This window comes from Hippichthys cyanospilos, chromosome 21 (assembly GCF_059441005.1).
Source record: "Hippichthys cyanospilos isolate Australia breed blue-spotted pipefish chromosome 21, RoL_Hcya_1.0, whole genome shotgun sequence".
Taxonomy (NCBI): domain Eukaryota; kingdom Metazoa; phylum Chordata; class Actinopteri; order Syngnathiformes; family Syngnathidae; genus Hippichthys; species Hippichthys cyanospilos.
Genome location: NC_142389.1, coordinates 8298569 through 8515865, shown reverse-complemented (window position 1 = coordinate 8515865; position 217297 = coordinate 8298569). Strand labels below are relative to the sequence as shown.

The 217297-nt window shown below is 38.1% G+C and overlaps 14 protein-coding genes and 2 long non-coding RNA genes across 23 annotated transcripts in view; 11 read left to right on the top strand and 5 right to left on the bottom strand.

Moving 5' to 3' along the window:
* Nucleotides 1-10962: 10962 nt before the first annotated feature.
* Nucleotides 10963-28800, bottom strand: LOC148406484 (chondroitin sulfate proteoglycan 5-like). 4 transcript variants are annotated; one of them, XM_088405253.1, is made up of 7 exons: nucleotides 28538-28800; nucleotides 28292-28440; nucleotides 22160-22904; nucleotides 19953-20141; nucleotides 18300-18462; nucleotides 13267-13431; nucleotides 10963-11540 (listed from the first exon to the last, which is right to left on the bottom strand). In XM_088405253.1, the coding sequence occupies exons 2-7, from the start codon at nucleotides 28377-28379 to the stop codon at nucleotides 11016-11018; spliced, it is 1875 nt and encodes a 624-aa protein (XP_088261379.1). In that variant the 5' UTR covers nucleotides 28380-28440; nucleotides 28538-28800; the 3' UTR covers nucleotides 10963-11015. The 4 variants fall into 4 exon arrangements, with proteins under 4 accessions (XP_088261379.1, XP_088261377.1, XP_088261381.1 ...); XM_088405251.1 differs by having other exon boundaries at nucleotides 28292-28800; XM_088405255.1 differs by lacking the exon at nucleotides 13267-13431 and adding an exon at nucleotides 17001-17063 and having other exon boundaries at nucleotides 18384-18462; nucleotides 28292-28800.
* Nucleotides 28801-31382: 2582 nt separating this feature from the next.
* LOC148406483 (uncharacterized) lies at nucleotides 31383-32129 on the top strand. Its single transcript, XR_015863956.1, has 3 exons — nucleotides 31383-31433; nucleotides 31505-31794; nucleotides 31908-32129. It is a non-coding gene; the product is annotated as an uncharacterized LOC148406483 (long non-coding RNA).
* A 47-nt stretch (nucleotides 32130-32176) lies between these two features.
* Nucleotides 32177-42139, bottom strand: smarcc1b (SWI/SNF related BAF chromatin remodeling complex subunit C1b). The gene is made up of 28 exons (XM_088404664.1): nucleotides 41896-42139; nucleotides 41522-41641; nucleotides 41226-41311; nucleotides 41060-41141; nucleotides 40888-40980; nucleotides 40506-40575; nucleotides 40366-40435; nucleotides 40215-40290; nucleotides 39988-40113; nucleotides 39709-39791; nucleotides 39533-39639; nucleotides 39134-39193; nucleotides 39007-39035; nucleotides 38756-38871; nucleotides 38604-38675; nucleotides 38414-38527; nucleotides 38171-38324; nucleotides 36989-37099; nucleotides 36773-36832; nucleotides 35610-35868; nucleotides 35466-35531; nucleotides 35355-35401; nucleotides 35174-35273; nucleotides 34183-34325; nucleotides 33973-34107; nucleotides 33751-33883; nucleotides 32573-32659; nucleotides 32177-32497 (listed from the first exon to the last, which is right to left on the bottom strand). The coding sequence occupies exons 1-28, from the start codon at nucleotides 42061-42063 to the stop codon at nucleotides 32430-32432; spliced, it is 2835 nt and encodes a 944-aa protein (XP_088260790.1). The 5' UTR covers nucleotides 42064-42139; the 3' UTR covers nucleotides 32177-32429.
* LOC148406482 (uncharacterized) lies at nucleotides 32336-40943 on the top strand. Its single transcript, XR_015863957.1, has 5 exons — nucleotides 32336-32557; nucleotides 33597-33665; nucleotides 33806-34335; nucleotides 35614-35757; nucleotides 38839-40943. It is a non-coding gene; the product is annotated as an uncharacterized LOC148406482 (long non-coding RNA).
* Nucleotides 42140-42244: 105 nt separating the features above from the next.
* Nucleotides 42245-48739, top strand: aste1b (asteroid structure-specific endonuclease 1b). The gene is made up of 7 exons (XM_088404665.1): nucleotides 42245-42413; nucleotides 42969-43219; nucleotides 43292-43558; nucleotides 45119-46017; nucleotides 46724-46955; nucleotides 47033-47216; nucleotides 48085-48739. Exons 2-7 carry the CDS (start codon nucleotides 42982-42984, stop codon nucleotides 48368-48370), a joined length of 2106 nt encoding a protein of 701 aa, XP_088260791.1. The 5' UTR covers nucleotides 42245-42413; nucleotides 42969-42981; the 3' UTR covers nucleotides 48371-48739.
* Nucleotides 48740-48838: 99 nt separating this feature from the next.
* Nucleotides 48839-50564, top strand: LOC148406479 (uncharacterized). Its single transcript, XM_088404666.1, has 4 exons — nucleotides 48839-49148; nucleotides 49392-49461; nucleotides 49549-49761; nucleotides 49840-50564. Exons 1-4 carry the CDS (start codon nucleotides 49095-49097, stop codon nucleotides 50235-50237), a joined length of 735 nt encoding a protein of 244 aa, XP_088260792.1. The 5' UTR covers nucleotides 48839-49094; the 3' UTR covers nucleotides 50238-50564.
* Nucleotides 50565-51206: 642 nt separating this feature from the next.
* Nucleotides 51207-73295, top strand: hycc1 (hyccin PI4KA lipid kinase complex subunit 1). Of its 2 annotated transcripts, XM_088405440.1 has the most exons (13): nucleotides 51207-51388; nucleotides 60353-60434; nucleotides 61264-61365; nucleotides 61484-61663; nucleotides 63196-63276; nucleotides 63354-63469; nucleotides 64940-65035; nucleotides 65273-65389; nucleotides 65489-65576; nucleotides 67139-67301; nucleotides 68444-68714; nucleotides 68747-68784; nucleotides 71535-73295. In XM_088405440.1, exons 2-13 carry the CDS (start codon nucleotides 60384-60386, stop codon nucleotides 72032-72034), a joined length of 1803 nt encoding a protein of 600 aa, XP_088261566.1. In that variant the 5' UTR covers nucleotides 51207-51388; nucleotides 60353-60383; the 3' UTR covers nucleotides 72035-73295. The 2 variants fall into 2 exon arrangements, with proteins under 2 accessions (XP_088261566.1, XP_088261565.1); XM_088405439.1 differs by lacking the exons at nucleotides 68444-68714; nucleotides 68747-68784.
* A 521-nt stretch (nucleotides 73296-73816) lies between these two features.
* Nucleotides 73817-77044, top strand: tomm7 (translocase of outer mitochondrial membrane 7 homolog (yeast)). Its single transcript, XM_088404998.1, has 3 exons — nucleotides 73817-73983; nucleotides 74794-74842; nucleotides 76822-77044. Exons 1-3 carry the CDS (start codon nucleotides 73881-73883, stop codon nucleotides 76835-76837), a joined length of 168 nt encoding a protein of 55 aa, XP_088261124.1. The 5' UTR covers nucleotides 73817-73880; the 3' UTR covers nucleotides 76838-77044.
* Nucleotides 77045-77618: 574 nt separating this feature from the next.
* Nucleotides 77619-80722, bottom strand: il6 (interleukin 6 (interferon, beta 2)). Its single transcript, XM_088405142.1, has 5 exons — nucleotides 80704-80722; nucleotides 80421-80611; nucleotides 80241-80339; nucleotides 79579-79722; nucleotides 77619-78092 (listed from the first exon to the last, which is right to left on the bottom strand). Exons 1-5 carry the CDS (start codon nucleotides 80705-80707, stop codon nucleotides 77889-77891), a joined length of 642 nt encoding a protein of 213 aa, XP_088261268.1. The 5' UTR covers nucleotides 80708-80722; the 3' UTR covers nucleotides 77619-77888.
* A 9434-nt stretch (nucleotides 80723-90156) lies between these two features.
* On the top strand, nucleotides 90157-134441 carry rapgef5a (Rap guanine nucleotide exchange factor (GEF) 5a). Its single transcript, XM_088405303.1, has 26 exons — nucleotides 90157-90559; nucleotides 96958-97008; nucleotides 99584-99690; nucleotides 99783-99904; nucleotides 99989-100166; nucleotides 106639-106720; nucleotides 106808-106856; nucleotides 106955-107028; nucleotides 109176-109358; nucleotides 116457-116596; nucleotides 117211-117311; nucleotides 124311-124389; nucleotides 124475-124619; nucleotides 126219-126310; nucleotides 126406-126436; nucleotides 126524-126602; nucleotides 126738-126887; nucleotides 126974-127071; nucleotides 128407-128529; nucleotides 128599-128777; nucleotides 128852-128942; nucleotides 129009-129059; nucleotides 129155-129242; nucleotides 130033-130097; nucleotides 130504-130558; nucleotides 131541-134441. The coding sequence occupies exons 1-26, from the start codon at nucleotides 90416-90418 to the stop codon at nucleotides 131657-131659; spliced, it is 2676 nt and encodes an 891-aa protein (XP_088261429.1). The 5' UTR covers nucleotides 90157-90415; the 3' UTR covers nucleotides 131660-134441.
* A 680-nt stretch (nucleotides 134442-135121) lies between these two features.
* Nucleotides 135122-142602, top strand: cdca7l (cell division cycle associated 7 like). Of its 2 annotated transcripts, none has more exons than XM_088405137.1 (10): nucleotides 135122-135243; nucleotides 136311-136457; nucleotides 137277-137377; nucleotides 137934-138153; nucleotides 138256-138309; nucleotides 138405-138587; nucleotides 139394-139546; nucleotides 140578-140727; nucleotides 141688-141824; nucleotides 141921-142602. In XM_088405137.1, exons 1-10 carry the CDS (start codon nucleotides 135226-135228, stop codon nucleotides 141940-141942), a joined length of 1185 nt encoding a protein of 394 aa, XP_088261263.1. In that variant the 5' UTR covers nucleotides 135122-135225; the 3' UTR covers nucleotides 141943-142602. The 2 variants fall into 2 exon arrangements, with proteins under 2 accessions (XP_088261263.1, XP_088261262.1); XM_088405136.1 differs by having other exon boundaries at nucleotides 137274-137377.
* A 318-nt stretch (nucleotides 142603-142920) lies between these two features.
* Nucleotides 142921-150036, bottom strand: sp4 (sp4 transcription factor). 2 transcript variants are annotated; one of them, XM_088405570.1, is made up of 7 exons: nucleotides 149455-150036; nucleotides 149149-149219; nucleotides 148056-148403; nucleotides 146670-147858; nucleotides 146152-146350; nucleotides 145662-145861; nucleotides 142921-144701 (listed from the first exon to the last, which is right to left on the bottom strand). In XM_088405570.1, the coding sequence occupies exons 1-7, from the start codon at nucleotides 149459-149461 to the stop codon at nucleotides 144430-144432; spliced, it is 2286 nt and encodes a 761-aa protein (XP_088261696.1). In that variant the 5' UTR covers nucleotides 149462-150036; the 3' UTR covers nucleotides 142921-144429. The 2 variants fall into 2 exon arrangements, with proteins under 2 accessions (XP_088261696.1, XP_088261697.1); XM_088405571.1 differs by having other exon boundaries at nucleotides 145662-145855.
* On the top strand, nucleotides 149546-166073 carry sp8a (sp8 transcription factor a). Its single transcript, XM_088405591.1, has 8 exons — nucleotides 149546-149612; nucleotides 149671-149918; nucleotides 150068-150225; nucleotides 151856-152027; nucleotides 156269-156346; nucleotides 156546-156638; nucleotides 161786-161845; nucleotides 164905-166073. The coding sequence occupies exons 1-8, from the start codon at nucleotides 149546-149548 to the stop codon at nucleotides 165991-165993; spliced, it is 1965 nt and encodes a 654-aa protein (XP_088261717.1). The 3' UTR covers nucleotides 165994-166073.
* A 1386-nt stretch (nucleotides 166074-167459) lies between these two features.
* On the bottom strand, nucleotides 167460-189229 carry itgb8 (integrin, beta 8). Its single transcript, XM_088405314.1, has 16 exons — nucleotides 188862-189229; nucleotides 187194-187279; nucleotides 184291-184462; nucleotides 184055-184161; nucleotides 182449-182588; nucleotides 181131-181296; nucleotides 176982-177140; nucleotides 176791-176886; nucleotides 175000-175092; nucleotides 174266-174406; nucleotides 171953-172361; nucleotides 171634-171856; nucleotides 171429-171535; nucleotides 170474-170581; nucleotides 169616-169779; nucleotides 167460-168789 (listed from the first exon to the last, which is right to left on the bottom strand). The coding sequence occupies exons 1-16, from the start codon at nucleotides 188944-188946 to the stop codon at nucleotides 168667-168669; spliced, it is 2379 nt and encodes a 792-aa protein (XP_088261440.1). The 5' UTR covers nucleotides 188947-189229; the 3' UTR covers nucleotides 167460-168666.
* Nucleotides 189230-208814: 19585 nt separating this feature from the next.
* On the top strand, nucleotides 208815-214561 carry tmem196 (transmembrane protein 196). Of its 2 annotated transcripts, XM_088405200.1 has the most exons (5): nucleotides 208815-209179; nucleotides 210456-210512; nucleotides 213302-213437; nucleotides 213513-213631; nucleotides 213701-214561. In XM_088405200.1, exons 1-5 carry the CDS (start codon nucleotides 209015-209017, stop codon nucleotides 213770-213772), a joined length of 549 nt encoding a protein of 182 aa, XP_088261326.1. In that variant the 5' UTR covers nucleotides 208815-209014; the 3' UTR covers nucleotides 213773-214561. The 2 variants fall into 2 exon arrangements, with proteins under 2 accessions (XP_088261326.1, XP_088261325.1); XM_088405199.1 differs by having other exon boundaries at nucleotides 213513-214561.
* A 1543-nt stretch (nucleotides 214562-216104) lies between these two features.
* polr1f (RNA polymerase I subunit F) overlaps nucleotides 216105-217297 on the top strand; it is a 3744-nt gene continuing 2551 nt past the window's right edge. The window contains exons 1-2 of the mRNA XM_088405022.1: nucleotides 216105-216411; nucleotides 216632-216773. Of these exons, the coding sequence (XP_088261148.1) occupies nucleotides 216110-216411; nucleotides 216632-216773 (444 nt within the window). The 5' untranslated portion in view covers nucleotides 216105-216109. The remainder of the gene's footprint in view (nucleotides 216412-216631; nucleotides 216774-217297) is intronic.

Below are 217297 nucleotides of genomic sequence, written 5' to 3'. Positions count from 1 at the left end.
AACCACCAACCAGTATTTTGCTTGTTGTAAAATTGCGTATAAATTAATTTCCCACATTCATTACTCTTGATGTAATAGCGTGTGACTTGACTGCGCAGCCCAGTTATTTGTGGGTTATTATTAATGATATTAATATAAATATTAATACAATAGCTATGTTCATTTTTTTCCAATCATATATATATATAATATATATATATATATACACACACACACACACACACACACACACGCACGCACACACATTGTGGGTGCACCATATAATATCCCCCATCTTACGGCTCCATAAGGCAGCAGGTGCCACTTTGAAATGCAAATGATATCTTTTGAACGTCCTGTTAGGTGCAGCATATAATCAGGCTCTTGGGGGGAGGGCACTGAGTACCCGTTTTTGTCTTTTCATCCAGAACGACACTTGAAGGCAGTTGTCATTGAGAAATAATCGAAGTTCTATTTAATCACAGATATGTTTGAGAGTTGAGGTCTCAAGATATTCAGCCCGAGCTCATCTTTTCACCTGCTCACCAACAGAATATGCCGTCCCACAAACTGAGTCAAAATTGTAAAGCATACATTTATCCAAAATGTCTAGAACGAAAATTTAGGGTGAAATGAAGTCCGCCATTCAATAGCTTATTGATGAATCCATTGATTTAGAAGTGTCACTCTCAATTCTTTTGCCAACTCAGTCTTAATGATTTAGATTCTTGATTTATTCAGTTTGAGAAAAAAAAGGCGCTTTAAATTGGATTAAATGCTTGAAAGGGCTTGGCATTGAACTAAAGTTCATTCACAACAAAAAGCTGACTGAACAGTTTGCTTGGATGGAGAAAGGAAATACTACTACTACTCTGTGTACACATTTTGATTTGTTTTGATTTCCCCAATGATTATTCCAAAACCGCATAATTTATATTCTTTATCCAATAAGCAGTTCTCAAATGCGGATATGAGTACACCTAGGCGTGTATGAGATTTTACCAGGGTTTGCCGCATAGATCAGCAAATCAAATTTAATGATTTTTAATGCCATGACAGAATCACTGCATTTTCAAAGTAATAGCAAATTAAATGGAAGATGACACCTGACTCCAATGCAAAATGTTAACCTTTGTCATTTTATGTAGCTGAGCATTGTCATTGATTATGCAGTTTTTCAGCCACTGAGCTAGAAACAAAATGATGTTACACATTCATCTAGGCAAATACAAATCAAATATGCCTTGAGATATCACTATGAATTTACTAAACTGTGTTCTACACAAATATCTTGTATTCAGGCCCACTTGTCTCAACACGGTATTCTGATTATTATTTGTGGAAAAGGATTTAAGCAGCAAACTCTACCAATTGGTGTTCCATCCCGTGGTAGCCATTTTTCTCCTAGAACGTCTGAAAAAGTATATTTTGCTCTTTAATGCTTATTCCACAACATTAATCAGAATGCTGTATTTAGAGTCGTGGGAGCAAATACAACATACAATTTGTGTTGTTGGGGCGTCATAGTGAATGGGTGGTTAGCACATCCGCCTTACAATTAAGAGTCCCGGTTTCAATTCCAGCTCACTCAACCTTCCTGTGTGGAGTTTTCATGTTCTCCCTGTGCCCGTGTGGGTTCTCTCAGGGCACTCTGGCTTCCTTCCACATTCCAAAACCACATATGGTAGGTGTATTGGACTCTAAATTGTCCTTAGGTGTGATTGGGTGTGTGAATGGCTGTAAAAGGATAATTATGAAGGATTTTGAGTGTAAAATAACATGCGTGAACGCACTTTCACATTTTCCTCATAATAATAACAATGATGATTGTAATAATCAGAACTTTTTGTCTTAGTTTCCCCAACTACGCCTGATAGAAATCTTCCACTAGCCCTCTCTGATTGGTTTCCCCCGTCTATCAAAGTGTCACATCGCAGAATGCCTTGTAATTTGTTAAGTACTTTTTCGGCTGAATCCAAACATTTCGGAGGGAAATTACTTGGACGTCAGAGCGAGGGTCTTTTGGAATTTGAACACAGTGTGACTTGACGGATCGGGCCTTCAGCTTCTGTTGGCTAAAGAAGCCAGCGATCTGATTTCCATTAGTAATGAGCTCACACAAAGACACACACACACACATTTAATGTCTAAGCAAGCAAAGATTCAAATTGCTCAGCACTTGTGTGGTTACTTGTTGTTGGACCGACACACACAAGGTTCATTCCCTGTGTATGTAATATGAATTATTGAGTGTGTTATTTTAGGGACAGCTGGCTCGCGGGCACATTAACTCCCTCAATCAGACATGCGCTCGCAAAGCAGTCGCAGTTGAGCTGCAAGAGAATATTCAAATGAAGGAATTGTTCATACAATTTCACACTGGCTTGTAAACAGTCAGCTAGGATTTAGCATGTTTGCATGAGCTCCTTTGAGGGGTGGATTTAATCAATGCTTTCATCAGGCAGGACATTATTTTTTTTGCTTTATGCCTCATCAGAATATTATTTACAGCTGCTTACGGACTGATGAGTTCCGCATAATTCTGTCAGAATACAATTGAACTTTACTAAGGTATTTTTCTGACTCTCAGAAAAGAAATTGAGCAAGTAATTTTTTGTCACGGGCCACTTTATAGAGTTGTGGTTATTTTTTTGTGCTCAGGTCAACATGACAGTGCTTTGATGACTTCTTTGTGCCAAGGACCGATGTTGAAGTGAGGTTTTCAATGGAACAAAATTAGTGTGGGAATGTATGTGGCAGATGGCAAAAATCTGTGAATAATTGACAGCATTCCAAATACTTTTGTGTACAGATGGCGAAAAAAAATGGAGAGTACATTAAAGCATGCATCCAGCATGTAAATAATTATGAAACCCTGTTATATACAGTATATAGAGAGAGAGAGAGATTTTTTTTTTTTTTTTTTTGCTTTGGGCCAAGCACAAAACAGCGAATTAATGATATTTACAGCAAATGATGGCGAGATCCCCAGAACGTGCAAAATCGATTTCTTTGTTGGGTGGTTTCAAGATACATTTAATGCTTAAAAGCCAATGGCTTCCCCGACAACATTTTCCCAAGGAGCGTTCTTAACTCTTGATGAGAAGGGATTTGGCTGGGTAAAGGCAGGAACTGGCCCCAGGGCCTCGAGTGTGACACCTGTGTTAGAATATCACCACACGCCCTTAAGCTTTACTCCCGGTGGTCCCGCTGCGCTCGGCCCCTCTCGTGTGTGCACATCTGCGCCCCTCGGGTGCGTACGCCCCTCTCCGCCTAACATCCCCTCTTCCGCTTTGGTAAATTTGGGCTCCTTCCCCGCGGCATCTCTGGGTGAGCCTCGACGGGCGTTCCTACACCTGCCCTCTCGATGCGTGCGCTCGTGACCTTACAGAACGCACCCTCTTCCATTTTCGGTCTTATCCCACTTGCTCCCCCACAATTAGAGGTAGGACTTATGAGGTATCTCCATGGCAACACAGCAAGAAGCTCTTAGTTCCTCTCCACTCCTTCACCTCATCTCCTTTTGCGCTTTGTCTGAAGGCTAATTGAGGAGATTGTTCAAGCAAGGTCACACATGCTTCCTCACTTGACTTACAGTAAAAGTGTCCCGTTTCTCAGCCTTGGATGCTTGGTACTGTGAAGGCACCTCGTGCTTTCTGGATATCAAATAACATCTATTAAGATAACTATATAACCTTTCGGTAATTTGTAGGGGGTGGGTTTAAATGAGCCGTGTTGTGATTAGGCGGGAAATGTCAGTGGTTTTTCAGCCGGAAATCTTCACCGCAAGAATGTAACCGCGGGGTATGGGGTAAATCAATACCGAAACCAAGCGAGGAGGCTGAAGGAGAAGGCGAAGATAGGAGACGGAAAGGGAACAGTGAAGACATCAGAAGAGGGGACGTTCTCCGAGTCAACTTGTGTTTCCTCTCTGTGACCTTTCACACTCAATGAGCAGTGGGACAAAAGAATTAGGACGCGTCAATTCATCAATTATTTAACCGGTCGGGCGCTCTGCTAGAACCTTTAACTCCGGTCTTCGTCTTTGCGAGACATTTTCAACAAATCATTGATTCCTTTGGGGAAAAGCGAGCAAAGTAAAGTCCATTAGCGCATGCTTGGTTGAATCTTAGGTGGATGATCTTTGGACCTCCAACCTCATCAAAAACAGGTTCAGGTGCAAGTTGGGTTTGTATAGCTCCATCCTTTTTATTTTTTTTAAAGGGAAAGTCAATCCAAAACCTCTCCTCACTATTCCTTTTACTATTGCATCTGTCGAATATTGCAAAGAGTTGCTCAGGGCTCCAAAATCAGGTCAGCTGCGATTGGTTGTTACCTGAGCCCCTATACATATTTTATATATATACACACACACACACACACACACACACACACACATATATATATATATATATATATATATATATATATATATATATATATATATATATATATATATATATATATATATATAAAATGTATGTGTATCTGGGCGTTCATTGACGTATAGTCCTGCATCGTTTACATCCATAGATGTTAATGGCAGTAAATGAGGTAATCAGATTTAAACTCGTGGGGCTGTATAGAGCATATTATTGGGATAAATTTTTTCTTTAGTTTGACTTTTAAGGTTTTTTTTGGGCTACATGTCATAACGCATTAGTAGTTCATTATAGATTTTGTGTACATTGTTCTAACGCATGCTAATACTATTCTTAAATTGAAGCATTACAATATTTTTAAGAGCTTCTGAGTGATTTTCACATCGGTAATACAGTGAATTTAAAAAGTCTACACACCCCTGTTTAGAGTTTTTGCTGATGTGTAATCGCGTCTGTCTGGCGGAGCATAACAAAAATGGCAACTTCATTCAGTCATTTCCATTGCATCATAAAAGTTCGCAAGCTATTTCCAACACTTTAAACAACATCCACATATGTAATATATTATAATAATAATAATAAATTCACCAAAATGTGATTGTGAGGTTTTGCCGATAATAATTCAAACAGATACATCATTTCCAAATGGTTTTCACCGTTGATGACACCTTCACCCATTTTAAAGATCTTTTTCATCCTTTTCCAATTGTGCGCATTAGTTTTATAACTGTGGCTGTTTTCAGAATTCCGTTCAAACTTTAAATGGAGTTAGCGCAGACTTGCCATCTTTTAATTTGCCTCTGATAAACTCCAAATTTCATGTGTTATAGTTGGCTTTTCTTGTTCAGAGCAGCAGCTAGTGACAACACAAAACTTTCATCTTAGGATATAAAAAGTTGTTTACTGTCAGCTTGTGTTATAAAAACAATTGCGACAAAACCCTACTTGCAATGTTGAAGGTTGAATATGAATGTTGTTTTTGATCACAGCCGTATCCAGGTTGTAAGAGAGTAAGCACACATGTGCAACCACATTCAAAATTTATTAATTTAGTTGTTTAAAATTCTGTCGAGTTTTACAGATTATAGTTCATATCTTACAATGTAGAATCTTGAAACAATTCATTCTATCCCACAGACCAATTTTAAATATTTTTATGAGTCCAGAAATTCAATCCCAGGTTAAAAAAATTTCAGTGTTTGACTAATGGTGTTTCTAAAAATGGCTGGTAATAAATCACTTAAGTACTAAAGTAATCAAATTTTAATGACAGCACTTTAAGATTACTTTAGTATTAATAATCGATTACTTTAGTTTTTTAGTACCTAAAGTAATGGATTAGTTCAGTAATTCTGTAATTAATTACTTCAGTACTTTTTTACTTAATTCATACTGGCTTCTACATAGGTTTGATTGTCAGGACGTAAAAAAGACGCATAAAACATGTTTTTGGAATTGAATGATTAATTTCATTTTTTTTACATCACAAAAAAACTGGCATTTGCACAAGGGTGTGTCAACTTTTTCTTTTCTCTGCAGCCTTGATGATTAATTGATAGAAGTAATTAACGGTAAAACCGCATAGAATATCTGCAGAGTATTTAACATTATCAAATGAAAGATTAATTTTATTTGTAGTGTTTTTAATAACTTTTTTTGCACTCCAGTAATTATAAGTCACCATAATAAACTTTCTGCCATCCTGTTCTACTTTATTTGTTTATTATTTTAATCAGACAGGCTGGGGAAACATAAGGTTCTAATTCCTCCTTGTGGTCCAAATAGATGCGAGCATACCGCGTTAAGGGCGATGGGGTCTTTATTATTGACTTGAAGATCTGCATTCTTCACACCTGTAATCTCCAACTAATTCAGGGGCAACAGTAATTGCATTGTCGTTAGCTGAAAACGTCAATGTTATTCAACGCATCTCAACAGGAGAAAAAAAGTTTTAAAGGGCTGCGGCCCGCACGATGATGAAATCTGACAGCATGTTGATTGGTGGCCATTTGGGTGAAGCGACCCTTTAAGCTGGGTGTGTCTGTACAACATAACACACTTCCTTTTGTACATGCACACACACGATGACATTTTCCCACCTCAATAGAAAGTCAATGGGCTGGGCTCACAGGCAAAAAGCAAACACAAAAGAAACATCACAAAGAAGGATTTGACTCCCCCTTCGTGATATTTCATAACGTTGCTACGCTTGAACAAATGCTAAGAAAACTGAAAGAGTGGGTGCAACAGAAGCTACTTTTTGCTACAGATTGAAGTTGCAATGATTAACTCATCAACAAGCGATAAATAATCAAAATAATGATAATTGTGTGTCTGAAGTTTCTGAAGAAAATATGCCTAGAGTTACCGCAACAAATGTAGTTCCAAGTACTGGCATAGTGCTGATTGTGTGGTTGCGTGAGTGTGCATTTTTTTACGGTATTTGGCTGGAAAATATTTCACAGGGGTTACATAGTTGAAAAAGGTTCGAGAATCACTGCATTAGAGACCTAAAATTGTCAAAATTTAACAAATTTTAGCTTCTCGATAATTTACATTGTGATTTAGTCCTCGAAAAGATGAACTCTTTCATTGTCAGTCCAATAAAAATGGACCTTTCATGTCCATAGCCATCATTAGCAAGGAATGAGTTAAATGCTCTTCCGCAAAATGAGCATTCAGCTATTTATTGCAGCTGCGACATGTAGAAAAAAAAACGTATTCACATTATTAAGCTAATAGTTGCTGTTGTTCTACAGATACAGTTTACATCAAGATGGTGTGTGTAAGTTTGATCACATGCTGTCTAATTGTGTTGCTCCACCTTTTATGTTCACATATTTATCACTTTAATATGAACTTACTTTCCTAAGGTAAACCTGATGTTACTTTAAATAGAAGCGCATTTCACTTTTTTTAATGCTTAGTTTGATATAAAACCTAATTGTGGTGGCAATAAACAGCTGAAATCCTTTCTCATGGGTCAGCAGAAGCATGACTGCACATGTGTGAACCACTTATAAAATATAGTGCAAATTTGACACGAAAAATGTATTCACACTGTAGAAATTATCACTCTGACAGAATCAGTTCACGATCTTGCCGCTGACAAAGAGTGAATTCAAATGAAGCTGCAGATGAGTGGTTTGGTTTTTAAAGTGCCAGAGGCTATCAAGTCTACTGCAGGCGACGCTTTGGTGGGTTCCTGGTGGTGCAACGCTGCCATCTAGTGGTTATTACGATACACTTTTTTTTTCAGGGACGAGAGTTTGAGAGGTTGAGCAGGGTGACGTCTCACATGAGGGCATGGAAAAAGCGTGGGATTCTTATGTGGAGTTTGCGCATTTTACTATCTAAGGGAAAAGTCATTGTCCATGTGTGGGATACAGATATTGCAATAAAAAAGGGGAAATATTTAAAACGGGCATGACAGTTTATTGCACAGATATACTGTAGCCTTGTTTGACTAAAATTAAATCTACATCCCGGAATGTGAAATGCAATTGAAAATAAAACTGCTTAATTTCGTTGGCCCTGTCAACTTTTTTTAAATTTATATTTGTTATACACGAAAGAATTGTATGTATTTATTAGTTTTTTTTGAAGATCATTTTAGTGTTGATGTTTTTAATCCATGTATACATATTGTTTCATGCAACAGATTTGCTTGCATCATTGCATCCGGAAAGAGGAAATCATTATTTTTGAGAGGAAAATGATATTTTTACTTTTTACTATTTTTGGAAATGAGCTCAGTCGTGTTCTACATATTTAATTATTCTTGTCTCAAAAACATACAGCAAGTCTGCAGATGTTATTTTGTAATAGTCTGCATGAATACTGTCTTTTCCCAGCTGGTAAAATATTTGACACATTATTTGCCCTTAAATTTTCATTCATTTTTTTCTGAGAAATGGTTGATAAAAATTCTTTACCACGTGAGGCTATTTTTTGTCACATATTTCTCATTTTAACGACGAGGTTAGAGTGAGCAAGTTGGAGGGCAGGTCAGAGTGCTTTCAGGAAGAGTTGAGTATCACCGAGAGCGACACAAAGTCCACTTCAACTGATGCCAACCTATTTATATAGACAGAGAGTGGCAGGAAGGACAACTTCACCTTCAGTCGATCCATTTAGGAATGTGGGGTGCTCTCCTAGGAGAAGAAAATTAGAAGATAGAAGTGAGCCAATCAGGCCTGCAGCTATGTGCCAATATGGCCGAGCTGGCAAATATGTGAGATGTTTAATTCAAAGTGAACAAAGAAACTGACGTGTCAGTGACTGGAGATGGCAGATTCACGTCGTGAACACGAAAGAGGAATTAATCACAAGCCTGACATTATGAATAATTTATTAAACACAAGAGAAGAGCAAGGCTGCGAGGGAGCTGGAGCATTGCTATTGTCTCAGTAGACTGAATCTGATGTTTTATACCCTGAGGAAATGGAATAAAAATGGATAACTTATACGTGGCTCTTTGGCCACTCTTTTAGCATCAAATTACCCCCCCCCCCCCCCCCCCCCCACACACACACACACACACATTAAGAACACATCATGGTTTAAATACTACTATGACAAGCTAATTATATAAAAACAAAATAACAAAACAAATATAAAAATGTATTACAATCAACATTTAAATAAAGAGATATTTGTGGACACTAGAAGTGAGAATTTTAAGGAAAAACACCAAATGTCAACTAAAATTTCAGGTATATTTCTTCTCAAGTGCCTTTAGTGTAGATATAATTTGCGATCTAACACAATATATTTTAGGCATCTACGTATTTAGTGCTGCAACGATTAATTGACAATTCATTACCAAAAAAATCGATAATTATTTTGAAACCAGTCCAAATGCTCAGATTTTCAGCCACTCAAACTGGTAATGTTCTCAAATTTCTTTTGTCCTGTATGTAAGCATTGTGTTCAATCAAAATAAAATATTTGCTAAAAAATCTGTTTTTACAATGGAAAATAATTATCACTTTTTTTTGGTTTTTATTTGCCATTTTTTGACGTGTTGGAAACCAAATCAGCAACCTAATCGAGGAAAAAAAAAAGGTTTTTTTCAAGGTCAGTTTTTAAACCATGTCCTGCTATTTGTTGTGTTTTTTAAATAAAGTGACGGAGATTAATGCAATTTTAAAATGTGATCCATCTTTAATCGGCAAACAAAAGATAAGTTAATTGATTGTTAAAATACTATTTGTTAGTTGCAGGCATCCCTTACATTTATTCAGTTGAGCTAATTTAGTTATTAAATAAATTGGAACTGAAGGAATGTGGCTGCTTGGCTCTCTTCTACTAAATAAATTGTCCACAAGGCGGCAGCAGAGCTCCATATCATTTTGTTTAACCATTGTCAAGTCAGTTTATAAAACGATTTCACAATCAAATGTTGCACACCTTATAATATTGTCAATTTATTAGGGAATCAGAAGCATGTAAAATTTACCAAAACATGAAAAACTATCAATAAAAAAAAGAAGCACTGATAAAACTAAAACTACTTTCATACAAATGTACTGACATTGGCACCAGATTAGGACAATTTGCTTACACTTGATGAATCATTTTGTGCTTATTTTGTGAGTTTCGACCTGAGTTTTAACCAACCTAGTGGGTTTGACATTCTAAGTTGTGTTGCGTGTCTAGAGTTAAATGTGCCTGCTGCATACACTGTTGTCTCAGTTCCACTTTTTGTCCCTAAAAGTGAAGGGGTGTACTGTTTGTATTCTGGATCTTAATGAAGGTTAGAATCTAAATAGATAATGACTGTTTATCATGATAACAACTCTTTGAATAGAAAGCCGTTTGAGCATTTATTCCATTTTCGACTCAAGACTGTGTGTGTGTGTGTTGTATATATATATATATATATATATATATATATATATATATATATATATATATATATATATATATATATATATATATATATATATATATATATATATATATATATATATATATATATTATATATGTTTAAATATAGCACAATGAGGGGGCTAGAAGTGCTTAATCCAAGGGCTGCACAATTATCTAGATACCTACAGTATACACTATGTCAAATCGAGCACTTTGTCACCCTACCACCAGGGGGCAAACGCAAGGTTAAGACTTCATTAAGCCTAAGAAATAGCAAGCGAGCAAATCCAGCAGCAAAGGCTGAAAAAGACTATTTTTAGCTAAATACCATAAACCAGTGGTCCCCAACCACCGGTCCACAGACCGGTACTGGTAATTTGCGTACATTTTTGTACATTTTGAGTTACAGTACAGTTTTGAGGACGAAAATTCCTTTTGCCATAGTTGCTTGCTAAAATCTAAACTTGCTAGCCATATCTCGACTCAACTTAGCTGTTTTATTTCACTTAAAAAATGCAGAAAGTCAAATGTGACACTTAACAGCATTGCACCAACTACTAGCAAAAAAGGCTTATTCAATGTCAGATTTTTTATTTTTTTTTTGCCTTGCTTATCAGTGGTTGGTATCGACATCTTTTACAAGTACTTGATACATTTAAATAAGAGAGGTATCAGTATTGGTGCTTTGTTACTGCATTAGTTGTTAAATGATTGAGCTGGATCGAATAAATGCTCAAACAGATTTTTATTTTTGGATTGGCGTGAGTGAAGAATATGAGTCACGTGAGTGGCGGTAAAGATCGAGTGCTAACCGGGCTGCACTTTGCCCTGGATGGTGAAGAAGGAGGCTGAGTGAGATGAGGAGAGGAAGGAGAAGGACGAATATGTCCATCTTCTTTTTCCACGCTTGAGTAATAAGAACTGGAGGGCCGACCTTTGGCGGAATGCTGAGCAGATTGCTGGCGCGTGGGGGCGGAGTACCCCCCAGGTGCGGAGTGACGACTAGATGTCTGGTGTCGCCCAGGCGAGGGGTGCAGGAACGGCGAGGAGTGGCGCCCGGAGAGGGGCTCACGGTAACTGTGCCGATGCTCCTTGGAGCTTTTGGGAGATTTGGGCACCTTGGATGCACTCTTAGGAGATTTGGTTGTGTGATAGGGGGCGGAGCAATGGGAGTTGGCGGCTGCCGGGTCTCCATTGTTTGCGACTTTGTAGAGGAAAACATCGTACTGAAGGGGAGAGCTCTTCTCTTGGCGTAGCTTGGCATCTTTTGGGAGGAGAACTTCCAGACCAATTGTGACTCCGTCCTGGTGTAGAAATATGGCAAGTAGAGAAGGATGCAGAAATGCAGGAACGCTCATTGGGAGGGATGCCAAGCTATGCAGATCTACACACTCTGAAAACTGCATCATTGGGTCAAAATAATAAACCCCTCCCTCTATCTATTGGGTCAAAATAATAAACCCCTCCCTCTATCTATCTGTCTGTCTGTCTGTCTGTCTGTCTGTCTATCTATCTATATTTATAGTATTGATTTATATTATCTGATTTTGTACCCCACACCAATAACTGAACCCTAGTTCATTTAAGTCAATTTGAAATAATGGTGTTGAACTGTTTCAAGGCATGGAATTTAAAACATTTTGAAAAATATGATTAAAAATATAACATAATTGTCAGTGGCAGGTTTTCTAAGTATAACACGCTTTAAGTTGATAAAAAAAAAACAAAAATCCAAAGTTTTTTAACATGACAAACATTTAAAGATTATAATATATATATATAGAATATTTTAAAATAATTAGATAAGCTTTGTTTTCTTAATAAAAAAAAAATGCTTAGCATAGTAGCATTTTTAATTGATCTTAGCATGTTTCATAAATGCAAGATTTACGAATACATTTATCTGTGTTTTGCCTTCACGTAAAACATTTTGGACATCCATGTTTTAGCGCCTATTTTACATCTATTTGAATACTATGCATTTTTTTTTTTATTTATTATTTTTGCCATCCTCTATTGCACTTTGTTGCTAAAGCAGATTTTTTTCACCTTTTTGTATTGGATCCCATTGGAATGTACATGTGTCCCGAATGTATTGGCTTCATCCTCTATTTTTCAAGGTCCCCCGGATTTGGAATAAGCAAGTGGCTATCCATGGTGCTGAATCGGCACTTTGTGTGTTTCTGTGCGTGCATGCGCGTGCGAGCAGCCTACAGTAGCACAAAAGCGGGGTCAGTGGAGCGTTTGGTTATTATTAGCGAGGGAGCAGCTGGGCGGCCGTTAGCTTCGTGAGCAGACATGCAGACAAAGAGAGACACCGCAGGGGAAATAGAGCAAAACACAGGGACAAGTTGGATAAAATGAAAAAAGGTTTATTTCCCACAACTGTTAACTAGAATCCTCCATGTATAGCCAAAAAAGTACAAAAGAACCTCAAGTACATAAAAGTATTAGAAATCACATTGAAAACCAAGACACAGCGTGTTTAATATATCGAGAGATTCCATTATCGACTCAAGCAAATACTTTGACGTCATGTGATCTAAACACTTATTAGCAATGCCAAACATGAAGACTTGCAAGCACAGATCCACTTAATTTCCACATTTTTCGTGACTTTTGCAATAATTTTCAGACACTTCACTTTGATTAACACCGATGCATGCGTGCGGAAAGGGGACAGTTAGGCGAGGCGGGGAGGACGGAATTTGGGGGAACGATGGACGAGGTCATTGGCCAAAGACCAAGGCAGGGGCGTCAGAAGCGAGGCAAGGTCAGTCATTAGTTCAAAGTGGACAGAGGGAAGAAATGAGACGGGCCACTATGTAATCAATGTCGACGTTGGAGCCTTGTAAACATGTATCCTTCAACTCTGTGTGTGCGTTCTTTGACATAGGAGGGCTCGATTAATACTGTAGAGGATACACAGTGTGCTCTTTGCAAGGTGTAAACAATTAACTCACTGCTGTATGTGCTCTCGGGTGCTTCGGATTGATGCATTTATACCAAGTTGTTGTGGAGCATGTTTACCTCGGTGTTGTCATCGGTGTTGTTGGGGCTGCGGCTGTGGTCGTGGACCACAGAGTTTGGCCGGTTGTTCTCGTGTTTGGGGGAATGAGAGTTGAGGATGTTCATAGCGCCCTCCTCCTTGGCTGGGGGGGACTTGGCGGGGTCCTCCTGCTTCTGGGGGTCATCCTGTTGGGAAGTTCACTTGGTTTTTAGCACAACTCAAAACAGAAAGGGAACTGATGAGGACCTGTTGTGCAGGCGTGATGGAAACACATTTCGATGACAGGAAATGTTTATATTCCATTTTCATTTCCTAGTATGTTTTGCATACAGTATATATAAAAAGTCTGAACACCCCTGTTCAAATTCCATTTGTTTTTCTTGTATGTCAAGCAATACGACCCAGACTAATTATTTATTGCCCTGCGCACCTTAATTGAGAGGGAAAAAGAAACTGGGAAATAAAACTAAACTTATAATAACGTTGTAGCACACTCTCATATAAGATAGGATAAGATACAGTATGTGGTCATGTTCACAATCAACCAGTCATTTTCAAGCAAATGTTAAATGGAAATAGGCTTTCCATGCCTTTTTTTTCCTTTGTACAGCTTACTGGTATGGCCAAACAAGTTTCATTTTGTTTTTGCTTTCCCTCTCCATTCATTCTGGGTGATTACGATTTTAACTGATGTTACAAACCCAACAAATGTTTATCTAATTGAATATGAACCCTGTAATGTCAAACGTAAACTTAACATTTATAGCTTGGGCAAAACATAGCTAATGCTGAAATGCTACATTAAAGTAGTTAGTAAAAACCAATCGGGCATTCTGCCATTTGATCAAAACTTCGATTTCACAATTTTGCTTCTTGTGGTTGGCGTCATCTTTTTGTCTAAAAGATTTTTGGTGTTTGAACAGGGATATGTAGAATATTTTTATATGTACTATGTGCACTATATAGTATATTTGCATCTGTCTAATTAAAATACTCAATGTTAAACTGATAATAATGCATGTGCATCAGGTACATCTGCACAAGCTAATGAGATCCAATGTAATAAATCTGTCTTTACGCAGTGCAATACAAAATTTTTGCATTAGTCCAAAATCATTTTGTCAGTTAGGTTGTAGTGGTACAGTAGTTATTGGGTTGCTTTACACCCACGGGTCTATCCATGTAATTAAAAGTAAATAGGTTCATAAATTCAACAAATTTGATTTTAGAAAAAAAAAAGACTGCTAACAAAAACTGAGCGTTATTGTTTCTGCAAGTAGGTCATTGTGTCATTTTTTTTAGGACTCACCTGTTAGAAAAACCAGAAAAAAACATAATTATCTTTAAAAGAGCTCAAACACGAACTAGCTAATCATGTTTGAACATGAAAACAAAAAATCAAATCAGACCTGTGGCATTTAAACTAGTGCAGTGAAGCTCATGTGTCTGCAGGGGCTTTTTAGCCTCTCAACCTGACATTTAGAGGAACTGAGAACTTAGTATTAAACTGCTCTGAAATGCCAGCCAGGCACAAATTGTTCACATTATTTAGCCCAAGCAATTATGCGTAGTACATTTAGAATTCACTATATAAGCCCCAATACGGTTATTCCCTTTAATCGTAACCTCATTAACTCTGTGTTTTTGTGACAAGTTACAACTGAATGGAAATTAGCGTGCATCTGCATGTGTCAGCTCGTTTAGTTCGTTCATTGATCGCCGTGTCACAGACAGCTGAAGGTCACAGTCGCAGCAGGCGCTAAGTGGGCCACCATCGATTGGTCACGCAGGCCGCGGCCGGACACTACTTTTTAAATGTCCTCTCCCATCACGCATTATCACACCCGCAAGGTTTAAGCAAAGTGAACCCCCGTATTGTGAACCTAAACTAAAAGACCATTGAGGAGTCCATTCAAATCAGGAAGTAAATACACAGGGAACCCATGAACAGCTAAACATATGCACTGATACATAATTACTAATGATGATTACATAACTATTAAGTTACATCAAATTAATGGCCTTGATTTAACATAAATTTTTAAAAAAGTTTTATTTTCATGACATTCCTTGGGCCAAAAATGTCAATTCATATTCATTATATTTTCATTGTTGTGTGAGAGGTGACTCGGATGAATAACAAAATATCAGTGGTCCTGAAGTGCAAATCACAAGAACAAATAACTAAACAAACAATAGAAGAAGGTAATTGCTAACAAAAAATAAGAATACATTGCAAAAGATGAAACACAAATGCAAATGAAAAATCACAAACAAACAAAAAAAGGAATATCACCACATAGAAAATAAATACATTACCAAAGACGAAGCACAACAACAAATCAATATTCACAAAAAAAAAACTAATAATGGAAGCAAAATAATCGGAATTTAATCACAACCAAAAAAGAAACACACTATAATTTTTGGTTTGCGTTTGTATTTTGTCTTGTGTAATGTGTTCATTTTGTTTGTGATTTACTTTTGTTTTTTGTTTTTTTTGTGTGATTTTTAATTTACCAAGTTTTACTTTTTGTAGTGTATTTTTGTTTGTGATTAATTTTATTTTTGTTTTTTTTTAATTTTGTTTTATGTGTTTTTCCACATGTTGTTTAGTTGTTTTTTTTATGATGGTCGATTTGCTTTTGTTTTCATATTTTGTGTTCACTGTGTTTTTGTTTACTGTTTAAGATTAATTTTCCTTTTTTTTGTTTTTGTTTGTGATTTTTGCGTTTTGTGTTTCATCTTTTGTAATGTATTTTTTGCTTTCATGTGTCATTTGCACTTCAGGGCCACCATACAAAAATGTAGATCTGAATTGAAGTTTAAACTGTGTAATCATAATTTATTTCGTACTCTATACTGTATAAGTTTTGATTTCTTTTTTTTTTTAAATGCAAAGTCAACCCCATTTTTCTTTATTTTTACTATAATATGTTCTCCAGTCTGTCCACTGTATTAGGATTGATATTGTGTTTGTGGAATATGAATAACGCAGCAAAATTCATTTGTTTTCATTCATCTCAGGGAGCAGCTATTTTGTCACTTTTTGACTGAAAATGACATCACAGCCGTGCAGGCCTCAGGTAATGACCAATCAGGGCTCAGCTTGTGTGTCACATGTCTAAACTTCTAAAAGAGGGAAGCTATGATTGGTCATTACTTGAGCAACTGTGATGTTATTTTCAGATGACAGCAAGTTACAAAATGGCCGCTCCTTTGAGTGGATAAAATCTCCGAGTTGTCAAACACAATATTGATCAGATTACAATGTTAAGACGAGTGGAGAAATATGGACAGGTTATGGTAAAAAAAAAAAAAATAAATACATGTGGTGATCTATGTCCATATATTTCCACTTTTCCAGTTGACGTGATCGTTCCAATACTGAATGCAGCTGGGAGGTGCAATACATGCACTAGCCATAGCAGGGAAATTTGTAAAACAAAACAGCTTGGAAACCGCAAAGCATTGGGGGGGAAGCAGATGAGGGACCTTGCAGTGTAGTATTTGTGCTGAAAAATTGATTGCAGCGAGCCTAGCAGCGGGTGATTAATCTTTCCACGATTCAGGAGAATATTAAAGGAGCTAGTTTCTCCGGCAACAACAAGATCGATGCCAGATATTGTTGCGGGCTGGAAGGTTTGCAAGGAGTGTCAGAATGTGCCATTTAATAGCTGGGTAAGTCAAAGCGAAGCGGGGTGGGGCGGGATATTGCAAGTTGCAACCAATGCGGATGTTCCGCTCCGCTTACCTGGTAGTGGTTAAAAGAGTTTCTGGGTTTAAATTCCCAGGTAAAGGTGGTTGATGATGGCCTCTGAGGGAATTAGTGAGTGTAGAAATCCATAAAGATACATCCATACATAGGTTCATATACCTAAACCTAGTATTTGTGTGCCTATAGATATACACCAGGGGTCGGCAACCTTTAACATGCAAAGAGCCATTTTGACCCGGTTTCCACGGATAAGACAACACTGGGAGCAAACAACATTTTATTACATGTGAAATCGATATATGTGTGTATATATATACTGTATATATCTCAGATGTATTCTTAAAATAATTATGGTAATGGGGCAAGTGGGAAGGTGGAAGCAGACTGAATCAGTTGTTAGCAGCCAGAGGAGTTGTTTACAGCATCTTTTGCTAGCCAAGGTTTTAACACATTATTTTCATTAAAAGAAGCAAGCAGACTGAACCAAAGTCTGAATCCATCCATGTTCGCAAACGGGCATTTAGATTAGATTTATTATGTGTTAATAATTCTTCAAGCGCTCCAGTTTGTCTCGTTTACTTACCTGTGTTATTGGATTTTGAAATAGCTACTTTTAATCTGGAAGGCTGCTCTGTATTTCCTGTTTACGGTCTCTGTTCATCATAGAGCTTTTAGTGGTCTATGTGGTTACCAGGGTTGCTGACTGACCCAACGTTTGAGTTTATCCTTGTTCACACGCAGGGCCATAAGATGACATTAATTCTGTGTTAAGAATTCCTCAAGCGTTTTAGTTTTTAAAGTTCAGTTATATATCACTTTGAAAATGTGTGCTTTTAATCTGGAATCCTGGACTATTTTTTCGTTTCCTGTTTTTACCTTCCCAAAACTGATTGGCTGTCTCGCTTCACGTTTCGTGTCCTATAGATGTCACCTTATCACTCAATCAAACAAACTCCATTCAAATGTGTCACTTGTTACGCCGTCCAAGTTGTCATTTGCCCAAACCACGGTGAGCCGCAACATGAGGCTGAAAGAGCCACATGCGGCTCCGGAGCCGCAGGTTGCAGACCCCTGATATAGACATATTTATATATACATTTTTGCATTATCTATGAGCTATATTTAGCAGGTAGTACGCTGCGTGCATTATTGGCAAGGCTTTGCTAAGGATATCAGCAAGCAGGCATAGACACCAAGCAAGCACATAGGATATAACATCATGAATCATGAGGTCAGTAGAAAGAGTTATATGGGGGTAGGGCAAGAGAAGTCAAACATAGTGACAAACCAAAGGCGAAAGGCTGGAGAGTAAACATGAGGAAAGGTGGCGCATACCTGACAGATAATGTTGTCATAGTACGCCAAGTTGTGAGTGTGAGCTTGGGGCGCGGGCGGAGGAGAGTCGCACAGTTTCCTTACGTTTGGCTGCGAGCCGTCAGCTGTGGTCGAAACCGATAGGCCGTCCGTCTGTGGCTCCGTGCTCTGCGGACGGTACTTACTGAGGGGGAAACCAGAGATGATTATTTTATCAAGTGGTGAAATGGGGAGTCCAGTCAAACATTTATTTCATTAAGTTTAATGCGGCCTCACTAGTTTCAGCACAATATTCTGATTGATATTGTTTTTGCGGAATGTGAATTAGGTGCAAAATTCCCCCGTTTTTCTTCATCTCGGAAGGCGGTTGTTTTGTCACTATCCTAAAACGACATCACAGTTGCTCAGTGCTCAAGGAACGACCAATCACGATTCACCTATTTGCTTAGGTTGTCTGTGTGACATTTGTGATCGTGTGTTACCTTAGCCTTGAACAACTGTCATGTCATTTTTAATCAAAAGCAAAGGGTAAAATGGCCGCTCCTGGCTGTATTTTGCTTTGTAATTTATCTTTGCTAAATGCAACATTATTCTGATCACTGTGTTTAGACTAGTACAGCCACATATTATTGGTCAGAAAATTTCAACTTGAATTTCTTTTTGTAAGTGATATTTAAATATACCTGTTATACCGACACCTAAAATTTGCATTTAAAAAATGTACAATACTGTACCATATTGATTTAAAAATACATAATAAATTGGTGGGGAACTGCATGACATCAACGTGAGAGGGCGTTTTATTTTTTTTAAGAATAAATCCAAACTAAAACTATAGTAAAAGTAAAGTTAATTTGTAAAGACATTTATTGATTGTGTAATTATGAATTAATCACTAATGTTGTGGCCAATCCAGTAGTGGACATTAACACTTTATTTGTTTTCAGTTATATGTAAATGACCAGCGCTTACTACTAGATACACTTTTTTTTCCCTTTTAAATAAACCTTTATAACTTGTATAGCACTATACTTGTTGAGGGCCAAAATCAGTATCGGTCAACGTCTCAAGTATCAATACTTTAAAATCAGAATAGAATAGAATGCCTTTATTGTCATTGTATAGAGATTGTAGATTGTAAAGAATTATTGTCACATGTATAGCAGGAATAGGATGAAATTGTGCTTCAACTGGTACATATCAAATAAATATGAACAATAAACACAGTGAGAATCATATTAGTCTTAATTACCCATCCCTAATTCTTTTTTACTTTAGCGTTTTATTTTTCCTTAAGTAAAGGTCATGAACCTGTTTTTTATTTCTTCTTTTGAATTAAATACAGTGTGAGCCCATTTGCTAACTCTGGGCTAGTCAGTGTCATGAGAAATGTAAATAATTGAAGCAATGCTGAAACAATTTCACAAACCAACGTAAAACAGCAATTGGCTTTTATATATAACTTCTGAAAATTGTTAACCTATTAGCATATTTTGCCCTAGTCATTCTTAGCGGTCTCGATGTCAATGCGCTTGCCAGCCTTAGTTTCCCCTTTATGTGTCGATTATCGGTCTTCCAGGTAGTTATGACAACAGAGAAGTTCAATAGGTTGCATTTTTTAAATTGTTTTTCGAAAACGTTCAGAAACATTCCGGCTAACAAAATTTAAATCACCTGCGTTTGCGAAGCCGCTTGTTTTCACTCTTGAGGCGATGCAGCCTCTTAGCAAAGAACACCACGATCATGAAGAAAAGGAGGAGCGCGAGGGAAGCCACGCCCACCACCACACTCATCACCTGGAACTCTGTGATGGCCCAATCGCAGCGAGTGCCTTTGTTCCAGATATAGTCCTGCACATTGCATCTGCGTGCACCAGAAAAAATGCAATAATAACATTAGGGTTCTGTGACACGATATTGGACAATAGTGACCAGTGAGTTGCTTAGTTTGGTTTACGTGTGTAGCAACAGTATTCAACATATTTTTAGCATGAGGCTGATGCTGTCCTAAGGTCTATCTGCCAAAGCTGGGATTCTCCCTGCAGCCTGACCTTTAATGAGCTCAAAGGATCAGTGAATGTGTATGTGCATTTGCATACAGTTTGTGCCTGCAACAGATTCGTCGTGGGTTTGCAAACACACTCACCAGTGCATATAAAGTGACATTATGCATTTTTTGTGGGAAAATATAAAACAGCTTCGAGGTGTCTTAACAACATGTCTGCGATGTGCCTCGTCAAAATATGGGGTGCTGCTCATTAGGTCTTTTTCAGTCTTGTGTTTTGATGCTCATGAATTTAGTCGCGTGTGAAAAATAGTCTTATGTAAAACAAAATGAAAAAAACAAGCATTTGATAGTAGTCTTACTTTTAGGGATATGCTCTTTATCACTAAGGTGCTGAATCACACACATCAGTTGAAGTGCAGATTTGTGCATGTGGCGCATGCAGCAGGCCCATCACAAAACAGATAACATTTGATGATGCAATCTGGCAAATTTTGGAACAGCTTATTCATGAATTAAGCCACTTGTTTTTAGCCAACTCAGGGGGCGGCCATTTTGCAACTTACTGTTGACTGAAAATTCCATTACTGTTTCATGAGTTTGGTCACGTGACATTAGCAAGCTGAGCTGTGATTGGTCATTGCGAGATATATATATATATATATATATATATATATATATATATATATATATATATATATATATATATATATATATATATATATATATATATATATATATATATATATATATATATATATATATATCTATCGCAATGACCAATCACAGCTCAGCTTGCTAATATATATATATATATATATATATATATATATATATATATATATATATATATATATATATCATGTTAACTAATGGGGCTACACAGAACCTGTTGTCAAGATGTTTTGAGGGTTTCATTTCCGTTATAATAATCCATAATATTATTTTGTTTGACTTTTGTTTTCTTTTAGTTTTAAATAGTTTTAAAATATCTGAAAGTACTGCATCATAAGCCTAGTAAATATATTGTGTAATTACTTAGCAGACCCAGCAAAATGAGCAATCCTTTGCCTCCTGCAAGACAGCACAGATGGTGCCATCGAGACAGCGTTGAACGACCATGTGTTTTATTCCTTGCTCAAACCATATTGCCACCTCAGTGATACATTGTGTGCCTATGTCAGTGCCAGCTTTATATGTGCACACAGATTCTTTATAATGTTTCTTACTATCTTTAAAATGTATGCTTGTCCTTATTGGTGACCCCTGCTGATTTTCATGACACATTAATCCAGTCTTCAGTCAGTATGAGTATGATCTAATAGTGTCCTCAATCTTTTCTTTTGTTTTGGTGACCAGCCGTATTCTAAATCCTCATCCGGACTAAAAATTAAACTTGGGAAAATGTGAACAATAAACCCTCTTGTTTACAAACACCCCAATTTACCCTAATGCTGCTAATATTGCATACTGCTTACTTTTGTTGTTGTTTTCCATTGATCAAGTATGGCTCCTTGTTTTAAAAGTACTATGCAGTAAAAAATATACTGTATGTATACAGTGTGTGTTTGTGTATATATATATATATATATATATATATATATATATATATATTCTTTGTGTATGTATGGAATTGTAGTGTCAACTTAAGAGTTTTATTTTAGCAAGTAACAAGTAAAAAAAAATAACAGATCCATTTGAGGGAGCCTTTCTTTTCAAATGGACAGATGGAAGGGTTTGGTTAGGGTTAAAAACACATTTGTGGGCATATTAATGTGCAAGATGGAATCCCAATTTGAATGATGTTGTGTTTGGCAACTCAAGCAAGATGGAAATGTGACAATTCCGTGTGAAAATAACGTATTTGTGTCTATTACCTGCAGAAAGCTCCCACTCCTGCCACCACCGTGCAGACCCCTTCATTGAAGCAGAAATTGGGGTCAACGTCACACTGAGATACACACATCCCCGGCCCCGAGCGCACAAAGCCCAGCCGGCACCCGTCGCTCCCCATGGCTCCCCCCAAACTCAAGTCGTCATTATTGTCAGGCTCCGGCTTGGGCTGGGCAGGTGAGGGAGGCTTGTTTTCCGCAGCGGGCTTGGCAGTCACGGGACGAGCGGGAGCACCAGCCAAGAGGGGATTCTCATCCTCCATGTCGGCCGGGGGCGAAGGGGAGGGTTCGGGCTCTTGGGTGGGGGCCGATGCCGAGAGGTCGTCGTCTGGGGACAGGTAGTCGTAAAAGTCCGTGAGCGTCCAAGCTGTGGGGTTGCCTCCTTTTTGCTTCTGGGCTTTTGGGAGTTTGGCCCCCTTATGATCAATATCGGATGGTATAATCTCCGGCGCCGGACTGTGGAACTCCACGGCGATGATGTCATCAGACAAGGGGTTCCCGGGCTGATCCGGCCCTGCTCCTCCGGCGGTGAGCTCCTCTCCCGCTGGATCCGAGTCCAGATGGATGCGCTTATGGGAGTGGTGATGTTTGGGAAAAATGGGGATCCCCGCTTCTAACAGGTGGTCGCGCTCTGCTGAGTCGTCGCTTAGCCCCATCCTGGTATTTAAGGCTTCCCGGTTGATGGATGAGTGGTTACGGTGATGATGACGCCTGGCCATCGAATGCCTCCCTATCAGTTCAAACCAAATGAAAACTTAGGCAGTTGTTTATTCATAAAAGCTATCTATCTGGTCATGCAGTTTGAAAAGTTGAGACATTTCAACGTTGGAAAGGTTGCATGGGAATAAACCAGTAATTTAGTAAATGGAAGCTTCTCAATAGGCAACATAAAGATGCAGTAACACCATCTAATTCAGTAATTTGGGCCAAATTGTAGACTAAGACTCAAGTAAACAACCCTATGAAGGAATATTAATGGATTTCTTTGGTAAATGGAAAAATATTATATTAGTATTTATTTATTTATTTTTATCAAGGAGGCAGTCAAAAGTACAAATTCAAAATGAAGACACTCACAAGAAGCATGGAGATGACACCAATACTGAAGTGAGCACGAGGTGAATGGCCAAATCTTTTTTGTAGCTCAAGCGGCCTCTATTTTCTGTGGATGTTTACTTTAGATGAAGCAAAATTTGATCTTTTTTGTATTCCACAGGCTGGGACTTTGGTTTTTAACACAAGACCTCCCATATATGGAGGAGCGTGGCCATTGAGGATTTGGTAAGTTGCTTTTAAATATTTATCAAGTAACAGCCCAGTTTGTCCCTATCTTTGCTCTCTGGTTGACCAGCAACCGGTCTAGTGTTGTCTGTATTTTTGTCTGAAATCAGATGGACTCTCTTTCTCCTTAAATCCATGTATCCATTTTTTTTTCTTTCTGAAAATATGTTTGTTAAATGAATTTATTAATATTCGAGAGGTTTGCCTCAAGGCTTCCCCGGGCTAAATGTCTGTTGGGAATCATACATACAAGTTCCTGTATATTATTCTAGTAAATCACATTAATATAAACGCAGTTTAATCTGAAATGATGTGAAAGCAGATTCTTTGGAAAAAAAAAAGGTTGACCATGCAAATAAATCCATGTAGTTTAAAAGTTCAAAGGTCAAGCAGTTTGCTGTAAACGACAGCCAAACACAAGTTCAAGACTGCAATGTAATCAAAGTGTGACGGCGTAGGATTAGACATACTGAATGACTCTGCTCTGGTGACCAAGACTGGGTGAGGATTACATAGATTAGGATTTAGAACCATAGGTTGGAGGCTCCTTGTTTGGACAGGGTACAGAGGCAGGCAAATAGACGCTTATTAGGTACACAAGTAGTGTGGGCGTGTGTTTATATACGCATATATACTGTATTTATATATATGATCATAACTATAATAAACTAACATAATTATAACAATGACAAAAGTCAGTTTCATTTTACATGTATTTTAACCAAATATATATATATATATATATATATATATATATATATATATATATATATATATATATATATATATATATATATATATATATATATATATATATATATATATATATATATATATAAAATGATTCTCCATGATCTGTTTTTTTTCTGTCATATTATATCCATTTGGTTCGCTCCTTCCAGTGTTTTTGGCCAATTAGAATTCAGCTAACTTGTGTCGCCAGGGTGTTTAAAATCTGCCTGCAAATAGAACCATTTGAGGGCATTCCAAAGACATTAACGGACCCATATAGTTAATAGACAGTTGCTATAGCCAATCGAGTCATAAAGTGGTCATCTAGAAGCCTCACTTTGAACGTGACCTGATTGGATGCTCACTGTAGGGAGGCGGTGCTGTGTTGATCAACCATGTTTAATGTTGAAAGTCATCAAACAAATGTATTAAAAAAAAAAACATCTTACTCAGCCAAGCTAACTGTGTTGCTTGGTTGAGCTGCACTGCGGACATTCAGCAGAACATTCAAATCGACTCGCTTTGTTAACCCACAGTGGAGAAGGGCAAAACGAAAATTGGGCAGGTGCTACTTTCAGCGTTGGCATTCATGTCAATAGAACAGGATGTATTGTTGGAAATGAAATGCACAGACAAACCCTACAAGCAAGTCATTGAAGTTTCTCTGAGGAAAAAACAATGGATTTTGTATTGAAATAAGTGGGGGGGACAACCGTTTTGTTGAGTCAAGCATTTCATTCATTTATTTTTTCATTTTTTAAATGTTTTAGTAATTTCATTTTATTCATATTCAGTTAGTGGTAAAGAAATAAAATGATGTTCTGATATTAAACTCCGATTTGTAATTTAGCGTACAATCTTGTTCAAGCTTGCCTGCACTTGGTGGACTTCATCAAACTGTGGACAAATAATTTTAAATTATTATGAATTATTTTATATTTTGGCAGTATCGCGTATAATGATAAGTTTCAATTGGTTTATTGATGTTTAAATATATATATATATATATATATATATATATATATATATATATATATATATATATATATATATATATATATATATATATATATATATATATATATGTAGATAGATAGATAGATAGATAGATAGATAGATAGATAGATAGATAGATAGATAGATAGATAGATAGAGTGCCAACCCATTGACAATGAGCATTCATGGCAATGAATGCGTTAGGGGGAACTCAACTGGTGATACCGTTCCCAGTTGATTGAATTTCAAGGGGACACTTCTCCACAATCTCCTGCACATTACCAGGCGAACTCAATTGAGCAGCTAAACGTCTGTCCGTCTAACGGTCCGTCCGCATCTACTTGAGATTGCGGCTCATTGTCGGGCACGCCATTCAGCGTTGACGTTAAAACCATCCGAACGTGCCCGAAGGCACGAAACCTTAGCGGTGGCCGAGGAAGCATGAGAGTCACACACGCACGCGCGCACACACAGCGCAGTTGCCATGGTGAGATGCAAAGAGGTGGCAGGTTGAAAGGAGGAGAGAAGAGAGGCTGCGGTAGAGGAAACAGAGAATCTAGTGTTTGCCTGGTGCTGCTCTTGTTTTTTAATCAATCAGCCAGCCTCGCACTCAGTGATGTCTGCCAACTTCAGCACTGGGAAAAAAATACATCAAAAAGGTGGAATGGAAGTCTTTGAGAAAGTCTCTGACAAACATGTTCCAGCGAAACCAGTTACGACGGACTCAAACTATTCTTTTGAAGGTGGTATTTGCCAATCTTGTCTCCGCTGAGGCTCTAACGTGGCATCCTGTTAGCAGCTGGCAGTCTCAGCCATTTACAAGAGCTAAATGGAACATGGGCAGATTACAAGAGCAAGAGGAGCAAATTGAATGTACAAGTTCCCCCCCCCGCTTCGCAATTGAATTTCTTCCTTTGAAAAAAGTGTGATTTGTGCCTTTACTGCCACTCGTCTTCACCTTCTCTTGTCACCATGGTAACGGGTTTGACTGGAGGTGCCCGACGCCATGGCTTAGCCGGCAGGGCACGGTGTCAGCAGGTTGAGACGGGACCCAAGTGCGTGAAAGGACGGAGGCAAGATGTTCAGAAGTTTCAAAATACTTCAAGAACAAATTAATTTAATTATATAGAGGAAAAGCGCAACAGTGTCAACAGACTATTGGAATTGGTTGTCGATAGAAGCAAAATGAAGTGCGACCAATCATGTTGCTACGGTAATTACACACTTGCCTGAATCTTATCCCCCATGTGAGATAATAGAGTTTTGTTTTATAAATTAACAATTTATCATTTATTGATCCTTAATCCCTCCTATTCTCAATCAGTGGATATTTTAAATGGATATTACTAAAGGAATTTTGGCATATGACTTATCTGAGCCGTTTTCAGGGTTTAGTTTGGAGATTATATTGTAAATTAGCTGGAGACAGAAATAATATTTGATCCTGAATACATGGACTAAAAACCCAGTAGGGTTTTGGAGTCAATTAGTGGAGTTCAGAGTTCAAAGCAAACATGGAGAATCAGCACTGAACTGCACACAAATGGAATAAGATGCCAGCAAAACAGAAATTAGTGCCAAGAGTAAATGCTTTTTGATCCAGTTTAAAAACATTTTTCCCCCGTACCTATGAATAAGATCTTTTTGAGAAGTGGTTCTGAAATACGGGACATGAGATTTTAATGATATTTTGTCAAATCTTACGCAATCCTTTTTAATACCTTGAAGAGTACAGTACATTTTTCTTTCAAATTAAGAACAAATTAATTGGAACATGAAACAACTGGCTGTGACATTGGGACTCCTTTGCGAAACATTTGCATGTATTTTATGTTTTATAAAATGACGTGCAGGGCACTGTTTGAAGAATTTCTGAAAAGAAATTAGCTAAGAGAAGGTTGAGAGACACTTTTACAGCATACCCTCTTGTGCGGTATGTTTTTTGTCATTTTAGTGAGTAATATTTTGTTCCTCTAATTTGCATTTAAATGTTTTAGATTTATTATTGACATGTATATAAGAATAAACATTGATTATTTGTACTCAATAAATAATGTAGCTTTTTTGGACCATTTAAAGAAATCATTTTCCACATTACCTAATTGGCTATTGTTAATAGCAATAATTTCAAGCTTTTCCCATCCGTGACTGCTGTGGGAAGAAAAAAATAAGTCAGCAGCGGGAGATGATCTTTTTGCGACATTTTTTCCACATGCTTTGCGGGGACACGAAGGCAGATGGATCCCGCAGTGTGAATTCACACGCACAGAAGAAATAACAAGATGGTCGTCTGGATTGGCGCCATAAACGTCACCATTAAAGATGACTGTGTGTAAAAAAAATAAAATAAAAAAATAAATCACAAAGCGTGCTGGCTTCCCGGGTGAATTGACCTTAAGTGACCCCAATCATAATTGTTTCCATTAAAGGAGAATTCATGTCAATTTACATTTTTAGCCTCACATCATATTCCCCCATGAGCATTGTAGTATTAATATATACGGCGCCACACACTTTATGCGCTTTCATTGGTCAATACGCTGCAGGGTTAACATTCATGGAGCGCAATCAGGAAACAAAAAGGGTGGGGGTAGGGATGCTAAGGTGGGTGCTGGTGAACGTGAACCCCCGCGACCCTTGACGCGCACGAGCCGCCTGTTGCTGGGCAGCGGCCGCAAGCTAATTCCCCCCCTCCTTTTATTAACGCCTTCCTCCCCACTACTACGTCCGAATGCATGGATGTCTCGCATCCCATCCAAGTCTCATGAGACGCAAATGAGACCGCTCAGTTGCGTCCATGAAGGAATTCAAATCCTGCCCACTGCAGGTGCACCTTTTGTCTGAGGCACCATGAGGTAGAGACATCCATATAGGATGTGGATGACATCATCTTAAGCACCGTTTTCCATCAGTTTATTTAGAAGGAAATTGGACGTACATTTCAGCTAATAAAACCGCACGTTATCAGATGTCAAGTGCGCTTAAACGGATGCTTTTCTCAGTGCGGTCCAACTTGCCCCTTTTCCACGCAAGACACGCTGCAGGTGCAATGCAATTCATGGCACACACACAAAAGTGCCAGGGTGTGACCCGGTTCGTGGTCCTTACCGTGAGCGGACAGGGGGCTTAGAACCACGGAGATGGTGAGAAGGACCTGCCAGGTCCATAAGCGCCTGTCACCCAAGCTGCACGCCATGCCGGCCGTAGGAGACACGCAGGCTTCTTCCTCCGATGCTTAACTCTGCTCTGATCTTCGTCTTCGATAGTGGAGCGCAATACAATCGGTGTCATTCAACAGCTTTGGTTCGGGTCCATCGCGTGCAGAGTGACCGCTCCACTATTCCACATACGCACCTTTAGCGCGTCCGGCGTAGTGAATAGTGACGAGTAGTAGTAAATGCGCGCCGCCCGCGGATGGCTGCAGAATCGTCTTTTAATGAGCCGGTGGCTTCGGAGACGAGCGAGCCGGCGGTCCACTTCCGTGCGCGTGCGCGACGAAAATTGGTCCCTGCGCGGACTGCAAGATGCAAAAGCTTGTGCGTGTTAATCCTCTTACTGTTTTATTGTGCGAAAGGCACCAGACAATGGCATCTGCTCCTCGCTGACCCAAGTACAGGGACCTTGATTTGAGAAGGCAGTGGCCAATTACCTCCAGCAGATGGTGCTGTGGGTTCAATTTCTTTCAACCCCTGCCTTGAGTTGAGATTATGATTCCTTCGTTCTGGAAATGTATTTACAGCAGGGGTGTCCAAACCTTTTCCTTTGAGGGCCACACATGGAAATTTGCAAAAGTCACCTTCAAAGTTTTCAATTTAACTGATTACAGATTTTAAAAAATCGTTATTATACTGTATATATGTATTTATTTACTTTTGACTGCTACGTAATGCTTTATTTAAAAGGTGAGAAAGCAAATGCTTCCGAATTTTTCAAGATTTCGGGTACATGCCTCTACACTAATCCACTCTCAGAATCTAAAAAAAAATATCAAAAACTGTAGTAAGATGACCGTTTTTCATCCAATTACTTGACCATCATTGATCTGTTTTATTCACCGTGACAAAGAGTATAAAATGGAGGAAAGTCAGTATAAAGTCAGTAATTTTATCATTGAAAAATAATCCGAAGGTCGCAAATGGCCCCCGTGGCGTACTTTGGACACCCCTGACTTTCTATATGCCTTAAATTACTGTTCCTTGTAGTAAATCACTGGCACAAGGCTTAAACTGTGGCCATCAGAAAGCAAGGCAAGTAATCATACAATATACTCATCAGTACATTAGGATATTTAAAAATGATTTAGAACTAACTTAATTAACAAAAATATTATGGAGGCTTAAAGGGGAAGTGGACCATACACACACCTACGATGTTTTTCTTTTCAATATATGTTATCATGTTGTGTCCAGCTGCACTAGTTTAAACATGGTTTAGGGCGGCCATTTTGTCGCCTGCTGCCCGCATATGTATAATTCAACAAAATGGAGGTCTGCATGTGAGTGAAACAATATTGTTACTTGCTGAAAGGTTTTATAGCTTGTTGTTTGAATGTTAATAGGCATCATAAACATCTATGCTAATTTTTATCCGTGTACTCATAGTCTTTCGCATTAGTATTGAGCTAGCTGGACTGTATTTTGTCCAATCTTTTCACATCAAACGGACAGCATAAAAAGAAGACACCAGGGAGCTGAAATTTCACCGAGATGGTGACATGTCAAAGGTCAACATTGCACGACCAATTAGTTATCACATGACCAAAGAGTGTGTCATCTCTTGTCTAAAATACTGTGAGAATGATGTGGAAGAAACAAAAATAGTAATAACACTGCACAAGTGTTAGTCCAGTAAAGCCTGCCTAAAGAAAGTTCAGTTGTATTTAACTTTAATGCACGACACATGTGAATGTACTTTGTAATAGTTACGAATGGTTTGTTTAAAAAAAAAAAAACTGATTTTTACACTGCATTTAGTGCTTGGGAGTAACAGTAGAACACCAGCAGTTTTCCAATCCCAAAAAAATAATAATGATAATTTGTTGTCATGAACAGTGTTGTAAAAAAAGCTGCAGACTTATCAGATTACTGTGGATATGTGTCATATATATAGTTCTTCTCTTCCAAATGAACAAATTACAATCCGATTCTCTAATTGGGAGGCAATTGATCCAAACCCCTCTGAGTGGAGTGACCCACTTTTCGCCATCTATTGTTATCAAGCACACTCAAATCGAAACTGAAATGTTGATTCTCTTCAATGGAGTGGTCAACTGTTTCAGGATAAGAATCCAGCAAAGGAAGCGATAGAATTCCGATGTGGCTGAGCAAAGCTGCAAGAGGAGTGGTGACTGAAAAAAAAAATGTTCGCTGATGCTCTGCCAAACAGAGCAGAATGAAATTGCTTCAGTAGCACACACAACATGTACACACAGAAAAAGCTGATATTATACAGCACCGTATGGTAAATACACACAAGTGCATTCTGCAATAACAATCATTTTAGCCCAAGATTTTTTTCTCTCTCGAATGTTATTTTCATTTTCATCCCACAGGTTGAACAGATGGGTCCAACGGAGGTCCAACTGATAATACATCTCATTTGATGCCAAGCTATTTTTGTTATCTTATCCTGTTCCCTTCGTGAACCAAAAGGGGCGGACTGTGAGTCCGCGTTGCGCAATCACGAAGCTATGGAGGCTTTATTTGTATTCAGAAGTATTTTCCTTAAAATGGCTAACACAGTGTGGCAACGTGATAAACACTATAAACTTATGCGACTGAGCCACACGCACACACACACACACGCACACACACACATATATATATATATATATATATATATATATATATATATATATATATAGCAAGCAACAGATATTTGAAGAGTGGAGAAAGACAAAGAGCAATACTCACGAGCATATATTCTTTATCCTCTGCAAAGAATGTCTAGTATCACCATATTTTGAGACCATCTCAATTTACAGTATATTGAAATGACTGTGCATTTAAGAACCTAAAGGACCAGGAACAATGTACATAGAATCAACACAAAAACAGTGTTATTCTTTTACTATCTTTTTATTCAAGTCATGACTAACTGACATAGTATAATTTACCACCATGGAAAGTACCTTAGAGAGCAATGCAAAAACAGGAAATTGGGGGCTGTACTAAGCAATGCTGAGCAAAAATGAAAGTAAACCCCTTTTCCGTTAGTCACTGCAGAACTCCTGAATTGGCAAGATGGCTGAGTAAGTAGTCCTAACATTTAACAATAAGTATATTATTAACTGTCACTAATATATTGTATTTGTATTTTCAGGTTTATCTGTATCCAAATAAGCATTGGAAGTTGCATCGTGACCGGTTCAATTGGAATTTTTGGTGTGGCTCTGGTTGTATTGGCCGCTGTTGCAGCAGGCGTCGGAGCCTACGTGTACTTCCGTAGGAGAGACAACACTGATCCCGTCTAAAAATCTCTCTCTTTATTGACTTTGCTGTATCCTAGTAAACATTGAAAGTTGTGTCCTGACCGGTTCAGTTGGAATGTTTGGTTTGGCTCTGCTTGTATTGATCGTTGTCACAGCAGGCGTCGGAGCTACATGTACTTCGGTACGTGATCCAACATTGATCCCATCTAAAAGTCATCACTATACCAAGTTATGATTAATTTTCTTATTTCTTTTTAACTTGTGTTTTAAATGGCAAAATTTGGATGTTGACAGGCTTCACCACTGGCTCACTTGACAAGATTTTAGTGCTGAGGATGAGACAAACTTCTCTCAAGATAACCTGGTGGAACAAAATGATGGAACTCAACTGCTTTCACTTTCTTTTTTGTCAATGATTCACACTGTAACAACAAATGCGATTCGGATTTCCTGCTTTCTGGCCTGATGTCAATTGGTAAACGGTGTGACTGCATATTCAAATAAAAATGTGGGGTGAAAAAAGGTCTCAGCATTCTATGAATGTAGACAAAAAGACGGCCGGAAACTTATAAAAACAATTTTTAATGAGTCAAGATTCCTCAACTCGTAAACACAAATATTTTACAGGCATTTTTTTGTTTTGTTTTTAATGCTTTGATTGATCTGATTGGGCCACTCTGCAAACACAAACGCACACACAATGATCGGTCTACAATGAGACTACCGGTCTGGTTTTTAACCGTTGCGCTGCCAATCCTGAACCGAGCACACATCTATTTGCGTCCGCTTAACACGACGCTTGAAGCGTCGGTTCGTTCAGCTGTGACTCGATGCCGGAAGACCGGGCTGAGCTGCCGTCATGCCATCGGGCTGCGAGGACGGATCTGGAGAAACAAAAGAAGCGCTTAATGTGTGCCGGAGGTGACGGCGGTGAGAACACAAAAGTAAGCAATGCTCACACATGCCATTGGGTGCTCCGGGGTGGCGGGGGGCCATCGCCTGCATTTGTCCTCCGCTGGGAGTGATCCGGTTGGCCATGGACTGACCTGAACGAGGCCACAATGGAGTCTTGTGTGTTATCTTGGGAGTTTAACCCCTTCACGAATGCGTCCAATGCGTTACTGTGTATTGTAGGCGTTTGCTGATCGTTTTCACTTCTCTGGCACGTTTTTTATACAGTTGGGGGGGCTAATCTGTAGTTAAAGGGTTAAAGTGTGTACCAGAGCAGCCTTGGGAAACACTGCACTCATTTAAAACAAACCTTATTCTCATATACGCTAAACTATTAGACAGATTGATAAATGAACTAATAATATAAATTCATTCAATCCCAAAGATGTATTTAATGTATGTCTTTAAAAGGTCCAGCCATTCAGTCCCCTTTTCTTATTTATTCTTTTCCCCCAAACGTAGGAGAAAAGCAGGATCTGAAAATTGCTAGCACAGATTGAGTTCATTTAAAGGGATAGTTCATTTATTTTGCCATTTTCAAAACTAAAAGGTTATTGCCTTTAAAAAGACATTTTCCCCCTTTTTCAGTTGACTGAAAACAACACCACCAAGGATCAGGTAATCACGGTTCACTGATATTTCAAAATAATCACTTTTTAACTCTTTAAAGCCAGCTGTTTACAAAAAAAAAATAACCTGCCATTTTCAATCATACTTACTGACCATAGTTTTGTTTTTTAATAATCCAACCAGTCTTTTCAAAACCTATAATATGATAAAAACAAACAAAATAAAGTAGTGGACGTCAATTGACATGGATGGCATTCCTCAGTAGCGTTCCCATTGACGTCCTTTCACGTCAATGGCGCTCAAAGTGTTGTGGACCATCCCTGACTAAAATAAGATTGAACAACCCTACCAAAAATACTTTGTCATCTACATTTTCAGCAGTGAAAATTGTATGTTTTGTCTATGACTGTAATAACTAATATTTTTCATGTGCGATTTAAAATCGCATTTTGCCACTTGCAGTTGACAGAAAATGACTTCAAGCTCATGTAAAAACAAATCACAACCCAGCAGGCAAACATCAGAAAAAAGGTGAGTGGTGGTTGCTTGTTACCCAAATCTTGAGACCCTAATGTAATTTTCAGTTGGAAAAAAAACTTGCTCTGACTGTTCTAACCTGAATGCTGCATTGTGAATCCTGGCTGGCCCTGCTGCTCCCTCTGCTGGTGAAGCTTCATCTCAGCCTGTTTGAGCTGCTCAGTATGGAAAGACTGTCTCTCCGTTAGAAGCTGCTGTCGCTGCTGCTCCAACTGCAAAAATAAAAGAACGGGCCAACAAATGTCTAATGGTCACAAATCCAGAGAAGAACACGCGTGACTGAAAGCCGTCATTTACTCACCGCCTCTTTCTCGCGGTCCATGATGGTCTCCAGTTCTTCAAAGTGCCTCAGTTTGATCTCCAGCTTCTTCATTTGGGTCTCCACCAGCAAAGCCACCAGAGACTTGATTTTTCGCTCCTCAACTGCTGCCAAGTGCTGTGTGAAGGACAAATAGGGTTTCTTTGTCGCCAAGAAACTAACCGGCCGATGATTACTGGTGGCGGTCTTTACCTTGGCCTTTGTGGCAGCGGAGGCCAAAGCGGCCGCTGCTGCCGTGGTAACAGTGCTCTCGACCAGGTCCAGCTCCATCACTGCTCTCGCCTCATCGCCTTCTCCATCCTGACGCGGAATTCCATCCTCCTCATTACCTGGCCCTGGAAAAGTGTAAGCTTTTCTTTCGTTTGTATATTTTATGAGATTGAGTCCGTAAAATGAGATTTTGGCAACAAAAAAAAGGACTCTGAAAAAAAATGACCTCAGGTAAAAAGCTTTGTATTTGCCATACGAAGTTTAATTGCAAAAAAATAAGATTGGCATTTTTTTTCAGGCGTTTTGATGCACTTGGTTATTTTTTTCAGTCTTAGATTAACCTGTATTAATGCTGTAACAAATAGTAAACAGTTGGAAGTTAAGTCATACTTCTTTTTTGTTTTGTTAAAGTTAATCATGATAGTTTTATGTAAAATCATACAATTTTTATAGATAATTTTATTTATATTCGGCACAACGAAAGGGGGGGGCGTGAAAGGTTTTCTCTTTCCTGGTGGGGCTTTGCAAAATATATGAAGTTGTTATTAGTAACAGTTGGGTATTAGTATTAGATAATAGTAATGGTATTAGTATTAAAACATTTTTATTTACAGAGAAGACCAAATAACACAATTGCACATCATAACGAATCACCAACTTTGATTTTTTTTAAATCAACATATTTTTTCAACCTAAATTTATGAATTTTTAGACAGGTTCGCCCCCCCCCCCCCCCCCCCCCCCCCCCCGTGATGTCAGACCCACAAAATACACATTTGACTCAAAAGTGATCAGTAGCAACAGCAATCATGCCAGGATGTCAGCATCAAAATGTCCACTCATTTCCGGCTACCAAAACAAATTAATTTATTTAGCGGCTATTTTTTGCCATACTGCACTAAACGCTGGGATGAGAAATCACACGGCGTTTTAATTTCAAAAGATCTTGTCCCATCCCTAGAAAACACTGTACCTAAATGAATCCTTTCGCTTTCCTCTGCATTCTCTCGTTTGACTCCTTCCATTTTGGGCACGATGGATTCAACCAGGAGCCCATCGGCATTGACAGCAACCTGCATTAGGGCCGAATGGCACACATCAAGTAGCAGTATTTAAAAAAATACAAATAAAAATTGCGTTCGCTGGTCACCTACCTGATGGGAACCGGTGTTCATCTGCAATTGTGAGGCATCCATTGAGTCTGAGGGATGAAAACAATTTTTTATCAACCATATCAATTGCATTTGAATGAATAATCCTCTCACCAGATAATTTCAGTTGGTTGCAGGGCATACCGTTTAAAGATTCTTCCTGAACTTGTGAAAATTCCTCTGTGTACAAAATCAATCTTTAGTCAGAGCACAGCGAGTTAAAAGGACACAAATGATTTCTGCCACACATCTCCTCACCCAGCGCGGCCTTAGCAGCAGCTGACGCCACCCGCGGATCCACCACTGAGGCCAGGAAGGCCACAGTGCTCATCACGGGGTTCTCGGATTGGCTGAAGGGCACGGGCTGGTACGCCAGCGGGCCGAGGGAGGCGGACGAATCCTCCAGGTACGGATCCTCTATAGGCAGACGGAGGAAGTGGAGGATGCAGTCATCCTGCGTTCTGGAGCCCACGTGCTCCGATACTTTATTCCAGTCGTCTCGGTAGACCTCCAAGGCCTGTGAGGAAAAAAAAAAAAGGTTGAACTACATCTTCAGGATTGTTATATGATCAAGGGCCTGACCGGGCCCTTCAAATATCCAACATTTGCCAATTATCTTAACCATATGCTGCAGTTAAACACAAGTAACACTGGTGCCATTATTTTTCATGAATATACCACCTTGTATCCTTAAATGCATCATAAGTTCATTCTATGGAACTGTCATCCAAAACAAAGCAAATCTTTTTTATTTTTACAACCAAATACAAAGATGGTTGTGCAAGGAATTGACCTTGATGTCGCAATTTGTCTCAAAGAACAATCAAATATAAACAGATTCGGTGCCAGCTATTTTCAGAGCCTGCTTTATCCACATTTGAAAAATAAATAAATTACTCTAAATATGCTCCCGGAACTGAATGTATGGACTACATAAAGACGTCTTTGGGATGGAATATTTGGGATGTGAGATTCAGTTTGCCAACTATTTTCAGATCTTTCTTTCCCATATCATTTGAAAAATAAATAAATGAAAATACTGAATATAAGGGCCTGGGTTTGGCTGTCAGGGCTAAGTAAAGACCTACAAATATGTATTTGTGATTGAATGAATTTTTTAAGGGCAATGTGGCACGCAATGCATTCTGGATACTGACATAAAGTTGTTTATTTTATTTTATTTTTTTACAATATATCTCCAGTTGACCACAGATATTCACAGGAAACAGGTACCTCGTAAAAATCTGTGTATGATTGACACCCGTTGAAATACATTCGGGTAAACAAATGTTGTTTTAAACTATTTTCATTAATCGTCTGATCAATCGGTAACTGTATTTTTTCTGCAAAACTCGAGATTGCCTCAAAAAATCGGTATCAGTTGGGCCCCGTGAACATTCTTAAAAATAGACTACTCTTACCTCTAATAACAAAAGCGTCTCTTGCTCTGTCCATTCTCGTCCTGCACAAGCACCCTTTGTCTAAGACAAATGCAAAAGAACAATAGCAAACGTCAAATTGTTAAAAAAAAATGATTTAAAAAAAAAATGCAAAAATGTTGACGAAATACATTAGACACGAGTAACAAAGAAAAGAAATCTGTAAAAGTGAATTAAAACAATTGCTCTTGCTGAGACCTTTGGGTGTTTCTTGGCGTAAACGTCCATGCGCAATCCGAAATTCTGGCAATCAGAGGGCTTCTCTCTGCTCTTTTCTGGGAAGCACAACATGTGCTGTGATGCAGTCACCTGGAAAAAAATGAGTTTAGACAACTAGAACTGATCTAGGAAACGAAATGTTGAGAATGTGTGTGATTTGACAAATTATGTCAGCCTTCATAGCAAATGCAAGGAATACTTCTCAGTAATTTTTTGCAAAGCCCCTCAAGGAAAGAGAAAACATTTTGCACAGCTCCCCACTTGCTGCGGTGACTATATATGATCATTATCGATGGAAACTGTGTAAATATACCTAAAATTCTATTCTTTTTAACATTAACAAAAGAAAAAAAGCAATTTCAATCAGCTTTCATCAAATGTTACCTTTATACAGGTTTTGTGGCGGTTACAGCTTATTCTAAATCTGAAAAAACTTAAAGTGTATAAAAGAGCCTGAAATAAAATGAACTAAAATAATAACTGAAAAGTTTGATGCCCATTTTTTTTTAATGACTGAATAATAATAAATATAAATTGATCTGGAACTTAACACCAATATCTTAAATAATTCAACCTGAAGAAAACGGTCAAAACATTGTGCTATTCTTTTTCTCAAAATGACATTAATCATTAACTTGATTTTGAGAAAAAATCATCAAATGTTACCTTTGTACAGGTTTTGTGGCGGTTACAGCTTATTCTAAATCTGAAAAAACTTAAAAGTGTATAAAAGAGCCTGAAATAAAATGAACTAAAATAATAACTGAAAAGTTTGATGCCCATTTTTTTATTGACTGAATAATAATAAATATAAATTGATCTAGAACTTAACACCAATATCTTAAATAATTCAATCTGAAGAAAATGGTCAAAACATTGTGCTATTTTTTTCTCGAAATGACATTAATCATTAACTTGATTTGGAGAAAAAATGTCAGCGATTGAAAAAGCTTAGAACTCCCGCCAAAACTTTGAGATGAAAGCGCCACTTGGTGGCATGGATGCGGAATTACACTACATAAAGCATCGCCATTGCCCCACTATTTAATAAGGACTGGTATATGTGAATTTTGAGATGGAAAAATGAATGTTGTAGTAATACTGTAAACATTTAAAAACTGTATGTTGTAACACTTATTTGCAGCAGAATTTTCCATGTACCTGGAGTGGCTTATGTTGTAGAGGGGCCAACCCAGTGGGTGTGTCTGCCAATACGTTAAAATGGGGAGTAGGCGGGGGTCCCATGGGGAGCGGTCTGCTTTCTGCATCCACCTGGTAGTTGATCAAACCCCACTGCTCTAAAAACGCATGCACCCTGAACACAATAATGACCACAAATATTTTTAAGTACTCCTAAGGGCGCACGCACACTTACGGCTTGAATTCAGTTGCGTGTGCGAATACCTCAAAATGGAACAAACATCTCCGGTGAGATTCCGCCGGCAGGATGTTGAACTGAGGTATTCCTGGGGGTTGAGTCGGTATGTGTCCACCATGAAATTACGATAGGCCAGGTAGCTAAAATATACAAGATTGGTTTTGTTTTGATTTGTTTCTACTTGACAGTTCCGTTGCCTTTGATTGTGTCACTCACACTTCTGGTGTTTTTGACTTGTTCTTTCCGTTGAAGAATTCAGGGAGTGCGCGTTTCTCTATTGAGTGGATGCTGAAAAAAACATATTTGGCGTAAGGACAGTAAAATATGTGTCATAGCAAATAACTAAACTTTTCTCTATCTTTTTTCACCTGTTGTTATTGAACCAAGATGTGTAACTTGGTATTATAATGTGATGCGTTTGCTCAGTGACATTTTCCTCTCCTTCTAATAGACGAGGAATCTCCACTCTTCCCTCATCGTCCTCCTGGTATGGAATCCACAAACAAACACAAACGCAACATCCACTAGTTATTAACATCATGAAAACAACTACATAGCAATTTTTGCACTTGTATAGCATAAAAAGAATGCAATGTATTTTAACGCCAGCCATATTTACCCTTCCGGGAAAATCGTCTTCCTGATCATCTAAGAGAGAAAATGTGTAGTGTTTAGATTTTGAGATACATATTTTACCGTAGAAATATAACTATTATGCCATAAGTCATCATAAGAAGCACATTTACCCAGGTCAGCCATGATACCTCCTTTGACAGGTGTATTCTCACTGTCTTTTTTAAAGTTGACTGCAAATGACAGAATAATAAATAAGAAGAAAATAAGATGAAAATGAAATACACACATAATACACGAGGGTTCTGTCGATAACAAGGGGTAAAATGGCCGCGCTTTGAGATGGATAAAAAATGATCCATTTTGTTGCTTGATTCGTAATATGCAAACGCAAGATTCATCAGTGTTTAGTGTGCGGCATAGACCATAAATATTATTGTAAAGACAATTTTTTTACTTGGCTTCCCCATTAAACATATACTGATCTGCTTTTTCTTCTTACTTGCTTTTTAAGTGCAGCACACACAATAATAGAGGTCAGTCTTTTATCGTAGATTGTACAAAACTTTTACCAATCTTGGGTAATACGATCTCCTCCATGTTTGGAACAGGAGTTGGGTCCTCCATATCTTTGGTCAGGTCCTCCTCTGGCTCTTCTTCCAGCTGTCCACGTCGTCTCCTACATATAAAAAGGAATTAATCATGGAAGTCTCCAACAGCTTTATGGTAAAAAAAAAAAATGGCGTACCCTTTTTTCCCTTTCCTCCTAGCTTCAGACGACAAGGGAGAGGGAGAACGTCTTCTCTTTTTGAAGGGAGTGGATTTCATGTCCTGGCATAGAAGGAGTATTTTAAGTAGAGGTGCAATTATTAATCTAAAGCTATCAAAATTTCACAATTAAGATTAATGAGTAAACATGAAACAACTATTTTAATTAATCTTGTAATCGTTTAGAGCTATCATTTAACTTCAATTGGTCAAATCTTCTGATTTCAGCCTCTTAATAATAATTATTCTCAAAACACACCTGCTCTTCTCGTATGTATATGCGCTGTCGAAGAATAACAGGTAGGTTCCCTTCATTCACACAATAGTCTTCCTCGTTCATCCATTCGTTGAAAACATCGGTGTCCAGAACGAAACCAGCGTGGACCTGGAGCACACAGCCACACACAAATCATTATAATAGACAAAGAGAAAAAAAGCTAAACAAAAACATTCATTTTGGTAACGTCATTAATATGTGCTGTTCACCTTCCAAGGTTTCTCTGGATGAGGAATCTCCTCAACATCTCCATTGACATCACTAGATGGCAACCAGCTGTCAAAACTAGAAAGCGAAAAAAAAAAAAAACTCACAGTGAATGTTTTTGTTTGAGAATCAGATGCATGATCATGTGTGTACCTGTCAGGGTGCATGCCCCAGTGCACCAGGATATGACTTTGTTTTCTCATGACAGGGCGCATCCATTCATCTGAAACACAAATACATAAAATCAAATCATGTATAGCTTTTAGTTATTACATAGATCTTTTTTTTCCTACCTTCTTCTATTGATGAGGGCAAAGGATATACATGGTGACTAGCCAGACTTCTGTCCACACTAACTGTGCCCTGGATAAAAAAGACAGCACAGATGAGTCAGTACAAAATGGTCACTGATGACCTATCACATGCTCAAGCAAACATTGTGAGCCAAATTTATTTCTGGTTTGTCATCACCGGCAGTGATTGATTTAATAGGTTACACAAAAATACAGCATTTAAGAACTAGGTATGACAGAACATCTCCATTTACTGAAAGCTCTAGAGTAAGAAAAGCCTAAATTAAGAATAAAGTCAATAACGGATTGACTGTTTCATTTCAAGTTCTTTCAAAATGCATGTAAAAGAAAAATATCAAAAATATAGCATATTCCTTTTTACCTGGTGCTTTGTAACCACACCGCTAATTCTACTAGCCAGCTCCTGATCCAGTGAAGGGTCCAGATATACCACTGGATGTGAGAAAATATTTTGCTGTTGACACACACACACAAAAATAAACATTTACAACCACCATCTTTTTGTTTTTTTCTCTGCTTAAGTGTGTCATTACCTGTAATAATGTTCTTTCAATCATATCAAACATTTCAACATTCCTCTCATTCCTTGAAGGATTTTGAAAGTCAAACCTTCGCCTGTGAAAAAAATAGAATGAAGGGACACTTTTTTTCAGTACACAAATAAGCGAAAAGATTATGTGGGCATGCTATGCAACTCACCAGCCTTGCTCAGATTTGAACTTGTAAGCAGTACCGAGGATGTGACCGAGTCCACCTCCTGGACGCAGGTCCATGAAACAATGTGTCTAAAAAGTGTTAGAAGTTAAACATGCCTGTCAGCGGTGTGCTAAAAAAAAATATAAAATATAATATAATATAATATAATATATATATATATATATATATATATATATATATATATATATATATATATATATATATATATATATATATATATATATGATAGTGAGAGATCATCTAATATGGATTTGTGGTAATGATGTCTTGAGTCTTACGGGTATTTTGTTGCGGGCAGGATTTGGAACTCGTCTGCCAAATGCATCCTCTTGAAACTGGAGGAGCTGCAACGTCACAGCAGCCAGTGCTTGGCATGATGGAGCATCTACTAACACAGACTACACAAAAGATATTTGATGAGTATGAGAGGGGGTGCATAATGATTGTCAATCACGGTTGCTGCATTTACTTCAATATTCGCCACTCTAACTGTTAACCGTTGGTGTGATGCAGAATCAGATTTCAGTACCGATTCGCAGTTTCAATTGTGTTCGTTAGAAGAAAATGTTGATGAAAATGTTATCCTATTAGAGATGTCTGTTTACATTCTGCAGGAAGGAGGTGGCTAGCTTTTTAGCTTCGAGCTAACTACCTTTTTGTAGTACTTCCCAATCCACTGGCGCACTAGCTCCAGCTGAGCCAATGTGTCAGGACTCTCCCAGAACCAGGCTGACGGAGTGCTGTCTTTTTTCCGATGTGCGCCAAACCCAGAGCCGGTCTGACTTGTCCCTGGATATTCAAGGCTCGTTGCTCCGGACATAGCGAGAATAAAACACTGATTATCATGAAAGGAAAACAGAACAAAACTGGCTAGCGCGCATTGCTAGCTTCGGGAATCTCGCGTTCTCTCGCGAGATGGTAGGCAATCGATAGTCAACGTAAAAAAAGAAAGAAATGCTGCTTTGTTCGGTAGAGGGCGATAACGAGTATAACCAATCGAAATCGACAGGAAGAAGAAAAGGGAGAAATGTCGAAAATAAGCCTGGAAAATACAACGCAGAGAAACAAGTCGAGCTTGAAAAGATACTAATGAGCAACTCCGGAGTTGACATTCTTTCCAAGAAAGCCGTGACTTTCGGGCATATTCAACCCGCGGAGGCTCCGGCAAAGGTACGGAACACTAATTTGGAAGAAAATGAGTAAGGAAAATGTTACACTCTGCTCAAAATCATTTTCGAAAAAGTACAATAGGAGCACCCAATAGGAGCACCGAAGCGTGTTGTATACAAATAAGAGAAGTAAAACAATACGAAGCCTGTATCGTCGTTTTATATGTCTCGTGCAAATGAATTGTATTATATGAGACCAAAGTGTGCTTCTGTTTTTGTTTTGTTTTTTGTTTCTAATCAATTGATTTTGCAATTCGTCCATTTTACATACCTATTACTTGTACAGTACCTTACAGTACCGTACAAGTGCAGGAGACTTTTCGGAAGAGGTGTGTTCCCTAAACTGCATGATGCAGGGCACTATACGAGCAACGTCACAAGACTGGCAGGCGGCCAGGATTGGGTGTATGCCTCAAATACTGTAGTCATACATATGATACTATTAAGAAAGGTTTCTATTTATATATTTTGTTTGCCACAACACAAAAACGTGGCATTTGAACTGGTGTTTGGACGTTTTACATCCATTGCATCATTTCACTCCTTGTCTTTCCAGAGCCTGAGATCCCATGGGGGTTCATGGTCTTACTACCTTTGTGGAAGGAAACCGACATTTACATTTTGATGTGAAATTCAGAGACAGCCGCCTGGTTGTTGACGGCAGCAGTTTATATTTCAATCTCTACTTGAAACATGGTTTGGACCGACAGCATGGAGGAGATTATGATGTCTTTGCATCGTTGGTCCTTGAGTTCCTCTCTGCCCTGGAGGCCTGTAATATTGAGCCATACGTGGTTCTGGATGGGGGTAATTATAATATTAAAGATCAGATTTCTATCTCCATTGCTCTTCTTGTTATAATTTCATTCTTGTTTTCAGGGATTGACCCCAGCAACAAGAAGTTTGCTACTCTGCAGCAGCGTATGCAGTCCAGAATAAGGGAAGCAGAGAATCTCTCTCACGGCCGCAATGGCTCAGTTCTTCCCATCCTTACAAGGCAGGTCTTCGTTGAGGTGCTCAATCAGAAGAAAGTCTCCTTGGTCCAGTGTCTTGCTGAGGCTGACTGGGACATTGCCTGTTTGGCTCATCAGTGGAGGTGCCCAGTTCTCAGCAATGACAGCGATTTTTTTATTTTTGACCTGCCAGGTATAGAACTTGCAGCTGAAGAGATACAGTGCTGTGAAAAAGTATTTGCCTCCTTTCTGATTTCTGTTAGTTTTGTATTTTTCCTAGACCCATGTGAAATCATGAGTTAAATGATTAGCCACGGTTGTTGGACAGTTACGTTCCATTTCACTCACCACGCCCTGTAAACCACAGCTCACTAAACCACTAAATAGTACCTTTCAGGAAAAAAAGGGAAGGAGGCTAGAACAGTGATTCTCAACTGGTGTGTCAGGATACAAAAGCAGGTCACGGGCAGGCCATAAAGAATTATAGCGGGTCCTCTGTTTATGATGGTACTGTCATACAATGTTTCAAGGTCACAGGGGGCCAAATAATACATTTTCAAATGGCTTTTATACCATAGTAATGCAGACTTTCGAAACGTTTTGTCACCTAAAAAGAAGACAAACACTTTTGAAAAAATTGATATCTGTTAAGATTTTTATTTTTGTATATTTCACTTGTCAAATGTTCTTAACTTCTATAAAAAGTATGTGATGAGTTTATCTGATAATAGGAAAATGCAGATCCTAGGATCACCTGTTTAGGATCAATGGGCTAAAAGACCTCAAACCAAACCAATCAAATGAAATTCAAGGAAAGATGAGAAAGTGATTGAAATGTGTCTGACAAAGCTAAAAAAAAAACAGTTTCCACTACTTTGACACTCGGGTAGGGCTGCACAATTAATCGAATTTTAATCGCGATCACGATATTGGCTGCGATTAATTAAGCTGGCGATATTGACATTGAAAAAGTCAAGCACTTTTTTGATTACAAGTCAAATCAAGCACTTTGCCATCCTACCGCTAAGGGGCGTTGTTTCACACTCGTTTGAATGAGAATGCAGTTTCGCACCTGATTCCTAATATTAACAGCGCTAGCTGTCAATTGAGACCCATTTTGAAAAATCCGATTCGCAAGAAATTAGAATAAATTCGGTTTGAAATGACCGAAGATAACATTTTGACTGCTAAGTGATTAAAATTTGCTTAAAAGTAAGTCATGTGCTTGGTTCTTAGTCGGCTTATTTTTTTCATTGGTTTGCACTCAGCAAGTCCTGTGTGTCCTGTGTGCCAAGTATTTGCAATGTTTTCTGAATTTGTTTTAATTATTTATTATTTTATTTATTTTAGTCTATTACTATTATTTGTAAGTATCAAGCCTTGAAGCCTTGTCTATAAACTGCTTGTTTACTAAATAGGGCAATAAATAGACTTGTTTGACCAAACATGATGAATAATCGTGATTTCAATATTGACCAAAATAATCGTGATTATTATTTTGGCCATAATCGTGCAGCCCTACGCTCAGGTGATTATTTTACATGCACGGCTACTATACGAACGGCTACCTGGGTTGTTTTTGTGAAATAATAGTTGACTTCATAATCCAAACTGATAAATTTTTGAATACAGGTATATAAACACATAAAAACAGGAAGAGGCCAGGGGCAGTTACTCTTTCACAGCAGTGAATGTATATGTATATATAATTTTACGATACAGGTATTTTTCTGTTTATTTATTTTTTTCATAGGTGGATACCTGCCCCTCCAGTTCTTCAATTGGACCAACCTCAACGGTAAAGCCTCTCACTGCTACATTCCAGCTCGATGCTACACCACTCAGGGTCTTTGCCGTTTCTATGGGGGAATGAATCCCGAGTTGCTGCCTCTCTGTGCTATCCTGGCCGGTAACGATTACGTCACTCCAAAAGAGGCTGAACGACTCCTCGATATGATAGACAAAAGAACTGGCGCCCAGAGGAACAGTAAATCGCCCTCTTCCCGTATTGACGTCCTGCTTCGATGGTTGTCCTCTTTCCCGAGTTCAGTGCAGGCCCTGGCGGAGGTGAGGAGGCTCATGGGAGCCAACAGCGGGCTCAGTTCACAGCTCAAAGTGCTCATGAAGGAGTACCATGTCACCCCTCAAAGCCCCCTGGCTTGTTGGTTTACTGAATGCAAGGCTCCAGAAGGACATAATCAAACATTACCCAAGACCTTGTCAACGACTTCAACAGCGGGACTTTTGGCTCCGTTTGTGATTGATGCTTTGGTTATGCGCAGGGTGCTCCTCATTACACAGGTGGAGAACAGCAAGCAACCCAGCAGCCACAGTTGCGCCACGGCTATACGCCAGGTTATATATGGGATATTATTACTCGACGGGAGGCAAGCTCACCCTGTCAGCTCCCAGCAATTTAGAGTAGAGGACAGTTTTACCCAGAGAGGTGGTAGAGGTCAATGGGGCCAAGCGCGCGGGGGAGTTAAATTCCCTCAGCAGAGTGGAGATGAAAGATTTAGCTCCGATCAAGCCGCCGTTGCTGCAGCTCCTGTATACGTGGAGGAGTTTGATCGGCTTAACCTTACCCTGAAGAAAAAACAAGTAGAGGCACAGCGGTTGAAATCACATTTTCATGTGGATACCCTCAGTGAGGTAACTGAAAGACTTACACTTTAATTCTCCTGTTTGTAATTTATTAAACCTGTCAGATTGTGGGAGCCTATTATTTGTTTATCACAAACACATTAACTGTTGAAATTCTGGCAACACCATCAAGCAGATTTTTTCAAAATTAACATTGATTGCCATTAACAGCTATGGATTTAAAAGATCCATTTTAATTGGGCTGGCAGCCAATGAGCTAATATGCATACAGTAGACAACTGATTTTCTACAAGGAATTGAGATGGATCCCTGCCACAAATAGCAAAAAAAAAAGTCATTGATGACATCACAAAATGCTCAAAATGAATTGTATTACCTCATTCACTGACAGGCCAGCTAAAATGTATTTTTGACTTAACAATAACTTCTCGGTAATAATGGATCTTGGATGTCTATAGTGAATGAATAAGGAAATATTGATGCAATTATTTGGTTAACAAACAATGATATTCAAAATAATGTTTTAATCATTTACGTTTTTCAACGCAAGCACATTTTGGATAGATAACGGTTTTGCTCATTTTAGTATATTCTCAGCTATTTTCATGATGCTTGCAAATGCATATCTGTGAAGTGAAAGTCATTCCAGGCTATAAAGCATCGTCCGTTTCATAAAGCTGACTGAGAAAATTAATCATCTTGGCAGAAAGCGCCCTCTGTTTACTTACTATTATTTCTCCTTTCAATAACGCAGGTCCCTGAAGGACGTCGTCGTAATGCCCTGTTTGAAGCTTTGCAGGTGAATCCGTCCGCTTTGGCCCACATTCCCGCCAACATGTGTCTGCCCGTTGCAGTGACGAGCTTTTGGCTTCAGGAGGCTGTCCCAAAGCCTTCGCAGCTTCACCTCCAGGCCTTGATAGTAGGAATGGTTTACGGAGAGCTGCTTTTGATGGAGCAAAATGGAGTTGTCAACTACCAAATTCCTGGTTTGTTACACTGTTATCAGAAAAGATCAACGAATTAGCTCTCCCTGCTTATATCACTTTTGTGGTCCACATTTTAGGCCCAAAGGATAAGGGGGCTGAGAGCTGTTTGATCCGTCAGCTGGATAAAAATCGTTCTTCTTCAAGACATGGAATGGATGTCGCGGCAGCTCACAGTTTCAGCCAATGGCAGGCCTGCCTCTGGAGTGCGCAGGGTCTGAATCAGCTTTTGTTGATGCCATTGAATGAAGTCCATCTCTCACAGTAAGAACATTTAAATGTACAGTTTGCATTTCCCAACTTTTAACAATACTCACAGAAAATTGGGCGGGTTAGGCTTTTGTATGGTGTGCTTAAAAAATCACAAATAAAAAAATAGCAAAAATCACATAAAAAATAAAGGAAAATTATTTGCCAGCGAAAATAAAAACACATTACGAAAGAAAGATACTAGCAAATCAAAAACACATAAAAATTTACCGCAATATAGGAACATGATAAAGGTATAAACAAATAAAAAAAGCAATTCAAAAATCACAAACAAAAAACACAACAAAGAAAAACACAAACAAAAACATTGCAAAAGATGAAGCACAAATAAAAAACAAAAGAAAATCACAAAAATATTACAAAAGATGAAACACAACATCAGTCTCAAAAAATCACAACAAAACAAATTAATATCAATACAAAACAAAAAACACATGACAAAAAACTAAACCGCAAATCAAGAATCACAAATTAAACAACAAACAAAAAATGTAAACGAAAAAGCTAGAACATTTTGTCTTTTGTGATATGTTTTTCTTTACAATTATTTTTTTGTGCTTGTGTTTCATCTTTTCCATTGTATTTTTGCTTGTTTTCTTTTTTTTTGTTTGTTTTTGTTATTTGTTATTGTTATTTCCACTTCGTAGCCATACTTTTGGGTGACATTTTAGGAAAAATAACTTTTTCTAAATAACTTGTTGATCATTGCTAAACTTTTGAATGCACATGTTAAGACTATACGTACTGAGTACTGTTTTCGCTCAGCTATATGTGCCTGCTTGAAATTTTGCTGCCATCCATTCAATCTTGAACTTCTCCACCTATCAGCAGGACAAATCTCCGCTCTGTGTGTTTCTATTAGTTTGTTTAGTGGTACCATGGTGCACGGGGTTCTCAACCATCTCAAAAAAGGCGGAACGGTAGACCATATGCTGCCCAAGTTTTCTTACAACATTTACTCCATCCTGCTAAACGCCGTGAAGAACTGCAGCTCCAAACCTCAACCACCTTCAACGAAAGGGGGCATGGGACGAGGAGACCAGCGAGGAAGGAGAGGAAGAGGAGCAGTTGGAGGAAGAAGAGGGCGAGGGAGGAGAGGAAATGAGGGGATCAATAACCGCTTTGCTGTTTTAGGAATCAGTGAATAAGACCAGAATGATATCGGGACTTAAATGCGACCAAATTGAGTGGAGCACATTTCATGTTATTGCAGAAATGCGAAGAAGCAACTGTGTGATTATCAATTATTCTGCAGTTTCAGCTTGTGCCTTTTAGAAAATATTGTTGTACTGGAGTTACTTCAAACCATGCAACGACGTAGAGTTTTTTACATTTTATTATGTTTTTATTATTTTTAACTGATGTATACTGTATGAAATGGATTAATGTATTCATGCTCATGTTTTTTAAAATTTGTCATTTTAATCTGCAGTGTGTAAAAAAACATTTAATTACATATTTAACATTCAAACAAAATGGTACAGCAATTAAACAATAAAGTTTATACTTATACTGTATATTGACTCCTCTGTCAAATCCACTGTAAACATGAGTTGGAAAAATTAATCTTAAATGGTGAAGTCATCTGCTCAAAGCAGCCAAAAACATGAAATCAAATGTAAAGTACATTTTGGGTGTTATACAACAAAAATAACATCCAGATTTTGCATGATAAACATCAAGTATTTTCTCAATGTGCACTGTTGCATTCTCTACTTTAATGCTGGTGTGTTTACACACCTGGCTACAATAAAAAAAAAAAGATAAGAAACGTTTTCAGGAGTCGTATGACGATGACGTCATGTGGAATGTGGACTCTATTGTCTGAAGTCATTGACACGAAAACTTTGGGAGACACACAAATGACGGAAAATGCTTCGTTGCCTCTGCACTTGTTGCTTCCCCGATGAAAACTCCGACAACGAGGTAAAGTTTGTGTTCGATTGAAATTCCATGCACTATAGTTGTGTATTGTTATTGTCAAGGGGATTTAAATGAGTTTGAGCGATAGAAATACTTTACATTTATCTGCGTGAGAAGTGTGGTATGGAAACATGTTTATTTTCATGTGTTTCTATTTTTATTTAATATTGTCAGAAATTTAATTGGGAGGGCCTTTCTTACTAACTAAATGGTTAAATAAAGATGAAGTATGATCTGCATTATCAGAGGCAGCCTCTTCTGCAACCTGATCTAGACGGAGCTGAATCTGCTCGGCTAACACGACCAGTACACACTGGTATGTCATCCTAAACTCATAACAGTTATGATGGACATTTTCTGTCAATATGCATTATTATTGTTATTGTGACTTTTTTTTCACTAGATGCACAGCAGACAGGCCGGTTGGTGATGAGGCGAGTTTGCGTTCCAGAATTGGATTTGAGGTTTTCTGATGTAGCCGAGACCTTCAATGATCTGCAAGAACGTTACGAGTCTATGGTTCGACGCATCATAAAACTGCGGAAGAATTGTGGCTTCGCAAACATTGATCATCTGACTGTATCAGAATGCGTGGACAAGATCAGAGAAGAACACAGTGAGTAGAGGTCAAATTGTGACTTAGGAATTTCAATTTGGCCTTTTTTTTCCCAACTTTTTATCGTTGGTCTTCAAGGAGACAAATGCAAGGTCTCCCTAAGGATGAAGGGATACGACTTCTTTCTTGATGTGGTTCCCGTGGATTCAGACGGAGCAGATAATGAGATTTTGGTTCCTCCGGGTCTGCGATTAGCTCAAGAAGAGCTGAAGTGCACTTCTGAGAACACCAAAGCCGTAGTATCTAAAGGTACCATCCTTCAAGAGCTGATTGGCTGGCTACTCCGGAGCAAGGCTAGAATTGCTGAACAGGTGGAGAAGGTCGCGGAGACTTACCAGGAGCAAGGAAGACTTAATGAGAATCTGGAAAAAAACATGAAGGAAATAAGGAGAGCGAAGGAGTTGTCGACGATCTACAGAAAACACGCTGAAAAAGTCCTTACTGAGGTAGCTCAGATTGCAGGCGCTCTTCTGTAGTTTTCACATTTCTGAATTTACCTTGAAACACAATCGACTTAGCAGACTGTGTTATTAAAAAAATGATCAACAAAACCCATCACTGTGCTTAGCCTAAAAGCAATGGCTATTTGAACAACGGTGATTAACTACATGTAGATACATAATGTAACAATTGGGGATACAATTCTTTTGAATAACAAGCGTGGTCAAGAAACAAATTAAAACTGCATTCAAGAAACAAATGTATTTACATAGGCATATGTCAAAATAAGACATTTCTTTGGGTCCCTTTGAAATGATTGTATCTCGCATGCATCTAATAAAGAGGCATAACGTGATCTGCAATTTTGTATGCTTTTGTACTTCCACTCATCAACGCAAGGAGGCAGAAGACACCCATAATATTTTTATTTCGCAAACAGTACTGTCTCAGGTCAAGGGAAAATGTGTTATGGTTATTTTTAACACCCCCGTGGTTAAATATAATCAAGCTTTAATACTCCCGGCCTGAAATAAAGAGAACACCACAGGATGTTCATTCGGGCCAAAGTCAAATGATTACAAACGTATAATCTGACATTACTGTGAAAGCCTGTCCGCAATTCATGAAGTGCCATTTGGTAATTTAGTTTTCTATTTTTATACTCTGTTGTTCCTAAGTTGATGATCAAATTCTCATGCATCATTTAACAGCTTTAGGCTTAATCGAATAGTTTTCCGATAATGAATAAATACCATTTGGTGTACAAAGATTATGACATTGTACAAGTAATACAATTTTGACGCACGAATAAAATATATTTTTTTAATTAATTCATTGAAATACGTCTGACGGATCACTCACGCGTCAACAGCGACGCCGTCGCTGACAGCTACAACCTACACTGATCGTGGAATTGACCACCAAAAGAATTTGATTGGCTAAGGAATTCAGAAGGCGGGGCAATGTTACTTCCCATTCGTCTGTGATTGGCACACATTTTCTTTTCCTTCCGTTGATTCTGAGAGCTCTCACTTTAAGATGGTTTGACTGGGGAAAGTAACCACAATGAAGAAGCAAGTCTACTACGTTGCGGGCGGATTCCAAGCAGTAAGAAAGTGATGCTCATTTACTTCTTGTCTGAACGCAGTAGGACGAACCTCGCAGGAGCTCCACTGATAGCATGCCAGTAAGTAGAAAAACTTGTCCCGCTTTAGTTGTTGTCGCGGCTTTAGCCAAGCTAGCTAACTAGCTAAACCTGTAGGCAATCGTCATGACAGTTCCAAGTCATTCAGCAAGATTAAGAGTGTGTGGCGAGCTGAGATTAATCTTTATTACCTGACTGGCGTTATTTAACATTGACACCGAGCAAACTATTACTACCGACAAACGTTATGAACGTTGCAAGGTTAGCCGTCAGTTTTTGTAAAACAAGTGCGAATTAGTACAGTGGAGTAATGTGAGCTGCACAATTTGCCATTACACTAAAGCGACGGTTGCAGCATATCAGAGCGGTGGTGTCATTTTCCACGGTGAAACACTTTGCACCGGACTCTTGATTTAGCCTGTGTGGGTGTGTTCTCTGGCAGACAAACCATCCCACAGCGCTTTGGTAAAACGATGTGATATCCGTCCAAGCATCGTGTGAATCATGTGATGTAGCTTTCGGATTGACAGAGGATATATATGCACACACACACTCTTAAAAAACAGTCTTGCAAGAGGTGATCTTGGTCCTGATTTAAGCCAGACAGTCATCGATCATCATTTTTGCATGTCTCTATGAAATGTACTAAATATTCCTCTTCAGTAGATGTCATTTGCATTTACGAATATGCCAGGTATGATAATGACATTCAAAGCAAGTTTTGCTTTCACTTTTGCTTTTCTATACCAATTGTAGCTTTTACTTTAATTACCACAGAAAGCAAATAATAATAAAAGTCTCAATTCTGGGGGCACAGCGTGTTTGGAGTTTGCATATGTTCCCAGTTTCTTATTCCAAATATATGAGTGTTTGGTTATTGTCCTTTAGGGTGAGTGTGAGTAATTAGACTGTCATTATTGAACAGTTATAGTAATTGATTATTCTATCTATTATTATGTTGATTATCCATCCATTCATTTTCATTAGCCACTTATCCTCTGGACATACAGAAACAAACAACCATTCGCGCACCCAGTCACACCTTGGACAATTTAGAATGTCCAATTCACCTGCCATGTATGTGGGCTCAGGGAGAACATGCAAACTCCACACAGGAAGGCAGGACCGAGTTAGATTTGAACCTGGGCCCGACCTATGAGGCAGACGTGCAAACGTCTGCGTCACCGAGCCACATTATGTTGATTAATCAAATCAAAAAATATTTTGCATCAAAGTGTACTAAAATATATTTACTCGATTAATGTTTATTTAACAATTATTTGCATTCATTTGGTATTTATGATTCAAAAACTGCTTATAAACAATATCCGTTCATTGTTCTCACAATAAAAGCAGATGTTGGCAAAAACATAATCGTCATAATTTGTTTTCATGAATGACTAAAAGAATCAATGAATAATTAATTACTGTTGTGAGGCTGAAATCAGAGGGATTTCAGTTAGTATGTGGTTATTCACTGGATACAAAAAATAAAGCCTACTAGCTGACTAAAAAAATGTTTTGTTCAAAGTAATTGCGGTTTGAATGACTATACCTCGGGTAAAAATTTAGCAATCATAGTCACTACTTTTGCTGCACAAACAGACAGTGACACCATGCTATTAGCAATGTTCCGTGCAATTGACTCTAAAAGCTCCTTTCTTGTCTAGCCCCTTTCTGTTTGCAGCAGTGCAGTTAAAATGTGCCATGGATGCTGCCCCCAACAATTGCAATGAGAAATAAAATCAAATTAATCAATAAAATCAATTTGTCACCCAACCCTACTCTCAGCATAATTCAATTAATTTGTATAACATGCTTTTTAATGAATACCTAGCAAAAGCGATGCACATGCATGCAACCATAGGCAGCCTTATTCTGAGCGTGGGCATTTACATCTTCGGACTGCTGATATTTTTTTGACAGCCAATCTGGTGTCGGAGCTTGAGGACGGCGTTGTGCTGCTTGTCACACAATCCTACTGTTCTGTGAATTATCCAACCAAGTTGTGTAATGTGAAACATTTGAATTCACTGTGCACGGTCTGGTGCGTTTTTTTGTCTTCTCTCAAGCAAAAGGTTGAAAGTGGGGATTCGGTGATTTCATAGCGGCATTAAAAAGCTATTCCTAACTGTTGCAGAAAATTGTCACGTTAACCACGTATACTATTATTGAAGGTATAGTGGTTGGAGAGAGAGGAAGGATCGCATTGGATGATGATGCATCACCAGTTTATGAGCGTAGGCTGCTACAAGAGGTTTCCTGTCTGTTAGAGCTTCCCATCCATCTTCCAGAACAGCAAAAACCGCATGCATTCATCCACACACCACCAATCTTTTATTTCTTAACGTGAGTGGAAAGATGTGGGTGGATGGCTTGCTTGTGTTCATGCTCACACCCCTTACAAGCTGCAAGTCACCAGTTTGATGAAAAGGAATTGAAAGAGATGTGAAGAGATGGAGGGAATTTGTTTTATTTAATAGAGCCTATCATCTCTAATTGGATTGGATTTTAATGCCCCCACATATGGTCAAGTTAACCGGTGCGTTTGTAAAGCCAGACACACTCAAAGTCACAGATTATCGTATGGAAAATGGAGATGACAAAAGCATAATTGTGTATCATTTGTTCATGCATTTTTCAAAACAAAATGGGAGGAAAAAAATTAGTTGTTTTCTCAATCTTAGTTTCCAAAATGGGAAGGAAAAAAAAATAAACTGATAACGGGCAATTTGGATGTTTCATGTATGCCAACTGTTGCTTGTTGCATGACCCCAACATGATTCATAACATACTGAATTCCCAAGCAATGGTTTTGATTATTATGATTTTTAACCTTGTGTTGAAAGTTTTTTTTTTTCCCCCTCAAAATTTTTGATTTAGGGTAATAGTCACCTGTTAAAGGTATGAACAACTTGTGACAGAACGCCTACAAAAAACGTCCAAATCACCCATTGTGTGTGTTTTTTTTCCATTTTCCATTTGAATAAAATGAATGATAAACAGATTTAAAGTAGACACACATTGTTTTACTTCCTGTTTCTTTTAATTTCAGCAGTTAGTACCTGAACGTGTAGTCAAATGGAGGGGGGTTAATTAAAAAAAAAAAAAAAAAAAAAACCTCTTTTTACTTTGTCAATACGGTCTTTGCTAATATTGGTCTGTTTGTGATAATCTTACCTTGTTTCATCTTGCACATTAGCTTGTACCACCGGAAAAAGCAGCTGGGGCAGCTTTCCTACTCTTAATACCACCCCCTCCATTGTTTCCTCCTTTTTTTCTTGAGTTCCTCATTTCAACCTTCTTATCACAACACTGACCCATATTTCAGCATGCTTGTGCATAGGGAATAACGGGGGGCTCACCAGTTCTCTGCTACTACTGTTACATTAGTAGCTTTCAATACTATTGCCTGTTCCCCTAATACCTGTTCCCATGTATACCAGCAATAAATTATCTATATAAAAATCTGACATTTGGGGATTCTCAATACCTGTTTTTTTCCACATTGTTACTGGTAGGAACATTTGTCTCGAGTATCCACCAGCAACACTCGTACTTTTCATTCATAATACCTGAAATAAACTAGTTTTGAATAATTTTGTTTATTACAGACAAAACGCTAATCAGTCACTCTGGCACTTAAAGGGTTAAGTTCTGCATTACAAAGTTGAGCGTGAATTGGACAGTGGCGATTAGAATGAAAGGAATGTCAGGAATGGATTAAACTATAAAGTATATTGTCATGAAGACAAGATAATACATTAAATCTAAATTTTGGGTTCTTTCAGTGACGTAGCCTGTCAAAGTTACAGCATGATAACAATGTGAATGTGATAATTGTATGCGGTGTTCCCTTGTTGTTCGATTATTGACGCTTCACTGTCAGATTTTCATTTAACCTTTTCTGTTATAGGTTTACGTTGTTATTTTTATTTGTTTTGCTTTTTTTGTGTTTTTTTTAAGTCAGACCAGTCAAAGATACCAAAGTAAGTCCATAAAATACAAAATATTAGATTGTTATGCACTTTTTATAGCAAAAGAAACAAACTAACTCTTTCGGTGCCATAGATAAGAATTCTCATCCCTGGCACACTAATAAAGCATTTTACATTATGAGAATTATCGTCCGTGGCACTGAAAGAGTTAGAAAAGAAACAAAAAAAACACCAAAAGATTAAATCGTTCAATCTCTACTTCAAGTATTTCGTTTTTTTGAAAATGTAACCCCCCTCGATAAGCGAGGGAGCGTGAAGAAGGATGTGCAGTTGCATTTTTTGGCCACATGTGGCAGTAGTATTTCAGTTTTCTGGATTAAAAACACCCTTTGCCAACTATACACTTTGCATTTTTTTCCCATTTGTAAATGCTTTTAAAGGTGTAATGATTAAAGTTATTTATTAATATTTTTTCCTTCAACCACTCAAAGTGTTCAGTGGCATCAGTTCTATTTATACATATGTAGGTTACATTTATTAACAACCACAAAAAATTGAAAAATGGAACAATCTGTCTGTGATGACACTTAAAACATAGTCATTAACAGGTCTCTACCGCCACCTACTGTCATGAGGTGAAATACAAGTCAATAAAGAATTATATGTGCTGACAGTTTGACTGCCGCTCAACTAAATGCAGCAAAAATCGAAGGAAAATCAGTGTAATAAATCCTATTAAATTGTATTTCCAAAACTGTAATTATAGTGGTTTCATATGGTCCAATATTTGGACAATAATTATTTTTGTACACGAAATCTTGCACGTCCAGCTGCAATCGCATAGAAATGTCAGAATTGTTGCATTTTGAAATTTTACATGTTACAATAATCTAATGGAAATTTCAGTTCCCTATTGTTTTTTCTCCCCATTGATTCTTTTATGATGTTATAAAAAAATCAAACGATTTTCCATAATTTGTAACATAAGACATCAACTTTCCTGGCATTGATTTAAAACCTCAATAGTCACATTTTGGTGACTTTTTTTTCCCCCCCAAAATGTATTCCATTGGTTAGTCCACACTTGTGGGTGCTATTTTGACTAATTATTGAACAACCTTGTGATTTTTGGAGATTTGAGATTCAGTCTGACGCCAGGGATAGTGTGTTGACCATGCCATGTGTCTGTGTACAGGCGTGACTTTAAAGACAGAGGCGTGGGTAGCTTGCTTGCTCGCTCGCAGGAACAGGTTTGTTCAAACCATGCGCTTAATAAACACACTCACTGATAATATGACACATTCTTCCTCACTTCCTGAAAAACTGATAACTTGAATCATTTCACAAATTTATATTAATTCAAATTCAAAGGGTCAACATGATTTGGTTTGAGCATTGTATGGCAGTTTTTGTATGTCTCATGTGTTCCTATTAGTCTGGTTGCCACAGGGGAGTGGAGATCCATAATGAAATTCTTTTATTGACCCATCTGTCTCACTTGAATTGCGTTATGGATCCCATGGGCGTGCTATACATCCCTGTTACCCATCGTCTCAGCATACATCCAATTATCTCTCTCCCGATTGCATTTGCAATTGATCTGCCTCTCGCTCTCATTGCTTTGCATTAAATTCCCATTACATCAGTGTTATGTTTCATCTGGTTGTTGATGTTGTGCTCTGACTTATTTAGAGTGATTTATTTGTGGCTCTTCTCTTTATTTTCAGCTCACATTGATTTGTGTCGCGATCCTTGTCTCTAGGGGTGAGCAAACTGGAAGATGACAGGAGGACAAATACTTTCCTTATGACATAATTACTCTGTGTTGTGTAATCTCCGGGCGGTTGAATTTCTGTTTCTTGCTCGGGGCTGTTAGTAGTACATCAACAGAACAAGCAATTTCCTTACTCTGGATTTATAGGCTATTTTGTTGGCTGGCTTTTGTGTCTTCCATCATTTTTTTTGTACTGTGTGGTTTAACACATTCGCTGACAATGATTTTTTTGTGGAATTTGTAGCCAGGGATATGCTGAATTTTCAATATTTCAGTAAACTAACACAGTTATATAATTACAGTAGTGCCTTGGGATATGAGACTCAGTTTTTTAGCGCTTTGACTTGCAAGCATGAAGTAAGTAAGTATTCTTCAAAAAAAGGCTTCGAGCGACTCGGCTTAAGTTTACTGTCAATCTAAACATTAAGGCTGCATTTAACAATTGTTTCAATTATTTTTGAAGCATATGTATTATTCCTTTATTAAAAAAAAACTGGGAGCTGTCAGATTGACGTTGCCGAAAATACACAAACTAGGTGTCATTCGGTCATTAGTTTGATCCATAATGTGTCAGAAAATGGGGCAAAAACTGATTGTTTTTTTTTTTTTTTGTCAAATATAATCAAATGTTTTATAATAAATGGAGGATTACAGAATTTGAAGAATATGTCCTGGGGAGAAGCTGAAATTTTGACGCATTTGGGTAGGGTTTTTTTTTTTTTTTTAATTAAAAAGGGAGCTCAGCAAATCAATTTGTTTAATGGATAAACAGTTGATTAATTGATAAATTTTTAGATCTTTCCTAAACATCAGAGAATTGCACATTATTTGGAATCACTATTTAGCGTCCGTTACCTAAATCCCAACTCGCAATCAGGATCCCTCACAGGCACGCATGCTAACATTTAGCCTTTATATAATGGTGTTTAAACACAATGTTTGCAGCTCCACATGTATAACGTGTAGACAGCTCATAGACCATTACTCACAGGCATATATCCTTTAGCAAACAACAACTAATATTACTGCCGTACAGAGGATCTGAAAGGAGCTGAGGCTGCTATACTGCCTCAGGTGGCCAATGCATGCACACCATAATGACCAGAACAATGTATGCCAGAAACTGTTTAATTTTGGAAAGTTTTATTTATTTTATTTTTTTTATTGTATGTACCAAGTTATTTCATGATATGTCAGTCTCGTACTCTATTCTTCTGTTTTGTCAAATCCCATAGCGGATGGCTTCATTGTACTTACCAACTAAAAGCTTTTAGAGAACTATAATTCTTTAGAAACTCAATCAAAAAGGGATTTTTTTTTCAATAACCTTTAATGCGACCATTTTGCCTGCATTTGTAGATTCCATTCCCTTTAACTATAAATTGCACCCAAAAAAAAACAAGATGGTTGGGAAAATAAACCCTTCAGAGGGAAAGTCTTTTAAAAAAGACTGAGTCACACTCTAATCACAGCCTTATTTTGTTTGCCTGTCTGCTTATTAAAGCACACCCACAATGCAGGCCTAAGATTTCAGCACCCCCTATTTCATGTGACAGAACACGCTGCCACAATGCACTAATTTCACTAAATGCAGGCTGTTCTGTCTCGTCTGTCTCGTCGTTGCCCCCACCCCTACCGCCCGCTTGTCATTCGCAGTCCAAAAATGGACACCTGGCTGCACTGAAATACCAAATAAAGCAACTAGCTTTGTGAAATGGAAGTAGATAGCACGGTATGTTGGGAAAACTATTTGTATTTCATAACAAGAATATTGTTTGGCGTAATTAATTTTCACCACAGCTCTCCCAGAGCTGAAGTGTTATTGCATTTTAGTACATATTTTTTCACAAGGGAGGCAATACAGTCCAGGTAGTTTTATGGGCCTGATTAGATTGTCTGTGCAATACAACAACGAATAATTGGATTTCTAATATTTACCTCCTCTGTTCTTCTCTTTTAAGCAACCTCTGTGAAAAGACTTACCAAACTTGGACTCCGCATTCCTCCTGCCCATTTATCCATGCTTGTTTGTTTTAACACTGTATTAGTATGAGCCACATTGGTTTTACTAACTTTTTTTTTTTTTTTTAAACGTTCTCAAAAGTTCATTGAGCCGTTGTTAAAACGGTCTATGGCATTAGGTGATAATACATAAAATGCCTAGGTCTATTAAATCTGTTTAAAAGGTTAGCTTATTGATTATTCCATTGAATAACTGAGTAATAAATCGCCCATTTATTTTAACATTCTGCTAAGATTTATTATGAGTGAGTGGATACAACTACTAATTATTTATTATTCTCTATCCATACGAACTTTTAGGCCTTGCATAAATGTAGCCAGTGTTTTTTCTAACTGACGGTAAATGTTTCTGGTTTGCCCTATTTGCCAAACTTTTTTTTTTTTTTAAATCAAAACTGAATCTTCCAAAACCTCTGGCCTAAGTGGACATTGTTCCCAATCCTCCAGTTTTGCAGTTGCATTTAACAAGCTTAAATTGGAGATTCGCGTCATCAAGCTACTATTTTTCCCGCCAAAGACGCAGATACCGGTGACGTCAAAAGTTCTTTCTGATTGGACAAAATTTGGCGACGCCACTGCCGCCTAGGAACTTTGCATGCTTGTAAATGAATGAAAGCACATTGTGCTGGATTTGTGTAGCAGCGATTTCTTTAAATAAACAAAGCAATGTAGACAGTTTTTTTTTTTTTTTTTTTTTTTTTTTTTTTTTTTTTACACACAATGAGGATTAGCCTATGCGAGTTTGAATAAGTCTGGTCATGTGTAGACAAGGCCTTAGACACCAATGAAATTTGCCTATGTTAACTGGTTAGCAATCGCGATTTACATTACTTTACTGGCGATTAGTGGCAACAAACATTAACTACCATTTAGTTCACGCCTACATAATGTTATATGTACATTAAAACAATGCGTCAACAATATTCCGTGAATAAACTTGAGAGTGGAGCTGCCTGTTAGTTACCTTTTTAGGTCAATAACTTCTTGTTCTATTTTATGAGCAAACTGTGCATGTTTGGTATTTGACCGCCCTTTCCACATTGCAATAGTTGAACGCTATTTTTATCACTTTTTAAAAATGGAAATATCTCAAACTCATGTTGGTGTCTTGGTTGAGATGCAAGCATCCCTGACAAAATCACAGTGTGGAATTTTTTCTCAGTGGTGATCAAACAACATAATCAAAATAGACTGTCAAACCCTTTTTGTTCAGACAGAACTGACAGTGGTATGCGAGTACACTGACTGCTAAATTGTGTTTGTTTTATATAGGTAGAGGGGACGCCTCTTCAGATGCAGGAACATGTTGGCTATGGACCAAGGAGTGGTGGAGGAATGGCTGTCAGAATATAAGGTACAGTAAAGCTATATGCAATGGACTATATATTTTTTCTGTTTTGAAATACTGCCCTTGTTCACATTTTGAATAATTTTTCATTCATTTTTGTGTCGTTTGTCCCTCCCACTTAGTTCACTTTCAAAGGATGCCAAATTTTTGTCATCTTTAGCAGTAATAAGTTACTATTTTGTCTGTGGTTAATTTCATAACTTATTTTTCATTACAATTACTACAACTACTATAATAAATGAGTCACATTTGCCAACCTATTTACTGCCATCACTCCCACTTAAAATGCAGAAATAAAATCTGTATCCATCATTGGAAAATTATATACAGTATAATATAAAAAATGTACTTTTAAAGTTGGTGCTTTTTTTTCCTTCATGAAAGTGTATGTATTTAGCCTACAATTTTATATCTTAAACATTATTTAATGTACAAGTACCTTCTCCAAACATTTTTTCAATTGCTTTCGAGCAAGATGAGCATAATATATGCTCAACAAGCAATAATGCCTCACCTTTTGCTCATGTGACTTTCCCAAGCTGAACTGTGATGTCCTTTTCAATCGACAAGTAGAAAATGTGTTTTTAAAGGTATTAATTGTATTTTAAAAATAGTTGTTACATTAATTATAGACATAATATACTGTATAATCCTGCTGAAAACAGAAAAATAACTGTAGTTTCCTTTTCAAAAGTGAAACAAAAAAATTCTGAATCAAGTCTGTTAGCTTAATGCTAACAGAACACGAAATCAGGTGCATGGATTTAAAAAAAAATCACCTTAAAAATCATACTTATAAGTTTAAATGTTAGCAAATTTATTCTGTGTATTTCAGACCTTGCCTGACAGCGCCGTGTCAGTCTATGCTGCATCACTTAAAGACAAAGGTGCCCTTGTCCCTGCACTCTACAAAGTCATCCGGGAGAATTACAGTGAAGTATGGATGCAACCTTTCCAAATATATCCGTATTCTGCGCATGAAGTCCACTGGTTATGTAATATTTGAGACAACTCGTGCTTTGGTTTTGATTTGTTGTGTTTTCTATCATCCTCAGCTGCTGGAGCCAGTGTGCCACCAGTTATTTGAGTTTTATCGGAGCGGTGAGCCGCAGCTGCAGCGTTTCACTCTTCAGTTCCTCCCGGAGCTCCTGTGGAGCCTTCTGTCTGTCAGCGCAGCCAGGGACCCCCACACCTCAGGCTGCATCGAGGCCCTGCTGCTGGGCATTTACAACTTGGTAGGGGAGTGTGTGTGTGTGTGTGTGTGTGTGTGTGTGTGTGTGTGAGTGTGATTGGTATGTTTGTATTCGGGCTGAACTTTTAATCAAATTTAAATCCAACATCCCAAAGGAGATGACCGCTCGTCCTCACGAGGCTCGTGGTTGATTAAGAATACTGCAACGGCATGAATAACGGGGCCAAAAACAGGCAATTTACTAACATTAAAATGCAAAGCAGCGGCCGCTCTAACACACGGTCCTTCTATCAAATCGGTCCTCATAACAATGGTTACGCCCGCTGGTGAGTTATTTACAACTGACGCTAATCATCCGGTGTGCAGCAGCATTTCTACATAAAACGTTGCAGCTAATAAATGAAACGTTGTTGTTTACTTGGTCGACTCGGTGCAAATTCTTTCCTCCTCAACTCCGGAACCATAACGGAACTAAAAGACGTGGATAAGGTCTGCATGTAATTTCTCTTGCACAGGTGGTGCGGGGAGATACTAATTGCTCCTGTCTCACTCCTGTCGTTATAAGTGCACTTCAAGGCCGTTTTCATCTTCACGGGTGGGGCCGGTGTGAGAGAGCAGAATAAGCAAGGAAGGCTTAGAAATGCATCAATGAAGGAAAATAATACTTTGGGCGTGTTTAGCTCCAAAAAGTTTACTTTTCATGTTATGGCCCTTTTAATTTATAGCCTGTACTGTATGTGTGTTTTATTTATTATTTTAGTGTCCGTATACATTCAGTTATTACAAAGTGAATTTTACACAACTTAAAATGTTGTTTCATGAAAAGTTGCCGTGGTAAAGATACAGATTAATTTGCATTTATAGTAAATTGGCAAAAATTAGCCAACAACTAATCAAAAATCAAGAATTATATTGGTCGTTCCAAATCATCAGAATGTCAGCCTCTCATCAGTTAAAATGTTCAGGATTCTTTCGTCCTTCATGAAAGAGAACGATTACTATTGTTAAATCAAAATGAAATTGACAGCTGTAATTGAAACAAACCTGTCTTTTATATGAGTCCATTTTGGCTTCATTTCAGCACAATTCTTAATCTGTAAGATTTAAACACACACACTCACATATATATATATATATATATATATATATATATATATATATATATATATATATATATATATATATATATATATAAATGTTATTTTCATTGATATATTAAGTTATAAAACATCACAGCTTTTTACATGTTTGTGTGCAGCTTATTCACATGGACTGATGATACTCAGTTCCTGTATGCATAGCAGAATAGGTCATGTGTCACTCGGCGCACATTGCTCGCCTCCTTATAATTGATCTGACATTAACAAGCACTCAGGAGGCACACAAACCCTGAGGTGTGTTTGTGTGGGTGTACACACAAAAGCGCGCAGACAGAAAAACGCTTTCCCTCTCACTAACACCCACACATTAGGAATGAGATTTTCTGGACAACAAGATCTTTGCGGTATATTGTTTACACAGACCAAAATCTATTTTCCTCACCTACAAATGTTCTCTGTCGATATTCCCCCCCAGGAAATAGTTGATAAAGATGGGCAGAGTAAAGTGTTATCTTTCACGGTTCCTTCCCTCTCCAAACCCTCCGTGTACCACGAGGTAAGGTTCCGACGGAAAAAGAAATTCACTTCCCGAAGAGAAATGTTCAGCCTGTAAATGTCATCTTGACTTTTCAGCCATCCGCCATCGGCTCTATGGCCCTGACAGAAGGGGCCCTTGCCAATCATGGCTTGACCAGGGTGGTGTACAGTGGGCCACTCCTCCAGAGAGAAAACTTCACTGCACAAAACAGGTGAGAATTGTAGCCATGGAATAAGATCTCGTACAACTAGAACAGCACGAAACGTCTCATCCCTGCATTACATTCATTTATAGGGGGCTTGCTGTCCTGCAACCCTGCATGCCCGTATAACATTCTGCCAAACGTGGTGAGAAGGCCAGACAAAACTTCAAAATAAACTTTACCATACCAATTAATGTATGTATGTACATGAGTGCCTTCAAACCTTTATTTTGACGTTCTACCCGGAAGCATGTCGCAATAACTGTGACTTGACTTTCTACACTGCATTGTTCTGAAATTGTGTTCAATTGCCAATTTGGGGAGCAAAAAATCCAATCAATGACATCTACATTTATTGAATGGCGCCTGTTGCCCGCATATAGCACAGAATCTAGCATAAACTAGCCACTAGCTAGCAGCACTCGAGTGCCCCCAAGGGCAGTCTGATTTCTTTGCCACTGATCATGCATGGCTGGTTTAAATGCATCTTCTGTGGGTCTGAAGTCATTTTGTGTCATTGAAAAAAGTTTATGGGAAAAATAACAACTGAAGAAATGTATGGTAAAATATTGGTCAATCAGACTGACAATAATTCTCTACAATTTCTAAAACTGTTTGGAATCCCATCTCTATTTACTATGTACTATTTGCTCCCCAAACAGATTTAGCCATGAACTATCGAATGCATCCAGCAGCTATTTTGGACATATTTTAATAATGGCCAAAATCAACTGTCTAGCTGTGTTAGTTTTGAAGCTGCCATTTTGCTTTTGGGGGATCTGTCATGCCATTTTGGGAACCCCAAGGCTGCCAAACCAAGGAGGTCATGCTTTGACCTCACAGCTTGGCCTCAAGATCTATGTTGGTTGGCCAACTGAAATTTGAAGTGACATGAAAGTCATCATTAGAAGTACAGTACAGTATAGCATGATTACATTGTGGTGTGCAAGACATGGCACAGTGGCCTTTTGCAGCCTATGACATGTATGAAAAATATTTGACAAGGGCTGCAACACAATTTAAATATTGGATGTGGAAAAAAAAAATACTCCCCAAAATTGTAGAGTTTGAACCGCTTGAATCTTGATACACATATACTTTATGGATGCCACTAATAGTCACGGCTACTACTACCACTATCAATAAATTAGTTTCACAAAAAAATAAATAAAATAAATAAACTCACGCAAGGGTGAAAATCAATTACTTACAACCATAATAGTAACCTAATTAATCTTCATAATGATATCATTTATCTGCCCAGTAAGGGGGTGCATCAATTAAAGTAATATTTGGGGTTGCTGGCCACCCCAAAATCATGAAGAATCCTACTTTTTTTGTTGCCCCCCCCCCCCCCACCCCACCCCCCCCAAAAAGTCTTTTATTTAGGTCTCCTAAATATTATTTTTTAATTTATTGTTGATATGAATGATGCACTGTGTTGTAATCAAAGCTTGTATTGTGCCCCCCCCCCCCCAGATTTGAGGTGCTGACCTTCTTATTGCTGTGCTACAATGCTGCTCTCAGCTACATGAGCTCCACTTCGCTCCAGTCCCTCTGCCAGATCAGCTCCAGGTCCATACACACGCATGACCCAGAATTTCTGAATAGACTTGTATTATGTGCTATATTTTCTACCCTAACAAAACTTTCAATCAAAAGTGCATTTTCTGTAGAATGTTTTGGAGCGGCTGTTCATACTTTGAATCATAGGCTTTGTGTACTAGATTTTTTGCCCTAATGGAGTCATGGTCGTCATGTGCAACTTCCCCGATTCAACTTCTCATATTTTTGTTGTCGCTTATACTCCAGAGTGTGTATATGCGGTTACCCACGGCAGCAGATACGGCGCTATAAAGGTATTAGCACACGGATGACGGTTACATCAGAGTTTTTGGTTCAGCTCCTCACAGGGATACACTATGCATTGTGAGTGCATTCTCTTTATCTACTTTTTATAACATGTTTATAATGCAGGTCACAGTATTTCAAGTCTGATGATTAATCTCCCACATGGATTGTGTGTAGGTGTAACGGGGAAGCAGAGCTCGGATCCAAAGCTTTGGACGATGTCCTGTATCGGGCCCAGCTGGAGTTGTTCCCCGAAGCACTGTTGGTGAGTACAGTTATAAATCGTAAGGAGCGTGTGAGCATGTGAAGCAGACACACATGCTCAGGCTCTATATTGGCTTCATACACAGCACACTATGCTGTATTGTGTTGGTCTGTGTCAGACTGCAAACTGTGCGTAATCCCACTAGATTATTTACATGCTTTGCACTCTGCTGTGTTTAGCTGTAATCCTCGTGGGGGAAGCAGATTGAACGTAAGCCTTCAGTATTACTACACCAGTCCAGGCGCATTCCTCCACAATAATAACAACGCATTATTTATGGATTTCGCTAAATTGTTTTCAATTCATGAAATTATAATGTGTCATACTCACAGGTGATTTCATTTTTTACACTCTTGCGTAGCTTTCCTGGTTAATCCAAAATATGAGAAATAAGTGTGCAGTGTCCTCTCATTTAAAGAAAAGATACATTGTCCTGGGATTATCACATTGTTCATTTTAAGAATTTGCACAGAGTGTAAAGACTTGTAAATACTCTTAACTCGGCCGCTTTAAACTCGCGAATAAATCTGAAAGAAATAGGATTATGGGGGAGATCTTGGTGGTTGTTTGTCATAGTCACATGGATGGCTTGTTCAGCAAACTAAAAGTGTTGACAGTAATGTTTTTGTTCATTTTGCTTGGGGAAAATTTTCTGTTATTCATCTGTCAAATTATTAGTGTTCCCTCATTCAATGGATTAATTTATACGGTCGACAAAAGTAAGAATGTACATGATGAACTCAAATTGCACCCTTTCTTCTTTGTGTATTGCGGTGTCATGATCATTATCAAAACCATTATTTCCTATACTCTCATAACAAAGAAATAGTACTTGCATTCATCTTAGCAAGTTAAGATAAAATGGGCTAAGGTTTGGCTAGCAGGTCTCCAGTTTGTTGTATTGGTAGGCCACACGGTACTTAACACTTTGCAGAAGTGTCTTTTTTTTCCTCGAATACTGCTGTGGTACGCCTTTTCCACTTTGCAATAATTGAACAGGGCTTTGTTTTTGTTTTTCAGTTTTTCTAATTGGAAATGATCACAAACAAGTTTTCGGGGGGAATGGGGGGGGTGTCTTTCTCACTTGCCGCCATTATGAAAGGTCTGTGTAGAAAACGGTTTGCCAAACATGGTTCTAAGTGAGTTTTGAGGCGGATATTTTTAAAAAACAGTACCTGACTTGGTCGACCTCTTTTCCCCCCCAGTGCAACTAATTACTAAGCCAGTGGCTAGAGTAGAATTAAATTTATCACTTAACCATTTGTGGAAAAAAAAAGCATCAACATAATGGCTAAGATAAGAAATAGGTTTCGATGCAGTTTACACTTGCAAATAAGCATTTCATATTAGTATACTGATGTGGTTTTAGCATACATAATATTTGTCATTGTATTTAGTGTCATTTGTGGATGAAAAGGTTTTATAATTATGGCGATCACAGTGATGTTGGATGGCCACAGGCTGCAGCACAGCTGCAAATTAGAGCAACATTATTGCAGTGATCTTGCCCACAGCCCTAACGCTGTCCTAGTTAATATCGTGTGCTTTTTCCCATCCATCAGGTGGGGAACGCCATCAAGTCGACACAGCAAGGCGCAGCTCTGAAAAGCAACACCAAGGAGGGTGCTCGGAGCATCCAGGTGGAGATCACGCCCACTGCTTCCAGGATCTCTCGAAATGCCGTCACTTCTCTCTCGATTAGGGGGCATCGCTGGAAAAGACACGGTGAGCTTTGCACACGCCTGGTCATGGTGGTTTGAAATTAGTGTGGACAGAAGAAAAAAACACGGATGAGATGCGCAGTTAAAGGAGAGCAAGACTTTCATCCCTCGATCATTTCACTGTGTCTTAGTTGCTGTCAGGTGTTATTGTCATTCATCACCCTTTTTGTTTCCTTTTTCATATTATGAAATGCAGCCGGCTTTGTTCTTGATACTAATGCCAAACCTGTGTACAGTGAAATTCGGTTTGCCCTGAATATGTTTTGGACCTTAGGTGAAAGCCATATTTTTTTTTAAACAGTTCCTTCCCTCACTGCCATTGATAGCTGTAGAGGTCAAGGAGAATTTTTTTACTGGACTGGAAGTGAATATCGTAAGTTATCATACCCTTGAAAACCATGGAAACCTATTAAAACACGTATTTTAAAGTACAGTATTCCCTTTTTACTTTCAAGAAATCAGAGGCATTGTATAATTTCACTTTGAGTAAATGATGCATTCTCTCTCGCTTAAAGGGACAATGTGGAAGATTTAGACTGTTTTTCATCACGGACATATTTTATTTTTTACAGTAGAACCCCTGTTTTTGTGAGTAATTTGTTACAAGAAGTCAAACTTAAATGGAATCATGAAATCTAAAACAATAGTTCTCTTTGGCAATAATATAAATCTAATTAATTCATTCATTTTTTTTATTTTATAGAGTTTTTTTTCAGATAAAAAAAGCTTTCATAAATAAGTGACTCATTAGGTATCTTTTTTTATTTAGGCTTCTCTGCATTAAGCAAAATAAAAAAAAGATTGCGTCACTCGAATCTGCATTGCAGGATAGTTTCACTGTGCACGGTTTGTGTAGTATTTAAATTAATTTTATACGAGCAGATCACCTGACAAAACTTCTGCATAGTGCTCATTGGCTCAAATACTTTTTGTCATGTTATTCATTTTGTTAAGATTTCATGCAAATTTTCATTTCCACAGCATATTTTGATCACGTTGTGTTCTTCTATTTTTGTCTTTATCATTTTGTTATCGCATTAATTACTCATATTCTGTTTTGTCACGGTCATGTGCACCTGTGCACATTGCCTTTTTTCTTTTTCACGTTTGTGCATGTTTGTTTTCAAACCCCCTCTGCCGCACTAGCAGAGTCCCAGGAGGTGAGTGTAGACAGTGAGGCCACACTGGTGGGCGTGGCCATCCCCGATATCAGTGTGACAGGCGTGAGCAGTGAGCGAATGCCCAACGGAGACTCCATGCGACCGCGCTCTGACGGCCGCACCCACCCGGATGGCGAAACTTTGGCCGGTGCTCCCGAGGTCAGCCCGGACCCCCGAATTCATGAATCCAGCACACGGGGGCAGGAGGTCAGGAGGCAGAAGTCTTTGAGGCGAATGTTGGAAAATGAGAGTTCTGGGTCGGCCTCCATAGGGAGGAGCCAGCACTAAGCCCCTCCTCCCCTTTGCCCCACTCCTGGGGTAACCTAGGTAACTGTCTCTGGGGTGTGGTCTGAAAAGTCGCATTTTGATTTCCCCCCCCCTTTTTTTTTTACCTTTTTAACCACTCCTTTTTTCACCTGTTTGCACTAGGGCTGAACAATTAATCAAATTCACATTGACATCTCAGTTTAGTGAAAAGCAGTTTTCAAATTGCAAAGGATGCAATTTGGAAACAAAAAACTACATATGATTTACAATATGTATTTTATACAGTGCGTTGTCTGAATAAGTCTACACGTATTCCTCTCATGAATCTTGATGTCGAAGAAATATGGCCCAGTTTTGTTTGCATTACTCTTAATCTGATTTATGATTTACTTATTTTTACAGCACATCACTCTTGTTCAGTAGGATATTGTGAAGTTGTCAAAGTGAACACAAAGATAGCAAGCAAAGATTAAATTAATAATCCTGAATTGATGTAGATAATTAGAGCAAGGTGATACGGCCCCCCAAAAAATCTGGAATATTTTAACCATTCTGCACATTACGATTTTAATCAACATAACAAACCCAACAAATATTTATTCAAATAAGGTTTGGTTTACTAAAAAATAAAACCTGTGCAGACATCAATAATCTAAACTGATTTTTAAATCCGTTTTAAGGTGAACCTTACATTCCTGGCTCGCGCATTACTTGATTAGATGGCACAATTAAGTAATTAGCGACTAACTATTGCAAACACATTCCGTAAACCAGCCAACCAGCATTCTGCCACTCATGTAAAATATCGATCACACCTGAGCTAATTCTCAAATTGTCGACTTTTAAAATGACAGATTTATTGCACAGTCCAACTGTCATTTCTATAGTGTAATTATTTCATGTTTAAAAAAAACACGAAGAGAACCTTGGAAAAAATGATCGACTAATTTTAATTACAATATTGTTCGGCCCTAATTTGCACTCTTCATCTGCCGATCCGACAGCTTTGACTCACTGTTTCCTGTGGCTCAAAATTCCTCACAATTTCCTGCGAATGTTCCTTCTAATTCATCACAAAACAAAGTGTCCTAATCACAGCTGCGTGATGTTTTTTTTTTGGGTGGGCTCTTCCAGCAAATTTTGTGCCTCCTTGACAGCACTCCTGGGTTGCACCTGGACACATTTTAATTAGATTCAAGCTGGGTACAGACATGCAGGATTTTTTTTTTTTTTTTTGTAATTATTATTTTATTTTAAGCTTGTGTGCAATTAAACAATCAATCAAAGCGTTGGATAAATTAACAGAAGCCTGCATTTCTGTTTACCAGCTTTAACTGTTTTGTGAGGGGATGCAAAAGAATGTGTTGTGAAATACTAACGTGAACGTATTTTGCAGTTGCCTTCTTCACTTTCCCTTTGTGTCGTTTTCTAGGCTTATGTCCTCAACACTGTCCTCCCCGCCTCTTGTGGGAATACACGTCACACCCTTGGCAATAATAATAAAAACGCCGTCGTTTGACTAAGCTTAAAAAAAAAATCCTCTCTTGAGGCTGTTATGATGTTGTTTTGCCGCCACCTGCTGGAGGACATATCTGAAGCCATACTTATTTAGCCATTTTACGCAGTAAAAAAAAAAAAATCTGTCTATAATTTCAGAATTATTCTTTAGTGCTCAAGAAGCTCATGGCTCACCTCTTTTTCTTATTTTGGTCATGTTACATTCACAAGCTGACCAAACTTAAGTGAGCTGTAATTGGTTCTTACCTGAGCTCTGAGCAACCGATGTCATTTTCTGTCAAAAGCAAGTGTTAAAATGCGTTTTTTAAAGAAATGAATTGTGCATGAAAAATAATATGAAATTCAAGGAAGCATTATGGTTCAGACAGACATGGAAATCTCCATTACTTTTTGCTGCTGAAAATGGCTAGGTAAAATATCGATTTAGGACTTTTACTATGCAGCTCATGCCTGACTGCAGTTTTGAGGTCATCCCATGTCAAATCACCCCCAAAAAATAGCATATTGTAGTAATATGACCTTTTGATTGATAATTTGACATTGAAATTGACCTTGTTGATCATGTGACCTTGTCCATATTAATTATAATCATGATGATAATAATTGTAATATTTATACATAACAATAATGATATCACGTAAGTATCCATATATAACATACACATAATACAGATAACATGTATTAGGTCTTATTTGATAATCTGACCACTTCTTTTTTTTTTTTTTAATATATAAATAAATATAACAAATAATTAAAGTTCCTGGGAAACACTCACCTTTTTGCCAAAACTGTCCAAACTTGCCAGGCTGTAGCGCCCGTATCGCTGCTCCAATTGAACCAAAATGTTAGTTTTTGCTATCACTATAAACTTTTACAAAAACTTTAAATAATATCATATCAACTTTGTTAAACCCACCTGGCGATTTGGCATGAATGACCTTTCATGGGCAAGCAAAGCTTTATGAAGCACTTGTGATATATTCTGTATATTTTATTATATGCACTCTTGGTTTAAAGAAATGGTGAAATTTAATACATTTCCACTGAACCAGTGTTTATTGTTAAACCAGGAGCACCATCTAGAGGAATGAAACAAAAACACAGGTGCTTCGTGAAGCTTCATTTTTCCTATCACTCCCTTTGTCCAAAGCAGTGCTCTCCAAGCAGTGTTACCATTTGCGGCAAAACATTTTAACAGAACTTCATAGGCTCAATGACAAAAAAGTTCTTTCCATTTCATGCAAATTGTTTTATTTAATCCCACTGCTTGTTTTACTCCGTGGCTACCACAGACGCAGTGGATCTGGGTTCCCCGGATGAGCTGATGGATATTTCAGAGGCGGATGAAAGTCCGTGGCCCAGCGGGTCGGCGCCCGACCCAAACCCACCCATCATCACCATCAGCAACAGCGTGACCACGTTAAACCTGGGGGCTAAGGCCATGAAGAAATGTCGCCTGGGCGGGCGCGGCAGCAAGGACAAAGAAGCCGGCCCGCCCCTGACCGGCCGGGCTTCCAGCGAGACCGCCGAGTCGTCCGTCAAGCGCCTCACGCTCACCTCCAGCCAGTCGGTACCCAAAGCGGGAGCTCTCACCAGCCTGACCCGCACGGCCAGCGCCGTGTTCTCCCGCTCGTTTGAGCAGGTAGCAGCCGGTACGGCGCCAGCTTCCGGAAACCACGCCGTCCCCGAAGGCGGCCATTACTCGTGCGGCCTGCAGGAGGACGGCGCGGCCTTTTTAAACCACACGCAGCGCTCGCCGAGCATCAGCGTGCACTTCGGCTCGGACCTTTGAAATGGTATCATGATGAACCTTTGGATCTGATCCTGTGATTCTGCACCAGTAACCCGGAACTGTAAGCCATGTCAACCAAATGGGACCACTCTTCTTCTTTTTTTTTTTTTTTTTTTTTTTTTTCCTCTTTGCTCTAATGTGGCGTTTTTTTTGTTTTTTTTTTTGTGACGTGAAGGGAGCATGTCGTCACCTTGAAGATTTTTTTTTTCTTAATTTGCTTTACATCCACGTCAGGAAGAAATTTTAACCTGCTGGTACATTTTAAAACTCATCACTTAACACTGTGTGCAAAAGTATTCAGAAAATATTTTTAAATGGCATGCCTTTTCCATACATTCACCTTTTCCCCTGCTCACCTTTATGGGAGAACTTTTTTTGTGTATTTGTGTTGGAGGGGGAGTGCTTTCTGTAGTATTTTAAAATTATTTTGGGGGGGCTGTGTAAAAGCTGCTGATTGAATGAAGGTGTAAATCTCGTGATTCATAGAGCAAAATGTTTCTGCTGCTTTTTTTTTCTTTCCAATTTAAGGATAACTCCTTCACCTGCATAGCAATACAAACCTTACCTTCAGTGTTTGGATAAATATATTTTAACCTAAACGTTGTGATCTGTTTGCACTTTGGTCCAGTAACAGATACTGTAGGCTTCTTTATATACATATTTAAAAAAAAAATCTGCATTCCTCTCAAAAGTATGAAAAAACCACTAGTTAGTAATACAAATCAATTTTTAACGCAATCAGTATTGTTGTTCTGATGAGCAATAACAACGCAGATTAAACCTTAAAATGAATACAAGTATGTTTTGACCCATAAGAAGGTATTAAGTTTTGCACTTGAAAGGCTAATTATATATTTATAATAGAGTAACGGTCATCAATCCCGAAAGAAGGTATGTTGTGTTTGTAATAAATCCTGTGGATTGTTTATTTAATATCTCATCTGGCCACCATGGCAGTTATTTGAAGTATTTCAGCGGTCTGTTCCTGTGTTCCAAGTCAACCCATCCGAAAAACATCCTACTAACGCCACTTCTACCACCAGTGTAAAATGTCGTACTGTATGTGTACTATTAACGGTTTGATGTACATAATTTGAATGGACAATCAATGTGTTTCAGTGCGTAAGTTTACAAATTGTGACCGGTTATGATTTTGTTGTACATCATTCTGTTGTTTAAAGATGTTTTTATTGGCCTTTTTATATGTCTAAGTATGTGCAGCTCAATGATTCTGGAAATAAAGTGTTTCTTTTGACTCATATTTAACTTTGACCGGAATAGTGATTGAGGTTGGCTGCTGACCAGTCCAGGGTGTACTATTTCTTTCCCCCAAAAGTCAACTCTTGTTCCAGTTTATCAGCTGATTTAATAGATGGACGGATGGGTTTAAATGTGGAGTAAAAATGTTAACACTCAATTGTAGTTTTTTTTTTTTTCAATGCTCGTTGCTTACTCGTTTTGACATTTTTGTAATATTTATCTTTATTATTGTCTACAAACGAATGTGTGCAGAGAAATGTAAAAACGCGTGCACGAATTATAATTCATTTTATACATCAATACAATATAGTATATCATAACCCGAAACCACTATTTTCGATGAGGTGTGAAAAAAAAGTCAAAGGAAAATAAATAAGTGTGATATACCCACCAAAATTCAACCAAATACAGCACAATTAAAAACGTGACGAACTCACAGTTGCATCTTCCAGCCACAAGATGGCAAAACAATAATTTAAGCTCCTATTCCAATTACATTCTCTCTGTGGTGGATTATTTCCGGCTTCCACTTCCTTGTCCTTGGTACCACGTAGCGGCGTACTCGCTGCAGTAGTTTAACGTGAAAATGGCAAAATTAAGTAAAGAGACCAAACAACGGCTGCAGCAGTTGTTCCAGTGCGGACAGTTCGTTATCCGATGGGGTTTTATTCCGACCGTGCTATACCTGGGTCAGTATGAATCCATGAAAGAAGTTGGCTCATACAAAACACGCTGGTTTTACATTAGCAAGTTAGCATTAGCATGTCAACCCTCAACTTTATTTTGACTGCTGTCCTCCAATGTTGGCAATGAAAAGCATTTTATACTTGAGGTCTACGTTTTTCGAGTAAAACTAATTGTAGTTCAGGGGCTACATTCAAAACCGTTAGGTGGGCCGGACCAGCATAATGATCGCATACCTATAGCAAACATTCATGCTAGAATGTTAAAAACGTGCGTTTTGTCATACGTACTGTTTTTTTAAATTGACAATCTTGCTACAGTTCTTGTTAACAAATCTCAGAAACTTGTCAAAAAAAAACGATTAAAAAATACTTAAAATATGGAGTAAACTCAAATAATTTGCCTTCGTAAATATTACATTTTCGTAGAAAACATAAGATAACTAACAATATTGCATATTTCTATGTTTTTGTTTGGCATACATACACGGAAGTTCAAATGTTCACGTTGTGGCGCATTATCCGGTCAAAAAGTTTGCAATTGTCACATCGGAAACATTAACACCGATGTCATCACTTTGGTCACGCCAATCACTGGAAGCATTTCCCCTCTTTATACAATTCAGAAATGCAAATTTTTGAATGGTTGCACAACTAGTGTAGAGGGAAAATGTCTGCATGAATCATTCTTTCTTTTAGAACATGACCCACTTTGTAGGCCATCAGAAGTAATTCAAAATTTGAAAGCAAGATATACATTGTCACTTCTCAGTGATTTTTGCTATAATGCTGTTTATGTTTTGTTTCTTGTAACAGGCTTCAAACGAGGAGCTGATCCAGGAATGCCGGAGCCCTCAGTCTTGGGGTATGAATTGAACTTATTAAAGGGTGCCCACCATCAAGTATACCGGATTTGTTTTTTCAACGGTCATTAGACGGACAATGGATAAGATTTAGACCGTTTTTCATTACGGACAGCAGGAGATACTGCATTTAGCATTGTCTATAGTTATAACAAACATAGTTGTTGGTCGTTGAACACATTTATTTGCAAGTTTTTGAAATGTACAATCATTGAAATCATTCATTTGTAATGAAAAACGGTCTAAATCTTACACATTGTCCCTTTAAACACAGTTTAAAAAAAGAAAACATTTAAACACATCTAATATACTGTGTAGAGAGGCAAAGAACGGTGTGTTAACTTTAAAAAGTCTTTTTTTTTTTCCAACCCAACAAACGTCATCTCACTAATATATATATATATATATATATATATATATATATATATATATATATATATATATATATATATATATATGTGTGTGTGTGTGTGTGTGTGTGTGTGTGTGTGTGTGTGTGTGTGTGTGTGTGTGTGTGTGTGTATTTAAAATGCTACACAAAATTGTACATTTTATAATGAACCAAACGTCAGATGAAATGCTGCACTAATTGCTTTAATTCTCCTTGAGTCAAATTCATAGCTATGAGCTGAAAAGTATGCTGCCATCTAGTGTTCGACCCTGGAATTGCACTCAAAACAAGGCAGCGCAAAATTGGAACCCAAAAAAAAAAAAAAACAACAATTGTGGAATAATAGAAGCTGTGGTGAAACAGTTTTTTTTTTCTGACCATTATAAAAATCAATGCCAATCTTTTTGATGACATTACATTTTAAGTAAGTCATGGTGTCATTTTTTGTGGTGAGATGAAATGATATCAAGGGCAATGTCGCAATGCATGCGTGTGGAAAAATACAGATGAATTGTTGGTAGAGTTCTAGTGAACTGCTGACAAGTGGCAGCACTGACTTACGTCATCCACTGTTTTTTGTCAGCATTTTTTTTGCTCGCCTGGGTCAGTGCACTTTCGTCTGTCGAGAGATTTGTGTGTGTGTGTGTGTGTGTCTGTGTGTGTATATCATCCGGGGGTGTGAGTAAGCATGTCAGACTAAAAAAAAATAAATATGCGATGTTTTACAATCCAATTTTCAATAAGAAGGCTGCATTTTCATAGAAAAAAAGAGCTGCTTCATGCTGGTTGGTTGGTACGCTTAATTTTTATACATATGTGTGTATTTTTTATATTTATTAATAGAATTTCCAGATAAAATCATGCCTTAAGAATTCCAGTCCACGTTTTAATTTATGATGATGTTTTATGATACCAAAGCCACAGATTTTTTTTTGCACTACTGTATTGTATCGGATTTATGATTTGATGTGTTTACCCCAAACTGGTTTTCTGGAATTTTGTGATGTTTACCTTTGCCTTTATTTTAGCGTAAGCAGCAATTGTAAATCCCAAATAATTATGCATAGTAAATTTGATAGTAATTATTGTAATACGGTTAATATATGAGGAAGAAAAAGTCACCTTGTTTTAGTTCTGTGCGTCTCAATTATTTTGCAAAACCCCCCCCTTAGGAAAGAGAAAACATCCACCCCCCCACACACACACACACACACGCACACACACCTGCCATGCCGACCATAAATTAGATTATTAGCTAGAAAAATTGATTGTGTATACTTAAACAGTATCCTTTATTACATTGAAAAAAAGCATTTGCAGCATTTATACAGGTTAAAGATTTGTTGTCTAAGAAGAAAAAATCCCAAGTGTATCAAAGTGCCTGAGAAAAAAAAAGATGCCTTTTTACAATTACACTTCACATGGCAAAAACAAATTATTTTCCTTTGGTTAACCCCCTCCCAACTATTTGAGAAGCATGTTTTTAATTCAAAAGCAGCAATCTAAAAGTACAGGTATATACTTTTTCATTGTTGTTTTAGATTGAATATGATTGCTTGATAATATGATTGATTGTTTTTGCTTTTTTAGTTTGCTTTGGGGTTGAGGAGCAACAATGTCCACATCAACATCCCCTTTCTGAAGACCTCAACAAACACCTTGCGTTGAATTTGAAAGTCATAATTCAATATTGTTCAAAGTTTGTTCTTTGTACGGTCACAAACAATATATTTATTTGTGTAAATGACTGTCTTTAAATTTGTCATATGTTCCATGTTTTTGTCAATAAATGCCTGACAATAGAGCCCGTAAACGTTGTCCTAAGTCCTTATTCGGATTTTGAAAGGACAGTATTTGCTGCTGGATCTAAGTGTTCTTTAATATCGAAAAGAAAAGTCATGAAATTATTGTTAAGATTCACATCATCATGGAGTGAAATACTTAATGATTCAGATTTTTATCATTGGACGATTATAGCTTATGAACTTGAAAATAGCATAAGCGATGATTCATAATGTAGAATAACATAGATCTAGTAAGAATTTACATTTTTATATTTGGTTATTGGCCAATAAGTGGGGGTGGGGGGGGCACTTGGTGAAAACACATTTTACAGAGGAGTTTGAAAATGAAAAACTAAAGTGATCTTGAGGACAGTGAAGCGGTTTCACGCTATTCTCCACAAAAGTCACTTTTTGTAGTTCTCCCATTCTACTGGCCCATACCATTTGATACTTTTTTTTTTTTTGCGCAGTCAAATAATACACTTGCATCTTAATTCACAATTAGGCAAATATATTTTATTCATGTTTACAAAAATACATTACAAACTATATAAATAAATAAATATACAATAACTGTGTCCAAGTATAAAAGCACATATCACATTTGTCTTTAAATAATTTAGTTAGTAATAAATAAAGTACCACACTCAACAACAGTTTTGTGTGTGTGTGTGTGTGTGTGTGTGTGTGTATGGCGCAATAAATATATCTACGAAGAATAAATAACAAAAAAAAAGAAAAATTCTCAGTGCGTCATTCAAAAACTCATAAATACATCACGTTTACGTCAGTGGATTACGACACAACTTCCCTTAATTTGCTTCCATGTTCTGCCCAAGTTTTCTGCGGCGACCTTCATTGCGGATGTGACCGTTAGAACGAATTGAACATGGCGACCTTGGCAGGGCTTCCCCTCCGTCTTTCTTTCCGGCTCAGCGCCCTCTTGCCGTCAACCATGAAGATGTAGAGCTGCCGCAGGATGCCGTGGGCCGTCATCTTTCTGTGAAAAGCGTCCGGGTTGCCCGCTGACTCCAGCAGGCTCTTCTCCTGGCATGTGACCTCTTCGGGCTTTTTCATCTGCGCGACGCAGTAACGCATTGTCAAATTCTGTATGCTAAAGAAACTAGACTACAGCATTGACAATAAAAAAAAAAATGGAGAAAATAAGCGTGCTAACTTACAAAGCAGAAATTTGTGTAGCCCTTTCGACATTATTACAAAAATGTATATGTTATTATTTCACATACTACTGGGAGGGAAACAGAAAGTTATCAAATGGTGCAATGAATGACTGGTAAATTGTTAGCTTATCTTAACATAGCATTAGCGATACAAAGAAAGGATTTTGCATTGTGGCCTATGATAAGTCATTTTAAAGGGGATTAGCTTGAATGCTAACAGTTAACATAATGTTAGCCTACTTTTGAGCATTGAAGCGACAAAACACTGTAGCTGCCCTAATTATTATTAATTACATATTATTTTATATATTTACTCTGCATAACATAATAATTTAACAATGTGAATTTCTTGACCTGGAAAGACTTTCGATTCACAGCCATGCATTATAAAATTCTTATGATGTTCAATTTTATTTGTTTTTTTTAGTTTATTATTTGTGTGTTTATTCTTTAATATTAACCTTAGAATTTTTCTAATGTGTAATTTATATTCTTAATTATTATCACTAATTATATATTATTATTATGTCTTTATCATCCATAAAATTCATAACAATTTAATGCCCTAAGTTTGTTTTTTTTTTTTACTTCTTGACCTTAACCATTTTAAATCGAATTAGCTTGAATGCTAACAGTTATCATCTATATTAACTATATTATCATCGTTATTATTATTACTGGCTGTATAATATTATTGTGTCTATTTACTATGCATAAAATTTATAACAATTTGATAACTTTAGTTTTTTTTTTTTTTTTTTTTTTTTAACCAGAACCATTTAAACCATTTTAAAGTGCATTAGCTTGAATGCTAAAAGTCAACATATCATTAGCCTAATTTTTAGACTTTGACTTTCGGTAAACTTGACCAACCAGCAACACTCCAGCTTCCTCAATTCAACATTTTTGAATCACCACGACATTGATAACTTACAAATCACTCATAACCATAAAGCTTTACTGTAAATGATCTGTTTAACAGTAAGAGTCAAGTCAAGTATATTTGTATAGCCCTGAACACTCACTAAAACATCATGTTTTGTTGGTTTCCCTATCGTGAGAGTCTTTTTTTTTTTATTATATTAATCTATTATTAGATTAGAGACTGATCGTGTGTTTTGTAAATAAGACTTCTGAAAGGCTAAATTAAAACTTTTAAGAATCTTTATGAACCCCGCTTCAGAATTTATGCTAGTAAGCTAACAATATAGTAAGCTGTCACACGTTAGAATTTTGAGTTTTTTTGCAGAAAGACTTTGGATGTGCTCTAATTTCTGTTATTTTATGACCTCGTCAAATTGACCTAATATGAAACTCCATAATCGCATCGGGATAGCTATCAATTCTTATGTACCTTAATTGAAATCGGAAAACCAAGATACCTTTTGTTTGATGTTCCAGAGCAGAAGCCCAGCGTAGTGTTTGGCCTCGGACAGGATTTGACTGCCGGGATATTCCTTCTCCACGTTCTTCAGAAGACTGCTGTAAACGCACAGACCTTGGGCCAGCCTGTGGAGACAAGCCTCCTACGGAGAACAAGACACAAAAGTAACGTAAGAAAAATCAAACATTCATGGGCAGTGGGGGCAAATCAAATGTTTTTGATACGGTGGCGCTCCGAGTGATCCGAATTTTGAGTTTTTCTAATCATTTCATCTTTTCTTTTTGTTTGTTTCAACTTGACGGCAGAGCTAACAACTCACTTCGCAGTAAGCAGCAATTTGGCAAATTATAAAATATTTATCGTTAATTAAGCCTCAAGATGTTTAATGCAACACCTGTTTGGGGTTTACCTTCTTTTACTAATTTCCGTTTGTGAAATTTCTTTGATGTAAATTTTGATGTAGATTACTTGAGGTACTTTAGTACCTTAAAGTAGTAGCTAAAGTAAATGATGACTGTCGTACTTGAAGACTCGAATTAATTGATTACTTTAGTACCGTCAGTGGAGCCGCAAAAGAATGAATCTTTGACCTCTATAGTCGTCAGTGGCAGTGAATGAGTTACTATATCGCTTGATACAGGAAGTACTTCTGGTTCTTACCTTGCTAAAGTTGGAGCTGGGGCATTTTGCTGGAAGCCGGGCAATCTTATAGTCCTCCAGTAAATGAAAGTTGACATTGGTTTGGAATTCAGCTTCAAACTGAAATGGGGATCGCGTACGAGAGAATCGAGTATTACAGACAGAAGAAAATAATGGAGATGCTTGTGAAGTTCCACTCACGGATCTCTGGTGCTCCTTAGCGGCCCTCAAAACCGAGTCCCAAACTTGAGAGCCGATTAGGTCTGAGGCCTCCGTTTCCTCCTCGCTTGAAGTGGCTCCTAATGAGATCGCCGTGGGTGTTTCCGTAAGCGGAGCTCCGCCGGCCCGCAGTAGCATCAAGGCCAGTAAACCCGCGGCGAGGATTTGCCCGTCTGTGTGGAAGCATGAGGAGAGCATGAATGAATGACAAAAGAGGAACCGCCAAAAAAGAGGAACCAATTCTCACTGCAAGAAGTTGACTTACACATTTCGGAGGACTTGTTGCGTCGCTGGCTTGGTTGAGATTCCTCTTGTGTTGACCGCCTGGTCTCGTGGAACTTGTCTTGTCTTCACATGGCCCCGCCATTATATACCCTACTGACCGCAGGGATTTCCTAATAACTTCCTATTTGAGTATCCACCAATATTGCAAAATTATTGTTGTGGTTCTTCCTCCCTCAGCCCAATCACTTGAATGGAACGTAACAATTTACCAGTTCATTATTACTGCTCTTATTGCTCTATTAGTTTATTTTATTTTTTTTGCCTACTTTATTATTTGCTCGATTATGGAATGTAGCCCGCTCACATCAATAGCCACATCGTGCCTCATGTAGCACTCTGAATTATCATATATATATATATATATATATATATATATATATATATATATATATATATATATATATATATATATATATATATATATATATACAGTCGAACCTCTACATAGTGAACTTCAAGGGTCCGAGGAGAGAAGTTCACTATGAAGAGAGATTCACTTTATAGAGGTTTTCCTAAAATGTTCAGAATTCATTGATGAAATATGTGAATAATTTTTTAATAAATATGTAAATAATTTTATATACGTTTTTTTAAAAATAAATATGTAAATAAATGTACATTAAACAACTTAAGTTGTTTAAACACTAAAATCTAATGCGGTAAAACTAATGTAAAAACATTTTACATTGAACAAAACTCTTTATTATTATTCAACAATAGTTAATGAATACAGTATATGATCATAATAAAACATGATCAGTGCATGTCATCAGCGCGGAGAAAGTAACTGTCAATACGAGGTTGCACGGTATGCCTCCACTCGCACACTTCCGAATTATGTCGCACTTCTCCTCCAACGACAAAGGCTTTCGCTTCCGACTTATAGATCTAGCATCCATACTTTTCACGGCAGATTCCTACATCTTAGAATTTTCGGAGGGATGACCAGCGGAGAAACGCGTGCGCAGTGGACGGCGGACGAAGTGAAAATGCAAGAGAAAGTCGAGGCGCGCGAGAGCGGCTAGGCAGGGAGGAAATCCCGACAGTGCGCCCAATTTTACAACTTCACAATTTTCGATAAGTTCAGATATTCACAATATAGAGGTAGATGCTGTCAAGGGACTGACTAATAGCATCACTATGAAGAGATTATTCACTATGTGGAGTTTCACTATGAGGAGGTTTTACATACACGTCAAATATAGCTGTTTTGCAAGGGACCGTAAAGATTCGTTCACTATGAAGAGAGATTCACTTTGTAGAGGTTCACTATATAGAGGTTCGACTGTATATATATATATATATATATATATATATATATATATATATACACATGCGATCACTTGCTCACAACACACACGTACACACACGCACGCACACAATATACAATGAATACTTTTCAAAATACATTTTGCCACTTGCTGTCGAATGAAAATGACATCACATGCTGAAGGCTCAGGTGAAGACCAATCACAGCTCAGCTTCATATCACATGACTACCAGATGAGCTGTGATCATTCTGAGTTGTCAGTGTTTCAACATCAAGTGGAAATTGACTTTTTTTTATTTATTAAGTTAAGGTATATTATTTACTGTTCATGAAAAATAATTTAGGTATTAAATGATTTATAGGCAAAACATTTAGCTTTTTTTACTGATGAAAATGACTAAACAAGTCCCCTTAAGGACTATTCCTTGATGTTCATTTGCACTTCATCTGTTAATATTTAATTTAAATATTTTTATACTGTGTGTGTATATATATATATATATATATATATATATATATATATATATATATATATATATATATATATATATATATATATATATATATTTTTTTTAATGTAACGAATTTTTATGGCAAACGTTTTGAATTAAAAAAAGGTGAAAAATGAATATATTATGATACAAATAAAAAGAAATTGCCTGGCCTTGATTACGCAATTCTGAAATGGAAAAAAACAGGAGGATGGATGCTTTTTCAACTTTTATTGTGGTTTCTTTTGGCAGCGGTGAGGCAATCTTCCGCTCAGGGTTTAGTCACTGATTAAAAAGAATAATGGCCAAACTTTCGATACTTATGATTCACGTGTGAATCTACTGTCATGTACATGAATGACTTGATACCTAAAAACAGATTACACCACCTCATTTGATTAGTATTACTCAGTGAGTGTGAAAAAAACTTTGAAGTTTTGACACTTGGATGTTGTAAAATGGGGATTACGTGTTCATTTTTCATCATTTTCATTTTTGTGACTGTATCCGGTGAATCCGACTGAAAGGCAGACTACAGCCTGGACCTTACCGGACCATCACAACAAGGCACGTGGGAATTTATATGACCAGGATACTGTATGCATTTTTGAACGTCATGTTTTTCACTTTATAATTCCATTTTCGGGAGGAGTAAATTCATTCTGTACATAAAGTACATTATTAAAAGCGGAATTCAAAAACAAAATTATCACTCTCCCTGCACCAAAAGTATGCGTTCCAAGTGTGGCATAATGTACTGTAAAAATCTAAACTTGGAAAGTCCCTCTATGTAATTCACAGTTGTTGTTTTTTGAAATAGAAAAAAAAAATCTTTGAAAAATCATATCTTCCTTTTTTTTACCCAAATATTTACTAATGTAATATGAGCACTAAGTTCAGTTCACAGCTGTGCATTTTAGAATTTATACTTTATTCTAAATATGTCATTTATATGATTTTTATTTTATTTTAATATTTATTAATGATTTATTGTTTTTGTATTCATTATGAATGTATGTCAATTATTATGTTAGGTCTAAAATTATAATAACTTAATAGCTTCAATTACTTATAGTAATGACTTTCAATACACACTTCTGCATTATATATTTTATTACTATTATATTATTAGTGTTATGATTTGTATTTATAGTTTTATTTTATTGATATTTATTTTAATAATATTTTTAATGATGTATTATTTATTGTATTTAATATACATTAATACCAATTATATTATTGTTCTTTATGATGTATAAAATTATAATAATTTACTGGATTCAATTTCTTGACATCTTGACTTGCAATGATTTTCAGTACACACTTCTGCATTATATGTTTTATTATACTATATTATTATCGTTATAATTTGTATTTACATTTCTATTTTATTCTTGTATTTTTCTTTAGTATTATCAATATTAATTAATAATTATGTTTAACATTTATTTTATGACATTTATTTTTACGACTATATAATCAAAGTGTTTTTTTTAAAGGCATATATGAGCAGTATATGAGCAAATCTACATATTTGAATTCTATGAAATATAAAACAAAGCTATTGCAATGTTGCATTGTTGGCAAACTTGTTCATAAATTGGTCAAGAAGTTTAGATGTTGAAGGTTTTTTTGGCTCAAAACCTCTCACCTCCAGCCTCAGGCCAGACTTTCCTTTTCATCAGTGCTTTCCGATTCCTCTCATGCTTCCAGCGAAATCTTGTGTCACATTGCTGCATCATGCTTTGCCGGGCTAAACTTGCAATTTGACAAAATCGCATCTCCACTTGACCGTTCCTCATTTTGCCCTTTCATTATCAGTGAAAAATACCTAAAAGGAAGTTTGGTTCCTTTTTGGTTTCGTTTACTGTTTATTACACTCGCATTAAATGTGTGTTGAAAGGTTCTATTGTTTGTTTTAAATAGAAACTTGATTTTGTTTTGTGTTATTTGTGGCTTTTGAATAACAGCAGAGTACTGAGCCATTGATGGCTCATTTATTCAAATTTGTAGCATTATCCCTAGGCTTATTTTATCCAGCAGCAGAAATTAAATTGTTTAACATTCATCTGTTTTATTTCTGGCTGGTAAAATTGTGTCATTGATGACAATTCACATCCATATAAAACTTTAAACTATAAACTATAACTTTAACTATAAAACGAACTAAAGGCATTCAATATTTTGTAAAGGAATCACGATTTAACAATATGTTGCTTAATGTTCCAATTCATTTGCTGTTAATTTGAAAAGATATTCCTACCATGGTATTTAAAAAAAAAAATCATTTGATCAGATTTTCTGATACCTGCAAAAACCCAGCCTTCATGTACCCCCCCCAAAAACAAACAAACAAACAAACGCACAGACTAAAACATACACTAAAATGAATAGAATTTAATTAGCAATCCATCTTTCTTTAGCCACAGTTGCTTCTCTTCTGCTATTTTGCTTGTGTGCACCATGTCCACTTGAGGGCAGTACAACACACACATGCAGATTTAACTGGGGCCATAAAAAAGTCAAACGTTTTAATACTAGTTCATCACATGGGGGACAAAAATATTGAATATATGCACTGAGAGTATAGCTATTTTATCTACGTATTTACATATGTAGCTTCACGAAATTTGTTCGGTTGGAACTGAAGTCCACTAAACTTGAAAGGAAACCTTAGGATGAATATGTAATTTAGTTTCTAAGAAATTAATCACAATAAAACAAAGTTTGCCTTTTTACTGTAAACTCATTTTTCCCCACATTTAGTTCTCAAAAAATAAAATTCCGGTTTCTGAATTCAATTAAAATTTGGTTGTGACTGACATTTGGTCAGTTTAGGAAACGAATTCGATTTCTTACGCAAAGATCCTCTCTTCAGCCATTCATCTACGTTTTGGAAAGATTTTTACTTTTGAAATAAGGTACATCTAGCGTCTGATAAGTTTCAACACGTTTTCAATCTCATTGAAAGACTCGTGTGCTCAAGTCGCCCTCTAGTGGCCAACATTGGCTCACAGCAACCATTCAAATGATTATATGACAAAAATTGGTCGATTTTTTTTATTCATATCACGAATCCACGTTTTTATAAAGTTAAATATGTTGTTTTCTTATTTTGGCTTACTAAACTATACATCTTCGTCAAAAGTTTGGACAGATCATAGAGATTTTCTTTCATTTCTGCGGGAAAAGATTATTTAAAATATAAATTGTTTTTACAACGAGGTCACGGCGCAAACTATTTCAAGGCAGCGCTGGATATTTTTTCTCGTGGCCTGCTGCTTTCAGCTCACTTGTCCTCTTCCTTTTCTATGTTGAAATCCATAAGAGGAATTGTATCTTGGCTCAGATAAGCTCAGGCGGGCACTCTTCAATATTTAATCAAGAGTGCATTTGTTTGAAGAGCATTCTCCGAGTAGTGTGTGTGTGTGTGTGTGTGTGATAAAAGAAGATGTCTGACCATGTGTGTGTGCAGATGTGAGTTTGTATGCGGGACGCAGGCTTGGGGGAGGAAAAAAAAATGATGGCACTGCATACATAGTGTATCTGTGTGTGTGCGTAGTGACAGTTTGAGGATGAAAGGCTTTAGCAACTCCTATGGTAATTGCTTCACTCGCTCTCCCTGCTTTCCCTCATGTTCCTTGTGTCCCCCATCCCACGATAATCCATCCTCCTCTTTTCCAACCTGCGGATATTATGCTGGGATCATCTATTCAACATGCCATATTATCAGGTTTATTTGCTGTGTGTGTGCATCTGGGGCTCTGTATGCACAAGAGGCGGGTCTCGGGAGAATCCCGAGGGTCCACCCAGCAGCTTATTTCATCATTCCCCACAATTCCCGTCGCAGTTCCCTTTTCTTATTTTTTTTTCTTCTTCTCAGCAATTTAGTAAAGCCAACATAAGAAGGCCTGCGAATAAAGGTCGTGTTTTGCCCAAAGAAATGAAAGAGACTTTGTGGGGATTGTTTTATTTTGAGGCGTCTTTAGGAGGATTTGGATCTCACCTTATCGAGCTTATCTGTAGTTTTGGTGTTCTTTGTTCCTGGTTTAACCACCGAATTCCAAAATCCATTTGATTCAGAGTATATTTGCTGAAAAATAACTTCTAGGCCAATATATCCAATTTGATCATAATGGTAACCTTGTCTGCAACATGTTGTCTAAAGCGATGGTCCTCAAAGTGGGGTCCGCGGGCCCTTGTGGGTCCGTGGCTTGACTCCAGGCGGTCCAGAAATAAACTGGGTTATTAATGACAAATTTTGAAAATTGTGAACATATTCATGACTCTTCAATAAAGCAATCAATTTAACCTGTTAATTATATTTAAAAAAATGTAATAAATTGGAAATTTGTGAAATAGACCCCTGTCATCAACAAAGCGCTTGATTATTTAGTCACCAAATATGTGGCAGCAGCCTGTTTGCAGGGGTTGACCCAATTTGTTATGAGGAAGCGTGCAATTTGCAATATTTAATTTGTAAACTTCAGGATGGCTGAAAAGTAACAAATATGTTTGCTGTCAAATTGAATATGTTGGTGAATAAAACGGGCCCTTTTGTTTGGCTTAAATGATTTTCAATGGGGGTCCTTGGAAAATTTGATTTTCAATAAAGGGTCCCTAACTCCAAAAAGTTTGAGAACCCTTGGTCTAAAGCACTTAACCAAGCTGTCACGTTCACTTTTTGGAAACATTCATAATGTACCACCACGAAACAGATGATGTGGAAACATAGACGTATCAATCTTGTAGAAAGACTTTCATTTTTTGATTAAAAATAACTCACTTTAATCTCTAGGACCCATTTTGCCGCACCCAGGGAGTATTTTTTTGTTTGCGCTTTTAGTACACTTTTAAATCCATCAATGTCACCCATGTCATGCTAGCGCTAAGCTAACAAATGAAGGCTCCACCACGCCTCCATTCAAGTTTCCAAAATCTCGTTCTGCATTAGAGGCCAGCAGCTAAGTGATATTCAAAGACAGTGATATACTGCTCATTTCATGCTTGCTAGCTAGCGCTAAGCTAACAAAGGTTCCTTTGATCCAACATTCAAGTTTCCAAAATGTCTTTATGCCAGTATGGTGTGAAAGACCAGCAGCTAAGTGATTTTCAAAGACGGTGATACACTACTTAGTTTGCCCTCATTGAGCGATTACTTAACAGTTTAATATAATGCTCATTAGCTATGCAATTATCTTGTGCACACGCATATATATATATATATATATATATATATATATATATATATATATATATATATATATATATATATATATATCTATATATATATCTATATATATATATATATATATATATATATATATATATATATATATATATATATATATATATATATATATATATATATATATATATATATACTGTATATATATATATATATTTACATGCATAGGCTAATTATCCCATATTACGTCCCAGATAAGTTGATCTGACAGCCGAGTTATACAAGTGCACTGGAGATGAACTCTACACAGCTTCTCATGTCATCTGCAGTGGCAAATTCCGCTTCCTTCAGAAATCTTCAGAAATCACTTTCAAACCATCACTTGAAATGTTAAGTATTTTCACCTCATTCTGCAGCAAGTTCCCAAAGTGAGATTCATCAAAGGCTGTCCGTGGGAAAACATCCTCCTCGCTATGCTTTAATCTGTGCCTACATTTTCATAGATTCCATTTGTTCTGATTTAGAAGATTACCCCGAACCTTCAACCTCAACGGTGGGAAGGTGATGTAGAACCAGTTCTGTCCTAACGGCAGCTTGAGGCCCTGGTTCCGGCCCCGCGGAACCTCAAGGCCCCGCTTCTGGTGCAAATTCAGATAAAATTGCAAACTCCACATTGGACATCAGAATTGTTACTTCTTAACAAGCCGTCCGGGAAAATTTGTAACTGGAAGAAAGCAAAATGGACATTATTTTACCTTTAAAAGACATGGAGCCACTAGGTCTGAACGACACCAAACAGCCCTCTCATGTTTCAACTCACCTGCCGCCTGCTTCAGGTTAAACTGGAATGTATAGCAGCCCCCCCCAAGCACACACAGAAAAGCCCAGCTTTGTTTATCTATGCAAAAGTGGCGAAACTACTCACACTATTTAAATAGAAGTGCAGATATTGTGTGATGATTTAAGCCATTTTCATAAGTTAAAACATACAGACTGAAAGATACTCACATGAGAATAAAACGTTTCACAACTGCAAATGCTAAGTTGTGATTTAAAAAAAAAACGGAGTCACAAATCATTCTTGGCGATAACATCAGGCTGTCACTGAAGCTAGTTGGGTAGTAGGACGCCTGTCAATCAAAATGATCCACTCATATTCAGCCAAATGCTTCAGAAGTAATTGTGTGTTGCTTCACAGTGCAGATGGACAATAACCCAAAGCATGCTGTGAATGCAACCAGTCTTTTTTCTTTTAAAGAAAGAATTGGAATATTATGCTATGTTATGCATTCACTTGCCACAACACTTGACTGAAAAATGCTCCAAGCAGAAACAGGAAGATAACTAACTTTGCCATAAATAATATTAAAAAAAAAAAAAAAAAGTTGTTCGGGCTATTTCCATTTTCTACTGTTGGTTACTGTCATACTAAACATAAAAAATATAAATAAGCACTTTGTGTATTCAAACACCCACATATACCCTCTGCTTGCTTCATGCTAACACAAGAAGAGACTCCATATCACTTTAATATTGTATCAAATATTTATAATACAGTAAAGGTTTGATTCTGACTTCTGAGGGCAGCACAATTGTTTCCTCCGAATTGCATTTAAAACAAATATATCTAGCTTGGCTAACGTACAATTAGACCTTTTGGCTATATTAAGTGTCAATTAAAATTTAGATTTATTCTGATAATGTTTCTAAACAAGGAATCACTTTGCAACAAATTGCAAATGCACACAGTGGGATTTAAAATAAATAAAACAGATGATATTTAAAGAAAAACAATTGTTAATTTTGAGTACTGTCCACTTGCTGAAAAATGAAAACGTTACGTGGTAGCCAGAAAAGACTGAAAAATCAAGAAGCAGTGTCGAACAATGTGAACAAGTGTTCAATTTCCGCGATTATTTTGTACGAAATTCACCGTTTTGAAGTGTGAAATACATTATATGGAATAATACGCTGCGAAAGCTTGTTTTGCGTTTTTCTCAAATGGCTATAAAAAAAAATCACGGAAAACAAACAAACAAACCGAGATTTCGGCCAAGGGTTTTCGGCACATTGTAACTGTGTACAAGGAAAAAAAATAGTACAACAATGAAATGTAAAAATTTCACCTCGTCGTCCCCGGCCCTGTCATACTTTTAAATATTTATTATTTTAAATAAATAACTTCAAAATTATAAAATTGTTCCTCAAACAAGGTCATTGATTAGCCTCTTCAAAGGATGAACAAGTTGGTATACATGAAAGTAAACGTGAAAGTAAACATAAAAGAATACACAAAAGAACTACTTTACGGCAGCCAAGCCCAATTACAAGCCATTATAAAGTAATTGTGCACTTATTTGATGGATCCCACCGCCCAAAATAAGAACAGGATTTTTTTTTAGCGCATAGGGGAAAATAATTGCAATGACGTCCATTTGAGTGGCGAAAGTGCGCGCACCACATCACAATTACGCGCACGCCTAGTCACGCCGCTCGCCAAACTGAGGTGTGCCGCGCTGCAGAACAAGTGAAGTGCTCGTTAAACGTGCGCGCGACCCTTGACGTTGCAGATGCACGTCGCTGCTCGGCGAGAGGCGCAGGAAGGAGGAGAACAACCGAACCGAGAAGGGGCAGGGGAAGGGGGGAGGAGGGAGGGAAATGGCGGACTGGCCCCGGCGACGGTGCGCTTGTTGAGGAGCCACTCGAGGACACGCACGCGCTCGCGTCCGGACGGGCGGGCGTCATGGACGACTCGGAGCCCGCAGAGGACGGCCTGCTTGCGGGCTTGCGCTGGAACCGGAGCGCCCGGGACCAAGCTCAGCTCAAGCACAAAATCCGGGACCTGCCGGGACTACTTAAACACGGGCTGCACCTGCGCAAGAAGAGCGTGAGTGTCTCCGTCCTTCCGCGTTTGATGCTGCACGCTCAAATGATCTGAAGCAAGGCTGAGGTTGCTTTTTTGTACCCAAGTCACGACTTGTCCCAAGCGTGACTGTCGCAGGGGCTCTGTGTGGAGATGTCGTCTATAATTACTCGAATTGCTGCTAAGACACCATACCTTCACACTCCGGTAGTCAAGGCAACCACCCTCGGGTTATACTGCACACACACGCTTGCAATATTCACTAATGTGTGTTGCACGTATCCGTAGATTCGGTTAAACTGTCAAAGAATTTCATCGTCGTCCCTGGTGTGTGGGGGGGAAAAAAGGAAACTGACACAAAATGCATCTATCATTGACAGCCCAGACGTGCCAGTTGAAATGACGTGATGAAATCATCACTGAGGATCATAAGTTTTGCTGCAGGCGCATCCTCAATGGTGGTTGCTGTCTTGGATCTATTTGACCTAAGATGATAAGATATGTATTGCATGGTATTCTGTACTGGTAAATACGTTTATACACTCATTTAAACTGCCAATTTTGAGCGAACAATTTTGCCGTACATTTAGGCTGAATGCTAAAAAGTGTAGCTGTTTTTTTTTTTTAATCCCATATTCCTATGGGGTATATTTGTGCAAGCGCAAATTAAAAAAACTGTATTTATTAGTTTTATATATATATTTTTACACGAGTGTGTAGAATTTTCAGAAGTTAAAAGGTGGATTTTTTACTGATTTGTTTAATTTTGGCTGCATTACATGATTTTACTATATACAAATAACCTAGTTCCTAAAAAGGACATGACCAACACAAATTGTCATGACATGCAAATTTATGACATACATAAATTGTGCTGGGATACCTATTGATTGATTGATTGATGTTTCTTTTACTTGCCCTTTTTATTTTTTAATCTGTTTAAGGTTAATCAATCAAATTAATAAATAAATAAAATTGAACTCATCCTCTAAAGTTAACGCTTTTAATTTCAACAACAGTATAATATATATATATATATATATATATATATATATATATATATATATATATATATATATATATAGAGAGAGAGAGAGAGAGAGAGAGAGAGAGAGAGAGAGAGTGTGTTAAAGCAACAACACCAAACAAAACAGGAAACAGATTCATTTTTGATGATTTGATGGGATGAGTTGTTGTAGGGCAAATGGATCTTCACGTCACAATGATTAGCTTTTGCTTGACTCATCGCTGCTGGCAAATGACTCACAGTCTTACAATAGGACATTTACATATATATTAAAAATGTTTGATATGTTCTTTAAAAAGTCTTTTGGAATCATTGTGGCTTCTTTAAGAAGTTGTGTTTTCTTGATGCAATTTCCCGTGGTACATCCAGCAGAGCTTTGATATGTTATAGGGTCTCCCGGCAATATTTCGCAGCCCTCGTTGCATTATTCTTTAATTTAGGATACAGAGAAGTTGGGTTATGAAAGACAAAACAGATGCAAATTCACACACTTGTAATGTAATATTAACAATAGTACATGCTGAAGAAGTAACGAGGAAGTGTATATTAAAGCAATTTCTGAAATTCATAAACCACACAAACATATCAGCCAGAGAAATCAAGTTAGCATGTGGATGCAAGATTTTATCAGGGGCAACCAAGTAGTGTGTTCACAAGTGTGTGGAGAAGTTCAAACCTTGAGCTGTCTTTCATGTTATCCCGTGAGGAAACTTCCCCAGATGAAGATTTGATGAAAGGAAAGTCACACTGCACACCAAATGTAGTTCTCATTTGCAGAGGTGGGAGGAAGTCACATGCAGTATGTGCAAGATGTATCCATCTGTATGTCTATCGCCATCCATTCATCAAGTGTTCTACAAGCCTATCCATCCATCCATCCATCCATCCATCCATCCATCCATCCATCCATCCATCCATCCATCCATCCATCCATCCATCCATCCATCCATCCCAAAGTTCAAGTATTAACCCTCAAGTTTCAAGAAGAAAGCAATTTATTTGGAAAAAAAAATCTAGCAAATTGTGCGCCAAGTCAAGCCATTTTGGTTGAATCAAATGAAATTATTCAAGCTTGCTCAGTCATAGCATCGAAAATATTGAATAGTAACACTCACACATAAAGTACCGTATTTTCCACACTATAAGGCGCACCTAAAAGCCTTAATTTTTTTAAAAACCTAATGGCGCGCCTTATAATCAGGTGCGCCTTATAAATGGATACATATTGAGATTGGGATTGGTAGATGGGGAACGAACTGATAAAGTAAGCTTTACCTGTTTCTTTTGTGTGTTTACAGTTGAACAAGCTTGGTCAAATTGACATTGAGTTTTTATGCTATTGAGAGTTATTATTGTTATTCCTTTGAGCATTACTATGTTGTGATTGAAAAAGTTTTAAAATATGTCATTAATTGAGGGTGCGCTTTATAATCCGATGCGCCTTATACATGGAAAAAGTTAAAAAATATGTAATTGATTGAGGGTGCGCCTTATAATCCGGCGCGCCTTATAGTGCAGAAAATATGGTAGTGTTTATGTAAATATTGACTTAATAAACCTAAAGTTTATGATATGGCTTTGTTAGCAACCTTTTTTTAGCCTATTCTTTAATCTCCGCTTTGATGTTTCCATTTTGATTTCTTGTGTGAGGGATCTGTCAGGGAGTCAACAGAAGTGGGAACGCCTGCGTGTGAGCGCGCGTTGTTTGCAATCAAATCTGTGAGCCACCCATCCCTCATAGATAATGACCTCACGCTTTGCCGCCGCACTCTTTTCTTTCGCTCGCCCAGACACACTTTGAAGTCATCGCCCAGATAAGCGTGTCAGCATGTGCTCCGGCTTTATAGCCCTCATCCCTCTTGTCGGCTGACAACAAATGTGCACCCCTGTGACGGAGGCGTGTGTTTTGGGGAGAAGAGGGAATCAAAGCCCCATCACAAAGACCTGAGTGTGCAGTACAGTAAAAAAAAAGAAAAAAAGTAGCCGGATGGTGAAATTGTGAGATAGCTGAGGAGAAAAGCAGACTTTGGACTAGACAAAAGGCCAAGAAATGGAGAAATAAAACAGAGCAAGTATAAAGAAGCACTTCATCTACAATGGTGATTAACGTGTGCAAATATTAAGACCAGTGCGCTAATCTTTACATTTGTAGGAGGTCAAAGGTAGGTGGTAAAAATTAACCAGGGGTATGTTATAAAAAATAAAAAATAAAGAGTTGTGTAGGTACAGCAGTAGGTCAAAATCGTGGTGTGCCTGTCCAATAAAAATCATGTATCCTACCACAGTAAGAATTAATGGATCTTGCTAAGCTCCAATTTGATCAAGTTTGGATATTTTTGTGCTGGTATATTTTTTACCATTTTGCAGTATTTTGACCATTTATTTTGTCATTGTCTTCCGCATCATTCTTACAGTATTTTAGCCAAGTGGTTGTGTGAAAGCTAAATGGTCCTGCCAGGTTGAAATTTGACATGTCACCATCTGGGTGAAATTTCAGCTCCAGAGTGTCATCTTTAAATGCTTTCCCTTTGATGTGAAATCATTTTGATATAAGGATCGAACCCTATTCTGACTTGAAATGATTATAGCTTAAACGTATTAACCTGTTGTACCCCCCCACCCAAAAAAAAAGAAAAAAAATTGTATATGTATGTGTGTGTGCGTGTGTGTATGTATATATTTATGTGTTTCAATTCATTTACTGCCAGCTCAGTTAATTTTTCCTCTACAGTTGACAATGACTGTGCCAGACCAATACAAGTTGATCTGTGATGTCTATAATCATTTGTGGTACTGAATTAATCAGGAAATTATAGTTTATAATGATATACTTTAATATAATTAAATAGAATGTAAAGATCTTTTTTCCTTTAGCTCGTTGTCTGCGTAACTTGGCAACTAGAGCGCAGTAAAACACAATTAAGCAGGCACAAATGAGGAAGTTTTACAGCAATTGTAACATGCAGTAATGGTCTTTTTTTTTTTTTTTTACGGAAGATGAATTAAATGTACTTGTAAACCTCGCTATAATATCAATTTGTATTGGAACAGTTGTGTTTAAACATTCTTAATGCAAATAACCCCGGCACAAATCTGCTCTTTGATATGCGTTAGCCTCAATGTTGTCGTTATGCATTGTTTGCTAGCATTAGCATTAGCTAAGCACAATCTAGTATAACTACATAACATGTCAATATATGTTTTGTTTTGTCTGATTTTAAAGGTGAACTGGGATTGACAATTGAACATTTTCAAAGCTCTTTAAAAAAACAAACAAAAAAAAGCTCACTATCTGCTAAACCACTCGTTTTTGATGTGGGTGTCGAAGGTCATAGCCAACATACAGTGACCATATTGTTTAATGCTGGCAAAAAATTGGTCAAATGATGTAGTGTATAATTCGGGTCCCCGTTTTGACAGTATTATATTTCCTATTACAGTATATACATACAACTTCAAAGTCATGTTTTGAACAATTTCAAATAATGCTAAAATGCAGAAAGCCAGTCGGTTTGCTAGTCCTTGTTTTTATGCTAGCAGACAATACTGTAGAGAAGCATCTCATACTGTGATTGTTCCAAAGTGGATTTGAAGCCTCTGTTGTGATGTTTTGAGTCCCTTGTCTCTTACAGTGTGAACTAGTCCGTTTTTCTCTTTTCCCTCTGTCTCGCTTTCCTTGTCTCCGTCGTGTTCTGCGTTTTCTTTTTAATGAACACAATTAAAACGATCCCTCCTCAGCTCATTTCACTCCCTCTCCATCTGTCACGCTCGTATCCGTGTCATGTATATTCATTGACTTTTTTTGAACGCATACTGTACCGCTCTTTCTTCTCCCTTTGCACAGAAGCGTGTGCATTTATCTTCCCTTCCAGTGTATTGCCTTTGGCCTTCAGTTGTTTCATCTTTTGATGATCTCTAAATCTCTTCATTTATCATCATCTGAATGTTAGTTATCTATGATGGTTTTACAGCACTGGTGTTCTGAAATTTGGAGTTCTAACGCCGATAAATGCGGCTAGCATCTATGCTACAAACCTGCGTGGTGTCAAGCTTGATTCAAGAAAACCATATTTAAGGCCTTGCCTACGTTTGTTTTGTTTATTGAAAAAAATCCCTGGTGCATCAATCCGCATAATGCGGTTTAATACATTTACAGGCTTTCCAAGCGTTAGGTGGCAGTAGTGACGCCAAATTCTGTCCAATCAGAAAAAATCTCCCGTCTCTTAACTCGTCTGCATCTTTGGGGGGAAATGCGTGATGATGTAAAACTCCAAGTTATGTTTACTAATTCTGTTTTAAGAGTTTTTTTTTTTTCTAAAAGCAACTTATTTTAAGTCATCCATTTATCCAAAACCTAGGGCTTGTCTGTTTTTTTTTTTATTTAACCCAATTCGGCTTATTTTTGATCCAACTGATTCAAGTATAGTATTTTTTAACAAACATTTTATAGTCTCTAAAAACAATTGTATCAATAGGGCACCAACCTAAATGTTTTAAGTGTATTTTTAATCAAATTTTGTTACGGTCTAATCACAACCCAACTTTTGAAGTTATCCATTATCCATTCATCCATAGGCACCCAAAATGTAGCGCCAGTCTTTTTTTCCTTTTATTTTTTATTTATTTTTACCCAATTTGGGTTGTTTTTGACCAACTGATTTAAGCGTAATCATTTTTTTAACAAACATTTTATACTCTGAAAAATAATTGTATCAAAAGGGAAAGTTATTCATCTCCCTGAAAAAGTTGAGTCAACCCTTTTTGACCCAATATTGGTCAAATTTGACAGTTTTCAAAGTGCACTTATAAAAAGTGCAGTGGTGCCAAACAAATGTCAGAATTCACTTTACGGAGTCTTTAACCTTTTCTTTCATTATTAGCGCTGCAGTTTTTGTGACATTTTATGTCATGAAATCCATTTTATGACTGCCTTTTCACTTCAGTGTGTCAATAAACTCAGTTGCCACCATATTAATCCATAAAGATTAAGTGCCTACTTCCTGGTGTGAAATTAGAGGTCGCTTGGGTGTGCCCAACAAAGGCTTTATACAACATGGTCTGCTGGTAGTCATCATTAAGAATAGTAATCACAGTGTCACTGTGCCTACCTGTATCGGCGAGAGTAAGAGTGTCACGTTTCACAGATTTTTAGGTCAGATAGTCATCGTGTACACAAAAGTGCCCTCTTGAGGAAGGTGAATCACGCTAACAGGTGAATGAGACGCGGTTGTTTTGAGGTTATCGTGTTGTACACAGTGTGACTAATGTGTTAGGGATTGAAAAACTGGTCTTTCTCAGGTTGGACCTGTGTTGATTCAGTGTATTTACACGCGGGCGTGTGTGTGTGTGTGTGTGTGTAAGATCTCATAGCTGTGTGTGTTTCATTTTTCAACAGCAATCACCTGACACAATCCCCGGACCGAGTGCTGGCCCGACGGTAAATAAGGTGAGGGCCTGCGCGCACACACTCGCGGATGATGTCATCATGCCACATTGTGTTTGTTTAGCCTTAATACAGATGAGCTCAGTGCGGATTTTCACCTTGCGATTCACGCTAGGCCATTTTTGCAAATTGCAGCAAAAACATTGAGCTAGGAAGGGGGGGTGTTTGAAATATTGATTAAACATGGCTGATCGATAGTGCTGAGTCTGGGTAGTGATGACCTCAACAAATGTGACTTTTTCAAGCATCAATGTCACTATTACCTAACATTTTTACTACTTAAAGTCAATTTGTTAAATATACTGCAGCAAGTCTATTTTCTGTTTTTTTTGTCTTGGGAATTTAAAGGAAAGCACTGTTCAACAAAAGCAAAGGATTAAGTGGCATCATTCGTCAAATCTGGACGCACTCAACTAATTTGTTGTTTAGTCGTAGCGCCGCAGCAGACAGGCGTGTGATGTCGGCCAGTTTGACTTTGACGGAATCCAGACATCGCTTTGCTGCGTCAAGCAGTATCAGGGAATCCGTTTTACAGCAAGAAAAAAAGCTTTTAAGGCCTGCTGTGCAAAGCTAAAATAAACATCCTGTTTTTGCCAAAGGTTTTACTTGAGCACTAACTGAGGAGAACCTTCATTCAAAAAGCTCTGATGTGAAGATTTTTCACCACATTTCAATATTTACCCAATGTTTTTTGTTTTGTTTTTCTTTCTGGCATTTACTTGCACTTTTGTGATCATATAGAGCAGGGGTGCCAAAGTCATTTCAGCTCAGGGGCTACATGGAGGAAAATCTATTCTCAGGCCGAAATGCTAGAAATCATTCTATATAAATTAAACACAATCTATTATATGTACATTTTTGCTATGTGCGTTGGCCTGATCCCAATTCACTGCAAAAAGCAGGGGTTAACTTAAATATAAATATATACATAGATATACCTATTTTTTTATATTTTTAACTGACAAATAACTACAAACAGTAAATAAAGATGAAGTTAATATTAAAAGACACTTTGTTCCCTTATACAGTATATATCTCAAATAACATTTTTCCTGAAATTAATTTAGATTTTTTCTTTCCATTCCTTCATAAAATACTTATATGAACACATAATAAGATACATCCAGCCTCTGTTACAACTATAACGCACCGCTTCCGCTTCCTCAGCACTTGAAAAGATGGCAGCTACCGTAATGTTTATTGTATTGATACAAAGCTCCGCTTCTGTGATTTCAAAATTTGTTGGAATTAAGTTGCTAATGCAAACGGCTCAGGAGTTGTGGTGATTTGAAAAACATCTCTCGGGCTGGATTAAACCTCTATGCCGGCCACATCTAGCCCCCGAGCCGTATGTTTGACATCAATGATATATAGTGTAAACTTGACAGTGTCTTGCCATGTGTGGTGTCACATTTTAAGTACCTAATATAAATTGGTGATGGGAATCACAGGATTAAATCTTCATTACCGGGCCGATGCACCAATCACAGTAAGCACCGTGCTTACCAGGATAAACATAAGCTCTAAAACACATTTGCATTTGTTGTCTCAATACGCAGTGTTGACAAAATATGAAGGATAAGACTAAGATTCACATTACAGTCATGCAGATTAGAAAGGCACACTCAAGTCCTCACGGGAGCACAGCACCTAAAATTAAGAATTAGTAAATCAAACTTGGAGTATTGTTCCATGACTGTGCATTTCAGACTAAGCCGCAGCAGAAAAAAATTTGAAAAAAAAAAAAAAAACAGTCACATTAGCCACACCGGACTATAAGATGTAGGTATATATTAAAATTTTTTTAAAAAAATCTATTTTAATTTTTGTTTGACGTTTTTGTGGCGGCCTGTATAGGTAGAGTATAAAGTAAAATAGCAGTTCCAATTCAAAACCAATACTTTGATAGCGTCTTTTACTGCCTCGCTTTGTTTAATTGGTTGATTGATTGATTATTTTATTGAACACATAAACACAATGCACATAACTCACACATACAATTATACACATATATATGTACAGTGTATATATATATATATATATGTATATATATATATATATATATATATATATGTGTGTGTATATGTGTATATGTATGTATATATATGTACTGTATTTATATTACACATATGACAAACCTTTATACAAGATCTTTTTACATAATACATAATTTTTATATTTTTTTCATACTATTAAAAATATATATTATTTTTTTAAAACATCCGTAGATTTACATCTTTACCGTTCTATTTCCCAATTTTATTTCATAATTGCATAAATTGACACCTTGATCATGTTCACACTTTACCGGTGGATTTCCCCCTGGTGGCTGGCTTAAAAAAAAAAAAAAAAATACACAGGTAAGCACACTGGACTACATGGTGCTGGGCTCAAACCACAAGAAAAAAGTTGAGTCTTATAGTATGAAATTTACAGTACATTAATTTTATTTCATCTCTATTTGATGGATTAATGTTTTTTTTTAATGTATTTATTGCAGCTTGTTAAATAACTTAATAAAAACCCCAAATACGTGTGTTTTGTATTCATTTTTTCGATTCCTCTTACATTTTTTCAGTCATGCTCTCAGAGTTTTCCATGTGCCGGCCGGGCTGTGCGAAACGGCTTCCTCTCCCATGGACCATACCCAGCTAAAGACAAGATCCACCTGGCCAGAATCATACGGTACGCGAGACCGTTAGCAAGCATAAGCACAGGTTAAGCGCTCCGAGTAGATCCCAGTTGTGACCTGACAGTCGAGTTTGTGTATTTGACAGGCGCAGTTATGTGGGCGTGGAGCTGGTGCAGTGGCTGTGCGAGCAATGTGTTTACGTGCGTTGTCGGACCACCGCTGTGCGCGTCTGGCAGGTGCTGCTGGAGCTGGGAGTCCTCCTGTCTGGTAAACAGAAAGTTAGCCCAAAAATATCGTCCCGGAATAAATTCTCGCCAAGAAACGAAAAGCATCTGTGTGTTGTCTTGCCAGTGGACCAGCGAGTTGTCTTCTCCGACTCCAACACTTACTACCAATTCAGTTTTGAGGAGTGCGACTCGACCTCCTGCGAGTTTCGTGCCAATGAAGGCGATTGGCCAGAGGCTGTTAGGCTCCTCCTCCAACTTGCGCCGTATGTTCAGTTTCGCTGTGGAGACCGAAGCAGCAGCCCGTAAGTCCTCAGCTAAAATCTGACTACATGGATGCACAGACCACTTATTTCTGATTTAAATGATTTGTTCAACATATAAACACAAATTCCGTCAAAATAAGCTCAATTACAAAAACAGCAATACATAATAGTTCAATAAGCAGCATAAGTAGCATTATTTTTTTGAGCCCTTTTTAAAATTAGTAAGGGTTTCACACCCTCTCAATTATATCTCATATTTCCATAAATGAATATCTTTTACTGAAACATACATTTGTTTTATTTTTATTCTTGCCTTTGATTTTTTTAACACACCTACATTCAACTAATTCGTAGAATTTAATAGTGTTTAGTGTGACAAACAATTGGTTAGTTGTTTCTATACAATTTCAGTGGTTAATAATTCATATTTTGGTGTTTAAAGATCGTCTGAGTTTGTTTCATATGTATCATCCATGTCTCCACAAAATATGTAAAATATGGGAGTAATAAGCAACAGTATAATGTATATGATAATGGCTTTTTTAGAAGATGCCTTGTTTTTTTACAGCATATCTATAGTTTTAGATGTTTTTCACATATTTCTTTTTCTATATGCTATCTCCAGCATAATGTTTCATCAATTAGGATGGCAAGATAATTTGTGTCATTTACTCCTTCTATTTGAATTGAATTAACATTGATTTCCACTTGATGTTAAATTTGTCTGGTAAGAATTGAATTAACATTGATTTTCACTTGTTAAATTTGTCTGGTACCAAACATATACTTTGGTTTATATTCACTTATAATTTGAAAAGATCATACTATTTTTTGTATACGATTCTTTGCTCGAAGTTTTCTCCCACTCCAAAACAGTGCGGGCTTGGGTTTCATCAGTCACTCACAGAGACAAGAGCACATTAGCATCTCGATTGATCTGACCCGCAGCTCCCACTTTTACACTGACGTCAATTTGGTGCTCTGTTAGGTCTCGGATGTTGCTTTATTGATGTTTTTAAAATTGGACGGTAACACTGAATGGTCCCTGTTGCAAAACAAACGATGGACTGATTTACGTCAAACTGTTTTAAGTGGTGATGGAAAAATGAAACCTCATGAACCACTTTTGATATATGTTTTTTTGCCCCTCTGGAATTCATTCTTGGTTTCTCGATGCAGTGGAAAATGAACACATTTCAATTGCACTAGATTTGGTCCCCAACCCTCTTGTTATGTTTGTTTGCAAGGAACAGCAATAATGTCCTTGGGTCACCTTGAACCAGGGCGTATTTAATCACCCAAATCTGTCCGATATGTCTGTAGTCCAAATCCAATATTTCATTTTATGCAGCGTTTTAAGTTCATTTCTCAGGAAAAACAATGTCTCTGGGTCAGTGTGACCCGGAGGTGGGTTATTTTGTCCAATGATGTTACAAACTATTTTTTGAGTGTGGAAATCATCTCACAAAGTAATAAAGACAATACTGAATTGGAATAGTATCAGGAATAGTAATAACATCCTCGGTCAGTCCGTTTGCTCAGTTTAGTAATCGGTTTGCTCACTTTAGTAATCCGTTTGCTCAGTTTGATAAACCGTGCGCATGGTTTACTGTAGAGGCTGCATTGAGGGGAAAGAAAATGCTGTATTGAAGGGAGGTGTCTCATACGTGCACTAAAAATGACATCACAGTTGCTCTGAGCTCAGGTAACAACGAACTTGGCTCATTTTTCCAACAACACGTGCAATAATTCAGAAAAAAGATTTATTGAACATATATGAATTATATGTCCATACTGGGACACCTTGAAAAGAAATTTTAGGACAAATTATGTCGGAGTTGCGTGATTATGAAAAGGAATTTTTCATCCTCTTCCCTGCTTACCATCCTAGTTTCAAAAATAATTACTACAATGCAGGCCAATGTCAGGGGCTGTGTCAATTTTTAAAACACACCGAGGGCGGCCAAATTTGGACAAACCCACAAATGGCCTTCTGAGCTAAAATAAAATAAAAAGCTATGGAAAATGAAAGTTTTTTTTTTTTGACTGTATTCTGAGGAAAAAAAATAAAAATCCCTCAAGTTAGTGGATGTGCTGTGCACTGAAGCAAGCACACGCTTGCTCATGCGACATGCGTTATATTCCCTCACACTCTTTCCAATATCATCCTCTAATTCCATCACGAATCCAAATCCCTTTGCCGAGTTCTAAATCCTCGGTGTGACACCCCTCCGTATCCGGCGTGCGTCAGCTAAAGTTCTTTGCGTTTCCTTTACGGTGTGTGGGATTCCTGCTGAGGCTGCCACTGAACTCAATCTGTCACTCAGATAAATGAACAAAAGTCATGTATGTGGCATTTCAAAACACAACTCCACATCAGCTTTTTCATCAGTGCCTGTCTGAAAAGGTGCAGTCACTGTACTCTACTGTACAGTGAACCTTGAATAGTTGGGTTAAAAATAAACCGAATTGGGTCATGTAGGGGCTGACCCAACTTTTTGGATTCATTAACCCAGAAAAACCAAAATTGAATTGTTTTGTCAGAAAAAAAGACAATGAGACTTTTTTATGGGTTAATCATCTATCTAACTGCAAACAATGGTTTGGCCCATTATGGTTTATTTTTGAGCCAACTGTTTTGAGAGAGGCTAATAACGAATATATGATCATCCGTGTGACTTTGCTTTTATTGCCATTATATTTTAGAGCGCCAGGTTACAAACTTCAGTCCTCAAGGGCCGGAATCCTGCATGTTTTCGAATCCTCTCTCTCTAACACACATGATTCAAATGAGTAGGATCATTTTCAAGCTCCTGCAAAGCTCGCTAATAAGCTAATCATTTGAATCAGGTGTGTTGGGGAGAGAAAATCGGAAAACATGCAGGATACCGGTTCTCGAGGACTGGAGTTGGACACAGATGTCCGAGAGCTAACAACATCAACACCTGGTTCCAAAACACTGCATAGGGGGACCTAATCGCACAGTTAAAACTGGACCTTCTGTAATGAACATTGTTTACTTAAAAACAAAACCTTTTTCGCTTTATTCCATTAAAACTCTGTAAAAGAATTGCAAAAAGTTCTTCTTACAGTAAAGTATTTTGCAAATATCATTCCTTCAGTTACTGTCAATCTTTATGTCACAGGAAATCACGGTATGCAAACTTAGACGACCTCCCCGAAAAAGTGTGTGACTAAATCCTGTGCGGTCTTAACAACTGAAAAATATGTAGTGTAGCTAGTGTAAAATGGTCTCAAAATATAGGAACATGACGAAATGTTTGCATATACAGTAACTAGGCTTCTCTTTTTATCCAAACTGTTGGCCCAAAAAATGTGCGTTGATCTTCAGTACTGATGCGATTATGTGTTCAACATTCGGTCTGGTGCTTGTGACTGCTGTTTCACTTTGATTGCTGCATATTTGCGCTACTGGCACCTGCTGGCTCTCCAGCGCGCACACCCACCTCCCGGTTCATGTGACGCTCCTAAAAACATCATGATGTAGAGTAGAACATCAGTTGTTTTGTTTGAAAACACTTGCTGCTAAGTCCGTCTGCTTGTTAGACCTACATTTACACTGGGTAAATCAAAATATACTGTTTTGAATGTTATTTGTGTATTTTTTGTTCAAAGGAGATATCCTGTAATAAGTCCATTGATTATTTTAGAGCAGTAGTTCTCAACGTTCAACACGATGTACCTTTTGTGAAATATTTTTTCAACTAAATACACCATCACCAGCGCAAAGCATTTTTAGATTTATATGATGATTATGTCATTTATTAAACTACGTTTTTAGTGTGCTCTCTAAGACAGGTTTCCTGAAGATAAATCATATGACCAAGTATTTTATCTATGGCTGGTATGCCAGAAAATAATGACAAGGCACATCCATATAAAACCTAGCCAAATAAATGCGTACAACCCTTTGTTCCGATTAATTTGCTCCTCACCTTAAAACGTAACAAATGAAGGTTGAAGACATTTTGCAATAGAATCACAAAACACAATTTAGCAAGCCGTTGCTTCATGTTCCATTTATTTTTCTCTTTATTTGAAAAGAAAGCAAATGTTCTTTTCGCCACATTAAAATGCACTAAATTAGATTTGTTGAGACCTGCACAAACACTGTTAAAATCTCACATGCCGCCCGAAGTGCCTTTTTGAACATCCATAATGTTCAGGCATAAATGTAATGAAATGCCAAACAATAATTATGGGTTTGCTGATGCATCAGTGCACATCCACATTTATTATGCCAGGGTGCATGCAACATATTAGACTAGCTGACACTTGCAAATTTATTATTATTGTTGTTTTATCATTTAGGCCTTGTAAATTTATCAGTATATGCATAAATGTAATAGCGCAATAGTGCTGGAGTGTTGACATATGAGAGCAAATATAGATGTCACTAGGTGTTAACTAAAACTTATGCTTTTGAGCTCATTGGATAATTTACTACACCAGTCATCGAAATGAATTATTTCTCAACCTATGTTTAATCGTCTTGTTCCCACTGCAATCATCTTAGCACTGTGGATGAATTATACACAATGCCCCAAGGCGGGGTTGTCCACACTTTTCCCAGAGGGCTTTGTAAAGAATAAAAAATAATGATAAATAATTTGGATTTACAATTATGAAACATGCTAAATTCACTCCATTGGTTTAGGAATTGATTTTTGACAGTGACAACAGCGTTTGTTTTTGCGTCTTATTGTCATACTCTTTTATTTGGGATTAGTTGGTGCATCTTTGAAGATGAATACACCTTGCGGCAACTTTGATGAAAAACGTGGAGGCGTCATGCTAATCCTCCATCAGTGATGCTTTGAAGAGCAAAAAATATACAGTTAAAACCCTCAAATCTCTACATGGATGTTAATTTCACACCATGACATAATCTTAAGCAGTTTTGCTTTATATAAAATCTTCAAGTTACAATTGATAGTTTCTGTTCTTCCACTGACAGACGCTTGAGCATTTTGCTTCGGTGAATTATGACTACACCCATGCGCATTGATAGGAAAGCGTAACCAGCAATTTGCTTCAGTTCCGCACACGCACACACAGCCTCATCTCTCTTCCTCCGTAGCGATTGCACGTCATTCCACTGGGATTTGTTGATATCAAAATTATATGCAAATTTGTTCTGTGGGTGTGCGCTCACATCTGCGCCAGTATGCGCTGTAAGGAAGGCCATCCTAAATGCTGGTTTTCAAAGTGAACATGTTAGATGGGGGGCCCTCAGGTGCAGTCTGACAATGTTGAAGACAAAAATCTACAACCTTGTGTTATTGCTGTGGGACATAGCATAGTTTACTATATACATCACACATTATATGCAGTTATATTTTCGCATATTTACCAAACGTGGAAAACCTCTTTCGGGGTGTATAGACTGATGTGCGCGTGAGGGTATAAATGCCTTCAGAATTTGCCACCGGACTCATAAATCCTGCCAAATTTGAATGATTAAAAGTAAATACGGTATATAAAATCGGGCTTAAAAAAATCAAGCTGATGGCCTTAGTTCTCAAACACTGTGGGTGAGTTTACTCAATGCATCGACCATTGAAAAATTGATGCTAATAATCTGTCTAATTAATTTCTGTCTAAATCTTACACACTATCCCTTTAAGTGAACTTTAAGCAACTGTGATGTCATTTTCAGTCAACAGCAAGAGCCAAAATGGCCGCCCCCTGAGTTTGATTAAATGGGTAGTTTGTACTGCTAAATTCATATTCCATACACACAATTATAATTAAATGTCATGTTTATAATTTTGGGGTTGTGTAGATCATATAACGGATCATGTAACGAATGTTTTTGGGCTGACTTCCCCTTTTAATGCTGAGTGCCATTAGCTTGAAAAAACGTCAACGGGAACCCTACCAAGTTGTATTTTCAACATCAATTGGCATCAAATATCGTATTTACTACTGCTAACTTTATTTTTTTTAATGAGAATGGGCAGCTCTGATTTGAGCAGTAAGATGAGAAAAAAAAACACTATTGTCAGTTAGAATGCTCAAAATTAGCTGACAGGATCTCTTATAAATGGCTGGCATTTCAAAAGTTAAGCTAGCACCTATGCTAGCATGAGTCGTTTTTCGTTTCATGCTAGCATAAAATGGTATGTGGTCAGGGGCAATTATACTGGACACCCTTTTTGCAACACTGTTTAAGCCACACTCCCAAACTCAAGAAAACAAAAATATGCACCAAAAAAAAATTACATTTTATTTTAACGTTGTACCTCAACAATTGAGTAATGCATACACTTCACCTGTTTTGTAATGATCAATAACAGTTGATCACATAGACCAAGACTTTGAAACAGTACTATTTTATGTAATGTTTTTACTTCTCTGAAAAACTTTGCAAAATGTATTAATATTGTAAATGTTCTTGTAGTAATGCAGGGGTTGTTTGGATATGGTGGTCAATCGTTAATCAGAATCCAATGAAATAAGTGAAGCTGTCTTTTTTTGTCTCTCCAAGGTCAGAGGAGGACTCTGAAGGAAACCGGGATGTCTGCAGTGAGATCCTTCAAATGAAAGCTCTTGAAAGGCTTACATCCACAGTAAGTCAATGAGTGTGTGCACATTGGGAAATGACCACAGCGCAGTATTTTATCCTGTGCATTTTTTTTCTCGCTTTTTTTCTTTAGGTACAGAATGAGTTGGCTGCCGCCCTTGCCCGGAAGACGCGCAAAGCTTGTAAATATGCTATAAACATTCATTTTCCTGCTCTATTGTGACAACATAACAGGAAAAAACAAATCAAATCTTTACACGATTGCTATCTCTGATTGCAGTATCAGAGCAGGACTCTGACATGCCGGAGACGAGCCAGCAGGACGTCCACTCACCAAGTGCAGAGTCTAGCCCGGTAAACGGCCATCCATTCCTTCAATAATAATCCGAAAAAGAGCCGGACCATCATATACTTTTTGTTTGCTTAAATGTATCAACCTATACACATGTACACAATGGTGGAAAACAAATATAAAAACAGTGGGTGTCTAACTTAATTCCTGTGGGGTATGTTTTCACAAATGTGGAAACACAAAAGGGATCAAGAAACAGTGTGAGGCACAATGAAAACAAACACAGTTGCGTGCGTGTGTATGCACATGCGGCGTGTGTGTTATCAGGCCTTCCACCAGATGAGCTGTGGAAGGGGGGTGTTTTCCTGGTAAACAGAATGTGTGGGTGTGATGCCATCATGTTGTGAGTCTCCACTATTACATGACCCAAAGGGAAGTGGTTACTCAATTCCCAAAGGGACATTTAGTATTTTGACTATAATTTGTTTGATTACTTAAATATTTTTTTTCATATACTATTGACTCATTCACTACCCGAGCCCAAGTAAAATCGAATTTGGATTTATTGAGAGCCAGCCTATTCTTGGACCGTTGACGTGTATAGCCGTCAATGGCAGCAAATGAATTTTGCCACTTGTTGTAGACTGAAATTGAAATCACGGGTGCACAATGCTCAGATAATGAGCAACCGAGGTTCATCTTACAATGTCACATGACCAAAACAAAAACAGATGTTCTGTGATGAGTTGTTACCTTAAGCATGTGATGTCATTTTCAGTTGACCGCAAATGGCAAAATGCATTTTTAAACGTATTAACTTATTCAATACCAAAGACATTATTTCAAATGTGGACCAAAAGAGAGCCTAACAATGGCTGGTACTAAATGAATGAATTACTAATAAATCAAATACTTCAGACAATTATGTACCAAAACAACAAATTACTTTGTGTGATTCAAGTGCTAAAGTGACTCATTTGGGATTCAAGTACGGAAGTAATCAATTGCTTTAGGTGAATAAGTATTAAAGTCATGGATTTTTGAAGCAATAATTTAAGTCCACAAATGCATTGGTACTAAATGAATTAATGAATCAATTACTAAATTACTAAATTTAAATTTAATTACTAAGTACTCAAGTAATGAATGACTTTACAAAAGTATAGAAATCAATGACTTGATTTTTTTTTAGTAAGTATTCAATTACTTTAGTACTGTAGTAACTAAAGCATTTGATTACGTAAGTATTTTAAGAACTAAAGGTATTGATTACTTGAATTACAAATTACTTTAAAGTGTACCAAAAGTAATCAATTACCTTAACCAATTACTGATATTTTTATGTACCCAAGTACTAATATAAACAATTAATTTATATGTCATGAATTTAGTCTCATTTTTTAGACCCTGCTTTAGCCAGACACTTGAAAACAAATAAAAACAAAAATAAATAAGAACCTGGTATTGAATGTCTGACTCCTTTGAAAACAAAAATATATCTTGGGGATTGAATTAGGTACTTTTACAGAGGAAAAAAAATGGTTATCAAATTAATTAATTTTTGCCACTGAAAATGGCTAAAATATATCTTCTTCCCTTTCCCTAAAAAAATAACATGGCCCACTTGTTAATAATACGCCTCGGAGAACAAACGCACTGACATTCACAATTTATGACACATTTTTTTCTCTTACTTGCCGTCACTCAGACGTATTCACCCAAGGTCCCAAATTATTCATAATGTTGCATTTTGCGCTTAATTGAGCAAAGCTAACATGGTTTAAACTTTCTAAATCCTGATTAGAGGAGAGCAACACACAAGTCGACACACACTCTTCCCCCACGCACGCACACACACACACACGCTCACACACTCCCGCCCACTTAGGCTGATAATCGCTGGAGCTCACTTTTTCTGCTAGATCTGCTGACATGGAGACAAAGGGAGAAACGCAACAGATAGAGGGGAATTATAGAGTATAATGTAGAGTGATTTGGAATAATGAGGCTTTAGAGACAAAGACTATAGATAAAAAAAAAACAAAAAAACGTCCCAGGATTACTTTTGTCCTTTTTCCTCAAATGGGCTTAGTGAAAGTTATCACATAGTTCTGGATCAGGTCCAACTTTCCACCGAACAGCTATTGCGCTTTCCATCATGTCTTGGGACTGTGGGCTGAGATACGTGTTCGTGCCCCCCGTTTTGCAGCTGGGCGGCGTGTGCGCTCTGCGAGGCGGTGGAGGCAACAGTGGCGGAGACGGCGGCGGGAGCGTGTGTGGCCGCGAGGAGCTGACCAGCCGACTGGGCTTGGAGGCCGTTCAGCGTCTGGCCAAGGATGGATGTCGGCTTCTGCAGAATCACAACTACCGCTTACCTGACAGGAATCAAGCGGTGAGTAGAAGCTGCATCACGTGTCTGGCTGTGGTCCAAACTTTTTCCTCTCAGATCCACATACCGATAAACTGACGGATGCATGGACCACTTAGAATTTGTTTAGTAATTATTAGATTTTTCTCAGTCACACTAAAGTTAATCAAGCAATTGCAGGTTTTTTATATATGCAGTACAGTTTTTATTTTTTAAACTTTGACCCAAACGGCTTTTTTACGAGGCTAATAATTTAGAACTTCACAAGATTTTGGGGTGGCCCGAGACTCAGTAACCCACCAGAAAATATTTGCACCTGCACTTAAAAGATGCTGAATCCCATCGCTATATTCAGAACCAAAACCAGAGCAATGTTGTAAGATTACTTCTTTTTATGTATCTTATGAAGAAAAACAAATTTACAAATTTATAAAAAGGTTACGTGAGAATTTAACTTTTTTTTCACTGAATCTTATTTATATTTTAATGCTGTAAAAAGAACAGTACATATTTCTTTTCAAATTAAGAGCAAATGAATTGAATTACAAAGCAACTGATTGCTTAATTGTGTTATAATGACTCTGACAGTAGCTGAATCTGCTCAATTTAGTGCTAAGTCGTTCTCAGGCTTTTTAAATGTTTTCAGGAATTACGGTTCAGTAATTAACTTCAAACATTTCCAAATTCACGTAATGAGGTCTGTAATATTCATAATTCTTGTTATAAATTGAACTCTTATGGCTGTTTTGTCAGGCCTACATCATCGTGTGTGTGTGTGTGTGTTAAATCATAAAATTCTGATCAAACAGGTTTTTTTATGGAGAGGAACTGAAACACTTGACCAATGCTTACCTAAAATACTGTAAGCTGATTGAGCACTGTAGTGATAACTGTGACCATTAGATGACGGTGTTTCCACACTTACAACACAGCCGTTACCTACATGCAAGTGTAACTGAAGAATGGAAGTCAATCTTTCAATGGCAGCACCCATATTTACATAGACGTTGCACACAATATTCTGTTGGCCTTGAAAGGTGAGTGAAAATGCGAAATATACTGGCCCTCTAGAGGTTTCCTTGGCACTGAAAGAGTTTATTACTTGTGGAGAGATTTTCTAAAGCGCAGCAGACGTGTCAAACTCAAGGCCCGTGGGCCAGATCTGGCCCTCCATATCATTTTATGTGGTCCGTGAAATCATGAGCATCGATTTTCACCATCCTCAATAAAATCTGTACCAACATTTTAAACCGTCATGCATGATAAATAATAACGTTGAGATTTGACCACTTTTGGTACCCTTTTTACAGCAACTTCAACAAACTATTATCCTTGACGTACGATTTAAGGAAGCCTTCATTTTGTCGTATTTATGTAATAAAAAGTAATTGAGTAACAGCTATGGGTATGACACTGTTGATGTATAGCTTTTGACACTTTTATTCCTTTTAAACCACCTCATTTATTTCCTCACATGCATATGATTTAAATAACCATCCCTTGACCAGCCAGCGTCAATGTTAGCAAAAGCTTTAATGTGACTTAACGCTTCACAGTCCAGCCTACCCGGTATTATGTAGATTACACGTGTACATATATTCATGCACCAGTGGTGCCGTGTTAGCTGGAGAGTCACAGCGTGCTGGCATAATGAGCGGGGAGTTAATGAAGCCGTGCACTGTCTAATTCCGCTTACCCGAGGGCGAGAAACGAAGCGGAAAGAAGTCTGCTTACACCCTCTATAAAGGCGTTTCTGACATATAGCGCATGTCATCAGTCGGGCTCATGATTTCATTATGCCCAGCCTTGGGATCCCTGGGTTGCTCCATAACATTGGAAAAAAAATAGCAAAAATGGTGATGTAAATATATTTTGAAATGAAATCAAATGTTTGCATTTTTTTTTTTAGTTTGATTCAACACAATTAAATCTGCTTACATAGGGGATGTTGAAATTCAGAGGACAATTAAATCAAAACAGGTCTCAAAAGAATCGATTTTTGAAAATGATCATCCATTATTTTGATTACCGTTTAGTTGTTGTCGTTTCAGCTCTAGTGCAATGCATGAAAAAAATGAGGACCTGACTCAAAAATAGTGATTGCCGATTAATGGGCTGATTGATATTGAAAATCCCAATGAATAAAATAGCATGCTTCCCCTCAATGCATTTTAATAGGTGTTAAATATGTTTGGATTTTCAGCGAATAGCAGAAGTCAAAATTAAATATATTTTTCAACTCTTGGTGAGTATTTTGACCATTTTTATTCTTGCAATCTCTGCTCTATTACTGTTTTTTTGTTTTGTTTTATTGCCTACCTTATTATTTGCTTGATTATGGAATATCGTCTTTTTGTACCCAAAATAGGTTACTATTTACTTTAGTACTTTTATGCCTAAAGTTACTATTACTTTAGTATTTTTTGCATCTAAAGTAAGTAATCAATTACTTTAATACTTCATCAAATACTTAGTTATTAATTCGCCAGCTGTCTTTGGAGTTTCCCTTTAGCGAAACACAAAGAAAAAAAAAAGGAAAATAAATATGTCTAACTACTTGGGATTGAACGTCTAAATTGTTAAAAAAAAAAAAAGTACCTTTTTTGGGATTGAATGAGTTAATTTAATATGGGAACCCCTCAAAATGACAGCGTGTGGACAATGAGCTCGGGGGGACAGTTGTCATACTGCGCAGTGTCAGCATTTTTTCCTTTTATGGCAAAGATTGGTATTGCTATGTGTGCATTCCAGAGATTATTTTTTTTCCCCCTTTGGAATAATGCGAGTACTGTATTGCCTAAAGAACAACTTACAAAACCCGATTCCATTATGATGGCGCTCGACTCGAATATACCATACTGAACGAGTGCTGGAATGCCCTGCTTTGAAATATTAATGAAATAAGAGCTGAGACATCAAAGGGGCTGTACTTAAGCCGAATCTCAGAGACAAGAGACTTTTTTAGATGGTGCAGCACCCAAAACAACCTTGACTGACGATAAAGACGACTTTCCTTTTACTAGGTTGTCATGGCGACTCGATTTGACTTTCCTTTTCCGCGACAGCCGAGCCTCGGCGAACCAGTCCGGTCTGTTGCCATAGCGATATGATTCATGCGTCTGTGTTATGGACCGTGTGCATCACTGCCTTCTATTCAGCCAACATTTATTTGACTTTGTATAGTTCGGCCATATAAGGTAACGTGCACATAACGCACTGTCATTCGCTCTGTGAAATCGCTGCAAACCGCTTGCCCGATGTATCGGGTTTTGGTTTTCCTATCCATCTTTTCCAGGAATTAGACCCCGGAGCTATCATAACAATGATATGATTACGTGTGCACTTTCACACACACACACGCATACTGGCATGACTTGGCCAGGACCAGAGAGCGCTTCCTTTTTGCCTTTCCACGAGGCCCGCCTTTCCTCTTCATCCTTCGTCACATTCCGTGCGCGTGACCCCGCGCGCGATATAGCAGGTGCATGCTGTTTTGTCTCCGGCCGACGTTCCAGGATCCAAATCTCTGGGGCGTTAAGTCCGCCTGCTCAAAGGCAGATGCGGGGACAGACCTGGCTTAACCTCGCTCAAGAGAGGAAAGAGAAAATGACTTTCGGGGACGGACAAAAGGAGAATGGGGAAGGGTGGGAGAGCGAAGGGTGTGCACTACAGATGCTTGAATTGAAGGAAGGGATCGGGAGGTAGGGAAGGAAAAAGGCTGACACACCTGTTAGCTGAGGACAAATGACGTGAAGAATCAGCTTTCCTCTTTCGAAAGAGCAACCGCTTTGAATTTCAAGTCGGTATTAAAGACCATGTCATGTTTATTCAGAGATTTGTTTGACTATAATTGCGGGAAAAGCTAAATGAAAGAATTGTGAAGATGTAGCCATCTGATTTTTAGGGACTAAACAGCCCTATCGTTATTATTATTGTTATTATTGAGTTTTTTTTATTTATTATTTTTTTTACTGTTGTTTTTTTTCCATCATTTCGTATGTGTTCCTATGTTATATTATTACTGTATTTAATTGTTTTTATTTACGTATTGGGAAAGGTTCTAAACATGCGCAAAACAATTCCTCCATCCCTGTGAAATTTTTGTTATTTTATAATAGTCATATTTGATGAAAACAAAATGGCTCCGCAGCATCACCTCCTGTGGAAAAAAAGAAATTAACAGTACGAAAATTGCAAGGAACCCCAAGGCGTCCTTGTAGACGTTTGCCAGAGTTTTTTTGTTTCTTTTGTTTTTTTGGGTGGGGCAATTTTGAATGCTCGACATATGTCGCGGGCCGCTTAGAAATCGGCGATGGGCCACAAATGGCCCAAGGGCCCTAGGTTGAACCAAATGAAATGTTCTCAACTGAGGGTACAGTATGTGAGATTTTAATACTATTTCATCATTGAATCTTATTTAATGATTTTTTTATGCTTTAACAGGAACAGTACATGTTTCTTTTAAAATTAAGAGCAAATAAATTGGATCACAAAGCAACAGACTGACAGTAGCTGAATCTACGCAATTCGGTGCTACATAGTTCCAGGCTTTACAAACGTTTTCAGTTTCAGATAATAAAATACAGTGGACCCCCGGGATACAGCGTCCCTGTCTTACGTTTTTTTCATGTTGCGAGGTGGAATACTGAGTTTATTTGTCCCGTCTTTATGGTATTTTCCCTGCTTTGTGACAAAAACAACTGTCATGACCCGAGGGTGTTGGCTGAATTTGTGTTGTTTTGTCTCAATCTGCAGGCGTTTTGAAGTAATTGCACTTATTTACTATTGCCTTCAAACTGCTTCCATGCAACACGGCACGACAGTGCTTGTCTGCTTTTGGTTGCGTCTCCTCACAGTGATGCTGGTCTGCTGTTGGTCGACCTCACTCGTTTCAAAATGGCGGAATGGTAAAGCTTTGTTACAAACCGTATTTATAGTGTATTTTACTGCTTAGTTCAGACTTGAAAGGGTTAGTCATGGGTTCCAAAATTGCTAGTGATGTTAAAGAGAAAATTTTGATGTTTTTACCTGGGGTTCGTAACACAGGGGCCCACTGTAATTGATTTTTTTAATTTGTTTTTCCAGGAAAATACTGTATTTCATCTCAATTTAAGTGCTTCTCTCTTCTCCACCTAACTTTTTTTTGCCTTTTTCACTTTCTATTCTTTCCTCTAATCCACGTTACATAACACACCATCACCCCATGCACGCAGCCTCTCAACTTCCTACTTTGTATATATTTTTTCTTTTTTTTTCTTTTCTTTGCCTCACATGTACTCTTCGTCTAAATTTGTGTTCTTATCTGGCGCCCCTCTAATCATTTGGGCGTGTTTTCTTTGGATACTGGAGCACACAACACGACCAGTTTGAGCTCCGCGGACTTCTTTTTGATCTTATGTTTGTGTGCGTGTTCACTCCTCCATTCTGGGCTGGCTTCTGTTGTTCTTGGCTGCCTGTGTTGTGCGTCTAATCGGATATGTCAACAAGTCACTACTTTATCTACAATGTAGCAGCACATTCCCACCGAGCTTGCTAATGTATTTATAAACATACCACTTACATAATCTTGTTTCGTTCTTTTTTTTTCCCCATCGTAATCACAGTCAAGTGAATTACGTTTTTATTTGTTTATTTGTTTTTGTGTACAGATTTGAGCAAAATTCCGGGCATTTCATGTGCAAGTTTCTGTTATGGTTAATTACAATATATAAGAGATTGTAAACATGATATCCGGGACGCATCTGCGCTGTGAAATCGGACACTTTGGAGCAGATTGACTCACTTTGGAACAGTTGCGATTGTCTCTCAGGCCCTCGGGCTGACAGTGTGCAGAGAGCAGCTGGAGGAGAGACAGCGCTTCTTGATCTCTTCTTCTGCTTTTGACGTCTTCTTTTGATCCCCGAGCTCCACCTGTTTATTCTGCCCTTTAAGGCCGCATGCTATTGTACTCCCTTTTATTGTCAGCGAAGGTGTCATCTGGTGCTGGTCGCAGATCAGGTTCCAGTGTTTAAAGCAGAAGCCTTCAAGTGTAAGCCAACGTTTGTCCTGAGAAAAACAATGGGATAACCCATCAACAGCAAATTGTTTTCAGTATAACGCGTAACATTTTTTTTAATTTAATTAATGTTTAATTTAATTAATATACTCGGAAATACTCGGTATCAAAATCAACCAATTAAATGTCAGTTAATGAATGATCAAATTAATTGACAACAATTTTCATTCTATTTTTTACATTTTTATTTCTGTAGTTTGTTTCAACAAAATAAAATATCTACTTTTACTTTGAAAAACAATCATGGAAACAGTAATTAAATTGCAAAAAGGTTGGCAAGTACATAATCATTTTTACTTACTAGAAAATGCCAAATAAACAACAAGTAAATGGTTAGTAAACCTTACTGGTAAAAAAACAGCCCTTTTACATTTTATTATAAAGGAGTCTGATTAACTCAATCACTGCCATTGACGACTATAGACGTCAAGGAATGATTTTTACTGGGCTGTCAGTAAAGAATTTAAATAAGTGGTTTGAATTTTTTTTTTCCAATAATGGACCCCAGGTAAAATATTTTTTTCAGCCAAGTTTCGCTAAACCAGCTCAAAGAATTCTGGGATGAAAAAAATAGTGCTGTGGTACCTGTGTATGATTTATTAAAATTTGGAACATTTGTAGTGGTGTCTTTATTTTATTTACCAACTCCAGAAGATACTCTTTTATGTCTGTTGGGTTTGCTGGTTAATTGCATCACTAATGACAATGTGCATTCATATAAAACCTAAGCGTAAAGGCATACCGTCTTTTGCAAATGAGTTACTGTAACACAATTTAGCAATAAGTTGCTCCATGCTCCAATTAATTTGCTTTTAATTCGAAAATGTACTCTTCTATGTACTATTCTAACAGTTTTGCAGTAAGTTGCTGAACTTTCCAATCAATTTTCTCTTAATTTGAAAATATATTAAGATTTTGACAGAAACTTTTTTAAAAGGTCACTTACTCCATAAGTGCCTTTGCCAAAAGTTCACACGCACCCCCACTCGTACCACAGAGTTTTCTTATGGTTATGTTTATCTTCATGGTTATTCTTGCTTGTTTTCATTCCTTTTTGTCATGATCAGGAGGTGGTCGGCCGTGTTTGCCTGAAGGAGCGAGGACGAGACGTGCTGGTGCTGCAAAGGGTAACGTCGTCGTTGACGTCGCCGTCAGAGCGACCCTCGCCCACATCGTCGGGGGGCGTGTCCAGAGAAGACGACAAAAGGTCGGTCCCACCTCCTACATATCGTCTTTGCGCCTTGGGTCCCTACCGTGTTTTCCATGTTTCAAATTACATATTTACCTAAGTTTTGTAGGTTTTCTTCCTTCCATATTGTATGTATATTTATTTATGTATTTATTTTGCAAGTGCATGTTTGCCTGTGTATGCTAAGACTGAAAACACAACGCCGGGAGTCTTGTTGACAGACAGAGGATAATAAGTGGGTGTGTGTGTTTAGCAACAGTTCCCTCCCAATTCTCTACTATCAAAGGAAAGTATTTCAATCTTTGGAGCTCGTAGATGACAGAGGCACATGGCCAGCAGATTTTTACCTGATGGGAGCGCCTTTGACTTAGATGACCATTCCATCTCCTAAATTGTCCAGTCATGAGGATGACCACCAAACAAGCAACCCTCGCCAAAGCTGAGGAAGACTTTGACAAAGATGACAGCGACGATGACGAGGAAGCGAGGAAACATGAGAAAGTCTCCTGTGCTTTCGATGTTCCTCATTTTCGTTATATTGATGAAGATGAAAATGACACAGATGCGGGATGGAGCAATGGAAATGGGTCATGCTCCAGCGAGGAAGATTGTTATCGGTCTTCGTCTTACAGGTATGTGGTGGTGTCGGGAACGCCGCTGAAGATCTTGGAGCATCTGCTAAGTGACCTGCGTCTAGATGACCAAAGAGGGGCGCCTGAGAGCACGGAGAGCGGTAAGTTTGAAAATGATCTATTTTTTTCAAACGAGTGATTTCATCTATATATGTGACATATTGTGGTACCTTGACTTAGAAGTTGAAAGTTTAACCCGCCACTGGATTAAACTTGCATCACAATTTATTCCAAGCGAACCAAATTGGGATTTTCCTATTGAAATGAACTCAAATGCCATATTAATTACTTTAGGTTATTAAGTGCATATGTAATTTATGTTATGTAACTTTAGGCACTACTGTAATTTATTCTTTTAGTACTTAATTACCAAAAGTGATTACTTTTGTAATCTACTAGTATTTAACTCATTCAATCCCAAAGACATATTTTAGTTTATTTGTTTTTTTTTGAGAGAGTACAGACATTTTATATTAGTCTATTACAATAGCATGATTCAGTGGTCATTATGTTTTCAAATGGCTTACCCCTCTGAAGTACCTTTTAAAAAAAAAATCTAGTACCCCCTATTCCTACTGGTATCTGTAGGTGTAACGTGTTTATTTCTGACCCCTCTGCCCAAAAATTGTGTCACTCGTGAAAATGTGCACCCATGTAAACCTTACAGTAACAATTTAGTTACTGGATGTTCCAATTAATTTATTCTTAATTTGAAAAGAAACCTACTGTTCCTCTCATTAAAAAATGAATCAAATTAGATTTTCTATGGATGATTTCTGCAGGGAGCCTATTAAAATCTGAGGAATTGCCTTCAGGGGGTACACAAAAACACCATTTTAGCGTTTGATAAATTTGACAGTATAGTCCGATTTTAAAATCACAGCACACTAAATACCAAAGCTGCCACACAATGCATTAAATGAACAAGCAAGCAACAAGTTGTAACACAACCTTACGTGTGCATGCATGTTATGTGTGGCACTCACACCACATTCCGATGCTTGTGTACCATCACTCAGCCAAGTTGCCGCCTGTAGACGTTAGAACGTTAGAAGTTGTTAAATACTTAAATGGCTATTGTGAAACGACTCCCTCGGGGGGATTGCATACTCTACATTGTTGCTGCAAAACATCTTGGCTATCTAAATATGTACACTAGAGCTGCAATAATTAATCAACAACTGTAATCGCTTATCACGTGCATGCCAATTTTAGAGCCTTCATGTAAACTTTGTTGAATCAAAATCAAACATTTTCAAAAATTTAATTTTACATTGAAAACCAAATGAACATTCTTGCCCCTTTTCTCACGTTACAGACCAAACCAGTAACTGAGTCTTAGTTCAATTATATTTATGTATGTTAAGTACACAGCCAATTTGAAATAATGAACTCTTTTTCTGTAAAACGATCAAAATTAAAACATTAACCCTTTCATTCCTGTTGGGACAATGCGTCCCACATCTTTTGAAAAAAATCGCAGTTTTAGGAATCATAGCAATAAAATGAAATGGCATCCTAGCGGTTCACTACACAGCTATCTACAGATTCTCGTGGCATTTAGCAACTTTTCCATACACAACAAGGTAGCTTGCGTTGTACAATTTCTGGTGAATTAACAATCTAGTACTGTGAAAATATATTGATAATATGTGCTCTATATGTGTGTTTCTATAGATTACACTGATTATGATGTATTGTAGGCGTTTGGTGATCGTTTTCACTTCTCTGGCACATTTATTATTATTATTATTATTTTTATTACATACTGATGGGACAAAAAATGCCAGGGCCTGTAATCTAATTTATGGAAGTGGGATTTTTTTTAAACTAATTTTCCAAGTATCCTAGATTATAAACAAGTAATATATGTATATAGCGTTATTTTGGGGAGGGAAAAAAAAATGTCAGTGAAAGGGTTAAAGAACCTGATGACCACAATATCTGAACCTGAGAAATTTTATGATTTTCAGGCCAAACAAATGAGCATTTTTTTTTAATAGTTTATTAAGGCAGTTAATAAGAACAGCGTTGAAGAAAATGCATAAACAGACTAGATTATAGACTCTTATATCACCATTGCAAGAACTCAATGGTGGCACCATTTATACGAAGATTAGTGTCATATTTTACTGTGAGTTTTAGCACTAGCATTTCATTTTGTTTGCGGATTAAGTAAGATTGTTGATGGTGTTCTGAAGCAATTCTGGGCCTAACAATAAAAAAAAAAAAAAAAAGTGATATCCTCTTTCCTGGTTAGAGGCGCTATGGTCTAGCAGGTGAAATGAAAAAGTGTGTTTACTGTTCTCATCTCAGCTGGTCGGGTGACACTTTTTCACTATCGGCTGCGGTCACAGGCGACGATTCACACCGAAGAGCTCGTTGGGTCCATGTTGGAGTGCCTTCCACTGGTGTTATTCTTGCCATAAAGCCATTCAATGCCTGCTTCTTCACTGCTGCTTCCACTGCCATCGTATTGAATTTGACTATTTCAGAATATGTTATCTTCGGAATCCATCGGAGAGGCGCTCCCTGGTTCTGGTTACAGATTCTTACTTCGACCGGTCTTTGGAGCACTTTTCTTGGTCATTTTTCGTTTCCAGTAAGTTTGTAGTAGGTCGAGGTGTATCTGCGCGATTCTTTTGGTTTCCATTTTTTCTCGGAGTTCCTCTTTTTCTCTGAACTGCTTGGTATCAGCGATATCATCCAGTATTTCTTGGAATAATTTTCTTTTGTCCTGAGCGTTTTTCTTGGCTAAGTCTTCTATCTCCTGCTCGTAGAGTTTGTGGAGGTACCTGATCATGTCTTGTTCTTCCCTCTTCAGCCGATCCTCTTCCTCTTTAATCTTTTGCTTCTCTTTCATTTGGTCATCAAGGCCTTGTTTCATCAGCTTGTTGTTAACCAATCGTTGACGAGCCTCTTCTGCTTCGATATCCCACATATCTTCCTCCCGGGATTTCTGGTCCATCTGTACCTTGGCTTTTGCCTTGTGAGGCTGGTTAAGTTTTGTCATCACTTTTGTTGGGTCCATGTTGGTGGGCGTGTCTGGAATGACATGTGTTTTCTTGAGCGGGTTGACGTGAAACGTCAAATGCGGTTTGACCGAGCGCTCTGCTTTCAGGAACATCTCGGTGAGAAATTTGTCCCGATGGACAAAATTAATGATTTTTTTATCCTCTTTCGACATGTTTGCGAATCGGCCCCAGATTTTCGAAACGCGCTGAACGTAACGTCCTGTCAGTTTTTGATTTTCCAGCAAGGGAGTCGACGAGGCGCGGGGTTTTGATTTGTGATGCACGCTAGCGTTGCAGAGCGTTGTTACAAAGGCAGTGATGATGCAATCTTAAATGACATCAGTGATCATCGCCATCATCACTGAGAAGCTTATTCCAAGCGTGTTGATTACAACGCCATTTATGGTGTTATCATCAGGCTTTTGTTTCCTTGTTCACGTTTTGCAGTGGGCTAGTGGCGCTGCAAAGTTGAAAGTCATGACAACAACTCATTTTGATTCGGCAGGGCATAGTATTTTTTTTCATTAAGTGCCATTTAGGACTATTGACTTCAAATGTACATTTTGACAGCTGTAGAAGACAAAAATCCCTTTTAACTGGGCTGGCAGTGAATGAGTTAAAAAAAAAAAAATCACTATATACATTTTTGTTGCCACACATCCAGTCGTCCAATTTGGATTTGCCCGCAGCAGGATTCGACTCCTGACCCTCCAATGATCGCACATGATTGAGAATCATATTCAATCTCTTTTTCCACAATGTGTTGCTTAGCAACAACTCTGAGCTACTCTTGCAATGCTTTATAATATGCACAACGTTGGGAATGATGTTGGATTTTCTTTGATGCGCAATGTTAAAGAAAATGAAAAGCCAATCTCCCGCATCATGGACAATCTGTTCTTTTTTGGGGGGGTAAAAGCGGGACTAAACTGAACATAAAAATGACTCAACACACATAATTTCCAAAGCCACCAAAACTAAATCAGGACATTTCTTCTCATTGGCAATTAGAAAATAAACCTTAAAATTTATTTTGGCATTTGTTATCCAATGTTTTATGAATAAATATTCTTAAATCTGAGATGAGGGAGAAGTGTGTGCGTGCATGTGAGTGTGTGTGTGTGTGTGTGTGTGTATATATATATATATATATATATATATATATATATATATATATATATATATATATATATATATATATATATATATATATATATATATGATTTTATACATATGATATTATAATAATTATCATGAATTACCTGGCTGATCTGTTCATTCACAAATGTGACTCATGCGTTCAAGTTTGACCACCCTTGAGTATTTTAATCTTTAATATTATTTTGTATGAGCTGTTGAATGTTTTCATTTCAAAAGATTCTGTTCATCATTAGCACCAGCAAGCCCGCAATCCTTGTGAGGACAAGCGGTTAAGAAAACTGATGATTGGATGCCTATGAACCACAATTACACACATGTTTATTTTTTCCTCTGTAGTTCTAATTTTACTCAGTTACAATTTTTTCATTTGGAGCACCCATGACATCAAAGAACATCAATGGGAACCCTATCGAGGATCGCCATCGATGTCAATAAACATCATTTTTTGATTTTATGAAAAAGAAAACGTTTGGTCTTATCTGGTTTGAGCATTAAGATGGAAAAATAAAAAAATATACAAACTTTGGTTCGTTAAAATGCTCAGAATTGGCTGTCAGGTTCTCTTTTTTCAAATATGGCCAGGATTAAAAAAGTTAATGTGTTTCTATTACTGCTACATAAGCCGCTGAGTTGTTTGGAATATTTGTGTTCAGACCCTCCGGAGTGGTTCTTTGTAACCGACCTTCTAGGCAACATTTTGAACAGGCTCAAACACGCTCTTACGCAGGGAGCAACCCATCCCCATGTAGGCACATAATAACACACGCGCTCAAACAACAAAGTACACCCACGGATTAGTGTGATTAGTTCAGCACGCAGACACTCTTTCCTATGCCCCTCACGAGAAAGAGTCCCCCAAGGTCGAAGATGAATGAGTTATACAGCTAGGTAGTGTTTGTGTGTGCGTGTAGCATCGTTGTCCATGAGCGAATGTGTTTGACTTTGTTTGCCAGCAGGCAAATGTCGAGGGCATATATTGTGGAAGAAAATGGATATTTATCATCCCAGAGAGTGTACAAAGGGCAAGTATACCAGGAGAATAGTCGAAGGAGATTATATTGTGAGAGATCGTTTTTGGTTTGCTAGCTAGAGGGTGGTGATTGTTTAGGATGGCGAGAGAGAAAGAGAAGGACATGGGGGGGAAATAGCTTACACTGAAGAAGCAGTTTCACCTTTACACACTCATGCAGAAAAGACCCAAAAAAGAAGCCGCAGGCAAACAGCTTAATAAATAATGGTGAATTTTATTGTTATCTGCGTTTCACGGTGCAGATGGACAATGACCCAAAGTATATTACGAAATACATTGCAAGCCTACATCATTTCTGACATTTGATGACATTTGATGTCAGAAATCAAGTGACCCAATATTTAAGTGTATTGTTGTGAGGAAGAAGCCTCTTATACACTGCCCATCTTTCTGGGTCCTGTTATGGACACAATGAAAAAGCGGCACCGACGTTTGAAATCTAAAGGCATCACTTATTGATGAAAAGGCCCTCAGCTCTGTCGTTTATAATTGATTTCTTCGCTCTGTGCCTGACAGTCCAATATTTGGGTCGTACATTTTCCGAGGCGAATATTTTAATGCAGACAGGCATACGCACGGACACCCTCGGCACAGCAATACCAGGAATTACTTATTACATGCACTAGCTCTTTCAAAGAGTCTTCATATTTCAGCCACTATTATGACAAAACAACTACTGAATATAAAATTTGTTTTGTGAACTTATATTTTCCTGAAACAATTCATTCATTCAATAATTATTTTTAAATGATTTTTGTTTGTTTGTTTTTAGTACCCTCATTTGCGAACCACTTCTATAATGTAGTACGAGAGTAACTATACTGTGCTATACTTACTGTAGTAGAGTAACCATAGTAATTATTGTATAATTATTGTAATTAATAATAATAATAATAATAATATATATATATATATATATATATATATATATATATATATATATATATATATATATATATATATATATATATAAATAAATTATTGTATTATTGTATTGTATAATTACTATACTATACTATATTATACTATACTATACTATCCTATACTATACTATACTATACTATACTATTCAAGCCACTTGCCCAACATAATTTATGCCGACATGTCACAGAATTCAGGTAAATTAATGTTAAGTCAAATGAGCTTAATTTTATTAGTAACCTTAAGGATTTTTCTCATGCAAAAAACATTCTTGCAATTTGATCCTTAAGTGGCAATCTTGGTCCCCCAGGCCCATATATGTGTTCTCAAGCCAAGCCTACTTGCATAACTTTAACAGGGGTCTTTCCATACGGAGCAAAAAGCCAAAGTAATCAGCTTCGTAAAATGTGATCAGACACGATAATGTTCTCACTCTGACACATCTTGGCTATGTGCGCTTAGATTTTGTTTGTACATGTCTGTTAACTGGATCGTCTTATCTATTTGTAACCATAAATTAGTAACTGTGTGTTGGACAATTTTCCCTTCGGGGATTAGTAGAGTAAAACAAAGTAAAAGTGTCAATCAAAACTGAGGTTAAGTCACTTATTGCCCTTGACAACAATATACATCAAAGATGTTTTTTTAATAAGTTGGGGTCAGCGAGTGTTAGTTTTGTGGAATATTTTGTCCTATCCTTTCAGCTTTACATTGAAGGCATTTCACGTCAAATGGAAAGTATTAAAAGGGAAACAAGAAGCTGAAATCATGTCAACATGTCAAACGACCACTTAGTTATCAAACTACCGGTAGTGTGGCCATCCGTTGGTTAAAATACTGCGAAAATGATGTGGAAGAAAATGACCCAAAAATGATCCGAATACTGCACAAGGATCAAGCAAATTCATTACTGACATTCCAAATAATAATCCTTCAAATATGTGGCTAATGATTTTTCTTTTTCTCTGCTTCAGAAATGCTTTTGGATGACTTCCTGTTAACCTACTTGGTGTTCATGTCCACCCACGATCTCTGTCAGGCTCTACTGGGACAATATCCTTAACTTGCAAATCCTCACACAATCTGACACACGTTTTTTAGAGCCTGCAAACTTTGTGGTCTCCTTGACTCATCTCACCTATAGCAGCACACGCAGCAGGGGCCAGGAGGAGGGCAAGGATACCCTCTTCAGGAAGCGCAAAGTCCTGCAGTTGGTCTCCCACTGGAGCCGACTCTACAAGGACTTCCTCAAAGAGGAGGAGCACGTTCGGGGTTTCCTGAAGGTACACGCTGTTCCACTACTACAAAGCTGATAAGGTTTTCATATTTCAACTGGTGATAAACGAACGCACGTGAAAACGAGCGTCCTGTCCGTGCAACGCCTGACGTCGAGCTCGAACAAAGACGTCCGCTCGCAAAATAAAACGTTTGTCCCCATGTAACCTGACGGCTTGGTCGCCGGGTTGCTACGGAAACCAAAGTGCGAGGGTTGACTCGGGTATAATCTTGTATAGTGTGCAACCAAGGCGATAGTTGCCTAGTAACAGAGAAATGAGACTTCAGATGAGGGGGGGTTGCTATGGTGGGTCAATGACAATTACAAGCAGGTGTTTTCATGCATGGCTTGCATCCCTTAAGATTTTGTGTTCCTTAATGATGCTCCTCCATGTACACTTAAAAAAGACTGAAAAATCGTTCACATCCATTTCTCAGTTAATCTTGGATTACTGACCTTGGTGGAGTCTTGTTAAACACCAATAATTATGTACAAAATAAAATAACTAAAACACTAGCTCAGGGGTGTCAAACATATTTTTATTGTGGGCCACATTCCAGTTTTAGTTTCTGTTGGAGCGCCATTATGACTGTCAAGTCTTTTAAATTTACACATTTTGAAATCAGAGGCCGCTAAAAACTCCTCAAAGGTTGTTTTGGCAACCAAAATATGCAAATTTGTTTTTTTAGCCAGCAATGTGAAGTCATAATTAGCATTTTGCAGGCCACATAAAATTATGTGGTGGACCGGATGTGGCCCCCGGGCCTTGAGTTTGACACCAGTGCACTAGCTGTATTGCCAGTGATTAAAATGGAAATTAATCTGCAAGCACACACTACACTTTCATGGCTGACCACGTTCTTCTAATCTACACCAACATTCTTAACAAAACAGGCTTACTCAATTATATAAACATATGATTTAAAGCGATACTAATCTTATTCAGATATTAAAAAAAGGTAATATTTTTACTGTAATTAGATCATTTATTTTGTGTACCATTAATACCTAACACATTTTTCCACTTGCAGTCAACTGAAACTGACATTGCATATACTCAAGACTAAGCCTGTTTTCTGTATTTGGTCATGTGATGTCGGCAAGCTGAGCCGTGATTGGTCATTACCTGAGCCCTAAACACAAGAGATGTGATTATCTGAAAGTGTCAAAAGCAGTTTTTAAAGGCGTCATTGTACATTATCATATTAATTATTGACAAAATATTTACCGCCAAAAATGGCTAAATATATTTAGTATCCCTTTAACTATTTCCACTCATTTAAAAAAAAAAAAAAAACTGCGGAAACAGGCGGTTTCACAGCACTTTCTTGTCCCTGGCAGTCAATAAAATAATTTGTTCAATTATATTATATACAGTAATTTTACATGTAAATATGCAGTTAATATGAATAACTGACAGATACAGTATCAAGGAGGCTAATAAAACAGGAGCATGTAAAAATGGCAGAAAAATTACAATCAACATTTTCTGCTGAGGTGTTAGGGGTTGTTGATGTAGCTCCGCCCCCGGAAATTTCCAAACCAACTTCGACAATGTCGTTTACTCTGTATCTACAAAAATATATTTCCAAATTCTCTTTGTTAGACTCTTTACAGGTGTGTCCTCGAGGATCTGTACGAATTTCCGACGCTTGAGAAAGACCTCAAAGAGTTTCAGAAGCTTCTGCGTCGAAGACAGTAAGTGCAATAGTTTTTTTGTGTCGCGCTGCCTATACTTAATGTGTGTTTTTTTTTTGTGTGTGACAAATCTCCCCTCACTGCTTGCGTTGCAGCACAGTGGATGACTGTCCACCAAACCAAAAGGTAACAGGAGTTCAATAAATATAACACTACTTTGAATCAGAGCTCCAGAACATGACTTGTGTGTGTGTGTGTGTGTGTGTTTGCCAGAGCAAACAAATGCACCAGCAGCTGAGTTTGAAGGAAAACTGTTTGCAACTTCGCAGTCCGCAATGTGAGACTAGAGAAGGTAAGTCAGTCACTTTTGTGGCCGATTCAATCATTTCAATCATCAAAGAGTGTGTATGGATTTGTACGCCATTGATTTTTCGCATGCAGCATATGTAGCTGACGTCTGCTTTGTCCTGCTCCGTGCGTCTCCCAGTTATTTGCTGTGTTTACGTAAGCGCCGACTCCTACCTGAGCGTCCACACGCATCCCTCGCTGGAGGCCCATGAGCTGCTAAGAATCGTGAGACTGAAGATGGACAGGTCAGAAGAAGACATGGTGCTCGCTGTGGTCTCCCACACTGGAGGTGAAGATACACAGTAGCCAAAATACACACATTTTTTGTCTCCTGGGTGTTAAAATGTTCTTTGGCGTCTGTCTTTGTGTCTGCAGAGCGCAGGATGTTACAGCCCAGTGACTGTGTATATTCAGAATCTCTGACACCGCAAGGCAAGCTTGTAGTGTGTCGTAGAGATTTCGCTGAGATCTTGGTACGTAGATAAATTAATTGTCATATACTTTCATATATTAAATACTTTGAACGCCTAGCAAAATCAGCCACGAATTGATGTTTACCAATAAGGTTTATAATTACCTATACATTGGATGTCGCAAGAGTGGCAAAGCACTATTTTTGTCTTTATAATGTTCCTCGTCTAACTTCAACATAGTTCCAGACATTAAGATGGTAACGAAGCACTATTTTTGTCCCTCATCTAACCTCAACATAGTTCCCAGGCATTAAGATTGTAACAAAGCACTATTTTTGTTTGAATAAACTTCCTCAACTAATTTCAATACAGTTGGCATGTTTTGGCCTAAATGAAACTCCTCAACTCACTTCAACATAGTTTCTTGTTACCAACATGCCATCAAAAAGCTGGTAGTGTGTAAATAAAACTCCTTAACTCACTCAAACATAATACCTTGACATCAAAGCACTATTTGTGTCTAAATTAATGTCTTCAACTTCCCTCAGCATAGTTTCTTGTCGCCAATTTGACTGCCAAGCCCTCTAAGTGTCTAAATTAAACTTCACAGCAAACTTCAACATAGTTCCCAGGCATTAAAATGGCAGCAAAACACTATTTTGGCCTTAATGAAAGTCCTCAACTCACTTCATCCTAGTTCCTCGACATGGCAGCAAAGTGTGCCTGAATGAAACCCTCAGCTCATTTTAACATTATTCCTGTACACCAAAATGGCAACAAAGCACTACTTTTGTCTAAATTAAACTCCTCAACTCGCTTCAACATAGTTTGTAGAAAGCAAAATGGCATCAAAGCACTGTTTGGTTGAAATGAAGCTACTGAACTCACTACAACATAGTTCTTTCACAACAAGATGGGGGGCACTATTTTTGTCGAAATAAAACTTCCAAACTCACTCCCACATAGTTTTTTTTTTTTTTAATATCAGAATGGTGGCAAAACACTATTTTTGTCTAAATGAAACAACTCATTTCAACAGTTCCTTTTCACCAAGACTGAAAATGGAAATCCTCAACTCATTTCAACATAGTTCCAAGATATAATGGTAGCAAAGCACTCTTTTTGTCTGAAGAAATTGTTTAACTAATTTTAATCGTCCCTTGGCCCCAAGAAGGCAGCAAAGCACTATTATTCATTCATGAAAATCCTGATTTCATTCCAAGAAAGTTTGTTAGGGCAGCAAAGTGAGACTCCTGATTTGATTTCAACATATACAGTTCCTAGACATGAAGATGCCACAAAATGGCAGCAAATACTATATCGTAGAAATGAAGCGCTTTGAATTTCCCTCAACATTTTTCATCACCGATGCAACTTTCCTTTTTGTTACCGCAGCCGCCATTAACTGACGGTGCTGAGCTCAGCAGAAGGCAAGTGCGCCTTTTGGGGATCAACACGTGGGACGTGGCCGCCGCTCTCACACACCTGGACTGGAGCCTCTTCAAATCCATCCATGAGGTAGAGAACTACTTAAGTGCAGCACCATCCAACCTTCGCGTTTTGCTAACTTGTTGTGTGGTCGCGCAGCAAGAGCTGGTCTACTACACTCTCAGGCGCACTCCCGGCGGCGGCCATACTGCCGCGCTCTCCGTTTTGCTCCAGCGCTGCAACGAGGTCCAGCAGTGGGTTATGTCCGAAGTCCTCATGTGCACGTCGCTCAACAAGAGAGTTCAGCTCCTCAAAAAGTTCATCAAAATCGCAGCTCAGTAAGGACCCTCGAAGAGTGAGAAGTATTTTTGAACCCTGATGAAATATTTTTATTTTTGTGTGCGTGTGCTAGTTGCAAAGCGCAAAGGAATTTGAACTCCGCTTTTGCCATCATCATGGGCCTCAACACCGCAGCCGTGAGTCGACTCAACCAAACCTGGGAGGTGAGCATGGCTTTTTTGTTGCGATTACGCCCTTGCTCCGTTTGACGCTTTTTTTTTTCCTTTAAGAAATGCCCTGGGAAGTTCAAGAAGCTTTTCGCAGAGTTGGAGCTGATAACGGTGAGGATAAAATGCGGGTTATCATTCTGGATTTCTTTCTTCCCGTCCTTTGCTTTTCATCGTAGTCATGTGACTTTGGACCGCTTCTTTTCCAGGATCCGTCTCTTAACCACAAAGCTTATAGAGAATCTTTCAAGAGAATGAAACCTCCAAAGATTCCTTTTATGCCCCTCCTCTTGAAAGGTAATCTTTTTTTATATATATATATATATATATATATATATATATATATATATATATATATATATATATATATATATATATATATATATATATATATATATATATATACACACACACACACACACACACACACACACACACGTGTACTGGGCCTTTGGTAGGTCAGTAATTCATAACATCACTAGATTTAATGCCTTGCAGTGATGGTGTTTAAAACACACACACACTATAACCCCCAGGTACCATGAATGTTCCCTGTTATAAAAGTGTTATTTTATTTTTTTTGTTTTAATACATCAAATCTTTTCGATGATATTAGATCTAATGATAGGTATACAGATTGTAATTGTTATATGATATATGCGCTTTTTGTCAGAAAAACTCAAATGTTGTCACAAATCTAAAATAATTGAAATAATTCTATTGGTTAGACTCTCATAGGTGTTAAACTCCAGTCCTCGAGGGTCGGTATGCTGCATGTTTTCCGGTTTTCTCACCCCAACACATCTCATTCAAATGATTAGTTCATTAACAGGAGCTTGAAAATGATCCTAATCCCTTGAACCAGGTGTGGTTTGAGAGAGAGGATTCAAAACCTTGCAGGATACCGGCCCTCGAGGACTGGAGTTCGACACCTATGGGTTAGATCAACAATTCATAACATCACTAATTTGAATGCCTTTTTATTTTTGGAGCAACGACAGTGTTTAGAAAAAAACCCTCAAACTCTAAGCAGATTTTCTAAATATGTACTTATGTAAATATGTCAACATAAACTCTGCTTCTCCAGATATCACCTTCATCCACGAGGGAAACAAGACTTTTCATGACAACCTAGTGAACTTTGAGAAGTTGGTGAGTTAAGTCTTTGTGCAAGCTGCCTCCACATTTTCTGTTTTTACAACTAAATTGCCAGTCTTATGTCATCTTCTTAAGATGAGCTGTTAAATACCTGGGGAATACGCTGTTGCCATTTTGCTTTGCTAGTGTAGAAAAATACAGTATCTTTTATTATTGTTTTCCATTTGAGATGTTCTAAGGTGTAAATACTGGAGGCAACATTTTGAAAACAATTAAGATTGAACTCAATAACTAATGTTCGTTACTCACTGTCCAGAAATGCACAATTGATGACATTGAATGAACAGTTTTAGTATGATTTTTTTTGTTTGTTTGTTTACTAAATAAATGAGACTAATATTCATTATCTACACTATACCTGATTGTTGTTGAAACTAGACGGACTTTATTTTCCCAACAGCATATGATCGCCGACACAGTCCGAATGATTCGCCATTGCCAAAGTGAACAAACAGGTGAGAAAAAAAAAAATATGTTGGCCCCTTTTTTTTTTTAACCCTAACCCTTTTGTTTTAAATCCTAATTCTTCAATGAAACAAATGAAAATGCCATTAACACGTTCAATCCCAAAGACATATTTTTACATCTTTTAAGAGTCTTGCCATTCAATACCAGCTTTTTATATTTTTCAAATATTTTTATAAGTGTTGCGTTGGAGTGGTCACGTACTAGCGTACTAATCAATTGCTTGAGTGCCTAAAATAGTCAATTATTCTGGGTATTAAAGCAAAGATTACTATAGTACTTAAAACTTAATTACTTAAGTAATTGATTGCTTTATGTAATTACGTACTAAAGTAATAGATTACTTTATAAATCCATTCAGTTTGTACCAGCTATTGTGCCTTACCCCTGTGCAATATTTTGACCATTTTTATGTTGTTTTTTTCCGCATCATTTTTGCAATATATTAGCCAAGGAGTGGCACTTGTGCCATGTTGAATTTTGATATAGTCTTACCATCTGGGTGAAATTTCAGCTCCCTGGTGTCCTCTTTCAGTGCTTTCCCTTTCACTTGAAATGCCTTTGAGGTAAAGATCAAAGGATTGGATAAAATACCGCATGAGGGTTAAACACTCTTTTACCAAAACAAATACTTCTTGACTCTTGACTTAAAAACACGTCTTTGGGAGTGAATGAGTTAATATGGACAAGTTTAAAAAAGAAAATTGACTTAGTCTGCTGAAAATGAAGAAGAATTAACTCATTTTTAATTGACTACAAATTAACATGTTGTTGTATATTCGTCATTTCTGTAAAAGATAAAAATTTATACATTAAATGGCAATTTCTATTTACATTAGCATTAAGCTAGCAAGTTATTCTAAAGCTAGCATAATCAGCTTACTTTAGCTAGCGTTGCTGTTTTAAAACCTCAATTTTTGCACCAAATCTGAATCAAAGCAGCTTTAATGGATGTGTTCATCTGTGTGGCAGGCAACGAAGTGATCGGCGTCGACAGCGCCGAGTTGAGGGCGAGCGTTCACTACCTACACATCATTGACAATCAGCAGACGCTCTTCGAGCTTTCCCACAAACTCGAGCCGCGGGCTTAGTGCGCGCGACCGCTTCGCGGACACGGAAACGTAGCACGGCACCCCCGCGGTAACGCAAGCACTGATAACGTGTGCGACACGCACCAACGCTGTACAGCAAACGTCACACACTCGCACACACGCAGCAACGAACAAGCGGTAGAGGTGTCATAAGTTTGGACAAAACCAACACATCGACGCAGAGCTCACCTTGACACGATGTATCTAAGTCCAGAAGGATGTAAATATCTTGTACAGTATCTATTGGACTGAATATGACCTTTTATTTTATTTTTTTGTGATGCGTTTTTGGTTATTTATGAGCCTGTCAAGCAGGTGGAACGTTTTTTTTTTTTTTTTTGTGCTGTTGCCTCAGTGTTCTGTAGGTCAGCGGAGTCTCGACGGCCTCGTCATTTCAGTTACCAAAAAAAAAAAAAATACCTGTTGAAGAATTTCAGGTTCACAACCATAATTCGCCGCATCAGGGTGTCGCCTTCATTTTTTTTTGATAGCTACTCAAGACAAGATCGCACATGTTCAGGATCTTGTCGCAGCTGCTAGATGTTTATTTTTTGTTGTTGTGCGGTTGATGATGTACCTCAAGACAGTGTTAAAGCATTCATCCAACATACCTCCACGGTTCAATCTTTCGCCACTGAAATTATTAACACGAGTGCCACAGTAAGACATTTTAACGCACTCAGTACGCAACAACTATTGATTGTGAATTTTATGGAATGGTTTTATTTGTTTTCCATGCAGGTGTCATGCACTTCTCACACTGAGCTAGATTTCGTGTACGGATATACTAGACGACAGATGGACCTAGAAAAAGTCAAACAGATTCCTTTTCTCTAATGTATTCCTTTATAAGAACCCCTTTGAAGCAAGTATGATTCGAAGGTGATTTAAAGGCCTGTCTGAGTTCAGATTTTTTTGACGGGGTTATTATCAGCGCAACATTTTAAAAAGTGGATACATTCAACATAGATTGTGAGCCGGTATGAGAATTGTATGAAAAGGTTTACTGACTGTGATAATGATGCGCAGTTGAATGGCGCTCTCAGAGAGAAAACTTTCAAAAGATGTTCATTGCACAGTTATTTTTTTTTTTTTTGTGCGTGTGTGTTGCTAAACTTAGGTTCCCAAAATATTAAACAGTGCATTTCCACAGCAGCGCTTGAATTAATACTTCTCTGTTGATCAGAATTGAGAAAATTATTGTAATCTTTGGAAGGACTGAATTTTTGAACCTGTTCTAGGGTTGACAAAAAGTCTACACAGTCCTATTCAAATGTTAAGTATTCCTTTTTTTTGTGCTATTAGATGGACTACAAAAAAATGCCAGAAAGAGCAAACTGAGCTTTAGTTCGTCAGGTGTAAAATGGTGTAATTGACTCCTTTTTTTTTTTTATTTAGTTTAATTAATGAATTTACTAATTTCACACTTGTGCAATCACATTATTTCAGTTGTTTATTTGTATTTCTCTCAAAGTGATATTTTTAATTAACTGTGGAAAAGATAGTCCATTCTCATTGTGGAAAATGTTTTGTAATTCAATTTGGAACTCATGTTTTTTTTAATTAATCATAAAAAAAGCTGACATTCAAACAGGGGTGTGTAGACTTTTTATACCCACTGTATATCGGGCCTCATTAGATTGTGTTACCGCATCGACAAGTGTCTGAATTAATTTCTTCCATTAAAAGAAAACTTAAAGCATTCTCACCAGTATGTAAACAACACATTTTTGTAAGCTTTTTAAATATTTGTATTTTCTAAGCAATTCGAGCAGATGTCAAACAAATTTCAATGTCCCCCCCAAGGATACTGTTGTTTACATTCAACTTTAGATTCAACCATCCAGCATTATTTGGGAAAGAATGTTAGATAAGATAACTTTAGGATGTTTTGCTGTTGAATTTCTCAGACTGTAAACATAGAAAACGTTTGCAAAAGTAATAGTCTTTTCAAACACACTCCACTTAGATTAAAATGCACCTGTCTTTTTAGTTATTCTTTCTAATATCTAGTTGATTTATGGATTGCTAGTGTAGTCAAATGTTATGCTCAAAAGTTCAGTTCTGGAGATCCATGTACGAATACACTCTTTAGTCCCTGCTTGTGAGACAATTTTGGCATAGTAGTAGGACATGCTATTCGCGAGTTAAACCTCTAATAGTTGATATTTGCACACTAATGTTAAGTTGTTGGTTTTTTTCGCCAATCGTAAAGCTATTGCACAGTTAACCTGACGAGTAACATGCCTTACGATTATGGTGTAGTTGTTCCTTTAGTGAGGACAGAGTGTACTTCAGGTGTACATGAAAAGCAATAGATCCAACATCATTCCGAGAGGCGTTGCAGTGGCACATTGACGCCGCTTGAGGGGGCCAGAGCTGCTTACGTGTTACGGTATTCTGGAGGCATAAAGTTCTATGAAGGGGAGAAGGGAGTTCTTTTCTAGCTGACCATTTATTTAGAATTAAAAACAGTCACGTCAAGTGATTTTTTTCCCTTAAAGCTCCATTGTTTGAATCCTGCCTGCATGATACAAAAGAACGCAATGCAAGGGAAGGGCATGTTGATGGCTTTGTACTTATGTAATATGTGTAAATTTATGCGTATTGACTGTTCTTATTTATTTGTTTTAAATGGTCGGGGAAAAAAAAAGAAACGTGAACCACAAAGCAATACATTCATGTCCACTCGTTGTTCCGAAGCCACATGTCTTTTCTATAGAGGTGTTTTACTATGTGAACATTTTACCTGAAATGAATAAATTATAGGTTTTATGTGAAATCAGCGGGGGTCTCGTGTGAATCTGTGCAGTTGTGGTGACGTTGACCTATCATATCATGCCAACAAAGTACTCAAATTTAACTCTTATTTTTTCTTGGCATGAGCCGAGTTGCAAATAAGAAAAGGCGTGTGTGTGTGTGTGTGTGTGTGTGTGTGTGTGTGTGTGTGTGTGTGTGTGTGTGTGTGTGTGTGTGTGTGTGTGTGTGTGTGTGTGTGTGTGTGTCTGTGTGTCTATGTGTGCGTGTGGTGGGGGCGTGTGGGATCTGGGGACACAATCGTATTATTCTGGAGGGTTACATGAATATATATTCCGGCACAATATTAATTTAGTTGAACTATGATTATAAAGTTAACTGACCGAAGTTATAAACTTCTAAAACGAATTGAGTGGCCTTTTTTTTTTTGAAGAATGGCACGCTTCCGGAATAAGCCGCACCCACAGCCAACTTTCGCGCGAAACATCAGACCGCACCATTCAATTGAGAAAGAGGAGTGTGGAATACACAGACCTATTTTAATGCGCTAATTTTTCTCTTTGGAAATTCAAATCACAGGAGTATGTATATAGTTACAATGTGTAAAAAATAATTCTAAGTGTATCAATCCTAATATATAAGTATCAAACATAAAATTTTAAGTTGCAACTCGCGATGACCCCTTCGATTTACAGTCAATCCGCTTTCCTATGTTAATGTTTAAATCCATTCCGACTCCCCGCTGTTGTAGTTTCCCTTAGGAAAATCGTATTTTTGACTGTGGAATTTACAGCTAAACGGAGAAAAAAATGGCCCTCGAGTCGAAGGTAATCACTTTTCAAAAATTTTGTCGGTGTTGTACACTGTTTTTTTTGCCGGAAACGGCGAGTCTTTGTGAGTCGGATCAAGTGTAGTGTTTCTGTTCGGTTGAATGAACTGGTGAATAAATACATACAAACTGCTGGTTTGCTGCAGTTGTTGTTGTCTTTGTTCACTTTTGAACCATTCTTAAACGATAGTGGTGAAAAGCGACATTTGGAGTACACTTTGGCGTCGCTCCACTTGACTTTGCATGAAGAACTTGACTCTGCTTACAGTCTGATCTAGATGCGATGTATTGTGCTCAACAAATTGAAGAAATGTAACCAAAAAAATCCTCCTATAAAATGAGTGGTTGTTGTAAACTAATGAAACCTTCATGAAGATTTTGCACACAATTCAACGCTTCATTGTGCTTAATTTGCTCTATAACGCTATCAAATGCTCCAGAAGAATTCTATGTATATTTATTAAGAAAATTGCATGAATGTTTTTGTGCATGAAAAAAATTCAACAAGTGCTACCAGGAAATTTTTTATTCATTTTTATTCATAGATATTATAATTGTAATTAATGCATTATATTAAGCAATCAAATCCAAAGCCACCTGGAATCAAATTCAGGACTCTGAACACTGAGGCAAATATGCAAACCACTGTCACTGAGCCACCCTCAAAATGTTCCTAAATGGGAAATTAGCCTTTTGCGCATTGTAACTATAACAATTGCAGAAGCCCGAAATCCACAAAATGTGAGATGACAGACAGGCGATCTGTATTGCGTTTTGCTGCTGTTTTATGTTTTCAGTAATCACTAAATCACTTCCTGAAGCAGTCACGTTGTCCAGCTGGCCAGTGTGGCTTCACATACCATAATTTCCAGGTCTTGCCCATATAAAGAGTAATCACCCTCTCCATTACGCTGCACATTTCGTCCTATCATTAATCTAAACTGAATTTCTAAGGAAATATTTACACGCTGCCAAAATGTATGTAGAGTACTCACCAATATGAATCTTGCAAATATACATCTTAGTTTACAATCATTCATCATTGTTGCATGTGACTTCCTCTAGGCTCTGCCTTTTAAGTCCAAATTTATTACGGCTGAGCTGGCTCGTCTGTTCAGTCAATCGGACAGCGAAGAGGAGGACTTTGAAGGCTTCAGTGACGATGATACACGAGTGGATGGAAGGCATTTGAACAAGCACTTCAAGACAAAGGTATGCATACCATATAAAATATACCAGCCAAGCCTTTGCTTAGTAAATATAGTGGGAGCGATACTGATAGCCAAATGAAGCTTCATGAAGCAATGAAGCTTTACAACCAACTCTGCACATGGTTCAAAGCTTCACGATGCTTCAGTTGCTGTATGGCACCATCAAGTGGACCAGAAGCCCAAGAAGTAATCCATGTTGATAATTTTCTAGCTATTTAAGAAAATTACATGAATGTGCTTATATTACTCTAAGAGCAAAATATTAGTACTATTAGGATAGTTTGTTATTTATATTACTTAGGAATCGATTTTTCCAGATTTTTTTTCACCTTATCAGAAGCAATCAAATCGAATTGTTCCCAAATAGGACAATGCTCCAAAATCGATTGCAATTGTAACATCAGCCAAAAATGCACAAAACGTGAGAGACAGGCGATCTCGATTGTGTTTTGCCGCCGTTTAATTTTTGTAGTGCCCACCAAACTATTTCCTAAAACAGTCACATGGTCTGGCCGGCCAGTGAGACTTCATGTCATCATTTCCGAGTCTTGCCTATGTGACGCTTGCCTCGATACACGCTTCGTGGACACGCCCCTTCCAATACTCGAGACAAGTTTGGTTTGAATACGTATTGAACAAAGCCAAAGAAAAAGCAAAATGCCTGCAAGCTGAGCTTTGTTCTGCTGTGAGGCAAATGTTTCATGTGATGCCTTACGCAACCTAAAATCCTGCAACATTAGAGAGACATTTACTTTGACAGTTTCAGTAGTTTCCATTTTCTGAATATTTTGTGCGCTCCTGCGTTTTCGTATCTTAGCAGATGGTTGAGTCAGAGGATAGCAGTGATGTGGACACAGGCTTCTACTCTGATGGCGAGGAGGCATCAGCACCTAAGAGACGAAGTCTCTTAGTAGCTCTCAGGTGTGTGGACTTTTATTAATTGTGTTGAACATGATGAATGCAGTGTGCATACAGTACACATAGTGCACTGTTCCACCCCTTAATTTAAACTATTCAAGCTATTCGAACCAAACGCTGTTGCTAATCAAGCTAATGTAAATATTAGAACCACTCAATGGGATAGCGTGTAAAATTTTGACAATTTTTCATTACGGACAGCAGGAGGTGCTGCATTTACCATTGTCCGTAGCTAAAACAAACATGGCCGCCTCCGGAGAAGTGCCCCATGCAATATCAATTATTGATAACTAGACCTATGATTATATTTAAAACATACTGTTGGTCATTAAGAACACATTCATTTGCAAGTTTTTGAAAGTTACCAAGATTTAATGTATTAATTTTTAATGAAATCGGTCTAAATCTTACACACTGTCCCTTTAAAGCCAGATTGTTGTATTACAGTTCGTATTGGTTGTCCTTATGTCAACACGCGCTCTGAGCGAAAAATTATTTATTGGCGGCCTCATAATTTTCATGACATTCATGTGGCCCGCATATCAATGTGTATTCTCAGATTTCCTGTCAAACAGTCGCCCACCCCCAAAAAGGAGCACAAAGCAAAAGGCATCCAAAAGCCGGTTAAAGAAACTGTGGCACAGAGGGTGAGGCAGAGGATGAAGAAGGAGGAGGATAAACAAAGCCAAGCGAAGACAGAAAAGGAGCAGGAAGAAGATGAGGCTGCGTGCCAAAGCTTAAGCAAACGGGAGAAAAACATCCAGGAGAACAAGGCCATGGTGCTTATAGTGATACATGGCATCAATAATACAATGCTGTACTATTGACATCACAATGCAAACACCGATCCTTCATTTTTCTACTTGGTTGTTGTCTTTCAGCTAGCCAAGCTATTTGCTGATCTCACCAGTATTGCAGACCTAACTTTGCCTCAAGTGAGCACTGCCACACAACGAAACCCTCCAATTGAATTTGAGATGCTGAAACCAAACCACCTACTCTTCTTTCCTCTTTGTTCACATCTTGGCAGAAGGGGAAGAAACACTCTCCGATGAAAACGACGCGGAAACGCAAATCGCAGCAGGACGCTGGTTGTGAAAGGAGGAACCCGTCCCGTAAAGCCCGCCCTCCTGAGAACTTTGCCGTGGACCAAGTGTGTGAGCCGTTGCCCCGCAATGGCCCCAAGGCGATAGACCTCAGGAGACTCCTCGAGGTACAAGTGTGAATCGCCGCGTCAACGCCATTTGATGTCAATAAGCATTACAATCAACCAGCTTCATCAAACAATAGTCACATAAATGTATTTGAATTCATCTAAATATGTTCAATGCAGAACAAGTAGTCTAAACACTAATCTGATTTCATATTTCATTTGTGGAACGTGTATTAAGGCACAAAATCCAGCCCCCTTCGGTTGACTTTTCTGCTTAATTCATACTCTACAAACATAATATCAATCAGAAGGCTGCGTGCATACTGGTAGGCCTTCAGAAAACATATTCATCTTAAGAATTTTGCGGGTTGACAAATCCAAATAAAGTCAAAAAAACCGTTACCAATCAAGGAGAATTCACATCATCACTACTAAAGATATTGTTTCAAATGATGCTGTCACAGTTACAATGTTTAACCTTGAGCGTTAAATTGTAATCCCTCGTTCCGTCCGGCAGTGATATGCAAAGAATGATTCAAGTTCAACTAAACACAATGTGACGATGAGTTAGGACCTGAAGAATAAATTTGGCTAAACCAAAGTTCTCCTAGGTAGAGGCCAAGTGTGCTTGCTTCAAGCTGTTTGTCTGTTCCAGTTGAAGTTGACTTTAAATGTCACATTAAACAAAACAATTAAAGAACCATCAATTTGTTAATCTATTATCGTAATGCTGACATATAATGTGAAAAGCCATAGACAGGCTAACATAAATTAAGCACAGATGTTAAGGTAATTCAACTTTCGGCAAACTACTACATTTAGTTTTAGCCTTGTGTAAATGTTTGACCCGGACTCCCGATTGGCAGGTGGATGAGGAAAGCGCCGGCAGCAAGGCAAAAAAGAGGAGGAGCAGCCACCGACGCAGTCAGTTTGACTTCAAGTCGGTTGATGACATCACCGAAGAAGACTTGGACAACATAGCTTACCGCAGCAAAGACAAGATTTGGGACAAGGACAATGTGAGTCACCTACACGCTTTACCAAGTGTCCTTCTTTTATTTCTGTTGTGTACTTTGCTGATGTAAATTCTCAGATATGTCCTGAAGTATATATTTTCCTGATGAATTTAGCTACATTTGAAAACTGGTACAGTGGGCCCCCGGTTTACGAGATTAATCCGTTTCGCGGTTGGGATCGCCGTATGGCGGGCGATCCAAACCTATGTTAATTAGCTGATGCGGGTAAAAACATAAAAATTGGAAATAAATGTAAAAATTGGTATCAAAATAGTATAGTAAGTGATACTTATATATAATATAGATGCATGCAATTAAATAACATCATAAATATAAAAAAAAAGCAAGGATTTATTTACCTTTGAGTGACAAATGTTATGGCCAAGTAAGGGAAGCCTAGGCTAGGCTATCTTAGCTTTCTTCGTATTACTTGATTATCTCCAGCTTTGTTTCCATGTAAATCATCTTCTTACTTCTCTCTTTAACATTGCTAGCAATTTTGGGGCTCATGGATAAGCAACTCAAGTTTGAATTAAGCACTAAAATGCATAATAAATACCATATTGAAAGCACTCTCACATGAGATCAAGTCTTTAGGCAGCCATCTTTGTGACTCTGTGCGCCGACAAATAGCAGACCAGCATCTTTGTGACCCCATCACGCTGACTAATAGGAGACCAGTATCTTAGGGAGTCTAGATGCCGACCAATAGCAAACCAGCATTGCAGTGACGCGCAGCAGCGGAGGATGTTTGACGCCAACAGAAATAAGAGCAATTACCTAAAAACGTCTCGAGGGAGACAAAACAACAAACACAACCAACCCCACAGGTCATGACAGTTTTCTATGTTAATCGTAAAGCAGGATAAATGCCTTGAGGAGGGGACCAAAAAAAACGCAGTATTCCACATCACAACATGAAAAAAACGTAAGCCAGGGACGCCGTAACCCGGGGGTCCACTGTACTATGTTCTACTCCATTTTTTAAATCACTACAGCTGCTATTTGCGATTGTGTAATGTTGTTCACCTCAGGGAAGCTCTTGCCACCAGTGCAGACAGAAAACCCTGGACACAAAGACAGTGTGCCGCAGTGGATTCTGTTCTGCGGGCAAAGGCCAGTTCTGTGGGCCCTGTCTGAAGAATCGCTACGGCGAGGATGTGCGCACCGTATTACTTGACCCGGTTAGTACCAACACACTACACCAGGGATCAACAAACTTAGAACTACTTCTTTGGTACTGAGTAATACGAGGGGCTACCAGTTTATGTGAAGGCACCGATCTCGCAATAATTAGGAGTAGCTGCAGTAAATGTATAATATGTACTGTAAACGTAATACATGCAATGTTTTTTTAACCCTGGGATCTGTTGGGTCCCCGGAAAAATTATGTTACGGGTCCCAACAGGAAGGTTTGCAGTCCCTAAATTGCTCAGTAAAAAGAAAAAAGTAAATCTAAGGTTCAAACTGCATTTGCAAGATGTGAGCAAGAACCAGCAACAGATATTTACCAATGTCACAGTAAAATGTATTAAAATAATGGAATGTACTTACATATAGCATCCGTCATCATTTTATTCATATCGCCAACCACTGATATCACTTAGTCCATTTTGGAAGAAAAGTTCACTTTTTGCCTTGAGGAATTGTTTAGCTTGAACATGTGTGTTTTGTTCCTCCTCTTGACCTTCCGCATTTTGTTTTCACGTCTTTACTTTCTGGCTAATTGTTAACCGATTCTGTATTATGTGACTTGTCACTGGTACTTGAAAAAACTTGCAGGATTTACATTGTTTCTGACCAAAATAAATAGCACTTTTTTTGTGGAAGGCATTTTTTTCCCTCAACAAGATCCCCACAGACAAAATCTCATGAAAAAACGAGACAATGCGAGATCAAAGCAAACATGGCAGGCTTAGTTGTCAAAAATGTTCAAAAGTGGTCAGGTTTTGCTGAATAAAAGAGTAGATGGACGATGATTAGTATTTTGATGTCAAAAAACGATGCCCACACGTTGATTTGTCAAAAATTATGCGACTAGGATGTACAAAAACTATTAACTTCACAAAATGTGTTGAACGGCATTATTAAGATTTCTATTCAACTATAATGCGGTAATAAAAAAGATCTTGTCTTTTCTGTAGAAATGGTCATGTCCTATCTGCAGAGGAATGTGTAACTGCAGCCTGTGTCGAAAAAAAGAGGGGCGCTGCGCCACCGGCATTTTGGTGGGGCTAGCCCGCTACAACGGCCACGACAACGTCCATGAGTACTTGGAGAGGTACGCTAGTCACTCTGTCCATCCGTTCACATATTTACATAGGGATTTTCTTTTTTTTTTTTAATTGAAGTTATGCCTTCTTTTTTCCCATTGCAGAATTCAGAAGGACCTTCAGTAAAGACGCTAACTGTCTTCATTCAGTTAATACAAAGCGCAGTACTGTAGAACTCCGTAATACGTGTTTATTCTTTTCGACAAGTACTTTTTTTTGCAACGGCTTCCGCTGATCTCTCAGTATAAAACACTGTTTCAGTACTGTATTTTACTAGTATTTTTTCAGTTTTCAACCTTGCGTTTTAGTTTTAATTTTTTTCCCCACGTGAAAACAATCGAACTTGCAAACGGTTTTACAGATATATACAAGTTTAAGTCATTCTGTGGCCATGACTTTAACGCTTAACAATCCAATCATCTTTTCCCATAAAACACCCAAAAAAGAAAAACTGCAGTCTACAATATTACAAACAGTTGTGACAAAAGTAAGCTTAAGTATTGTTCTATTGTTTGTCTCTATGTGTTGCTGCACCGTTTGTGTTCAGAAATCCATTGCTTGAATGGTGTTAACATTGGCACAGCAAAGTTATGTGACTGTTTCTGATGCTGTTGTTCGAATGTGTGCTCCCAAGTCAAAGCATTAAATCATCCCGGCTAAAGCTTGTATCTCAAAAAACTGATAGGTCAGGTTACTTGTGTATTAATGTATCACTGAATCAGGATTTTTTTTTTTTTTTTTTTTTTTGTCATTTCAATGTAACATAGTTCCAATAAAGAGTGAATTGTTTAGAATGTTTCTGTTTTTGTGTATTTGTAATGCAAAATTTACAACGGTGCTGTGATTTTTGGGCGTGTTGCAGAGAATTTCACTTCATTTGGTTATTTACACTGTTATTATACTAAATATTTATACTTGTATATTATGGGGACACCCACACACATGCATGCGTGTGTGTATGTGTGTGTGTGTATGTATATATATATATATATATATATATATATATATATATATATATATATAGAGATAGATAGATGTGTGTGTGTGTGTGTGTGTGTGTGTGTGTGTGTGTGTGTAACTGCAAGGCAAAACCACAAAGGTAAGTCTGTTTAAAATCACTTTATTCTCACGTGTTATGTAGGCAAATCATATTTTCTGCTTGTCCTTAGATTTTTTTTTTCTCCCCCCTCGTTCTTTTTACTGACATAACACATTTGTACAAACCAGTTTTAGAAATCTCCACAAACCGGAGCCTTTGAGGCTAACCAGGCAATAAAACCCAATATCAAATGTCATGGCGAAGAACACAGTTTAGAAAAAGATTTACAAATGAGATGTCGCTAGAAAATACCCATGGAAAAAAAAGTTGGTTGCCACACAAAATATTACCAAAAAACATCGAACTTTGTTTGGTATCAACTTTTTTCATACTTTTTTTTTTTTTTTTGAAACACATTTTTTGCTTTTTTATTTTCTCTCCCAAAAAGAAGAAAAACACATTATGGCGCAAAAAAAAGGGAAAAAAAACTGAAGTCATATTACAGCAAAAAAAACAAAATAGAAACATGCCGTACACAACTTTACAATCAACACACACAAATACAAGTCCAGCAAGAAGGCAAATTACAAATCAAGGATAATAAATTAGCTTCACACAGTGGGCCGCTGTGTTAAGTGGGAGGGGCTGACTTTCAAAGCAAACTCTTTCAAATATATATTTTTTCTAAATAAGACTATACTCACTGTACTAACACTTAGCAACACCACCAAAAACATCTTATCACCACATAAACAGCCTGAACACTCCATCTCCCCCACAATGCACTTTGACTGTGCTCCATCTACCCCCCCCCCCCCCCTCCCCCCCACGACCTTCCCTCAGCTTGTTTTAAGGCAGTCGAAGGTCACACCGAGGGGCAAGGGTGAGAAATCAAAGAGCACAGAAACCGAAAAGCGTCAATCGATGTCCCGTCCAGCTGCTCCATATCAAACGCAAAAGTGATAAATCGTGTGCTCTCATTTATTCCTGCCAAAGCCCCCCTCCCTCCCTGACGATGTAAACATATTCACTAGATTGTCGTTAAAGTATTGCTTTCATCTCATAGTCGTAGAAAGCTAGATTGTTTTCTTTCATAGAAACCTTTTTTTCATGGCCACTCTGCCGCAATAGGAATGCATTATATATAAATCTTTCCATATGTGCTTTTTTTTTTCTGCTCCTTGTTGAAGGAATTCTCCTCCTCTTTTGTAACAGTTCGTAAAGGACTCCGCACCTGAATCAGATGGGAGGACAAAACTCAAATTAGGTAGCTCCTCCACGAGATCATTGGTTGACTTGCACGCGCGCGCGCGCGCGCTTTCTCTGCAACGGTCCCGTACCTTGATTGACCCTCAGCCCTGTCTGACAGGTAAGAAACAGGTACACAACTTTGTGCATAGAGATAGATGTTAGCAAGATTTTGGGAAAAAAAAAAAAAAAAACTATTGTTTTTTTGTGTGTGTTAATCTCAGCACAACTTATTTCTCCCAACCACTGAAATGAGAAGCTTATCTGTTATTGGCGATTGACTGTTTTGAATGACGCTAATCTTTTTGTTTTTTCTTGAAGCAGTCCTATTCAAACTCCTCCTCTTCCTCCTCTTCCTCCAGGTGATTGGAGGTGGTGGGCGTTTCGGGCTCGGAGTCGCGGGAGAGGGTCGCCACGGTGACGATTTGAGGCGAGGCCCGCAGGCCCTCTGGAGCGTCGTCCTCCTCCATGTTGTCGGTGGTGATGATGGCCACGGCGGCCCCGCCCTTTTTGTTCTGGTGAGTCTTGATGTGCTTGGAGAGGTGGTCGCTGCGCATGAAGCGCTTGGAGCATTCGGGACACTCGAAGCGCTTTTCTCCTATTGGAGGACAGAAACAGTCTTTTTTGTGTGCGCCTGCTGTGTTTAATAATGTGTTTTATGTTTTTTATTTTTTATATTTGCACTTTTATTTCATTGTATAGCACTTTGGTTGACTGCAGTCTTTTTAAATGTACTTTATAAATACAATTTGACTTAATATTATGATTGGGATTTAGTAAGCGTTTTTTTTTTTTCCCCTTTCCATTTTTTCCTCACTTTTTTTTGGCCGGAAAACGTTTTTTAAATTAAAATATATACAATAAAAAATATATAATAAAACATATATGAATATAAAAATAATTATAAAAACCTAAAGGATAAAATCTAGTAAAATATTGTTACTTTTAAACAACAAAAAAGTTGAGTAAAATGTGTGCATTAAAAATGTATAATCTCTGTAAATAACTTCATATTTTTCTGAAGTGACGTTTGAATATTAATTTACTTATTTAGCTATTTTCAGCAACAAAAACATTATGTTGTCTATAATTCTGATACCTTCATTATTTTTCATTTACAAATAAAACCTCGTCGCCTGAACCCTATGCACATGTGATGTCATTTTCAGTTGACGGCAAGAAGCCAAAATGTGTTCTTACATTTATTACTTGTACTTGAAAAATAATGAAGCGATCACATGAAAAAAAAACTGGTAAATAAGTTACATCCCTTTCAGAACAGTCATTCGACTGTGCTTGCATGCTTTGGCCACATGGGGGCAGTACAAGACTTTGTATTGGCCTTTCAATGGACCTAAATAATAGTTGTTCACAGAGGATAAAGAATATATGCCTGTGAGTTTTTTTTTTTTTTTTTTTTTTAATAGTCTGACTACATTGCTCAAGGCAGGACTGACGTGTGTGAAATGTTTTCATGTCTAAAATGTTTTTTTTTTTTAAATATCACGATTCATTTGCATTTTAATATCAAATATGCTTGTATGTGTGACCGCGGCACCTGTATGCGTTCTCCGGTGTCTCTGCAGCTCGTCACTCCTGGTGAACCTCTTGCCGCAGAAGATCCAGTTGCAGACAAAGGGCCTCTCGCCCGTGTGCCAGCGCAGGTGGGCCCTCAGGTGGGAGGTCTTTCCGTACACCTTCCCGCAGCCTTCCATGTGGCAGATGTGCTGCTTCTTCTTCGTGGGGTCTCCACTGTTTCTGCGCCAAAGGGCAGGAGTCTTTTTACTGTAGCAATTTCTAGGTTGGATTTGCATTATTTCTGCTGCGGGGTGACATCTTACTTCAATTGTCAGATGCTGATTACTATCAGAGTTGTACCATGTCTGTCATTGTCACTAATTAGTGATAAGAGTCAAGTAGTGTCTTCACTGGACAACACCAAATAAATACTATGATTTTACAAGAATCTAATACTCGTGATGCGTCTGAACTTAACGTCTTTATGATTAAATTGTGTATGGAAAAGCACACTTGACGATACTTCCTACCTTGCTTCTCCATCTCTGCAATTTGGGCAGGAGCAGGCGACCCGCCGAAGCCTCTTGCTTGGCGGTCCCTCCTGGTCTGAGGAGCTCTGCACAGATCCCAACTGGTCTGGACTCATCGACGAGCTGGATGCCACGTTCCCCACGGTGACCGTCACAGGGGAGGATTGAACTTTGACCCCATCCTGTCCTTGCGGTTGACCTGCAGGTGAGAAATGACACGTGAAAATGTCAAATGTTTTCTGTTCGGTTCTATCATGGAGACAGAAAGGAAGGTTCTGGACTGGCATCCAAACCCTAATGAAAGTCGGGTCATGGCACCAATTTGAAATAGTTTTCACTGACCCTTTCGGTGGCCCTTTTATTTTTTATGCTTGTGTTATTATACTTAACAGTAACTATCAGGAGACTCCATATTCTCTGTTTGAACTATTGAATAGAATTTTAAAAGCTCAAGGTCTGGACAATATGTCCATCTCTTAATGACTTGTGCAAGGGACCGAATTGAAGCGCTCACTCACCCTGTAGACCTGTAATGGTGAGGGGCACGCCCTGCACCTGAACCCCGGCGCCGCCGATTCCAGCGATGCTGACCGTCTGCACGCCGGATCCCGGGTTGATCTGAGCGGCACTCAGTGTCAGGGGAGTTCCTCCCAGGGAGACCAATCCCCCACTCCCCACTGTTGTCCCGCCGGCCACCGGGGCGAGCGTAAGCTGCTGCGGCATCGCCGCTCCCAGGCTACCCTGGAGGGAAACGCCACCGGGGAGCTGCAGCGTCTGCCAGGCAATCTGGCCGGAAGGGGAGAGGGTAGGTGTGCGAATAAGGACCTGGGCCGGATTCTGGAAGGCCTGAATGGGCTGCAGGGTTTGACCGGGGGCCAATTGGAGTGTCTGAATGTGCTGCTGCTGGGGCTGCTGCTGCTGGCCTTGGTTTTGACTTGCTGTCTGGGGCTGAAGCTGGATCTGTTGCACCAACTGATGTCCCACTTGCCCCACAATCACCTGCTGGATGGTTCCGGGCGCCTCCGCCTGGCTTTGGACGCCGTTGGCCTGATTTTGGCTTTGAGAGTCCGGCTCAGTGCTTTGTGCTTGGTTTTCGGTCCCCGCAGCCTCGATGCCGCTAGAGACCACTTGTGTTCCGTCTGACGCGTTGTCACCTTCTGCCACTGGGGTTGGCGCAGCCCCCGAGACCGCCGCCGTCGTCATCAACTGGTTGCCGCCGGCGACAGAAAAAGTGCCATCTGCTGATTGGATAAGCTGCACGGCCCCGCCTCCTCCGACATTATTGATCACTGGCAAAGCGAGGGTCATGCCGCCGAGGTTGATGGGCACCGTGGTCATGACAGGAGTCTGAGATCCCTGGATGGTCTGCAGCTGCAAGGGGAAAGACTGAGCGGGACGGATTTGCAGGGGGACCGTCTGATTGGTTGTACTCGACAGGATAGCCTGCTGGTTGGCCGTCTGGAGAATAGCCTGAGCCTGGCCTGGACTCGGACTCTGGATGAGCTGAACCTGCTCTGGGAGCGCTCCGATGGAAGCCTGCTGAGTCGGGTTGATATGGATCTGCTGTCCATCAGCAGTCTGTAGGTGAGGGATGACTTGGTACTGCACTCCACCTCCAGCATTAGGCAGGTTCTGAACCTGGATGATCTGGAACTGCTGCTGCTGCTGACTGGCGGCCACGCTGTTGGTCCCAGCTACGGCTTTCACCTTGATGATGGGAAAAGAGTAGTAAAGCAAGTTAAGCAGAAGAAAACAAAAACAAAAGTCGAACATGGTGAAATTGCTATTCGTAATTGGCAAGTAAATGAAACCTTCTTAAAAAGGTTTCAAGTCTAAGTATAAATCAGGATGCTGAACAGTGAATATACAGAGATTCACAGTATAAACTTAAACTCATCCCTGACCTTGCGTCCAGGTGAGCTGTCGTTTGGAACGGTAGTGGCCACTGTTACAGCTACCGGCTGGTTGGTGTTCTCCTTGGCCATGGCCGCTGGCGCCGTAATGATCTGCCACCCGTTCCCCGTGAACTGAGCCGGGACCAGTTCCAGCTGCTGGGGAACCAGAGCCTGGCCCCCTGACGTGTCCACGACAATTTGACCCTGGAGCTGACCTGCTTGCAGTTGAATCTGACCGGCCTGGAGTTGGATCTGCTGGGGCCCCGTTTGGACCTGGGTCCCCTCGGCGCCCCCCTGCCCTCCGATCTTACTGCAGGTGGCTGCCAGTAGAGCCAACGGAGAGGGTTGGGAGGAATCCTGCGAAGGACAATGTGGGAGAATCAGAAGAAGGGACAACTTGGGACTCGCAAACAAGCACCACCTCCAAATCCAAAAAAAGCCAACGGGGTAGGATAGGCTTGAATTATTCTGCAAATACGCACTGTGGCACAAGAAGGAGAAAGAAAAGGCGAGACATGGGTGGGGAAAAGATGGTGTTGAGAGGAGAAACAAAGCTGACAGAAAGAGAGCTGTCAGAGAAGTGGGCGGTATCACAGGAAGCGAGTGGGTGGGCGTGTGAGAACCACATTTTCTCTTTTTCTCAGAACACCGCTAGAAAATGCCGCCTTCTCTCGCGCTCCTCACAGGAAGTGGGTCGCGGGCACTACATACCAGGTTGATTTTGCAACTAGTACAGTGAAGATGCAGCGACACGTTAACTGACAAAAGGTGGATTTGAAAAGGAAGTCCTGAAAATAATCTCTAAAATATGGACTAAAAATAGGAGTCCCATACTATAGCTGCAGAAAGCCATAAGCGGAATCAAAGCGTATTGAGTCTAATTCAAAATGACATTTCCGTAGTACAAGGGCTGAAGTGTGACAGCCGCGCAAAGCCACTCATGCGGCTTTTGGGGCTGGCACACAAGCAGGAAGTGGAATTCGCGAGAGGAACGCCCCCAGAGATGTCTGGCTAGCTGACTGACTGGCGGTCTGGGAGTGAGAGCGTGTACATTTTCTTGCCCTGGGGGCAAAGCAAAAGTTACCAAGTTCCTTTTGATTACCTGCGATCCAGAATTTTTCCCCTTTTTTGCCGCTTTCCCTCCTTCAGTTCCCGGTGATTCCTTCTTGGAGTCTGCGGGGAGAGGATTCAAAAGTTAGAATTGCAAAGTCACAATACAGCAAGTGTGCCTTTTTTTTAAACAGACGTGCAAGGTGGGTGATCTTAGTGAAATAACAGCATTTAGCGCAACAATGGTGGTATCGATCATTCCCTGTAACCTCATCAGCAACATCACAGGCTTCCTATCTGTCAGACAAGGGTGGGAGAAACGGGGGGAGGAGACGGGAAGGAGGAGGAGGATACCTACCACTCATAACGCATGAATATACCAATTGGGAGAGGGTGTAGTTCACGGTAGAAGGCCGGCCGGCCGGGAACGGAGGCGGAGGACGGCCTATATGTTGGGCTCTGGGCCGTGGCGGATCTGCCCGCGTTCACGAAACCACCCACCGTCCAGGAAGGGCGGTGCCAAGCGGAGACACAGCCGAACGCCCCCCAGCCCCCCTTTTCCCGCTTCGCGGAGATAACGGAGAAAGCTGCGGGCGTCCCCCGCGAGGCAGCTGCTCCCCCTGGCACACGCGTCGCACGCCTCTCGAGCCGGATGGAGCGTCCGTAACGGAGCAAATTAGCGCTTGTCAGGAAGGTCTCCACAACGGCGTTCGCAGTGTGTCACACGAAGAGGCCCACCCACTTCCATTTAAGCATCAGGACAACACCCCTGTTGTGCCGTGGCCGCTTGCCGCCGCTGCTCCCGGCACGTCGTCGCCGTCCGTAGGCACACCGAAAAGCAGCCACTATTTGTATTACACTCGTATTCCCCTTTTATTCGTTCACTCTTTCATTTTGGGGGCTATAAAGGGGGAGATACGCTCAGATAGCTGTGGCTTTTGTGGGCGGACGCGCTCCTCCCACTTATTCAGATTGGTCGACGGGGTTTGGCGTGCGAGGGTTCAGATGGGAGTTGTATTTTGCTCAAGCCTCACCTCCTTCGATGCCATTGGGCGAGCGGGACTACGTTTCCCGTCGTGCCCCGCGGCCTCCCTCGCCTCTCCGCTGGAGGGGCGCTAGTCATGTTGGTGTGAGAGCGACGGGAGGGCGGTGACTATTATGTAGCGGCTTTGCTTGAGGAAGCGTGTGGCCCTGCCTTTTTTTTTGGTACGCTTTTGACGTTATTCGGCCTTCCGATCCCCTCATTTAGGACATTTGGGGAACTATTTCCCATATTCATCCATGTCCACAGTTTTCCTCTAAACAATTCCCTTAACAAAATCAAAATTCTAACTCATACTACCACATTTTTGTTCATGAGCACACGACATTTAAGAGTATTTCTTCCAACTCTTTAATCTTTACAACTCTTTGATCTTTACAAAAGCACTGGAACAACCTTCATTCTGTTTATAGTTTAAAATCCGTTGTCATTTTCCTCTTTATCAGACAGTGAACAAGGCTTAAAAAGTACAAAAATTTAAAACTATAAAAAACTTCAAAATCTTAACATTTTTAAGAGGCTTTTGCCTGACATGTTTTTTTTTCTATCGCCTTCTTCAGAGTGTCCCAAAAGCAAACAAAATCATTTCACATAAAAAAAAGTGTTGAAAAAAGACACCCGGGAGCTGAAATTTCACTTAGTGAAACCGATCATCCATCCATTTTCTAGAGCTGCTTATCCTCATCACAGGGGTCGCCGGCTTGCTGGCGCCTATCTCAGCTGGCTTCGTGCAGTAGGCGGGGGACATCCTGAACTGGTTGCCAGATAATTGCAGTGATTGAATAATTAAAAGTTTCCAATTGAAACATATTTATTTGAAGTCCGCATACATTGAAAGTTAACTCAAATTGGAATTAACTCAAGTTATATATATATATATATATATATATATATATATATATATATATATATATATATATATATATATATATATATATATATATATATATATATATATATATATAATATATATAGATAGATAGATAGATGTAAATAAAATGAGTAATAAACCATGTCGTTTCCTCCGTTTTCAAGCGTTGTGGGCGTAGTTCAATTAAAACCAGTTTTGATTCAACCGTCACCTTTAAATCAAATAAAGATCCTGAAAACTGGGTTGTTTGGGGCTTTCTACTGCCTGAAAAATGCTAGCCACCAGCTAGCTTGCAAGCTAACGGGCTTGGGTCAAGTAATGATCATCAGTTAGCTCACATACAAGAAGTCCATTGTTTTATTTCCTTATTGCATTATCTGACGTTTGAGAGCGATTTTACATAATTACTTCTCCCTGAAGCATGCACACACACTTTCTACTGGAATGTCTTTAACTCACTATTATTATAATTATTCATAGGTAGCAACGGTACAGACACTCAGTATTCAAGTACTGTATATAGTATACTTTTATTTTGGTATTGCCATTATTGATTGATTAGTATTATTTAATTATTTCAGTCCTGTTTATCACTCCCTATTTAAGGACTTCTTTCCACACACAGAAAACAACTTGTCTTTTGTTGGGTGTTTTTTTATGGTTAAAAGTAACGTTTGAATCCAAATAAATTATTACATCAGTTTGACTGTGTAGTGTCCAAGGACAAATAAAAAGCTTATACTGTTGAGGTTGTGTAATCGTATCTTAAAATTCTTCATTAATCGATTAAGGTTTTTGTATTTTACTAACACTCTGTTCTACATGATTTGATTTTTGTGTGCACAGAACTGACTCCCACTCCCACAAGCACAGCTTAATAACTGCAGCGTTGCAGCCAGCCAAGTGCCCCCGCCCCCGGGCCACCGTCCACGACGTTGCTAGGCAACGAGGGTTGGCCTGGAAAAAAAGGGGTGTCGCCTTCTGCGAAATTATTGTGAAGGCTTTGTGCATTTGTGCGGTAGTTTTCGCGTTACATCATTGTCAGTAATGACAGTTCGTTTCTCTAAAAAAATAGATTTGGAATTACATGTTTTTTTTCTTTTATAGTTTCACGAAAAAGCTGTCATCACAAATCTGTTGTTCACACATTGCGCCACTAGATGTCCTTATACACAAACTATACAATGCGGTTTATTTGGAAACGTACTTTTCGTTGTTGGTCCTGGATTCATTAAAGATGTCGTTTATAGTAGGTTTAGAAAAAGAGTATACACTCTAGTAGTGTATATATATATATATATATATATATATATATATATATATATATATATATATATATATATATATATATATATATATATATATATATATATATATATACACACACACAAAAATAGTACACTAGATAGTCTTCGATTTGAGTTTTGTTTCAAAAATAATTTCTTCTCAGGATTGTACCCATTTTGATGCTGCATATTTTTCATCATAAATGAAATTAATTTCACAGGATATTTTAATTGACTAATTTTAAAATCTCTGTCAATTTGTAACTACACTGCACACCTTAATGAATGAGTAAATAATGATAGTGTGTGGAGTCAATGCACGTTTGCGTGCCATGTTGTCTTTTGTGCAAATAATGTTCTTAATCTTTTTGCAGAAGTGTGCGTAGGCGTCATGTATTTGTTACTGGAAGCAGTGGCGTCTAAGTGTCTCCTTAAAGGTAAGACAACGAGATTTATGACTGACAACTCTGGCAGAAGCCTGTTGTTGGTGTGCGTGTTACTCACCACTCACTCACTAAATTGGACTTGCTTGTTTGAAAGTTGGCATGGGTGCAATTGTAATGAGTGGATTGACAACATTGCTTCCTGTTGTTCTGGATGAAGTAGACAAACAAAAGATGCTGTTGTGTCTTGTAGAGCAGCGTGTGCAACAACACTAAAGAACAAATTTCCCATTATGTATTCCTGTATCATCACTTGGGTTTTGTTTTTGAAGGTTGCGGGGGTTTAGGTGTTCCGTTTTACCGTTGAGGGTCCATTTGGGGACTGTATTCACGAAGAATTCGCATATTCCTGAAAATGTATCTCTGGATATTACATGAACACATCTTGGTATAATCTTAACGTTTTGGTACATAATGAAAGCATTTAAATATTCTTTTGCAGGCTGCGAAGAATTTAGTTATGTATGAGAAGATTCATGTGTGTGAGAGTGTGTTTTTTTTCTTTTTATAAGATTAAATAAATCCTGTACTGTGTGAAAAGTTCAAAATAGTGAAGAAAAAAAATATACAAACATTTCAATATGATCTGTGGAAGGATTTTTGTTTTATATGAGATACATTTTTTGTTCAGTGAGAGAAGTTCAGTCATTTTTCTTTAGTGTGGTTCAGTACTGTGAGATGGTAAAAATCAGTAGTTTGTGACAGTGTGATTCACTTGCACAATGTGGTAAATTTTTAGTTGTGAGAAGATTTTATGTTGTTGATTATTTTATATGAGTGTTTCATTCCTGTGAGAAGAAATAAATCCAGCAATGTGTGTGTACATTTTAGCATGCAGAAGCATTTCAGTATATATACATAACATCATTTCCATTTGATTTGTGAGAGGATTTTTCTTACACAAATATGTGTGAGAGAGGATTTGAGTTTGTTACATGAGAGAGTGTTTCGATAGTTTATACTTTATTACTGTGAGAAAGAATTAAATTAGTAGTTTGTAAGAGAGGAATTCCTGTTATGTACTATGGGAAGATCACAGTTTTGTGTGAGAGGAGTTTGTGAGTTTGTTTGACAGAGCATTTCATAAAGTGAGAAGAAATAAATCCATTAGTATGTGTGAGAGATTTTAACGGTGGAAGCACGGTGAAAACTGTGAGAGGATTTGAGTTAAGTGAGAGAGCATTTCACAACTGTAGCTTGTTTTAATGTTAAAGTTTCAGTATTGTGGAAAGTTAAAAGACAAAAATCAGTGGTGTGTGAGAGAGGAGTTCAGTCTCTCACCATGGGAAGATTAGTCATTCCATTTGCAAGTGAATCATATGTTTTTAGGAGTCATTCCATTAGCGTATGTGAGAGTTTCAGCATTTCAGTAGATAAACATACTAGCATTTCAATATTATTTATGAGAGGATTTTAGTTGAATGTGAGAGGATATGAGTTAGTTACATGAGTGCAATTAATTAGTCATGATGAGTGTGTCTTTTAGGGTGTTTCAATACTGTGTGAGAAAAAAACATTAGTAGGAGAGCTTTTGTATATGATTTGTGAGAGTATTTTAGTTTATCTCAGTTGTATATGAGTTCTTAAGCATAATGTGTGAGCATGCTTTTTGTTGAACGGATAAACATTTTTATTGTGTGAGTGTATGACTGTAATTACAATACGAATCATGAGAGTATTTCAGTTATGCATGCATGAGAGGTTGCCGTGTGTGAAGGTTGCTGTGATTTTTTTAAAGCAAATATTACATCAGGAAAAACTGTTCTTATACTATATTTTTTTCTCGTCATCAATCTTACCTCCATTTGCAATATTCTGTAACTCTCACACAAATCTCTCTCACCCTCTCTCTGTCTCTCCCTCTCTCCCACAGAGTTCAACATGAGTCATTTGCGTGAGTGACGATGTTTGGCGGGCCGAGAATTTGCAGAATGCAACCGCTGGCGTCGGCGACAAGCGCAGGTATTTACAATGTTCCTTCAGGTGACTTGAGGCACACGCTCACGCCGGTTCATAAAATGTTCACCTTCCTTCAGTACTTCACAAAGTCTTTCAGAAGTCACCGAATGACAGAACAACTCATGTAGCATTGACGCATGAGAGTACCTTGAACCCCAGAGGGTAGATGTAGACAAGAGGGGAGATGCCTGCAGGTTGCACTACAAATAAGTTGAACTGAGTGAACTCTAGGTGGAACCACGACCCCGTTAACCAGCTGTGTTTCAAATCGCATGCAGCGTTTATTCCACTTTTTTTGTTCTCGAAAATACTATTTTTTTGGTCTTCATGGATCAAACAGCTGTTGTTAATTTTGCCCTTCAGATCCTGTGCAAATAGTACTAAAACACTTAACTATCAGGCAATGAGACTGAGTATAATGATATTATAGCAGTGTGTGGCATGGATGGACATGAGACATAAAGGTCTTTGACTTGTGTCCACTCTAGCGAACATTTTTTTGGTCTATGTGATTTGACACGTTTATATTAAGCTGTGAAATCTTAGTGTGGTCAGTCAAGGACATCACCTTTGCATTCGTGATGAGACAAAATGGACACAACAATGGACACTAATGAATAGGCTGGGTCTCAGGAGGATACAAAAATGGCTAATGTCATTCTGTACTTGAATACAAAACTAGGGAAAGCTGTGTGAGTTTTTTTTGTGAGAGGGAGCAACTGGTATGTGTTTTTTTTTTCCTGAGAGGGGGTCTGAGTGAGGTAAATATTGTCCAAAGAGGATTTTTTGTGAGTTGAAAGGTTTTGGGAATGATTGAGAGGGTTTTGTAGAGTGTGAGACTGGTTATGTGAGTTTTTTTGAAGTGTGTGAGTGCAGTGTGTGTGTGTGTGTGTGTGTGTGTGGGTGAGAGGTTTTTCAAAATGAGTGATTTTCTGGTGTGTGGTTTTTTGTGAGACATTTTGAATGAGTGACTGAGTGTGTTGGTATATATTTTTTAAGTGAGTGTTTTTGTCTGTGTGAGAGAGTCTATCGATGAGTGGCAGATGTTTTTGGTGTATGTGTGTACTTTTTGGGAGTGTGACGTTTTTGGTACGAGGAAGAGTTTTATGTTAGCTGTTCTGCGGAGTACAATACATGAGAGAGTTGTTTTTTAATAAGTTTTTGTGTGTGAGTGTGTTTTTGGTTATATTTTTTAATATATTTATTTTCTTATTTTCTTGATAAGTGTGATTTTTAAATGTAATGCATGTTTGGGGTTGGTGAGTGTACTTTCTTTTCTATGTGACTGTTTTTGTGTAATATGGAGTTTTTTTTGCATGAGAGTCTTTTTGGTGTAGTGTGTGAGATTTTTGATAACCAAATTGGTTTGAATTAAATATTTTGTGTTTGTGTTTGTGACAGTTTTTATATGACATGAAAAAATGTTTAATGTTTGATCAATTTTTCTGAGTGAAATTTTTGTTTGTGTGAGGATTTTTTTGGGGTGACAGAGGTCAAATGTCATTTTGGCCGATCGCACTGTAAATTCTTTCCTGTTTAAATTCTCAATGCATTTTGTTCTCTTTTTCCAGCCGGCTGAAATGGAGGATGAAAAAAAAAACCAAGGAAAAAAGTACAAGAGCTGTGTGCCGCTTTTTGATTGTGAGCAGGTATGTGCCTAGTCTATTTGAAGCAATGTGTGTGTGCGTGTGTTATATGTGTGCACTACAGCCCACTTTCTGCCTTTGAAGCCAATACCCATGAGTTGAGGAAGCGCTTTCCAGCGGTGCTAAGTGGAAAGTGCAGCACGCCATAAAGATCCAAAGTAAGTATGTCAAATTGTGCATCAGCGTGCGCACTTGAGCGCAGGACCTGACCCGACTTGTCGGCCCGGCGGAGCTTGACGCCATCTCCATGTTTAGCCCGTCTGTGTATGTCCTGAATGACGGCCCAGAGGCACAAGTGGGCTTGAGGTGGGAAACCAAACGTTTCATGTTTGAAGGGAAACATCAATAAAATGGTTGTCGTAAAACCACCTAAAGCTGCGGTCCGAGTGTGCGTGCGTGCGTGCACGCCCTTGGTTTTTGCTACATGGTGGGGCCCAAATCACAGGTTTTATTGCCTTTGTTGGGCCCTGTTGCTCTTCTGGGGACCACAATTGCAGATCAGGACTTGCTTCAGAATATAGGTTTGAATTGGATTTTGGTTGCGGTTAGGGCAAGAATTAGGACCATGCACTCTGTTATGGTTATGCATATTGTCAGTGGCATGTCCCCACTATGATAGAAATACTCCCGTGTGTGTATTTGATTTTATCCGTTCATCACTTCCCGCCTTGATTGATGACTTCACACGCACTGTGTCGGCCCACGTGTTATCGTCACATGTGCGCTGCTTTTAGTTTCGGGAATAATTTAACACTTTGCAGCATGGCAATTTACATCAAAAAACAAGCGGGCCATTTCTGGTCAATTTAACAGCGGGTCATCTGTAGCCTGCCCACTCCTGCTCTTTTAACCCTTGAATGGAATGGCAGGCATTGTGGCACTGTGGTGAAGTGAAGCTCAATGTGTGGGAGGGGCACTAGTTAACCGAGAATATGGAATGAATGATGTGGGTGTGGTAGCGTACAGGATTTTAATCTGTGTTCACATTATGATAAATGGGTTCATACATTTTATTCATTCAGCAATGCTGTAATTTGATTTTTTATGTACAAGCATTACATGTATACACACACACACACACTGATTATTGCTTTTGTCGGTCCATATTAATAGTATGCTAACACTCAGTTCAGTTGCATTTAACTTTAAAGAAAAGTACTGTATTGTATTTATTTGAATTTCAGCCGCTTGTTTTCATACATGATTTAACTTTTATGTGCAGCAACCCGAATAGTATGTTTTAATTTAATTTTTAAGAAGAGTTGGCTTATTTTCAAACACTTAAAAGATGAGTTGCAATAATGCCAAATGCTAATGTTGAAGCGACTCACTATGCCTACTATGCTACCATGTTTTAATATTGATTTCTACCTCTCGCAACAAAGGAAAGAAGACACCCGAATGAAATTGTCAAGATTGCGCATTATTATTTTGTATAAGCTAATTTAGCTAACATAATTGGCTGGCTAGATAAGGTGACAACAAAATGTGGAATTTGAAGAGCTAAAAGCCACTACACCCGTGTGCACCGCCATTTTGTAGCTATAAAATGCATAACTATAGCAGAGCAAATATTTGACATAAAAAATTAACAGTTTGCAACAACAGAACTAACAAGTTAGTTAAAACAACTAGCTAGTTAGCAAATTAATTAGTAAGCTAACACAACTTTCTTATCAGTTAACTCACCAGCCAGGATTGGGCCACTCGGCAAGAAAGAGCTTGCAGTTGTGTATTGCTTTTTTTTGGTCTTTGTTTTTGTTTTGCATTTGATTGTTTCATTTGTCCATTACAATTTATATTTACAAATGCAAATTTTGATTTTGGCCTGAAAATTAATTCCTTGCCTCCAAAATCAGAAGTGCAGATCGATGTTAATTACTTACTCAATCTGATTCCAGATTTATAGAATGATGGATTGATGGATGATAGATGGATCGATTAGATAGGTAAGCAGGTAGATATTTCAAGTCTTTTTCAATAATACCGGACTTCTATTTTTCCTATATTTATACATTTCTATTTTACGTAAAACCAAGAGGCTCATCAAAACTAAATAAACTGAACATGGTTTTACATTGATGGCATCATATATACTGCTGGCTTGTACACCTTCGTCGATGACCTAGACCCCCCCCCCCCCCCCCCTAAAATGCTGAGGTAGCAGTGATCAAATGCATGAAATTCAACCATCAAGACACAAAGTGAAAAATGACGTCTGGAAGTCTATGATTATACTCCCGGGCTTGTGTGCATCAATCAAAAGGCACCGTAGACACACACACACCCACACGCACGCATACTTGACCACGCGTTAACCTAGAGAAGACACAGAACCTGAAAAATGAAGAAGAACAAATTAATCTCATGGTCGCCTCCGCAGCAGTGAGGGATGAAGAACATCATTGGCGAGGAGAAGCGAGATCACGGTCGGAGCAGGATTTAATCAAGAAGGCAGAGTAAGAGGGCAAGTTTGTGGATGTGAGCCTGAATGATTTCTCTCTTGAACATCATCAGCGGCACTTTTCTTTGAGGCACAAATATCAGGCTCAAGCTTTCAAAATAAAAGAAAAAAACAAGGCCCCTTTACGTCCTGCCGTCCTCATCATTATCTTCTCCCCCTTTCATTTCCACTTCTTCCCACATGTTGTGATAACCAGCTGGGTGAAGTGGACTCTAATAACAGGCTCGGGTTGAACATCCTCTCGTCGTCATGACGTATTTTTAGACGCTACATCAGACTCCATATACACCAGCTAAACAGTCCTAAGCGAGAACGCACCTGTGTATATGATGTACCCTTAACTCGAGGGAGAGAGATTTTCCATTCAATTTTTATTATTATAATATCATTTATATAATGATTTCAATCCAGCCTGGAACCTAATGTACGAAGTTTATCGACAATCAATCATCAATCAAATTTGATTTGTATAGCTCTGAATCACCAAAGTCTCAAAGGGCTTCACAGATGAAAAGAAGTCACGTCGAGACTTGTTTCGAAAAAAGAAGTCATACAGAGACATCTTTTCGGTGTAAGGTACACAACAGCATTCCCTGTCAAAAAAGGGGAAGGAAAAACTCAAAAACCCTAATCTGGGGAAAATCAGAAACCTTCAGAAGGGTCCACAGGTGGGAGGAGCCCCCGTCCAGACCCACAAGGCCTGGACAAGGGCATCAACAAAGGATTTTAAAAATATATATATTTATAATAATTATTATAATAATTTCTGTGCTCAAAATCTATTTTTGCTCGCTCAAAATCCTTCATTGCTCGCTCGCAATTGTAGCACAAATATGATTTTATAAGGTGAGACATCACTGGAGGCTTAAGTGTAAATATACAGTACACAATATATATGTATATCTATGTATGTTTCTTAACTTTTCGGAAGTATTCATATTTCTACATATACTCACCATTAAATGTTGTCTTATGTTCTTTTTTTTTCTTCACAAAAATTGTGTCATTTATTTTCTCTGAATTAAAACCGCAAAAAAGATTTAAAGCTGTTCATATTTTGAATGAGAATAACACGTGAACGATGAAAAAAGGAGAGCAATTAAAATCATGTTTCTCTCTTTCTTTTTTAATTAACCTAATTTAAGTCAGGATGTGTCTGATCACTGAGGAGTCACTTAAAGTTTCCTTTCCCACTACACACAAATCTGGTAAGAATTACGTCTTGATGCATTCATCCATCAACATTACTAGTGTTCGTTCATCGATCAACATTACTTGTGTGCATTTGTAACAAAGGCCGAAATGCATCCTGTAATTTACTTGTTTAATTTGCCAGACTTGTTGCCCAGGAATATGTCATTTTTATCCTCATTTCACGAATGGGAGTTACTGTGCATAGTATGTAAATGCACTGTATATATGAATGTGAAGTAGGCACTTTACCGGTGTAATTGTTGAACAGGAATCGTCTCATTGTGCTGCGTCGACAAATGAGATGACATCCGTGACCCTTGCACGAGTCTCTAAAAAATTAAACTCCCGTATAATTAAACTACATTCTCAATTATGTGCATTTGCTGAAGCTCAGCTCATGATATTTTGTGTAAAATATGCAATTTTTACGCCAAGTGAAGGGGAAACTCGTGAGATGGTTTATCTGTTTGTTATTATTGTTTCTATGGCTTTGCTTTGACGAGCTCGTCAGATCACTTTTGTTAGCGGATAATTGTCAGATATGTGTAATTGTTACAGTTGCGTAAGAATCGGAATATTGTACATGGGAATGTTTTCATAGCGAACCTGAAATGTAGTCAATCAGCTCGATAATGAGTAACGACCGCGTGTTGATTACATCCTGGCACAGGATTCTTGAAAACCAGAATGCAGCTCAAATTGCTTGGAGAAAATCTTTTTTTGATGGCCTGGAAAGACAACTTCACATCAGTCCGAGGCCACGTTTGCAAAATTAAGGCAATGGTCTTGGGTGGCATGTTTTCAATAACCGTTGGTCTTGAGAATTTTTACCCTTCACTTTTTTGTTGCTTATTTTGATGTGTGCGCAGTTTGGGACCAATATAATGCTCAGCTCCTCTGAGCTTCTCAGTACAGCATTAGTATGTTTTTTTTTCTTCACAGCGGATTGAGAATATATGCCTGTCAGTATTCTCACATGGCAGCACTGTTTCTGTTCAGATATCAGTTGCTAAATGGCTAACAACAACAATGCCATATTGATGCTAATTGTTAGCCTGTGTGTCTAGGGAGTTTCCCATTAAATGTTAGATAACAGAGGCATTGTGGTTGCTTTGAATACACCAAGTGTAATTAAAAAAATCAAATTTTGAATAAAAGTAAAAATATAGTTTACGTTTTCTTTTTTCAACATTTTTGGGTACTGTATATATGTTTCAAAACCTTCTTTACCTTGTTATTTAAAAAAAAAAAATCAGTAAATATATATACTGTAAATCAGTACCTGGAATTGAATGTTGGGTCTAATCACGTAAAAATGCGTCTTTGGGATTGGAGATTCGGTGACAGCTATTACCAGACCATTCTTTACCCTATAAATAAATAAATAAAGTGATAAATAAATCAATGCATGGGATTGAATGTCTGGATGATGGAAAGACATATAAATATGTCTTTGGGATTGAATGAGTTTATAACATTCACACAAAAAATATCTGCACTTTTTGTCTTAGATGACACTCAAGTGGGCCATAAAATACAGATATGTGTTTATAATGTTTTTATATTCTCTCTAACTGATCATACCTTACAATGTATATACTGTACAATAATTTTGAAATGGACATTCACTTGATCAAACAAATTTGAATACAGTTATGCTTGATACAACCTCTCCTTCTCCTAATTGATTGCATAACCCTCTGGTTTTTGGCAAAGCTCCTTTTTTGTCATGTTTTGCCGCTCGTCTTTTGACTCGGTCATTTCCCTTCTAATTGTCCCAGCAGGGGCAGCTGAGCAAAATGGCCACCCTCCTCCTCAACGAGAAGACGGCAACAAAAGAAGAGGTAAGCAAAACACTGAGGAGAAATGAAATACTTCACCCATCAGTCTTCCCCGGAGATGTGCCAGATCTTTATTTCACTCTTTTCTTCTCTGCATTTTCTGACTCAGTGGCCACAAAGTGTGTGGAGAGCACACGGCAATCTTTTTTTGTTGACGTCTGATGGCGCGTGATAATTTGGTCATTATCATGGCTAAAGGAACAGGTTGAGGCGCAGACAGGGTTTCATTAGGGCTCCTTTCATGCTGGCGCGCACACACACTTTCAGTGTGGGAAAAGAATGCGAGAAAAGGCAGGACAGCTGTTTGGGTGGCTCGGATCAGGTTCGAGTGAAGATGGCTGACTGTAAAGTCCACCTGTGAACTAATCAATGCCTGAGAGGGCAAAAGTAAGGGCCACTAATTTGGTCATGTCCACCGGGAGTGTATAAATAAACACACGAAGCCCCAACTTTCACAACCAAACCGATTCAAAAATTCACTTTTGCTCCCCCCACATGACAGCAAAAATGCATAGACACACAATAGGTCAAATGTAATCATGCCAAATCACTGAAAGTCTTTCTAGTTTTAATTTGCTTACACAGTTACATTATTTGTACTCTGTATTACATGTAGTTAGTTTAATACAAAAAATGTATATATAATGCAAAATATACTTTTTTTAAAACTTAAACGATGAAGACACATGGAACAAAAACAGTAGAAAAAGAAATTTGTCTTTGTGTAGTGTTTTGGGCATGCTAATAAAAATGATACTATAAGACTAAAATGTATTAAAATAACACATTACAAACTAAATACTTATAAATACTCAGTCTCAAAGAGATATCTTTTTTTTCAAATCTGAGCTCCCCATCACAATTAATATTGTACCCCTCTCAATCACTCAATTAACTAATTTTCTACTATTTATAGCTATACACATCAACGTGCAATTTTAACCAATCACCGCTCAGTTTGTAAATGTCACATGATCAAACTCAAAAAGCAGATGAGCCGTCATTAGTCATTATCCGAGCCTTGAGCAACAGTGATGTCCCTTTCAGTCATCAGCAGAGGCAAAAAAAAAAAAAAAAGATTTTGATGCTTATATCAACATATTGTTGTGAAGCAAATTTTGGATTTGACTTTCGCTGTGTCTCTCTAAAAATCTATCTATCTATCTATCTATCTATCTATCTATCTATCTATCTATCTATCTATCTATCTATCTATCTATCTATCTATCTATCTATCTATCTATCTATCTATCTATCTATCTATATCTATCCATCCATCCATATACTGTATATATATGTATATATGGGGTGAGAGGCTGAACTTAAAGTTGAGAATAATGGATTCACATGATTGATAAGAATAGGAAAAGCCCAGGAAGAGGTGTTTTTGGGGAGGAATCCTCCCTCCCCCGTGAGATGACTGATCCGCCCCGGGGATGAGGTGGACCGGTCCGGCCTCTCCCTCTGCCAGGTCTCAACGTCTTTACAAGCATTAATCTTTTTAACCACACTTGTTTCTTTGACACCTGCAGTCAGGCTGCTTCACACATTGAATAATAGCGTGGACACAGTTGAGGTGTCATTTAAAAATAACATTAAACAACTCGGTAATCAAGGAACATGCCAGTGTGAGGCTGTGGGGATGTAAGTCAGTAATTAGCTCATTCAATCCAAAAGATGTAATTTGACATTTTTTGAAGAGTCGAGACATTCAATTCCATGCACTGAGTAACTCGTTCAGTGCCAGCAATCTTTGAGCTGACTTTTACCATAATATTGACCAAAAAAAAAAAAAAAATCACTCCTTATAAGAGTTTTGGATTGAATTTCTGTAATCCAACCAAATGAACGTCTTTGGGATTGAATGAGTTATATATATATATATATATATATATATATATATATATATATATATATATATATATATATATATATATATATATATATATATATATATATATATATATATATATATATATATATATAAATAAATGGTTGGTAATAAATGAGTAAATATGTAAATATTTGAACAAGGAACAAAAAATCACCAATAAGTATTTAGCTTAGAATGTCTGTGCTCTGGAAAGACTTATTATTATATCTTTAAGATTGAATTAATAATTGACACCAGATGAGTCATGCCTTCTGTCTGATAGTGGTTGTCTTTCCTCTGGCATGGTGGTTTCTTGCATATGAATGGACCAGAGACTATCAAATATGAAAGAAAATTGTGAGTTTGGGTTGCAATATTGGTTATTGTTAATAGTATTATCTCACTATTTTTGACAGCAACAACAGCTAACAGAAGAGTCACTGTAATTTTGTGGTGATTGAAAAAATACATAAAATATTTTGTTTGCATTAAACCCAGTGTCATTAGAATACATTTTTGAATTAGTCAAGAAAACATGTTACTTTTTTAACTAAAATTACCCTCTTTTATGAGAGTCATTTGACATATTGTGGCACTCCAATACTCTTAAATCGCTGCTACGAATTTCTCATCTTGGATTGAAGTCGCCTCCTTGCCGTGGACACTTTATGCACGGAAATTTACGACGTCTCACAGCTGCTAAGAGCAAGAAACAACCTGAGTTGGCTCCTGATTGGTCCAAAGGCCTTGAGGCAGGAGGAAGCCTCAAGTACTAAAGCGCAGACAAACACGCGCTATGACACAACACACAGACATGACAGCACAAACCATGGCTGCAACATTATTGGGGGTAAGTTTACGTTTGTTTTTATTTAAATTAAAAGTTTTAAAGACAGATATCATGAACGTGAAAAGTGTCTGTTGGATTCCGGTATATTTCTGTTGTTATTTATAAACTTAAGAGCTCTCCAATAGGCCGGTTTTAGGAAAGATGGTAGGAACATGCGCATTTTAATTGTAGTAAAACATTTCCTATTAAAAAGGCTGGATGGGCATCATTTTTAAATTGTTATTAAAAAAAAAAAACAAGACTGCTGCTCATCTCATGATGCTACTTGAAATTGAATTGCTTCAATGCAGATTTATAAAGTTATCTGCAAGTTGTAAAAATGCCTCTGTGTCCCCTCAGGAGGACCCCCGGCTGAGCAGCACCCCACTAGCCATGTTGGCTGCAACTTGCAGCAGAATAGGTGAGCAAAGTCCCTCCTGCTCCACCCCTGACCTCTCCGACATGCCCGCGGGACCCTCCAAAGGCTTCCACCCGTGGAAAAGGAACATCCCGGCCACTTGTGTAACCAGGAGTAACGGGGTGGGCTTCTCTGATACTTCTAGCGCCTTCTCTGTGACCAACACCAACGAGTTTTCCTCCTACCAGAACTCAGCTCAGCCCGATGCAAATTTTCCAGAACAGCGGTCAATGTTTCTTACAAAGTTACCCGCTTCAGTGGACGGTATCGCTGGGATGTACCAGCGGCTTCACCCGCATCCCTACGAGTCTTGGTTCAAGGCCGTAGGAGAAATCGGGACCGCGCCTTCGACTTGGTGGGACGTCGGCACCGCTTGGGTGCAGGATCCTCCCAGCGCAACCGGCGTGGCTCCTTCTCTGGGCGGCTACTCGGAGCAAAACCCCGGCGCCGCTCAGCATCTCCACCTGTTCGACGGCTTCAGGCCACCCTACTCCGAGTCCAACCCCTCCGGTTCCTCCGCGGGGAGCCCTGTGCTCCCCCTGCCGGCTCCCTCGCGCTCCTCCTCGCGTCGCAACTCCGGCAGAGCCACCTGCGACTGCCCCAACTGCCGAGAAGCTGAGAGCCTCGGCCAGGGCGCGGCGAGCCCGCGGCGCAGGGCCGCGCACAACTGCCACATCCCCGGATGCGGCAAAGTCTACGGAAAGACGTCCCACCTGAAGGCGCACCTCCGCTGGCACACCGGGGAGAGGCCGTTCGTGTGCAACTGGCTCTTCTGCGGGAAGCGCTTCACGCGCTCCGACGAGCTCCAGAGGCACCTGCGCACGCACACCGGAGAGAAGCGCTTCGAGTGCGGAGTGTGCCGCAAGAGGTTCATGCGCTCCGATCACCTGAGCAAACACGCCCGGACGCACGGCCCGGAGGGGAGCGAGAACCAAGACGAGGGAACCGGGAAAGGCAACAGTGACACTGACAATAGCGCCGGTGGAAGCACTATAACCAGCCCGGCAGATGCACGTGACTGTCCGCGGTGAATTAAGCAACTTTCCCCACCTTCTTTTTAAATCCCCCCCCAAAAATCAAAGAAATTGCACTTTTTGATGAATGTCTGACAAAACACGCTTACCTCATGTTATTTGTAACATTCTTAAAGAAAATAAACGTTTTTACTTTGCGTCGTTGCGTATTATTAATTCATCACGATTGCTTTTTAATTGCGTTTGTGTACCTGGGGTGTTTTGAGCTCCCGATTGTAAAAGAAGAATGCCGTAACTATTTAACTTTGAACCTCACTAAAACAGGTCAAACGTACTTTACTCGTTAGGCAGCCCATTTGTAACAATTGGACTGGAATGTATTACAAGTCACATTAGAAGCTAAACATAATTAGATCTTGTCTTCTAGATTACATTTTGTAAAGCCTCTCTTAGGAAAGAAAAAAACTTTCGCCGCCCCACTCCAATAAAAGTGTTACCTTTTTAACATTAACAATCAACAAATGTTAACTACTTCTTTACAGCGTTTATGCAAATTACAGCTTAATATAAAACAGGAAGAAACAAGTGCCTGAAAAAAAAAGATGCCAATCCTTATTTCATTTCAATTACACTTCACATGGCAAAATAGAAACATTAGCCCAGGGTTCCTATTTGAAGGTATATGATCTAATGAAACATACTAATTTTTATTTTTAGTTGGTCTTTAAGTTTCACAGGTAATGAATACCCATTATGAGGTGAGAAAAGATGCCTAATAGGTCAAAAAATATTTTGTTACTAATAATTATTTATCTTTATTCATAATTGCACGTATACAAAACCTGTGACGTATATCGTGGGAGGCAGAACTATTCATTGCGCTTCAACCAGATGTAAGAATGTACATAGTTACAGTGTATCCTCTTTTTGAGAGATTTTTTTTCCAAAGTAATATTTGTGTCTTGGCTCATTTGGAGTTACAAGTCTCCTTCTGGGGGTATATACTTTTTTTTTTATGGTTTCTGCAGGTATCAACAAATCAAATTTAATGCTTATCAACAGGTACACTACAATTTTCCTTTCAAATTATGAGTCAATTAATTGAAACATGAATCAACTTATCAACTGTGCCTCAGTGACTTCTTTGCAAAACAATATTTTGTTACGTTTTATACAGATGCACATTGTCATAAGTGACACAATATTCTGACAGACAAACCAGAAATGAACCCGATGACATTACCCGGTCTATCATCTGGAGTTGCTGAAAAAATACTTTCGGTAATAAAACTACAAATGTTCCGAAGTTGAATAAATCAGACGCAAATTCAGCTGCCTAGGGAGTAGATGACTGAAGAAAATATTTCACAATCATTGAAACAAGGTTGATTACCGCTATTTTAGGCAGTCCCAAAGTAGCTAAGATCCATTGAGTTTTGTGTACAACTCCATCTAGTGTTGATATGCGTTTACAACGAAACCATTTTTCGTTTTTGCTTTGTCACACTTGCACATACAATGTATATGAAAAAATCTTTTACTCTTTTATTGTGATAGAAAGACATGCCACACAACAAGTCACGGTGAACACTAAAACTACACCGAAGTGCTGCTGTTACTGCAATGAGATGATTCAATTATTGCTGATTCTTTTCTTTTTTTACACAAACGAACATTTCAACTCAAGTAGACTCATTGTAGAATAGGACAACTTAGATATCAAGTAATAAGAAAATACAATACAATAAATAGTAGTGTTCCTGGCTTTACAGAAAGAAAATGAAAAGCAGCTATATTGCTGTAAACAGCATCACCCCAAATTAAAAATCACAAAAAGCAAAAGGACTGGAAAGTCATCTAGTGCACAAAGAGAAAAATGGAACAAGGCTTCCATTTTGGGTCTCAGTACCTTTTGTTTGGGTCTCAGTACCTTTCGAGCTCAGCTTGGACATGTACCAAGTAATCAAATGTCAACAAGTCATCAGTCCAGTTAAGTTGGTTGTGGCAGAAGGCCAACATACAGCAAGCGCACTTTTCAATTGAGGTCACGTGTTCATGTTTGTGATGCTATAGCTCCCGGTAAATAGAAATGTTACAATTATGGTCATTCCAGTGGATTTGTTACCGCACCCTTAATGCCCAATTTCGCATAAAAAAATGTTATTTCAATCCCACTGAACAGCTCTCATGCCCTGTAATGAAAGGACACCTCAGTAGTATAATGCAAAACAAGTGCAAGTCTAAACAGATTGACCATTTCAAATCACATGAAACATCTATGACAAGAACAAACAATGAAATGTAGTTGATCACACCCCTAAAAATATAACGTGAATCAACGAAAAACAATACTAAATAGAAAATAATAGTTACGCGTCATAAATTATCCCAAATTCCATAAAACACAGGTACCGTGCGCAGACAGCATTAATTGTTTGAGAAAATAAAGTGGTACCACAAATTAGCCACAAGAGGGCAGTCTATGTATGAGCCAAAATTGGAGCACAAGAATGAGTAGTGGCCCTCACAATTCACACTGCACGCACACATTGACATACGTTAGTGGTGATGACTGCATGAACACCTTTGTAGAACACTTAGTCCTACCACAGAGCGTTTGGAGGGCTTGTTTTTTTTTTTTTTAGGCCCATGATCACAATACTGTACTGGCCATCTAAGTCCCAAAGTCTTTAAGAAAATCACTTCATGGAGGTTTTAAATTCCCCGCAATCACTGCCAGGGTTCACCAAGGGGCATCTTGACATGAACGGTCATCTCCACTGAGTGGTCTGGCGGTCTGTCTCTTCTGTAAGTCACTGTTTTCTCGTTGCTTGTTGGGATGTAGGACAATTCCTGAAAGGTGGTTGGAAATATGCATTTATGTATATGAACGTATAAAACAATTGTTCTTAATGTACACGAGCCCACAGTTTTACTTCCCTCATGCTCATTAGTTGGTCTACTGGTGCATGTGTGTGGTTCTAGTAGTCCATAGAAATGTCATATTGTGGAAATTAAATTACAATGACTATACTACCTAACTTGGGGCCTGAGCTAAAGGGGGCCCTAAGAGGTCACAGTCTTTAGCTCATAGCAATGACTAAACAATGGCACTTCTGTAGACACTGTAGAAACAACATGTCAGGAATCTCCCACATTTTCTAGATGTTGGCCCGATGATGTGGGGCCCGAGACTGCTGATAATACTTCATGTAAGTGTCAACCACACCATATATTAACGCTATACTTTTAATTTTCTTTTTGCTTTGTAAATTCCGGCAACCTGGATGCCCTTTGCTTTTTTCTGCCACCCACAGTTTAGTCTTGGTATTGCATCAAAACGCCTGCTTGGTTAAATTCTTCAATCGTGTGCGTTTACGTGTTGTCTGCATAGTAACAATAGAAGTGTATCTCAAAGATATATTTATAAGCTAGAGCCATTGTGCACTGCTGTAAGTCGAAATAAGTCCAAAAGAGCTTTGACACCCTCCCCCTCCATTTTCTCAGCGGTTCCATAAATCACATATGCTTGCATATCCCAACACTGTGTTTACTAAAGCTGTGAGGCAGGCGGAAATGTAAAAGACAGATGGAAATCTGTTGCCTCGCTCAAACTTGTACTTATAGCAAACCGATCCTGATCTTTTAAAAAGTGTCAGCTTGTCACGGTCGCGCTTACCTTGCCAGCGCAGTTATATTCCCTATCCGAATCGGCATCTCCTGGCGACCAGCCTCTTTTTTGCAGGAGCGGCCTGGAGACCGCTACCACCACCAGCCCGCACAGAACTGTTAGTGCGCACACACTTAGGAAGGTCCCAACCAGCCGGCCTTTACTGGCACACTCTGTGGACACACACAAGTATCGTTAATACTTTGTCGTTCTCAATGAACTGGATATAACCCGCTCAATAACTGTCATTTTTTTATCTCCCTGAGTTGCCTCTTCGGGATGAATAAAGTTTACAGAATCTGAAACAGATGAATAGAAAATTGGTGTTGGTTCACTGTACAGTGCTACCAAAAGAATGATACGCACATAAAGCGCACTCTGAATACTTGGCTATTAGCTGTGTCTCTGCTGGGACCATGTGTAGATGACAGCCTCATGGCTCAAAACAAAGAGCCCAAAGACGTTTAGTAACGGGGTTGCCATGGAGACCTGGCTCCCGCTGAACCCGGTAGGAGTAGGCGTCAGCAGTGTCCCGTCGGGTTGAGGGGATAAGCGGCGATGGAGGGGAAATGCACAATGAGCAGTTTTGTTCCAAAACTCAGGCGGGGATGAACTGTAACACTTGGATGTGCAACGTGTGTGAAAGTGAAGACCTGAGCGAGCGTGTGTGTGTGTGTTTTTGGAAAGTGAAAGTCAAGGAAAAGAGGGGAAATGTGAACTACAGCTGCAACACTGACAGCGGGCTTGCTGACTCAAATGCACCAGGGTGCAGTTGACCCGCAGTAGTAGCAGCGTTAGAATGAGAGCAAGTGTTTGTGGGTGCGTTTTCTTTTTTGTTTACACACATGTTCGTGTTTGTGTGTGTACCTGCTTTTGTGCTAATGTGAAGTTGGCTCTGTCCAGAATCTGTGCTTGTCTGAAACCAATAACGGCAGTTGTCGCTACTTATGTACAGGCATTGAATCCACTGGCCTCCTGTTTGACAGAGAGATGAAAAAAAAGTAATTGATGTTTAGTATAAACTTAGACTTGAACAAAAAACTGAGCACATTTACAACTATACTTCAGAAAGCCTGTCTGTCAAATTATTTTCTTCCTAACAAATTTCCCAGCACACATTTTTTACCCCAAACTGCGACTGAACATTCATGTTTTCTTTACTAAAGGTGGGATAAATGTAAAACAAAATGATAAAAAAACAAACTTGAAAGAGGACAACAAATCTAAAAATACAAATTTGCGGGTGTCGAACTGTGAATTTGTCAACCACTATTATGTTGTAATATCAGCATTCACCACTAGATGGCAGCCATAGCTTGGTAAGGTGGCTAATTCTGATTTACCATCAACAAAATGGGCTAGGTACACAAGATGCTTCCTGTTCCAATTAATTTACTCTTAATTTACTCTTAATTTACTCTTAATTCACCAATTCCCCACTTAGGCACAAGTTTATGCAGTCGAACGTGGGCATTACATTTGTTTTAAATTGAAAATGGAAAAGCATTAGATTAGACTTGCTGATATGTATTTGCAGAAGCTCTTTTAATATCTCAGGTACCCCCTGAAGTGTTCACATACCCTTAGGGGGGCACCTGAATCAATTTCAGAACCGATGCTTTAGAGGAAAAAAAAAAGTCAAAGGAGTTATTCAAGTGCTTCCTAGTGATTTGTGCTCTGATTTGTCTTTATTACTGAGGACAAAAAGTATACTAATAACTGGACAATTCAACACAATAGCGGGATATTGAAAAAAAAAATGCTCAAAAGATTTGCATAGAGAAACAAAAACCAATAAGCCAATTAGCCAAAAGCTTTCTACCTGACATCATATCACTGATGTAAGCAACGTCTGACTCGCAAGTGCGATTGCAGTGTCCCGCTTCATGTCCTTTAAGACCATGAGACATGTGGCAGTCCACACACTTCCTGAAAGACAGACAGACACACAATCGGACAAAAAAAAAATGTCAGCTGTATGAATGTAGGTTGCGTCATTCTTTGTAGTAGCAAACAAAATGAAGTACCAGTTTGATTGGCAGGAGCTTTGACAAGCAGGACATCTCTCACAGAAGTCTCCGGAGTATCTGCGATTGTCACACACACACTGACCACACACACACGTGCCTCGTCCACTACACAGCGAGCCATCGGGTGATTGGCAGGTTGCTGTAGAGACGGGACAACTGCAGCTTTCGCCCGTCCAGTTGTCCTCACACACACATTCGCCCAACACACACACACCTCGTCCTGATAGGATGACAGAAGAAGGACGATATTTACGACTGCTTGAGATTCTATTTAATTTTTAATGTGTAGTTTTTGCTTTACCGGACAAAAACTTACCCCCACACAGCAGTCCGTCTTTATAGGAGCAGGAGAAGTCGTCACTCTCGCAGTATTTCCCATAAATTGTGCCAAGTCTACTGTGCTCACACACACACCTCCCACATTCACACACTCCGCGTCCGCTGCAGTCCACATTAGAGCCTTCCGCTCTGCAATTCCAGTTTGATTCATTAACAAGTCCCTGATGCTGCCTCTGCTCCCGACTGGTGCCATATATAGTCCCAGAGCAAGGCGACCGCTCGTTCTCGTTACAGCGTCCCGTTGACCCACAGGCGCACTGGCATTTCGAGTGGATCCTAACAGTGGTCGATTCGTTGTAGCCCACGGGGCGAACCATCACTTGAATGTCTTCATCTGCACCGTGACTAGGACAGGCGTGAAGGCCAATGGTGATGTTGAAGTAGACCTGTGTTGTTCAAAAAGAAAGAGGAAAAATCTTGACTTACACAAATTAAGTCCACAAAATGCAGTGTACTTTGTTATTAGTAGTAGTAGGTATACGATCATGTTTTTGACCGAGTGGCAAGCACTTGCAAAAAAGTTATTTTCTAGGCCCGTATAAAGGAATTCTTGTAAAGTTGTTCATGATGTCATTGGGAAAAATACGGTCAATCCATCAGAGGCTAATGTACCTATTGACTCATTCACTGCCAGCCAAGTAAAATTGGATCTTAGACGTATGTCTAAAGTTGTCATCGGTAGAGAACGAGTTCAAATTCCGCAAAATAGCAGAAGTAGAAATAATAGTTATCAATAGTTGAGAATGATTTAGGGTTTAATTATTGTGAAATACAAATGATTAATCATGGAAACAGCCAATGGAATAGGCAGATGAGACACCAACAAAGTTTCATGTAAATAACTGAAGAATTATGAAAAAAAAACAACCACATTTTATGTGTTTAAAAAAACAAACTTGGATCACAGCTTTTATTTTATTTTACTGAAACACAAAGGGCATCATTTACAAAATTCAAGAACTAATAGCTGTAATTTTTTTCCACAGTATAAGTGAGCATTGTGTCATTAGAAAGTTATTTATTGATTTTTTTTTCAGTCAAAATTGTTTACTTTAGCCTGCTAACAAACTTAAGCTAGCTAGCTAACTAGCTAGACCTAAATTCCAAAATACACAATGACAGAACAGCTTTGTGTCGTTATTAAAATTTCCAAATGTTAAGTGTGTTATTCAAACTACCACAACACAATAAATGGAGCACAAAGAATTGTGGGTATACAACTAGCACTAAGTACTATGTACTTATATTTAGAGTAGTGTGTGAGTCAAACGCTAAAGTGAATATGCTCGTAAGCTAGTTCCACCACCTTCCAGCTTTTCACATATTTAATCTTTTTTTTTTATTTTATTTTTAATGTTTTGACATTTTTTGGATTGCTCACAACACGTTCTTTAGAAAGCCAAAATGTGAACACATCTTTTCACTTTACAGTGACTTGAAATTCCCTTGTTTGTATTCTGTGGGAGACAAATATGTGACAAGTAGGATTAGTGAAATCTTCCCAGAGTTCCTTCATTGTTGGATGCTTTTTTTCCCCCCCTTAAATGTAGGAGGCTTATGGGGAAAACGGAGGTTGAGCCAAAAATAGCTTCTTTGTTGCCCCATTTGATAAGGACATTTAGGAGTTGAAAGCTATTGAAATGCCAGCTTTTGTTAAGGGTTTATGCGTGTGACTTGAAACGTTTTACTTCTTGATAAAGTGGACATTAAGTTTCTAGAACTTTTGCCAGTGACGCTCCTGCAAAGGAAACATTTTGTCTTCACTTATCAAAGCAATTTAATAGGCATACACTGTTGATATTAATTACTATGGAAAAGTATTCGCATTTTATTTTTATCGCTATGCTGATAACGACTGGGTACTTTCCATAATTCATTTTCTCCATCTTTGGATTAAAGGGCTGAACTACTGAGGCATGATTCAGTGGGAGGAAAAAAAAACTCATGAGGAGATTAGGGGAGTGAAACGCACGCAAAAGGATAAAACAAAGTCATTGGTTAGCATAAGTGAATGTCAGGACATTTTTTCATAAGGCTATTTAATGATGTGATACAATTCTGAAAATCGGCACTATAATCTGTGCAGGTACAGAACTGGGTCTATTTCCAGTTTTCCCTTTTACAAACGAACAAGCCATGGAATCCATAGAACATTTTTTTTTCACACTTTTAGCCTAATTCGCTCAACTCTGATTATTTTTCACAGCCTTTTGTTTTCTGTGTGTGTAATGAAAGTAATCCAATACATCTTAAGAGGAATTATGAAACATAACTGCATTGGCAAAATTACCGTCTGATTAGGTTGCACCCCCAAGCAGCTCTGCTCTTGAGCAGTTGTCCCTTCAGGACAGATAGGGGACACGGACGTCCAGTACCTGCTGAATGTCTTGTCGTCCAGTGACACCGACAATGTCACTTTTGTCAATAGGCTCTATAACAACAAAAATTGCAATTAGACAATGCTTTTGGATTCCGCCAAGATAAAAGCTTGCATACTGCCGTAGGAATGTAGATGTGAGGGAAGACAAACAACTGTGATGATGGGAAATTGGAGACGAAGACCGATAATTGTGACTGTTGAAATTTGCAACTTGTCCTCAAAATGCCCTTTGTTGTGTGCCTATTTTTCTTTTTTTTTTTTGCAAGACGCTTATGGAGAATATGGAGGTGGGGCCGAAAATAGAATCTTTGTTTTTCTACATGGTCGGGACACCTAGTTTGTGGGAAGGAATGGAAGGAGGGTGGCGGGGTCCGATGGCTATTACAATGGCAACTTGTGTTCAAATTCAGCTGCCTGTGTGTGTGCGAGCGTGCACCCAGATCTGTGGATTCGGACGATTCTAGAAACAAACAATGGAGCGCTGTGCTGGAAGCGAGATTATAGGCCAGACTGCAGCCAAATGAACAAACCACCAGTCACACTCACGCACGAACACATATACACACCACTAGTCTGTTTAAATCTTCAAAAGTTTGAAAACCAAGAAGAGAAGGATGTAGTGAAGAAATAAGTTGAATTTGTACCTTATACGAGTCCACTACAAGATCGATGAGGTTTGGAGACTGGAAAAAGCCAATCTTTCCCAGGTAGGAGCCAGGTAGCAAGCGTACTAACTCCTACAGAGAAGAAAATGTTGCACAGACACCTCAGATATTTCATGCCTCATAAATCAAATCCCTGAGTAAAAACTATAATATATATATATATATATATATATAAAATTATGTATAATGTATAATATTTATTGGAAGGACAAGAAAAATGTCATGCATTAAGATTTGGCTGGCAAGGGCTTGAGGTAAATCCCACCAGAAAATGTGCTCCCAAAGCTTTGCTATCATTGGCTTCTTTTGTTAGCTAATGCTAACGACTGAAAAAAGACTTGCATGATCTTTCTTCAGAAGATTTGAGAGAGAATTTTTGAATACCAGTTGCTCATGATGCTTGTAGTCAACAACAAATGTAAAAACAAAGTTCAAAAGGAAAAATTGAATCTTTAGAGTCAATTATGTTAAATACCCATTTTGGCTATTTGGCACAGCAAAAATAACCTGCGTTCACAAGATAATTTCAAAAGTCTCTAATTGTAGAAGTATCAAATGGTGAAAAATTAACCAAGAAGAAATAAAGATAACTTTTTCTTTTCATTTCCTACATTACACTAGCTATCAATAAATCACGTTACGCTAGCTAACTGTGTTCCCATAGCTTTGCTAAAGTTAGCATGTCGTGTGCAGTTGTTAGAAATACACCTCACTTGGATGTTTTGTTTTTTGATTTTTGATTTTTAGAATACTAGAATCCTATGATCTTGTAGTCCACAACATCAATGGTAAAAACAAGTTCAGAAGTGAAAACACATTTTGTGTCTATTATATTCAATACCCATTTTGATAACTAGATTGATTGATGATGACAAAAATAACATAACGTCTCTTTTATGTTTTCAAAAGTCTCTTTAATTAAAAGAAGTATAAAATGTTACACATCCAGAGCTAGCTAGCATGGGCTGGACATTGACGCAATCAAAACAATGTTTTGCTTTGCTTTCCTAATGTTGGCGTGTGCTCAGCTGATAGCTAATGCTAGCAACTGAAAAAGGACACCTCATTTGTTTTTGTTTTTTTTCTCAGATGTGACAGATAATTTTGGTATAATAATAGCTAATGCTAGTAGCTGAAAAAGTCCACCTCACTTGGATATTTGTTTGTTTTTTTTTTTTTTTTGTTTTTTTTTTTAGATCTGACAAATAATTTTTGTACAATAAAAGCTTGCGGTGTTTGTAGTCAACAACATTAAAATAACTATTTTCAATAAGGCCAGGAATGGGGTATGATTATGTATAATATCCAAGACTCCAAAATTTCAATTAATCGAGTTCTCAACTGTGGTTTATTTTGCCTGTTTTTCTCTCTTTATTTTTTACAACTGTCATCATCTAAGGAGTTTTGAAAACTAACATTTTGAACAAGATTTTAAATCTCTGTTTAAATGTAGGAAATGAAAAGAAAAAGTTATAATTTTTTCTTCTTGGTTAATTTTTCACCACTTGTTTTATTAGTAGCTTAAAAACTCTTATGACTTGTTTTTATGATGCAGGGGACACATGAACAGTCTTTACTGTTACCTTAATGACGGCAACGCACAGCAACCCCCCCAAGAGGTAAGCACTTTGCACTCATTCACCCAATGACTAATGATGGAGAGGGCTACCATATAAGCTACACACATAATACTGTTTTCAGAAAAGGAGAACTTGGAGGACATCAATATAAAAAAAAAAAAAAAAAAAACACGTTTTTACGGACTAGTACCTCATACCACTGGTACTGCTGTTTCTCCACAGCAAAGATGGAGTGAATGTTGTGTTCTAACAACTTGTCAGACAACTGGCCCAGACTCGGATGATCCTAAGGTAGAAGAATATCAAGTGAGTAAAACTCACTTTGTTTTGTAGTTGATATGCTGTGCACATCATCTTCTTCGTTTCTTTCCGTACACTCACCATCCTGGTACTCCCTGTGTAAACATTGTTGTCCAGGTGGCATAGGCCGTCGTGCGGGATGACGATTCCCGCCAGTCGGCTGTCCAGTGCCAGGTGAGAAGGCTGGTCGGTCATCAGGAGCAATAAACGTTTGGCCTCTGAGCGCCAACCCACAGCTCTCTGAAAAAGAGACAAAGCTACAGTAAGTGGAAATAACAGCCACATACTTTCCTGCCAGCATGAAGAGTTTTGTTTTCATTACTGTTATGTTGTTTTTGTTTGCAGAATTACCCCGAAACTACTTCAACCATTTCCGCATAACTTGGTGGAGTTGTCGGGAATAAAAGAATTTGAAGTGGAGTCAGCTGAAGGTGAGGATTCAACTTTTTCTCGTGAACATTTCAAAGGGGCTATCCTCTCGGGACTTCAGTTCTCCTGAATCTCATTTTTATAATCATATTAATGGACATGTCGTCATAATATAATGCAATACTACAAATAGTAGCATGAGATTCATTTGCTTTAGGGTATTGATCACAGCAGTTATTTTGCCCCTGGGTGTCGGGGGATCTTTCACTAATCCGACCTTATTATCACCCAACTTGGGCTGACTTTGAAAGGCTCATAACGTTGTCAAATATAAGTGCATTTTTACTTTCAACGCCTCAAAATGCTCAGTGGCGTCAGCCCTATCCATCAGTATATTTACGAAGAATTTTCATTTTGTGCAATTTTTTTTAACAACTAGTCATTGCAGGAGAATTTGCATACCAGAATGTGCAGATATTATGTTATGTGTTGCGTGAAAAAAAAAGTCTCCCTGCAGTAAAATAAAGGCTTCTCTGCAACATTTAATTCTTGGATTAAAGCCTTTTGTCAACTCCGTCTAAGTCCCACAATGCATGGAAAGAACTTGGAAAAATGGTCAGGCTAAGCCACTCAATGAAGTCATTGAAAGGCTTGCAAATGTTGCCCGCTAGCGCCCCTCTAGTGGTTTTGAGGTGGCAACACAAATTTTTCAATTGCACCCTGTTTGCAAGTCACAGTTGAAAGAATTAATGCAAAAATTGGGAGAAATGCATGATAAACCATCAGCTTTAAAATATGTCCAAAATTGGCAATATTTCCAATTTGTATTGGCAGGAACTAGTCTACAGCATTGTCTAAATTTGACATCTGCAAGGTATACTTCTCAACCTCCCATTTGCAAGCATTTAGAAGGGACGGCAGAGCAGCATATTGAAAATTATGTTTTGACAATCCATGCAATAATTTCACCTCTCTGTTTTTTGTATGCTTTTCCTTTGATATCACTCATCAAAAACATCTAAAAGCCTGAAGTGGGTCAAAATTTCCCCCAGGGGTTAAAAAAATAAAGCTGTACCCATTACAAAGTTATTTACTGCAATTGATGGCTTTGGATGTCAAAGGGACATTCTAAACCAAATAATGATAGACTAATTTTTTCAGGGCCGAAACTGATTATTCGTAGTCAAGGAGGCCAATAACTGAACTGATATTTGGAGCAGATATTTAGTTTCAATGCAAATGAAATATTGTATTGGTGTCAAAATAATAATAATAATAATAATAAAAACTAAACTCTCAACTTTGTTGAAATGCCTTGAAGCATATGTTAATTGAGCAACTGTTCAGATCATGTTGTACAATTCTAACAAAAAATTCTGAGCGCTGTCAGGGGCATCTTCATGACTTAAACAATGGTAAATCAAAACTTAAATAAGTAATTAGCTCTCTACAGTTTTCTAAAGTCAGTCAAATTTTTCCGAATTTCAAAATTTCAAAAATTTCACTATGTATGTTTTATTTTAAACAAGGGTCAGCAGAATCCCTCATTAAAGTGGACTCAAAATTTACATAAATAATTCCCTTAATACAGTTTGATAATGATCCATTATTATTATGAAATGCCTAAAAGTCAGCACTAATACTCAGCCAATAATTGAAAATCAATTTTATCTAGCCGTGAATGAATTGATTAATGGAGAGGCATTTCCCTGCAGCTAAGAAATATTTTAGATTCTGCGCTCAATTCTATGAAATACTCATTTTTTTTGCAATTGAACATTGTAAAAATAGTTCACGGTTATACGGTACATTTTCAAGGAGGTGTTCGTATTCACCCATTAATTTCTCTTGAGCTCACTTGTCAGCAACACAACATAAAGAGTGATGTGGAAAATGTAAGTTCATAACATAACACATGTGGTAAGACACTCCAATTTCAAACATCAGGCGCTGAGTTCTTTTGGCTCTCAAGGAAAAAAAAAAAAATCTCCCTCTAGTCCCAACCCCCCCTGTTTATGTCTGTGTCATAGACTGTGGGAGAAAAGGGGGTCTGTGTGTATATTTAAGGAAAGTCAGCAAGCTAATAAGATAGGCATGACATAATGGAGAGTCTATTTGTGGAGCCATGAGTGCCGCGGTGTTTCCCTGCAGTCTGGTTACTCAGGCCCCCCTGCATGGCATGACTCAAAGCCCCCCCCCTGCAGTCATAGTACAAGCTACTGCCACCGTGCGAGTGTGTGTGCATGTGTGGCGAGCGTATGTCTGTCGTTGCCAAGTTGGGGCGTCATTACTTGGGATTCCACTAGTGCTATCCGACGCTGAGTCAGAATGCTGCTTTTTTTTTTTTTTTTTTTTAAACTGCAATAAAGGCCTTCCTTTTAAGCATTTAACTGAATGGTACATTTTAACTGTTGGTTAATTAAAAAAGGTTGGGTCCCCCAACGTGTGTAATTAAAGTAAACGTTGCCGAAGTGAAAATAAAAGTAAACAAATGAAGTCAGAGACCCGCAGCAAGTTTTAAAGCTGGAAAATCAATGAGAATCTAACAACTTCATATGCGTAAAAAATGCTGGGTTGTGTTTTGGGTAGCTGTGGTTTTTGAGCAAATTGAGTTAACTTTTTCCCAAGGTTTTTTTGACTCATCCGATTTGGTAGATTGCTTGGATTTGCGTGGATTTAAGCGGTCAGCATTTTTTACATTTTCTGCGTTCTGAAATTCAAGTGAATTTATTGTAACATAAGCAAATGTTGGTGGCTGTTGTTTGGCTTCAAATCCAGTGATTGGGTTCAAATCCCAGTCAAACTGAATGAAAGAAAAAGTGTGCCAAGTGACTTTCTGTGAGAGGGGAAATTTGATTCTTCTTCTTAGACAAATTTGCTTATGAAATGTTAACCAATTGCTTATATAGTGGTAATCCATCTCTTGGTAGCATTAACTGATTTCTATGTGTAATATAGCTCTTGTTGAATCAAAATCCTGATCAAAAATGCATGGTCAAATCCTGAACCCAATGCAATCAGTACGAATAGCCGAAGATAATCTCTGCCCATTTTGGACCTAATGATGGACTAACTCCTATTTCACCAAATTTAGGTTTCTTTTGACGAAGCAATTTCAAGAGTGTAACTGAAAGGAGGTAACTTTTGGTAATCTTGTCATTGTGTGGATTGTCTTTTGTTCCTACACTAAAAGCAGTTGGGTCCAAGATAACCCAAATTGGGTAAAAAGGACTAACGTTTTTGGTTAACTAAATGGTTGAATGATGAGGGATAAATCAATGACCCAAAAAGGAAACCAAAATACATCAGTCCAGTAACCCTAATTTGGTGAAAAAGAGACTGGCACAATGTTTTGTGTTAAATGAATGACCCAATGGTCGTTTGGTACAAATCAACTCCCATTTTTTGGGTTGTACTGTGAGTTATAGGTGCCATTTTGGGGGGTTTGTTTTTCAAAACGCAACCCATTTTGGGGTTGGTGGGTGTTTTACAAAACAAGAATCTTGTGCCTTTTGTTTGTTGTTCTTCTTCATTTCACCCATTTTTTGGGTTAAATGAATGACTCCCAAAACACCCCAACACACATTAACCAAATAACCCAATTTGGATGAAACATAGTCTGGCCCAACCTATCCCACCCAATGACCTTAATGGATATTTTGTGGAAAGCCTTTATTCATTCAAACAAAAAATTTAGGTCGGTCCCATTGCCACCCATTTTCAATGATTGGGTTTTTATGTGTTGGGTTACTTTTTGGGTCATTCATTAATCCCCCTTCCAAAATTGCTGTTAGTACAAAACCTCCTAAAATTGCATTAGATTATCTCCCTGGAAGTGCAAACAAAGTCGGACTCACACACCTGGCAGACAGTCGCCTGCAGCATTGCGTCCAGGCCTCCCTCAGGTGTATCCATGTTGCCTGAAATGCGTTGGCGTTTGATCACGCGTGTGAACTCGCTCAAATTTCCAGTCATGCTTAAGACGTGGTGGAAACCGTGGGCGGGACGGCAGCGGATCTCGTAGTCGCTGGTGGAAAAACCCCCCAAACAGAAACAGTTATTGATTGTTGCATTCACATTCAAAAGCCTCTTGTTTCTGTCTCCCCACTCAGAGCAGTTTAACACTGGAACAATGGCGTAACCAAAAATGCAAAATCACACCGAGTCATATGGCAAATTCTCAGACTTTAGATTGTTAGTTGTTGTCCTGCTTTGGTCTAAAAATATATTTGCAATTAAGTTTGTGAATGATGAATTGAGGCTTGGGCGTCTGCCTCACAGTTCTGAGGTTCAGGGTTGCAACCTCAGCTTTCGGCTTCTAAAAACATCTAATACCAATGAAGTCTCGAGAGTCTCCAAACAGGAGTGTGAATGTTTTTTTTTCTTTGCCGATGTAGATGGAACAAAAACAGAAATGCACAATCCACAGCCCTCACCTCTCCCCTCATCTTATCTAAAAAAGCTCTTGGTGTCTTATCATGCCACTTGAACCGTCTGTTCTTAGTTCTGTTCCCAGAATTTTTCAAAAGGCAGACATAAAGGCAGAAACCAGCTTTGGGGCTCGTCTCATTTTCTGCATATACGTATTATTTATATCTACTGTTTTTATACCTCCGAGCAAAAGCCGAACCGTCTTTTTTTGATGAAAGAAGACTGACTCAGGCTTGTGACCTGAATCATCTTTTAGTTATGCTGCCCTGTCATAGACCTCAACTGCTGGGGGATTTTCCCATGATGCACTAATATCCTCCTCTCCATTGTTAGCATTCATTTCTTGTTCCTATAACTTGTATCCCTGTCTTATTTATTCATATCTATATAAAAAGAACAACGTGAATTTTAATGGTATTATATTACGCTGTAATAGTCCTGTTAATAGTTATATTATAATTTCATATTGATATATACTACTAATCCTACAATGAACCACTCTTTTATGCGTATCAGAGAGGCAGACATCCCATAATAAGTCTTGGTTCTGTTTTAAGTACCCTCTTTTAAGCATAAAAGCTAACCTCTTTGACTTTTTTTTTTCCTCTAGAACATGAATTACTGCTTTAAAAACAACATTTAACACACTTAACACATGCTGCCGTGAAATTCCATTCAGACAATGTGAGGACACCTGTTGGAATATTATTTTAATATGCAACTCCGATCAGCTAATAATTCTTAGTACCTGCAGGGGTTGTTGATCTTGGTGGGATGTACGTTAATGTAAGGCGACACGGGCTTGTCCACAAAGGAACCGAAACCCAGCCAAAGGTCTGAGGAGTACTCCGTCATACGCAGGGAGAGAGCTACACCCACCGTCTTGAGCTGGGGAGTGTATAGAGGAAAATGTGATGGCAGAAAGACATACCTGATGAAGACGATGTGTGTTTGCACCCTAAACACTTGCTTATGCAGTCATTTCATTATAGTAAAAAAATAAATAAACGTGAACATTGTTTGTCCAGGTTTCGGTTGAAGATGATTAAAAATGACGTTTGTCGATTCATTTTTTGACCTAAACCAACAAAAAGATAAATGATTGAGTCAATTTGTTCCGACCCAACATTTAATTTTACTTTTTGTTTTTGTGCAAAACAAGCTAAAATATCGTGTCATTCTGTTCAAAATAACCACCCAAAAATTGAATTGTTTTATGGGTCATTCAATTTACCCAACATTTTGGCTTAAATAAATAACCAAAAAATGTGTTGGTCCCTTTTTGATCCATATTAGGTTATTTATGACCCAACTCTAAAACAGTTGGGTTTAAAAAAATAAATAAATAAATCAAGCGTCAAAAAGCAAGTGACCACAATTTGCAACATTTTTAACCAACTTTTTCTTTTGTACAAAAAATGCAGTCAAATTGACCTACAACAGTTTTTTTTCTCCCAACTGTTTTTGGATAAAAAATATTTCTTTAAAGGAATTTGGATTGAATAAGCAAAAAAAAAAAAGCAAAAACAACAAAAAAAAAAAAACTGAGCAGTTATGGATCACAAGAGAGAACTGATCACTATTTGAGTCATTGTGATCCAAGTTTTTCCTTAATACAAAAACGGGACCAAATTAACCAATGTGGTGGTTGATTCAGTTTGATCCAACTTTTTAACCCACGGCTTTAAAGTCCTTCGGAAAACATCTGGGTAAATTTGTTTGTTTGTTTTTTACTTTAACTCAGCTGTTCCTAAGGTCATTCTAAAAACAGTTGGGTCAAATATAACCCGATTATCGGTCAAAAAAGTAACAACTGCTGATTCGGTCAACTCCTTTTATGTGCAACAGAAAAAAAGCCAACCGAAATCCCGACTCTAAAACAGTTGGGTTAAAAAAATAACTCAACTACAGGTCAAAAAGCGAACTAACCACAATTTGAATGAATTTGAACCAACTCTTTGTACAAAACAATTTGGTCAAAATTGATCCAAGCAGCAGTTGGCCCCTTTTTTGCCCATTAATTAGATTAACTGTTTCAGAGTGTACTTTCCAACTTCACTAGCCTTCATACTCATTTAAGATTATTTTTAATGAATTGCCTTTTTCTTTTAATTCACGCCCATTTCAGGCAAAACTTCAAAATAGATAAAAAAAAAAAAAGAATCAACTGAATAGATCAAAGAGATTTCAATATTCATACCCTGTCTGAAATCATTTGAAAACTGGTGTTTACACTTCTTCGTGGGGGCTTAAGAAGGACATTTGGAGCTGTTTGTGCAGTAATCCTTAAATCCCGCCTGAAGTTCTCTCTCATTTCTCATTTTCATAAAGCGTTAGTTAGTTGAAACACTTACATGATCAAGATTTTCTTGCATGGATGCAGATACATCCACCAGGTAGTAAAGATCCACTGGATACCGCGGCAGCTGCTTCACGGCAACAATGAAGCTAGCCTCCGAACCTAGCACACACATTAAGCCGCAAATTGAAGATATCCATCCGATTCCCAGGTCTGTGAGACAGGTGTGCTTCCACTTGTCCACTGTGCTACTCTGTCGTGACTATTGCATTAAATCTGACTTCAAGCAACCTGGCGTAAGCGTGATGCTGATGTCCCGAGGGGACACTTGTGTGCTGCTGACGGTGGCGTTGACTTCCACTTTGACTTCTGATTTTTCCGTGAATTCTGGTCCGCAGCCTCTTCTGAGTAGATTTTCGTGTAGGTCACAACGATGGCCAGCACCCACTCCTTCCAGGAAATCCTGAAGTAAAATAGGAAAAGTTAAATACAGTATACAGAAAAAAAAATAAGAAAAACACTTCGCAAGTAATCAGACAGGTTTCAATGGATTTTTCATGGTTTCCTAGTACAGTAGTTTTCAAATGGGTACCCTGGTACCCCTGGGGGTACTTGAAGGAACTTCAGGGGGTACTCGAGATTTTAAATAAAACAAACAAACATGCAAAAATACTTTAAAGATAATTATTGTGTTAAATAATCGTTTCAGGAAAAAAAAAGGTTCATAAAACAAATTTCTTGTTCAGTATGTTTTTCAATTCCATTACGGTATTGTAAAAAGCCAGTTTCTCCCCAATACTAGAATGGTTTGACCCAAGTTGTCATGTGCCACCTCTCGTTACCTGTCAAGTTAATGATTTCTTGTTGTGAACACATCCTTACAATGAGACAAGAGGACACTTTAAATTGAATTTTTTTTCTGTAGACAAATACTTATTTTTAATGATTTCTTCTTGAGAAGAGTTATGACACTATTTTTGTGGAAAAAATATGTATTAATCGTTACGTTAATGATTTATTTTTGTGGACAGATCTCTACAGTAACCTCAAAACAGGACGCTTTATTTTGAATACTTTTCTGTGGACAAATATTTGTTTTTAATTTTTTTTTAGAACAGGTCTGACACTTTACATTGATTGTTTGGGTGGGAAAATATTTATTAATAATTAAGTTAATGATTTCTTTTTGTGAACAGATCTCTACTGTAACCCCAAAACTGGATGATTTTTGTTGAATATTTTTCTGTGGACAAATATTTAATTATTTATTTTCAAACAGGTCTGACACTGTATATTGATTTTTTGTGGACACATATTTATTAATAGTTATTTCTTTTTGATGGCATTTCTTCTATGATCTAAAAGAAGACAATTTTGGTTGATTATTTTTTTGTGGTCTAATACAAATGAAGTTTGAAAGGGTCTAAGGTTAATAAATCCCACACTGATGGCATGTTATAAGTCTTTGTTTTTTACCCACTGGTTAAGAGGTACTTGGCAGAAAATATACTGTACATTACTGAAAAAAGGTTGTGAACCACTGTCCTTGTACTATATATCCCCTGACCACCATAACAGTCATCTGACCTAACAAAGCAGCAGTATCATGCTTCATAGCTTTGGGATGGATTAGTGGCCTTTACTCTTTTAGTCAGCCTAAGACCCAAACAGACACAGAAAGAGAACAGAAGGAATATAAACATTTTTGGGCTATGCAATAAATGATGCATATCTTTTTCTAAACTTTGAAAAAACAGTCAATCACTATAAGTCAGTCTATTGAATTTAAATTGTAGGAGTTGGAGATGTCATCGTAAAACGTTTGACTCTTGATATGACGCAGTGCGGTTTCAAATCCACTGCAAAGTTGTCAATGATAATGTCAACGGAAAAAAAGTCCCGCACTTTCACAAACTTTCTTAAAACAAATAAACACAGCTTGGTTAGTTGGGGGATCTTAATGAACGGACTTGTGATTGTAAGTTCACTGACCAGTAGGACTTTGCATACGCAAATAATAATAGCCCTGCTCAATGTTAAGCTGGCTGTGTATTCAAACACCGTTGGCTAAAAAAATACCTCAAATTATGGGTCAATTTACCCACAATTTTGGACAAAGGTTGCATCAAATTGACCCATAAAGATGCTAGTCCACCTTTTCACCTGAAACCAAAATGTTAGGTCAACATTAATACCCCCCCCCCCCCCCCCCCCACACACACACACACACACACACACACATTTTTTTGGTTTATTTTGTACAACACCCCCTAGTCTGAGTTGGAACCTAAAAGGACGCACATGCACACAGACGCACACACACACACACATGCAAAATTGACTTGTTATATGTGTAATTCATTTATAGTAAACCTCACTCTAAAAACTGTTATTTTCAAAATAACACATTATGAGATAAAACGACTGATCTTTGGGGTTGTTTTTTGAAAGTAACCTAGAAAGTTGGGTCAAATTGACCCGATTATTGCTTTTTTTTTTTTTGACAAACCTTTTAATGTGTCATTTAACGCCCTCTAAAAACAGTTGGGTTAAAAATAGCACAATTATGGGATTTAATAAAAAGGATCGACCCAATAGTTGGGTCAGTCTGGCCCAAATTTTTGAGTTGATTTATACAACATAACCCAATTTTTTAGGTTGTCTGGGAGAAACCGACACAGTTTATATACTTGTTGTTGTTGTTAGTGGTGAAAGGTGTTTAAATGCTTTCACACACCAGTGAGCACTGTCCAGTGATTCTGTAAAAGGTCAAAGTTCACATGGTAGGAAAGCACCTGAAGCTTGTAAACACACTCGTGTGGACTTATAGTCTAGCCAGCCGGGTGCAGACTTTCTTGATGTGTTAGTTCCCAAGAGGCTGCCGTGTTTGGGCTTTTTTTTTTTTTTTTTTTTTTAAACTTCCTCAAGGTTGGGCAGTGATCCTGGGTGGATGCTTTATGAGACAGAACTCCCAGGCAGACGATTGCTGCCATGAGTAGACTAAACATATGGGTCAAATGTGGCTTTGCCTTTGCTGCTGCTATGAGAAAAAGAATTGGAATGGAGTGGAAACATTCACATGGCAGCTTTAAACATCATGCTCACATCTGCGGAGGGTAAAAAAGCACAAATGCATCATCCGAGGAATGCCAGGAACACACTTGGAAGTACACATCTTTTGACAAATTCCCTACCTCCTTGAAGCACCAAGAACACTGTGGTCCACGTTGGAGACACGCTTTGCAAGACGTAATCAGAGCGGATGAGCATAAGTTGTCGCCTACAGGGGTGGTAGATGGTGACAAAAGGAGAAGAAGAAAAGAGAATTATAGTGTGTCAATGCATATAGCAGCAATGGAGGCTGGTAGTATAATTAGAGCTCTCCTGCAACATTTTGATGATGAAAGCATCTTTTACAGTATCATTTCTTGAGCCACTTCAGTATGTGTCAAGCAAAGAAAGCGGTGAAGTGTGGGAACAGGTGCTTCAGTAAACCACATTAGCACATTACATGAGTCAGTCAGCTCACATTATGCGCACTCACGTTTATGAGGGAGCCAATACTGTGACGGCGGAATCTAGAAAAAAAAACGTTTATGTAGTTGTAATATGTCTCGGGTGACTAAAGGTGGCATTCATGATTCATTGAGATGATGTATCTGCTGAGAACACATTTTTTCAAGCTGCTCTGAGCTGACAGAGGGGAATGTAGGCCAGAGAATAGCTGCAGGTTGTTCAGAATGTTGCCTGAATGGCATTATGACCCAATTAGCTCAAAATTTAACTGGCACCAGTAAATGATGTGGGTGGGGAGGCATCAATTAATCAGCTTTCTAGGACAAACCACGTGTTTGGTTGGCATCCTTTTTTAATGTGAATTAGATCTGCATGAATGCTAGCTCACATTTTCAATTCATGAGTGGATAAATATAGCTAAACGCAGCTGCTATAATCACAATATTATGAGATGCTAAAAACATGTATTTTCTGGTATACATAGACACATGAAGGATGGATGGATGGATGGATGGATGGATGGATGGATGGATGGATGGATGGATGGATGGATGGATGGATGGATGATGGGATGAACGGATGGATGCACATTTAGTATGCAGATTGTAACTACTTAAAATATCAGAATCAATAATGTCACAACAAAAGAGAGCAAACCCATAAGTGAAGATGTCTAAGTTATGCGTTATGCTCTCTCTCTCACTTTCTCCCTCCCTCTCTTGCTCTCTCTCTCACCCTCTCTTATTCTCTCACTCTCTCAAACTAAAATGCATTCTAATTCACCTGTCACTTTACTACAAAAAGCTCTTCAATAGCATATCACTAGCACCGAACCACTGTGGGTGCATTTATTACTATTATTATTATTATTTTTTTTTTTAAATAGTGACCAACCTAAGGTCATGAAGATGACTTGCTAAAATACTATGCTAATTGTTGAACATACTGTGCTATTGTTTTCTCCTTAAAAGTGATGATTTTGTATGTATCTCTCTCTTATATATATATATATATATATATATATATATATATATATATATATATATATATATATATATATATATATATATATATATATATATATATATATATATATATATATATATATATATATATATATATATATATATATATATATATATATATGCATATATGCACATGTAATCATTTTTTACGAAAAACATGATATGATAAACTTGGCTTTACATTCAAAGACTCAGTAGCAGAAAGTCACGTGTGCCTGTCCACGTTCAAGTGATGCGGCGCATGCAGGGACACCATGAGACAGAATGTAGGTTAATTGCAAAGATATGATTATGATTGGACTCTAATGAGGCTCCACTCACCCGGCTGGGAGGTTCCAGCGCAGAGAGCCACTATGAGCAGGAGACACAGAGGGACGCTGCCATATGTGAATGGCCAGGAAGTCATATTATCCACGCCGGGTGGGTGAGCAGACCGAGCGGGGAGGCTGCGCGGTTGGACTCAGAGGAGGGAGTCTGGAGACCCGGGACCGTGCGTCCGCCGCCTCGCCAACAAAAGCCGGGAATGGCGCACGGAGCCGCCGAGCATTGTTCCTCAGCCAATAACCCTCTAATCCCGGGGAGGTATTCACATCCTCCGGTTCCAATCAGCTTAGAGGCGCGCTCCCCCGTGCGCCACTGCCAGGAGGGCAGGTGAAGAAACGGCTTTTGTGCGGCAACGGTGACCCCCCCGCGCCCACCCCCTCTCCATCCACGCGCTCCGTCACGATCGAGCTGCGGGCCGCTCGCCGAGCCGAAATAAGCGCACCAGCATGCTGACTGAACATGCTGCACAGGGAGCGAGTTATAGTCGCTGAACTGACTCAGGTAGGCGGTTTCATGGCAACCAGAGGGAGAGCGGGGGAACGAGAGAAAGTCGCAAATCAGTAGAGGGCTTCTCTGTGACGTCATCGGTACTTCAATAACTTCGAATTCGCCATCCGTAAACAAACCCGTAAGCCTTTTGGCAGAATGAGGCTAAATGGATTCTGTTATGATTTTGCCTTTTTTTTTTACCCACATAAGATTGAATGTATGAAGAGTCGGTTGAAAAAATATGTTACATCATTTAAACTTCATGGAAGAGGACCCGAGTCTGGCTGTAACTCACACGGTTGACAAGTTGATTAAAAATAAATGTGTTGGAAAATCATTGGTGCTCTAGAGCTGGTATTAGCTTGCAGTAGTTTTGTGTTGTGCCCTTAAAGGGTGCGGCCTTGGGAATGACGTCAGAAACATGATCAATTAGTCTGTAAGAGCACCTGGACTTTACTTTTTGACATCCTGTAGCTTCTGGCAGGTGTTTATGAAGTCAATCGATTGATCAATAAATGACTGAAAATGCACCAAGGATCAATTTTAGTTCCACTTAACTCAATTGCGTTGTTTGAAATAATCATCAAATTGAGCCAAATATTGCCCCCAACCCCACCCAACTGTTTGCTGAATTGGTCATGTGACAAGCTGAGCCGTGATTGGCCATTAGATGAACCCTGAGCAAATACGATGTCTTTTTCAGACAACAGCAAGTGACAATTTTGCCACTTTTGTTGTGTAACTTAAATTCCACAAAAACAATCTTAGTGAGAATACTTTATTCATACTAGCGGGGCTGCATAGAACATAATATCAAGAAAAGTTATGACTTGCCTAACCTTTTAAATACATTCAAACTTATTAAAATACCATATTTTCTGCACTATAAGGCGCACCTAAAAGCCTTATTTTTTTTTTAAAGCTGATGATGCGCCTTATAATCAGGTGCGCCTTATATGTGGATCAATATTGAGATTGGGATTCGTAGATGGGGAATGAAGTGATAAAGTAAGCTTTACCTGTTTCTTTTGTGTGTTTACAGTTGAACAAAGTTGATCATATTGACATTGAGTTATTATACTATTGAGAATTTAGAGTTATTATTTGAGTTATTATTGTTATTACTTTGAGTATTACTATATTGCGATTGAAAAAGTTTTAAAATATGTCATTAATTGAGGTTGCGCCTTACAATCCCGTGCGCCTTATATATGGAAAAGGTTCTAAAATATGTCATTAATTGAGGGTGCGCTTTATAATCCAGTGCGCCTTATAGTGCGGAAAATACGGTACACCTTTATAATGTATTATTCCATGCCACTTTTCACTCTCACTTGCACAAATCTCCAGTTAAAGTTTGTCGAAATAAAGTGAAACCAAGACTTTGCCCAGTCAAACACTAAAATGTTCAAGCAAATTAATTTTTACCTCCCAGATTAATGCTAACACAATTCCACTGGTAAATTATGAACAGATTATGCCCGTGTTACACAGGGTAAACAACTGCTACTTAAACACAATAAGCAGAAACCAATTTTCATAAAGCACACGTTAAGTCAGAATTCACTATAATGGATTGTCCATGTTTAACACAACAGGGACATATACAGGAGCAGTGCAGCGCACTCCAGTTGAACTATGGCCTCAAATTGAACACTTGTGTTTATATTGCTTCTTCTGGGAGCCATTTAACCGCAGCGAGCGCTCCTGCGTGTGTGTTTGAGGATGTGTGTGGATGTTGGGGTTCCAAGACGGAGGGGTGGGGGTCAATCAAAGCTGCGCTGTCATGAAGGGGTTCACATACTGGTGCTAAAGTAGTAGGAGGAGCATTTTTTTTTTTCTGGTCCATTGTGTGTGGATTCCAATGACATGGAGTAACCTTCGCTGGCCGCTCTCCTGAGCGGGAGCCAAAAATGTCCTAAACAAGTAGGAGAACAGCAGCTGTGGACAAACGACACAATCTGGAACCCGCCATCTTTGGTATGATCGTATGCGTGTCTCAAAGCGAAGCCTTCCGGAGAAAAGTGTCATGTTGGGCTTGGCTCACTGCCCGAATTGTGATTGTGAGTGTGCCAACAGACCCGATCAATACGCAGCGGTAAAGCTGCTAAAGCACAAACACTCACGCAGGTCTCTTATCTGATCTGTTTGACCCAATCTGTTGTTCACAAACCTGGAGCTGGGCCGACTATGTCCTCATTCGTTCATTAGCATAATTTGTCAACCAGGAATTTGAGGATGGGGGTGGTGCCATTCTCGCTTACCCCCACAGTCGCTCTCAATTATGGTAATGATGCAAACGCACACCGTGCTGAGTTTACTCGACGGCCGAGTGAAAACGGGAATGTTTTATTTGGCACTTTGACGACGGCGTTCTCAAAATGCAAAAACAAGTGATAATGGATCAGTACGCATGACCGGTCTGTAGTTGGGGATGTCACTTTGTAAAGAAACACTCGGGCATTTGCGTCAACTGTTTGGCCTTCTTCTTATCCCAAATCATTTGGGTATTGCTTTTTCTTGGCATGGAATTATATTTATCTAAGTTGGACAAAATGCTTTATGTGGGCTCTGTTCTTTTCAACTTCCATTGGAGACCACGGGTGGTTAAACAAGATGTGCTCTGACTCAAAAGTCCATTTTAACATTTAAAAAAAAAAAGACATTTGAATGATCATTGAAAAACAGCCTGCACCTCCAATCAGTTTTTTTTTTTATAAATCGTACCACTCGACAGAAAAAGTGACTGTCATTTGAAAGTCTTAGGTTGTCATAAAAGAAATAATTGAGTTAACGATAGATACCTGAGAAGTCGAGTTAGGTTTAATGACAATTTGAGTGTTTAGCATGTAGTTTTAGGCATAGGTGTCAAACTCAAGGCTCAGGGGCCAGATGTGGCCCTACTCATCATTTTATGTGGCCAAAATACTGATTTTACTTCAAGTGTCATGCTAAAATACCAAATTCGCAAGTTGTTTTTAACTTTTGGGGAAAACAATAAAAAAATGTAGTTTTCAATCTCCAGCCCTCTGACATAACTACAACTACAACATGGCCCACAATAAAAATCAGTTTGACAACCCTGTTTTAAGGCATCGGATAATCATTGAAGCTGCTGATACCCATTACTGATACTTAAGGCAAAAAACAGTTTCACATCAATATATATTTTGCCTGATCTGTTTTTCAATTTTGGTCATGTGACATTTGAATTTCGGTCATGTGACATTTGCAAGGTGAGCCGTGATTGATTGTTACTTGAGCCATGAGCATGTGATGTCTTTTTGAGTCAAAAGCAATATGTGTTTTGACAGATATTACTTGTACATGAAAGATAATTTAGTGAATAGCTAATACAACTAAAAATACTAAAATGGCTAAATTCGTAAAACATTACTTTAGGTTAAATAATAAAACATATGTACTGTAATTTAGCAATCGGCATGTACTGACACCAGGCTGATACTGGCCTTAGTTTAAGGTACCAGGTACTCCTTGAATCTGCCAATACCAGCAACCGAGACCTAAAGTAGAGCTTAGCTGATATTGTCACTGCAAATCCTACATTTTAGATCTTTTGTTTTATTTTTCTGTTAATGAGCACTCATTATATCACCCGAGAAAGTGAAATGTGAAACTGTTTTTGATATTAACTGACCTGACCTCAACTAGATTATTTCCAGCTTGCCACTTTCATGAAAATATCCAATTTCCGGATCAAATGAACAATGTGCAAACTATCTCTAAAATTCTGATTATGAAGCCACACTCAGAAGTTTCTTCCCTAGCTTGTTATGTTTGTTTTTTCAGGGTGAGGGCGCTCAAAATATGAACGTGTTTTCCGCACTGCAAACTTGATAATGGACTCTTGTGTAAACACACCCCTGGCCTTGTCAATACTGGTCAACATCACCATGTTGGAGGTAGATCCTTGTCATAATGATGACACTAAACACTCTTCTCTAATCTTTTATGCCTCCACCTTTTCAAGCCCACCCCCCCACCCCCCTTCTTCTCCTCTCCCCGTTTGTTTGTTTTAGCAGTCGGCTAGGCTTTCCCTCACGCTGGTCTGGTCTCATCATTCTCCGGTCGCGCACACTCAGTAAACGCTCGCACACAAAGACCAGTTAGCATCCACTTTTCCAACACCACTTCCCCACTAGCACCTGCCCACCTTCTCTTTCCAACCCCACCCACCCCCTCTTCGAAGTTGACTCCCCTCACCGATTCTCTCTCTGAACTATCTCCCACGCTCTTCTCAGCCGCAAACTAGATATGCTGATGGGAGGACAAAGTAAGGGTTAGAGGTTAGATGGGAGCAAAGCAGAGATTCCCATCCATGCATAAACCCACAGCAGGCAGTCCAAGTGAGCATAGTGAGAGAATTCACTGCACTTTATGCACTGTATACTCTATACATGTACTGTTTATGTGATGTGTAGTTTATACTTGTATATGTACAGCATATATATCTGAGTACAGTATATATCTGATATATGCCAAGTTTTGTCAAAACATGTCTTACACACATATACTGTGTGTGTATACAGTGTTTATGTATATACTGTAAATACACTGTACTGTATATACATATATATATATATATATATATATATATATATATATATATATATATATATATATATATATGTATATATATATATATGTATATATATATATATATATATATATATATATGTATATATATATATATATATATATATGTATATATATATATATATATGTATATATATATATATATATATATATATGTATATATATATATATATATATATATATGTATGTATATATATATATATATATATATATATGTATATATATATATATATATATATATATATATATATATATATATATATATATATATATATATATATATGTATATATATATATATATATATATGTATATATATATATATATATATAGCAGTGGTTAGCACATCTGCCTCACACTTCAGGGAACTGAGTTCAAATCCATCTTGCGCCAGCATTCCTGTGTGGAGTTTGCATGTTCTCCCCGGGCCTGCTTGGGTTCTCTCTGTGCACTCCAGCTTTTTCTCACATTCCAAAAACGTGTGGCAGGTGAATTGGACGATCTAAATTCTCTTTAGGTATGATCGGGTGCCTGAATGGTTGTCACTCTCTATAAGCCCTGTACTTGGCTGGCGACCAAGTACGTGGTGTCCGCCGCCTACTCCCCATAGACAGCTGGGATAGGCATCAGCAGGCCCTAACGAGGATAAGTAATTGTAATTGTATGGGGGTAAACTACGAAATTGAGAGTGCTGCTCTAGTTGGTGCATTTTAATAATATGCTTAATAAATAAAATACATAATATATAAATAGGACGGAATATACATCATTGTTTCCCAGGAGTCCAATTATTGTTGTTATTGTTTTCAGTGTGTTATTGTTTTGTTGTTTTTTAGAGCATTATTAGCTCAAGAAAAAAGCCGTGTCAGAGTCTGTTTTCCATATTTTCAGTTATTTTTTTTAAGGATTAGTTTATTGTGCATAAACATTCGTTTTGTCTCATGCATGAACAGCCTACAGTACAGCCACTTCACTATTTCAAATGTCACAATGGGAACTTGAAACCAAATCTTAAAGTACGTGTACCTATTTCATCTTGATGAGTATTTAAAAAACAAAAACTAAGAAAACTAAGAAGTTATCGTTATTTTGTTTTGAGGATCCTGCAATCATGAATGAATCAACTCTTTAAAACTATAAGGGAAGGATTTTAAAAGTTCTCTGTGTTGTACAAAAATGTGTCAATGCACAATTGCAAGTAATTCAGGAATGGAATTTAGTGATGCCCATGACCACTAATCTGGCAGCTCATAGCTCTGCATTCTGAACAGACATAAGCGCCTAAACACTTTGTTTCCACACAGACAACTCTTACTTGCCATTCACAACCATCCAAAAGTAGTGGAACTGTATTTCTTTTTAATGTTGACTAAAAATATGTATGTCATCACAACTTGAACTTGCATGTTTAGGGTCATTTCTTCCTCAAGCGTTGACCTTTCCCTCACTTTGGTAAAGGTCTTTGTCTCATTAGTCCAGAAACTTTATCCCCCTTCTTTTTATGCTTGTGTCTGTACTTTGCCCTTTTCATTCAACTTGCAAATGAGGGCCTCTAGTGTGTTGCCACTGATGTCACTAACAGGTGTTTTAGGGTCACCCAAAATGTTTCTCTTGTCAAGGGCTGTCACTTCCATAGTCTAGCTGTCTTATACTTATCACACCTGTGAGTTTTTTCAGCATTCTAAATGGTTATCCTGGTTCATAAAATTTCTCTGATGCCATAAGCATAACCTATGCCAGTGGTTCTCAACCCTTCGTCAAAGTTTTATTCAGTCTTATTATTAATTATTCAGCAATACCAAAGGTAGCCCGTGTAACATTACGGACTAAATTTCTTGCTTGTTCGCTGGAAAAAGGCGTGACTAATGACATATGCGTCCAAATAAAACTTTACAGAATAAAGATGTACAATTTTTGTCGTTCCAATTTATTCGCTATCAATTGAAAAAAAAAGTGTATTTTTTATTGTTATTGTTAATTGTCATGGCATTAAAAATCATTAAATTGGATTTGCTGATACATGCAGAAATCCTCTTAAAATCTCATATACCCCCTAAAGCATAGGAGTCAAACTCAAAGTATGTGGCCCACGAAATGCTGATTTGACTTCAAGTTTTTGGCTAAAAAGACCAAACTTGCAAGTTGTTAAAAAAAAAAAGTACCAAATCCAACTTTGGAACAGGTTTTTTCTGGCCTCTAATTTCAAAACTAGGTAAATGTGTGACAAACACACTTAAAATTTATTCCTGCCCTCTGACAGAAACTATAACGACAATGTGGCCCTCGATAAAAAAGAGTTTAACACCCCTGCCCGAAAGCACCTTCACTCCCCATTTTAGAACCTCTGATCTATAAGACCAAGAAAACTTAAATCTTTTTTCATCGTAATATACATTAATTTATTTCTCTTTGTTAAAAATCTCATCAATAAAATCTCCATGAGATTGTTATTCAAAATAATTCATCCAAAAGAAGACACACCTTGGAAAAAAAAACACCTGTCATTCACAAGTTCAAATGGTTTGGCTCACACGAAAATGGGTGGGTTCAAACAAACTTCTGAAAGTTGTGAATCAGATCCAGATGCAAATCACTGGAAATAAAATCTGAAATATTGCCTTCTTGCCCCATTTCCTTCTTTTGATCTCAAATCCAAACATTTTTAGCCTCCAGCAAAAACTAGAGCATAGGCCGCACTGTTCCGATACTTTTCTTATTTTGGGGGAGGTTGTGTACATAATGTCCGGAAAAAGAGCGGGTAAAGCCATACCATTAAGTAGAATGTATGCACAATAAATCCACAGCTGCGCAGTGCAAAGTGAAAAAGCACCGACTTTATTGCTATTTCCTACCAACTGATAAAATATGTCATAAATACCTCAGGATGTTATTGCACTTTAGTTCGGCATTAATACTCATAAAATGTGTCCACTTGTTCCTCTAAAATTTTGATTTGTCACACCCTTGTTCCTCTTTCCCTACATTGAAACTCCGGTAAAATGAATACCGCATCCAATAGTTGCAAGGCCCAAGAGTTATTATCCACTTCAATACACCCCCTACCTTAGCGAGGGTGCTATTTGTACAAGTGTTTTTCCGCATTAAAACCTTGAACTTGTGGATGACACCTCATCAGTCAAATGTCAAGGTTAATACGTGAATATGATACATTATTACTTCACTTATACATACCGGATCGGATGGAAGGATGTTAAGGTGATTTGAAATGTACTTGACTGGATGAGAAGAACATAATTGAATACTCTGTTTGTGGCTTAGTGCTTGAGAATATTTATTTAAGCGCCAAGAAAACATCCGTTCTGCGTATGTAACCGAGGAAAGCCCCGTAATTGCTGTCATGTCACTGCTGACATTTTGTTTTCACCGTCTATGGCGTTGTGGTCAAATGCTTTCACGTAAAAACACATGACCGCTTGCAACCACGGGCATGACTATCATCGGCTCTAGCGCCACAGTGACCAATTAGATTTTTTTTGTTTGAGCAACCCTTTATCCTTGTAGAAAGGTTCCCAATCTATCTATCTATCTATCTATCTATCTATCTATCTATCTATCTATCTATCTATCTATCTATCTATCTATCTATCTATCTATCTATCTATCTATCTATCTATCTATCTATCTATCAACACACACACATATATATATATATATATATATATATATATATATATATATATATATATATATATATATATATATATATATATATATATATATATATATATATATATACAATTTTTACAATTAACTAGCCAACATGCATAAGCATAGCATAAGCAGGTGAGTCACTTTTGTTACATGTTAAAGAGGGGTGTCCAACTTGTTTAGGCTTGCGGGCCGCATGGGGGAAAATCTTTTCCCAAGTGGGCCGGATCAATTAAATCATGATATATATTTATATAACTTTAAAACAACAACTTAATAAAAAAAGAAGAAAACAATTCAGCTCCTATTTATGCTTTACGTTCCCAAATCATCTAACGGGTTGGATTAACCCCATTTGTGGACCAGAGCTGGCCCGCGGGCCGTATGTTTGACACCTCTGGTTTAGGGGCTGGGAAATGCAATGCATTATGTTAATTAGATGTCCTCAAAATGAAAACAACAACAAAACTTTGTGCAAGGGTGTGCCCTTGGTTTTTGCTACAAGGTTGGGATCAAAACCTGAGCTGAACTTTCTTTATCGGAACCGCTTGCCCTTGTGGTTGTTGAGACTTCTTTATATTATTATACCATCTGTTGTGATGTGCAAAGAAATGGAATGCATAATATTAATAACAGTATGTCCCTACTGTGATTTAAAAAAAAAACAAAAAACTTGTGTGTACCCTTGATTTTAGTTTACTGCAATAGTTTTTATGAGGCTATTTACTCACATTATATTTATGAAAATGAATTTAAATGGCTCTTCCATATTCAAAATGACAGCACTGGCAAAATGAGAGAAAATTGGGAATAGAAAGGAAAGGAAAAGGAAGGAGAGAATCCCAGAAGCCTTGCTCATTCAGTGCCCTCTTCATGCCCACTTTCACTCTCCAGGGAGTCTTGGAGAGTCCCTGACTTTTCTCAGCCACATCCCGGGTGCCAGCTGCTGTGAGGTGTAATTCTGTCAAGGCCAAACAGAGTTGCGTGGCTCTCTGCCAACCTCAATATGAGAAAGAAAGGTCACCAGTTTGTGGTCCTGGGGCCTAAATGTCTGTAATCAGGGGGGGAAATACATTTTGGACTACAGTGCGGAGGAGTTACCATCACATGCTTGGTGGTTTGGTCTTGTCAAGTACACACACATGCACACATAGTGTACACACTAGTACACTGTGATTTTGCGCGCGCGCGCGTGTGTGTGTGTGTGTGTGTGTGTGTGTGTGTGTGTGTGTGTGTGTGTGTGTGTGTGTGTGTGTGTGTGTGTAACGAGACCAGGCAATCAAGTTAAAATCTCCTCTGATGTCCAATTCCTTTTATCCAGTCAAATACTTTCCTGATAACTGATGACTAATATGGCATCAATGTAGCCAATGCTTCCTCGTTCCAGTCATGCAGTAATTAAAATGTTATAACCTCTAGTGCATTACTGAGCGGTTCTCAAACATTCCACATCAAGTAACTCCTTAAAAATATACAATTACTGTTCCACCATAATCATCTACATTAGAATAGAGTAGCGTACTTTTAATAGGCACACATGTTCATCAGTATGAAGTATTTAATCAAATATTTATATTATTATTTAAATATAAATAATTACTTACTGTAGTACCTATTTCATTATTTACCTTTCATTACTTTTATTTCATTATTTACTTTTTTTTTAAATCCATGAGCCATTTTAGACCTAATTTTGCCAAATAATTTTAAATATTTTAGAAGATGTCAAGAAGTGCCGGGGATTGATTCATAAAAAAAACAAAACAAAAAAAAAATAAACATAAAAATACGTCTGGTATTGAATGAGTTAAATAATATTTTACTTGTGCATAAAAGTTCAAAAAGAAATGGTACCCAAATAATTGTTTGAAATGGAACAATTATTTAAAGACAGTGTCCAGTATTATACTTTTTTTTATTTATTTTTTATTCAGTAATACCACTAGAGAGAGCAAGGCATACAAACTGATTTAGTGCCATGGACTTTTAAAATAGAAATAACAATAATAAATAATAAAATTCTGGTCAAATACATTTTTTTTACGGCCATCACCCTTGACTAATGCTTATCTAATCCAAGCCAACTGGTCACTGTAGTGATAACTGTGACCATTGGATGGCAGTTTCCACACTTATAACACAGCTATTATCTACATGCAATTCAAAGTAAGGAATGGAAATCAATCTTTCATACGTACCACCCATATTTCATAGACATAACACACAATATTCTGTTGGCATTGAGGGAAATCTTTAAAAAATCTAACCCTGGCACAAGCGCTAATAGTGAAGACTTTTGAATATCACTGCCTTACGAAACATTCCATTTTATTTTGTTAAGAACAGTGTTAATGTTCAAAATTCATAATTTTGTGGTTGCTTACATTTTAATGTTGTTCTTTATGGCGATCCTTGGAGAGAAACATATTTTTGTGGTACTTTGTTTTATAAGTTTGAAAACAACTGGCACAGCCCATGGTTTGTAAACCTAAGGTGAAGTAAGCCCCGCCCACTTAGTTCCAACTTTCTTAATCTAACCTTAAATGGAAAAAAGTAAGGACATCTCTGTGGCAGATGAAGTTCCACTACACTGAACTGTTATCTTCATGAAATAATGGGACCTCAAATAGAACCTTTGTGTATCATATGTGATTCAAAACAATCTCCAACAGTGAAAATAAACACATGGTCATTCATGAAAGAATGCTTTTAGTTTCCCTTTCACCTTCCATCTCATCGCTTCCTTTACCAAAAACAGAATATGATAATATCGTGATGGTAAGCTTATGTCAAGGACAGTCAGAACTCTCAACTTTAGTATCGGACAAGATAAAGCAAGAATTTACAGAAGATTGTATAATTAGAAAAAACAAAACATGATGAATAAAATAGTGCAAAAATAAGGATATCTTTGATCATCCTCTGCCTCTCATGGGAAATTCTTTCACAAACTCCAAAAATAAGCTTTGCATCATTTCTTTGTGGCAAAACATTTTTTTTGACAACACTGGTGTCTAAAGGGTGTGGTGAACAGTACATACGAATAATTTATGTGTTTTTGGCTGCACTGTATGTTTTACAGTAGACTGAGACCCAAATCAGTCACTTAAACTACAGGGAACAAAAGAAGCACTAAGCGATTACATCACCTTTACAACTGTGTGTGTGTGTGTGTAAGAATTTATTTGTCCAAGTATGGTTGATGGTGTGTGGCTCTCCCACTCCCTGTGCGTCATTCAGCACTATGTCATCATTCAGTAGAAAGCGATTCTCTAGACTTGAAAAGACACATGCGCTTCCCTATCGTCCTTCCTTTTGTCCTTATAAACACACACACAGCTGCCGAAGTGGACTTTGGATCGCACCGTCGTCCTAGGAGAAATCAGGGGTTTTTCTTCCCGGTTATTCTGGTTAAGTGTGTCATTCACTAAGCTTCCCCTGTGGTGAGGCCAAGTCACGTGAGAAAGAGCATGATAACGTGGAGGTGACTGTTTCACACGTTGGAGACACGCAAATCTCATCAACTGAGCAGTGAGTGTGTTGCTCATATAATTAGATTAAGGTGGTGGTGAGGAAATGGGAAAGTTCTTGACATATTTGAGATATTCCTTCATAAAGAAAGATGCACCTTGTGTGCATATTTCATTTAAGGCAAGGCGAGGTTTCTCTCATACCGGCGCAGCCCTCCCTCTGGCAGCTATTTGGAAGGTGCTTTTTAAAATCAACCAATGGATTCGTTAGAATTTAAACAATTTGGGTGCTTATGGGACTATGTTTTTTTTTTTTTTTTTTTGACGATCTTATTTTTTCAACCAACAAACATTACATATTACGCAGCTAAATACTGTATGTGGCACATTAGCTGTCTGATTGGCGTCTCCGCCTTTCAATACAGATACCAAGGTTCCCATGTGGGTTACTGCAATTTTTTAATCAATTTGAACAATTTGTTTTCAGAGTATAGTGTCCACTTCACAACATAAATGTATTTCCGCTATGTCAACATTCTACACATGCCACATTTTTGGGAAATGAAAGGTGACACTTTGATTGGCTATGATTGATGTCGACTGACCATTCCCACAGAGGCGCAACCCTCCCTCTCACAGTTCTGATGACCTATATACTGTGAACAAAACCAGGCTTATGTCTCATAGAATGAGATATATTTGAATTCTACGTTAAATTTCATTTAAAATGATATGTAATACATGATGGTACCTCAAAAATTGAAATTACAGCACTTTTAATGTTGCCGAGTTGAAATCCCTAGTTCTGAGAAAAAACTACATTTAAAGTTTTGGCACATTCACCTTTCAGTGGTGGGCATCGTCTCGTAATCCCTTCATTTTCATACATTTCAATTACAATTAAAACACCTTTTTGAACATAAGCGGCACTAGAAAATGGATGGGTGGGTGCATAATTAATAACGATTCTAACACACTTTTCCATGTGGCACACATAATTTTTGTCAGTCACAAAAAGTAGCATTATGTTGCCTCAAGGTTAAAAGTGTTTTTTTTTTCCTAATTTATTACTTAGGTTGGATACAATTCTCAGTCTGTTGAGAAACATGACTGGCATGTGCAAAAAGAAGCCTATTAATTGCAGTTTAATTTAATTTATAACGATAACGCAATTTTACACAATATCAGAGATGGAGGTTTACGGAAATACTTTAAACTGCTGTCTGGAAGCAGCATGACTCATACTGTGAAGATGGCGTCCTCTAGTGGCGGTTTTTGTCCAGACATATATCTAAAAGTCTTCCATCTCACATACAAGATAACAGTAGCAAAGGTAGAGGTTTCACAAATTTGAAGACAAATGACGGAAGAGGTTGGGGGTGTCCTTCTTCATCATCTTTATTTTTAATCTGCAGCTTCCAGTAGGGCTGAATCACGCTGGCCGGCCCTTTGCTTACATTGTGATTTCATCCTCGGAGGGAGGCCAAACAAGAGGAGGACGGCCTGGTGGTTTAATGTTCGAGCTCCTCACACAGGATGGAGGCACAGATCCAATTTCACTGAGACCAGAGGAAATTTAGAGGCCACTGACTCGGCACTGGGACTCTCTTCAGCTCTATCTAAGTGTGTGTGCGTGTGTGTGTGTGTGTGTGTGTGTGGGGGGGGGTCATAGTGGTTCCTGCTGTGATGTGTTTAATACTTTATAAGAACTCTGTTTACTCTGCAGAGCAGCAAGCCAACACAGCAGATGTGACTCAAATGCTGAACGAAACAGGAAATAGTTCTCAAACACCATGTGGGTATTTTGACTGTGACAACACAAAACGTATAATCTCTATTTTCAATGCAATTCAGCTGCTGTATTTGACCCTCAAGAAAATACTATTACAGGAAGAAGTCAAAAGGTCATCCAATTCATCATCAATCCAGTCTAAATCCACAATAATTAACATATCTTTAACATGATGGCATCACAGTCTGAAAAAAATGTGCAGAAATACACACAATATTGTAATCCATTTTGCTTTTCTTATTACCAGACTAAAGTTTAATGGCACCACTATTGAAGTGCACAAGAACACCCAGAGCGACTGCAGCTTCATTAGGCAGCACCTTTGACTTTTAACAAACTATACACTGCTAACAAGCACCTTTTCCAAGACAAATGACCTCAGGACATGTGACCACACTGTAATATAAGGAAACACATTGATTTCCATTGTAATGACTTTTCATCTACGGCTGCTGCTTTTATTTATTTATTTTTGTATGTGCATCGGGGTGCATAGAGAAGCTAAAAACTATACGACAACTGTAACTTTAGAATACTATTACTCATTAAAGGTAAACAGCAGTCAAAGGAATACTATAACTACTTGAGTAAAAGGAGGATACTGAATACTATAAAAACAAAAATAAACTACAAAATTATTAGGTAACCGTTTACAAATGTGATATTTTTTTATAAACAAAAATATAATCATGCAAATTTATTATATTTCATGGCTAATAAAACATTAAAATCATGAAACTTGGGCAAATTCTGCCACAATAAGTGGATTTATGCTGCATTCCCTGAATGTGGGAAGTTGTAACTTTCGAACCTCAGACGAAGAAAAGTGCACTCGAGTCTGTTGAGGACAAAGAGGACCCCAACATGATTCATTTGAAAATAATGAACATACACGTATCTATCTTTTGTATGAATTAAAAAAAAAAAGAATCAAAAATAACATTTGACAACGTTGTTATCACCCTGCATGATATTAGTCTGTGAAATGTATGATATTCTTTGAAGATAAAATATTCCTTTATTAATATTTAAATAAAAGGCTAGGCATACGTTGTGGTAAACCAGAACCATACACAATTCATCAGAATCACCCATCTTTGTTGTTGCCCCAAAGACTTTGAGGTCTGATTTCGGGCAATCCTAGTGGGATAATTCTGAATTCCTACTTTCATTGAATGCAGCATTCTGTGTTTACATTTGAACCAGCTGTCGCAGCAGAGATGATTGAAGGAACACTGAATTTAATTTCAGCGGTAAAAAAGTCAATATTTTGTCTATAATTTCTCTAGTAGTTGTATTATTTTTCTTTCAGAATTATTACATCAAAATACTAAATTTCCACTTGCGGCTGACTGTAAATGACATCACACGTGCGCCATTCCCAGGGTGCAATGACTCACAGATCAGCTTGTCACATGACCAACGCCAGAAACAGGTGAGTCCTGATTGGTTGTTACTTGTGTCGCAAAACAAATATGTCCTTTTCAGAAAATGAAAAATACATCTTATCAAACTCGTTATAGAAAAAATGTTAACATGATACTCTGAAAATCTTGTAAATGTAGCTGTAGTGTGGTACTTTACATGTCTTTGAAATGAAACATTTTTATTGGTATGTTAGTTCCTAGACTTTACTCAAGTAAATATCATTTGCAACCTTCATATATTTTAATCGCAATAATTTTTGAAAATTTTGCAATTAGTTGAAAAATGATGGGCAGTACTAAATATTATGAATTATATTGTTTAATTCTGTTAAACTTGAACTCATTCAATTCCAATAACATAGATTTACATTTCATTACAGTCCAGACATTCAATCCAATACTTTTTATATATTTCTTTGTTTCTTTTCTTTTTTTTCCCTCAAATGTTCGGCTAAAATGGGCTAAAGGAATTGAGATCTAAAAAAATTCTAGAATTATGAAAGTATCAAAGTAATAGATGACCATAGCTAATAAAGTACTTAAGTATGCTTTAATCATTTAGTTACTTTAGTCTTTTCATTCCTAAAATAATTGATTTCTCTAGTAATTGACTACCTAAGTTATTGACCATTTCGGAGCCTTAACTACCAAAAGGATTTTTTTTTTTAATCACTTAAATCCGTACACTGCTAACTTCGCTGTCTCAACTATTGACTTCAGTACACCTGCTGTATCCACCCATGCATTAACACTTTGCCTACCATCATGGGGCTTAATGGGTCATTTAGTAAACAGTCAAACAACAGCACAGCATTTTGACTTGCTGGTATCACACCTACATGGAAACAGCGGAAATAAAGTCAATCTCAGAGTGGCCTGCGGTCTCTTTGCTTCATTTCCCTCCTCTGCTCTTGTGGGAAGGATGACAGATTTTCACTGTCCTCCTGTCGCTATTACAGACCAGTCTTCTAATGATTGTGAACCACACTGGCCGTGGATGGCAACTGGGAAGCTTATAATGGGCCTCGAGGGATAGCGAGGGTCCCTGGCACCTTCTGCTAACTCTTCTCTTTATCCACTTAACTGGAAGGAAGTTGAGATATCTTCAATAGCTGAACTCGGTTACTTGCCGCCTTTGGGTTTCTCAGAAGGTATCAGTCCGGAGCATTTGATGCTTTATTTTCCATGATTCATAAAACTTTTACAAAAGTTATCCCTTTCAAAGTTACAGTTCAAATGTTTTGAAACACCTTCAAATTTAGTCTGTCTCACATTCAGAGGTCAACAAATTCAAGCTACGCACTCTCGAAAATGCACAGCTGTCAATGGAAAGTCATTTCAGATCATAAAGCTAAAGGTGAATATATCAACATGTGCAAAACTATCATTTTAGTTATGTTTTTCAGAGAGCTAAAAGGTGTTCCCAAGCTTTTGAATATGCTGTATTTTTCTACTACAAAGTCACTGGCTCCTTATTATTACAATTTAAAGCCCATATTATTATTTCTTTAGATTGATATACAGCTCCTGTAGGGAAACTGATGGACATTTAATGGCAGATGTTCCTTTGTTTGAACTTAAAAAAATTGTGGGTATTCAATTGCCACTAGGATTATGCCCCCCAAAAAAAGCGTATAATAACTGAATATATATATATATATATATATATATATATATATATATATATATATATATATATATATATATATATATATATATATATATATATATATATATATATATATATATATATATGCCCCCCAAAAAAAGCGTATAATAACTGAATATATATATATATATATATATATATATATATATATATATATATATATATATATATATATATATATATATATATATATATATATATATATATATATATATATGTATATATATATATATATATATATATATATGTATATATGTATATATATATATATATATATATATATATATATATATATATATATATATATATATATATATATATATATATTTTTTTTTTTTTTTTTTGTCTTTGTCTTAGTCATTTTTCAATATTCTTGAAAGGAAGAAAAAACTAAATTTTTTGAACTGACATTCTTTTCTTTCATTCATTTTTTTTTCAACAAAAAATTGATCACATGTCGAAAAGTAAACAGAAAAAGATTCCATAAAAGTGTGCTCTAAAAATTGTGTTTTTTCCTGATTTCCAAAACCATTGAAAAATGACTCAGGCAATAATGTTATGTGGCAAACAATGTTGTTTTAAGATCGAAAATCTTATATCAGCCTTTAAATGTTCAAATGCTTGCTTAGGTTAGGCAAAAAAATGCAAAAAAAAATATAGTTACACCGCAAAAGGTGAACCATATAGTGAGGGAACACTATATTTTCTATTAGTGTGTCACGAAACTTTTTTTGTCCTTCTTGGGCGATATTTGTGCTATATATTTATTTTGTAATATTTTTTCCATTAACAACAGAGTATATAGTTCTTAAATGAATGTAAACAAGCAGCATTTTATTTCATCTGCTTATAATGCATTTATATGGAAACTGTTTAGCACTGCCTCAGTAGCACATCAATAAAAATCTTTTAGCTCTTTTTAATAGTCTTCCGGCTTTGATCATAAGTGAAAAAAATCCCTTTCCTCACTTGTAGATAAAGAAAAAAGACTGTACAGATAAATACATTCCATGAGCCAGTATACAGTACAGCAAGCTGCTTCGTGTTTCTGTTCAAGATGCTTTTACCCTCAAGTTAGTCAATAATGTAGTTAATTGATCAGTTAAAAAGCCAGTAGTGGCGTGATAAAAAGATAGAGCAAACTCCAATGTCTCCATGCATTGATTGTACACAGAAGCGATAAAGCTTTGGCTCCTCGGGAAAGCCTGCTACAGTTGGGGCTTTTCCCGTCATCATCCATGCTTGAAAAAAAAATATTTCAAGTTATTGAAGTAGTAAGAGGTACTACGATGTTTACGAGACAATGCGCTGCCTGTTAGGCCATGCTATCAAAGTCAAAATCAACGTTGTGAGGAAGTCAGCCAATCCTTCAAAATAAATTGTACCTATATGGTGTCAGTAACATATGACACAAAGGGCATTGCTTTTATTTTGAAATTCTTTTCCGGAAGCTTATTCACAACAACACTCAACCAACTTGATCATCTTCGGTTCCCAGAGTGAGCAGCCGCCGTTGTTAGCAACCACGGTGCTGGTTTGAAATCAATTACGTTCAAACAGCGCAGCTTGGAAATGAAGTTCAAGCTGTCAGTATAACAACTAAGCGACAAGTGACTTTCTTTTTTTTTTTTTCAATAACTCTTTTTTTTTTTGATTGACATTTGATTTTCGGCTGAGTTTTTTTTGTTTGTTTTTAGTGTACATCATTCCTCCTCTTTCACACCCACTTTTTCCACTTTAACATTCACATCCTGTCTATCACATCATCCTTTTTTTATATAAGTGTGTGGGCAGGAAATGTTTTCAGTCAGTCAAGCAGAGCGCTCATCGATGTCACTCAGTAATATTTACAGGTTTAAGAACTAGGTGCACACATGACGCAGCGCATCATAAGATGACTAGTCAAATTTGGTGATAATTTGAGATTTTTAAATGCACGTTATGGCTATAAAAAATGTGGTAGCTTTTTGGTACGCATGCATTTTATATTTTGGTCAACAGTGCTGATGGGCTGCATATTACTAATTTAATAACAGAGACTGATGGTCAACGAAATTTTGAATGTAGGCTGCAATTGGCCGAATGCAAGTGTCCATGCGCATGTGGCAAAGACACTCTACAAGTCCCATTAATGATCCAGGCTAAACTTAGCTACTCACCAAAATATATATATTTTTTCAATACAGTTGCAGGGTGATGACAATTTGAGGCAACCTTTATGGAGATCTACTTCCTGTATTCTAAATGTTTTCCATCACAAACAGTTTTGAGTAAATTGTTTTTTTTTTTTTTTTACATTGCCAGGGGTGGGCGAAACAAATCTTAAATTTTTTATTTTTGGTGAGTATTTTATTTTTGAAAAAGTTGAAGTTTGGGTAAGTGATATTATTTTTGAATTGGTGGGAAAAACTGGAACGCTTGAAGTTGGAACTGCTAGAATCTGCTATTGTGTGGTGAATTTATGGGTGAAAATGTGTAAAGTTGACGAAACTAAATCGAAGCTCACGTATGGAAAGCTCGCTGGTGAGAATCGTGCGAATTGGTGATGTTTTTTTTTTCCTTAGATTTGGTCTCCAGAAACGTTCATTTTTAAAGCATATCGTAAAAACTCAAGACGTCGGGTAAATGACTTTTTCGAAATGAGTTTGTTGAATGAGGCTTTCCAACTGCTGAACTGCAAGGAATGAACTTTTTTATACAAAAATGTACTGGTGTATAAATGTAAAGCAATTGGACGCTCGCGTGCACGCGCCTGTTTGTATTGTGCGCGTGCCGTGGAGCTTCGAGTAGCGTGGACGTCACATGGTTATCATCACATCACGGCTTCCATCAAGTGGCGCTCCTCATCTCTTCTCTCACTTTTCCTACACTTTTGACTTTCGCTGTGACTTTTACGCAACTCGAAGTAACTTACTTGGATCTGTTCGGTTCTTTACCGATGTAGATCCGCGCACGGCGCGCTCCCGGGAACCCAGTGGCGGACTTCCCCTGCCGGAGGCGGAGAAATGCCCCGGGCGGGATGTGCTCCAGTCGCAAAATCCTGTGGAGCCTTCTCCTCCTGTCGGTGGTGGAGGTGGGCCTGGGCGTGGCGAGCATCGTGCTCGGAGCCGTGGGCATCAGCTGGGTTCGGGGGGAGTACAAGCCGCAGCAAGGCGACGCTTCGCCGGTGTGGAGCGGACTCTGTGTACGTGACTTCATTTCTTACTTTTTTTTTTTTTTTTCAGTGAGAGGGCTACGAATCATGAGATGTACTGTGCATATTTTCGTTTCCACGTGAAAAACACAGACAGGATGGTGACATCGTCCTCGGAGTTGTCATGTTCTAGCAGGCGTATTTTTGTTACAATTTTTGGCAAGGGTTTTGCTTTTTTGCTCTTTTTAAAATTGATTGACAGTACTGGCCAAGAGTTTGGAAACACCGTTAAATTCCGCATTTCATTGTCGTTATTTGTTGTTGATTAATACTTAATTCGTCAATATTATGAAAAAATATTGATGGAGTTCTTTGGTAAAGACAAAACAGTTAACAGTTTTTTTGTCCCCTGATAGCTTAATGATGTGGATAATGTTTAATAAATAAATTATCTATCTATCTATCTATCTATCTATCTATCTATCTATCTATCTATCTATCTATCTATCTATCTATCTATCTATCTATCTATCTATCTATCTATCTATCTATCTATCTATCATCATATGTCTGTCATTTTAAGCATTTTACTGTGATATAGTGGGGTTTTGGGTCCGGCCTTATAGTGTGAAGTATTATAATGTATGCCTTAAATGCAGTCTTCTCCCTTTGGTACATTGTGAATTGATTCTAAGAGAAATTAGATAGACTTGTATTCAGTGTCTGTGTTTGAGGGAGCTAAAACAACAAATCCATTCCACCAAATGACTTGAGCCGAAGTTATTTGCTTTCCCACTATCTCCTTTTTTCACCACTAAAAATTGATTCTCGGGAGGTGGGAAAATGCTCCATTATCTTCATTATGGTGTACTTCCGTGTGTCTGTACAAAGGGTGGAATATTTTATTTATTTATGTATTCATGAATCTGCATTTTTCTTGCATTGTTTCACCCTCACTGTTATTTTGGCAAGGGTATGCAGAAGGGAGAGTAGCTGTCAGCATGAGCCAAGAAACCTCCTGCTGTTGATTGGCTAAGATAGAGTAAACTGACTCAGAGCGGGTCACTTTGCTTGATTATGGTTGCGTTTTTCCCTCTACAAAACTCATTTGACTGCTTTCAGCATTTAACGAGGGCAAGAAGACAGTGAACCTAAAAAGGCTTTCTGTTCGATGATGCTCATTGACTGCCATTTATAATTTAAAAAAAGTCCCATATAAGAAATCATGAGCATGTGAGTATTTTGTCTGTATGTGCCCTTTGATTGGATGGTGACCAGCATCAAAATAGCATATGAAAATAGCATGTATGTTATTTCTCTTTTTCAGTTTCTGCTCTGCGGGATGTGTGGGGTGTTATGTGCTCGAAAGAGGACCGGCCTTACTGTGAGTACACTAATGCTTTATTTTGATATTCATACTGTCTTATACCCCCTTCTACAGTGCCCAATGGAGCAAACGTGCTGCAATTGGCAGAAGACTACAAACATGAATAAGACACACAAAAAAAAATGCAAACACATTGTCAAAATGCAGCAAAAAAAAAAAAAAAAATTTCAATGGATGGGGAAAAGAGTATATAGTGGTACTGCAACATCAGTAAAATTACTTGTCACAAATATAAGAATTGAAGTTAAGAGATTCATAAAGGAAGAGTTGAAGGGGTGGGAATAAACCTATTCTCGTGCTCTCTCACTCTCTCGCTTTTTTTTTTAGTAAGTACCTTTTTTTTTGTTGCACCCCTGCAGTGTGACTGACTTATCACTGGTTTTCGGTCCCACAACCTTGCGCATAGGTGTCAAATTCCAGTCCTTGAGGGCCGGCATCCTGCATGTTTTCCAGTTTTCTTTTCCCAACACACCTGATTCAAATGGTCAGCTTATTGACAAGCTCTGCAGGAGCTTGAGAATGACCCTAATCATTTGGATCAGGTGTGTTTGAGAGAGGTTTGAAAACATGCCGGCCCTCTAGGACTGGAGTTCAATACATGTGCACTAGTGGCATCACTTCCTTTGGATGGTGTCAACTTGCAGCATATTTTGTCACTGCAGCTGTTTTGAGTGCTTTTTTAAACATTTATTTGCATTTCTGTTGTTTAAAAATTGCATCTGTATAATTTTTTGCGATTGCATATTTTTCAGTGTTTTTATTTAAATGTGTTTGCATTTTTAATTTTGCAGCTGTTTGTGCGTGGGTTTTTTTTGTCGTTTGTAATCTTGCCTCAAATTTGTTGTGATTGCGTTTTTCTGCTACGCTCCATTTTGTGTTTGGATTTCCAGTTTGTTTTTCCTCATTCTCATCTTCGTAGTGTTCTGTCGGTTTGGCCCCTTTGGCCACCTTACATTTGTCTTTAGATGGAGCCTATTTTTGTTGCGGCAAACAGGAAGAGGACTCCAGCAGCTTGACACATGGGGAGCCTTGATTATTATTTAATGCTTTTAACCCATTTGTGTCTCTTGCTTCTTCACCTGCTATTACACTTAATTTTTGCCCTTTTTTTTCTAACAATACTACCTTTGAAGAACCTCTTTTTTTGACACTTTGGCATGTTATGCTGTATATTGATTACCCTATAGTATGTTGTTATGTCTGGAGTGTACAGTGGGCTCTGTGAAGGACGTCTGAGGAAAGCGGAGGCGGCAAGCAGTCACCTCTCCTCTTCTCTTTCTGTGTCTCTTTCAAGTCCTCGTCTTTCCTCACTGGATGTGTTCTTGTCTGGCTAATGATGGATCAATGTCAGCACATTGGAAAAGAGACCTTTGCTTCACCCTGTACTCACCTTCACTTATTGCCTCTTTCTCCATCTCTCACCGCCACCCGCGTCTTCATCGCTGCACCCGTCCCTCTGCTTTCAATATTCTTTCTGTGCTCATCTCTTTTCTTGCCCTCCCTCGCTTCATGCCTTCGGGCCAATGATCGCATTAGCTTAGTTTGGTTCAGGAGACCTGCCAGGCACTTTGAATGGTAATGGCTGAAATTGGAGATGTCCTTTTCAATGTGGTTGAAGGCAATGAAGGCACCTCTGCTCACTCCAAAGAGACAGAAGACAATACTCAGTAAATCAGCGTCACATGATTATTTGACTTGTTGCTGGGATTCAGAGGTAGCCCTATGCACAATGCACAATGTATTCTTTTTTTGATGTGCAATTGACATTCATCATTATCACAACTAGAAAGTATTTCAGGGGAATTGTGTGTGAATGCTGAAATGCTGAGTTGAAAAAAAAACAGACATGGAATGAGGTAAGGTATTTTATCAACAATATGTTGATAAAAATGTGAATGCTACTGAATGATAGAAAAATATTGAAAGATATTCATTTTTGTGAAACAATATTAAAATATTTTGGCAAAAATCTGATAGACATTGGTGGAAAAATGTGGAATGCTACTTAATGATATGTACTAATATAGAAAAATATGGATTTATGTGGAAGTATATTGAATTATACTGAATTATGCAGAAATTCAAATCCAGCTCGCTTTGGCCTACCTGTGTAGAGTTTTCATGTTCTCCCTGAGCCTGCGTGGTTTTTCTCCGGCTTCCTCCCACACTACCCCCCAAAAAACATGCATGGCAGGTGTATTGGACACTAAATTATCCTTAGGTGTGATTGGGTGCGTGAATGGTTGTTTGTCCCTCTATGCTTTGTGATTGGCTGGCAACCACTTCGGATTGTTCCCCGCGTACTGCCCTTTGACAGCTGGTATGGGCACCAGCAAGCCTGCGGCCCTCCTAAGGATAAGTGGCTCTAGAAAATGGATGGATGGATGGATGGATGGGTATTGAAAAGGTGTGTAATTATTTAAAATTATATTGAAAGATGTGGAATGATGTGGAAAGATCTTGGTGTGAAATGTGCTATGAAACATGGATTTCTTTGTATTTGGGAATTGTGAGAATGTTGAAAACCATTCCTTGAGTGAATTGTCTGAACTGAACATTTGACATTTTGAATGGGAATGATGTGAATCTTGAATGTTTTATTGAAAATGAATGGGAATTTTATTGCGTGGAAAATGTGAAATTGTGATCAATCTGTAATATAAAACACATATTGTGTTATTTTTTTCTTCAATATTGCACCTTTGGTGTGTAATCAACATTTCTATGATAAACAAGGTCATTGTTTGGATTTGTTTTTCTTCAATTCATCTTTATTGTTTCCTCAGATGATTTTATTCTCAGCGTGCTGCATCTGTGGTCTGATTGGTGGCATCCTCAACTTCCAGTTTGTCCGTGCGCTCAGTAAACGACCAGACTCCATGCAATCTATCCACCTTGCTGCCATGACACTGGCCTGCCTGGGTAAACTGGACACATAGGCGGACAACTCAGATGACCAAATGATATACGGCTTACATTTTTCCATCTTGTCTATAGGTATCTCTTCATGTACGCTATCCACGTGGCTCACCTGTCGTCTGGCGAGCTCTGAGCAACAGAGAATGTTCTTGGAACGGGAGCACTCCCTGCACCATTCACATGAAATGACAGAGAAGGTAGCAAAAAAAAAAAAAAAAAAAAGACTTCAATATCCTATTGATGTACCGCCTGTGTTTTCAAAACAGGATGTCCTGGACAGCTCCAGTAACGGTATTCCTCAGATCTCCTACAACGGACACAGCGGTGCGTCACCATGACGACAACTTGAATCACTCTTTGTGCTATAGAACGCATAGCTGTCCTGCAGGCTGCAAATGCTTTGACATACAACAATATTCATCACAGGAGGGACTGCAGACAGTGAAGTGGGATTTTTATTTATGCATTTTTTAAGCATCGATGGACTGACCAAAGGGGATGAATTGATATTGTAGCCTGAAAATAAGGAGCAGAATGATTTAACTCGTTTTTTATGCTGCCTCAAAACCAGTTATTTAAGCTTTTTGCGGAGAGTGGGTTTGTTGGAGGCTCGTTAGGAGACAGTAAAATTTTGGAATGTGAAATTAAATTACAGTAAGGCACATTAGACTGCTTTGTACAATGTCCGTAACATTACGTACACCTACTGTATCACGTGATTAATTGAAACATTTCATAATTTGTTTCTTTAACATTACATATTACAATCAAACCAACTAAAATTATATTGATATCAATTAGGTTTGAATCAGCATTCTGAAAAGTATGAGAATGTTTATTTTTGAAGATTTTCTGTTGCTTTGTTGAGCCAAGGAAATACATGAACTTTTTTTTTTATTCTTATTTGTATGCACCACTAGTATTAACACCCCACAATAAGCTGATGATCCTATTCTTAAATGAATACCAGCTTGGCGGTCCAAACACTGAAATGTTATCCTCAAGTAATAAATTTGATCTCTGCATTTGAGATAATGTTGGATAAGTATAAGCTAGTGCAGGTGTACCTAATGAAATGACTATGATAGACGGTAAGCACAACCTATTTTTCTATATGCTTCAATAAAAGTCTAATACAGCATCTGGAATGAAAAAATACACGTGTGTGTGTGTGTGAGAGGGATCTTATTGTAGTACCACAGGTGAAAAAAACAGATTCAATGAGGATCCGTTGGTGAACCGCGAGTCAGCGCTCCCCTTGAATCGACCTTATGTAACATTGGTGCAGCTTACACTGAGCATGGTGGCTAATTACAGCATGCACAAGTTACTGAGTGATCATTTGTGGTTTAGACTTTCAGAAATGATACTTTCTGAATTACAACATCAGTTGTTTCACTGTATAAATTGATACAATATATTTCTAAAAATTAAATATGGAAAGGACTATGAGAGAATTTGCGTCCCCTATATAGTGAGCGGTTTGGATTCCTGGTCTTCATCCACCGGGTTGAAGCTCCCAGTCTGGGAAATTTGTGGTTACTGAAGTTTTAGTCAGAATTACGGTAAGAGCAGGATCACTTCCCGTGTAGGGATGAGAACACCCACATCACTTTGGGTAACAAAAACATGTTTATTTTCATCCAATTGCCTTTTAGTAGTGTTCATCACAACTGTCCTTTATACATGTATTGGAGACTGAAATTTTTTCTTTAACATTCCTGTGTTGGACCTAATTAGATTGCGACCATTAGTCTAATATTTTAGTTGATTACTAAAAGAATGTTGGGCAGAACTAGGGATGGGTGAGTACCAAAACCATGTGACAATATCAAGCCAAAAAGGCCTTATTTTAAAGGTAAAGGGTACTTATGGAGATTGCTAATACCAGACAGAGATACTTAAAGTGAACATAATTTCAAATTTTTTTTTCCCCAACAATATGTTCTATGTACCACCACTTTAGTCTATACCACAGCATTCTGATTAATAACGGCACACATGTTTTCTGAGTTAGGTTATGTGACGTTCAAAAGCTGAGCCGTAATTGGTTGTGACCTGAACCTTGAGCAACTGCGATGTCATTTTCAGTCAACAGGAAGAATAGTAAAATGGATTTTTAAGAAATGGTTGATTTGACTGCTTAATTAATTTTACAAAAACGTATAATTAGTTACACCACTGTCTTTCGATTAAGGAGGCTGCATATATCATGTTATTGTAAAGAAAAATTTGGGGTTGATTTTCCCTTTGAAGTAAAAAAAAAAAAAAGTCCTGCTCTGCAATTTGATACATTTCTGAACTATTATTTGTATCAGAAAAAAATATTTTGCACACATTTTCTTCACTTTATTGATTGTTATTTTGTATATCAAAATACTAGTTTTATTAAGACTCAGAAATGTTGAGTTCTCAAAGAACGAATTTTTGTACCAGTTTGGGGCTGGGAAATATTGATTTATTTATTGTCTGACTATGCGACGTATAAACAAATCATATTGGACATCATCTTGAAATATATCTATGTATCCTTTTTTTTGTTGCGTTTCTGTTATTTTTATCTCCCCGATCGGTTTTTATTATACATCCTCACCAGTAGAGGACAATCTAAACATGAATTGAATGTTACCCAACGCGGAAGTTGCCTCATTGAATTTCCGGTGTTCCTTCGCAATATGGCGAACATGGAGCATGCCGAGGGCGACCAAAAACACGTGAAAATGTCGAGCGAAACCCCAGATACTTGCCCTCAAAAGCCAGCGATTGAGGCGTCCTCTATCAAACTGGAAGTTTTGGCTGAGGTTCCCTGCATTATCCCGTCTTTTGCCGCCGCATCCGAACTTGTGTCAGCGCCTTACTCGTGTCTGGTGATGAACACACGTCGAAGACACGTCGTCCTGCCGCCAATGTACCTGAACAAGAAGAGGACAGCAATACGAGAGGAGCTGCAGGCCGAGTTGCTCAAGTTCTCACCGAGGTGACCTCATAATTTCAATATTCTGGTTATTATTCGTTTGTGTGTGACGTCAGACTTTTTCCTAATCTACAGTAACTTGTGAAATTTGGGCAACAGTTGTGAGCGTTTGATAAGACTGTGTTAACAGTCCAAAACCTCACTTACAGAAGGAAACATATTTTTTGAGACACATTGTAAATTTATGTTTTGACCATGTGGAATTTCATGCTCCCTTTTGCAGCCTGCAAGGTGTCCCTCTCGCTTATGACAATATACAGGTTGTACGCCGCCATGGAGATATTTATGATGACATCGGCTACATCCACATGGACATACAAGCGAACTTTATTATATTTCAACCTAAACAAGGAGATATATTGCTGGTGAGTTGCAATTAATCAAATTGAAAATGACATTGCAATATCATAAAATGCAGTTTCTAAAATCACAAGTGCTACTATTTGGGGGGGAAATAACTTCTTTTTGGTCACTGTTTTTTGTTTCTTTATGTGCTTAGTACTTCATAAGGGCAGTCAAAGTTTTTACATATTGTTTCATGAAACATTACAGGTGATATTGTGTATTGTCCTAATCAGATTTATGACTAACTGATTTAGGATCACACCACACTTGTTTGGTAAATGTGATGTTTTGTCATGTTTGGAACTAGTTAAGACCTGTCACATGGGTCTGGCAGAGTCATCCATTTTGAGAAAAAGCAGACACTCTTCCGCTTCCCACAGAATAAGGCTACACTGCTGTGTATGTAGTACATAAATGCTTATTTTCAATGCCTTTCATATTAAATGATGTATTATGTACCGTTTGCATCATTCACTGCCATCGGTGGCTATATAAGTAAAAAATCTGTTGTAATTGGTCTTGCAATGAATTAGTTAATCTACCA

Excerpts from the sequence above, each read along its gene's own strand:
- LOC148406479 (XM_088404666.1), top strand. The coding sequence starts at position 49,095 with ATGCTTCGTTGCCTCTGCACTTGTTGCTTCCCCGATGAAAACTCCGAC. Across the intron at positions 49,462-49,548 it reads AACACGACCAGTACACACTG|ATGCACAGCAGACAGGCCGG; the intron begins GTATGTCATCCT and ends TTTTTTCACTAG. Across the intron at positions 49,762-49,839 it reads CAAGATCAGAGAAGAACACA|GAGACAAATGCAAGGTCTCC; the intron begins GTGAGTAGAGGT and ends TTGGTCTTCAAG.
- rapgef5a (XM_088405303.1), top strand. The coding sequence starts at position 90,416 with ATGGACGACTCGGAGCCCGCAGAGGACGGCCTGCTTGCGGGCTTGCGC. Across the intron at positions 124,390-124,474 it reads TGTCAGGCTCTACTGGGACA|CTATAGCAGCACACGCAGCA; the intron begins ATATCCTTAACT and ends GACTCATCTCAC. Across the intron at positions 127,072-128,406 it reads GAGATTTCGCTGAGATCTTG|CCGCCATTAACTGACGGTGC; the intron begins GTACGTAGATAA and ends TTGTTACCGCAG.
- itgb8 (XM_088405314.1), bottom strand. The coding sequence starts at position 188,946 with ATGACTTCCTGGCCATTCACATATGGCAGCGTCCCTCTGTGTCTCCTG. Across the intron at positions 184,162-184,290 it reads CAGCATCACGCTTACGCCAG|GTTCGGAGGCTAGCTTCATT; the intron begins GTTGCTTGAAGT and ends TGTGTGTGCTAG. Across the intron at positions 170,582-171,428 it reads CATCAGTGATATGATGTCAG|GAGGCCAGTGGATTCAATGC; the intron begins GTAGAAAGCTTT and ends TCTGTCAAACAG.
- il6 (XM_088405142.1), bottom strand. Across the intron at positions 80,340-80,420 it reads CTAAGGAGCACCAGAGATCC|TTTGAAGCTGAATTCCAAAC; the intron begins GTGAGTGGAACT and ends TCCCCATTTCAG. Across the intron at positions 79,723-80,240 it reads CCAGCTCCAACTTTAGCAAG|GAGGCTTGTCTCCACAGGCT; the intron begins GTAAGAACCAGA and ends TGTTCTCCGTAG.
- LOC148406484 (XM_088405251.1), bottom strand. The coding sequence starts at position 28,379 with ATGGCGTGCAGCTTGGGTGACAGGCGCTTATGGACCTGGCAGGTCCTT. Across the intron at positions 20,142-22,159 it reads GGAGTGGGAGCTTTCTGCAG|ATGCAATGTGCAGGACTATA; the intron begins GTAATAGACACA and ends TGGTGCACGCAG. Across the intron at positions 13,432-18,299 it reads ATGACAACATTATCTGTCAG|GATGACCCCCAGAAGCAGGA; the intron begins GTATGCGCCACC and ends ACTTCCCAACAG.
- hycc1 (XM_088405440.1), top strand. The coding sequence starts at position 60,384 with ATGTTGGCTATGGACCAAGGAGTGGTGGAGGAATGGCTGTCAGAATAT. Across the intron at positions 61,366-61,483 it reads TCCGGGAGAATTACAGTGAA|CTGCTGGAGCCAGTGTGCCA; the intron begins GTATGGATGCAA and ends TATCATCCTCAG. Across the intron at positions 63,277-63,353 it reads AACCCTCCGTGTACCACGAG|CCATCCGCCATCGGCTCTAT; the intron begins GTAAGGTTCCGA and ends TTGACTTTTCAG.
- smarcc1b (XM_088404664.1), bottom strand. The coding sequence starts at position 42,063 with ATGTCCGGAGCAACGAGCCTTGAATATCCAGGGACAAGTCAGACCGGC. Across the intron at positions 41,642-41,895 it reads TTGGGAAGTACTACAAAAAG|TCTGTGTTAGTAGATGCTCC; the intron begins GTAGTTAGCTCG and ends TCTTTTGTGTAG. Across the intron at positions 39,036-39,133 it reads AGGTATCATGGCTGACCTGG|ATGATCAGGAAGACGATTTT; the intron begins GTAAATGTGCTT and ends TTTCTCTCTTAG.
- tmem196 (XM_088405199.1), top strand. The coding sequence starts at position 209,015 with ATGTGCTCCAGTCGCAAAATCCTGTGGAGCCTTCTCCTCCTGTCGGTG. Across the intron at positions 209,180-210,455 it reads CGGTGTGGAGCGGACTCTGT|TTTCTGCTCTGCGGGATGTG; the intron begins GTACGTGACTTC and ends TCTCTTTTTCAG. Across the intron at positions 210,513-213,301 it reads GAAAGAGGACCGGCCTTACT|ATGATTTTATTCTCAGCGTG; the intron begins GTGAGTACACTA and ends TTGTTTCCTCAG.
- sp8a (XM_088405591.1), top strand. The coding sequence starts at position 149,546 with ATGTTGGGCTCTGGGCCGTGGCGGATCTGCCCGCGTTCACGAAACCAC. Across the intron at positions 149,919-150,067 it reads CCGGCACGTCGTCGCCGTCC|ATTGGTCGACGGGGTTTGGC; the intron begins GTAGGCACACCG and ends CCACTTATTCAG. Across the intron at positions 152,028-156,268 it reads AGGCTTTGTGCATTTGTGCG|CCGGCTGAAATGGAGGATGA; the intron begins GTAGTTTTCGCG and ends CTCTTTTTCCAG.
- sp4 (XM_088405570.1), bottom strand. Across the intron at positions 147,859-148,055 it reads ACAGCTCACCTGGACGCAAG|GTGAAAGCCGTAGCTGGGAC; the intron begins GTCAGGGATGAG and ends CCCATCATCAAG. Across the intron at positions 146,351-146,669 it reads CACCATTACAGGTCTACAGG|GTCAACCGCAAGGACAGGAT; the intron begins GTGAGTGAGCGC and ends TCTCACCTGCAG.
- tomm7 (XM_088404998.1), top strand. The coding sequence starts at position 73,881 with ATGGCAAAATTAAGTAAAGAGACCAAACAACGGCTGCAGCAGTTGTTC. Across the intron at positions 73,984-74,793 it reads TCCGACCGTGCTATACCTGG|GCTTCAAACGAGGAGCTGAT; the intron begins GTCAGTATGAAT and ends TTCTTGTAACAG.
- cdca7l (XM_088405136.1), top strand. Across the intron at positions 138,310-138,404 it reads CAGACCTAACTTTGCCTCAA|AAGGGGAAGAAACACTCTCC; the intron begins GTGAGCACTGCC and ends ACATCTTGGCAG. Across the intron at positions 140,728-141,687 it reads GCACCGTATTACTTGACCCG|AAATGGTCATGTCCTATCTG; the intron begins GTTAGTACCAAC and ends TCTTTTCTGTAG.
- aste1b (XM_088404665.1), top strand. The coding sequence starts at position 42,982 with ATGGGGGTTCATGGTCTTACTACCTTTGTGGAAGGAAACCGACATTTA. Across the intron at positions 43,559-45,118 it reads TTTTATTTTTGACCTGCCAG|GTGGATACCTGCCCCTCCAG; the intron begins GTATAGAACTTG and ends TTTTTTTCATAG. Across the intron at positions 46,018-46,723 it reads ATGTGGATACCCTCAGTGAG|GTCCCTGAAGGACGTCGTCG; the intron begins GTAACTGAAAGA and ends TCAATAACGCAG.